The sequence below is a fragment of the Alligator mississippiensis genome, chromosome 12, assembly GCF_030867095.1.
Source record: "Alligator mississippiensis isolate rAllMis1 chromosome 12, rAllMis1, whole genome shotgun sequence".
Lineage (NCBI taxonomy): Eukaryota > Metazoa > Chordata > Crocodylia > Alligatoridae > Alligator > Alligator mississippiensis.
Window position 1 is genome coordinate 15,749,443 of NC_081835.1, and position 251,512 is coordinate 16,000,954.

Consider the following 251,512-nt stretch of genomic DNA (forward strand, 5'->3'; position numbering starts at 1 on the left):
GGTGCTACAGAAAGCTGCAGAAGGAAGATGGGTACAAGAGGAACTGGAAGAGACAAAGCAGGAGCTGGAATGATGGCTTGAAAGTAAGACAAAAGAGTGAATATTTTTAGCGCGAGCACCTTAGGTAGAAGAAAATGAAGAATGGCCTCGATATTTTTCAGTCAGAGTGATGGCTGCAAACAAAGAGCTAAAAGCAATACAGATAGAAGATGGTGCCCAAGTGAAAAAGCAGTGGAAGTGCTTTTTTGAGTGAAAAAGTGCCATGGAAGTGATGAGATTTTGTGAAGAACTCTACTAGAAGAGGGGAATAGAAAGAAAATGAAGAATTTTCTGGAAGGGATTGAAGAAAATGTAGAGGAAGAGAATATACAGAAGATGGAAGAAAAGTTGAAAGGAAATGGAGGGGTGCTTAAAAACTTCTTTTAAAAGAGGAACATCTCCAGGAGCAGATGGACTACCCGTGGAATTTTATGACAAATTCTGACCATGGGTGGGGATGGATATAATAGAAGCTTTTGAAGAAATACTGGCAAAAGAAGCAGGGAAGGATTTTACAAGCGCAATAGTAATTTTATTATTCAAGAAAGGGAAGAAAGAACTTCTGAAGAATTGGAGACCAATTACCTTGCTAAATATAAACAAGTTGTTGGCAAAGAGAGGTGACCTTGAGAATATGGAAGAACCTGAAAAAAGTAATACATGAAGATCAAACCTGCACAGTCCCAGGCAGGCAGATTTCTGACTTGATTCATCTGATAAGGGATACACTGATGCATGTTCAGGAGACTAAATTAAATATGGCAGTAGCAAATTTGCATCTGGAGAAAGCATATGATAGAGTGGAGCATGGTTTTATATTTGAAGTGTTGAGGAAGATGGGTTTCCCGGAGAAATTGATAGGCTAGATAAGACTGTTTGTATAGAGAGGCGGAAAGCCAACAGCTAATAAATGAACACTTGAGCAAAGCTTTTGCTGTCCAAGTGGGTAAGACAAGGGTACCCATTGTCACCAATATTGTTTGTATGTGCAATGGAGCTACTGGTGCAAAAATGGAAAGATAAAATTGTAAGTGACATCATAATACCGGGAGGGGGAGAAGTTAAAATGTGCACTCTCTATGGATAACATCAGCGCAGTGGTTAGAGACAAATTATCGATTGAAAGAGTACTAAAACTTTTCAACAGTGTATGGTGAAGCACTGGGTGCTAAATTAAACAAAATGAAATGCACTATAATGGGACCTAGGAAACTGGAGGGACTTGGAGAAGCTTGGTCCTACAAGTAATGGAGGGAGAGATCAAAGTTTTAGCGATCCCTGAGGCAGAAAGGAAAGACAATAATTAAGTGTGAAGAAAGACAGTGATGGTATGACAATCATGCTTGTGGATGGGACGGACAATGTTCTTTGTTGGAAAAGTGGTAGTTAAGGCGGTGCTACTTCTGATAGTTTTGTACACTGGAATTTTATTTCCATCGTGGCAGCAGTTAACGAAAGTACAAAGGGAAATGTGCGTTCTTTTGGAAAGTGAAAAGACAGAGGCTAGCCAGAATGGAACTGCTGTATAAAGCAAGAGAGGGGGTGGGGGTGGGGGATACTGGACATAGGGTTGTTCATTTACACAAGCTACATAAGAGCAATGTGAAAAATGGCAACAAAGGGAAAGGGAAAACAGCATGCTTTAGCTAATTTTTTTAAAATGTTATTTTAAATGTTATTTATTTATTTATTTATTTATTTTGGCAGGTATGATCTTGGGAAGTGGGGAATATATGGGGGCTGTTAGAAGAAATCATGGGCATGGCAAACTCCTGTTCATTGCATAGAATGCAAAGTTTTTTTATAAAGACAAAATAGGAGAGTTTGAGATGGAGGTCCTGAAAGGTTATCAAAACTTGCAAGAGAGGGAGACTAGGATGGCAATGAAAAACTTTACAGAAGGACAAGTGAAGGAGGTGTGGAAGGTGGTGACTGACAAATGACAAAGGGGAGCATGCTGATCTAGCAAGGCCAAGGCCAATTCTGAGAAATATCTTGATGGGTAAGGAAGGTGCAACATAGATGATACTTGGCGAGATCAGCAATGTGCCCAAGGGAGACCTGGACAAGGAAGAGTTTGGAGAAAAGGCAGCAGGAAAGAAATGAAGGAAAAGACTGTCACATTTGTGTCATTGAACCAATACAGTAGACTGGGAGTTCCAGTTTTTGAGTTCAGCAGATTTTTAGAGAGATTAAATGATAACGTATGAGGTTCCTTGCAAAGAAATAAAAGTTTTTTGGGGATTTTTGTTGGTGGGGGGGGGGGGGGGGGGGGGTTGGGGAACGTAGATGTAAGTTGTGTTAAGGTTTTTTAACATACGTAGGTTTATCATTTGTTATGTAGTTGGTACTCTGGTAAAACCAAGGATATATATGAAGTTCTGGTAAAACAAGGATGTTTAATATGTGAAATTTTGTCAGTGTAGTGTCATAAATGTGTTTTTAAAAAAATTCCTGTCGGCATGTTTGCCCAATATGGGCCATGTGTTTTATAGTCATGCCAGTATTGTCTGCATTTAATCAGCTTCATAGTTGGCCTCCATTACTGAGCCTATCCTGCTTTTGGCAGAAGCTTAATGATAAACAATGTATTTAGTGAGGTTTCCTTGTATGTGAACATAAGATATGGCGCCTTTTCCCTCTTGTCTTGTATTTGAGTAAATATGATGCTTAGAAAAAATTGCACTGGAAGGACTAGTGTGTATGCTTGGAAATGCTTGCCATCTTTTGTGGGTGGAACACAGTTGAGATTTACAGTTTCTTTCTGCCTAGTAGCAAATCCCAACTCCCTTCATACACACAAATAGCATTTCTGCAGTTCTGGGCAGGCTAGTTATTCCTTTCTGCTTCCTGTCCCCTAACTGAAATGCCACCAAATGGAGGGTGGAATGCAGGGAAGAGGTCCACTGTGAATCTTGAGCCTTTTAATGCCTAAGAAGGTTTTTAACCAGTCCTGGTCAGAATGTTTGATGGCTTTCTATAGCAGCCATTGTTTGATGGCTTCCTATAGCAGCTTTCTGTAACATCCAAATGCTTCCCAGGTAACCTGAGGATCTCTAGTAGACTTCCCCACTTTTTCTGTAAACAAGGAGGAGTCTGCTGTTTGCTGTGGATTTTGCCTTTCTTATTCTGGTTTCGACAGGGTGTTGACAGGCAAGGAAGTTGAATTCTGTTAGCAGTGTTTTAGCACAGATTTTTGTTGCCCCAGAGACTTGTACCAGTTTTAAGTAAATTACCTTTAGAAGCTAACTAAGGTAAATTGGTCCTCCATAGTGAACTCTGTTTTGTTTTGTTTTTATTTTTGGCTTGAATACCTTATTGATTTAGCAGAAAGTGATTTTTTTTTTTCTTATTGTACTGTTTGAACAAATTCATATTCTGTTGCTGACCAGTGTTGTCTCTGTCCTCTCTTGTCTTGCAGTTAGATTGTAAGCTTTTTGGGTTGCAGACTGTCTTTTTCTTTGTACTGTACTTAGCACAATGGGTTTCTGGCACCTGAATTTCCTGTGGCAGCTGGTCATATAGTTAAATACTGCAGATACTTTACTAAAAGTATTGAATACTTTAATTTTTAGTAAGAAATGATTTTATGATTACGCTTACTAGGTAGGATGAGACTTAAGCAGCTATCATGTTTCAGGGTGAAAGCTACCCATAGTAGTTAGGAAATATTTTTTTTTCTTTTACTTAATTGTACAATTACCCTCATTATGTACCTTGTTCCTTTTTCTGCCCCCTTGGTGCCCCCCCTTTAAAGCCTAAGTTCTGAGCAGTGTTAGAGGCAGACTATTGGACTGGTACCAGTCCTATGATCTGTCCAAGCAAAATCCCATGTAGCTTTGAAATTTGTAAATGATCAAATAACTTGGATACTACTAGAAGGCAGCACAAGGCAGAATAAATCTTTAAACCATTTTAGTATATCGGATACATAGTCTGCAAGGAGTACTGGAAATGACTGGTCAATAAGCCTGTGATGGCAGGAAACTGGAATCAGTTACCCAGGAGGTCCTTCTAGTACTGTGTTTCTGTGAATAAACATACTGTGAAAATAGCATACTATACTAAGTAAAGCCTGCAGATAAACTTTACAGTGTAGTTTTTTTGATATCCTTACTTGAAAGAAAATGAAAAATAAACTACTTGCAATAAGGTTTTTTATTTAAAAAAAAACAAACAAAAAACCCACAACAAAAACTGACAAGTAGGAACAGTTTGTACATAGTCCTGGCTTAATGTAGTTAAGCCTCTTAACTGTGCAAATAAAAATGTGAAGTTAGAGGTGTACTGAAAAGGATGCTTTCCCAGAGACAGTCATCCCCATTTCTTAAAGTGTTACTTGGTTAGAAACCCAAGTTACATAATTGTAAGAAACAAATAGTGAAACTGGTCATGTAAGTGTTGCTTCCTGATTTAAAGAAGGAAGGTAATCGAAATGTAATAGATAGTAGAAGCTGAACAGATAACTTGATAGTTGAAGAAAGGTAGTCTGATAATCATTTTATTTTATGATGATAGGGAATCCTGGTTTTTCTCTGTTTTAAACATCACAAATTCTCTAATTAAAACAAATCCCTGTTTTTCAGTGATTAAAATGAAATGCCAGTGTTTTACAGTTTTATAGTAATTTGGAAGCCTACCAGTGCCTCAGTCATTATAATAAAATAAATTCTAAATACCTATTTATTTTGGTGTTTTGATTTTGCTTTTTTTACCATAGAAAATCAGAACTCCCCCTGCCCCTTTCACTCACCAGGATGCGGGTCTAGCTGTGGCTGTGTCCGTCCCATTTCCTGCCCTTGCTGCCCCTTGCTTCCAAGCCAGAGCACCCACCCCCAGCCCTGCTGCTGCCCCTTGCTCCTGACCTGCTGCTCCCTGTCCCCCAATCCACCAGTATATGAAAAAGAGGGTGGGTATGTGGGGAAGGGGGTGTGTGGGTACAGGTGACATGTTTAGGGAAAGACAGGGGGTCCAGGTGATGCAGGGGGCTATGTGCGTGGCCTTCCCCTCCTCCCCCGCCCCCCCCCCCCCAGACTTCTGCATCCATAGCAGGGCATGGGGCTGCAGCGGGACCCCATATGAGAGGGAGTGTGGAGTTGTTCCCCCAACTGCTACTGGGTGGGGGGAGCTGCTTCACCTTGGCAACCATGGGGCATGGCACTCACTTTCCCACCAGGTCCTGCCTGCTGGACTGTGGAAGTGGTTCCTGCCCACAGCTGGTCTGGCCAGGCTGCAGCCCCTCACCACATGGGCGACTGGTGCTTTCGAGTCGGGGGGGTGCACCAGTGCAGCACAACTGGAGGGGATCCCCCAGCGGCTGGTCGCCGAGCGCACCAGCAGCATGGCGGTGGCGGAAGTGCCAGGACTTCCATCACCAACGTCCCGCTGGTGGAGCCAATTTTGGGGTGGGGGGAGCACAAGCACTCCCTGCCTCCCTAGCAGCTGGAGGGATGCTCTATCCGCCCCAGCATTGCAGCATTCACAAGCCACTCCTGGTACCTCAAGGTATGTAGAAAAAACATTTAAAGCTGTGTCTGGCTGAATCACTGATTTTGAGTTGGCATTGAATCTTCATATTCGGATTTGGCTGAATTGAATCGGGGATAGTGATCCGGATCAAGTCGCTGTCCCGGATTCAGCCCTGTGCAGTACTATACTTCGTACTGCGTCTAGCCTAGCTGATGCCATTGCAGAATTGCTTATTGTTTCTTCTCAAGCCTTGTGTGCTCTTGAAATAATATTGCATGTGAAGGCAATGGTCATACTGTAGCCACTTAGAGTACAAAATTCATTGCTCATATTTTTCCTCAGATGGAAGAGAGAAAGCTCCTAACAACTTTTAGCCAGAATTTATACTACATGGGATACAAAAGAATAATGCATCCATCTTTTAAAGCTTTGAAGTGAGCTGTGCCATCCAATGCATTAAAAATATTTGTATTGGCAGGTGGCTGTTGTGTACTCAACATACCATAGACTTCAAAGATAATTGTTCAAACTTAATTCAGCCCCATATTTTACATGAATTATAATAAAGTCTTTAGTTATATGGTTATATTCTATTTTTTCTCCATCAGATACTCGTTACCTTTACTGCACAGGATCAGTTGTGTAAATTGAATGGCTGGCTCTTGATTTCTGTTGTTACCACCCTATAATTAAAATGAGGTTCCCTAGCTTGCAGCCCTTGAGTTGTATTGTATTAGGAAAATGCCAGTTTGAAGTAAAGGGCATGAAGATAAGCTATGAAGAAATCCTTTGGAGGGGAGGGGGCGGAGATCTTGGCCTCTAACTGACTCTAACTTCAGGCAAAGGAGCAAGCATTTACAGCATTGATGCAAACCCCTTTTTTTGGTCCTGGGCCAAGTTCTTTTAGTCTGTCTGGCTCAGTGGTATCTGTGTCTTAGCTTTGCTGCTGCTGCTTCTCTCCAAGAGCCATAAAAGGTATTCCCTATCCACCAGAACTGTGGAAGAATGGTTTGCAGCATTGTTATCCTGAAGTGGAGAGTGGTGTGACCCATCTTGGACCACAGGAAATTTGGTATTCTGCAAACTGAAGTTTCAGATGATGACATTAGTCACCCCAGTCCATCCTAAGACTTGGTGAACTGGTTTGCATCTCTTGACCTTTTGGAATATGACGACTTCCACACACACATTGTACCAATATACTGTACCAGAACAATCTGAAATTAGATTACAAACAATACATTGTTTAATGATTGCTTATGGCTGCACTTGAACTAATAAACTAGAAGGGAATAGTTGCACAAAATATTACCAATCATTTAATCTCCGTCCATCTTTTTAATTTTATATTTATTTTAGTGGTTTGTGTCTTTGAAGAGGGAGGAAATAGCATAGATAAAAGATGCAATATTTAAATAGAAGAATTTTTAAAACTGCTAGAAAAACGTGGACCCAATAAATAAATGGTCTAGGGCTGTAGTTCCAGTATGGGCCTTCAACATCTGTGGAAGCAGCAACAAAATCCAATTAAAAAGTTTTATCCTCAAGTTGCATGGCTTAGATTGCTAGAAGTAGAGCTGCCTCGAGGGGGGATAGCGCTTTAAGATCACTTTGAGAGTTTGGAAGCTTTTGTTCTGTATTGGAATGACACATACCTTTTGATTGTTTTCACGAGATATCATTGGTCAGTTCAGGTCTCTCGGGAAGGAACGCCCTGGACTTTAGAAACCCTTTTTGTCAAAAATCTGGTAAATTGATAATGTCTATATTAATGGCTTTGATTTTGATTAAATGATATGTTTGGATGAATAAAAAGATTTAATTGAAAAAAGTTCTAAGCGGCTTTAAACTAGCGTGTATTTGGCACGGCATAGAGAAGGCTTACAGAGCATAGAAGACTAAACAAGGGAACTTTTTTCCCCACTATATTGTGGTTCACATTTATGCATAGTTTAGAAACCTCTGTGTGTAATTCTAATTCTTTATTTTTTTTATATATAATTTTGTCTTCCTATAAAACGTAGGGCTGTACATGCCACGCCATGTTCATTGAAGAACACCTCATACTAGTCTGTGTGACTTGGTGCCTAACATAATATAGAGTAATATTTTTGTCATCAGTTCTGTGATAGGTAGCATTAACTTTGGCTTGGCTTTCACTTCAGAATAAAGACTTCAAAGTAGTTGTATCTGAGAACCAGCAATTTTCTGTCAGACGTTCACCGCTTACAAATGAGATTCAGCTCATAAAATCTGTTCAGCTGTAACTGCATGCAGGATAAAAAGATGCTCGATGTCTGCAATATAATTTGCCAAAAATCTCTCGTAAAACAGTTGGCTGACTAAAATAAACTGTCAAATATAAAAAATTCTTAAGACTCTTTGGGCGTATCCACACATGCAAGCACGTGCGCTTGCAGCATCTCAAATAGAAGCAGTGCAAATCTGAGCCAGGGCCTTTTGCCTCGGTGCATGTGCTAGGACATGGACTTTGTTGTGGAGCAAATTGTGCCATTTGGGACAAAATAACTCTGCCTAGCTCCTGGATCTGCAGCCCGGGGGAGCTAGAGCCCGGGGCCAGCACCTGTGCTATCCCCAGCAGTATAAAAAGCTGACTTGTCCTGGCCCTATCTGTACAAAAAGCTGCTCTGGCAAGCAGCTCAGGGCTATTTGCTCTCAAGAGGTTCTGGGGCCCGGCCACTTGGTACCTGGGGACAGTACCCCTTGTGCCATATACGGAGAGAGAGAGAGCAATCAATTGGGCAATGTTTTATTGGTATATTTACAATGTTAAAGCAGTGTGGAAGCCTACCAGTGTCTATCATCAGGATAAAATAAATTCTAAATACCTATGTGTTGATGTGTGCTTTTCATTTTCTTCACACATGATGGGTGTGTGATGGGGGATGTGGTGTTTGCAGGAAGGGGGTGGGAAGGGGTGTGGGGGAAGGTGGGTGGGTGTATGTGGAGGGATGTGGGTTGGTGTGTGGGTAGATTTGGGGCGATTGCTGGGCAACTGTGGGTGTGGGGGACCTTGTTGGGGGGCTGCTCAGGAGGGGTGGGTCCCCTGGCCCCCACAGGGTACAGCTTGCCCCAGCTGCCCCCTGGAGGGCTGCAGCTTCAATTCCCCACAGGACGACAACCCCCCAGCCCAGGGTCCCAGGCTTGCTGGAGGGTGACAGCCTCCACCTGCCCAGGGTCCCAGGCACCTTGGAGGGCCACAGCCCATAATTTACAGCAGCAGTGGGAGTGGAGCACTCTGAGCTACGGCGGCAGGACCTGGCACAGCAAGCGGGAACTGTGTGCCAGGCCCAGCCGGGTCCTGCTGGCTCTGGGGCCTCTCTGCCGCCTGCCCAGGCCGGGTCATGGTGGCAGGACCTGGTGCAGCATGTGGGGACTACACCACACCGCGCCGGGTCCTGCCACCATGAGAATGGCCTGGCCAGGTGGCAGAGGGGCCCCAAGGACAGCAGGACTTGCTGGATGCGGTGCACAGTCCCCACACGCCGTGTCCTGCCTCTGCCCTGCTGTGCCTGTGGGGTGGTGGTGCGCAGTGGGACCTGGGCCAGCCCTGTATGACATGCTAGTCCAGCTTTGCACCCGAGCAGGTCACATGGCTTCAGGAGGCATGGGTCCTGTGTGCGCCTCCTGGAGTCCTGCAACCTGCTTCAGTGTAAAGCTGGACTAGCGAGCTGCACAGGGCTGGGCTGGGTCCTCACCCCCCGCAGCCCTGGAGGCATCCCCACCTCCACATCCCCCTGCCACTCCTCACCCACTTGCACTCATGACCCCCCCCCCCCCCCCCCCCCTTACTTTGGACAGCGCTGAGGGCCGGAGGCAGCAGGAGAACCAAAGAGACGCTCTGGCTGACACCAGAGCTTTTCTTTTGGAGGACTGACTCCATGGCACAGTCTGGGACCATGCCTTACTGCTGTTCTGCGGAGCGGTTTTAGATCCCTGGGTATCCAGGGGTCTAATTTTCTCCCCGCACTGCAAACTTGCAGCATGGGGAACATTTTTTCGTTCCCGCACGTGCCTCTTGCCCTGCATCAAAAGGGTTTGAGACGGGGCAAGAGGCATGTGTGCGCTCATCTGGACACGCCCTTTGAGTCTTTTTGGGAATAGCAATTTTAGTAGCTTCTTATGAGCTGCTAAGATTTGAGGACTTGAACTTGGAACAAGACTGAGAATAACTTCATTCATGCAAGTAGTCCAGTTGCATGTATTACATAGCTGCACTTTGAGGCACTTTATAACATTGGGATTTAAAGTATCCATAGGCACTCCCTTGAATGTAGACCCTTTGTTTTAACCAGGACTGGGTGACAAGTAAAACAAGTTTCAGTAGTCTTTGTGTGTAACTTCCAAAGGCCTTTTGTTGCCAACTTGAAAGGGAGCTAAAAGGGGGGACATTTACTTTAAGAACTTGGTGTCCTAGATTAGCTGTGCGCAGTGGGTCCTTTATGCTAGTGTGTCTGCTGTTACTCATAGTCAGGAGCATTCAAATTCATTGGGCAGGGTTTTGTCTCCTGTACACAAGCTGTGTCCTGTGAAAGGGGAGAGTAAAGGGGCAGGCTGTAATGGGAGCGTTCTGCAGTGCATAAATTCATTCTACATGGGTTTGTAGGACTCCTCCTCTGCCATAACCCCAGCATAAAGGTGGGATAGAACCAGATCAGGAACACTGGTGACCCAAGTGATATGAAGAGCTCCCAAAGCCATTGTACTTGTTTCAGGCACAAAGTGGTTTCCAGGACAGTTTGCAAAGGTGGCTTAAGGCAGTCTTTCTTCTTTTTCTTTTTTTCTAATCGTAATAGTGGTCTTCTAGAAATACTTCCGTGGTTCTGTCATTTTCTTCATTTGGGCTCTTTTACAGTAGTCTGGAATGGCTTGCTGGAGTAAAGTGTGGCCTGACAAGCAATCAAAATACGGCCCATGTCCATAAGTATGATGCTGATCATGAAATTCTAATTAGTTAGTTTTGTTTTTTTTTAAATGGCGTAGTATGCATCCTCATCGCGGAGACTCCCAGTAATCCAAACAATGGAGTTTATAAGGTATGCAGGTTTACGTATGGAAAAAAGTGATAGACCAAGGAGGAAGAGGCAACCAGCTGAGCTGGACTCCATCTGACTTGCGTAGTTCTTCAGGTAAAACTACGTAAGTTCTCAGGTCATGAGGACTGTTTACAAATGTTCTAAGTCATGACCATGTACTATAGGATGTGGATAAAAAGATTAAATGCTATTTGGAATCAAAGTAATCATCTTAATATCTTTCAGCAAAGCAAACAACATTTGGCCAAATCACAGGAATAACACAGATCAGATCAGTCTGGAACTGAGTCGCTGACCAAGTGGCTGGTGTTTAGAGCACAATTTTGAGTGTACTCTGCTTTGCTAGACAGGTCCTTAAATTTTTGACTGGGTGAGCACTTGTCCTCTGCAGGTTGCCCCCTGTACAGATGGGAAATTGAGGCACAGTGGGGAGTTGAATGTAAATCCCCAGAGTTCAAGGCAAACAAAGTTACCATTGCACCATCCTTCCTATTTGTTCCACAGAATTTGGGGTATTGGAGAGCCTCGTTGTTAGGGATTTATACTGTAACTATACCTTTATACCAACAAAAGCAGTGTTTTTCATTCCAAGATGGAAATAAGACAGAAGCAGTGTAAAGGGGGAGGGAAGAAAAACCTGTGGAATTAGTTGTATTTTGCTTTTTTATTTTTCCACATTACTTAAAACAAGAAATTTTAATAGCACTGGATTTACTTTTTACAACAAAATATTTTCATGTATTCATTTCCTGCCCATCATTAAAAAACAACAGTCACTAAATGTCAGCACCTAAATCTTCATAATACTGTTGCTCGTCTGTAGTGCAGTTTTTTTGTTTTGCTTGAAACCTTGGTTAGTGATTTTAAATCTATTACAATTTGTATTTAACATTCTTTATTTTTGTCAGTCAGTGCAAATCCAACAAATGTTTTTGTTTTTTTTTAAGGAATAAGAAACATTTACAGTCTAATGGAAGCTAGGCCATAGTTTTAACATGAAACATACTGTACAGCGTTAACATTGGCATTTACCCATTTTAAGATAACAATATAAGCTTTATTTTTTAATAATTAATTCCTCTTTGCATATGACTGTCTGTGCTTTATGAAACTATTGGGGACTCAAATATATCAATGAAAGAGCACAACTGTATTTTTATTTAATGTTAGATAAGATCCATATTTTTTACATGTTTTATTTCGGATGATAAATAGATCTATTTCTCTTGAATACATTCTGTAAACCTTTAAAATATGGACATTTCTAACTAGTCAACATTTGAACCAGAAGCTCAGGCTTTGATGTAAATTATTGAAGGAAGAAAAAAAGTAATGAGAATGTTTCCCTGAAAATGTATTTTAGGATGAGTAACTTCTTGGACCTGGTATTTTGTACAAAGAAAGGTATAATTGAGTCATAAGTGCCATTCTGTTCCTCAGTCAAGTATTATATTTATAACATATATGAGATACCTAGATCTTTTCTTTGCAATAATTATATTTCTCCACCCCTTATAACAGGAACTGAGCAGGCTAAATCCTCAGGTAGTATAAATCAGCATAGTCCTATTGAAGTCGTGCTGATACATGGTGGCTGAGGATCTGGCCCCTAAGTCTGAGATGCAAGAGAAGTGTGATTTAAGTTGCAGTTTTTGCCACAGGAGTGCTAAAGAATTTGGACAGATCGTGTTCAACACTTTACGGCCAGCCAGTGGCTCTTACATTTTATGCTGGTACCATGAATTACATTTTTGATGGCATTTGTCATAACCAAGACAGCAGTAACAACTGTGAATCTTAAAAATAAAGATTCTATCAGATTATTTAAAAACTCTACAGCTAATTAAATAGACCAGTGTCAAATATAAACTGAAGATATACAGTAAAATAAAACCTCAATGAGGTTTTATTTTATGCAGTCTTTATGGAAAATGATGTTCCTTATTTGGGTTTGCAAAGCTCCTGTAGTGTTCTGCAGTGGTATGGCATGAAATTCCTTTTAATAAATTATACAGCAACTTGCATTAAATTATAAATTGATATAAGTAATTACCATGCGTGCTAGCCATAGGGTACTAGTAGATCATAATGCTTTGCAGGTCTCTTGTTTTTTTGTTTGCTTTTTTCATTCATGTTGTGTGGAAGTAATTTAACGTAGACAGGGAACAATTTGATGCTGGCAACTGTTAATGGACTAGTGGTAAATCAGTCCACAGAACATGCCGGGGGGGAAAAGGAGGGGAATGAAGCTGTATTTCAATAAAAACAATAAAGTGCTTTAAATGAGTATCTGTTGTTCACTACGTTGTTTATTTCACTTAGACACCAAAACCAACACAATGAAAGAAGGCGATAGCCTAGAATAAGTACAGCTTAACTGCTAACCTGTACTTGCATGTGAATTGTTTAGAAAAAAATGTTTATCAGCTGTGTTTCTTGTTTTGTTGTTGAAACTTAGTTGATTGTGGGATTAGGAGCGAGTTACAGTGCAGGCTGAACTTGCACAGACATAAAGAGGAGGACCATAAATATTCCCTATTTAAAGTTTCCACTTGCAAAAAAATATGGATTTAAGAGGAAGGAAGCAAAAAAGAGCAATTTTGGAAACAGTCCATATCCAGTGTACATAGCCAGGTGGTTTGAAATACACTGTTCAGCTTCTTGAAATTAGGAAGTGACTTCTGGGAATGTATAGAAATCTGAGAATTTATTCCAAGTCCATTGAATGACTGCTGCTATAATATGGTTGCTTCTTCCATGGCTTCAATCCACCTGAAAAAGAAAAGAAAGGAAGGGGGGGAGCAGATTTAGTTTTGTGGATCTAGCAAACACATTTATTTAAAACACTGGGTTCAGAGAAGAGTGTTCTGTTCTCTTGTTTCCCCATTTTAGTCCTAAAGAGGAAATAAAGGCGTGGAGTTAGAGTAAGGGTCCTGGGAGCCACAACATCTGGGTTCTGTCCTTGACTTTGCTACTGATTAAACTCCTGTATAAACTCAAGGAAATCACTTGTGCTGGATGGGTGAAGAGGGAGAGATGAAATTATGGAGGTATGTAGAGGAAAGGGATATTTTAAACATGCAGAAAAATGAAAGGATATATATTTTAGGTTCTAGCATTCAATTTTACAGTTACTGTAATTATGCAGTACTAGTAACAATAAAACATGTTTAAATCTAGAAATTGTTCACTAAAGAGCAAATTAAAAGGCAGATACACTGGATTCATATGAGCAGTCCCTTTTACTATTACATCTGATAGATTGCTTTGTGCGGGGCTATGAATCTTAACTTCCTTAGTGGCATCTGTAGAAAATCTGTTGCTGAGATGATGGACTGAGTTCTGCCTGGTGCTTTAATGTCAGCCAGGTCAATTGCATTTAATTGGCTGTAATTAGCATACATGAACCTGTTTCTATTCTATCTTTTAACTGGGTTGCCTTCAGAAGGAAAGGAAGTGGGGAAGAAGTATGTTAGGGGAATGAAGCGTGCTGCTTACACTTTTGACCCCATTCATTGGTTAGTACGTAATGTGCAATTCCCCACCCAGTACCTCTGTGCTGAATTGTAATCCTCTGCTCGGAAGCTATAAAACAAGGTTTGCTTGTGGTAAAGATGGAAAACTGCATCCGTACTTCCTTCCTCCTTTTCTGGGGCAATTGTGAAACCCAGCAAAGGCAAACTCTCTGTAGCGACTTTATCCTAAAATCAATTCAGAAGGGGTAATAAGACTTTAGAAGGAGCATTTCCAACAGGGCTGCAGGCTCTTTGGAGCTGGGTATATCTTTTCATCATGTGTGCTTGCAAAGCCTATCACAACAGGGCCTCAATCCTTATAGAGTCCTTAGTTGCTACTGCAGTGGTAAGGAGTGTGTGGATTTCAAGAAGCATTGTCTGCTGCAGTGTAAGGCTTCCTCGCGCACTGCCGTGCCAGCGTCTCAAACCTGAACTTAAAGATTCCATCTTTAGGGTTCAACTTCTCCATGATCACTTCACACAATCCACTTTAGACAACCAACAAGGGTTCCAGCTTAGTAGCAGACATGAGTGGCCTCTGAGGTGGGTGTCTAGGAACCAGACTGAGATCACCAAACCATAGGTCACAGAGAAGGCCTGATATTACCAAGGCTAAGGAGGGTGCCAACGTTGTATAGTGGCAGCCAGTCCCTCCCCTGCACAATCTCAGCAGCCTTTAGAAAGAATTTCCTTCAGCCTCTCACAGCATGCTTGCTTTCAAAAGCACTGCTTTAAAATTTATGAGCTGGTAATGCAACACTGTTAATTTACTCCCAGGAAACATCCATGAATTCTGCTTGCACTATAGAAGTAGAAGAAAGACAGCAATAAAGCCTTAATTGAATTGTAATTTAACTATTACTGATGGCTGCAATTTTGGTGGCTCTACCTCTATTAAGGTAATGGTTTTTCCCCCCTTTTTGAGATTCTCTTCTCTCTCTCTCTCTTTTTTTTTTAGAGATATAGCCAATGCTGGGAGCATAAATGCTTGTCAGGCATTCGCTGTTCTTTCAGATTTTAGTCCGTTACTGTGACAGTAGAAGCGACTCCATTCAGGTAAGCAGAAGTGTCCACCCCATGGGGAAGGATGGGATTGAACTTGGTTTTAAGAGCTTCATTTTCAGTAGTGCTGAGCACCCACAGTTCCAGCAGAACTGGAAGCTCATAGGAGCTGCTCTGTTCCAACACACCTCTGAAAATCAGGCTTAAGATACTGTTGTCCTAGATGGCTGACAGTGGTGGTCAATTATGCCACTTTTTTATGCATCACTATATCTCCCTACTTCATTTATGTGATGAAAAGTTAAGTACTTAAACTTTTCAAATGTTTTGAAAATATCAAGTGCCATTTTCATAGGTTATCATCTGAACTCTGCCTCATTCAGTAAATGCTGCTGTCTCCATTATGAATGACTACTATCAATCAGAACCATCCCTTGTATCTTCTTATAAAATTTCATGGCTATCCAGGGTACTACAGCTACTCAAAGAAGTAGAGATGAAAATATGACAAAGGAGCTGGGAAGTGACAAAAGCTTCCAGCAAAGTAAAAAATCACCCTGCCTAATAAAACACCTTCCACTGGGGTAAGTCTAATCGCCACAATAGTCTAGGGAGGAAATGCTGGTCAGCTCCACACTGCAGCTCAGAGCTGGCCACTGCCTTTAACAGAAGCACGATGGCATGCTTGCCCTTGTATTCTCTGACAGCTGCACACTTAGTATGTATGCTACAGCTGTATGCCAAATATCTACTTCTAGAGAACTGGGATGTTTTTCTTGGTCCTGGAGAATTGATTTAACCCTTGACTGGAGAAAGCTTGGTTTTTCCTTCTTCAGGGAAAAAAGGCTATATAAATAACAATCCAGCAGTTCTCAGGTACCATTTCATACCATATACAGTGCAGTGGAGCAAGACTGAGAGGCTTTTCTAAGACTATTTTGACTGAAAGAAATTCTTGCCAGAATAAATCTGCTTTCTGTAACAGAGAGAGGCCCAGACTATTTAGCTCCTAATCCACTTTTCTTAATATATGGAGTATGTTGAATTATATAAAGAAGCTCTAAGGTCATATGCCAGTGCCAATATATTGGCAATTTGCTGTATATCTACATCTAATTTCTTTGTACTTGGAGCATTTGTCACAGTTCACATAGGAGCGAATATTTTATTGTGGCTCCTAAACTAATTGGGAAAGGCTAGGTAAGAAGTGGCAGGTATGCTCCTCTAATGAAATCTGTCGTGCACAAGTGAGAAAAGGAACATGACAAGATTCCCCAGTTGGGTTGCTAAGTCATGACAGACAGTACCTCATTTGCTGTATATGTGTAGAGGACTTTGCCTTTGATGACAAACCACAACTTTTTCCAATGTCGTTTGCCTCTCTTACACCTGCTGAGATAGCCACTGATGGTCGATCCTTCTCCTGAAGCTGCTACCTGAAGAGCCAAGGAAACAGTGGAGAAATCAGATTTCATTACAACAGAATTTTTTTCCCTCTAAAGAGGCTAGCATGCTAAAATGGAGTACATTATTTTAAAGGAACGTACAGTTGCCTGTGTCTGCAAGAACACTGAGAATTAAAAAAGAAAGAAAAGAAAAAGACCAAGACAGTATAAATCTAAGCAGAAAATACAAGTATAGTGTTACTCTTATGCATAAGAGAATCAGAAGATTTTTCTTAGTCAAGTTTTGTTCTCATCCATGCTGATGAAGCCAATGGAGTTATTCTGGAGCAGAGTCACTTGGGCCAAAAATGTAGCCTGGTGCAGTTGAGGAACTGAATTTGTCCTTTTTCAACACACCTATCCTAAGGCGCGTGTTACAGGACAGTGGTGTGACTTAGGTCGTTAAGCTTGGGGTTCTGTTCCTGCCTTTACAAGGGATTTGTTGTGTCCATTTGGGTCAATTACATCTCTGTGGCCGAGTTTCATTTTGTAAAATGATTAATCATTGGTGAAAGGAGAATAATTCCTCACTCCACAAGGAGGGTGTGATTTTTATTTTTTTTTTAGGCTTGATTCATGAATACTTGTAAAGATCTTTGGGTGGAAGGCAAAATAAAAATGCAGCGTGCATTAATTAATTACAAGAATGAGCAGGGCTGATACTCGGATACAAACAGAGTCAGCTGACAAGCTGCTTAAAAGCAATCTTTAGTAACAGAGACACAAGGGGAGTGAATTGCATCTGCAATGTATTGCAATAGAAAAGGTGCGCAAAATATTCTGGAGCATGGTAAGGACCTTGGGAATGGCTTTGAGATGAAGGCTGTGATAGGACGCTTCATATTAATAAACGTGTGCTGCCCCCGTGTGGTTAAAAGGCAATAACCACAACCTCTTCTAAATTAAAGCTAAAATCTTGCCTCTGATTTCTCTTATTACTCACGGACACGCTAGTTGAACAGAAAATGTACAATGTTTATCAAATGCCTCTCAATTCAGATGCAAATGTCAGCACATACGTAAATGTTAAGCAACTCTCATGTTTTGGTTTCCCTGACCTCCTTTCCCTCTTTGCTAGAAGATAATTACAACAAGCTCAGTAAAAGCTCTGGGTTGGGCTCATTGAAGTCAGTATTAGATACCCATTGACTTTGAGAATCTAGGGATCATCCTGCATCCTTTGATGTAAAAGACAGCATAGATAATCCAAATAATATCAGTACTACCAGGTTTTGAATCTGATGCTTAGTTCCAGGAAGGAAAGCAATACAAGTAAATTGGGTAAAATCTTGGCCCCACTGAAGTTGATGGGAGTTTTGCCATTTCACTTGTTAATTTTCAGTAGGCTGAGATGAGCTCTGAGAAACACAATTAATTAAAACGGTTGCATCCACTAATTGCTTTCCAGGGATAGATTCTTTCCCTAGTGCACAGTGAATAATGGTCTTATCATAGAAATCAGCAGTACCATCTGAAAAACAAGGACTGGAATAAGGCTGCTGCAAATAACAGGGGCCACAGCAGCTATAGGAAAGCAGTTTCTTTCTGTTTTTCTTTTGTCAACACCCACCTGCTGTGTATACTAATTAACAATCTCTGTAACCCATCGCCCCTCTACCATCCACTACCCTGAGCTTGAAATAAGTCATTTAAAAGGCTTTAGAACTACACATATCTTTCAAAATAGAACTGAGACCATTTGAAGGAAATGAAGTTTATATACCCAGTCAGTCTGATCTCAAGGGACAGCAGAAGCTAGTGATAGCATCAAATTGTTTAGTATTTCAACTTTACTACACCAAGGAGAAAGTAATCTCATGGTATAGGTGACTTAGGAAACAGGCGTATCCTGGCTGCATAGTAGAACAAATGATAAACACTGATATTGAATTCTACTGTTCTCTAGAGCTAGTTTCCTTGCCTTTTCTCAGGCAGGCCTTGGTCCTACCTCCATAAGAGCTGAAGGAATTTTCTTTTGCTTCTTGAAGGAAGAGTAGTGAATATTGTGGAAGACGGAGGAGAAGGCACTGCCCGAACACCTGGATGAAGTCGGAGGGAAGATCACACTTAGTGGCCGTTCTGCAATATCAGGAGAATTGGAGAAGGGAAAAGAATGGGTTAACTGGTGCATATAGTCATGTGTAGCCTGGGCTGGGAAACACCACTTCAGGTTAATGCAGCCAGGAACAAGAAAATGCCAAGCCTGATCTGGCTAATTTTCCTTTAGCTACTCTGTTAAACTTCCCTGTAAGTCTCATTAGCAGAATTGATGCTCAGTGGACTTCATAGCACTCCAGGCTAATAGTGTGCATGCTACAAACACTGGAATACATCTTGCATGAAAGATGACATAAGGAAAAAGTGTTGTATTGTGCTTTAACACTTAATGACTCTTCATCAGCACTGACCCTGTTTCTTTGCCATCTCCATTTTATTTACGTTGATTGCTTCCTAGGACACATCCATGGCAGAGTAAGCACATTCATTACTGGGATGTTCTTTCTACAGAAGCCTTTCCCCCAGGAGTACAGAAGATGGTTATTTTGTCTCTAAGACATGCTCCATTAGCCCTTCAACAGGGTCTGTATTCTGTGCCATCATCCAAGTTAATATCCTTCAGAGACACCTGTGGCGATGCACATATTGTCTGGAACTTCCGAATGGAGCGCAGTGCTGAACTAGTACAAGCCTGAGTTTGGAGGGACACAGGTTCAGCGATAGTTCAGGCTGCTGTGATGCCAGCACACATCTCATTGCATTAAGCAGAACCAGTACATGGCAATTCTACAGCAGTAGCTGACATCTGAGTCATTTTATCCAAGAAAGAAAAATTTAGTTGTGACCACTTCTGATTTGTGAGCTCTAAGGTAAAAGGCATTTGCCTAGAAGGGGCTGTCTGTACAGAGAATCATTCCAGAACAGCAGTTCCTGAATAAATCCCTGGATACTCAGATAAGAAAAGAGTGCTAATTTTGAGTTACCTTGATTCACACGCCAAGAGTTAGTTGGGAAGAACTAGTTTAAATTTGCACCAAACTTAATCCAAATTAATTTCCTTCTGTAGACAAGCTTTTTAGTTGTCTATGCATTTTCTCTTGGCTCTTAACATTAGGAAATGCTGACTTGGACTGGAGCAAGTAGTGCACTGTCAATTAAAGCAAAATGATGGCTTAAAAAGAAAGCAACTGATGATCACCACTGTCAGTTACAAATGGCACAGTGCTATTGCTTATTACTCTATTGTAGCAAGTGATTACAGAAAAATTCAAGGCTTCTGCTCACTAAGAGGTGCTCTGCCATCTCACAGCCTGCTATTCCCCTGGACCATGCATTAGTATCACCCTTGACGCAGCCTATAGCCAGGCTTGAAAGAAAAAGCTCTCGAATTGAAGCAGAGCTTGGTGTGCAGAATCTAGGTCTCTTGTCACATGAATGGGTAACATCATCAAACTCGTCAAGGAACGAAGAAGCCTCACCTCTCTTCTTCAGTTCTGCATAGCAGCCATCACAGACTTTTGCTAGTCGATCTTTGAGGTACTTCAGGGCATACTTGTTTCTTGAGCAGTTCCGACATACAATCTGTCCCACAGTGAACAAATACATGTATAAATATGCATTCCTTATAACCAGGGATTCTCAACCTCCTTAGACTCAAGGCACGCCTCCATAGATTTTGTGAATTGAGGGGCACCTTATTTCAAAAACTAATTTATAATGCTTACCACCTTGCAGTGAGGGTGGGAGACCAGCCAAACATGGAAGAGCCTTAACTGCACTTAGCTGCTTATTAAGACAGTGCGAAGCTTTGCTCGCTGATTCAATTTGGCAGAGATTCAGCCCAATTCGGTGGCTGAATCTCTGAATCCGAATCAAATCAGGAGACCCTTTAATCTCTCTGAATTGTTTCAGAGAGATTATGAGATTTGGACATAGACACAACTTTAAATGTTTTTTCTACATACCTCAAGGTACCAGGTGGCTCACGAATGCTGTGATGCTGGGGTGGATGGAGTGTCCCACAGGAGCGTGGCGGGGTCCCCAGCGTGCTCGGCAGCAGACCTGGAAGTGGACCAGAAGCTCTTCTGATCCACTTCCGGGTCCACCAGGGAGTGTGCTGGGCCCCCCTCCATCCCTGCATCCATCGAGCTCAGTGACTGGTGCCTCATGGGTCTGGGGGGGCACCCGGGGTCCCCTTGCGGCCAATTGCCAAGCTGGAGGGGTGCAGGGGGGCCCCCCTGTGTGCTCCCCAGTGGACCTAGAAGTGGATTGCAAGTACTTCTGGTCCACTTCCAGGTTTACTGCTGAGCGTGCGGCCCCCCAAACTCCTGTGAGACGCTCCATCCGCCCCAGCATCACAGTATTCATGAGCCGCGCCTGGTACCTTCAGGTATGTAAGAAAAACATTTAAAGCTAAGTCTATGGCCAAATTGCTGATTTTTCTGAATCAGCATTGAATCTTCAGATTTGGATTCGGCCGAATCGAGTCAGGGACAGCAATGTGAATCAATGAAACGAATCACTGTCCCCAATTCGGGCTGAATCGCAATGGAATATGGCCCATTTTGCACACCCTTACTGCTTATCTTCTCATACCTTGTTGCACCCTTCAAAAATCTCACACGCCTCAGTGTGCCTCAGCACCCTGGTTGAGAATCACTATCCTAAACCAAAGTATACTAGCAATAAGGGCCTCTACGCTATATGGCAGAGGAAGCAGTAGTGGAAACCAGTCAGCTTAACCAGCCTAAGGATAACTCCACCAACTTTGCTGTAACTGCTCTTATTTTATATCTTTGTAACTGAGGGCAGCTTTTGCCATATTATGCGTTATCTTGTGATGGTCAACTTCATGGGGGTTATATGTTTCCCAATATTGAAGTATGTGTTGATCACCCTACTACCATATTTGGCTGATAACGTGGTAAATGAAATCATATGCAGAAGTGGGCTGATGTATCCATACAACCACTCTGCTGGCAGAGGGAGAGACTGCTTCTGTTTGTAGAATTCAGAAATCATTGAACCAGAATTGGGTCTTTAGCAGGACTGGAATTTAAAATTTAAGTCTAGCTCTAAAGTGACATTATGGGACGTTCAGTGAAATTGAAAGGTGCCACATCTAAGATGGGTAAAAAGAAATGCCTTTTCACATATGACATAACTAACCTGAGGAACGTGGTGTCCAAAGACAATCACTGATGCCAAGAGCAAAGCAGTGTTCAAAACAGGGTTGGAGGTTATGTAGATAACAAGAGTCTCGGCGATAATGGAAAGGATTAATAAAAGAACCAAAAACACTGAAAAAGGCTTTTGTTCCTTGGCTAATGCTTTAGGGGGTTAGGAAATGATCTGTGCAGGCAGACAATCAATTAAGAGTCTTTTGCATCTTACTAGCCGCTGTCAGAGACAGGATATTACAAAAAGTGAACCACAGGTCTGGTCCAAAATGGTAATGCCTGTGTTATTTTTGTGGAAACCAAATGTTTTGCTCACTTGTGAAGTGGTTTAAAAGTTTAGAAACTGTGCATCTGCTGGCCTAAGAATTTGGAGCTTTCCAAATGTATCACAACTGCTTATGTAACGCAACTGCCTTTAATAGCGATGACTGAAAAACTGCTGGTTTGATTGCTTCGCTCTCCTGAGTGCTATCAGCATGTCACGTCTGAAAGCCCTCCTCAGCAGGAGATGTCTCACAACCCTCTGCACTTGTCGAATCCCAGTCTTTTGGAATTCGTCTGCAACTCGAGAACTAACATGGTTCCAGCCAGAGTTAATAATAATCTGAATGCGCAAAGTGGTTTTGCTAGCATTTGTGAGGAGCCAAATTATTCTCTGTTGCAAGGATTTAATGCTGTTGAAGTTGATGCAGTTGCTGTCAGTGTAGCAAAGGAGAGAATTTGACTCAGAGATTTTCAATACTGTTGAGCACGTGAGAAGCTGGATTTGCATAAGACTCACCTTCCCACATGCGTGGCAGTGATGGCGTCTCAGAGTGAGGGTAAAGTCACAGCCGCAGTTCATGCACATCATGACATGGGATACAGGTACCAAGGTGGGAGGCCTCTCACCCAAAGGTATTCCCAGCCTTTCCCTTAGCTTCAAACAAATAAAATAAATATGCAAACAGTTCTATTAACACAGCTTTCCAGCACCAGCTGCTGAACCAGTATTTCCCTTCCCCATCCTAAATGCTGCCAGTCAGTCCAGCTCATTCTTGACATATAACCCTCCTATCATTCCAGTCCTGACTTTCTTTTTCATCTTGAAGAATCGTAAACAGTTTGTGAAAAATTTTAGACATGACAGCAATGAGATGCAACCACTTCTGGCTTGGAAGCAGCAGCTGACAAGGAGACAGTATACTGGTAACAGAGGGCCAGACTCACAGCTGGCATAAACTAATGTCTCACCACTTTGTATCAGGTGAGAATCTGAGCCACTATGTATGTGATTGAGAACATCAGGTCAAATCTCATATTCTTAAAAGCTTTCTCCTATCTTGAGTATCCAGGAAAAACCAATGACTTTTTAGGTTTAAAAAAAAACAACTCCTGATCCCAACAAGATCTGTTACAGTATACTCACTCTACCTCACCATGACGAAAGTCTGAGTTGATTATTCCACTATTCATTGGGGTAGTTTTATGAAAGGTAGGAGAGAGAATGTAGAAGACGACTCATTTTGCTTGTCATGCAAGCTATGATCTAGACCCAAATCTCCACTGACAGCAACAAAACTGACTTTGAATTTAGCCCTATGTGAGTGGATCCAGGTCCGTCGCATGCTTTATCAGCAATCTGCATTCATTACCCAATTTTAAGAGCATGTTTACCGTTCACTTTTATTTATACAAGCAGGATATAAGAAAATGTGATATGAGAAAATTAGATCCATGCAGGAAAAAGGAAGAGGATTCAGTCATTGCAAAAGGCTTTGGGTTCTAATTCATGTTTCTTTTATACCAAGAGATATAAAAAGCAGAAGAGTGCAAATAACTGATTATTTTATTGGTTGACTGGACCAAATCAAATTTATTGAGTTGACGGACAAAGTATTTTCACCTTTCTAGTCCAAATGAAAACTTGAAACAAATATTTCATTTCAGGTCAAACAGATATTTGATTATTTTTCTTGTTAAGCATTAATTAATTATAAACTAAACATGGGTAAATTTAGTCTCAAACAGTTATTTTAAATGGAAGCATGCCATTAAAAAAAAATGCCTTTCCTAATTCCTTTCCAATTTTTTTTTCAATTGCCACTGTTTCCCGTCAATTTGTGAATAGTTCGTGTCAATTTGAAACAGCAATTTTTGGCCAATAGCTTATTTTCATGGAAAAAAAAAAAAATCACTCAGTTCTAACTGAGAGTATTGCCACTGAAATCAACAGAGATGCACTAAAACATCAATTGCAAGGTTAGAATTAGACCCTTTTTGGTGGGGTTTTTAATAGGGACGACTTTATGATTTTTGTGATTTCATGATAAAGTAACACTGAGTGGCGTTGCTTTCTCATTGTCATTTACCAGGCGTATAGTTACTTTTGGATAGCATCCAAATCAGTCGTCAGAAGGAGCTAACTCCTGGTTTTCTTACTCCAGCAAACCTCCCTTTGACTTGGATGAAGCCCCTAGAATGACGTGGGATTGCCAGATTATTAAGATTCCAGAGGAGGTCTCAGCCAGCTGCATGTTAAATGTACTGTGGGGACCTTTGTAACTGGGCCCTGGGATGGGGATTTACAGAAAAATAATCAAAATGCTCTGCCATTCAGAACTACTTTTACCCCTTCTTTTATCTGTTCAAGTAGTTCAGCAACCTCTTGAGTAATACCAGGACCTGCTCTTACCTCAATGCTGTTGTGAAAGGCAGATGTATTGTGAGCTTTGTAGTCATCTGGAAGGCTTCTGCTGATGCAGCTATACCACTCATCCCTTTCAGAGCATGAGCTGTAGAGTGAAATACAGTCACACAATCAATGCCACGTGCTGCAGTGATGGAATCGATTCATTTCTGTATCAAAAGGGAAGGTTTCAATCTATGGACATTTTGCTTTCCCCTCTACTGTATTGAATTACTGCTCCTTTGGCTGAGAACAAAAAATTAAAACACCAGATTTTGGATATTTCTGATGGGACTGGCACCACATTTAGGACATGTGAAATGCTATGAACAGAATTTGGAGTAGCTGGTGTTCAGAAAGTCTCCGGAGTGGTCCATGACTATGCTGACTTGGATATTAAACGGTGGATGTTAAACTCTGAGTTAAACTATGGAGATTTAGCTCTACACCAGGGATGGCAGAAGGAAATGTCTCTTATATTGCATCTGTACTGGCTGTTCAGACCAAGAAAGAGAAGTGCATTCTGGGGCCAGCTAGTTTCTGCATGGCCTTAGTGCATTCAGCTCAAGGTAAAACATTGTACATTGTTGCTTGTGATCTCTAGAGTTGTCTGATTAGATGAATGGGAGCACTGCATGCTGGCTAATCTGCAGGCTACAGTTTATGATAAAGAGAAGGATATCTAATTTGCCAGTGGAGAACTGAAGCCACAGTCCTCAATCCTCCTGGCAAGATACTAGTGCAGTCTTTTGATAAGGAAATACTGGCTTGGTCTACATTAAAGAAGGTAGTCTACTGTCCTGTGATACTTCATACTGACCGCTAGATGTCAGCATTGCACCACACAAAACAGGTAGCCCCTGCATTTTTCTGCCAGTCCAGCTCTCCAGTTCCTCACCAAGGGCTTGACCTGAGAGTCTGCCAGCTCCCAGAACAAAGCAGAATGGCTAATGCTTGTTGTTTTGCAGATACAAAAATCAGTACCCATTCCATTGGTTACCTGGCCTGCCACGGCTCATTTTCCTGCTGAGACACATAATTGTGCAGCATCTAGGGTGGGGAGAGTAGTAGCCAGTAGCCACCTGACTTAGCTGAATTTGTGCCAGGGCAAGGGGCATTTGTAGGAGCCCCTGCAGCATACCCACTGGCAATCTGGCTTCCCAACCATAATCACCTGTGATAAGTTCAGTGAGCACCAAATTCACTTGCAGAGAACCAGTATGTCAATGGTTCTACATGGGTTCAAGAGAGGAAGAGCTGTACTTCCCATCTCACCTGGTGCAGAATTATGGTTACTCTGGGTGTGAATCCCAAAGGGTTCAGCAGTTCAGCACATGCTGTCCTCTACGAGTGATGCCAGGTGCTCCCATTAAAGCTAAGTGCTCTTCCCACTAGGACTCCCCATAAAATTAGCATTGGCATTAATGCCAGCTGTTTCTCAGCTGCAATTTTTCTCAGGCTGAACTCAGGAAGGACAGCAAACAAGGCCTCTGAGAACAATATCTCTCTCGTGGTCTTGGGGGTGGGGGGAGGAAACACAAGTTGTTCAGTGACCCATAGCTTGGAATCCCTATGAGCTCCGTGAGGAAGCCCTCAGCTGTGAAAAACACCAGCCTTTGTAAAATACTACAGCCCTGCTGGGGCAGTGAAGGTCCAGACAGGTGTATCACGCATACAGGTGTTCAACATCTGCATGCCAAGGGAATAAGACACTAGATCAATTCGTTGCCAAGACCTACATTACTATTCAGTCCTTACCACTAAGAAAAGCCAACTTCACTCCCCTCCCCTCCTTCCAGTGTTTATCAGAAATCCAGCTGGTTTGAGGTGGAAACATAACACCGGAGATGCCTGCATTGGCCAGCCTGTCAGCTAAACAAAGTATCACTAGGCTACAGCCCCAGGCTCCAAAGTGTTAACAGAAGTAGCACCATCATAACTTTTAACCTCTCTCTTGCCCCCCCCCCAAATTTAAACTACCAGAGGATCAAGACCTGACTTTTTAAAAAAAGCATGGTTGATTTAATGATGTGGAGTAAAGTCATTTTGGCAAGGATGGCTCACTGGGGATGATCTGCCAATAAAAAGCCTAATCTCTAACTGGCCCTTTTCACCTACTCTCCATTCCATTAAACATCTCTAGGCAATAATCACAGATTGTTATAGTGCAGAAAGTGCAAGGAAAACATGTGGCTGCTGGCTTGCGAGATGAATTATGTCAATTGGCACTGACCTCATCCCAATTAACTCACTCCCTGATTGTGTGAGGGCTCAGAGGATTTTTTTGCTGAAGTTTTGGAGGCTCTGATGCACAACCCACAAACTCCTGTGTTGCCACACAAGGCATCTGGCAAAAATTGCTGGGATCTAGCATGGTGTTAAGTTGTCAGTCACCAAGATGGAAGCTCTTTTGTTTGGTTTTACTGTTGTGTTTAGCTAATGAGAAATAGGGTTGAATTGTCACTACGATCTCCTGGGCAGCAGGGAATATCAGTGCAGCATGGACATTAGGGTGTCTCTGGTACTGGGTTCTGGTACTGATCTCAATAGCATGACCGCCTCTGTATCCACCTGATGGGAGTGTCACGCAGAGGGACAGCATTCTCATTTCCATTTTATATGGGCACTGCATGGTTTCCCTTCTGTCTGGAGAGAGAATTTTAAAATGCAGGTGAAGGGACAGCAGTATTGCAGAACGGCTGCATGCTCAGTACGGTCACCTGCCCCCTGCCATCTGAAGAACCCAGCTGTCTGCATGGGTCATTTTTAATGGTAGTTATAAGAACTTCAAGTACTTAACACTGCTATTTCTGACCCTGCCCTCTCAACTAATTATTGTTTCAATGCATTTCCTGTGTGCTCTGTCCTGGCTGCTTTTGCCAAGTCTTCTGCTCCTCTTGTTTCATACCAGGGCAAAGGTATTAATGGAATAGTCAGCATGTGCCTTGTCCTGGGGTTCCTACCTTCCCAGTGGGAACAGAGCCATGGAAAACATGGTGCCTCAGAGGCACAAGACCTACAATTTCCCAGTGTAAAGGGGAGTGAGCATTCCCTGAGGAGTGTAGACTGTGCTCTCCCTCGTGCAGCTGCTTGGCTTTGCCAGCCACATAGAAAGGCACTGAACTAAGGGCTCTGCCTTTTCCGTGCTGCTCCAAGGGTTACCATACCCTGTAGCCCAGGATGTGCCAGCAAGGCCTTCATTTATGGTTGGTTCCAGCATGAGCCAGACAAGGAGGAGGCGGCTTCTCATACTTGGTCTTTTTCACTGTAGTTAGTCTCAAACTAGCTTTATTATCAAAAGGGCTATCTCAGCTTCAGGCCCTGACACTAAGGGTGGCTGAATACACACAAGTCCTCCTGGGATGACCGGCTCAGCCTTTAAAGAGATCACAAGCTGGATGCCAGTACAAAGAGAGTAATGGAGGATTTGAAAATCAAGGCAGTGCACCTAGTACACTGCAAACTAGTATTTGTCTTGACCCAGAAGCTTCATCTACACTCACGCAGCCCTTCACAGTACAGACCACTGCACCCACATGCGTTCATTTTTGAATGGCATTGGGTGCCTTTTCAAGCATTGCATGGGCATTCAGCACTGATAACCAAAAATCTCTGACTTTTTCTGAATATTTGGCTGCAAAAGGTACTTAGTGGAAGAGCTTTGGCAGGATTCTGAGTACTGGGCACAGACAGCAGATGCTCCTCAAAAGAGGAGGATTTAGATCTGAATGATTGTGCCAAAGAAAACACCCTCCCAGCCTCTTAGAGATTGGTTGTGTTGTGCATGCTGTGGAGGGACGCCTGCTGCTTCCAGCCATGCTGTAGGTGGAGACTTGACATGGGAACCTTAGTGCTCAGAGCTTTGATAATCTCATCAGCAGGATCAGTTGTCAGCAACACCACATTATTTTAATATTAAATTATGGGCCTGAAAATCAAATGCAACCTTTCTCATTGTTTCTGATCAGTTAGCATTGAATCCGCAAGATGTTTTCTTAGTTAAAACCCCGCTGTCTGCTGTTTCATTGCTCAGAAATTGACATGCAAACTCTTGCTGCCTCAGCATGTAATCACAGGACAGCGATCACTCTTCCTGATTGTGATCACTACTAAGTTGGCCTAAACTCATTAGAAAATTCCTTGAAACAAAAAGACCCCATTACATCCTCAGTAAAGTTTAATTTCTGTTCTGTCAATTAAATGCTATTAAATCTGTTACGTGGAATTGGCTAATTACTATTTTTTGCTAGCCCTCTGGTCACCCTCATGATGGGAGTTGACAAGTGAAGTTATAAAAGGGTGGTGGACAAAGTTGCATTCTCAGTGTGACATGGAAAAAGTTATAAAAGATCAAGGAAGAGGGCGTAGGCTTATTAGAATAGATTTTCTACTCTTTTCTCCCTGTTTAAAATGTTTTCAAGTGCTGAGTTCCAGCCTTTTACTCATTATAAGTGTTGAATTAGTTGTATTTTATGAGCCTTGCATTTAAAATGAATGCCCTCTTTATAATCAGGCGCTTGGTCATTATCTCTCACAATGGCATGGACTGAAATGGAGTTTAAAAATAATGGGATTCCAATTAAGTCCAGGGCTGTGGTGGGACTTTCAAGAGACGTGGCTAAAATAAATACCCTCTGTTGTGGCTGGGAGGGACAGTACCTTGCTGACAGAGTGAGACAGTGTTCGGCGTATTCAATCTTCAGGACATTTTGGGCTTTTTCGGTCACTGGGCGGCTGACCTAGAAATAAATTACACGTACACAAAGTGGAGGTGAGTCAAGCTACCACGGTGAACTCATGGCACAAGTTTGGATGCACAAAGATGAATGAAGCCCCCCCACTAGAGTGTTAGCCTTCCCTCTGTAGTGTTTGTGGGGTTCTCAGCGCTAATGAGAACACAAAGCTCACCATGCCGTGAAAGGGGTGGAATATCAGTAATGCCTGTGTTATGATTTTCTCTCCATATTATTGCTAGTTTGAATATAGATGCTGTAATGATGTGGTGAGAGAGAGATAATTTATGTTTGGCCCAGGATAAAGATAGGCGATTTTTTATATATATATAAAAAATCTGATATATATATATCAGATTTGGGTTTAAGGGTGTTTAGGTCTGGAGTCTTGCTACCCCTGACATATGCCCAGTCTCTGGACCTTGTTTTTGTGTAGCTGTAAAACTTTCTAAACACTTTTGCCTCAGGAGAACATCCTGCTCTACTTTCAGCCCCAACATCCTGCCAGCCTAATTCAAAAATCTGCCACCCACCCCTTTAAGTCTCCAGGATGCTAGTGTCCCCCTCTGGAATAAAGACACCATAAAGTATATTCAACTAAATCTTCCAGCTTCCAGCCTTTAAAACAAACAACCCTCACTGATCACATTTATGTCTCTTTATATGAATCCCATAAAACACAGATGCCAAGATATTTCTCATCCTGCATTTGTTCCATTTCCCTATTTTCCTGACTTCCACTGTCAGTCCAGGTTGCACTTTGGTATGAAATCAACATGACAACACAGGCTGAAGATGTGAAACCTCCCAAAGAAGGGAATAAAATATGTGGATTTTTAGAAGTGCCAAGAGTTTCAAACCAGACTGGCAAAAGCTCTGGTGAATATATTGTAGGGACCAACCAGCTGGAGACAAGGAGATGGGAATGGGCTAAATGGGATAATAAATCTTTTCCGTCTCTAGTTTCATGACCCAATAGTATATCTGATTTTGGCTTGCATTATTCATGACTGGCCTGAATAAGGCTGTCATGCTAATTTGCAACCTGTTAGATAATCTTTTATTTGTGTACTTTATATTTTTCCCTTTAAATCCTGCTACAGGCAAGGGAATCCTCAGATAATGTGCCCATTTTTCTCTTTTGTCAACAGGAAAAGATAAACTAGCAAAGCACTAGCAAACTGCCTTATAAAACTCAAATGAACTTTAATTCCTGGCTATAGAGTGGACTAAACATTACCCTCATTCCGGACACAGCCAAGGTGTTTTTCAGTCGGTATTTGCCGTCCTTCTGGGGATAAGTGTACAGCAGAACATCATTCATCTATATGAAGAGAAAGACAAAATCAATAATTTGCAATATGTCTTGCAGGCCTGACCATTATTCCTTGGAGGGGGGCAGCCTGGAGCAAGCAGCGACTTGATGAACTGCATGGATTTCTATGAAAGACAGGCTTGAGCCACAAAGTTCAGACCCAAATCTGCATTTCCACAAAACTGGTGTGGGAATGCGTTTGGATTTGAGGTCCTGCACATTTCTGACTACTGCCAATCTCTAGGGAACAGTCTACTCTTTGTTCAAGGAATGTCCCTCTCTTAAGGGAAATGCTACACATATTTTGAAAAGCACAGTGGCACATATACACCTTGGGTAACCCCATTAAAAGCACTACTGGATCACAGCTGTACTCAGGACTGGGAGAAACAGCAGTTGCTGCCATCATAGAGCAGAAGGGATTAAATGGAAGAGGTATGCAGATAGCTGTGGAAAAGCAGGGTAGAAGGCAACAAATGTTGCCGTGCCCTGGTTGAGGTTGAGGCTGAAAGCATTAACCTCATTCATCTGTGAACAACCTTGCACTATTTCCTGAATGAGGCTACAAGTAATCTGCAATTAGGGCTAGGCCTTGGCACTAAAGACCCTACAGCATCAGACAGCCTTCCAGTCTCAGGGGTCCTTAAGGGAGAAGAGAGTTCAGAGTGGAGATAGTTGCCGTGATCTTGGGGAGTGTGCCCGAATCCTGACTTGATGCCTGTGAGTATGCATGGGCACAGGAGCAAGTTACTGAGAGGTAAATGAGGGCAGGGGTTTACAGTGTGCCAGCGGCTCTACAATAGCTGCCCTTGTGTCTGCTTGCACCCTGCAGTAGATGGAAGCTAACTCATAGTAGTTTATCTACGCCCAGCAAAGAGGGCTTTGGAGGACTATCCTTGGTAGACTGGCACCAAAGGGCTGAGAAAGCTCTGCTACATTTTGTGAAAAAAATCCATCCACTACCTAAAATCTTGTTTTTATGTTTCTTTATGCAATATATTAGATAATAAAATGGTTCAGACAAAATGGGACACACTAATCTCCACCAGTTTAACAGGTCTAGATGCTAATTCTGCCTCCCTTTTGAGATCACCAGAGTGTCGCTGGAACGGGACATCACAGGGAGTTGAGTCACTACCTGCTCGTTTCCTTTGCTGGGCACCTCCCTCTCCTGCTTCCACTTATGCCCTTGCCTTGAAAATGGAAAGTGAAATCCTGTGAATGTTTTCTTAGGAGGTCACTGTTCCTCTTACTTGATGAGAGGGAATAGTTTCTAGTGGTTAGGAAAGGTAGATGTACAGTCAGGACTCCTGGGGTGAAATCTTGGTCATGCTGAAGCCAAAGGCCAAATTTCCATTGGCTTCATTGAGGTCAGGCATTCATATTTGGGCTCTCTTCTTGATGCTGTTCAATTGTCAGCAAGTCAGTTTTCTGATTCCCAGTATCTTTTCTCTAAAAGCGGGATGCTTTTTGGAGCTAGTTGAAATTTTTTCAACAAACAGTAAATTAATTCAGTATTAAGGAAACAAACTGAATTTGGGTGAAATTGGGTTAACAGTTTTGACTGAAAAACAGGGAAATAAATCCTTGGAGAACATAAATATATAAACATTCATTCTGATATAGTTTAAGTGATTTTTTTAATAGCAAGTTTAATTTAAAATGGACCTAAATTGAAAGAAGGGTTAATAACCCAAACACTAAGCAAAATATTTTGTGTTGGGTCAGAAGAAATATTCCTGGTTGACACAAATTAATTCTTTCTTTTTCTCCCTTCTGAAAACCCCCAAAGAAATGTATTTCAGTTTGACCCAAACTGCATTCCACCCCCCCTCCTTTTTAGTTCAGTTGCCAAACCAGAATATCCAACTCGAGTACATGCTTCTCAGTTCTGAGGCTAATTCACCAATATTTCTAAATCTCTTTGAGTTCCATAGAGTATTATTATTATTATATTGAAACTGAAACCTTGAAAGAGAAGAAAAGACTCATTCTGTGGTCTCTCTGTTCTGCACTTTGTTCCTCTAAGTGCGAGACAATAGAATTTCCATACAACAAGGTGACAAATGGCTTGTCGTGGAGTTTTTATGCCATTTACTTATTGCTTCATAAATTACCCTCCATGCTAACATCAATCCAATCGCACCGTGACACATGCCCAGGACTGACCGTACAACAATTCCCAATTTAAGCAGAAACTGTGCATAGCCAATGAGAGGAATTAGTTCCGACCTCCTGGAAGGTTAAGGTGGGAAATCCTGAGCTATATCAAACTGTGCTGAGAAACGACTGGAGTACACTATTGTTTATTGTTTGCTTGATGTTACTGGATGTGTAGATCTAAGCTAGTTTCAGCTGGGACCTGACCTCAGCAGACACTAAAATAAAAAAGAAGAAAAAGATTTGTTTTAGTATTAGCAGCTGAAAATGGCCTGGATTCCCATTTGTGAATTTTCACATCCACCTGGAGATTCTGCCAGGGGAGAGAACATGGCCAGAGAGCTGGTTGAACACAGACCTCAAGTTTTTGAGCGATTACTGAGTTAGAAAAAGAAGCAGTTCACACTGCCACATACTTCAGGGTCACTCCAAACCACAGAAAAAGGCAGTTAATGAAGGGCACTTAAGCAAAGAATATTAGCTCATAAAAGACATCATCAGGGCTTTCCCAGCGTGCATAACTATGCCTCTTTGGCCATAAGCTCTGTTGATTTTATATATAAAAATTATTAAAAAAACCCCATCACACTTTGGTTGCTGTTGGTTAATGCAAACACCACCAGCATGCCTGCGGTTATCATGGGAGCCTGGGTTAGTATCCCAAGATTTTATTAAATGCTAACTATGGTTTTATTTTCTAATTGCCCACTGAAGTTTTGCTACGGCTTCTATTTTATATTGAGGAAAATATGGCTCTAATGGCTTTTAAGTCTCCTAGTTTTAACTTATTGCAAGCAATGTAGGATATGTGTTTCAAAGCTTGACAGGTGGGAGGCATATACAATGAAAGACCTCTGGGTCTGCACTATCAGCTGCCTTCTATGTGAGGGTCTGCTATGAAGAACTGAGCGATGGATAATGGGACAGTAGTGTTGTTAGCCAGCATTCAGCGGGTGCCCGCTGGCCATGTTTTGATGGCAGCGTTGCCCCAGTTGTGCTCTGTGACACCAGTGAAGTTGCACAGCCCCCAGGGTACCTATCTCATAACTCCTCTGCACAACTTTCTGAAGCAGTGGCTTCTAGGAAAGAACAAAAGACATCCTGGTGTCCTTTAGGAATCCCAGGGTAACTGCGGTAGAAGAGGACACACTGCCATGATGTCCGGAGAAACTCCTAGAAATCCAAAGGTGTTGACTCCATTTCCAACATATGAGTGATCACAGAGAATTTTTAAATGCCTGGGATTTCTGAACTAACCAGGGAATACTGAGGGTGAAACCAATAGTCCCATCACACGCCTCTCAACACACGCAAACCATATGCACCAAGTCCAAGAACACATTTCCCGAGACGACTAGTCTTCCAAGAACTAACTGAGCAGGGAGAAAGATGGACACTTCTACTCTAATTAGCCCAAGCAAATTCCCCTATCCCTTAGTACTAACATTTTGACACATCATTGCACTGCAGTCTTTCGCCAGAAACTTCTGCCAGATGTTTCATTGTGCTGAAAGTTTCAGAGGTTGTTCTTTAGGCCCTTGTGCTGCTCCTGTTCAAGTCTACGGTGAAACACTTATTGTTTTAATAGTGAAGGATTGTGTCTGAAGTTGTGTGTGTGTGTGGGGGGGGGGGTAAGGAGGGAGGGGTGTCCCCTTTCCAAATCCAGGTTTTCAGAACCCTGCTATGCTCCAGCCGTTCTGTCTGGAGCGTTAAACAAAATCTCCCAGCCTGATTGCAGCTTCCTCCGCCTCACTTCCAACACAAGCAGCCTTTGTAGAGAAATTCTTGGAAGTGTGAGATAAGAGACAGTCTGAGTCGAAGAGTCCAGCAGTTGGGGGGCAATTAGGGGGCCTGCCAGCTTTACCCGCCCGTTCTGTGCTCTCTGCAAAGAGGCTCCAACATCCGTGTAAACAGAGACTGGACTCAGGAAACAGGCGCCCAGCGAAACACACCAAACATCCTGCCAGGAAACACCAGATTCAACAATACCATTGGCCTACACAAGACACTCAGCACCAGCAGCTTTGCAGGACACACATGCACAGCAGACACCCACTGATATATGCACACAGACACGTGCATCAAATGCCTACATATACACGCTACACATATGTCTATATAAATACCCACTGCACATTGTAGACATATGCTCATACACTCAGATGACAAATATACATACAATACAGATATGCATACAAAACACAAAAGCAAACGCGATCTGGTGCAGACACATGCCATTTTAATTGCATGTTCTAACCACAACCGTTGTGTGGCTTGTTTACTCGGGGACAGAGCCCTTTCTGAACCTTATGTTTCAGCATGTGCTCTAACACTGGGATTTTGCAAAACCCTCAGCATTGTCTTAACTTTGATGGGGGCAGTTGGAGTAGGCTGCTAATTGCTGGGCTAAGACATGCCATATAATGTGGCATGTCTCAGTACTGCAGGGTTGGGTAAACTCTCTCTCTACTCATATCTGGGTGCTGCAGGTCAAGGCAGAAGTGCGTTGGCACAGAAGTATATGGGTGTGCATGTCCTGGATTTAGATAATGGGGTGTTGCCCTGATCGGTTGTTTTGGCAGACTGGCGGGGTCTTAAGACTGGTATAACAATGGTGCTATATTTCAAGACTGAAATACAGAAGAAGAGATGCACAGTGGTCTCTTTTCTAGATAAACAGGGTAAATAGGCTAGTAAATGCTACTGTGATTTGTGGTGCCATTGCAGACTCTGCAGTGTTACTGGAAAGAGGGGGAAAATACAAAAATATTTGGACTTTAACATAAGAATCACTCCTCCTTATTCATGGGCTACAACTGTAGTCTATGAAGTACTCTCCTCCTTTATCCTCTCATCTCTGCTGTCCAGCTCCTGGGGACAGAATATTGGGTCCCAGTCCCCAAACTGAGCCCAAAGATAGATCATTGCTAACAAGTTTCAAACTGCTTCAAGAACTGATCACTTACTGAACAAGAGGGAGAAGAGCGAGTCCAAATCCCCCTATATATTTCCATTGGTTCAGTGAAGATATACTAAGAAAGAACCCAGCCCTGTATATCTCTATTTTAAAAAACTGGCTTTTATGTCTAATGTACCAGGTACCTCACATGTCTTCATACCAATCTGGCCACACCTCGCCTTTCAACTGGGAAGAGGAACAAGCTGCCATTGTTGTATATTCAGTATGTCTATTTAACACTGTGAACTGGCTCCTGCAACATTCCCAGATGCCAAAGAGATTATTATTATTTCAACCCCTGCAGTTAACATCCGGATTTGAGCAGCTGAACCTTCCCCTGAAATCTGAAATTGTTCCTTAACTGGAAATCACTACCATAGAGCCTCTCACAACACATTCATATTCATGTCAGCGCATCATTCATCCAAGCAGTCCTCCTTGCCTCTGCAACTTCTGAACACACCTTTCCTAGTGGGTTGTTTTTTTTTAAATTTAGTTCACCTTGCCTTTTACTCAAGTTTTAAATGACCTTCCTTTCCATGTCTATTACTTAAACTAGAATTTCTCTCTTTCTGGTTTCTGCTTCTCCTGTTTTGCCTCATAGTTCATCCATAATAGTAATGTTTGTGACATCAAACATGAACATAATCAGAGAACTTCTCTTAAGATTTACAAGGTCACTAGAAAATACAGCATTCCAGGTATTTTTCTCAATTATTTTAAATTAAATTCTGCAAAGACTGTGTTGTAATAATAATTCATATTTCTGCATTTTTTTTCCTACGGAGGAACTCAAAGAATTTACATCCCCTCAGCATTACATCCCCTCAAAAGGCAGGTAGGTATCATTCTCCTACAAGTCCAGAGAATGAGGTACAGAAGCTGAAGTGTCTTGCCCACATTTACAAATACACGAGTTATAGAGTTGAGAGTAGAACTCAGGGGTCTAGACTCCCTCATCCCTTCTGTAAGTACTAGTGACTAGACAATACTGTCTAATGCCAAAGGAATAAAAATCCCAAATACTAAAAAAAAAATAAAAAGACATTAATTTATCTCAACCATAAGACTTAAATTAGAAATTAGGGGCACTTGTACACTTGTATGGGGCAACATCTCACTTGTTTGCACAAGTCAACACATTCCATCTTCAGAGCTACCGAATGGCCCAGCAGGCCCATTGCTCTGCCCAGCCACAGAGCAGGGGCAGCTCTCTGCAAGTTATGAAAAAGGCAACAAGATGATAAACTATCCTTACCAAGAACAAATGCCGAGGGTGCCTGTTCTTCCCGGACACTTTCATCAGCGTTCCTTCTTTAACAAACTCCTGAAGGAAGGAACAGGAACATCAGTAACAACCCTGCAAATGTTAATCACCCTTCAAAAAGAAGGGTTGTGTTACATGATTTCACTAAAGGAGATCTGAACCCGTGTGTCACTATGAGTCCGTAGGTTTATGATATGATAAGTTTAGGTAGTATTTGGAACAGCCGATTTCGTTGTGGCTCTTTATTGTGCCAGTGCTATGTGTTGAAATTAGAATGCAATTTGTGAGGGGCAGGACAGTTTCAAGCTTGATAAGCTTTCCCACCACGCCTGCATAGGTGACTGGTAGGGGGAGGACAAGGAGTGGGGACACGTGCCCCCTGACAGGGCCATCCCCTGCCAGTGACACCGCTGGTGCTTCTGCGAGTGCTTGCCAGCCCTGTCGCCGCCACCAATGCCATGGTGGCTTCTGTGGGTGCTTGCCAGCCCCATCCCTGCTGCCAACCTCACGGTGGCTTCTGCAGGTGCTCACCAGCCCCATCTCTGCTGCCGACACTGCCAGCGGCTTCTGTGGGTGCTTGCCAGCCCTGTCCCTGCTGCTGATGCCACCATTGGGTTCTGCAGGTGCTCGCCAGCCCCGTCCCCACTGCCACCGCTGCCGCCTGCTTCTACGGGTGCCCCCCCCAGACTCAGGAGGCACCAGTCGCCCATGGTGAACTGTGTTTATACAAGTGGTTCTCAATCTTTTTAGACTCATGGCACCTCTCAGAAAATGCCAGCTTGTAGTTTTCTCTTGTTTTTTGCCTATAGAAAAATAATACAGCAATTCTTCGGTTGCAAAGAACTCAGAAAAGCTATAACATGTCAGAATGTTTTAACACTATGGATTCCTGTTTGAAATCTCTGAGTTTATCTTGTGAATTATGCTTGCACACCTAACAGTGCTAACAGTGTGTGGCACTCGGTGGCACCTTTGAAAGGATCTAAAGGCACCTCAGAGTGCCATGGCACCCTGGTTAAGAATCACTGGTTTTTACAGAGGTGACATTTGTAGATGGCTGGGCCAACACTCAACAGACTTCCATTAAATGCCATTCATCTTCTAAAACACCCTGCAGCAATGAGTATGGAAAACCAAAAACCAAGAGAAAATAGACTGCAAGAGTCCTGAAATCACAGCATCTCCACATGTAGCATCTACATTAAGACATTACCTAATCAGAGATGGTGACAATCCCAGAATGGTAGAGACAAAGCAGGCTGGAGCTGCAGTGGTGAGGTCATGAGATAAGTCAGGATAGTAGCGGTGTGAATATCTTGAGGGTTACACAATAATTTTATTTAAGATACAGCGGGTGTGTCTACACGAGACGCTGACTGTGCAGTAGCTTGATACTACTGCACAGTAGTGTCGCGTGGCAAAAAACCGATGTGACACTACTGTACAGTAGTATTAAGCTACTGCGCGATAGAGTCACAAAAAAAGGCATTTGCCAGTGCTACTGCACAGTAACTTGGGTTATTATGCATGTATTTAGTACTTGTATAAGGGTGCTTTCAAGGGTGCTACAACAAGTACTAAATAAATGCACAGTAATGACTGTGCAGTAGCGTCTCATGTAGACATGCTCAGTGAGACTGAAGGGAGCTATAAAGCTGTAGGGCTCATGTAAGAAACATTGTTAGCAGAGGGATACAAAGGAGCTAACCTGTATGGGCTTGAAAATGAGGAAAAACAGCTTGAATTGATGTCAGAAGCAAAACACAGCTGGAGAAGGGATTTTAATGCGTGAGATCTGTGTCTGTGTTTGTACATGCATGTGTGATATAAACACACACACAAATGGTATAGTACACAGAAATACCTCTAGGGAATGATAAGAATAATTATGCTGAAAAATCATTTTCCCTCATGTAAGGCTTCTCCCCCAGCCAAGTAAAACTCCAGTCCAGAGCATCCCCGCCCCCCAGCCAACAGTTTGGACCTGCCAATGTTCAAAAATGTTAAACAAGGATATCTGGGGAGAAAAATAGCAATTCGGCTCAAGTATACGGTGCAGACCAAACTCTGGGGGTAGCTAGCATGGAAACCAATCTTTACTTTGATTACAAGCAGGGGCAGCCTCTGCCCCTCCTAATGAGCAGGACTTGGCGTGTCCATCTGAGCACTGGCTGAGTGACAGCTTTTTACACAAACCAGGACTTTGACTCTTATCAGAGGGGCCCAGTCGACAACACCTGTAGACACCAGGGCTGAAATCTCACAATCCCCAGGCAGGCAGACAGAAAGAAAGCTGGTTGAAAACAATGTTCTTATCAGAGCTGCAGCACTCACCCTTCCTGGCTGGAGGAGGTTGCTCTGCCCCCTGACACTGTGCTCAATGTGTACCAGCTTCTGCAAGTTTTCCTGAGAGACAGAAAAAGAGAGTCAAGGAGGCTGAATGGTGATTGTTCTTTATACACGCAGACATCCCCACCCCACCGGTCCTCTAAGAGATAACATTGACATTCAGCAGGTGGGTATCAAATGTAGACAAGGAGAGTTGTGTCTGATGGGATTTTAGGTCCAGAAAAACCTGCTGCAGCCTAACAATTTTGTGGAGTCTTATCTGGCTGCTTCCCTACTGAAGCCCACAGCACTTCCCTTTACCACTTCCCTTCAGGAAAGCCATCCCGAGTCCCCACCTATTTCTTATATATTAGGCTCAGTTGTAACTTCCTCCCTCCATGAAATGGGAAGCTGGAAGATGGAGGCAACATCCACCAGCCCCTCCTAACTGCAGTTGCTCAAGCTCCATGCATTGCTGTTGTCGCCTGGGTTACCAGGGTAATTGAGAATATGTCTTTCTGTTTTTTTTAATGCTTTACAACCATTGCTGGGATTATCTGGGGTTTTACATTCAGTATTAATGGATTTGCACCAGGGGGTTTTAAGAGGTTAATGACCAGACACTTAATGAAGCCAGATCTCCCTTTCAAATGCTCTGCAAAGATCATGGAGCTCATTGCCAAAGGCTGATACTATTAATTGCTTACCTGACCTGAGCAACACAGAAACAATCAATGAGCATTGCACACAGTGCACAAATTTAGCCCTCAGCATGGTGTTTAAAATTAATCTAACCCAGCCTAGACTCCCATGAGAAAGAGTATCAGATGGCACATATATAGGCTGGGGAAAGGGATGTCAGTACATTTACAACATTGGTAAAGAGCCTTTTAATATCTTTGGCTTTCTTCCTCTGGTCTGAGGTGATGCCCTGCCCAGCCCTGTTTCATTTGGCTGGCAGCTGGTGCTGTTGGCTCAGATAGCAGGGGAGCTGGATGACAGGTGCAGAGGATTCAGTTAGTGTTTCATCTGGCTAGTACCACAACATGAGATTGAGAGTGGCTGCCCAGAAGCAGTGATGAGACATCACTGGGGTGCATGCAGGTCAGGGACCTAAAAATTAGGACTTTCCTGCCCAAGGTTGTTGCTTTGAGCAAAAAGTCTCAGTTATGTGCCCAAACAACCTGTAGACGAGATCATCCTTATGCAGGTCACTGAAAACACCCCATTGTCTAACAACTCCTTTCTCAGTTTTTTTGCCATAGGTTGCTTTTCCTAATCTCTTTTGATTGGCTTTGTGGTATCCCTAGGTGGAGTCTGATTCAGTGGGGTTGCACGAGTATAAATGAAGCTCTCGTGTTCTTTATATTTTTCTACAGTGACTCTCCAATGCATTTTATATTTTGTTAATTATTGAGGAGGAAGAGCTGAGTTGAAGTGGGGGCTCTGCAGCCTAGGCAGAATCGGAGAGAGGCATTCATTACACATCCTGCAGTCTAGTCTTTCAGGTTCATCAAAGTGTCCTGAAAATATTTTGGGCTGGAGCAATGTCATCATTAGGACTGGATAAGAAACAAGAGGCACAGACAGAAGTGATAATTTCCACCCGATTTGGTCCCTGAATGTGCTCTATAGCTGTGACCAAACACAAGCACACAGCTGTAGAGAGCTTTAAAAGGACCCTATCCCATGACAAACTGAACTCTCATTGCATGAAGGTTTGGATGAAGACGCTCTAGCACTCTCAGTAACATCTGTCTGCGCGCACCAGAAACAGGGCTGAGCTGACGCACCTAAAGGCCTCAGTGAGGCATCCAAGGGCCCCAGTGTTACGGCAGTTTGTAACTGATTGTTGATATATTTTCCAGACTTCCAGAGCTAGAGTCCTCTTTTCACCTATAGAGCAGGCAGTGCCTACTTCTCAAGCGCTGCTTTCTCAAATTGACTCAGCTCTGTTCGTTAGTGGAATCTCTGTGAGTGAAAGAGGTGTTCAGCTTCCACGGTCCATTTAGTCTTTAACTTCTCTCTCAGAAGCACTAGCAAAGGTGCCAGTTATAATATTGATCATTATGATGTGGACACACATTCACAAGGAAATGGACTGAAGAGTACCAAACTCATTTATCATGGGAGGCTGAACAGCTATCAGATCTGAATGCCTTTTTGCCCTAACTCTGTCAGGATGCAAACAGCATCTGGAGGTGAAAGATTCTGTAGTTCATTACCAACCTCCCAAATCATTTTGTGTGACCTTCTCCAAATGCTAATCATTCCCCTTAGTCCAAGTGAAGGTGCAGAAGTTACAAACAGCTCCACCCAATTAGTATTGCAGACATAGAAAGTCAGAAATCTATATCTGGCTAGTTTAGCTCTGAACTACTGCTTCCATAAGGCAATGAGGTTATTATCATTTCATCTATGCAGGTGACCAAGTTCCCCGAGGAATTCACTAGTTGTTAATGGCAGCTATGATTTATAACTCATAGCATCTCAGGGCCTGTAACATATTGTAGAAGTTAAAAGGTAATACAGACTTTTCTGAGTTCGAAGTGGGGAACTCCTCTTAGAGGTGTAGATGTCTCCAATGCTGTGTGGTGATGACTTACTATGTGCTTCCTGTTTGCCCATCAGTAAAATATGAATGATATTTTCCTACCGTGCATGAATATTCAGGGTATTGGATGAATACTAATTAATATTACACAAGTGCTAATGAATGTATTATACTATATTTGTCATTTTAAATATATTAGAATATATTATTATGGATTATTATATTAGAACAGTACATTAATATTGATATTTGTAAAGCACCTTACACGTCCTACATAATAGTTGTTAGGGCAAAGGTGCTAAACTACTGTTATGAAGCAAACAGCTATTGTGGTAATCCTTGGGGTTCTATAGGAAACATAGGCTGTAGCTCCTGTCAGATTTGGGAGTGTAGTTTATGAATAAGTAGTAGCCTGACTCTCTCTGCTATATTCAAGCCTAAATCATGGCCAAGGAATTCATCCAAGTTATTAATGTCTGGACTGACTATGAGTCTATTCTGTAATTAGTGTCAGCTGTGAGTAGCTCAGCATTGAAAAGCAGTGAGCAAGAGAAGAATGGAGGAGTGTGGACAGACATGTGTGCATGGGCTAGTCTAGCAGGAATAAAGCTTCCAATTGCCAAGGATGTTGAAATTAGCTTCTCATGAAACTTGTCTCTACACAAAAACAATTTACACAGGCGGGGAAGTAGGAAGTTTTGGTTAATCTTTCCCAAGCCATTTGTTTCAAAAGAGCTGGGGGCCATAAAATGCAGATTTGCTCTGCTTATATGTTCAAAATAAGGGCATGCTTCAAGGTGGAATCATGGATGAAATGGTTCCAAACCAGACACTTGAGTACCAGTCATTGCACAGTCTATCACTTCTGCAAACCCCAAAGGGTTTCCAAACACTTTAACAAATGAAGCCCACTGCTATGTCCAATGGTGAAGGAAAGTGGAGGAAATAAAGAGCCAGTTGCATAGAAGCACAGTCCAACACATTAAAATCTGTACTTGTATTTTTGAAAGAGTTTGCCTTTCTCATGCTAGCTTTGACTCAATAAGGTTTCTTTTGTAAAAGCCTTCCCTCCATCAGTCCTGGCATAGGGAAACTCATGGAGGAGGTTACTCTTGTTGTTAGGTAATTTTCCGAGAAACAAAGGGCACGTCTATACGTGCCCCCCCATGATGCACTTGGTACTGCGCCATCATTCAGTACTTGCTTTAGGAAGTACTCCATGACAGCACACAGTTGTTTTTAGCAGTTATGTCGCCATAGTGAAGTGCTATAGTGAGGTAGCTTGTTGCTGCGGTGACATAGCGGCGGCATCAAAATTTGTGTCCACCAATGCTACGTCGCCATAGCGATGAGCTATGTTGCCCTAGTGTGTTGGTACGGTGACGTAGCATCACATGTAGACGCGCCCAAAGAGGATAATACCCCTGTCTGGATTTCACTGAAAATGGGTCTCACAGTTGACACTTGACCCCAAAATATGCCAGGCAAAGTGATGTCATATTAGAGGCGCAGTTTGGATCCAGGAACGCAGGAGGCCTACCTAACTGCAGGCCGAGACTGCAATGAGACTGTTTTGTTCTGGTGTATTTGAAGAAAGGAAAATTCAGTTCCGACCCCTGTTCGGAGCTCAACTCACTCAAAGACAAGCAATTCGGAGCTGAGGGTTTATGGCTAGGCTTATCAACAGAATCACGTCCTGGATCTCACTTTTACCCACATATGGTCTCTGGTAGGGTTATCATATTTCCATTTAAAAAAAGAGGACACCTGTTGGGGTGGTGGTGGTGGTGGGGGTAATATGATTGTAGGGGGGCCGTGATATGCTCATGCCCATGCCCTGCTCCTGCCCCTTACTCCCAAGCCACAGCCCCTCCTGCTGTGACCCTCACTCCTGACCCATAGTACCCCACCCTCCAGACCATGCCAGTGCCCCTCGTTCCTGACCTGCAGCTCCTTGGTACTGCCTGAACCCCATGTTCCTGAACCACAGATCCCCACCTTTCCTGGTGCCTCTCACTCCCCCCCAGCCCTGCCAGTGCCCCTCACTCCTGACCCGCAGCCCCATGCTCCCTCCAGCCCTGCCGCATCACCCAGCTGCCCTACCCCTGCGAGCAAGGGCACCAGCCCCAGTGCCGCTGGCCAGACCACACAGATCCCTGCTCCCCCCCTGCCCCCTTCGCCTGCCCTGCTGCAGCCCCAGTATCCGGACAGCTTTCCCCAGTGCCAGCAGGCAGTGCCCCCCTGCCATACCCATCCCCTCCACACACCCTACCATACACAATGCAGTCCCCAAGTCCTGGCCTTCCAGCTCCTACCCCCCACAGGCTTACCTGCATGCAACTGCCAGGGCTGCTCCCACTACCCTGCCTGGCTGTATGCTGGCCACATGGATGTGCGTGCAGAGATGCATGCGATGCCCCCTGCCTCCCCCCACTTCCTCCAGCCCCAAGCAGCTTCTTGCTAGGGCAAGCTGGGAAGTGCTGGGGAAAACTTCAGTGCTGAGTAGAGCAAAATCCCAGACATTTGTTGATAATTTTTAAAACCACCCGGAATGAGATGGGAGGACCCAAAAAGAGGAAATGTCTGGGAAAACCCAGGGGTATGGTAGCCCTAGTCTCTGGGGACTGCAGCACTAAACACTGGAATGGTAACTTAACTTTGGTCTTTTATATCCCTGGGACTGATCTGGCAGGACCCAGCAGAGAGAGAGCTCAATATTTGTATAGTTGAGCTGCAAAGTGAGTCTCCCAAATGAAAGCACTAACCATTCCACTGCATGAGAGTCCCTGGCAGCCTGCCATGGAACTGGGGAAGGAAACCAAGTTGTGAGGCACCCAGGATACAAGTAATCAGTAGGGACTCAGGCTGCTCCTAGCATTTGCACCACACCACAGCTCCAACACACATAAACCTCAGCTGTTGTCTCACAATTTTGATCAGACCAATGATCAGTTTTCAATAAATGTGGGTGAATGGGTAGTTTGATGTCCTGTCATCTGCTGGTTGGGTGCTCCTTTGAGGTTTTCCAGCAAATAAAGAAAAGACTAAGTCTGGGCCTGCTTGGCTGATACTGCAATCTGAAGCATTTACAAGTGCAGAGGAACGTAGATTAAATGCTATGAGTCATTCCCTCCCTAGTGTCACTTCATTGACTCCCAGGTAGCTAAACAAGGTGAATTTGGCTTAACTTACTTATTTACACTTCAGGCATCAGAATGATACTCATATAATTATGAACAAATCTGCTATTTTATTTATAATTTGCTCAGCCTTTAAACATGCATCACAACAGATTGCAATCCAGGGATAAAGTAGAAGCATCAGACAAAAAATAAGTGAATAAGAATTTGATCCTGAGCAGCCATCAATCCCAGCCGATAGTAGAAATATTCCTACATTCCCAAGGTTGTAGTAGAAAGTTTCCCTGAGATCTTCATGTTATGATGATATATGTGTTATGTTGGCACAGAGTATGCTTCAGCAATGGAAAAGTGGTATTACAACTTGTTTGTCTGGGAACAAAGAGAATCAGAATCCAACCCTTTCAAAAACCCAAGGTAATAAGACAAGGTTTTATAAATCTTTCTGCAGAGTGGGGCAGATTCACTTTTTATTGTAAAAAAAGTTGTAAGAATGTATCCTACCTACAATCTGCAGTGCTTTGCCTATGTAGATCTAGACTGTGCTGTGGTCTTTGAGGTCACTAACTTTATGGTTATAATTATGTAATGCTTTCAGCATCACTGAGTGAGAAATAATGCATACTTTTATAACCACTGCTATTTCCCTCCACTGTTGCTCTTCTTTTCCTCACCCTTTCTCTCCTTTCCTTGTCTTTCTGTCTCTTCATCTTCCTGTCGCTTTGCATATCTCTCCCTACTATAACTACCAGTTCCTCTCTAGAGGTTTCACTCCCATCCCTTGCCCCATCCAAAACTTACATTGTTTCATGCTTTCTGCAGATTCACAAAACTATTGCTTCTTTTATTTCACTTGGTTTGTGTTCAGTAGGCATGTCTACATTGTCATTAATGTGCTTTTCCTTATGCGCATTAAATTTAGTACCTCTAATGTGAGGTACTAAATAAATGTGCGTTAGGCTGCCCTAATGCACAGTAGTGAAAGTGCATGCTTTTTTAGTGACACTTAATGCGCAGTACCCTATTTTTACTGTGCATTAGTGTATTAGTACGTTTTTTGACATGACGCTTTAATGAGCAGTAAAATAGGCTACTGTGCATTAAAACAGTGTTTCTCAGCCTGTGGGTTGTGACACAAAGGTTGTTCAGAAAAATATGTGAAAAGGTCGAAAACAAACTTTAAAAATGGATTCTCCTTTAAAGGAGAAAAACATGGGAAACTGTGGCTTTTCCCTTGCAGGCTGGCAGAGTTCCTCACTGCAAGGGGCTGCTTGGAACCCCCTTGCCCCACACACACACCTCCTGCCTTGCACACTGTGGGGCTGAGGCATGGGGGCAGCAGGGCGGGAGCGAGGGGCACTGGGTTGGGGTTGGCCATCAATGTTTACAAATGGGTCCCGGTACAATAAAAGTTGAGAACGGCTGCTTTAAAGCACACATGGAGATGTGCCCAGAATGTAGCAACCCTTAGCAACTCCAAGGCATATAAAAGAGACCATCTTTTAAATGCAGACTCAGATTCTACAGAATTAGAGTATGACTCCAAGTGCATAAAACTACATTGAACTTTGCAATGTCCAGACTCTGAACTCTGCAGATGGAAGCTACTCCTAGTACAGACTATCAGGGAAAACCAAAGCTCTCAACCCTAAAATTCTTGAACTTTGGAGTGTTTCCATGGCAGGAGCCCATCACTGCATGAAAGGAGAAACTTGCTAACTGAGCACATGCCAAAGTATTTTGGGCTCGGTACTGCTCCAGTTGAACACTGCAGAGGTTTTCCTATTGGCTTCACAGGAGGCAGGACCAACACAACTGATAAAACAGGTGTCTTCTTATTCAGTCAAGGAAATGGTTTTAAATCTACAAAAGTGTACTGGAGCAAGGGCTTCTCTGTCTCTGTCCCTGAAGGGTGTGGCTCTGACATTGGTGCAGCAGGGCAACTTGTGAATCCCAGCTGTGCCTAGGGCCTTGGCAGACATATCAGAGCTATATCTTTTAAACCAGAGTGTCTGAGATTTCCAGATGTGAGCAAAAGTTGATATTCTTGGCTCCCAGTTTTCTTGTGCTGTAACATCTGCTTCTACTTTTTCTCTGAACAAAGCCTGGAGGTTTTCTTTTTAAAAGGTGAAAGACAGTCTGGAGCTTGAGAACCTGCTTCTCTCTCTCTCACTCCTCACATGCACTCACATCTCAAATTGTAGCAAAGAAAACTAGGAATGTATTATCTGTCGTGATCTACACTGGATGACTAGCTCTGCCATACTGAACACTTGGGCTTTGGGACTTCATCAAGGACTCTCATTCCTCATGTGGGAAGTGATGTAAAGGGAACGTGGAGAATTTGCTAGGTCAGCACAGGCTGAGGTGTTGCTCAGCAAGGCTCATGGTTGTGGATTGCATGCCTCATGGATCTAGGCCATTCATTTCTTCTCTCTTAAAGCAGGAGGTCTCTTTGCGAAGATTTTCTTCTGTACTTTAATTCATATTATGATCCTCTTCTCTTTCATACCCATCCCTGGATGAGGGGTCTACTTTGTTTGTTTTTTGGATCATGCACCTATGATGTCTGAGTGACTGCCCTTTTCATTATTATTTCACCTGTTGAAGTGAAAGTTAAGAAGTGACTTGATCACAGTGTATGATTACCTATATATAAAGTCTCCAATGCCTCTCAATGTTGGACACTGAAGTCAGCAAACTTCAAAGAGGAAATAAGATGTAAACGTCCTAAACGGTTGACAAAATTTCTCAAGGGATGTGATGCCTTGTTGGTTTCATAGATTCATAGATTGTTAGGGGCTGGAAGGGACCTCGCAAGATGATCATGTGCAGTCCCCTGCACTAGGCAGGAAAGACAACTGCGGTCAAGTGACCCAACTGAGGTGACCGTCCAGTCTCCTTTTGAAGATTTCCAGGGTAGGCAATTGCACCACCACTGGAGGGAGCTTATTCCACAGTCTGGACACCCTGACTGTGAAGAAATTTTTCCTAGTGTTAAGCCTGAAATGGTCTTCCAGGAGCTTGTGGCGATTACTCCTGGTTCTCCCCAAGGGTGCCCTGGTGACCAGTTGCTCGCTGAGCCCTTGATGTATTCCCCTGATATAGTGGTAAGCTGCTACCAAGTCCCTTCTCAGCTTTCTTTTTTTTAGACTGAAGAGACCCAAGTCCCGCAGCCTTTCCTCATATGGCTTCTCTTGCAAGTCTGTGATCATGCAGGTGGTCCTTCTCTGGACTCTCTCAAGCTTTTCCACATCCTTGTTGAAGTGCGGCACCCAGAACTGGACGCAGTACTCCAGCTGAGGTCTCACCAATGCCGAGTAAAGTGAAAGACTTAACTTCCTTGGTTTTGCTTGAGATGCACTGTTGATGCATGCCAGAGTACTATTTGCGCTGCTGGCTACAGCATTGCACTGATGGCTCATATTCATACTGTGCTCTATTATTACCCCTTTCAAGTAATAGGTCCCTTTCAGTCATGACGCTAGTCAGTTTGGTACCACCGAGACTAAGTATGTTGGGGATTATTCATCCCCAGATGGAGCACTTTACACTTTTCAATGCTGAACTTCATCCGGTTCTGATCTGCCCAACTTGCCAGCCTGTCTAGGTCCGGCTGTATCTGCAGCCTATTTTCAAGTGTGACCACGCTCCCCCATAACTTGTTGTCATCCATGAACTTGGCCAGTGAGCTCTTCACCCCCATATCCAAATCATTGATAAAGATGTTGAAAAGCACTGGACCAAGCATGGACCCCTGTGGGACACCACTGGCCACTTTTTGCCAGGACAACACAGATCTGTTCATTAGAAGTCTCTGGGTCCTACCCCACATCCAGCTTCCTATTCACCTGACTGTCAAGCAGTTAAGCCCGCAATCCTCCAGTTTTCCCATGAGAACATCATGGGATACCAGATCAATGGCTTTTTGGAAGTCTAGGTATACAATGTCAACCTCCTCTCTCTTATCCAGGTGGCGAGTTACCTGGTCGTAGAAGGACATGAGGTTGGTAAGACAAGACCTGCCTGTGACGAAGCCATGCGGGCTGTTGTTCAGAATCCTACCTTCTGCAAGTGTATCATACTTAGACTCCTTGATGAATTTTTCCAGGATTTTCCCTGGGATAGAAGTTAGGCTAATTGGTGTATAATTGCCCAGGTCCTCTCTCCTCCCCTTCTTGAAGATGGGCACAACATTGGCCCTCTTCCAGTCTTCAGGAAACTCCTCCGAGTGCCACAAGTTTTGGAAGAGTTTTGCCAGAGGTCCCGCGATGACTTCAGTCAGCTCCTTCAGCACTCTTGGATGAAGTTCATCCAGTCCTGCTGACTTATGTCTAACTTTTCTAATTAGTCACGCACCAGCTCAGTGTCAACACTAGGAACATGGTCATTCCCACCATGCCCATTCTGAACCTTATCTAGTATGATTTTCCCCTTACTCCAGTGAAATGCCAAAGCAAAATAGTCATTCAGGAGTTTAAGTCTTGACATTAAGATTAAATGCCTTGCTAAAAGAAATGCTTCAGTTCAGCCATTGCTTGTTAGATGAAATGCAGGGATTGCTAAATAAAATTCTATGGCTTGCATAATGCAGAAGGTCAGAACAGATTTTCACGATCATCACTTCTGGCCTTAAAATCTATTAGTTTTTTATATTAATTATTGCTATTATATTTGAATGATCAGTGTAGTGACCTCAATAGGAGAAGATTTTCAAATAGTACTGTTAATAATTTATGCTCAGTTATGATGGTGTTCCCAAGGCAATGTTTCAAGACACTGTGGAAAACTGTGTGGTGCTTACTTTGGGTTAAATTTTGCACCTCATGCTTCAGCTCAAGTCAGCAGGGCTTGTGCAGATGTATCAAGGGAATGGGTACATAAACCAGTTACAAGATAAACAAGGGTGGGGATTTCCATAGCATTGGTAGTTATGTGGCAACTGTCCTTATGCCTGCCCTTATCCCATGGTAAATGATAGCTAAACCATGGTGATAAATGAAAGTTAAATGAGGGTGGATCTTTTCATTGAGGGATCTTGCACTCTGGGATAATTCATGTGCCTGTGTCCCACCGATAGAAACTAGACTCAGATAGAAATATATAAGATAAAAAATGATGTCTGTAATAAGGTATAGAGAGAGACCCAGCAGCTCTGATTGTTATATCACACTAGTGTAAGACACAAGGAACTCCTAATTCACAGTTACCAATATATCCAGTGGAATTGATTCCATTAGTACAGAAACAGTATATGTGAGATCAAAATCCAGCCAAGTGCTTTTTTGTATTCTGTACTCAAAACTGCTTCTTACCAACATCCATGGCACAATGCCTATTGACTTAAATGGAAACAGGATTGTGCTCTTTTCAGCAAATTGCTAGAAGACCTATTTGCAGACTATCTCCCTAATGTCCTGTAGCTCTGATCTCATGCCAGAGGAGGTCAGTTTCTAACACTGACCTCAGTGGAAACTGCAGGGTGCTTGGCACTTCTGAAGACTATAGAATGCATTTAGGTGCCTAAATACAGATTTAGATGCCAACTAATCTCCTATAATTGACAATTATGATCTCACTTACACATAAGGATTGGCATGCAATCAGGAATAACTTCTCTGAAGTCAATGAAATCATACAACAGCGAAGGTCCTATCCGAGTGCAAAACCATGGATGCTGATATCTTTGGGAGCAGGTATTCATACCTGAATATATCCCAGCAGCAGCAAGAATGCCAGGATTCCACCCCTTAATTCCTCCTGTGTACAATTTTAGCAACCCCAAGGCCAAAATGGACAAGGACTTTCAACTGAACTCTGCAGTGACTTACCATCTTCCCCAAGGAGCTAAAGTCAAACAATGTACTTGATATTTACATAATTATGAATAAGAACAGAATTTAATTCCTTGAACCTAGCTCTGGAGGACACTAGGCAACACGTGCCTTTGGCTAGAGGATCTGAGGCCCTGGACCACTACCATGAGGTTATACTCAACAGCAAACTCACAGAAAAGATCACCATATAACTCGACCCCAGAGGACTCACCCCTTGCTGCATCCTGTCGTTGGCCCGGTCTGTAATTTCGGAGACAATGAGTAAGGCAGCTGTAAGGGGAAGCACAACAGAAAAACAGAAAGCACATGAACAATTAGGATAAATAACTTAAATCACATTTATTCATAAATGTCATCCTTTAAAGAAATACACTGATGAAGCTGCACTCACATCTTCAGGGAGAAGCGCCCTTTCATAGCTAGGATCCAAGCCGGTCTTATTCGCTTTTCCAACTGGATCCCCTCCTTCCTTTTTTCCTCCTCCTCATGGTTATAGTGTTATGACCTATGCCCTGACCAAGAAAACTCATGGAGCCACCTTTAAGTGCTTCAGAATTTCATGTAATCATCTTGCAATAGGTCTTCTGGTCACAATTTTTTGGCAGTTTAGTTTATGCCTAGATGTCAAGTGCTTTCAATCCTGTGCCCCATTTGTCTCTCAATTGCATACAGTGTAAATCTGAAATAACCCAATTCTGAAATCAGAATTTCTTTAATACACTATGGTCCTTGCCTGTATGTGGCCTGATTGGCTCCCACTGGGGTCAGAACAAAGCTCGCACTGGGAGCTCCCATTGTTATATGCACCTAATGATGTAGGAAGAATGATAGTGAAAATCCTGATATGTGCTGGGCATCTGGATTTGTTCTTCAGGTTGCACAAGTTGATTATGATGCTCTATTTCACAAGTATATTTGTGCTGGTCTGAGTTCAAGGAATGAAAGAACACTGATAAGGGTGTTCAGCCGTTGTTGCTGTTGAAAACTCTCAGAACTATTGCAAAGCAAAAGGGAGCTGGAAGTGCATGCTGAGCAATGTGCAAATAAAAACATCAAACCCTTTCATTTGCTTCACAGTTACTTGTGCTTTGGGAATGAGCCAAAAGGTGGGCACTCAGTTCTCTTCCAGTAGCTGTGGTATGTCAGACGGATAGGAACTCCCCAAAACTTAGCCTTTTAGGCCTTTTGCTCCATGTGCTTGTGAAAGAGCCAGCGACCCGCGGAGCTTCTTATTCTAAAAAACTGCATTATTATTGTTGCTGCTGTAGTAAATTATGGTCCTTTGTAGACCTTGAATTTTGGGATGGTGGAGATGGTATCTCAAATCCACATCCAGATCTCAGTCAAATTCTGTGTCTAGCCCCAGTGTGCTAAGACCAACCATTTCTGAGCTCCATGAGTGTTTAAGACCTGGGTCAGTATCCAAATTCTGCAGCTCATGCTTTACTTTAGTTATTCACAGATGGAGGAAGTGAAATAGGATGCAAACAGCAGCAGTGTGAGCTTCTTCTCTCTTGCCCTGGACATGACCTCAGACCTGGTTTGAAAAGTTTCCTCCTCTTTCCTCACAGTACTGAGAGGTGGGTCATGTTTCTATGATAATATGGCAATGACCAGCAGCTGAATTTGGATGTGAATTTCCATTCAGTGAGAAGGCCCTGTCCTAAACTGTTCCACATAAAAGTGGCAGTACGGAATTTGGCTTTCAATGTGCCTTCCACACTCACAACAGCGGAGTCTGATCTCACTTTTGGAGTGTTGGTGTAGCTCTAGGGAGTTCGTCTTGATTTGCAGTAACGTAAGAGACATGTCAGGCCCATGGTAGCTCAAGGTACTTTACGCTAAGGAACACAGCATCACTCCGGTCAGTGTTATATCATATCCTAAGCCCTGTACAGACAAAGAAAAGGGATGCTCCCTGCCCAAAGAGTTTATTTTGGAGAGGTAATGAGATCTCTCATCTGACCCATCAGCTCAACGCGATGATAATTTGGGCTTCTGTTTAACCCATTTCAAGTTACCTTGTGTGTTTTCATACTCCGCAGAGTCAGGACAAAGGTTATTCAAGTAATCTGTAGGAAACAATCAGAATATAGAGCATCCAGTCAATTGCAGGGAAATTAGAATATAGTCTTGACTAGATAAAACACAAACCCTACTTTCCTGTAAACCTCTATTCTTAAGGATCACCTATCTGGATAGATTTAGCATCGTTCCAAATTTAAACTCATCCTTTGGACTGAGTTTTACTTTAAGTGTTTTGGTTTATTCAGATCTGAGAAGCAAAACCCAGCTTGGCAGGAGAAACCCACGTGGACTGAAATGGACTAAAATGTTTTCCTGCTCCTCAGCCAAGAGAAGCAGCTGAGTGTGACTCTGTTTGACTTAATAAATGGTCTCCTGATGGATTTCTTTTATTTTCACACAAGAATGAATAGTACTAGCAATGCTTACTGATTCCTATGTAAGTGGGAACCAGAGTACATGGGGTTTGATATTTCTGGAATGCCAGTGTTCTAGATGCAGAGAAATTCAACAATTATTGCCGGAGCCAAATTCAAATTCAAAAATAGATTCAGTAAACTGTGTACGACAGGAAAGTTAGTTAAAGGCCAATTCTGACATCCTTTACTTGGGCAAAGAATTCCATTCACTTCACCTAAGCTACTTGTGGGACTAAAGGTATGTCTCTCTTTTTTTCCACTACTGTTATATGACCCTTATCACCCTATTATCTCAGTGCCTTTATTTATTGAACACCGCTCCTGTAACTTTTTACTCTTCTGTTACCTCATCCAAGACCTAAATTTTACTTCAGAGAAAAAGATCTACAGAATGAAAACCCAATCCTCGCTCTGCCCCACATGTGTGACCTCACTTCTCCTATGTCTTCCTTCATCTCTGAAGTGTACCTGGCTCTCTTCTGGATTCGGAAAGGATCAGAGGAGCCTGCTATTCGACTTCTCAGTTCACCATCTGAGGGCGCAGTATTTAGACTTTCCTTTCTCAGATGCAGCCTCTGCACTTGGCTAGAGATATTTAATGAAGGTGGGCAACTCCTTTTGGTTATAAGTATGGTACACTAACTGGCAAGCAGTGAACAGATTAAATAGCCTTCCTTATCTGGCTAGAAACAGCAAGCAATGAACATAAGGACCTGTGTGTATTTTAGCTGTTACACCTTCCAGAGAACATGAATGCTGTCCTGCCTGTCTTAGCATGAAAGTGAGGGGCTGTGCTTATACCCACAGATGGTTTTAGTCCAGGTACAAAACTGTGGCAGTAGCTCATTGGAATGTCGACTTTGCAGTACTTTCACTAAACCTTGTGTCTGCACACAACAGCCATGTAGGGTGATTTCAACCCATTGGTTTAACTAATTGGCTACACGGAGTGGGGTGATGACTACACTGATATGGCTAAATCCAATAGTTTTGCCCAAGTGTGGAGCAGAAACCATAATCACTGCTGCTGAAGTGGTTTGACTGTTTCACCTAACCCTCTGCCACAGTGCAGTTCCTCATATCTGGTAATTACCCCAATCCTCTTGGCCATGGTACTAGGCCTTAGGGGATTTATTGTACTAGAAGTGCCCATGTCAGTAAAGTGCATCATATCCATTCTCAGAATCAGTGCTGATATGTGCATTCACAGGAACCACTGAAAGGACTAAGCAGGACAGCTACATATCACATGCTGCTTATGTCCCTGGAAAGTCTCTCTCACTTACTGTAGACACACCCAGAGAAGGAAGCAAGTTAGTCAAAAAATATCCTACTACTGGCATCCGGTGCTCACTTGTGTCACTGTTACTAAAAAAGCAGAAACAGCTGTGAAAAATGAGTTGCATCTTTGATCAAAGTGTTTGGAGTGAGATGAAACTGCTGCTAATCTGTGCTGTGAATAAAACTGCAGATGATCCCTTTGTTCTGCTACATTTATAGGAGTCTGCTCTCTCATGTTATACTTTTCATCAGCTGTTGAATATAGGTGGGGTTTACTGCTTCCTTCTTAATGTCCCATCTTTCCCCACCCACACACATACATACCCAACACTGCTCTCCATCTTTATGTCTAAGGAGAATTGGTTTCCTGTGGTCCCATCAGATGTACCGACTTCCTCTGCTGCTGCTAAATATTACATATCACCACTTCCCTCCCTGTCCAGCTTTCCACCATTCCTTTGTATTAAGCCTATACTTCCTAATCTAGCACCTTGTACACTCTCCTCCCATAAGTCTGCTAGGTCTGCAACGGCAGGATGGAATGAACGGCCCAATCTCATGGGATGTTCTTGAGGACACAGTTGAGTCCTGATGAGAGACAGCCAGGTCACTGGATAGTGTAAAGGGGAGATGTCTTGCCCTGTCTGAGCTTTTCCAGAGTTCAAAGGTGTTAGTCCAGGTTTCTATTTTGGTTCATCTCTAGGCTGAAGTAAATTAAATATGGAGTAAGGCCTAAACTGCAAACAGAATCACATTTATGGGTTGGCAGCAAGTGTCTGGACTCTCTTCCTTTTCTATCCATGAACACGAGTAAGGGTACAGTTGAGTCAATGGGTGTAAAAGGAACCTGCATCTTCTAGTAACACATCAATGCAATCTCACCGAAGAGTGGTGTTTCTTCCTTCCCCAGGCACAGAACTGCCATTAGCCTCCAGAGGCAAGCACAATTCTGTTGCTCTCTGCATCTCAATCCAATGTTTGTAAGTAAGGTCTGTCTCTATGGTTGTGGCTGAGCATGCCCTGTCCACCTGTTTCTGTTGGCACACTCCAAGCCTGCAAATATACCAGTGAGGCCATTCCAGGCATCCCTTTGCAGATACCCTTGAAATCTTGGAGGCCAGGATGTTGGAGAACCCCTATTGGGGGTGACCCCAGACATCACTAGCACATTCTGGGTTTGCAGTATGTCAGTGGGACATGCAGTTGCTGCTGCTGCAGTGTAGATACACCCTATTAGTCCAACATATTTCCTATATCACCTAAGAAAGAGACTGATGCTCCCTGAGGATTCTGGCCCCCTGCTCCACCCCCATTTTTCCTTCTCTAGCTCTTGTCTGCCATCAGCATAGAGCCCCAGTGCAATGCATGAAGGAGGGGTCTTCTCTGAAGCAAATGTGAGAGCATTTATTTAAGCTTTACTGACCTGTGAGTAGCACCCGGTACTGGAATACACGCTGCACCACTTTCAAAAGCTGGTGTTTCATACTCATGGAGCTGCTACCAGCATTCTGCTGTCCTCGGGAGAGGGGGAGAAATGCAAAAAGATCAGTGATCTGCAGCCTGACCTGAATTCTGATCTCACTGGTCTGATGTTCCTCATAAAACTCTGCCGTGCACCTGCCACCAAGCTGTTCCCCACTTGCCCACCCAGCTGATCTTAGAATCCAATTGATTCTTTATTACTTTAAGGATCCACAAAAGGCACTGTGTCATTTAAGAATATTATTTATATGTAGCACCACAAAACAGTTCAGACTGAGAGGGAGAGAATGAGAGATACCACCAATGAGAATATTTAGGATGACATCCAAAGCAACCAGATCTGTATGAAGCTTGCTGAGCTCCCATGCCAGATTTTTGAATAAGGAGGTTTTATTCTGATCCAAACCAAAACACCACAGTGAGACTGACTTAGGAATAGCTGGTCCCCCGAAGGTTTTGGCCAGCTGTTATAGCAAAATGAGGGGACACAAGGATCTGATTTAACACGTCAGAAATGAGTAAATTGTTTTTCTTTGCATTTCCCTTCAAACTGTCTTCATTGTGTATGGGTTTAAGGTTCAATGAAACTTAGACCTGCCACATGACTACTATGTGGGTGTATCTACATGTTGCCCTATGGCGATGTAATGATGTGCTACGTGACACTGTTTGGCACGTTACAGCAACAGTGATCACGTGTCTACACGTCATTGCCACCTACGTCACCGTAGCTGTGCGCTCCCTGTGTACAGTGTACCACTACTGTGACGTAGTGGCAAAATTTACCTGTGCACCATGTGTACAGTGCTGTAACCACCCATGCTGCACCATGCTTTAGTACTTCCAAAAGAAAATACTAAAGCATGGTGCTGTAGCAATGTCACCATACAGCAACGTGTAGATGCACCCAGTGTTGTTTTTTGTTGCAAAGCCAAAATGAAACTACAATGCAGTCTAGAAAAATCCTGCCCATCTGGAAGCATCAAGAAATTTGGGGTTGCAGCACCTGAGAGAAATGGGGCAAAACTTGGCTGTTATCCCTTCCCTGTCTGAATTCAAATCTAGCTGCTTTGTATGGCTTTAGGTTTCTTTGCATAAGGTTGTATATCTGTAGTAATAATCCAATGGCTTGTAAAGAGATATAGGGAAGAGGGAGAAAGCAACACTAATAGGAATATAAACTAATCATGGAAGTTGTACAGAAGAGAGTCCATTCTCAGACATCTCAGGTTATTACTATATTTAGCTTTGGACATGACATTTTTCATGTTCTAAATGTCCAAAATATCATCTATACAGTCAATTATTAAGCCTTGCAATACCCCTATGATGGGTTAAATATTGTCATCAGAATGAGATACATAGCCATGTTAATACAGCCCATGCCCAAGGCTACAAGTTGAGCCAGTGGGAGGAACAGCAGTAGACATCTGGCTTCCTGCCACATAGTGCTGTGCCTGGGCCATACGATGACACTGTCACTCCACACTGGTAAGTTCTAGCTATGTGGAACTGTACAGATGAGAAATGATGAAGAATCAATCCTTCTGTTAAGCAAGGGGGGACATGGGGAAGGTTCAGCACATAGGTTGCTTGCTAGCCAGCCACTGCACCTTTTAACATGTGAGTTTTACTTCTACTTTAAGAATCCTTCCATTCATCAGCACGTGTGCATGTGGAGAGGGGTGGAGGGGGCACGTCATTCACTGAAACAATGGAAACTCTGAAAAGAACCATGAATGCTCTGGGAAAATACAGACAGAGAGAGCTGAGGAGATATGCAGAACTGAGAAATAGATGTCACTTTGCTTTTGACCAAGGAATACTGGTCGGATTCAAATATAAGCCAAACCCAAATATTCATAAAAACCATCTGGCACCAACGGACCATTCCATGGGTGGGGATAATCCGGGCTGCCGTGACTGGAGGTAAAGAAATCAGATGTAATTGCACTCTCAGACCCCATTACCTAGGTACAGGCCTGTTTGGGGGTTTTTTGCAAAGAAGGTTTCTGGACTCTAAAGCTCTGAAAACCGCCAACAGCTGCACCAGCTTCAAAACTGAGGGGGGGGGGGAAATCCCTTTTTCCCTTTCTTTTCTTAAATGCACAATTAATTTTATGTTTATTTACTCCTCTTGTTACACAGTTGTTTGTGAGTAGGAGCCCAGGGAAAGTAAAAACACAGTGGGCTCCTGAGCTTGGATTTATGACTCAAATCAAAATCCCATTACATCTGATTGTAGCTGAACTGCAAAGCAACACACTAAAGAAAAGTGTGAATGCCAGAGCCTTTATTTCTTTATACTATGCTCTCGGTTGCTTATCTGAGATGGGTCTGACCCTGCCTCCAGGAGAATGGAAGGAGATAGGAAAGAAGAGTGCAGTTCATTTGAAAAACACCAAAGGTAATTTGACAAGAAAAATGGAATGGGTTTATGCTCTAGGCACTGTAGATAAGAGTAAGAGCCCAATCCAGGTAGATGTTGAATAACTCCTGGTGTTGTTTGGTTTAGAAGCCTCTCTGGAGGGGGCAGGGGACCCCACACTCTGGAGTGATGACATGGAAGGACAGTCAAATTGAGATGTTCACGCTTCTTGGAATGGGATAACAAAGGTCCTTTTATACATGACTGCTGGCAATACATATACTGTACTATGGAGGTTGCTATTCAATGTGTGGATCAAATTTGTCTTCCTTATTCATAAGAGCAGCCCCACTTGGCTTCACTGGAAACAGGGTTTGACCCCCACATAATAGTGAGGATTGGTTGAAAGTGATGGGGAGCATGGTGGTGGTCATGGAAAAGATGCATCTGCCAAGGGTCTGCACAGTGGAGTGTGAAATGCCAAACTTTCCCTATTCTTATGACAGGAGATAACAGCAGTTGCCATGAGGTACCTGTTAGCAAATGCTCTTGAAATGAATTATTATTACTATTAATATTTCAGACATCTTGCACAGAAAAACATGATCCATACCCCATGGAGCTGACATTCTAAATAACCTTTAAAGTACAGTAACTCATTTATCCTCACAGCCTCCCTGTCAGCCAAGTAAACATTGTTATTCCTCTTTTAAAAGGGAGAAAATGAAATACAGTGGCCCTGTATTGATGAGCAAAGAAGGGCGTGGCTTGCCATCATGTTGGATCAATCCGTTTAGCTTAACAAAACTGAAAGCTCCATCAAGGCACAGGTGAAGCCACATAAGCTTGTCATGTTGGAGCTACTTTTAACAGTTGTCAATTGTCATGGGTTCAGCTTCACAGTTAAATAGGGTTTTTCAATCATGTTAAACTCAATGAGCTAATACAACTGAAAAACACACCTGTTTTCTATGAATGGGTAGAGGATTTGCCCATAACCCCACAGTACATTGGTGAGAGAGCTGGAAGTAGAACCTAAAATAACTGATTCCCAAAGTGCCTTCTGTGAAGGCTTTTTTGCCCCTATTGCTTCCTTGTCACTATGCTCCCTGTTAGCACATGGTCTCCAAAAGAATAGTAGGAGACGCAGAGTGGGTGGAAGCAGAAGAAGGAACTGTAAGAGGTTTTTCAAAACGTTACGAACGCAGTGTTAATGGAAAGAAAAGAGAATGTGGTGGGAAAGGAAGAGAGAGATGGAGAGACAGACAGACAGAAACAAAGGGAAGAGATTATAATGGGGGGAATTACCATATCTCCATATTCAAAGGGCTTTGTTAATTAATAAAGGGAGAAAATGGAGGATTAGAATGATCACTCCAATATAAACCTGCATGCTCGGGTGGGTTGGGCTTCCCCTCTCCCCCAAAGGTAAGCGTGTGTTCTCTTTCAAGTTGGCTAATCTCTTCCAGCGGGCTTTAAACTAGGCTCGTTGGGGGAAGGGGAGGACGAGGTCGGAGGGAGCCATGGAACACCAAACAAAGCATTGCCCACAAGAACAGCCCAGCCAAGACTGATGACGAGCACAAGAAATACCCAGGTAGATGACAAGGGCCCGGATAGTCCTGGGATTAGGGGGTGGTGCATACACCTTCAGGAGGCCTTAAATGCCTATACATTAATTCTTGTAGTATGGAAAACAAGCAGGAAGAACTTGCCCTCCTGCTAGCTAACACAAACCCAGACATAGTGGGGTTCACAGAAATGTGGTAGGATCTAACACACGACTGGGTGGTGAACATCAGGGGCTATAGGCTGTACTGGAGGGATAGAACAGGGAGGAAAGGTGGAGGTGTGGCGCTCTACGTCAAAGAACAATTCACATCCTCAACAAACAGCACTGGGTCAGAGGAGGGGCAGACTGAAGTGCTCTGGGTCAGAATACAAGGGGGCCTGGGGGAAAGGGACTTAATGGTGGGGGTCTACTACAGACCACCCAACCAGGGAGAAGAGCTGGACTGGGAGTTCTCAGGTCAGTTCGCAGAGGCAGTAAAGTCAAAGGATGTGGTCATCGTGGGTGACCTAAACTATCCAGACATTTGCTGGGAAGAGCAGTCAGCCAGGTCTGACTGCTCACGTAGGTTCCTAGCCGTGTTATAGGACCTCCATCTAACACAGGAGGTGCACAGTCCCACCAGGGGAAATGCCTTGTTAGGCCTGGTCCTGGCCACAAATGATGACCTGGTGAGAGGACTGCAGGTGCTCGACCACCTGGGCAACAGTGATCATTGCCTGCTGGAATTCACTATCTAGCACAGGGTGGCAAAGGCCTACAGCAAGACAGCAGCCCTGGACTTCAGAAGGGCAGATTTCAATGAGGTAAGGAGAATAGTTGGGGAGGCTCTGAGGTCCCGGAGGGGTGGGGAGTTGGGAGTCCAGGAACAGTGGTCATTCCTGAAGGAGACGATCCTCCAAGTCCAAAGGGTGGCAATCCCTACACGGATCACAGGGGGCAAGAGTGCTCAAAAGCCCCCATGGCTCACCAAAAGCATCCAGGAATGTCTCAAAGCTAAAAGGAGGCGTACACCCAGTGGAAGGGAGGGGCCATCACCAGGGAGGACTATACCTCTGTTGCTCAGGATTGTAGGGGGGCTGTTAGAAAGGCTAAGGTGAAGCTGGAACTGAGACTAGCAACCTGGATCAAGGACAACAAGAAATCACTTTTTAAATACATAGGGGATAAAAAGAAGGTTCTGGGTAATGTGGGGCCTCTGCAGGACATGCTTGGAAATCCAGTGGTCTCACCAGATGACAAAGCTAACCTATTTAACAATTTATTTGCCTCCATTTTTCTGAGCAGGGACCAGGTCATCCTCCCCACTGGGATCCCCGATGATCCCAGGGGAAGCACAGCCAGGCCCAAGGTCAGTGAGGACCTAGTCAGGGAACTTCTGGAGGGACTGGACGTGTTCAGATCAGCAGGTCCTGATGATCTCCACCCCAGAGTGCTGAGGGAATTAGCAGAGGCCATTGCAGGACCCCTGGCACAGCTTTACGAGCACTCATGGTGCTCTGGCATTGTGCCAGAGGACTGGAATAGGGCCAATGTGGTTCCCATTTTCAAAAAAGGGAGGAAGGAAGACCCAGGAAATTATAGGCCTGTTAGTCTTACCTCGGTCCTGGGGAAGCTCTTTGAGAAAATTATCCAGGTGCACATCTGCGAGGGGCAAGCAGGGGAGTGTATGCTTAGGGGCAACCAACATGGGTTCATTAGAGGCAGGTCCTATCAGACCAACCTGGTGGCCTTCTACGACCAGGTCACAAAATCCTTGGACGCAGGTGTCGTGGTGGATGTAGTCTTTCTGGACTTTAGGAAGGCCTTCGATGCTGTCTCTCACCCCATTCTCGTTAAAAAATTAGGAGATTGTGGTGTTGATGCCTACACAATCAGATGAGTCACCAATTGGCTGGAGGGCTGCACCCACGGAGTGGTGGTGGACGGGTCATTTTCAACTTGGAGGGATGCGGGCAGTGGGGTCCCCTGGGCCTGGGTCCTCGGGCCCGCACTGTTCAACATCTTCATCAGCAACTTGGACGAGGGGGTGAAAAAGCACCTTGTTCAAATTTGCAGATGACACTAAGATGTGGGGAGAAGTGGGCATGCTAGAAGGGAGGGACAGGCTGCAATTGGATCTGGACAGGTTACCGGGGTGGGCAGATGAGAATAAGATGGGATTCAATACTGACAAGTGCAGGATACTGCACCTAGGGAGAAAGAACCAGCAGCATGCCTACAGGCTGGGGAACTCCCTTCTCATCAGTGCAGAGGCAGAAATGGATCTTGGAGTCATTATAGATTCCAAGATGAACATGGGCCGCCAATGTGGGGACGCAGTCAGGAAGGCTAACCACACTTTGTCATGCATCCACAGATGCATCACGAGCAGGTCCAAGGAGGTGATCCTCCCCCTCTATGTGACACCGGTCAGGCCGCAGTTGGAGTACTGCATCCAGTTCTGGGCGCTGCACTTCAGGAGAGATGTGGACAGCATTGAGAGGGTCCAGAGGAGGGCCACCCACATGATCAGGGGGCAGCAGGGCAGGCCCTATGAGGAGAGGCTACGGGACCTGAACCTGTTCAGCCTCCACAAGAGAAGGCTGAGAGGGGATTGGGTGGCCATCTGTAAACTGGCCAAGGGGGACCATCAAGCAATGGGAGAGTCCCTGTTCCCCCAAACACTACTGGGAGTAACAAGGCATAACGGCCATAAGTTGACAGAGGGTAGATTCAAGCTAGATATCAGGAGGCACTACTTCACAGTCAGGGCGGCTAGGATCTGGAACCAGCTTCCAAGGGAAGTGGTGCTCGCTCCTACTCTGGGGGTCTTCAAAAGGAGGCTAGATAGACACCTTGCCGAGGTCATTTGACCCCAGCATCCTTTCCTGCCCACGGCAGGGGATCAGACTTGATGATCTGCTCAGGTCCCTTCCAACCCTATCAACTATGAAACTATGAAACTATACATGGGAGTCAAAGATACTCATGTCTGTACGGACAAACGCATGCATGAGCGAACACACACTTATACACACCTGTGGTTGTGTATGCGTACAAATGTACTGGCGTACATATGCACTCCTGGAAATGTACTCATATGTGTATGCCCATATACACACACAGATATGTCCCTCTAGGTACAACTCCAGAGTGTGTTTTAAGACCTATCACTTAGATTCTTCCCCTATACCCGACCTGGATGCTGGTGGTTGCAGACAGGAATATCTTTGAGAACCCAATGCGGTGCCACCATAAATTAATGTGAAGAAAGGACCAAAAGAGGCCTTACCTCAAACTCCTGGATGACAGTAGCCAGCTGGGAAGATTTAAGGCAGGTTTCATCCAGCAAAGCCAAATTCCGATCAAACTGCATGATGTATGCTGTGTGGTGATTGAACCTTGATTCTCTGGAGAGAAAAATGTCAGCCACTTTCTGGTGTTCCTCCCTGAAGCCGCATAAAGAGAAGAACAAGAAATAAATAACAAAAAAGCCCCACTGGTTACACAAATTCTGTTCATCAGTCCCCTAATGGGGAATGACATTGCAAGCTCTCAGCTACAGCTTGGGTTTAACTGGCAGGAAATGAGGAACCGCACTGAAGTGCTGGCCATCAACTTGAGCCGCTGAAGAATGGCCCTTCTCTGATGCTTGTCCCTTCACTGTAAGTGTACCTATTGCAGAAAAACCTTCATTTTGGCAGAATGTCTTCCTTGGGAGAGAGAGCTCACATTTCTCTAAGCAAATTTTCCACTTCTTCCAGGGGGAATGAGGACCTTTGTTCTGGGTTCTGGCATTAGCAGGAGACAAGCTACATCCTCATATCCCTTTTGTGTACAGTTCCTTTCCCACCCTGACCCCTGCCATCTCAGCACTGCCATTCCACTCCTGTCTACTCAGCACCCAATAGTGCAGCATTTAACTATTACCAAAGAGAAATCCCTAGCAGGAAGTGAGCCAGTCCACGCCAAAGGCTGCAGAGACACTGCTGCACACTGCAGAAAACAGAATTGCCTCTGAGTAATGTCCATAGAGATGTCCAGGCAAGAGATTGTGGGAATGGGCCAAGAGAGTTGCCTTGGGAGTTTCAGGATGGTTAGAGAATACAGCAGTGAGAATATAGCCCGGGGAGTAACAGCTAGAGCTGGAGTTGGCTATGGGGCTGTGGGGCTTGTTTAGTACTCGGAGCTAAAGTCAGCGCCCATTTTCACTGACCATGCATTTTGTACCCCAGTAGCATCACTGGAAGCTAGAAAGACTGGGAACGGGCAGCTTGTGATTTGTTATCTTGCATCTTCACTTCCAAAATAGCTTTTACAATTCACTGTCATTTCTAATGATCCTTTGGCAAATGAAAACCAACACACAATTCCTTTGTTCATTATGTGCTCTGATTTGTAATTGTAAGGCTGATCAGGGCTGCAGTGCTGTGTATGCAGGATAACTATGGTAGGCATCCTGTTGTGAAAAGCTGAAGTAAAGTGAGCCATAAATGAAAACGACCCCTGATTGGCTGGAATGTAGTGGGGGTGGGGCTAGGGAGCTATATAACTTGCCCCAGCTTTGAACAGGTCAGAATAGCCTGGGATCTGGGGCTAGGTAGAGGTCTGCTCTGGCTCTCTGGGACACAGATTGGGGTTGGGGTGTTAGCATGGATTAGGCAGAGGGTTGTCCCAGTTATGTGAGACCCCAGTTTGAGGTTGGAAGAGGCCTGACCAGCTTAGAAAACATACTCTATCTCTGAAGACCTAGGTAGAGCTTGGCTCTATTGTGGACAGATTTAGTCCATTTAGGGAAGCTCCAGTTCAGGCAGAGGTCATTAGCAGCCTTGGAAGCTTCTGTTTTAAGCTTGGAAATCCAGCCAAGGCAAAGTCTTGTCCTCATTGTGTCGGGGGCTCCCTTTCCCTTTAGCTGAAAACTATATTGTTAGAAAGCTGTTCTGGGAATCTCTGTATCTTAAGTTAATTCAGTTTTCATGGCATCTAAAACTGGGGAAAAAGCTTTCTTTCTTTTCTTTTTTTGAGTGTTTTGGAGGATTCTGTCCCTCCCCCCTTTTCCACCTGTGTGGTGTCTGAGTCTGTGGCTCACTTTTCACCCATACTCTTCTGCTTTTTGACAATCATTTAGAGACCTTGATCACTTTGAGTCCCAAGGTGCTAGGCACTATACAAACAGATCGGAAATGACAGTGCACGTGAGCCAGGAGTTACACACATTGATTAAGGAGGTTGCTTGGAAGTTCTCGGATGTACACAATGGTTTGTTACTGTACAGCTGCTTGGAACCACTGAGATACTGCTTTTGTATCCCCCACACCAAATACAAGCATGTGAACATTTCAGACATGAGAAAAAAATATTTTTCCCAAACCTACTATACCATTGCAAGTTTAGCTCTCCTTATACAGCATACTTGTTAAAGATGCTTAGCTTGTTCTCCTTTTAGGAATGTGGTGGCTGAGTAGTTAAGGCATCTTGCTATATGTCTGGTGGTATGAGTTCAAGCCCTGCCTTGGGTTTACGGCAAAGGCTGCTTCCAACTGTAAATGAGTACCTGATCACATGGGCTGGGGAGTCAAAGACTACTGGATGTGATGCTGGCTATAGAAAGTGGTGTACCTTAAGCATACAAGTTCAGTTTGGGTAGGCATCTTCTTTTGATGGACTCCTAACCTTCCTGAAAGTACTGCACAGACAAGGAGAAGCAAAGTATTTTCAAACTTCTGAGGATGAGCTGAAGCCATCAAGCCAGGCAGTCACTTACCAGTTAAGGACTCTCTCTTCTAGCTCCCCCAGGATCTCCTGGTGCAGTGTATAGATTTCAGGGAGCTCACTCAAGCCTTGCTTCAGCTTTGCTTCCTTCTCCTCACTTTCATCCTCATCCCCAAGCACTTTCAAGACTGCCTCATAGAAATCCTGTGAAGAGACATACAGAATCTGAGGCAAGAGAGTATCATTTCTTCTTCTGGGTGCTTCAGTTTTTATAATCAATCTTGAAATTCCAAAAATTCATTTATAAATAGCCAAGAAACCTTCTAGGGAGCACAGGATGCTCCACAAATATGGATGTCATGATGGAAAGGGGAGTAGAGCACAGGATGCATTTTCTTCCATCCACTTGTTTCACAGTTACTGTTACCTTCAGGTTAAAGGGTACAGAACTGCCAACCCCAGAATACTAAAAATGTTTAGCTGTCTTCTAAAAAAGCCTAATAAAATAAAATAAAATAATAATTTGAGCTTCTTTGCATTTACTTTCTGGTTTATGAGCTTTTTGAGAGCACTTGGGTTACATTTTCATGCATTTCCCAGACTTAAAGTTAAAAAGAAACATGAAAGCCCTGATTTTTCACATCACCCCATGAGTCCAGCTGCTGGGCCTTTATGGAAAGCCTCAAATATATTGGGAGTTCAGATAAAATAGCTAGAACTGATATAACTGAATCCAGTTCCTTACTTATAGAAGGAAGAGTGAGAGGGAGGTAATATAAATTCAGCTTCAAAAACAGGCATTTCCAATACAGATTTCAATGCAACTGAGATGTATTACAATATATTTGGAAAGTGCCTTTCACCCCAATATGTTTTATTAATTATATGCCCACAGGAATAATTTTCCCCAGTAGTGAAAAGCAGGCACCTCCAGTGTGGAATATGCAGATATTTAACAGTGTGCAGCAAATTATCCAGCAGTTTAGGACTAAGTGAAAAATTACCCATCCAACTGATACTATTGGAGGAATTTACAGCAGGTCTCAGATGGGAAGATAGTCAAAGACTAGGGCTAGCAAACTTATTCTTGCAACTCATGGTATAGGATCAGTTAGAGCCACCTTTTAAACTCCAGACACTCAGAGTCTATTTAGAAAATAAAGAAAGCACAATACAATAAATAGCCTTAGTACCTGTCCCTATGGTCTCATTATGACATATCACTCATCATAATTAGCCTTGACTTAATGGTAATCGCTACCAGCATCAGGCTACAAAATGTGTACATACCTGAAATGCCATCATGACACAAAAAAGATAACAGAATAAATTAGATGAAAGAAATCAGTGAGATTGGTCTCTCTTATTTTTCATGAAAAGCAGCGAAGTCCATATGTTACACTGATGGAAATACAATGAAAATGCAACTCACATGACATATGGGAACCAGAATTTAAGTTGGGGGTGGGCAATTATTTGGGCTGGAGGGCCGCTTAAGGAGTTTCAGTGAGCTGTTGCATGTAAGGGATGGGGAGTGCTGACCCAGCCTGGTGCAGCACGAGAGGCAGGATGGGGAAAGATGGGGGCGATTGATCCTATCTGACCATGGGTCCGTTCACCCTGCACCCACTGCTGGTTTCATGGGTAGGGACATGGCTGCCCCCTGGCCCTCCACTGTCATCGCCTTGCCATCTCAGCCCCAGCCCCAGCTGCCCATCTCACTCCTGAACACTGCTCTCTGCTTGCCCGTGGCCCCATCTCATCCACCCAGCTGAGTGCACCCTGCCTACCGGAGTCCTGAGCTGGTTCCCAAGGAGACCCTACTGCCTGCCTGCTCTGTCTGATGCCCCGGATGGTTGGCGCGGGGTGAATGAGCTGAGGTTACTGGGCAGTGGGGCCAGGTCTGGCAGCAGCAGCAGAGACTGGCGGCAGCAGTTGGGCAGACCAAGGCACTGCATTTGGCTGCTGCACTGCCTCTGCACGCTTGGGAGCAGCAGGACCGGGTGCACATGCCACAGTTCAGGCTGCCCCCCACGCCTGGACCAGGCAGGACTGAAGGACCTATCACGGGCCAGACAGAATCCCTTGGTGGGCTGGATCCGGCCTGCAGGCTGTATTTTGCCCACCCCTGATTTAAGTGGACTCCGAACGCATGATCACTCGGAAACGTTTTACCACAGAGTTTTCAGGGAGAACTGCCAAGCTGGACAGAGTAATTGGGATTATAAATCAAATTCCCTAATGTTTCTTCTCGTCCTTTGATATGGATGCTTGTTGACCTCTGCTCATTTCTTTTGCTTTCCCAAAGACTCTAACTGTAAATATGTCGGGGTAATGCATTGGGGGTAGCCAGGGAGTGCATCTTTTGAGAGTGTCTATGAGACGCAAGACAGGAGATGAATTACCCAAACTACTAAAGCCACAGGTTAAACCACCTAAATGGTGTTTGCTTTATGAAATTCTGGCAGCCAAGTTGTAGAAATCAAAATAAATACAATGGTCCAAGAGTATCACTGCTGTAATGATATTGGAGTCTGTACAATTACACGAGGGTTGAATTTGGGGTAAGGGTGTATGGAGTGTCTAATTTTCTCATAAGACCATTAAAAGGCTCTAGTGGTTTTCCTCCTGTTTTTCTTTACTCCAGTTCTACTCTACAGGCACCACTTCGAAGTCTCAAACACATGCTTCTTCTGTCTAGTGTAGTGTTGTGTTGCTTAATCGTGCTCACTCCCGTTGCCTTTTCAGGAAAGGGAAGTGATTCTGTGAGTAGTCTGTTAGGCAAAGTATTACATATATGATGGCCTTGTTGCATCAAATTCATCTACTAAATTCAATGGATATAAGGACAATAACGAATAAATAGCATTTTTTTTCCACTCAGGGTTGACTAGAAAACAAAGCTACCTTGATTTATCACTTCCAGATCCTCTGTACTCCTGTTGGTAGGTAGGAAACTATAACCTGAAGGAGTTCAAAGTCTGAGAAAATTCTAAATGGCCAGACAAGAGGTATGACTGCAAAACAATACTCCAGCACATCATTCTTTAGTATCACTCCTGATATTATCGAGAGAGTGCCTAGTCTAGAAATACCAGCCTAGTATTTCTGAATAGCCTAAGAGTATCCTGAGGAACTGTTTATAGATCCAACTTGTGTTCTTGATTTCCCTAAAATGGATATATTCAGAGATAAGTCTGAGCCAGGCAGCTGGGTCTTCCTTGGTCTGGACCAGGCAGGGCTCTTGCGGTAGAATTTCCTGCTTTTGCCAATCTGGTCTTGAAAGGCAAAATAGCTGGATTGCACATTTTCTGTGAAAATAAATGAGCAATGGAGAAACCGGCAGCACATTCCAGCTGGGGATGAGTGCAGGAGCTGGACAGCCATACGGAATCACTTATAGTCATTCGGAGCCTTTTCCAATCCTTCCTTTGCATCCCAATAAACAAGGAAGTGTCTGGAGTTTTTATTGCACAGAAAGAGAGAGAGAGAGAGAGAGACAGAGAGAGAGAGGGAGAGAGAGAGAGATGGAAAAAAATAATTGAAAAGCCAGCTTGAAAGACCCCTGTTTACTGTGGGGTCTGAAAGTTCTTGATGACTCCTCACAGAGTAGCAGCTGCAGGTGGGGAGGTTACAGAGCTTCCTGTTTCATAAAGAGATTATCTGTCCTTATCTGACCTTCCTTTGCTTTTGTGTGTGTGTGTGAGGCTATAAAGTGAGGGGGGCGCTGCATTAGCTGTTGTCACAGCTAACTAGCCCCTTGCATGCATGTGAAGCCAGCATGGGGATACAGCCTGGTGAGTCACATAGACAGACCCTGGAAAAAAACTGTTTGACCACAGGAGATCTTTCTTTAATTGTGCTTCTTTAATTATGGGTCGCTGCCCATAAACCTCTCCTCCTGCCCCAACTCCAGTGTTGCTTTTGTTTGCAGAAATATTGTACTGTGGAAGTCTCAAAGACACACTAGCAAACCAGATGCTGTCAGGAAGGGGATTGTTTACTGGTTTAAATATGCACCTAGCATCCCTAGGAATCCTGCTGGGAGAGCCGGGACAAGAGTAGTGAAGCATCAGACCAGCAGGCCTGGTGATAGAAACCCTGTCTTCACAGAACAGGTTCAATTCAGACACAATTAGATCTTCCTTCTTGCACTCTTCCCCATAAATGTGTATCAAACTTGACCCACATCAATCACTTCTAGGGACAGGATAAAGTTCAATCTCCACAGTTCACTGTACCCATCCGCTGAGTCTTTCAGCAGTGTTGACAATCAGAGTACGTCAGCTGGCTTTGCAATGTGGCTATTTGCACACCATGCTACAACCCCCTTAGTGGTGACTTTTAAAAAGCATCCATATCACAAAAGCTATGATGGTCCCCATTGGGAACCTTGGTTGTAATCTAAGAGATGCCACAGATCAAATGAGCCATTGGAACTGAACTATCCTTCTATTCAAAAAGGCATATCTTCCAGGAATATGATGAAAGGGCATTTGGTGCACTGAAAAGGTACAAAACAGGAAGACAAATGGTGTGAAGACTTAAAGTCCCTCACTGTGCATACCTGGTCAGTACTGATGGGAATGCATGAAAAGAGCAGGGACCTCAATACTGGGAGTTTCTTCACAAGGCTCTACTAGAGCGCTCTTCCCAACACAGCCATGCTGTTTGACTGGTCCTGGTCCTGACATCAACGTTTAATTCTTATGTAGTGATGTTGCAATGTAGTGTAGTAATGTTGTGTTGCCCACAGATCTTCTACCATTTCTGTAATAAGTCAGCCAAAACTCTATCAGTTTTCAAACGTTTTCTTTAAAAGTGGTATTTAGTGGTACCTAGATTCATGGATTATAAAGCCAGAGGGGCAACTGTGGTCACTGCATTAATCTACAGTATTAATACAGGCCATAGGACCTGAATTAATTCCTAATTGAACTACAGCACATCTTTTAGAATAACATCCTAACTTATTTTAAAATTGTGGAGAACCCACCACCTAATATAAAGGCTCTATTTCATTGCATCCTGACAGCGATACACAGAATGAACAGGAAGAGCTGTTGAAAGTATGAGTATATAATTTCAGTGAAGGCTTCAGTGGAACTGTAAAGACAAGACGATTCATCAGTTAACTGGAACCTCACTGGTATAATGCAGCACATGAGATTATACAGCAAATCGTGGTAGTGCTCGTGATGGAAACCAGGTCTGCTTTCTACCAGCCCGCTGCTTTAACCAAATGATCAAAAGTTGTCAGTATACACCATTTCAGTACATTCAAACAAGCTGCGTTTTGCTCTTCAGTCTGAGGCAGACACATACAATATCCTAATGGCGTGAGCAAATCCATGCTGTGTGTATCTTTTTTTCACACGCTACTGTGCAAACAGTGAGTTATTATTAAAAACAACATTTCGGAGATCTTTTAAAAAGACACATTAAAAACATTCTGTGCTTGCCCATTAAGCCCATTCATCAGGAAAAAAAACTGCAGCTGTTTTAACAATCCATGAGAAGGTGATTCTGCTGAGTGAGTTAATAGACATGGTAGCAAGATTTTTCCACTCATAGACTGTTTCCTGGCCTTCTGCCCCACTGTATGTGGTGTGGCCAAATACTCCCTGAAAGGAAGCAAGGGCTCAATAAAAAGAAAATGCTAGGGTCGTATATCTCATTAAAAGATGTCATGCATCTTTTCTCCAGTTCTGAAGCAGGACTGGATAGGCTGAGACTCTTTCACTACCTGGGAATCACACACCCCAAAAGTCAAAGTTTGGACTGCAAACTTTTATGGCCAAAAAAGAAAAGTCATCATAATATTTATTTAATTATGTATCTGTCTGCGTTCCCTTTCCTCCTTTGCTTTCACAGCTTGGCTGTGCCCCTGGTATTAATGAGAATTGCTGAGATAACGCCTGAAAACCTGTTGGCTCCATTTGTATCCATCCAAGTGGTCTGGAAAGTTTACACAAGCATTAGAGATGAGTGTGAAAGGAAAAACCTCCATAAAACCTGGTAATCTCTATTTATAAATGCCTACAAACTCTGAAGATGACCCACTCAGTTTTAACATAGGTTACACCCAATAACTTGATGGGCCAGATCTTTAACTCCTGTTAATCAGTGTAGTACCATGGATTTAGAGTGCTGCATTCCTTCAAAACAGCTGAAGAGATTATAGATGTGATCTGAATGCTGATGAAAGGAACGGGATTAACACTATGGAAATCTGAACTATTCTTGCTGGAGAACTGGTATACACAATATTCAGTGATGGTGCAAACTTCTTTCACCCTTAACGTAGACTTCTATGGGGAAGAGAGAAGCGCGTCTTCTGCAGTCTATTCATTCCTTGGTTTCTCTGTGGCAACAGCCAATTAATGCCACTTGTAGCGTACACAGCAGTTCACATGTCACAGGAACAAAACTCATTTTGCATACCTCACCAAACAGCCGTCAGAAGCTTGGTCAGCACTGAGTAAATTCAGCTCAGGGATTCTCCATCAACTTTGTAGGTGTTTCCTCATGTGTTTTTTTTTTTTTTTTCATCAAAACTTCAAAAAACTGGCCAGATCTAATTATTAAATCTGTGCCCTATCTATATGACTACAGCATTGATACTTCTATCACAGCTATTCCATCCCATTCCAGGTCCAATTTAGTGCCTTTCTGGGTTCTGCTAATTGAATGAATCTGCTAAACTTTAAAAGTTTTTCAGTCACTGTGAGTACCCAGGTTGGAAAAGGGAAATAATTCTAAGGGTTCTTCTTGTCCATTTTGCCTGGAAAAGGATACTCTCTGTGATTTACATATCTCAGATCTGTTTAAGTAACTGATTATAATGTTAGAGGTTGGTTACCCAATCTAAAGAACCATCTATAGAACTATATCTGTCCATTATATGCCACAGAGGAACAAAAAAATAACCACCTTCCCACTTCAGCTCGGTGAATTGAATTAATCATTAACTTCCCAGCTACGTGATTATCATTAATTATCAGAGTAATTATTTAATAGTAATTGTCGGGGGAGCCAGCCTCCTAATGATTAATACCAAAAAATGAAGCGTAATAGTGATCGCTATAAACACCCGTTTCAGAAAAAATTATGCCATTGCTGAAAGTGCTGAGTGCCTGGAAAGCCATTAATCAAAGGTAAAGTGCTTTTGCAGTCTCAATAACTCTAATCAATCATGGCACCTGAAGGTCTCCAAATTCATCATCTGAAAAACACAGCCAACCACATAAGGTACCAGCCACTGAATCTGATAATTTCCTGCTGGGTCAAACTTCCTTAGAAGAGGCATGAACTAAAGCCACTCAATTCCAGGCTGCACTCCTGATGGCTGTTTCCAGCAAGAACTCAATCTTGTCTTCAGCTATATGGGCAACTGTACTTGCATGTACGTTGTAAAAACTGCCCTATTGCTTGCATATGTATGTAAAAGCAAATGACAAGCTGGGTAGGTGGTACACTTTCACTTACAGCAGTCAGGCAGTTAAATTTGCTTCCCTGAGGCAAATCTTTTGCCTTAATTTTGGGTGCACACATACATACATATACACTTGTGGTGCACACATATAACACTTTCCACCTCAGTATCTCAGAGAACTTCAATGTTATTCATGAACTGAATCTCTCAGTACTCCTGTGAATAAAGTATTATTACGTCCAGCATCACTCTGATACTACCCTGACAGAAGCCTTAAAAATAACTAAATTAGTTAGCTTTTATAGAAGAGGAAAATGAAACAAAGAGAAGCTATCAGAAAAGCAAAAAGAATTGATGGCTTTTTTCAATGGTGCTTGCATTGGCAATTCTCAGGAAATATTTTCCTAGGAAATGCAGGCACAAAATCTCTGAGCCTTAATATCTACTGAAAATTTAGGCTACATATACTTTGGACCTCCTTTACTTATACTTAGGTTACTCCACGAGAATCTCATTGACTTTTTCGAGAGTATTCATAGAATAATGAACTACTCAAGAAGAGGAAACAATCCAACTCCTCATGTTTATTTGTACGTATATACACAGATAATTAAAAGGTGCTATAGATATACAATAGAGCACTAATAATTACCATATTGTTTCACATACAATACACACACTTTTTTTTTTTCTTTCCCAAAACTCAGCTGCTGGAAATCGCAGTATGTATTACATGTGAGACATATGATACAAGCTGTTCTGCTGCTTCCCAGCAAAAGCAAAAGTAAAGTCTTCATGTGATCCACAGAGAGCAGAGCAATGACTATGCTCAGCTGCTACTAGTCAGTTGCTTATTACAAGGAAGATATATTTTTTCTTCATTCTTCCTTTCAAAAACAAGGAACACGTCTTATTCCAGGACACACTACATGTGAGAAACGTGGAATTCACTTGAGTAGTAGTTTTAGGAGCTGTGACTTTTGATATCATTGTGATCCCCTGGACTGCATCTTGTCTAACAGATTATCATGAAAGATTCACTTATAAAAATGCTCCAAGCTTTGTTCATTTAACAAATTTGCACATCAAGACTACATTAGATGAGAGGAGATTCCTATGACACGGGGCTAAGTTTGCTCTGGTGCAGGATGCAAGCTATCAAATACAGCATTCCCCACTAGTGTCAAAGACCAGTATGCAAGCTAGTTACATCTCAAGCATTTTGTGGTGGTTTTTTTCCCCCTCAGGTTTCTACTATTTAGCTCCTGTTGGGCTATAGCATTTAACCTTGTGTGACTGCAGTCAAATAGAACAAAATTGTTATCTCTACTGCACTAAGCAACAACCTCAGGCAAGGGATGAAGCCAGCAGGAAAAGCTACTTGAGATGCTTATAAATTCTTTCCATTGAGATATTAGTGGGGTTTTGTTCCATCTCAAGCTCTCACTGCTATTGGAAAATAATGCAAGGTAAAGCAATTCTGCTTGAATCCTGGATACCTGCCTGTTTGTCTCAGGCACAGATAGAATAGATTATGTTACATTAGAAAGAAAGTTGGAGAGTTTGAAGGGAAGAAAAGATGATAGAGAGATGCTGGACTAAAGACACTGCTTCAAATAAGAAATTTTGCATTGCGACTTCCAGTATCACGCAGGGAATGCTAAGCAATCACTTAATACATCATCATTATAATTGTGTTATTAATTCTTCTGGTAGAGCTCATTACGTATGAGATGCTGTTCCATCATAATGGCAGTTATGATCCCTGCATCTCAGCCACAACTGGGTGCAGACAGAGAGAGAGAAAGACAGTACAGCACTGAAATAAAGAAACGGGGAAGGTGAATTAGCCACAATATAACAATGGGGTTTGGTAATGCAGGTTTAACTATGTAGATAGAGAGATGGGTGAAGAGTATGTACTATTCCAATTCCTTTTCAGTCTTGCTAGATGTGGGAGAAGCTTCATAAGTGTTCCCTGTACAATAGTGTGCAGGGTTGGAAAGGTGCAGTCTGGAGCAGCCCAGCAGAATCTGCAGCTGTGCATTTTCTCCTACCTATAGGACCTTGGACATTAGGCTGGAGCACCTTCAGGTGGTCCCATGCAACTCCACTGTAGCAGCTGGGCCACCAGGGCATGGGTTGCAGCCTGGAAGGCAAATGGGATGGCAGGAGCCAGCAGAAGGCGCAGGAATGCTTTCAACCACCTTCTGCCGGCTGCCGGATAGCAGCAGGCACCCTCTTGCAGGTGCACTGGTGACATAGCTATGCTGGCAGAAAGAAGGGGCCATGTCTCTCTACCAGGGAGCATTGAGGGTAGGGACACTCACAGTTTTTCCGGTGAAATGAGCTCTCTTGGGGGCTAAATGCTGTTATGCAGACCAGGCTTAAGGGAGATGTTTAAAAATGATCTTGAAGAACTAGTTCACAATACAACTATGCCTAGTGCTTTCCTATAAGTCTCCGGGACTATTCTGTTTCTGGGTGAGATCTGTGAGCTTTCCAATAGAGAAGGGAAATTTAAGGAACATAACAGAAAAAAGGGGGGCGGGGTGGGAATGAGCTGACCGGATACATGAATGGAAAACTGCAGCTGTTTTTCACAACTCTGTTCCCAGGTGGAGAAACTAAAATTTCAGCTGCAGAAATCATTTCTATACACAGAGAGCTTTCCCCAATCCTAACAAAACTCCTGCCTTGTTCTCAGACTTACAGGCTTTACAGTTGATAAAGCTCTGCATATTCATGAGATTGCCTCATGTTCCTATATATATAGTTTTCCTTGCCTCCAAAGGATATTCTTTTAACAAACAAGACAAATATTGGGAGAAATCATTTCAGCCCTTGGAAAGAACTAGGGGGAATGTAATTTAGAGGGCATGAAGTTTGTACAAAGTCTGCACACAAACTGATCATAACAATAGCCTAAACTGGAGCAGATTTCCACTGCCACCCTCCCACCTAACATGGCGGTGTGGCCAGCAGAGACCAGCATGTCACAGGATGCAATGCTCCAGTTATTCTGAGCATCTGTATTGTGTTCTGAGCAGATCTTCATGTTAAAACTGAGAGCAGCCTTGGGCTTCCTCCCATTATGCTGTGAGGCACATTTGCCTTGCGGGTGGCTCTTTGGGGCATCCTCATTATGCCCATCAACTTCCCTCCTGGTCTTGAAATGGAAAATGGCACCTCTAAATTAAAAAGCAGCCCATCTACGGTGGCAGAATGAGTGACCCATGCACTCCACTGCAGTGATCCTCCAAAACGTCTCATTACTGAGCCCAGCGCAGACAATGCCAGATGAACGGCAGGAAATTCTAACTATTGCAGCAGACACAATTAGTCTCTTATCCTGCCATTGCTGGGTACAATCTAGGTCAGGGACCCTGACCTCAGCGCATGCACACACACACACACACACACACACACGTTTTCATCCAAAACGCTGCAATGAATTCAAGAACTGGCAAGCTGAAGTGTGCACGTTTTGAATGCTCTATTAGTGAGGCTCGTTACCAGGAAGCTGTCCTGGTGCCAAGTGTGCTAGTGTGATTTTTTTTTTTTAAAAAGGGATATACAAAATGGTCTGACAGCCATTTTGGCTTAGCTTTCCCACTGCAAAAGCTCTCCAGCCCATACCGAATTATGTTCCCACTGCACATGAGGAGAACAATGAATAAATAAATAAGGGGAAAAAACATTCAGCCTAATGAAAGTGAGGACTATTGTTCCCTGACACTCTGCCTCTTTATGCTTTTGTCAAGGGTTTCACACAGTATAGCGGGCAAACTAGCTCTTCATTTAGTCAGGGTTCCCCATTCACTAAAGCATTTCATTAGGAAAATAATCACTTGATTGGTTCAACAGAACTTGGAACAGTCTCCAAAAATCTGTGGCAGAAAAAAAAATGCCTCAGCCAGTCACTCACTAGATGATCTCTTCCAACTTTTTCCGTTTTAATAGTGATTAAGTTATCATTGGGTCATTCAGGGTTTAGGGTCAGACATTTTTTTGTCCAGAAATTGATGAGTTGGGTTTGGGGTTTGGGGGTTGTTTGGTTGGTTGTTTTTCGTGTCTAGACCCTTCCCTCTCCTCATCTCAGAACTCAATTTTTAGAACCAGTCCCTCCAAGTCACAAGAAATAAAACCCCAAAATAATGCTGACCCCTCAATCTAGCCACACCTTAAGATATATAAGGCAGAAATTTCCCTTACTGGTTGATAACTTGAAATAGTGGGGTTGCTTGAAAGTCCCCATGTTTCACAAACTTGGCTGGTGGGAGTCGTGTACTTAGTAGGGTAAAACCAAACTGGTCAAAGGAGAGAGTCCAAACAAAAATTAGTCTCCTACTCCTTCAAGTGGGGAGTAGAGATTTAGGGAAGGAGATACAGTTGGCTGTAAAAGATTTCTGCAGTGAATATAAAAGGGAAAAAAAAGAAGCCAAATACAACTTGGATTAAATAAATATGTTAATAGATCTAAGTCATTGTGGAAGTGGTGAGGAAGGCAAATACAAATTTTGGAAAAGAGTGCCCAGTTACTAAGAGTCTAAGGGCATCTTTGAAGCAGAGTACCGGCCTATTCAATCTGGTGTGAGCCCTCTAATGAACAGGCTCTGGAGAACCGCATTACCTTGGAGTAGGCCAAATAGCAACTCAACCTTCAGATCATTATCATGACTACCATGCCAACTGATACAGAGCTAACACAATGTTTCTACTCTTTCAGTTCAATAGCAGAGTGGGCGTCTGGAAATGTCATCATTTTGGCAATCAATCAATCTATTAAAGTCACTGCTGAAAGGCCAAACAGATTCTGTTATGCTGAATGAATCGCAGCCCCGGCTGAGGCTGGAAATGATATGGAAAACGCTCCTGCTGCAGCCTTAAGAAAAAACCCTTCCTCCCCAAAAACTAGCCAGGGTGTGGCTTGGTTCTTAGTTTTTATTACTCAGATGCAGGTTTGTTAAAAAAAAGAAAAGATCAGACTTTAAAAATAGTGCTTTCAAAATGTTTTGCTGAGCGAGTGGATGATAATAAAATAAGCAAGAATAGCATATCTCAGTTGAGATTTCTTGGGGGCACCTTCCATTCCTCTTTCCTTGGGGAGTACCTGCATGTCTTGTGGTAGCTGTGAGAGTCTGTGCACGCTAGATTATCTGCAACATCATCAGCTGTGCAATGTGATGTTGCTCCAACCTGTGGTACACAGCAGACTAATGTTTTCAGCAGGCTTAGCCATTCCCAATCATATTTAAATGCACAAAGAAGACTCTGCCTTAGCCATTATTATTATTTTATTTTTGCATGGTGGTTACATCTGCAGGCCTCAGTCAAGGGAGAAGACCCAATGGTACCAAAAAAGACCGATCCTGCACAGTAAATCTCAGAGTCTTAATCCACGACAAGAGACAGCAGGTGGATATAAAAACCAAATCACAGTGGGGGAGGATAAGGTAATGCCAATGTGAACATGTTCAGTATAACAAGCAGCAGTCAGAGCATCCCCACTGTCTAGTCATTTTGAGTGCCACCTTGATACGATCTCCAACAAACATAGCAGCAGCAGATGCCACATGTGAGGATGTTTGCTTGTGAGTAAGCTCCTAGGCATTGAGGACAGAAATAAAACCACCAAACTCGTTTCACAGGAACTTTCAATCCCTACTAAGCTGAGGAGGATTTGAACTAATGACCAACAAGTGAGAGAAAAGCCTCTTCCCGGTGTTCTCCTAGATCCCTTCTTTCTCGTGCTGTTTCTTTCAAGGATCCACTTATCCATGAACTCTTCACAACCATGAAATGAATCCACAGAGCCAATCAAGAGGTAATTGCTAAACCCAAACTAATAGCTTCTGCTGACAACAGTCACCTACAGTCTTTGGACTTTAAAGGAGTAGATATTTTTATGAATAATGGAGGGGCACATTTCCAGTGTGAACAAATGCCACAAACTATGGCTAAGGAGATGGAACTTCACCCTGGGAAGAACAGAAACAGTCATTTTTTTCTGTGGCTACTGCCTGGGATGAACACTATGATCAGGGGGCAGCTGGGACCAAGTAGGTGAGATGTAGATGCACTAATTCTGGCTTTTCCCAACCCTTGGGTGTTTGACTTTCCAACCTTCGTAGTATTTTAATGTGGCTTTTGTGTGCAATGATATTAAAAGGAAATAATGCTAACTAACTAAAACACACAGCTGAAATGTCTCACCACTTGACTTTGGTCACAGCTGCAAGTTTAACATCAAACTTGTGGGCTTGGGATTGGTCCAATGAAATGGAGATGGTGAGGGGGACAAGAGAACCCTAAAGTTTGGAAGCCCATCTGGAGTTGTTAAAAATGTCTGGGCACCAAGATTTGACTTGGGCACACCTTGCATTTGAAATCTAAATGTAAAATTCTTCCCCTGTTGCTATACATTAAAAAAAAAAATTGCTATAATAAAGCCCAAAGGGAAATGCATACAATAAATCCTTCAGGAGTTTTCCATGAAAGAATGGATGGCAAGAAAGACAAATAAATTCCCGGTTGAAGATCATTTCATGCAACATTCAGGTACAAACCCAACACTTACATTGAAACTAAATGAGCGTCTCCACATGAAATTAATGCTTAATGAGAACTCAGAAACTTTTCCAGCATCCTCACATGGCTATCACAGGTATTCTTTCTCGGCTGTAATGATATTAGCCAGCCGATCCAAGTCTTATGTTTTAATCATCATGAAAACTCGGCCAATTTCCCTCACATCTTAAAACATAATTTCAAGATTGGCAAACAAACCTACCGTTAATGCTATGCAGTTTCTGCAATACACACTGGCTGTGTGGAAACTATGCTAGTTTCTTGACAGGAGAACAGTAAGTAGTTTAAATTTCAGGGCCAGATCTGGAAACCCTTCTTTGTTTTCATTCCCTGATGCCTTTGAGCCAACATTGTGGCGCTGAAGTAGATAAAATTAGTGTTGAAACAGAGTTTTCTCCTAACCAGTGAAAGCTGTTATTTTTATGAGAGTTCTTTTTATTATGGATTACTAGTGGTTAGGATTCCTTCCAGCTGGAATGCTAACCATTGGTAATCCTCATGACCATTTCTAAACCCAAACCTTTTAATGTAGGCATAAAACAAAAGCCTTGTCCTCTGGCACAATTACCAGCACAGAGAGGAGAGACAAAAATGACTTTTTCTGTTCTTCCCAAATAATTTTTACTGGAGCGTGTTGTGATAACACCCAAATAATTCATTTACAACAACACAGCCCTCGGCATCAAATTCAGTTTTGGAGCCTTATATGGAATTCTTCCAATGTATTAGGGAGCCCATTGTCCCAGAGGTACATTCCCAAGGCAGTGTGGAGATACTTAGAGACCATGGGCTGAAGAGGTGTCAGCTACGCCCTTTTCCAGGGTGTGGGATATGTTTTTCCCAATGTTGGACCCAGCTTTGCTGTTGCTTTGCTTTGTATAGGGAATCTAGCAACGCAGAGGACCAAAGGACAGAGGCTGACTTGTCCCTTTGTGATGGCAACACAGAGAGGAAGGCTTCTTTGTCTTCCTTCCACCAACCTTGTGCAGACCAGGCTGTCTGGTGCTCTGAAAACAACAGCATCTCCTGTCCCTCATAGCTGATGAACTCTTCTCTTGATATCCCTTGTGTTCAAGCTGCTGCTTTTCTCAGTTCTTCTGGGAGAGTCGGTTTAGGTACACCTTGTTTCCCACCCCTCATCTTGGTACCAGGTCTACAATGCAAAGCCTTACGGCTGAAGTGAACTTAAGTTGCCCATTCAGCCAATAAGAGGTTCTCTTGAGATGGCCTTCCTCCTCTTTCTCTCCAAAGCACAAAGCCCAGCAGCAGTAACACAGAGGCCTTGCTTATATAGGGAATTCTGCAAATCATACATTTTCCTGAACTGGAATTTGTTCTGGTGGGAACCCCTATGCACACAGGACAGGCAACCAAATTAGTTTTCACCAACTTCTCCATATCATGAGAAACTCTCACTAAACAGTTAAGCCTCTTGCAGTGTTCAGCTCCCAGTTGGCAGGCCCATCAGTCTCCAGCTTCTAAAAAAACAACTGTCTGCAAAGTGTTGGTCACACTGGAGGTGGCTCTCCTTTTGACTCTGCTGTACAAGCCTGGGATGACCTATTTCAGCTTTGGCAACTTATTCAAGACAGATACAATAAGGAGACAGCAATGCACTGTTGATCTCATCATTTGGTAGTTCATGAGAGACATCTCCCTCCGTTGAATGATTCCCCAACTCTGCCAAGACAACTAAATGTCTGCTATATCTGATATTGTCAAATGGTTTATTCCTCAGTGGGTATGCTTTTCTCTATGGACAGCTCTGGTAGCCATCTCCTCTTGCCTCTCAAATATGAATGAGACTGTGGAATAGTTTCTTGTGTAGCAGTGGAAGCCCCATTGAATGGGACACATAACTAGTGTAAACAAAACACTGGAGGATTCATAATACAGACCAGTCCTGTATTAGCCAGGAATGATTCCTTAGGTGTTTTGGTCCTTTATTTCTATAGTGCAGGGAACAAAACTCAAGTTCTGCCCATACTGACTTTTCTCTGCTACCTGCATCTGTTTGAGGTAGCTATGACCTTAACTATCATGTAACTGCACTAGCCTTACATCAGGCCATGTCTAGCTGTGGTAGCTAGGTTTGGTTTTTCCCTTCACTCAAAAAGCAAGACTTAGGGGGAGCAAAGTCAAACAGGACCAAGCGCTAATTGACACAGACCTTCTACAAGCCAGATCACTATATATCACAGTTATTTTAGCCTGCATTTTCTCAATGTTGAAATTTCATTCCTATCTCAATCATAATATCTCAATCCTTCTCTGAATTGCTTTCCTTCTCTTTCCTACACATTCAATGTTGTTCTTTAAAGGAAAAAATACCCTCTGCAAACAAGCCGTTGGCAAGCGTTGTTGCCCCGAGGCTTTTCCTATGGAAACTCCAGACTTCTGGCACCTACAGAAAGAGCAGTTTATCAAATGACAGATTTCTTTGCAATGCCTCAGCAAGTGCTTCGCAGCTGTAAGCCACTCCAAGCAGAATTCACCTCACTCTTTTCAATGCTTTCTCTGTCTCCTAAATTATAGCTAAGTAAGAGGGTAATTAGGTTTCAACAATTAAAATGATTTACTTACTGTATGTAACAGCCGGAGCATCTCCACGTATCTGTGGAAAAAGACAGAACATTATTAATTGCCACCAAGCTAATGCTGAATGAAGCAGGGGTGGAACATGTAACTGCATTTACAAAATAACAGCCAGATGATAATGATGTACTCACATTTTTTCTGAAGACATCAGCTCCTGGGCAATGAGGTGAGCTCTGGACTGTCCTCCTTTCTGTTGAAAACAAAATCACAGGCGTTAGGAAATCTTCCCTTCCAAAAGAGAGAGGTGTAAGAGCCAGAGAACTTATTCAATTTATGTGTTCCTTGAATTTGGGGCAAGGACCATACATTTATTTTGCATTGGAGTAGTGCATAACTCACTGCTCCATGGGTTGGATTCACTGGGGCTACTGAAACACGAATACATAAATAACAGTAATATGCTAATGGCTGTAAATGCTGACAGGCTGTCAGGGTTTAAAACGCCCTATCTTATCAAAGTCAGAAAGAAAACCTCCATTATGTCCAATGGGCGCAAAATTTGGCAGAAACACAGACAGATCCTAACAGCAGGAAGGTATTTCAGGACTGACAGGGCTGATATGGTTTGTTCATTACATCCACTTGCAAGAAAAAGGGGGATAGCTTCTTAAAATATAGTTATATTCCAAACTGTTCTGACTGCTGTGCAAGCTGTGGAAGCAAAGAAGTCAAAGGGCTTTATTGCACACTAAACAAATTGACCAAATTAAACTGCAATAAATATATCAGGAAAACAAACAGCACGTTATTAAAGCAAATAGCATCATTTGAGATCACAGCGGCATGCGCTTAATTGGCAGAGATCTCAGAAGGCACGGAAACCTGCCAAAGAAGCAATGGCAATGGTTCTTAGAGGCGCAAAAGGCTAATTATGGTGCTTCTTTTCTATTTCATGAATCATTTTAAAGGTAAGAAATGGATAAAAGCACAGAATCCTTTATTGAAAAAGAAATCTTATACTAAGGCTACCAACTTGGTTAGCAGCTGTAGTAAAGTAGGGAAGCAGCTTTCAGTGAATACATGCAATAGGAAATGGCAGAAGGTAGGGCAGGGTGGCACCTTAGGCTAACTGGTTCAGAGAGGCATACTTTTTTGTAGGAGACAGTGTCCTGCAGATGCTGACAAAGTAGACTTGTGTCTACAAAAGCTTATGCCTCTCTGACCCAGTTAGTCTCTAAGGTTCCACCCACCCTACCTTCCTCCTGATTTCAGACAAATATCTCTTTCTACTAATGGGAAACCAGAAATTCCTTCTCAGCAGGCAGCATCAACGGTATCAGTTATAAAGGCCAGGTGCGTCATTAATCCATTGCTTTATAAAGTTCCAGATCTGAATGCCATATGACTTTGGTAAAGTTTGGATTACATTTGAACTTGCAGCGGAAGTCTGTCTCCAATATTTACACACTTGTGATAAGAGAAATGTGAACAGTAATTTCCCATATTCTCCAGGTCTTTTCCATCTCTGGATATATAATCTTGTGACAACTGACACCTGTACCTCCAACATCTCTGGTCCTTTCCAAGTCAGGCTGGAAATAGGATAATAAAGGTTTAAAAAGCAAAGGGAAGGCTGAAACATTCCCTGGAAAGCGATGGGAATCTAGCAGTGTGGTAACTGGTGCGTGAAAAACCCAGTTGTGAAACTGACTAAAATGGAACCAACTAATCTGATTTCCATTCCCATTACTCACAACTAGCATACGGGGGAAAAATCAGAGTAAACGATAAAGTGCAAGTTATGCTTTCAAAATTCCTCCAGTTAGGCTTGTTATTTTCCTTCGGTATGAAAACTGCAGCTTCGAAAAATGAGTCCTAAAATTGCCCTTATTAATGTAATCGAGGTTTATTCAAAATACGCTGCAAATAAATCCAGTTTTTTACTGATCAAATAAATGAAAGGAATGGAAGAGTTTCACCAAGGAAGATGATCAGGTGCCCTAGTCCGCAAGCTTGTGGGTTTTCAACCTAGTGGTGATAATTCCAGAGGAGGATTAGGCACAGATCTCAGGAGGCGCATCTACACATCACCCTACGTCACCATACCGATGTGCTATGTCACTGTATGCGACATGGTGCGTTATGGCAACTTAGGTATCACGTGAGTCTACATGTGACCGGCAGCTACTTCACCATAGCAGCATGATCCCCTATTTTAGAGTGCCACTACAGTAAAGTAGTGGCTAAAACTAACCATGCGCCATGCACATGATGCAGTACTGGTGGTTACTTCCAAAAGGAAGTACTAAAGCATGGCACAGAAACAATGTCGCTATAGGGCAACATATAGACATGCCCGTGGAGTTACAGTGTGGAAGAAGTTCAGAACCACTGCTAGAAGAATGAGGCTTCAAGAATGGAGGAGGCACAAAATGACCCAGCTTGCCCAGTTTTACTCTATTTAGTTTAATCTGACCAAGAGACAATCAGAAGATGTTGATAATCAAATTATTCACTGGATGCAGCCATCTAATCCATCTCTCTACCAGCTCAGGATTGTTCTATTGCTTCATCCACTCTAGTTTTTCATGTGTCAAACATTTCTGCTGCAACCTCTTCCCTTTAGGATGCTCTTCCATAGGCTAAGTAAGAGAACTTGATATAAAAAATGTATTTACCCTAAAAGCCATCTTATGTTTTGCCTTTGTTAATTCATACTATTCTTCAGGTACCTTTTATATCACAGTGAATATTTACTTGCATTCTTTTGTGTGTACAACTTGCCAGCACTTCTAGAAAGTTACCCTGTTCCTCTCTTGCTTGTCACCAGTGATGACATGTATCATGCAGGGTGGGTACATAGGAGCTGCCAAGCTTCAACAGCTAACACCAAAATACTCTAAGTGCTTTATCTTCTCTGCCCTTTTGACTAGCAGACATAATAAAGCAACTGAATGGGACTTTTACTGCTGGATCACCAAACCCAATACTGGCCACTTTGCACGTCCTCTATTGACAAGCCTGGCTTTTTGCTGCCAAGAAGGAGAGTATATTTCACCATTGGTCTGGGCCGTCTCTCCCTTCGTGTATACAGATTGTCACAGCTTGTAATTCTACTTGTGATTAATATGTCTTAGCTGAGAGACAAAACACTGGGACCCCTGGTGTCACATGACCTGTCTAGGGTGAGTTTTGAGACAGTGTCTCTAGGCGTTGCCCGTCTTGTGTTATTTAATTACTGTTTGTTTAACCAGGAAATGAACTCTGAGATTGACGACAGTGTCCGGAGACGGGCTTCTGGGAATAAGGGGATGTTGGGGGTGCGGGTCCTTCAACTATCAAGTTTCTAAAACAAAGCCCAAGTGATTATTAAAACACAACTGAGCTGCCACCTTTTTAGAGATCTTTACTAACTACTCTTCAGCCCAGCAGGAAGCTCTTTTGAATGCTTCCCTCCCAGGCTCCTGCTTCAGTAGCTGTGCACTCCAATCCCTGCTGTTTGCCTGTGCAAAGCAGATGGAAACACTGGATCTAGACAGGGATTCTGGCTTTACTCCTAGCAGAGTCTCGCTGCCTTTAATAGCTTCATCTCCACCAGAATCTAACGCTCACAAAAAGCTTGTGACTCACCACCAGCGTGTTTCATAGTTGGTAGGGTTGGTAGGGTTGGTAGGGACCTGATCAGATCATCAAGTCCAACCCCCTGCCATGGGCAGGAATGAATGCTGGGATCATATGACCACAGCTAGGTGATTATCGAGCCTCCTTTTGAAGACCCCCAAGGTAGGGGCGAGCACCACTTCCCTTGGAAGTTGGTTCCAGATCCTAGCCGCCCTGACTGAAGTAGTGCCTCCTGATGTCTAGCCTGAACCTACTCTCAGTCAACTTGTGGCTGTTATTCCTAGTTACTCCGGGTAGTGCTCGGGGGAACAGGGCCTCTCCCATTCCCCGCTGGTCCCCCCTGGTAAGTTTATAGAAGGCCACCAGATCCCTCTCAGCCTTCTCTTGTGGAGGCTGAACAGGTTCAGGTCACTTAGCCACTCCTTGTAGGGCCTGCCCTGCTGCCCCCTGACCATGCGAGTGGCCTTCCCCTGAACCCTCTCCATGTTGTCCACGTCCCTCCTGAAGTGCGGCGCCCAGAACTGGAACTGCAGCCTGACCACTGTCACATAGAGGGGGAGGATCACCTCCTTGGACCTGCTCGTGATGCATCTGTGGATGCATGACAAGGTGCAGTTAGCCTTCCTGACCACTTCCTTGCATTGGCGGCTCATGTTCATCTTGGAATCAAAAATGACTCCAAGATCCCTTCCTGCCTCTGTGCTGACAAGAAGGGAGTTCTCCAGCCTGTAGGTATGTCCCCTTGGCTACTCTGCTGTCAACACTTGATGGCATTTCCATATAATAACAACATTTCTCTTACATTGGAATACGAGGGAAAGTGAGTTCTTTCACAGTTGGTGAAAACATCTCAAAAGGGAACCAGGGGAAACCTCATTCCCAGGTAATTTAAAATGGGATTGAACGAAACACTGGAGAATATACAGTGAAGAGCATTTATAGGATAATATAATCTAAAAGACCTTTCCCACCATTTCTACCATCCTTCATGGTTTGGAGTCAGCCAGTACATGGCTTGTTAAGCAAGCAATTCTCATGCTGTGTCCAACTCAAGGAAATGCAATCAGGCTTTTAGTGCTTGAACCATCTCTTCACAGAGAGAGAGATTGCAAGGCAAAAATAGCAATGACCAGGTTGGCTTACCAGGTGTTCCTTCATATCACCCCTTCTCAACAAATACCTCTAAAATAAGTTGTTATGAATCTTCTAAGCACATACCCAAAAACTCTTCCAAAAGAACCCCACTTTATGGCAAACCACTTCTAGGAGCAACTACTGGCATAACTTTAATTTCCCCTTAGATTTAGAAACAGCTGATTCCAATACAGCATCAAAAAAAATTAGTATCTGATGAAGTAACCTGCAGCTTATGAAAGCTTCTGCATTTCTATTATGGTTAGGCTATAAGGTGCAAATCTCCCCTGTCTTCTGCCTGACTTCACACTATAATGGCTAGCTCAATCAGTTGATTCAAAGTCACCTAAGTTAACTCTTTCTGTTCATAGATGGCATCAAAAAGAGCAGGGACAGCAAAAGCACACTTGAGAGTGTGCCCAAGAAGGGGTTTAAGTGGCTAAAGAATCAGCAGGCTAAGTGTTTTCATTCTGAGATATCTACCGAAGACAAAGGGCCTGACCCACACCTCAAAAACTGGGGAGTGAGGTAGAAAGTTAAAACTCCGGTGGCTCTGATCTTGTGAAACTTTTGCATGCAGAACTCCCCCTAACTTTAATATCTCACAGACCTAAATGTAACAGAGTCCACTATAGGCAGCACACCACACTGTGGGACCCTGTGTTTGCTCAGTCTACTTATTGTCCAGTATTTAGGGAAGCAAAAAGCTGCAGTGTCCTCTCCTAACAGTGTCCATATAGTTATTTTCCCTTTCTTTACCATCAGTGCAATCGGCTTGACAGAAACAATGTATGGTTGGGTAGCATCACATGGATAAAGACAAGAAAAGTTGCAGACAGGAAGGATAAAACCAGCAATTCACTGCCGTCCATTAAATATACATATATTATTGATATTATATCATTGCTTGCCAGGGAGCTGAATAACACGATGAATAATGAGGAAATGAAGGCCAGTGGCTGATGCTTAGCATTACAAGCTACCAAAAGCTCATACATCTGTCAGGAGCCCATTAACGCTTCATAACAGAGCTCCTTTTTCATGAGGTGTTAACATGCTTATGTTATATGCAGTGTATGGTTTATTGGTGACATCCTACCCTGCCAACCTGCTAGTTGTGCTGGAAGGTGTGTTTGTGGGGGTTGCATTTCAGTGGCCAAACTTCATATTTTCCTGCCTGGTAACCTGTTTCTAGGTGGTCATAAATTAGACCTAGTGATGAGCAAGGAGTCCTGTTTGTCCAGTGAAGTAGCGACTGGGCTGGAAATGAAAGGCAGGAGGCTTATTTCCTAGTCCCGTGGTCTAAGAACAACCTCTCCTGGAGAATCTGCTTAGTTATACAAGTCCAAAATCTGCCCACTGAGGCAGTCTAAATTTGTCACTTCCTTACAGGGCACAAATCCTTGGGGCACTCCCAAATACAGCTTGTGTTTGGGTTTTATGTGTCTGTGTTTCAATGTAGGAAGGTTAAAGGTTTGCAAAACAGAATGATTAATGGAGCCTGGAAACCAATCCCACCCAGTGGAAAGATAAGGAATGGCAAAGGCAATTTTACATGCTGCAGCAGTGAGATGGTGGCTGCTTTGCTCTTTGCAACCCCTATGTTGCCTAGCCTGCTATCGTTTGTGCACAACACAGGTCTCCTCTATATGCTGTCCTTGTTCTGTGGCACCCTTATTTCTGGCACCTGAGAGAGGGTCATGGACACTCATTTCCAGGGCTCTCTTATAATAAGTCCAGTGTTAAGGGCTTCTCCTCTATCCAAAATGCCACGGTATCCCATAGCCTTACGGAATATTAAATGACCCGTGTTTGGGGATTACGCATTCAGTTTGATCAGTACTGGACCCACATACAAATGCACCTTCCCTAGGCAACCAGCTAAAATGCTTTCTGTTTCTATGGCCATAGGACACATCATGTATGCACTGGGCCTGATTCTACTCCTTAATATAATTTTTACCCTGTTATGCTATTGATCTCAGTGGAGCTCCTCCTGATTTTCCCCAATGTGAGAGGAATATCAGATATTTTGTGCAGTGCCCTGTGCATCACTCCTGCTCTTAATGACACATTCTCAGCTATGTTTTAGACAGACCCTTAAGAAAGCAAGTTTTAGTGGTCCTTTGCATGGAGATTAAAAATAGGAGGGGTGGCCAACCCATGGCATATGTACTGAAGTGGCACAGGCAGTTTCTGATGTGGTACAAGGTAAATCACGGAGGGGGCAGGCAACATAGTGGCAGATCGGGCAAGGAGCAGAAAGCAGAACATAGGATTGGGCACAGAGCACAGGACAGGGAACAGAAAACAGAGCAGTGGATCGGGCAGAGGATGGGATCAGTTGTACTGATGGGATCTCAGGGCTTAATTTGTGGCATGCCTGCTATAAAGGTCACCCCATCCTCTGGGGAGAAAAACAGGATTCACCGTATGTCACTCTTGAATATAACATTGAAACGGCAGATACTGCTACCACATTCCCTAGTGATCTGGTATTTACCATGTTACTACTGTACCCTTTCAAATCACCATTGTAAAGGAAGGCTGGGCTTCTTATCAACCAGGGTGCAACTTATCAGTCTAAGTCTCAAGTCCTTCCATTGACTACTGGAGCTATTTTTAAGCTTATTACTTTCTTGTTGGACCCACACCCTTTTGGTAAATTTGCAACACACGAACTGGGTCAGGCAGAAATAGTTCATCATGCAACTCCGCCAGAGACACCTTCCTGCCTTGCCATAGTTGCAATGCCCTCATAGACTGGCTGCTCTACAAAAACGACTGGAGAAATTGCACAGTTCAGTGGCTGTGTTTCCACCCCACATACCCTCCAAAGCCCACACTTCATCCCTTGGGATTTCATCAGCAATCCTCCAATAGGATTGCTGCGACGCATTGCAGGGGCCTATGCTTCTGTGTGTGCCCCCATTAAATCCTGCTTGGAAAAGTTTGTCCTGAAAGCAGTTCTCCGTTTCTGGGCTTTTACTTGACCACGTGGAGCTCTCAATCCAGGGTCACTCCACTGTGGAGGCAGGGTGGAACTGTTTCAAGAGGGAGGACTATGAACCATCCCGATTAACTCTGTGAGGTTTGATATTCCCACAGCGAAAGCCAACAATAGATTTCTTCCCTGTCCAATCTGCCACCAGCTATTAAAGCATGAAACATGGTCCTTAATCTACAGAATCCTCTGACATCCTTCCTGATCTGATTTAAAGTAATTCCCTATCACTCTTGGCCTCTTGGCCTCAGACAAATATAACTCAGATCTGGGAAATTAATTATCCTTAGAGGCCACTTCAGTGTCAAGAAGCTACAGGCCTAAGGAGGTATGAACGGAGCTGGGCAAGGGATGAAGGTTGGGGAGTAGCTTGTCTTAAGAGGCTGCTGGACGGTAGATCTGGCTGAAGCCATCTGCTTCAAAAGCATAAGAGTCCTAACATGAAGATCAGAGGCCCTTGCAATGCAGCGGTAGTAGAAGATCCTGTAAATGAGCGAACAGGGAATGCAAACAGGGCAGTTAGCAAGCAGCTCGCTGGAAGCAAGAGGAGGAAGAGGAAGAGGAGCCATGCACCAGGCACTAAGCACCAGATCCTGCTCCTAGGAGGTAAGTGAGCTTGGGCTGTCTCTGTCTTTGGTTTGGTGAGCGTCTGCTTGTTTGGCTGTTTGCTTGGGCAATGTGCTGTGAGCAGTTGGTGAGCGCTGCTAGCTGACTGTTTGCTGCCTGTGTCTGACAAAAGCCCTAACAAGGGGATGGAGCCAGTTCAGGCCCAGGAAGGCATAAAAGGAGACTGCTGAGTGAACAGGGAGCTAGAGAACAGGGATGGCAAGTAGGACAGTTTGTAGGTCAGTTTGCTGCTCTTCCCCCCCCCCTCCCCCGCCCCTTTCTTTGAAGGGGAGCCTTTAAGGTAAGTTCTTCCTTTAATTAAGAGTAACTAGCATAGATATTTAGCAGAAGTAGCTAAAACTCATCAGTTAAATCAACACTTAAGCCTCTTGTTTAATTATTAGCTGTAATTAGGGCAGAGTAGGCTAAATGGAATATCAGTTCAGCAGCAGCATGGGGGCTACTTAGTTTATTGCTCTGAGTGCTGCATATATGCTTACCTGTCCCAGGGGCAGGTGTATGTGTGCACCCAGTTCAAGGAACTCCTGGCTCTGAGAGAGCAAGTGTATTCTCTCTGGGTTAGGGTGGTGGAACTGGAGCAGCTATGGGAGGCAGAGAGGCTCATAGATGAGCCATTCAGGGATATTGTAGAGCAGTCCCATGTCTACTGTAGCAGCTTCCATGCTGCTGAGGGGGATGAGAGCCTTGGGGTTGGAGATCATCAAGCTGGGAAGGAGAGGAACTTTCCCTTAAATGGGACCCACCTTTCAACTGATGTTACAGTGTCCTCTTGGGCTGAGGATACACATCCAAGGGAGAGAACCATATGGGGTAAAAGGAAGCTGGTGGTGGCAATGGGCAATTTGATTATTAGCCACATGGATAGCTGGGTTTGTGACATCCAAAAAGATCACACAGTGAGTTGCCTGCTGGGTGCAAAGGTAGTGGACCTCACGAGATGTGTAGATCGGTTGCTAGGGAGGAATGGGGAGGAGCTGGTGGTCATGGTCCATGTGGGCACCCACGATATGGGTAAGAGTAACAGAGAGGCTTCTAGGTAGGAGGCTGAAGTCTAGGATCTTCATGGTAGCATTGTCTGAAATGCTTCCAGGGCCACATGCAGAGCCAAGTAAACAGGCAAAGCTCCAGAGTCTCAATGTGTGGTTAAGATGGTTTATGGAGGAAGGGTTTAGGTTTATTAGGAACTGGGGGACCTTCTGGAACAGGGTGAACCCATATAGAAGTGATGATCTCCACCTGAGCCAAAATGGTACCAAACTGCTGGTGTGTAATGTTAAAAAGATGGTAGAGTAGTTTTAAACTAAAAATGTGGAAAGCTGAGATGTGAAACAGCACACAGTTTGGATTCATACACTTTATAGGAGTGAAACGATGAAAAATGAAGCTAAGAAATAGAGTGAGGGCAAGCATGAGCAATTAGCTTTAATCAGTAAAAGGTCACCCAGAAGTAGCCCATCAGGCAGCAATAAAAAGTACACACACATGCTTTTTTACTGATGCTAGAAGTTTAAGATCAAAGGTGGGGGAACTTGAATGCTTAGCAGTAAATAATGATGTTGACATAATACGTATCTCTGAAACATGGTGGAATGAAAAAAAGCAATGGGATGCTGTAATACCAGGATACAAATTATATAGAAATGATAGAGTAGGTTCAACTAGTGGAGGAGTGGTACTCTACATCAAAGACTTCATCAAATCCAATAGAGTGGATTGTTCAACTGGTAAGAGAGGTACCATACAATCTTTATGGATAGAAATTCCAGGTTTCAATAGAAAAAAGTACACCTAGAGGTCACTAGGATCTGACCCAGTAAATGACAATTTTTATGTTCTTATATTCTTTAATGGAGGATCTTCCCCCCAGTTCTTGGGATACTCTGGGAAATGCAAATGAAAGATAGTGATGGGTGAAGCTCAAAAGCTTGTGCTTCTTCAGACCTCCTCTGAGCGGAGTATCACAGGATTAGCCTTTCTGAGAAATAAAATTGGTTCTAATTCTGAGCCTGGCTGAAAGTAGGAAGTCTCAGAGACAGCTGTGAAAAGGGAAAGTGAAAGCGCTGGCAAAGTGAGAGCAGTTTTGGAGTCTGGAGCACTCTGCGGTCTGAACGGCAGTGTTCCTACCTAGATATGCACTCTTTTAAAGTTCAAGGCCGTGTGGCTCCAGGGTAGTAGATTTTACCATTAGAGCAATGAGGACCAGCTGCAGAGGTTAGGGTTTGGGTCAAGTTAATTGTGTGAAAAGGTGGCTTTTGGTTTTGAATCCCAGGTTTCAGATGTTTCTCTAATACAGATGCAGCACTACATTAGTACCAATGTACTAATGTATCTTTTCTAGTACTAGATGAAGCTTCAACTGTGCAGAATTGCAGGGCACTTTTACATGTGCTCTGGGGGTAGGGGTGGGTCACTTTAATTAGAGCGTATTGTCTATCAGCATCCCCATGCTTCAAAATGGCAGCGGGGGCACTTGAACAAGCACCCTTGCTGTCATTTTGAAGTTCAGGGACACTAATGCACGAGACGTGGAGGCTGGCTGGAGCATGGTAATTACAGCGCATCAGAGCAGCTTCCTGGCACATCTACACTCTACAGGCACCTACAGAGACTAGAAAAAAACTACAGCCCCTTAGTTGTCTTAGCCTGACACCATCTGTCGGAGAATTAAAGAAGGGACTTCAAATCCTTGCTTGATGAACGAAAGTAGATGCTCAAAATCAGTTTTAAACAGAAGAACCAAGAGCACCAAGTGATTGCTGATGATGCACACTCAGGGTTTAGGATACAATCAGTGAGTGCATCTACACAAGATGCTTTACTAAGGAGCTAACTAATTAGCCCTGGACTAAAGTGTCACTGTCTACACATGTGCTCCTATTAGGGTGCAGTATACTAACTCCGCTGTAGGATAGTACTGCCCAACACAAGCACTGTACCGTCTTACAGAGGAGTATGTACTGTCTTACAGAGGGGTAGTTACACATGAAGAAACTCATGTGTAGATGGTGATGGGGCTGGCTGGGGCATGAGAGTGCTGCAGTGTGGGGGCTGCCTACCAGCTAGCCCTACCCTGTAGCATGCTTGTGCCCCAGCCAGCCTCTCTGCAGCACACAGAGCCAGGTTGGAGCAGACCTGGGCTGGCATGCTGACCCCGGGGGCCCCCTGCCAGCCAGGGCTGCTCCACCCTGGTTCAACGTGCTGTGGTCCTGGGTGCACATGTAAACACTGTACCCAGGAGCAAAAAAATTCCAGCACAAACTGCACCAGAGTGTATTGCTACATGCTGTTTACATGTGTAGATGCACCCAGTGAAACTAAAGAAGCTATTCAAAACGGGGGCCTGGTGTTCCACTTCTTCACACTGTTTTTATTTAAATCCAGTTCCAAAGATGCCTACCAAAGTTCAACACATCCTCCTGAACCGCAAGCGAGAAGCGTCAACTGCTCTGTTGTTTTTTTTCCTCTGCTAGACCTAGGCTGGTCTAAGACTATTGGACCACTGTGAAGAAAAATCTGTAGCAGTTTTCTAAAACTGCTGCACCAAGACTACCCCAAATGTCTGATGTTGGCTGGGATTCAAATTGTTTACAGACGGAGGGTGCCAGCAAGTCCTAAACATTCCTCTGCACTCACTTGAAGCTCATCCCCAGGAGAGCACAGATTCAAAGGGAACCAGCTGTTGAAACAATTCCAGGAAAACTGTGTACAAAGCAGATTTTTTTAACTTGTAAAATGAACGTTAAAAAAGGAACACTGGGAGAAAAAAAGCCCTCTGCAAACTGGAAGCCCTTTGGAAATCTCCAACCAGTAGGCAACAAAAAAGGAAAGCGAGAGAGGAAAGCACCATACCTAGCTATTGATAATCCACATGTCATTAGCATGAAGTAAGCCTAACCCAGCCAGACACAAGTCAGAATCGCATATTCTGGACACAGTAAAAAAGATCTTATCAACTAGGTGATTTCATACCTTTATTCAAGCTAATTTTCTCTCAGGATGGGGAAACTATAAACCAAAACAATAACCCCCAGGGATTTAAAAAAAAATCCAGATTCAACTCTTGCTAGGCTAGCCCAAAACAGTTGTTTTAACAAGATTAGCTCATTTCCAAATCCATGGTACTATTTTTGGCATCTGGACCTAAGGACCTCTGCCAGTTCTCCCAGAGTGACAGTGCTTCTGAACTCTTTCATGTTTTACAACTGCTTCATGTTGCACTGAGTAGTTTGCTACAAGAGGGATACATCACTTCATCCGGTAGTTGAACAATTTTTCTGTACTTCATCATTGCAAGGCTGGGTTTTGACAGAGCAGCTAATGTCCCCTTGGCACCCAGAAGATTTGCGTGAGAAGACAACAAAAGGAGGCGGGAGGGGAGGGGGCAGGAAATACAATCCACTGTCAGTATTCTGCACAGATACTGGCGTTCTCCGAGGCAGGGGCTATGGAGGGATGGGATTCATTCCATTCACAATCAATTACGGTGGACCGACTGACAGCGAAGACTCGGCAGAGCTGGAGGAAGAAATCCGTAATGGTGCAATTCCAGCAAACAAGTGGCTAAGCCAGAGGTGAATCTCTAGTTTCCAGCCTTTGGTGCTCACGAGTTCTGTTTTCTGTGGAGCCAGGAATACACAAGCCGTGACTTTGGGTATATCTACACTGCAGACTGCAGGATGTAGTATAGGGATATTTGAGCTAGCTATAAATGATCTGGCTTGGATATCAGAAACGATCTGGCCACGGCCATTCAGTGTGGACTAATTTACTGTGCCAAGTTGCACCCCTACCTTTGAAGATATACCCTGATTCATAGCAGGGTATATTAGGCAGTGCTGAGCTCTGTGCTGCTGTGGTTAAACTGCTAATACTACCCTGCCTACAGTACCCTTGTTTGCAGCTAACTTGCATGTCTCTGCTCTACACCGCAGCGTAGACATACCCTTCGAGAGCTGATTCAGCAGCCAGGTGGCCAAGAATCAGAGGGTGCTGCTTTTAGGTAGCTTTCCAGGAGCTTGCAGAAGCTGAGACTTCAATAAATGTGCTGTGACCACTGTTGGCCTGTAGTCCAAGTGCAGTCAGACAGGGATACCTGCCTTGGCCCAGCAGTATGAGCTTTTAGTGCGCTGCCAAGGCAGATAATTGATTTTAGTTTGGCTTTGGAGTAGGAGTGAGACCTGAAGTGCATATTTGCTCTTGCTAAGCCTTGTATATGCTGCCTTCCAGCTGTGGTATTTAAACAGTGTAGCTACCCAAGCACAGTGAGTCTATTAGAAACTGTGGAGTGCTGGGAGGGAGGCATTTAAAACATATAATTTTCCAGGATCTTCTGAGAAACATAGTAACAAAATTCAAATTCACGGGGTGAGTCTACACATGCAGTGGACTGTGCAGCTGTTATTGCACAGTCATTTAATACTTACTTAAGCAAGTACTAAATGATTGCGCAATAATCAGTATTACCATGCAGTCCTGATGCAGCACAGCTATATTTAGCAGCTACTGCGCAGTAGCATCGGCATCACAATTCATGCCTGGCTATGCTACGTTGCTGTAGCAATGCGCTACAGTGATGTAGCATCTTGTGTAGATGCCCCAATGGAAGCTAGAAGTCACCCCCAAATTTAAGGCAAATTTCCTTTCTTCACATTGGAGTTGAGCTGCAAGTTTTTCTTAAGTTCTCCTATGGCATCGCAGTAAACATTGGCACCGAGGGACTCAATCAGAGGTTAGACACTGCAGCAGATAGACAGATATTGCACATGGGTGGAAACTGGATTTTTTGATTCATAACAAACTCAAAACTTTTTCCTGTTCAAAATCAAAACTAAAAAAAAGAAAGGTAATTTCTTGTGGAACAAACTTCTGAAAAAAGTTGCTCATTTCAAATTATTCAAAACTTTTTATTTAGATCAGATTGAAAATCTTAGTTTTGAATTTTATTTTTTTTAAATGTTATGCTATGCAAGATATTATATAATCTAAAAGAAAAAAATGCAATGAAAAGCTCACTTAGAAACAGAAAGTTCAACTGCTTCATTCTGGACAGAGGTAAAGAGTTTTTTAACCTGATCAAAACAATTTTGTTTTTCAGATTTTCTTTTTAAAACTCTTCACTTTTGTTTAAGCTGGCATGTTTAAGCCAAGGATTTACTTTCCAATGAGTCTATGGTTTCTGAAAGATAAAACTGTACTTTTGGGAAATTCCTAGTTTGCTTTTAATTTTCCTTTTCTTTCTCCAGGAGCAATTCAGGTATTTCCCACGTTGCTCTAAATCTTTTACCTTATGGATGAGGCTCGAATCCCCCTGGCTGCTTTCTTCATCCTCTGAACTTTTCTGTTCTTCATCTGATGTGACATCCTCCACAGGTATCATGGAGATAGGGCACACCTTGTAAGGTTCGGTGTAGGCACTAGAAATAAAAGGAACACATCAGTTTGCATGCCATCCCACCACCGCGAGTGTATCATCATTACTATTCAGATATGAGACTTCCATGTGCTGTCTAGACACAGGCAGTGACAGGCAAACCCAGCAAGGCTGTTAGCCCAGGGGAGCAAGATTTCCAGAGCTTCTTGGTGTTTCTTGGTAAATTCAGAGGCAAGTATGAAAGTGAAATATAAGAGGCGGTGAGATGAAAATTCTTCACATCTCCCATAAAGTTTGGTTCTCTGGTTCAACTCAAAGGTTTGAAATAATTGGAACTAGTTTGCCTTTTCTCAGATACACCCACCTCAAAAAGATGGCACTAAAATAATAATTATTACTAACAATGCTAATTAAAGATAGGTCTTAGAGATGATGATGATGGGCTTTCCAGGAACACGTCCTCTAGATAAAGAGAACACCATAATAATACCAGTTACAATGCTTGGAATCAAGGCCAAAACCTCAGGTCTAAATATCCTTGAAATGTTTTAGTGGTATCTGAATCTGGATTCAAAATCATAGATTCAAAGATTTAAAGCCAGAAAAGACCATTATGACCATCCACTCTGATATCCTGTTTTATGTAGGGCAGAGGACTTTGCAGAATTTGTTTTCATTAGAGCACATCTACTTAGAAAAATCATCCAATCTGGATTTAAAAAGTCTGGTGATGGGGAACCTGCCACAATTTATCATGCTGGTAAATTGCTCCAGGGTTAATTACTTAAACTGATCTGTTAAAAATGTCCATCTTAAATCTGAATATGTTTAGTTTCAATTGCCAGCAAATGGATATTGTTATTTATATCTTGGTCTGCTAGCCTGAAGAGCCCTACAGTGAAGACCCCCGAGAGTTCAACCTATTTAATTTATCAGGGAGATGAGTAAGGAATGATTAGATCCTCAGTAGGGATCAGGCCTCCAGTGACTGGATTCCCACAGGTACAACAGAGAAGGGTGATTTTAAACAGGTAACACGAACATATCTTTCTGCCTTTATTCATAAGGGCCCAATCCAAAGCCTACTGAAGACCATGGGGGGTGCTGGAACAATGAAGACTTACTCGTCTTTGGATTTATTAGGCTTAAATATCTTTTGGAGAAATTTCTGCTATGGTGAAACTTTTCCCTCCCCCCCCATTTATTTCTAGACTATTAGAAAGTTCTGTCACTGCTTGTCCACACAGTGGGAATCTTTCTAACATAAGAGGCATCCAAAAGTGGCCCCTGCTATTGTCAGCAGAGAGGCTGAACTGATGGTTCAGTTCCTAGGCATTGTCTTCCCTTGTTTATTATTAGTGCCTGTGGCTTTTTTCAGTGCGAGCAGCATCAAGGCACTTCCTAATTCCTGCCTAGCTACAACAACAAGGGAGGATCAACTCCACCCCTCACTTCCAGACCGTTATGGGCAGTCAGCGCTATATTATTGAGTTCCGAAGAGATCGCTTTCTCCCCTGCCTGTCCCTGAAATACATACAATTCTCAGGCCAGCTTATCTTCACTGACCTGCTCATTGACCAGAGGAATCTAAGAATACAGGGTGTTTATAAAGTCCATATGCAACTTTAAACTTTAATAACTTTGGATGTACACATGATGGAAGCAAACTGTAAATGGCAGTTGAAAGCATAATTCATTAAGTTTTAACACAATATATTTCATACAGTCAATTTCTGAATGTCAGCATAACCGCTGTCTTTTGTGATGCATTATTCAATCCGATTCCTGGACATAAGGAAAAACTTCTTTACTGTCTGAGCCCCTAAGGCCTGGAATAGGCTCCCTCCAGAGGTGGTGCAAGCACCTACTCTGGACTCCTTTAAGAAGCGTATCTTGCTGGGATCCTTTGACCCTAGCTGACTTCCTGCCCTTAGGGCAGGGGGCTGGACTCAATGATCTCCCAAGGTCCCTTCCAGCCCTAACGTCTATGAAATCTCGGAAATTTCCCAACTCATAAAAAACATTTTCTAGTTGCTGCTGAGTGATTTAATGAATCACTAAGGTACTAACTCTTTTCCTATCTCTGCACCTCTCCCCCCGCTTTATTCTCAACCAACATGCAAGCAATTGCCTTCCCCATTTCCACTCCACATCTTCTGAAAGCCCAGCTGTTTGAAAGGCCATATGACCTCATTCCATGCTATGGGCTGGTTTACAGTGGTATAACTCCACTGATGCCAGCCTGTGGATTATAAGATCTTTGACTTCAGAGACTATGTGATAAGTTTGATGCAGTTGCCACAAAGCACTGTGTCTCTGTGTATGCCCTCTCTAAATGGACGGTAACAATTCTCTCACACTGTTATCTATGACAAACTGAGAAGGATAGTGGCAAACAAGGCAGGGAACTGATTAGGGAGGAAGTGCTGGACCATAATGACCAAATCCTTTGACATAACATACTAGGAATCCAATGATCCACCTCTGGGTTATGTAATGAACGGTATCTGTTTATTTTCAGGACACACTATCAAAAGCAGAGAGTATGGAGGCTGGTATATGTCTGTGCTAAATGATAACTGCCCTACTCACTGTGTGGACTGTTTGTGTGATATCACTCAACGAGGTAGCTGAAAACCCTTATTAATTTTTGGCACATGAGTCACTGGCAAAGTGAAAGACTAATTTTTCAATTCCTCTTCCCACCCTGTGAGCATGTGGATTCTTCCACTTCTGCGACCCTCTGTGTTTTCTCTGACGTCTCTGGCTGAGCAGCATATTCTAGGCTCCTATGGCTGGTGGGTCTTCAAGCAACAGAGTAATCACCTACACTAATGATTGAAACCACAACCTGTCTGAAGCTACTCTTCCCCACCCCTTTGCATGCAGGAGGAATAACTCCCTGGAGGTTAATCCAATTGTGTAATGGAGACCCAAAATAAGTGACAGCAGAACTGAGAGCTGCCCCTAGAGCCTCTTGAAAGCTACTTTGCCTCATTAGTGGGGTTCAGGGCAAAGACAGCAATAGTTATCCTATACTGATGTAAGGGAATGTTCCTGACAAACATGGTATTTTTCTGTCTCTCTTTCTCCAGCCTTGTTGGTTGCGTTAGTGAACCAGGGAAATGGAATCAGGGAAAATACTGTGTATTGAGATTCAAAAGACTTGGAGGCAGAGTTCTTTTAGGAACCTTGCAGATGCAGAGTCCTTTACTTTATGCCCTGTTTAGATGTTCTCCACCATTAATAAACTTGAATGAAAACCATGCAATGATGTTGATGCAAAGAACAGTTCAGCCTCAGTTATTGTGGAGCTACTGACTTACAGAAAGCAGTGAATGATCTACCTCTTGGTCCAGCTTTGGTACATCATACAATATGCTCCATGGGCAGGCTGAAGTCATAGGGTACTGGCTTCACATAGACTATAAATGTTTGCGAGGGGAATCTATACCATGTGAGATGTATGAGGACATTCTAGTGATGGGTACTATTCCAGTGTCAATGACAACAGTGATGACACGTTAGCACTTCAAGTTCTGTAATTAAAAAAGTTGAGAGTCCCTTTCTCTTTCCTTCTGCCCCAGAGAAGGCGCCATTTGAGTTTGATCAAAGGGCCATATTTTATCTGAAAGAGCTCATCCATCTCTACTTATAAATGTTCATGAGTTAAACACAAAGAACAAAAAAAGCCCCTGAACTCCATCTTATTCTGCCCATGTCCTTTGGAATTTGCCTGCTTAAAGGACTAATGATCATTTTGTTTAGCATCCACTGTGACATGTCGACCTAGATCCTGGGAAGGAAGAAAGATTTGAAAATCTGAAGCCTCCCAAAGGATTATAATAATATAAAAGCCCATATCTTATAATTATATTATGTTTTTTTAAAATGACAAGTGATTTAGAGAAATTATCTGCTGAATGGGGCTGGAAAGAAATGTGAATGAGAGATGATTTTTGGTGCCATAGACATTCAGGCCACATAAACTGTGCAATTACAAATGCATCCCTTCTGCAACCATTCATATTTGACCCTGGTTATTTATGATGGGCAATATCTTCTCCTTCTCAGCAAGCTATTATTCTCTATAGCATAAGAATTTTAAGCAGAAACAGTCTTGGAAAGGGCACTGGAAGAGGGCAGAGGAGCTCAGCTAAGCATTTGTCTCTGCTCAAGGATACAAACCAGAGGGCAGTAGGGCAGTAATAGAGAAATAAGTGTGTTTAATATCTCCTTTAGTCCCGTATCAGAGATCAGACAGCACATGGGTTGCAGATGCAGGGAACTGTCTGTCTTTAAGCTTATGTGTCTGTGTAATCAATCTTAGATCCTGCTCGGGGGTCCCCTATAAACAGAGGAGCAAAAAGATCTTGCTTTACAAGACATGCTGAAGTCTTGATAGCAGAATGGAGAACAATGCTTTTTTTAACTTAATATTGTGCTGTATCATTACATCTAGGAATCAAAATAATTTTCCTTTCTTTCCTTCCCACTCAGGGGTATCCTGGGAGTGTGTCTTTTAATGCTCTCCATGGCCTAGTGCTAACCTGTTGTTGAAGGATTTTTTTATATCTGCCTCCCTCTGCAGCAGCTGCTTTCAACCACTGATGGAGATAGGATAGTGCACTCAATGGCCTGCTGGTGTGATGAAGTATGGCAATTCCTATGATGTTCCTATCAACATGGTGAAATAACCATGTGCCATTTCATGATGATGCAAACTGTCCTAAACTGATGAAAAGCCACAATGTAAGATGCAATATCATCACATGATGAAGCTGCATTGTACTGCTGCATTGCAATATCCCACATAAATTCCACGAGTTGATTGCTGCCACAATACCAGGTCAGCCAGCCATGAAATCATGGATGTTTCATGTTTTGTGATGGACATGGCCAGAGTGTGTTAAACTTTCAAGGGTCTGCTTCACAGCGAGAAGGAGGTTCTTTCTGTACATATACTTTCCCCAGCTTTCTTTACATTTGTACACAAAATCCATGAATAACTCAAATTTGCTAAGGGTGGCTTGATTTAAGTCCTCGCTCTGCAGAAGTATCAGCTTTCTTACTGTTTACTTCCAGTACCAGAAATCTTTAGGAGCTCTTGCACATCCACATATTCCTTTCCAGGAGCATGAGGAGTGGATGGGAGATGGGCAGAGCCACTCTCCTGGGCACCTGCTGAAGTCATAGAAGCTAGGACCAGTAACATGGTGGGCATCTCTGGGTCACAGTGCTTCCTAGGGCTACTCATCTATTCCTCTGAAATGTGGGGCAACATTCTCAAGTCCACACAGAAGACTGGAGATGTGGACAGGCAGAGAGATCAGCAGGCAGGAAGTTTTGCCTCCTCTGTGTCAGAGGAGCCTAAGCTTCTCAATTACCTGGGTGAGATGGGAGTCAACCGTTCACTTAGCTCCCCTTGAAGGAGATGGAGAAGTCTTTGACAGTGCTGAACTGTTTTTGTTGGACTGTTTTGCTGCTGAAAAATGGGTCTTCAGCCAAAATAAAAACATGTACAGGAAATATTTTTGGTATGAGTGAAATGTTGGGGTTTTTAATAGAAAATTAACTATTCTGGGCGGGGAGAGGGAAGTCTTAATTTTTCAAGAGATACTAAAAACAGTTTCAGTTTCAGCTTGTCATCGAAAAACACAACCAAAAGAAAAACGTGTGGAAGACATTACAAAAGAAAAAACCCCCCAAAATGAACACTTTCAGTGAAATAACTGGCATTTTTCAATCAGGTCTACCTCTGTGCTTCATCATTAAAACCTCTCAGGTAATATTCCCCTTCTCTTTTACAGGTAATAATTTAAATACTACATATACAGGTAACTTCATATACAGGTATACTACTACTTCATACTACATATACAGGTATACTACATATACAGGAACTTTCTGCAATTAGTAGTACCTATTAGTTCATGGGGTGATGGTAACTCTGATGCCAATGTGCAACCCCTGGTAGATTATTTTTGTTAACTTGCAGATGATAGCTAAGCAGTTCTGTGTATTTCCCCCATTAACTCATCAACGGAGATAAGCTAACAAGTGACAAAGATGCCACAAAGTGGAGTGGCACAGGGCTTGAATGCCTGCTTGGCACAAGTGAAAGCAGCAGCCAAAAAGATCAGGAGGCCCGTGAACAGTTTGGGCACGCTCTCTCCCTCCTCTTGGAGGCTGCCTTTCTGCAGTCTGTAATTGTTTGTCCCAGCAGACGCTGAATTCAGTTTCCTTCTCTCCCTCCTCAAGATAAATTACTGCATTACGTTAATGTAAGAACACATTATAATTTGGGAAGAATGGCTCCGTATATTACTCTGGTAATCATTATGAATGGAGCTATTACAGTAGGAAACCTTACAGTATTCCCTGCCTGTGGCAGAGGGTCTCATTTACCTTGCACTTCAGTCTTGTAGCACTAGCTTATTTTTAAAAGGAAGTTATGCTGTTACGACATTACCTGGCCGTCCTGCTACAGCCAGTGCAGATTGGTCCAATGAGATATTCTCGAGCCCGGTATGGTTCAGGTCCTAGTGCATCTTCCATCACCTTGGGGCACCACCCCATTACACAACAGATCTCACTATCAGAAAGACCTTCCTGATATTTCAGTCTGCATTTTCCTTTGCTGAATTGTATCCCCTCATCTCTAGTTCTGACCCTAGGCTCTTGTATCACCTCACAAATCCTCCTTTCCATAGCCTGGATTCTGCACTGGAACTGGAAGGAACCTGGAATGCAAATCCATCTTTAAAATATCTTTAGTCTCCCTTACTTTTTGCATCTATCTTTGTTTCACCAGTTGCTTTGACAGGCTTAGAGCAGCCCAATGGATGCTTTACATTGTGCTCTTTGCCTAGGGGCTCAAGAGCCTGTTACAACTGCCACAGTGCAAGCTTGCCACCACCACACATACTTTCCCCTGTGCCAGCTTCCAGGCTCTACCTAGTTTCTGCTGTGGCAGCTCTCCACCATGGGACGATCCCCCAGTGTAGCAAACAACTTCATGGACCAAATCCACCAGGTTTAAGGAAGTTTTGGGGTCAGAGTGGCGCAAGGCAGGGCATTGCCCTTAATGCTTTATGCCTTTCAAATGTGAATGACCAGTTATCCTAACCCCACATTACTCATTTAAAGCTGTTCTATAAACTGCTCTCTTTCTTTTGGAAATCACCTGGACAAGTCTTGGCACCTGATAAGATGCTGTGTAAGTTGCCTTTGATATTGTTAAATTGCCACTGCTGCAGGAACCTTCTGGAGGCCTGAGTGGAGAAAAATAAACTGCCTAGTCAAGGCAAAAGAGTCAGCCTGGATTAATGAGGTTCTCCCAGTGATCATGACATATGATCTCATCTCCAATTCTAAGGCTCTGAAAAACAATCACTGCCAACTTCATCTGCTGCAATGCTTTGGGGCAACTTGGTCTGGTTTGCTCCTGTTAGCTTTTTAATTCTGAACATGAAGCAAGAGCTTTGTGGATAATACTGGAGAGGATAATTTGCCCGTGGACTAATTGCAATCTGAATTTGTTCCAGGCAGCCCAACGGTGTTTCTGTGTTCTGTAGCCTCATTGAGACTTTCATCTCTATGTTACCAGTTCAAATCCACCCCAGGAAAACCATGCAAAGCTGTGTGAAATGGGTTGGTGGATAACAGTCTATTTTCAAGAAGGCAAGTATCCCTATCACAAAACCACCATCACAGCTGGTTCTAAGATGTTACCTACATCAAATCTATGCAGAGCAAGGAGGCACCACCCATAAGCACTTCTTATGTCCTCACTCCCTCTCTGCATGTGCCAACTCCCGGAAATAAGGCTGCCTTGGAACTGCCATCAGTTCACACAATGAGCTTTCCTGAAACAAAGTGCTTAAGAGGTGCTTAAGAGGTGCTGGGTCACTTTCTGGGGACCATATTTGCCTCATTTCTGGGATTTAGTGACCATGGAAAAAGGCATACTGAGTGGCTAAGCCTACTGGTAATCTTTGAAACAAAGGCCAAGGATGGAGTGGGCCACAGAGACTGAATTCACCCATAGCTCTTATATGGTCCCATGAAGTGCATGCGGGGAAAATGCCTACTGCAGCTGTTTGATCTATGCTTGCTTTGTAGCTAAACCGTGGACTTCTACTGTCATGAATTGTTAATTTAGTTTCACTATCCTTGACACACAGTTCATAAATGCAGACAAATGGAGATGGTAATTGAGTTTCTGTAAAAGGACACAGAAAATCAGAGATTTCAGAGATATTAGGGCTGGAAGGGACCTCGTGAAATCATCGGGTCCAGATAGAAAAACAGCCATCATAGTCAAGATCTGAAGCTACATTTCAGACCAAATGCTCCTAGAGTTACTGAGTGTATGTCTTGGCACTCAGTCCCCTATTGAGAACATACAATTCATTTTTCCCCAGAATGCATTAGGTACAGTTTCTGTGTTTTGAGGACACACAAACTCAGACATCACTACAACTTGAGAAAACAAAACTCTTCTGTGTGAAAACATCTCATTTGTGCTTGTTACAATTGGATCAGATGAGTGTGTCAGGAAGTGGTTGCAAATACACAGTGGGTGCATCTACCCGATACAATTACTGCGCAGTTGTCTATTTAGCTCTGCAGTGAAGTGTCACTGTCACAAACAAACAGTGCTACTAGGTCAGAGTAAATTAATTAACTCCATGCTGTAGGGTAGTATTGCCCAACAGAAGTACTATTCTATGGTGGAGTTATTTACTCCGCCGTAATGCACATGTAGATTGGGGCTGGCTTGTGCATGAGGGTGCTACAGTGCAGAGCTACCTGCCAGCTAGCCCCACATTGTAGCACCTTCGTGTCCCAGCCAGACTCTCTGCAGCATGTTGAGCCATGGAAGAGCAGCTCTAGGCTGGCAGGCTGAACCCTGCCCCCCCCTCCAAGACCGCTGCCAGCCAGGGCTGCACCACTGTAGCTCAACATGCTGTGGTCCTGGGTGCACATGTAAACGCTGCATCCAGGAGCAATAAACTCTGGCGCAAACTGCACCAGAATTTATTGTATTCAATTAATTTCATGTGTAGATATGCTTAGTTGTAGATATTTCACATGTAGATATGCTCAATACTTCTAGATAATTAGAAGCTACACTCCTAGTTGGTAAACAGTGCGTAGGGGATGCCTGTCTTCAAAAATTAAGAAATGCGCGTAAGCCAGAAGTACTGGCTCCAGTGGTGAGTGTGACAGGATGCATACGCCTGGTTGCAGTCATCCATCTACTAGCCTGCTGAAAGAGATGCTTTGTGAGATCCCTGAAAGCACACCTATAAGGAAGAATCTTTTGAGATCCTGATTATCAGAGTTGATTGTTCCTTTTTTTCCACTATCATGGTAGGAACCCATGTAGTGAACAAACTTTTTATGTGTAGCTGAGGGTAGCTCTTCAAAGCTGGCTCCCACCTCTCCAGATCATTAACTTCATTTGACTCAATGGGCAGGATTTTTAAAAAGAAATTAGCCATTAGGGCTGTGCAAAACAGCATCATTCTGCTTCAACTTCCGTTTCAGCATTTTGATGGAACAGTGTTTCGTTTCACGTTTTGTTTCATTTCGAAAGCACTGTTCCATTTCGTTTTGTTGATACTCTTTGGCTGTTTTGATGCTGCTTTGATGTTTCGCCCATAGCTAGTGCTGAGAAGATTGGTGCTGCCACTGGCCCCAGCTGACAGCACCAGCCTCCTGTGATCTGGGAAGCAGATTGGGGACCCGCACCCCTGGGAGCAGTCTGGCTCAGCCCCCGCAGCCCTCCCAGAGGTGCAGGTGAGCCCCCGATTTGTCTGTCAGATAACAGGAGGCTGGCGCTGCCAGCTGGGGCCAACGGTAGCACCAATCTTCCCGGCACGGGCTGCATCCAGCTGGCAGCACCAGCCTCTTGTCATCCGGCAGGCAGATCGAGGGCTTGCCTGCACCCCTGGGAGGGCTGCAGGGGTGTGGGCCCCTGATCTGCCTTCTGGATCACAGGAAGCTGGTGCTGCTGCCTGGGGCCAACAGCAGGTGGGCCTGGGGCAAATCAGCCTCTGCAGGGACCCGCCCCTGCCCCGGGATTGAGGCAGGGGTGGGTCCCCACACAAGCTAATTTGCCCCCGGCCCCACATTCTCCTTTGATCAGCTCTGGTGTGGGGTCCAGGGAAAATCAGCTCAGGTGGGGACCCGCCACCGCCTCGGGATCAGGGCAGCGGCAGGTCTGTGCACGAACTGATTTGCTCTGGGCCCCACACCAGAGCTGATCTGAGGTGGCAGGAAGGTGGGGAGAGCCAGGGCTGCGTTCCCTGACGGGCTGAGCCACACGGGGCTGCGGAGTCGCTCAGAGCACAGCCCTGCCTCCCACCACTGGGCTGCTTCGAAATTCAAAAAGTTTCAAAAGTTTTGAAATCTTTCAACTGGCCTCATTTTGTTTCAAAGTTGTTTTGAAGCCCTTTGTTTTGTTTCAGTTTCTCTGTTTTGAGCTTGAAACAAGTCGAAACAGTGTCAAAATGAAACAGCTGGTGAAGCTTAGCACAACCCTATTAGCCATGCAACTGGACATGCAAAATACAGGAGCAATTATGTGTCTAATTTGGGTAGGCAACCAATGCTCTCTCAGAAAAACAGAGGTGCTTAAGCACCCAAATGACCATGATTAATATTTGCTCCCCCTCACAAGTATACTGATAGGCTGGGTGTATCATAATACATGAATTTTTTCCTAAAGAACTGTTCAGCCAACTTTTTTTTTTAAAGTAAAGCCTTCTGTCTCCTGGCTCATGCTGTTCCCCTGGTTTCCGTGCTTGGAATAGCAAGCAGAGACGGCAGCTTGGGAAGCTGAGCGTTCAGTGTGAGATTCTTTTAGTAAAAGAGCTGAGCATGTCTCAAGAGAGCTCCAGTATAATATCTTCCTGCCCAAACATCTTCTGCAAAGGTCACTGTCTTTATTAGGAAGGCAGGTTAAGGCTGAGAATTCAATAGGTACCCTTATGATTTTAAATGCAGCAGTGCTGCAGAGAGTAAGAAATGCCTGGCCTTTGCTTGCTATTCCAAGGGGTTTTGAATCTCTTCTGATAAGGGAAATTGTGTGACTCGTGATATTTTGCAACATATTCTGTTTAGAAATGATTAATAACAGCACAGTTGTGACTTGGAGAAGCTCCCTCCAAATTCCTGACTGGGTCTTTGGAACAAAGATGAGAACCCTGCCTCTCTTCCCCACCCTGACAGGGAATCCAGCTATTGCAGTAAGCCTGAGATGGGCTTGGGCAGGAGTTCGAGCAGGAGGTAAGTGCTGTGTGAATACCCAAATGGTACAGATATAATCAATAAAGCTCATAGGTATGCACATCACTATGGAACTGTCACTAACTTGGGATACAACGGTAGCTGCACGTTGTCCCCAGCAGTTTTCTGTTTCTTCTGCAAGAGCGACAAGGAACATCACCTAACAGCTGAGGAGCAACCTATGAGCTTATCTTGTGCAGAGCAGACTATTCAGCTCTACTAGGTACTGCCACAATTAAAATTGGTTAAGTTATTAATACCAGGGCACTTATCTTAGCTGCCCTCCGCTGTTCCCTAGTACTTCATTAAGGATGATAGAGAAGGTCTTGCTTCCCTTAGGACCATCCCATAGCACAGGCAAATAGTGCAGGGATAGTCAAGCTGCAGCACACATGCCAGCAGTGACATGGGCACCCTCTATATGTGGCATGTGGCAGATCAGTGAGGGAGCAGAGAACAGTGATAGATAGAGCAAGGAGCAGCGAGCAGAGCAGCAGATTGGGCAGGGAGTATACAGCAGGCAACAGAAAGCAGAGAAGCCAATGGGGCAGGAAAAGGCGATTGGAGTGACCCTTGGGGAGGGTGTGAGGCTTAACCTGTGACACGTTTGCTCAAAAGATTGGCCACCACTGGTACAGTGCCTGGAGTCCAGAATCTTGTCTACTAAAGAGACGAGGCTTTGAGAGAGGGAAGCAAAAATCATTTCTAACACACTTGGCTAATGTTATACGTGGTGGGAGAAAATCCATGCTGACCCATACAGGAGATGAGCACAATCATACATATATGTCACTGGGTGACCTTGGACCTGATTTTTGAAAACGACAGGCTTTTTATTATTGCTGCAGTGCAGAGTGAAAGAACAGCTTTAGTGCATTTACTTCCTGCCAGCCTTCTGCAAATGAAATCTTCCTTCAGTGGGTTTATGCCCTCAAAACCCTTCTCCTACAATAGGAAATTCACTTTCCTTGTCATTTCAGTGTAAAGCCCAATGCCTCTATAGCCAGCTGGAACTGGCATGGCGAGACTGCTACCTGTTGAGCTTCTGGTGTTAATCAGTTGACGTATCATTTTTGAGTTCAAATAGATGTGGGCACTTACTGCAACTTATACAGCATGTTCTTTAAGCTCATGTAAACTTCAGCTGCTCTATATTCATTCCCTTAAACTCTCCTTGCAACAATTGTTAAGATTTTCTATAAAATGAACGGTTATGGAGGCATAAAAGTTGGAAGCTGCCGTAAAAGGAGACTTGCATTTCTTTATTCAGTTAAATGATACTTCTCTTCAGAACATCCAAATCACAGCTAAGTAAAACTTACTGCAAGCAATAAACTTTAATGCTGCAAAAGATGCTAATAAAAGATTGGGTGGGTGGGGAAGGGGGGGGGAAGACAGAAAGTCCCAGATCCAACAATATCTCAATAGACACTCTAATCCCCAACTAATTCTCTTGCTTGTAGCAATGATATGGCTGAATGAGAGCAGATTGCAGACACATTATCTGCTGCTCCTCCAGCAATTGCTTGTAATCATTCCAAGAGTTAGCCAGCACAACAGAGGAAGGAATGGGTCTACTGGGACCAGCTAACCTTAAACTGCCTGAATCAATGCAAGGAGAGGCCATGCAACAAAAGTAATTTTGTTCAGCAGCACTTACATCATAATTAGCTGAGCTGTTGAGACGTGTAGCACTGAAAGAAGTTAGACACACATGCAGTATAACTGGCTGTCAGTGTTAGCCTGCGACAAGCCATCCCATAAGCCAGGGTTGATGCTGCTGGAAGAAGATTATGGGGATCTCCAGACTTGCTTGTTATTCCTTACATATAAAAGTGATGGGAGTTGCTCTCTGTGGAGAAGGGTTGTAGGGTCTGGTCCCCACGCGGGTGGAACCATGAGAAAGGGGAACCATGAAAATGCTCAAGCAGTGAGAGAGGGCCTAAGCTGATCGTTATATTGTTCCTGATTATTTTATTAATAAAGTCAAATTCTGGGAAGAGAGCAAGTATGGCCTGTGCCTATAGATCAGGTGTCTGATCACATATGGTGTGTGTTTGAGAAATGCAATGAGCCTGCTGATTCCACTACTGAGTTGACAGCTGTTAGAATGCTACACACAGAGAGTTGATTTGATGAATTTATTTTGTCTGCCAGAAAACAAGATGATTCCCAAGTAAATACTGCTGTTGCCCTCTAGATCACTAAATACCATCCCTCAAATCACAGCTTGAAATGTTTTCCTCCATCCATAAGAAAATAAATGATTGAGACATTTTGTAAAAATGTATTCAACCTGCACTAAATATGTGCGAATTTGAGTGGTGGCTTTGGTGACAAAGGAAACAAACAGGACTGCTAGGCCCTTTATGTTCACCACTGAGAAGGCCATGTGTTTAGGTGTATACATAGTGCACAAGGCTGAACGCTCACATATCCAGCTGTGCTCATGCATAACCCAGAATGTCCTGCTTTGGAGTTGCTAGCTGTCTTGGACAGAAAATGACAACGGGCCTGGGCCTGAGGGGTGCCTCTCCTATTGGCTTCAGTGACCTTTGTAGGTACTTAGCACCTTTCAGGATTAGTTGCAGTTTGACTGGTTTAAAATGAGTCTTTGCAGCCATGACATTGAACTGGAAGAATCGTTTGTCTCATGTGACTTCTGCTTCATGGTACTTGCTTCTAACATTCTCCTGGGCTGATATTTCCTTCTGTTACGGTAATTGCATTAATGGACACCTTAGGCTTTCAGTTATGCCATATGCTATATCTGAAGTATGCACCTTCTTCATCACAGGGTTCCTTAGAAGCCTACTGGGCATCTAAGGAGCTATTTGAGTTTGCTCAGTGCTAACTCAGTGGTGGTGCATCTACACGAGCTGTTTATTGCGGGACTGACTAATTAGCTCTGCAGTCAAATATTGGCATCAACACGTGAGATGCTATTAGGCTGGAGTAAACTAATTAACTCACTGTAGGATAGTACAGCCCGACACAAGTACTATCCTATGGTGGAGTTTACTCTGCCACAACACACGTGTAGATGGTGACGGGTTGACTGAGACACAAGGGTGCTACAGTGCAGGGCTGCCTGTCAGCTATTGAGCTAGGTTGGAGCAGCCTTGGGCTGGCAGGCTGACCCCCAGAGCCTCCCCGACAACCGGGGCTGGTCTGTGACAGCTCAACGTGCTGCAGTCCTGGGTACATGTATAAACACTGCGCTCAGGTACAATAAACTCCAGCACAAACTGCACCAACCAGAGTTTATCGCATCAAATTCATTTCATGTGTAGACATGCCCTGGATGTGCTAACTCCAGTACCACAGCTCTGGAGCTTGCCTACATGATCAAAGGCTCTAGCAAGGAGTGCCAGAGTGAAGCACCACAGCCTCTCCACAACTTGAAACTTGCTGCTGCCTTAGCGCAGTACCAATAGATGATCTCTTAGGAGAACTTATTGTCACATGCCCCCCATGAAGGAAACTACATTACATCTGTCTGAGGACATGCATACAGCAGGTGGCACTTCATGTATGTTCTTTGGATGGTATATGCATAGCCAGGATGCCTACAAGGTTTGCACAAGCATGTGGATATTTCAGGCTTCATTTTCCTTTGCTTAATTATACCCCCTCATCTCTTGTCCTGGACCCAGGCTCTTGTACCACCTCACAAATCCTCCCTCCAGCCAGACTCTGAGAGGACTTGGAGTGCAAATCCATCTTTAAAACATCTTTAGTTTCACCCTCACTCTGGCATCTATCTTCATTGCTCCAGTTGCATTTCTGTTTTGCACTTGAGCACTGATAGTGTAATTGTGATGGAAATTAATGGGCCAGGCCAGGTAATTTGATATCTTCTGGAGGCATATAGACCTGACATGGTACTGGTACTTCCAGAAGACTGGTTAAGGAAGTATTTAATGATCATCCCTGCATGATTTATATCTTTCATCATCTGGGTCCTCATGATCCCCTTTCTGCATAAACCACAAAGAGTGGAACAAAACAGTGGATGAATCCTGTGACTGTACTGCTCTGACAGCCTACACATCCTGGTCCTGTTACTCCCATTCCCAAGTTCAGAGTGCATACAGACTGGGCAGGGAACAGCATTCAAAGAGATGGGCTATCATCCCACATCCCAGCTGCCAAACCCTTCCCTCATTTTTGCACCTCCCTCATACAGACAAATGGACCCTGGTTTTCTATTTCTATCTGGACTCTAGTTGTTGCCTTGCTAAATGCAGTGTCTGGAAAAACTGATATGCATCACGTGCATCTAATCAAACAATACACAAGACTATCACATGCCGACATCAGCTGAGCTGGGTCATCCACCTGCAAATGAACTGGCTCCCTTACAAGGTGGATTTGAATGTGGCCTGAGTCTAAGAAGGTGCAGCCCTAGAGGAATCTGTTTTGTTCATACTTGGACCAAACCCATAACTTGTTTCTGTGAGCTATGTACAGTGAAAAGGATGCCACTAGCTAATAATGTTCAGAGGTTAGCCAAAGGATATCATATGTAACTATTCCCAGAAACACAAATCTAAAAAGTATGCTTGGTTTTTAGTATTTTCATAGTATTGGACACACCACAATCCTCCCGTCAGTAAACACGTTTTTAATAATTTATTAACAGGGATATTTAAAAAAAAGACCCAAACTAACTTTTTTCAAGGCATTTCCCCTTCCAGCCATACCCGTTTTGTGGCTGCTGCAACTTTATTTTCCTCCACACCAATCAAACTGCATAAAGAGTCAAATAATCCATTGATTTCTTTCCTGTGCATTTCTATTGGCTTTCAAGAGTATGTACTAGAAAAAATTTGGCCCAAAATATAAAATAAAGAAAATGGTGAAAGAAGAAAGAAATCACATCCATGGCCTTATTTCTCCAACGTAATAATTACTAGGCCTGTGCGAGTCAGCAGCGATCTGATCTGGCTTCAGATCCAGCCACTTTGGATGGCCACGATCCGATCCAGAGCTCTGGACCGGGTTTCCGCCTCGGAGTTCCAGCCACAGGGTATAATGGGGAATCAATGAAATATCTATCACTTTGTTGTTTTTTGTCTGATTTGGATGAAACTTGCAGGGATGGTAGTTCCTGATCAGAGCATGAAACCTGCCAAGTTTCAAGAAGATTGGTGCAGGGGTTGGGGGGAACTGTATGCCACATTCTTGAAAGCCAAACTCATGCCATGGCTGTGTGTTACAACATGGGGGGTCAAAACTGCAGGGATGGTAGCTCTTACTGAGGCCACAAAGCCTGCCAAGTTTCAAGGAGATCAGTGCAGGGGTTTGGTGGGAGCTGCCCCTCAAGCTGTGGACAAGCAAAACTGGTGCCCTGGGTGACCCTGCGTGTGTTAAGGCGCAGCGGGGTGACAGCTCCAGGGATGGTGGCCCCTGCTGAGGCCACGACTCCTGCCAGCTGTGGAGGAGATCGGTGCAGGGGGGCTCTGGGGCCCTGCACCCCTAGCTGCTGACAGGCAAAACTCGAGCCAAGACTGCGTCCGCCTTGGGCCAGCTGATTGTCTGTATTGATTCTTTCCTCTCCTTAGCCTGGTTTTGTAGGTGCTAATTGCTGTTCGTTAAGTTGTTATGTAGTAGCTAGGTCCTGTGCATTGAGCTGGTCCCCGAGTCCCTGGTCCCTGAGTGAACCATGATTGATTGATAGGTAACTGGGAACACAGCAGCTCAGCAGCCAGGCCTGCAGCAGTGTCTCCCCTCCCGCCCCAAGACAGACAGTCAGTCCCACAAGCACCCATGGCACCAGTTTTGCTTCTCCGCAGCTTGAGGGGCAGTTTCCTCTAAACCCCTGCACTGATCTTCTTGAAACTTGGGAGGCTTTGTGGCCTCAGTAAGCGCTACCACCCCTGCAGTTATCACCCTGCTATGTTGCAATGCCTAGATGTAACGTGAGTTTTGCTTTCAAGAATTTGGGGTGCCGTTCCTCCCAAACCCCTGCACCTATCTTCTTGAAACATGGCAGGTTTCCTGCTCTGAGCAGGGGCTGCCATCCCTGCAAGTTTAATCCAAATCAGACAAAAAACAACAAAGTTATAGATATTTTATTTTCCCCCATTATACCCTATGGCCGGATCTCCAAGGTAGCTCCGAATTGCTTCGGGAAGCCGAACGAGGCAGCGCTTCAACCCGGATGAGCTGCTTCGGACTCCGAAGCGTCCGAAGCTTCTCCAGATCCAAAGCTCTGTCCGAAGCCTCGCACAGCCCTAATAATTACCTCTTGGTAAACACTGATTTTAAGGGCTACTATGGTGTGTACTCTGTTATTAACAGGAAACGTAATGTTCCTTCATCTAACTTTCTTTATCAGAGGTTTCAAGAAGAGGCTGGATTAGTAGCTGTCTTAGATGGTTTAGAACAGCACATCCTGCATCGGTGTGCGGGCTGGACTCGGTGATCCTTGAAGTCCCTTTCCATTTTTATGATTCTGTGTGCCTTGCCTTCCTAAACGCAAAACCAGAGCTCCAAATTTCTATTACCATTAAGTCCTCCCATTGAGGATAGTCATGATTATATTTGAATTAGGACTGGGCACATGTCATCAAAGCGACTCTGTAGGAATCACCTTGTCAAGTGCAGACATTTATTCTTTCTTGCTGGGGCAAGTTCAGCTCAGATAACTGCAACTCTGTGACAGCTTTGCTCCTGTGTACTGGTTCAGAATAAAATGTTCTCAGCTTACAGCTCTAAAGGCAGGTGTTTGCTGCCATTCCCCCTGCCATGCAGGTGTGTCTCCTCCATTATTAGGATCTCTAGTTTCTGATACATGAGCCAGAAGAGAATCCAACTTGCCCATGTGCACCTGTGTGGTCCTCGAGGACAACACACAATATTCTGTCTTTCAGACAGCACCATGCTCTGCTGGGAGATGTGGGCAGATGCACGAGCAGAGCTACGCTTTGTAGCCTGGCTCATCCCCTCTGCTCTTCCCTCTCTCCTGGGGCTGGGGGTGAGTGCTGGTGTGTGAGACCCCCACAGAAGCAGCCTCAGTGACAGAGCCCTGAAATACAGAGCAGGGGTGGGGAGGGGGCAGATGAGGGAACCAGCTAAATCAGCAGTTCTCAGCATTTTTAGCCTCAAGGTCCCCCTCCATTTCTTTTCCAAATGTACATCTACCTTGGTGATTTTCAGCTGGGGTGCCATGAAATTCCCAAAATTTGTGTGTGTTGGGGGGAAAGAGAAAGGGGGATGAGAGCCTTGAGCCAAAGGCTGAGAAGGTTGAGAAATCACTGAGTTAGATTAATTGTCTGCAAAATGCTCTCATGTAAACAGCTTGAGAAGCCAACCTTTCCCTTCTGCTCCCCCACATCCCAGTGGTGTGTGCTGCTCACTAGGCAACTGAACTGGTTGCAAGGAATATTTGGGGAGCATCTGTATGGTCCCTTTTCCCTAAGCCTGCAGGGTTATGGGGGCAGAGGAGAGATATGGGTGTAGTTTGGATGAATCCATCAGCGAGATCTCTAAACCTGGTGGGAAGGGCTGCACACCACCTGCCAAGGGCTATGCTGGTCTTGAGGCTCTAATGACTGACTAAGGGGGGCGGTAGGGGAAATTCTGCCTTCAGCAGGAGCCTTTGTTTTGCAGATCATTTATTGGACTTGGTGTAGGAATCAGGATTTGGACCCTAATTAAAAATATATATATATCAGAGTGACTCCTCTCTGACACGTCCCAGCCAAGGAGGGGAAACCTAAGGTTTAAGAAAAACAAAAGCACCAGTAAGAGTTGGGAACTTTTGCAAAACAAAACACAGCGTCCTTGGGACTCTGTCAAGCCGTGCACACCCACGGCTCCACCACGCACTTCGACGAGGCTTTCAGCCACCCCAGACCTCTCTCGGAGCTGAGCCTGGCTCACGGGCCCTTGTCCTGCATTTCCTGTAAACAGGGAACACTTCCTCCCTAGAGATGACCTGGCAATGAACTAGCAATGGCTGACGTTAGGCTGCACCACACCCAAAGGCTGGCTGTGCCAGAAGGTACAATGGGTGTCTGATAATACATAATAGGTTATTAAAATCTGCTGTGCCCTTTATAAACTCCTCAGCAGGCACTATTTACATCCCATGTTAGCAACGACAGAGCTTTTACTTTCATTAAGTCATTAACTTCCCATATAAATAGAGCTTTTTCTATCCAAATCCAACGCTGAGGGACAAAAACTGGCAAAGCCTTTGCTAAGGATTTGATATGCCTAGTTACACTCAGTTCTGTCTCTTCTTCACCCCCTGTCTAAGCTCAGCCCCTCCTTCACAGGCAGATCTCACGTATTAACATCATCCCCAAATTTCCTGAAACACTTGGAAATTCTCACTTCTCTTATGGGCCATTTATCTGTATCACGTCTGAATCTTCCCCATACCATATCTAGAGAACTGGGGGAAAAGCCCAGTATTTGTAAGCTCATATGTGAATAGACTGCATGAGGTACTACTAAGCATCCTCAACTCAAAGCAAAAGTTGCCACTGAAAGGAACTCATCTGGCAGTTTCTTCCTATTCTTCTGTATGAAATGATCCCTCAGGGGCACAATTTGGTCTCTGATGTGGAGAAACCTTGATTTCAGTGGTTATTTTAGTGAACCTGGAGCAGAATACAGCCCTCACTGTCTCCACGCTTAGTGCTCTTTAAGACTTATTTCACTGACAAACGTTGGACAGTATCAACCAAAGAACATTGTACAGAACACAGCACTGAGCCAGAAAAGGGAGGTTTACACGTCTGGAAGACAAGATCTACATCTAAACATGTAATGGATAATCATGATGCTCCCACCCCACCTGCTCTGCTAAAGATTTACTGTGTGATCTTGGCCAAGTGACTTTAACCTCTTTGTATTTCAATTCTTTGTCTGTAAAATGGGTATAACCCCACAGTAGCACTGTGAGGATAAACAATTGAAAGATTGTGAAGTGTTCAGATATCATAGGAATATATAAACCTCCCCTATAAGCAATAGAAGCCCTGTTGGTAGCTAAAAGAGAACTATGTCATCTTTATAATTCAGCTGCAACCTGCTCCAAGAACCCATTGCCAATGGCACTGACTCCAAGAGAAGAAGGATTTATCTTCGAGGGCACGTGTCCTAAGTCAGAATATTTTCAGCACCTGACAAGATCAGATCCCTATTTATTTAAACCCTGCCTGGATTGATAATGATAGTAGTAGAGTGATGTTACAGCTGTGATGTTGTAGCTGTGATAGTCCAGGTATTATGTGAGGGGCAAGGATTTTTTAGGGATATATCTTTTGTTGGACCACCTACATAGTTGGGATGGGGAAAAAGCTGAGGGGTGCAGTGATGCAGTTGCACTCCCTTTGATTCCTGCTCCACCCAAAGTTTAAAACCAACTGCTTGGCAGTGGCAGCAGCATTTCTGTTCAGGCAGCAGTGAGGGAGTTGCTTTGACTTCACGACTCATTATAATCTACCTGATTCCTTCTAAATTCTTCATTCCACAAATGTTAATAACTCTGTCTTCTTTTTTTAATGATGTTACATTAATCAAACTAGCCTTTCTTCTGTAAATTTGCTGTCTGTTAGCTACCCCTGCAATGTATCTCCTATTTCACAGCCCTGCAGACTGTTTTGAACTCTAGCGCTAGGGACAGCAGTTACACATAAGCTGGTTTAAGTGATTAAAAACTGGTTTAAACCTGTAACATGGCAGAAGTTCAGCACACATAAACTGGTTTCAAAATGGCCAAAACTGGTTTAAGATAAACCTGGTTGAATGTAGTATCAGACTTAACTGATTGAGGTCAAATCGATTTATGGAGCTTCTGTCCCAGACCACTTCCTGGTTTAAGTTAAATCAGAGTCCCCCAGCATCCCAGCATGCTTTGCAACCCCAGGCTGGGCTGTGTTGTCTGCTCCAGAGGGCAGGGTTGGCCCTGCCCCTCTGCTCTCTAGCCTTCCCACCACTGAAGAAAGGAAGGGAGGGCTCACTCTAATGCTTCTCGGCTTCTGGCCTGAGTCACTGCAGGCAGGTGGCTGCATTTCTGGTATCACGAGTGAATGTCTAATCACTTTCTTGCCAGTTCAATTTACCCAGGTTAGACTAACTTGCAAAGATTAAATCAATTCAGGCTTCGGCTTTTCGAATGTCTGTACTTAGCCCATCTAAAAACATGAACTTGGGTGTGGAAACATTAACTTGGGTGAACATCAACTCAAGTGTGGAATTAACTTTCATTGAAGCACTGGACATGAATGACTGGTGTCTCCCAAGACTAGGGGGGGTCACCATGGCAGCAAGTGGCAAGTGGGGACTGCCTGCAGATGCTGGTGTCGGTGATGGTGGCAGTGAGTGGTGAGCGGGGACCGCTCGCAGACACCAGCAGCAGTGTTGGTGGCAAAGGGAGGTGGGGCGGCAAGTGGCAAGCAAGGACCACCCGCAGATGCCAGTGGTGGTGTCAGCAACAAAGGGAGGGGGCAGATGGCGAGCGGTGACTGCCCGTAGAAACCAGCAGTGGCTTCAGCGGTGGCCAATCTTAAGGGGGGCATGTGCTCCCCCACCCCCCTGTACATATTACTTATGGCACTGGATGCACCCTGTACACGTTACCTATGGCACCACTGCAGCCAGAGTTACAGAAGTCTATGTGAAAGTGTTTAACAGCTATGCTGGCTAATTTTGCCATTTCTTACTGAAGGGTCTCTGGAGTTATAGGCTTTCTGAATTCCTTTCAAGCAGCCAGCTGGCACTATGATTTCTGCACAAATATACACACTGGACAAGAGCACCAACAATTGAAGATTTATGTGGTGCTATTACCCAAAGAATTACAACTGAAAAAGAAAAATTCAGAGAGGCATCTCAGAGCATGCTGTAAGGAAGTTTCACAAAGCTAAGACACTAAACAGAGTGGAGACATATTTATGGCATACGGTGGAGACATATTAATGGTATAGAAACTATTTGCTTGTACTGTTCATTGCTTGTAGAGTGAATCCACACAGTAGACTTTGAATTCATATTCTGCATATTTTTCTGCATACAAGTGATTCTCCGGGAATTTACATGCAATACATTTCTACCTGCATTAGCGAAATTTCAGCATATATAGGAACCAAGGTCAAGATCTGTCCTATGGCTCTGACAGGAGAATTTTACTTAGTGTGAATGGAGTGCTACTTTCTAAACCCCGCCACTCTTGGTTAATTTGGATGTATGCAAATATGGCAGTTTTACATGTATATTTGAACATGTCATTTTGGTTTGTGTGTGCCTTGCTGGATTATACCCTAGGTTGATCTAACAGGGACTGGGACATGAAAAACATATTTTACTGTCTTAAAGTAAAGTCAACAAATGTGAAGAATGAAGTCTAAAAGAAGTATACCACCTTGATAACAGCTTCACCAGAGTATGAACAAAAACTGTACTAGATTCAAGCAGCACTTGCCTTATCCGGTATTTGAAATGATGTCCTTATTAGCAGAAGTCACTAAATTCTTGGCAACAAATTTGAGAGGCCAGAGGAGACAACAGAGCTGGCTGAAGAAGGAAGGCTCAAATTTATGGTGAGGGGGATCTTGAATTTCTAGAACTATTGCAAATAATGTCAGGAGAGAGCTTAAAATTTAGTGTTTCTAAAGAGTTTATGAGACTAGCTGAGAGCTAGTGATTTTTCCACAGGGATGTGATAAATTTTAACGCTTTCTTTTTTTTTCAAGATTTCAAGAACATACACTTTTTTTTTCAAATTAGGAAAAGCTGGTGAGCCCATGAAGGGAGGTTACACATTGCCATTATTACCAGAGTGGATGCGTCTATATCTGAATATGTTGTTACCTGGAAAGAATCACCCTGCTCAGGAGCGAAATTGTAAATTACTTGTATAATAATTAGCCTAACTCAGAGAATTGTTTGTCAACACTATTATAAAATCGTTGATCTCAAGTTCCTTTTATCCATACGTGAAATAGGCCAGCAGCTAGATATGGACAGGAGAATTGGAGAGCAGAATTTGGAATTTCAAAAGCAATTTTAAATATCCTGAGGAAATCCAGGATTTGTATTTATTACTTCTGGAGTAGAGACAATCTCTGTGATAACTAGATGAAAACCGTTTTCCTTCAGTGAAGTAACAGCAGCAACATTTAAGATTTAAGGGCTTAGTAAAAGATCTTAAAGCATACTACTTGCCTGCAAGTTGCAAGAGCCATTCAGAGTTTGTGACTCTGTGTGTTGCCTTGTTGCATTGCATTTTGGACAATCAGCTCCAGTCATCAAAGGGTTAATCCCCCGGTAACCAAATATAAACCAATGACTTGGAACATGTTTTAGAGAAGGTAAACACATACTACAGACTATGGAGCCCAGACAGAGAGGTGAAAGCCAGTGAAAGGTTTCCAAGAAGTGTGTGCTTCTGCTGAAGCATCAAATTGGAAGACAATCTGTTAGCGGGCACTACTATGAAGGCTTCCTGTGTATATGAAAAAGGCCTGCTGATGTTTCATTTGAAACCCACAGCAAAACCCACACGGGGTTTGAGGGCCTTCTCAAGGCCTAATTAATTGGTTTAAGATCCCAAAGTGTTAGTGGGACCCAAATGCCAGCTTTAAAAACTGGGCTTGCAGCTGCAAAATCGAAATGCTGATTTCAAACGTGATAATTCAGATTTCGAATCTGTGGCTCTGATTTTTCCCAGATCCCTGTGTAATATTTTAAGAACGAATATTTAGAATTCAGTCTCCCTTCACCTTAATTAAATCCTAAGATCAGGGTTTCTGTGTTTCCTGTACATCAAAGACACCTAAAACTGTTGGGGAAGAAGCTCCCTGCTTTATTTTAGATGCTTCTTTGGCTTCTGATGTTGCATGCATGTGGAAGAAAGGCTTTTCATGATACCTTGATGATAGCTGGCTTATAGTGATGCGGCTTGTATCCAACATCTTGTTGCTCACTCTCAGATGTTTATCATCGTCTTATCTTTACTGCCCAGATTCAGAACTGGAATGCTGCCACATAATGCTGGAGGTGAGAAGAGACACCAACAGAGGAACCCACTGGGTTTATTGATATTTTAGAACAAGATATGGGAAATCTTGCCCGGATAACACTTCTTTAGATGGAGCCCAGAGCCATTGTCACATATAAGTAATATGATGGTGAGTTAGTATAAAGGTCTAGATAAAGACACTTCTTGGCAAACTTCCAATGGCTGGGAGCAAGAGGTGGAAAAAGAAAGACCTGCATGCATTACAAATATTAAGGGTACAGGAGTCAATGGGCACAGCTCTAAAATAGAAATAAAAGGTGCACCGTAGGAGTATTTTAAATGCAGGTTGGTAACCAGAAGAAAAGGATCACACCATAGCTCACTCTGACTTGTGCTCAGGTCATGATTCCCAAGTAACCCTGCCTATCTTTGTGGTCTACAGGCAGCTCTGCAAACAGACAAGCGTGGAATCTGCTACTCATCCACCAGGCAGGTCAGGCTGAGCAAGCAACGCAAACAGACTCAGAAGCGTCAGCCCATGGAGTCTCTGTAATTACATGGCCAGAAGCCATGGCCCAGTTTTGACTATGTTAAGCAGCAATACAAAAGACAAGAGCTGGCAAGCACCAGGGGATTTTCTATTTTTTGCATCTGATTCTGTTTATTTAACATGATGCTCTGGATGCAGATAGATTTGGGTTTGTCTCAGGGCTTATTGCTTTACCTGCCTGGGGGCAAAACTCTTATCCATGGCTATGACTACACTCAGTCCCAGGTATGCTTGCAGCATGATGAGGCATACCTGAGTTGGCTTTCGTTCAGCTAGTTCAAGTACCAAGAACAGCAAAAATAGTTACCGTGTCCTCAACAGAGCCCACAAGGAATCAGTGGGATCTGCTCTGTTTACCAGCCTGTGCAGAAACCCAGACTACTATTAATACTGGTGCTAGTAGATTAATATCATGCAACCATACCACCCCATTGCATTGCAGACATACTGTCTGACCCAGCCTTTCTTTGTGATATATTCAGCCATCACTGCGAGCAATGTTGTCATTGACTTCACAGAGATCTCCAAAAAACAGATGTGTATGGAGTCTGCAAGTCTGATCCAGGGTGTGGATCAGAGAGGAGATCTTGGCAGCAGAAAACAGGATCTTTAAGAAGCTGGGTAAAGGAACTGAAGGTGTCTAATATTATAGCTTCAGAAAGAGTCCATGTATACTTCTTCGTAATTCTCTTTTGTGATTCTCTACAGCAGTACTCCACGCTGATTGATAACAGTCATCACTCCCCCTGTAGCAGCCGAACACTGAGAGTTGTTTTCTCTTTCTCCACGGATGAGAACAAATCACTAATCCAGCTATCTCCACTCTTCACAAATACCAATCAGTCCTAAGCATAAAGTACAGGCCCAAAAGGAGTCAGCTAGGGAAAGCACTACCTAGTTCAACAATAGCTTTATGTGTATATGGAAAGGCACAAACTAGTGCCTTTAGTGTAGCCACTGGCAGAAAGGTTACAGAGAAAAGTTACACCCATAGGAGAACAGCGATTCTGATGACCAAAAGGTTTTGTTCAAAGTCCATATGAAGTGATGCAGGGTGAAGCTAAACTGTGAGAGATTTGAAATGATCTGTTGAATCATTGGCTGAAATGAAACGGACTATCAGCAAAGGGCTCTTCCACTTGAAGTACTCTAAGAGTACTCCCAGTAAGCCATTTCTTGCATACTGATATTCCTCCCAGAGTCCCAAGGCCTTTCATTCTCCACCTGTCTTTAGTTTCTGAAAGAATCTTCTCATCTTTGCCTTGGCTTAGATGATCGATGAAAGATGCTGTTGGTGTTTCCCATTTTGTCACATAGAGCTTTGGGGTGGGAGGTTATCATTTCATCTAAGGCACTTTAGTTTATGCATAGCCTGGGTCCTGCCATCCTTACTTCCTTGAATAACTCCACTGTGAGTGGAGACGATGTACTGGGCTGCAGTTGGATACTAAGATGCCGAACTGAACATCATTCTTCAAGGGTTGCTGCAGCTTTTGTGATCAGATAGAACAGATATGACCAAAAAAGGTCATCTAATAACAATTGATCCCTTAAAATCTTCAAAGAGGACAGGGACACTCGCAAGAAAAGAAATTGATGGTGAGCTATTGTCATATGGTAGGGTGTTTAGTGGCCCATCTAAAATGAATTCAGTATAGTTCCCAGTGATTAAATGCCTATATTGCAAACTCCCCAGGTGCAGCTGGCTTTAATTCATTCCCTTTTGTCAGTCTCAATAGAGGCCAAGGAGAGGACATGGAGATGGAACTGTCTCCCACTCCCTAGAATCAGTCAAGTCTTATTCGTGGAGATGAAGTGGGGGGTCCAAGCTATTTTGGGGGTAAAATGAAAATGGCAATCTTTGGAGCTGCCAATCCCACCTTCAAAATGAAAAACTTAATAGACCAAAAACCAGAAAAGGCTAATAGTTTTAGGAACATCATGCCAAAGTTTGCCTTAGGTCTTGAAGGCTAACAATCAATATTTCCATGGTTACAATCAGAATTGGATCTACTCTGTGCATCTTCTTGCCCTATGCAGATTCCATTTCATATCTGCTTTGCTGATGGCACACATTATAACTCCTCTAAGCACTGGAGTCCATACAGCCATGAGAGAGGGAGCTGCCTTCTATTCTGCCTTGCACATAGAACCACCACAGTGGTGAGCTCTGATTGCAGGGTTTTTGTTGCTGGTAGTCCTATAATATGAGCAGAATAAAGAGCAGAAAGAACTTAACTTGGTTTCCAGGAGACCTGACCAGAAGGTAACAGTTCTGTTTTGCAGTACCTTTTGAGGTTCAAGATGGGTTTTTGTTATACATCAGAATGAAAGCCAAAATCTTTTGCAAAGATGACATTCTGTCAGAATGTCCTTTTCAAGATCAAGGCCTGGGAAAGAGACATTTTTTATGTTTACCTGGATGGTGAGGGCACTTGACACGACATGGGAAATCCAGGTATAGCTACCAGCTCTGTTTGCTGTAAAGTGATCTAGGACAGAAGTAGGAAACCTTTTCTGGTTGCAGATCAGAATAAGCCTCCCCATGTCAGAGGCAGGCAGGCAGATGGTTGCTAGGATCTGGCCACCCCCACACCCACTTGTCTTTATGCCTGCATAGGGAAAGAAGCCACTACTGCTGAATGCCACTGAAGCCCTACATCTGTTGGCCAGATCCAATGGTTCTGCAGGTTGGATCCTGCCTGTGGGTTATAGGTAGCCGCCTCCTGATCTAGGATGACAAGCAGATGCAGACAGAGCAAAGCCTGGGTATCCTGTATCCCAGGTTATTATATGTAAGACTCTCAAGTAAGTTCTATGAAGAAATACTTTGCCCCAAAATACTTTGGCTAAATTTCATCTTGTTGAAAATGTTTGGCCCAATCCTAATTTTCAGGTTGTAGGTTGAATTAGCATGATCGGCAATGAGTTAAGGCCCCACATTCCTATAATGGTAGCTTCTGAACTGTGTATGCTAGGAAAATCAACTCAGGACTGTTTAGAGCAGGGGTGGGCAAAAATGGCCTGTGGCCCAGATCCAGCCTGCCAGATGCTTCCATCCGGCCTGCAGAGCCCCTCCGTAAAATGAGAAAATTATCATGGGCCCTGGCCCTTGCTGCCATCTGAAAGCCGGTGCCTCCATGTGGCTCTGGGGACTTGCACACTCTGGGGACTGTCAGGACCCACCCCCCACACTGACACCCCCCACCATACCCCCCCACACACCCATCCCCTCCCACCCATCTCCTCCCACCCCCTTACTATACCTACAACCACATTCTCCCACACCCCACCACACACCCCACCCCCAACCATACCTGTACACAGACCCACTCCCTCTCATCTACCCCCTCACTCCAACCATACACCCACACCTTCCCACAGACCCCACACACTGGCCACACCCCCCACACCCACACATACACCCACACTCCCCACCCTCCCTGACATACATACCCACACACCTCACCTACCATACCTTCATCCCACACACACCCATTCCCCAACCACACACTCTCCCAACTACACAACCCATACACCCCACTTATACCCCCTTACCCCCACAAACAATATACAAGAGTAAGACTGTAATTTGAACTATTATGCAATTACCTCTATATATACTACACAAATGCACACAAATTAGGATAAAAATATTTTTTTAAATAAAATTTTAAAATGTTATAGTAGAGGATTTGTATCTTTCTCCTGGTTCCAGGATGGTAACCTGCTTCCCCCCTCCCAAAAGGAGTATTTCCAGGGCAAGGGGAGGGACTTCAGGTGGCAAAGGTCAGGGGTTTGGGGTGGGACTTCTGGTCCCAAGATGGTGGCTGGGGGCGGGGCATCTGTCAAGGGGCGGGGCTACCTTTGCAGCCCTCAACAGCTTACCAAAAGTCATTAAGTGGCCCTCCAGCCAAAATAATTGTCCACCTCTCATTTAGAGAGTGTGTTGGGATTGCCCTTAGATAGTTCATCCAGATTGCTAGATGGTACAGATTGGCATAATGCTACTGAAGTCAACAGAATAACATGCACGTACAGCAGGGGAACATATAGCCCTTTATCTGGTTTTTGTCTGGATGTCATCTGTACAGCCACATTTCTGACTATGATGCAGATTTCATCCTATTTTTTTTCTGACTCTGAGTTTTGGATTCACTAACAAAAAGACAAAACATACCACACATAACCTGGCACATACTGTAGATCATGAGCATCATCCTGATTTGTCTAGTTTTCCCTTTATCTTTCCTTTTTAGCCAAACTATTACTCTTCCTTTGTTTATTTTTGGCAACATAACTTAGTCACTAAAACTTGGAACAAGGCTCTTTACATTTTAGTTTGGTTTTATTGCCAGTTCTCTATTCCATACTTTCCATGGAAAATACTCAAAGCAAGTTCAACATAATCAACTCCTTTTTGCCCTGGAGGACTCTTAAGATGGAAGAGGAGCTGTCATTTTCCTGGACCAGCAAAGATTTAATGGGATCAGCTGCATTATCAACTCTCTGCAGCCAGGTTTAGGAACAAGTAAGGGGAAAACATAACAACGCTGGGTTCATAAGGAAACACAGAGATTTTTCCTTAATAAAAAAGTTCCCCCATGAACTTTTTTTTTGACCAAAGTGAGAGTTGAAGCAAGCTTGTGTGTTATGGCTCACAGCATTATCCTTCAGGCCATTTGCATTTCCAGCGATACAGGTTATATACATCCTAACTTCTTCTGTACCTTGGTCTAGGAGTAGGAATTTACACAAGCAGTGAGCAGAGGCCATACTTGGCTCCTACTGAAGCTAAGTGGTGTTTGATTTTAGTGGGGAAGAGTTATGTCAATACCAAGTATTTCTGAAGACCCTATGCTACGAATGACAATGTCCTTTTCTACTAGGAGGAGATTTAGAGTGAAAATTAGTACAAGCTTGAGAAGAAAACCCAAGTCCTAAGATTGTTCTCAGTCCAGTACACTACTGTCCTGACCTTTGGCCAGGAGAAGGAGAATGGTTTCATTGTTTGTTAACTCTCTAATTCTAATGGCCCTACTACAATACTTTTTGAACTTCCTATGATAGAGAACAATGCTCAAGAGAATTTAAAGATACTGGGCTTGAGTTGTCACCCATCCCTCCTCAGGCAAGAACTACCAGATCCTCTGGAAAGCAATCCTAAGGTTCCTTTGCTTCTGCGACATCAAGCACCTGGAGACCTTTCCTTACTTCATCCACTGAGCGGATGTTTACATCAGAAAGTGCAGCAGGTTTTTCCTATCAAGCTTCTGAGGGACACAATGACACATGAAAAGGATAACTGCTTAGCCTACTCTACTGAGAAATCTCTTGTTTTCATGGATCTTCTTCCACCAGGGATATCCTCTGGACCCCATAGCAAGTGGCAGATATACAACAATGATCCACCAGCTCTGCCATGAAAATGACAAGAGCTTCTGGAAGTATGGGGGTTTTCAGTGATTGTTTTCTGGACGCACAGAAATACAGGGAAGTCAGACCTTGTTCTCTGTCTTGTATCTCCTGTAGGCGATGACTGGGCATAGAATAACATTCATTTCCCTATGTTGTTTCAATGCTTTTAGTTAGTTGTTGTGGAGAAACTGAAAAAGTCTAAGAGGAGAGGTGCTTTTTCTAAACCTGGCTGTATAAGAAACTCAATGACTTTCTACCCCATCATAAAATTATTTTATAGGTGACTGGTAGTGGGTGCATGGGGGTGTGCGTGCCCCCCCGATGGCTGACACCAATGCTGTTGGTAGGGCTGGTGCCCCCCGGACAAGGCCGCTGCCACCGGCAGCTTCTGTGAGTGCCCTCCCAGATTCAGGAGGAACCAGTCACTCATGATTTATTTAATTTGCCAGCTCCAAATTAAGGCTGAGTAAATTTGGGGGTTTTTTTTTAGCTTTTCATTGATAAATGAAGACTTAGTTTGATCAGAAGATCATTTAACAAAATGGTTTAAATAAAATCCAAATCCTAAAATAACAATAGCAAAAAAATCTAAACATTTCATTGTGGCATGTTGAATCAAAATGTTTTGGTTTTTAAATTGTCAGTAATGTTTCATTTCTAAATGTACTTTGATCATGAACAGAAATTTCAAAAATTGAAAACATTTAGAAAGTAAATGGAAGAAATGATCAAACAAATTGCTTGGATCAAATGATACATTTTGTTCTACTCAAAGGGGTTTTTTTTGGTCTTTTCAGGTAGTTGAATTTAAAAAAATCATTTTAGCCCTAGGAAACAATTCATACTTGATTTTCAAACTGCAATTGAACCAAAAAGTCAGTTATTTATACAAATATACTCAACATATCTTTTCTCTCACTGTATAATTATTTAGCTCACTGTCTGAGTTTATTCACCCTGAAATTGCTTTGCATCACTGTCATGTTCTGTCCTTTATTTAAGTTTGTGAAGATTATGGGGAGAAAGTTAACAGGAAAGATTTTTTTGTAACCAATCTTATAGTCTTAACTCGTTCATAATTCTTATCAGCTCCAACAAAAGTTTTGTCTGTGAAAGCACTACAAGTGCTGGCTCTACAGAGGTGTCATAGTGTCCTACCATACACAATTCACTGCTTCTAAAGTAAGAATGGTAAGAAAGAAGGATTTTCTGTGTTGTTTTGACATTTATGGTAGCCCCAGAAATAGTTTGGATGGTAGTTTATACCTGAGATGGTATATGAAGGTCAGCAAACCTCATAAAGACATTCTGAGCTATGCCATGGAGACAGCCATCCATGAAGAAGTCAACCACTGAAAATGAAGTTGGCATGGAAGTACAATGGGCTGAGGCTATGAGTTGCTGGCCCAGATGTATCTAATACAGGAGTCAAAGCCTGAGGAGGCTTTTACTTTTAGAGGCTAAGAATAAATACATGCATCAGTGGAAGCACAGAGACTGACATCAGGATTTAAAAAACCAAACAGCCCACTCAGCATACTGGTAACCTAAAAGTTAGCAGAACTCCCTTGGGTTACTGCTAAATCAAAGAAGTTGGTGGTTTAGCATGTCCATGCACCAAAAGGTATTCACTGATGATTGGTCTAAATCTGCTTACTTGAGGCTTTTCAAGAGATACCACCTAATTAATCCAATCAATTACCCAAGTGAAAGGGTCCTTTTGTTAGCTTTTTAAGCGGGGGTCCTGGCAAAATAGACGTTGCTTCTTAAATACATTCTCCCATCCATTAACTCTAATTGGTCCATTAAGATAAAATTAATTGTTGTGTGCCACTGAAAAGCCCATATTAAGGCAGCTTTACATTAAACCCCCATGGGTCTCATGAAAGTAGAGTTCTTGCAGGATAATTAAAAGTGTACTGTATGCTATAAATAACTTTGTTGGATTGCACCACAAACCAACAACCATTGGATTAGATTTGTAACAACAACAAAAAACAATTGCATTTTTAATGCTATACGATCTATGCTCCATATCATTAAGCACTGATGCAAAAAGAAATCTGGAAAGCCCTGGAACGGTAATGTCTATTAATCTCAGCAATAGGACTCAAGCTTGGGGGTGTGAGGGAGATGATGCATCCCTAAACCATTCTATGACAGGGACAGAACTAGTAATTTCAATCTCTAATTACACCAGGTGATCACTCGTCTCATCTTCCTGCCCACAGTAGGTGCTTAGTGACGAGTCCCCTTTTTTGTGGTGCTGAGTACTGTTTAATTTCATTTATTTCACCTAGCAGGTTCATACCTTCTGCCCTGTACTCATCATCCAAAAACCTTTTAATGAAACTGGTGGAGGGTAGTCTCTTGTTCTGTGTATGAATAGAGTGGGTGCCAAGAAAGCTAGTCACAGGATAACAATAAATCTTGTCAGCCATTAGCAAGCAAGACATGACTCCCAGGAAATTAAGAACTGAACTCCATGGAGCAAGCCGTATTCATACCTCCTACTTCCATGTTACGGGTGATAGGGCAGGGTGAGTGGTAGACATCAGTTGGTGTTCTTGTTTCAATCATAAAGTGTCTCTTTGGAAGAAGTCCAATTTATAAGAAAAATGGCATCAAATTGGAACTTGTGACAATTTATCAGATTGCTTAGAGGTCTAATGGAGCAGGTTTGTTCATGAACAGAAGTACCAAATGTTGAAAGTTGGGCCAATAAGAAATCAATTTTATACATAAAAACGCAGAGTGGCTCCTAAATGGCTGTACTTGAGTGGATGTGCTCAGGGTGCTCTCTGATTGGCTAACAAACATGGGCCTTATGCTGGCTTTCTTCACTGGGCTGAATTTTATACCTTCAGATCATTAGAACGCAACACAGACTATTGCATTTCATCTTTGAGACTCTCTTGCTGTTGCATTCAAATATCTGCTAGTTGCTTCAAATTCACAATACATCCGGGTTTTGCATTTCCCTCTTGCAAACCCCTGATCTATGTGCAACATGATTTGTCACCTCTTAAAGTGTATCATTGTTTGAAAAGTACTACCACAAAACTAAAATTCTGCAGTGCTGCTGAGTAGTTTGGAAGTTTTGCCCCCTAATCAAGGCTGTGGTTTGAGTTTATGTTTTAACTCCATCTACGTTGATTCTGGTCTGTGACAGGTCTGTTGTATCACAGGCATCATCGCACAGTACGGTTCTGAAGCCTATGACTAATTATGTGTTTAAATAACACGCGATGGATTACAATGGGTACCTACACACTGAAGAGTAGGCGTGTGTCTGAGTACTGTGCTCAGCTGGGATCCATCTTGAAGTCTACCACTTCAGGAGACATGCATTTTTATACCTTGTCAGCACTAATACATGTGTGAGCAGACTCTAATAGTCTTATGGCTCACACCCGCTAACGTGTCAACCAGTATAGAGCATGTATCGGGCAACAGATCTTCTCTGAATATGGGACACACTAATAAATGCAGAAAATACAGAGCTGGATCAGATGAGGCTGGCTGAATCTAATGGTACTCTTTCATTTCATTCCATTTCCTGCTTCTTTTCCTTTTTTTCATTCTCCTTGCCTGTGCTCGGTCATTTAATTTGTTTCCTATTCTCAGTTCTGACTTGACTGTAATTCAAGCATGAAATATTTCCCCTTCAAAGATGGGTGCAAAGCTCTCTTTGAATTATGCTCTATAGATGTAAAATTTAATCTAAGTTTTATTAAAAATAAGGGCATGTGGGTAGGATCCCAGCCTCTGTAATATTGCAAAGTAATCCAGGAGAGTTGGAAAAGAGCAACCTGCAAGCACAATCTTGACTAGCTGAAAAGCAAATGCCAATACATGTAGTTAAACACTCAAAGAATTTTGACAAGAAGTCTGTGAAAATGTAAATAGGCAGTTGTCTCCAAACTACCACCTATTTACATTTTCACAGTCTTCTTGTCACACTTTCAGCTTCTATTCTACCTTGGAGAACTCAGAACAGCAGCAGAGTCTCCCAATGCCTGAAGAAGGGTGTTTGTGCCTGAAAGCTTGCAAAGATCTTGCTTCCAACTATTTAGTTGGTCTAATAAATGATACCACATCTACCCAAAGAACCTTGCCTATTTTAGTTTGGTTTTTCAGCCAAAAAACAGAAACACATTTGGTTTTCCATTTTTTTTTTAATGAAAAAAATAAAGTTCCATCAAGATTAATTTTTTCTCACAGACCTACTCATTTTGTTGGAATAGTCATTTTTCAGTGCAAATAGACTGGCTTGCCATTGTTTTAACTGTTATTAAATCCAGTGTTCTAACCCCAAACTCTCCCACACTGTACAATTTTGGCTGTTTCACTGAGGTCCTCATCCAAAGATGATTGAAATTAATGGAAAAAATTAAGCTCTTTAGACCTCTGCTTCACGTGCTTTCTTGATGGGATAATATTAATCATAACACTAATAAAGCATTTTTAATCACACTTACTTTCCTCATAGGTGTCTTGGGTATCACATCTAGTCTGTATGCTGCTTTGACAAGCAAATGTCATAAGCCCTCTGATTACTACTGTTTTAAAAGTTTGGCCGCTAAGGAGGGAAGGCGGCCTGGGTTTTGAGCTCAGACAGAGCATTATCTGAAGTGAACGTTATTTAATTTTTGGTGGGTTTGCTCTGCTTACTTTAATTAAAGAGACCTGTTCATGTTGAATGGTACAAACTTGCTGCCTTGACTTGAACAGATGTTGGGAGGGGTTCTGACGGGTCAGGATAGAGATCCAAGACTAGAAAAGCAGGAGAAGAGTGAAATGGATTATGAGAAACTTGCATAGCACTTCTCACTGAGTGTGTCTACATGTGCATTAGATCTGGGAGCAGTTTACTTGTGAGTAAATGCTTCTGGGCAGGACTCCACACATGCAGGGAAGCGGGAGCAGATTTGCTGCTAATGGCAGCAAACTGCTCCTGTGTCCTGGGGCCCCGCAATGGACCCCTGCTGCCACCAGGGGGAGGTCTAGGCTCCCCCTGGGTGCTAGCCCAGAGGCTAAGCAGGGAGCACTGGGCCAGGAAACTGCTGTCTCCTGGCCAGGGCTTGGACATTGTTCCCTGCCCCCAGAGGGCTGCCTGCTGCTGAGGCAAGGACAGTGTCCTCCTGTCCCAGCATCAGGGAGCTCCTGGCCCTGGCTCCCCGACTGGGGGAAGGGGACTTGGGAAGGGGCATGTCCCAGCCCCCTGCCTTGATCTACCAGTGAGGCACCTAGTAGCGAGCCCCGGGCTCGGCGGGGATTCCTCACCCAGCCAGGGGTTTGCTGCTAGCTGGCTCACTGGTGAATCAGGACAGCGGGCTGGAGCCTGCCCCACCCTTGCAGCTCTTTCCAAGCCCTGTACCTCAATCGCCTGATTGAGGCATGGGGCCGGGACCTGCCCTTGACCAGGAGACCTCCCAGTCCCCACTCCATGATCATGAGGTCGGGGCTGGAGAACCTGTTCTCCATTCAGTTCTGTGATATATGGAGCTGGCAGGGAAAGGCTCCCAGCCCCTACCAACAGGGAGCTCCTAGTGCCAGCTCTGCAGTTGTAGGGCCGGTGCTGGGAGATAAGGATCTCACAGGTCCCTGCTCCTCGATCATGATCTCACAGTTAGGGGATCAGAGCTCCCTGCTGTCGGGGCAGGGGGACATAGTCCCTACCTGGGCTCCGGTGGTGGAGCCCACCCTGGCAGCAGGCAGCTCCTGGGGTCAGAGAGTAATCTCTCGCACCCTGCTGGCCAGCTGATCGGGAGCAGATTTGCTCCCAGTCAGGCATCTACATGAGCACTACTGTGCAGTAACTAAACACAAGTAAATTTGCTACTTGCATTTGCAGGTAGCAAATTTACTCACGATTAGCAAAGATTGCAGCACATTAAGCCTGTGCACATGTAAATGCACACTCTTACAGTGCAGTAAACTTTGCTACTGTGCAGTAAAATGTCTTTTGTGTGGATGCACCCACTGAATCTAGCTGTAGCATCCTCCTTGCCCACTTGAAGAAGAGGAGGGAAAATGAACAAGAACACCCTATCTTTGTAGTGTACCGTATGTTATATGATTTGCCTTTCTCCTAATTATTTTAATAATAAAAAAATGCTTCCTGGCAACAATTGTCATCAGCAAGCCCATATGGGATGTTGTATCTTTTTTAATGAACCCCACAAACTTACATGTCAGGTGAATTTTAGAGCATTATGCTGGAAACAACTAAAACCATTTGTTCCCAGCTTTATATTTCTTCCTTTTTACCTTCTCAGTGCAGTAACTTTCCTTTCTTTCTCTTTTTTCACTATAATGACCATCATTATTACACCCAAACTGCTCAAATATAGCTCAAATGTGCAGGCACTCAAAAACAATATCACAACAGCTGTGTAGGAGTGCTTCCTTACAGAATTATGCATGTATCTGACTAGTTTGTAAGCCCTCCAACCATCCAATCTTACGGTATCCTTGAGTGAAATTTCTTTGCGTTCTGGCTGTACTTTGTGTTTGCAGTCACTCAAATTCTATCCACTTGATAATCTGCATGGTGGAAAGTGAACTATTTTCCTGAAAAATCCAGACTAGAGATTAAGAGTTGGATCAAATAATCTCTTAGATTAGATTTGGTCATAAGACTCAGTCTCTCTCTTTTAGTGTCCTTTCGTGTGGAGTGAAAGGAGGGCAAGAATGTCAGGAGAACATGCAAGCAGATCTAAGACTGGGGTTTATGAATTACCTGGATTGTAGGAATGACACAAGGCACTTAGCTACTTGTTCCTCTCCTAGGCATCACCATTTCCACTAGGCAGAGGCAATTTAGTGTCTGGCAGCAGCATCCTCATTAATGCAGGAGTACACTTCCTTTGATTTCTCTGTCAGCTCAATAGTTTTAACCTCCAGATTATAGGAGGGGCCGTGGTACTCATAGACAGGGTACTGGAGTGGATCTTCAGGAGCCCTTAATTCTAGTCCTGGTTCTGTTACAGGAAACTGGTTATGTGAATGAGGCATGTCACCTCTGTGCCTCAGTTTCTCCATCTCTAAAATGGCAACTGTGATCCCTACTTGCTCTGCAAAGCACTTGAAGCTCTGGGGACGAAAAGTGCTAGATTAGAGCACAAGGCTCCAGGTTTGTTTAGAGCAAAAATCAAGGTCCTAAGAGACAAAATCCTCCTCTTACCTAATTTGTCATTCCTATAGGACTCTCCATGGACATTTTAACTAGGTAGGACATGTGGAATTACACTTATTATGGAAGGTTTTGTGAAGTGAAGCTGAGTGCTGTTATAGAGGACAAAATGGGAGCCCCTAAGCTCCACACCTCTCTGTTGACTTTTACCCAGGCTCAAATTCACTTCTTCTGTTGACTTCTAACAGCCCTGTCAGTGCACCAAGGACTCTATAATAGGAGCCATAAAAAGTTCAGGTCTTTTAGAGCAGGAAACAAGCAACCATCATCTTGTTAGAGCTGCCCATTTTTAATTCCCAGATCTCGACAGCAGTAACATTTTCAGTATAAATTGGATCCAGGGGCACTTTTAGGAAGCTGCTTATGAAGCTGCAGCATCGACCAGCCTTCAAGCACAGTCTCTTTTGTCCTTGTTTCCTTGTGAAGGACAATCTCCCACCACACAGATGCCAGATAATTGCAGGGCTGAAGCATGCTCTCTGCCCACCCCTGACTACAGAGGGGTTATCTCCCTCTGTACAAACTCTGAGCAGCTGGAAATCCTGCATTAACTGCTATCACCTTCTAAGTCCCAGTGGCATTTCAGACAACTGTAAAGAAAACAGAAATAAGGACATGACTCATGTCAGAGCTGTCCATGGCTCTCACCAAGGCTTTAAACTGGAGGCTGTGTGTGGCCTGTTGGTTTGGTTTGGGGAGCGCTTTCGGATGGCTGGCTCTAAATTGCAACTGGGTGAACCTCAATAAATGCATTTTGAAACCCCCTCTTCCTCACCTGCTGAAACTTCAGCAGCTGGTTGAAGTCTCCTGAGTTTTTCTTGTCCTGTCACTTTTGTGTCCTTTTCCTTCAATGAATCCAAACAGAACCATATCTGTGCACCCTTGCCTGCCTGGAGCTAACCTCCCTTGCAGTACAAGAAGACATATTTTTATTCCCAGAACTTCCATTCATTTCTACAAACTCAGCTTTGGTAGTTTGCGGTGCTTTCCTGGCTGTATTCTATGTTCTGGGACACCCAACTGAATAAAATGCCAGGATTGTATGTTTAGCATCAGAGTGTCCTTTCTTGCTAGTTGTGTATTTATAGGGGGCTCCTGTCAGCTTAGTATCCAAGCACTCCACAAATTCAAATGCACTTATCTTCACATGGACTTCATGGGGGTGGGAAACTGAGGTGCAAAGAGACCACATGTTTTGTACAGCAAGTCTGGCAGAGGCAGGAATTGAACTCTTGCCCCTTAAATTGCTAATATAACACTACCCCAATTCCTCTGGAATAGGTCTGTCTAATTGACTGCTAGGCTCTCAAGTCTCAGGCTAGCACATGCTATCCCCTTGGTCATCCATTGTGTTAGCTCCTCATGGCCTACGTTATCCTTGTTCAGTCTGTACACTAGTACGGGGCACTCCTGTTCCAAGGAGGCAATGTGAATGCTAGGCCATGGGAAATTGTAACAGAAAACAGCATTGGAGAGAACTAAGCAGGACACTGAGAGTATGTCCATACTGGCCAACTATGGCACTAGGTAATGCCATGTTGAGACATGCCACACTTACCTTGCCCATGCTCCTTCCCAGTTATAGTATAGCCACTTTACAGTGGTGTTGTGTGTGCCAGTAAGCTCTGCTGAAAGGCAGAGCTAATGTGTCTGCATGCAGCAGCTCGTTAATACAGCTCCCATACTGCCAGTTCAGCTGGTAGCATATACAGAGCAGGTATGGCATGGCTCTGCTTGGCACTGCTCCATGCTCTAGATAAACACCAGAGGAGAGGAGCTGGACACCTACCCCTCATGTCACTGCCACATAGTAGAAATGCTTCTAGGGCTGAGAAACGATGGGTGTAAACTGTAAAATGTCACATTGGGCCGTGTGATAGAGGGAAGATCCAAAACACAGTACACAGGGACTGTTTGCAGGACACAGGTCGGGCAGTGGAGTTAAAAAGTCACAGAGAGAGAGAATTCATTAGCAAGTACATATATACTAGAAGACCATTGAAATCAATCTTCAGCACATTGCTTGATCAACTTCTTGAGAATTTAACAGCAGCTACTTTAAGGACCAACTTTTCCTTAAAGTGTCTAGGCTTTATTCCTCACAACAAGGCAATTTACCTCCTAATTAACATAATTACTACCCATGTGAGGGGCTTATCCTATAAAAAGGACATCCTCCATGTTGCAAAGCTTTTTTCAAGCACTGCATACAGACACATGTGAGCTAGGCAGACTTTGTCAGTAAATAAAATGACTAAAAGAGGCAGAGAAATCAGCTTTAGTTTATACTGATGGGGTGAAGTTGTGCTAGTTCTCTGAGCAAGAAGGGAAGAAAATATGGGGGGAGCTTACTGCTTGTTTCCATTGTGAATGGGGGTGATGAGGTGAGGGAAGCGAGGTGGATCTTGAGCTTGAAGGTACAACTTAATTCCAGCCTCAGTGGCTTTTAAACCAGTAGAGAAGGAACATAAGAAGTGAATAACCTCATGTGTTAAGATTTAGCTGGGCTTCTTGTTTCTTTGTGTAACTTGGCTTCTTTGTACCTTAGCTTGCCCAGCTGGAAAACTAAAGACTCCCCTAGAAACCAGATTCCCTGTCTGAGGTGACCCTCCCTGGGAAGTGGCTCTCAAATGCAAATCTCCAGGGCTGTGACATGACCCCCCCCTTGTTTGGCAGCTTGACTTTGGGTCTATGATTCTTCCTTTCTTGTTTACCACTGCTGTCTCCTTGCTTTGGCTAAAGTCATGAGCCAAATGGTGTCTTTTAATACCAAAGTTAATGCTCTTCCATAATCTGCTCAGTCAAGGCTTGGGACTGGTTCAGGTGTTTCAGTTGATTGCTTACTTGTCTCCAGCCCAGGCACTGGAAGCCCCAAGCTGGATTTCCACTGCATTTCTTTCAGTAAAAATGGCTGTGGATATGGAGCCACATGAAAGCCAAACCTTTGAGTCTGCCAATACAACTGTCTTTGTCAGCCACGGGTATATAAGCCTCTTTCAAATACTAAGCTCTTGTCTTTTCTCCTTGCTCCATCTGTTATCAGTTTACCAAGGATCCCAGCCTACAGCAGTCCATCATGATCAGCAATATGCTATCAGCTAAGTGATGATAACCTCCCTTTGGGCAAACCCTGCTCTCTCTGCCATAGCCAGTGTGCCCTTGCCAAGTGGAACTGATGCAGTTTTGCTGTGAAGAAGTAGGGGCAGGAATGAGGGAAGTCTCAGATATCCACACCCTGGAAGAGGCTGGTCCCAGTGAATTCACAGCCATTCCTCTCCTGGCCTAGCTCAACAGTGGAGCTGATGTAACAACCACCGATGTCTGGGATGCATTTTCTTTTCTTCCCCACCACTGCAGAGATGTCCAGGGAGCAGCCCAGCCACTTAGCCATGTGGCATGATGCAGGGTTTGGCTCTTAAAATGACTTTCTCCATTACCTTAGAGACAGTAGCAAGATGGAGCAAATATATGTCACACCTAGGAGGCTGTGGGGTCAAACACAAGGTACCTGTACTTGGTAGAGGACGTGGTTCTCCAGGGTGATCATCAGTATTGCATTTTCAGGCAGCAGTGAAGCCACTTCAACATAGGGAGAACTGGGTTCAAGTACAAGCCTTGCTACGTGCCTTTCCTTCCTCATGCACAAACCAGTCTATATGCTGCTAGAGATTCAATCAGTTAAAGGAAAGGGAGGAGAAAGTGACTCCAGCATACCCAGTTCGGCAGGTGGAGGAACGTTCTCTGTTTTTATATTGTCTAAAGGTAAAATGAACCCTTTAAGGAAAAGAATGTAATGCTATTTTTAATATCTGCATATGCTTCCTTCTATAATCAACAGAGGGAAACAGGGCCATGTTGTGATCTTCATGTCAGTGTAAATCCAGACAACCAGAAGGATTTGAATTAGTCTCACAGCATTTAAATGTGAAGAATCCTTAGAGAGAGATCTGTTACATTTACTAAATACCCTTTATGGAAACCTTTTACAGCTGTGTTGAATTCTTGGAAGGAGTTTAGCTGTGTACATTGAAAGCTGCTACAGTAAAACCGACTGTACTCCTATAATGTTATTGTTGTTTTCCTAACTAGGGAAGAGAGCTGTTTATAGGCCACTGCAGCAGCTACATTTACTTGACTGACAGCCTGAATGTATGAGCAGCAAGCTGCCAAAAACACTTTGAGAGAGAAGTTTCAAAGGCTAGCAACGAGGAAAGCACTTACATACGATAGATACATTGCACATGTTCAAAGGCAGGCTCTGTTTTAAAAGCCTCCATCTATCATGCTCGGGGATTAAATTTGTGCTAAGGGCATTTGATCTATTTTAAAAGTTAAATGGATGTGTTTCAAATGCCTCGCTAATTGAAAAAAGAAAGAGAGAAGAAAGTGACAATGTAAATCTGATTTATTGGGTTAATTTAGAAACTCCAGACATTGCATCCTAAGTCTTTAACTCCACTTCAGTCAGTGCAGCTACATGTGGGACTACTTTGGCCCACTCTGCTGGCTTTAGGCAGCCCTACAGTCACAAATCAATGCAAAGACCTGCACATTCACAGGTGCCTGTGTCCTGATATGCCTTTGATCTCCTGGATGTGCCCAGCTGATCTGATCAACGGGCAAGATTCATGCACTGACTCAATACTTTTCTGGGGTCCCCATTCAGCATCACCTAACTCTAAGCACATGAGTCGATCAGATCAAGAATAAGGCTGAATTTGGGGAAAGTGCAAAAAAAGTGAGCATAATGTCATTCTCATACTTGCTCCAGGCACTTCCTGACTGTCGTCTGTCCATCTAAATACCACTGTTGTGGTACCTGAGTATCTCTGCCATGTCACTTTTTTGACCTAAATGCTCTCTAAAATGTGTTTTCTAGGGAAATTCAGTCAAGAAGCTGTCTTGCATGTTATACATATAAAAGCATTACATGCCTCTTGTGATTATACAAGTAACAATAACTCCCCATGCATGCACTATTAATCACATGATCTGTACAATTTCATTGTGTTCCTTGCTCCATTTCAATATGCAAGCAGTGACCATCTTTTACAGAGTTTTGCCATTTCACTGTGTCCATTGCTTGCACTGAAACATCCATGGCAAGTACTATCTCTATTTTCTCCTTAGTTTTCACACACTGAATTTAGTTACTATACTATGTCTCTGAACAGTGTGATTTTTATCTCATATAATAAATGTGCTGCCAATTTCAAGGAACAACAAGGAAAATTTAGGATGTAATCTCCTGATTTCCTGGCTTTAATGGTCAAAGCTCACCCCTGACTTTTATGGGGTGAAAATTTACCATGGTAATTTTTAAATTTATCCCAACTACTGTCAGAACAACTTAAGCTATGTATTTTGGTGTAAATTTCATCCTCTAAGTATATTTGTGTGCTTGATTTATCTGTTAGCCTTTCTCAGTGTCAGTGACAGAAGGAAAGGGAGTAAGAGTCTGTTGGATGCTCCAGGGCATTAAAAATGAGATATAGAAACGATCACTCAGATTTGAATCTATCCTCAGACAGTAGCAACTAACCATTGTTTCCATTGGATGGCTCTTGGGTGACCTCTGTGAAATGGCCTGTTGCATAATAGCAGGTGTCTGCACCACAAAACCAGCATCCTAAGGGGCGCTAGTGGGTAGTAACTCTGATAGGCTGCAACGAGTCAGAGGAATAAATACATACACCTTGGGAGTGTCTATAATTACTGCGCATTGGCCTAATTACACTGCATAGTAGAGCATCACAGCACGAACTGTGCTAATAGCCTACTGCGCAGTGTTATTAGGCTAATGCACAGTAAGTGTCACTAATTCACCATGCACTGGTGCTAATGCTCAGTAACTTTAGAGCTGTGCATTTAGTTAGTCCTTTATTAAGGAAGTAGTAAACTAAATGTGCAGTATCTAAGTAGCATTAATGAATGTGTAGACACGCTCCTTGGAGATTAAAGTACCTTCTTACCCCATTGGTCACTGTTCCCTAGGTGCAGAGAAGAGGGGGAAACTTGACCTTCCATTGTCCAGCATACGCCTGTTCTTATTGCTAATGGGTTTCCCTCTCTAAGGCAATCAATTTTGTGCATGCTGCCATGGAAATGAATTAATGGTGAAGAATTCAATAACAGCAAGTTCTTTTTAGCTGTTAAAACCAATAATTCCTATTTTTATTTAGATATTAAAAAAAATGTAATTTATATGCTGCATACACCATAGCAACTCCATCTAGTATATAATACTATTATCTAGTACTTAAAAAAACAAACAAACCAACTTTGATCTTGCACCAAATGAGCTGACAGAGCCCTGGTGTCTTTTGTGTGTACAGCATGTATGATCAATCCCTAGTTGGGCTAGATGATCTCTTGAGGTCCCTTCCAGCCCTACTTCTTGCTTACGAGATTAAAAAGAGAAAAGAATACAGCATAACAAGCGTGTGCCGTCAGTATTCCTGGGAAAAATCCATGAGAAATTTCTTAGTACGCAGTGGCAGCATGTGGGCTGTAAGGGCTTTGCAAAATTAAGTCTTATCCAATCTAACCACTCAGAAAATTCCCCAAGCCACCCTAAGGCACTGGCATTCACCTTAAGGCCAATATATGGATTTACACCCAGGCTAAAATTTGTGCGTTGTTCTTACTTGTTGGGTAAGTGAGTTACTTTTGAGGTGAGTTGATTCATATTTAAGATACTTAATATGCTACCAGGTAAGCAAGTGGACCTGACTCACTTCCATAAATTAGAAAGGAAGATGGTCTTAATCCAAGCTGTCCCATCAATGGAACAATATTTGTTCCATTGTATTTTGTATCTCATGTATTTTGAGGTCTACTGGGAAATACTAAGGTGCCTGGAACATCTTCAAAGAGGCCCAGGGACTCCATATTGCTACCAGGCAAAACAACAATTCTCAGGAATCAAGTTGCACATGATGCCTCTGGATGGCCAGTCACCTGACAAAGGTTCGTTGCATGTGGGATCCTTTGAAGCTTATGGGCAGACAGCACCCAAGGATGGCACCTAAGGAGATGGCAGTCCCCCTTCTCTGGGAACCTGAACCCTGAAGGTGGGACCACACTGTGAAGCAGATGGCTTCCTTTTGCTTACCTCATTTTTTTCAAAACAAGTAGCAGAGGGAACCATTGGGGCCTATGCCAGGTGATACACTCTGATAACAGGAAAGCTATGAGGACTATTCAAGACTCTCAACGTCACCATCTTTGTGACGCTGCTGCAGAAATACACCAAGGTGTTTCTCTGGAAGGCAGTGGGAGTATGACTAATCACAGCCTAGGAAATGAGTGTTTGCTGCACCACTTTCCCCTCTCCAAGATAGAAGGTTCCTTTTGAGCCATTATCACAGCACACTGAACATGGCTTAATGAAGGGCTCTGAGGCATGCAGTGAAATGGGTCTTTAAAATGCACTGCAAATGAAGGTCATGTTTCTAAACCAGCTGGATCTTTAGGTAGCTGTGAATGGACATAGAGCCTCAGTGGAACTGCCTTGATTCATGCTACCCAAGGATGTACTACAAAGCAGGGACAAGAAAGTGTTATCAGACTCTATTTTTGGCCTGAGCAATCAGTTTACCTCAATTTGCAGTTTCAAAGGCATGTTCACAAATGAAAAAGCACTAGACTACAAAGTTTGAAAAAGCACTAAACAACAAAGTTTGAGTTTTATGTTTCTAAGCCGCACAGACCAGGCAGGTCTCATGACCAGGGCCTTTTGAGGCTTCGAGTCTCTCATTCCACTTACAGATAACTATATTTTTCACTATAGGGTACTAATGACAATACATATGGTTGTATCAGATTTTAATTATTAATACCCACACAGCTAAATTTTGGGGATCTAAGATAACTGCCCTTAAGGGGGCAATATTCCCTCTCCTCTCCTGGCAACTGTAATTGTAACATAAGACGGATTTCGAGCATACTTTCATTATTGGACTCTTTCTATAAATTGGATTGCTTCTAATTAAAAAATATTGGTTTTAAATCTACTCCACATGGTCTTTCTCTTAAGCAAGAAAATTAAAAAGTGAATCTTCTCATCTGTCAATTTCAATAAATTCCCATCCCCCCTCGATCCCAGGCATTAGGAATGCGGTGGTTTCTGGATTATTATCATTTTATAGCATTTTCAAATTCTGTTCATTGAAACTTAATGAAAGATTTGTGCTGGTTAATTCATCAAATGCATTTGATTTTAGGACTCTACAGGCACATGCTAAATACCAATACCATCTAAATGAGTATAGTGAAGATAGAAAGTGTCTATATTCAAGCCACATGTGTTTACAAGGGGATAAGTCACAGCACTCATGATCTCAGATGGCTGAAATAAGCTTTATGACACAAGTGCATCAGGAATTTGTTAACAGCATTATGAGATGCTGTTATAGGGTCACTTGTGACATGAGTCCACATCTTGAAGTGTTGAATCCATTAAAGTCCCCTTTTAAAAAGCACTATATTAACAATGAGTGTACTATTTGCAGATGTCTATATGTAGATGTACATGCATACTTACTCACACACGTCTGCTTAGGCATTATATATAATGATGTTATTTTTATATTAGACCCACACTTCTAACCCTCGCATTATGTAATTGAACTGCATTGTTACCCATTTTTTTAACTTAGGCAGGATCTTTTTCCGTGTGGTGTAGTACTAAGCACACCGATGAAGCTCAGTAAATAATAAACAGCAGCTTACAACCAACAAACACGTCTCTGCTCCTGAAACAGTTTTAGACTAATAAGTGCTATTCAGGAAGGTCCAATCTTCATCTCTTCCCTACCAGAAGAAACTGCATGCATAACAAGCGGCAGCCTGAAATATCATGTACAAGCTTTGACCTTGAGACTTCCTGAACCAGTTTTGATTGGCTTTCCCCTAGAAACAACATGCTTCCACAGGAAGTTCATAAATGTGTCTAAGTCACAGCAATTTACGTAGTTTAATATTTTTAACTTCTAAAGAACAACCTGAAATGGGTGGCTTGTCACCGACACAAACAAATGGCCAGGTTTTCATAAGCAAACATCAGTTTTTCTCAGTGCAAACTGAACTGTTGAAAGGAAAGTGAGTGGTTTGTTGGCCATTAAGATTCTACTGATGTGGTCTTTCCTAGACAGCTTATAAAGTGGCTTCTCTGTACTCGGTATGAACCTGAACCATCCTCTGTTCTCAAACCATAGTCAAAATTTAACATTCTGGATCCAAATTCTGTAGCTAGCCTATATCTACAAAGCTGAACAAAAACCCTAGATCCAGGACTACAGAGCTTCGTGGACTTTTGGATCGAGCTGAACACTATCACTTACACCCATCAGCATCCTTAGAAAGACAAACCAGTGCACACCCATCCCTTTTTTACTAGATCAGAGTCTGGGGAACTGGCTACTTCAGGTGCAATGAATGAATACTCTCTCCTTTACTGAGTCGGCAAGAACCAATGAGAGTTGTATGAAATGCCCACTATCAAAGGTGAAATGGAGATACAAGAAAGAGATGGCTGATAACAGAAATGTCATGAAAAAGCAAAATATGAAATACTCAGAGGGAAAGAACAACAAGGACATGAAAATCTTGGTTGGAAGCTTTTAATCTATTTCACACCACTCTAGAAATTCACCCCAGACTTTTTTAATGACATCTCCTGGATTTTCATCTGGTTTCCCATGCTATGTATTCTATATAGTCAATGGGATATCTTCCTTTTGTGTACACTTGTACACCCCAAGTTATAAAATGATACCAGGTTATAAAATGATTATAGGGAGGTTATGAGGGAATAATAGTGTAAAGATGTTGGTCACACCAGTGTTACTACAAAGAGACCTGGGAACTGTACATTTTCTTTTTTTGCAAATGACCTAATAGAGCAGAGAGAGATGAAAACTGCATTATTGATGTTAGCCATGCATGCAGTGCCAGGCAAAACTATTTATATAATTAATTCAGAAGTCAGAAGCTCTGTTAAGGATTCATTATGAAAGGCTTTACAGGAACTTTGAAAATTAATAGACTAGTCAGATTAGTTCATGGTATGCTTGGGAACTTTAGTTTGTATTTAATTGCTGTACTTTGAAAGGTAAATTAAGAATACATTGTTGCCTGGGGAAATTGACAAGCACAATGAAATGAAAGCGGGGATTCTAGGACCCAGTAAAGCAGATTGGATCTGTAGTAAATTGTATTAAAAAAAGAGCTCAGAAACATTATTCATTAAAAAGAAAGACAAAGAAAAGATCCACTAAAGTAAAACAGTCCTTTTGAAGCAACATTGTTCAATTTATATCTCCTACTTAAAAGATCCAGTTCCACTCCACATCTTAATAGGTGTTTACAAAATAAGAGTTTCAATACATATTAATTTAGAGTCTTTTCACTGATAATGGCTTATCTTGTATTCCTCCAATTTCTCTGCTGAAACCACTTCCTGAGTAAGGGGGAATGGATAAGCCAACAAAATGGAAGATCTGCCTACGACATCTAACGGGAAGTCTCGCCTATTTGGTCAAGATTAGCAGGTTTTACATAAGAATTTATTACAGTACCTTTCTGTTTCCTGGTCTGTGGTTTGCTGCTTGTTCTCAAAGCCTGTGAAGCTGCTCATATCCACATAGCCGTCATTTTCATTAGCAGCAGATAACGCCCTGCTGGGATCTTCGAAAAATTCAGTAAAAGTTCCTGCCCGGGTGGGTCTTCGGGGAGGAATTTGTATATTTTCGTAATCTGAGCTCATAGCTGGGATGTTCTCATAGTCAGAAGTATCAGCATTGGGAAATGAAATAGACCTAGGCTTAGTTAACGGGAGTGGCATGAAAGGTGGTCGGGACCGATCCTCAAAAGACTCCACTCTCGACACGCTCCGGCTAAAGGATTTGGGTGTCCCTTTCCTTTTACCGTCCTTGTAGAAAAGAATGGTAGTAGGAGATTCGGAAGCCCGCAGCTTTCCAGCATGTGATTTTAGCTGAGGTGAACTGCTCAGGCTCCTTCTGTCCAGTTCCAAAACCCTCGCGGGTCCATGATAGCTAGACTCGGAGGAAGACCTTGAAGAGGAAACATTAACATCAACGTGGACCTTATTTTCTGTTTTCTTCTTGAATTTGAGGGTGAGGAACCTCTTAAAAGACGATTTCTTTTTCTTGGAGTACTTATCAGGAGATTCATTTTCTATTAATAGTGAGGGGGAACTTTTAGTGATTGGCTTCTTTGTGATACAAGCTAGTTCAAAAGGAGGTGGTATATCAACAACTGAGGATGGGGTAGATACACCACTTGATGGCAAGAGGTGATTTCTCTGGGAAAAGCTGCCTGAGGAACTAATTACACAAGGCAAAGACAGGTTATCTTCTGTCCTCTTTATTCTACTATCATCCAACGTAGAGCCATCACTTTCTCTGTAAACAGACCCTGGCATATCTCTACCTTCTACTGAGTAAGACCGAGGGTATAAAATAAAGCGCCTTGACTTAGCTGGCAGTGCCCTGTTGGCTTCCATTTGTTTTCCTTCCAACGTTAGTAAGTTATTACTTAAATCTTTAGTCACCGAGTCATTGTTTGAAGATGGCAAGTCAGTATCTGGCCCAGATTCTTCTGGAACAGTTTCTGGCACATAGCCAGGCATTTTCCCAGAGAGGGATCTTGTTCTAGTGACAATATTCTTCCGATCAATTGAGAGCAGGCTGTTTTCAGGGTCTAGTTCTTCTCTCTTGCTGTGATCATATGGAATATCTGCTCCTAACACTGCTTCTCCATCACGTGGGTTTTCAGTTTCTGCTGGCAACACATAAGGGTCATCTAGAGAATCATAAATTGTTTCTCTCTCTTCTGATTCCTCAGGCACAACAATTACTTCAGGAATTGGTAAACTCTCACCAGTCTCACGCTCACTCTCACAATCTGCTTCAGCTTTGCTTTGATCACATTCATCTAAGTCCTTCTCAGCTGGTACTTGTTCAGGCAAATTTGAGTCGTTTTCTTCAAGGCTGTCATGATTCTCCTTGCTGCCTTCAAGCAGCTGATCATCTGATTCACAGACTCCAATAGTATTGTCACCACACTCTTCCACAAATGCATCTGGTGTAGACTCTGTTTCCAGCTCTGGCTCATATCCTGACTCAGGAAGTGTTTGAGAATGGGAGAGTTGGTTACCATCATTCAAAAAAGTCTCTTCCATTTCAGGATTCTCATCTGAGTTTTCTAGGGGAGTTTCAATAGCCTCCTCATTGCAGTCATTCTCAAAAGGAATAATTTGACAACTATCATCGACATTTTCTGCCTTCAGCATTTCTTCTTCCCCTTTCTCAGAGTCTTCGCTTGCTTCACATGCTGTCTCTGATGTTTCTTCCTCGCTTTTCATCTCAGTAGTTTGGTAACCATCATCTACGTTTTCTTCCTTTTCCACAGTTGTTTCATTATCATTATCTGGAACTACTTCCTCTCCTTCCACTGCAGCTTCTTTGCTGGCTCCTTCCAAATCCTCTTCCACATCAGGTTCATCTTCAGTTATTTCTAATCCAACATCTGTTTCTCCATCAACCTCATCAGGAAGTGTATCAGGACTTGCACAGCCATCATCTACTAATTCCTCTTCTGTAGCCAAGACCAATTCTGCATTATCATCCAGCTCATCATTGTTGGCTGGACTGACTTCTGTATCAGGATTTGATACTTCTTCTTCTAAAGTTTGGGACAGTTCATTCTCCTGCTCCTCTTCTCTTAGTGGCTCACAACTTGGAATTGACTCATCTACATCTACAGGCGTTAAAATAATATCTTGGCAGATACTGCCCTCCAAGTCCTCATCTCTATTTAAAATCTTATCACTTTCAAGATTATACTCGTTATTGTCCTTCTCTATATCCTGGTTATTAAAAGCTTCCTCATCCTCACCTGCCAAATATGTTTTGGTTTCATTGGGATCGTTTATGCTGTCTACTTCTTCTTCTTCCTCCATATTCTTAGAACCATCCTCTTCAACATCAGGTGTGGCTGAAGACATTTGACAAATTGCTTCAGACTCATTACAGTCTCCAGTGTCTGTTAATTCATCTGACTCTGGTTCTACTGGTTCATCCCTATCTGAACAGTCGTTGCCCTCTGCTTCAGTTATCTCTGGATCACAGATCTCCTCATCATTAGTAGTGCTGTAACCTTCTTCTTCCTCTGCCATTTCTGGAGTTTCTAATGTCTCATTCTCTGCAGACGGCTTGAAGCTCTGGTCATGCTCAGGATCCAGATCATCACAGTCTTTCCCTGTCAGCTGATCTTCAGGAACCACAATGTATTCATCATCAGCCTCTGAGTCCAGGCACTCAGTATTCTGCTGATTTCCTTCATACAACTCTCCATCAGAACATATCAGCTTTCCATTTGTGCACTTATTTAAGTTATTGTTGGTGTAGACACTTGCTGTCCCCTCAGTGTCGGCTGAGAGTTTTGGCTTGGGAGCAATGGGTGGTTTTGGACCCCTAGACATAGAGTTTGGATTATGAAGAACATCAGATCTTGTCAGTGAAGGAGAAAATTTGGGGACAACTACTGGAGACAGATGACCGATAATCTTTGGTTTTGGTGCTAGTGGTGGTTTTGTGAATTCTGGAAAAGAGAGAAAAAAGCCACATTAGCCACTTGCCATCTTTGATTTCATTTTAAATCAAGGAACCAGACCACCAGAGAATTCTCCACAATTTACTTCACTCATGATGGTATATTTTAACTAGAGATGTAGTCCAGACAAGAAGCCTGCCCCAGGGAGGAAAATGGTGGCGGGGGAAGCACATGGACTACAACACTCTAGAGACACGATGGCTACACAAGTGAATTAAGTGTATGTTAAACTGAACCAAACTGACACACTTCAGTTCAAGCCGAGACATTTTGTTTCAACAGAACATTTTCTATCAGCCCCTCATTTGGATCCACTTGCAGCCTAAGCAACTGTAGCAATGCTTTTCATATACACCGGAGACAACAAACCAGACCTAACCCTCAGCAATGTTTCTTTCAGCAGCAAATAAATAAAAAAAAGTTTCATTCAGCCTTGTAAAACTAACATGGACATTTACCAGCCCAAGGTATGGAATCTGTTCTCCCCCCCTCCACCTTTACCGTGATGACTGGGGATAATGAAGTGATAATGAATATTAAGTGATATTTTACCTGCTGGCCAACTAATTTAATCACCAGGTTGAGAAGAATTATAAAGGCTTATTTATATGTAAAAAAGCTAAGCTATAACACACTAAATGATGCGTTTGTGCCCAGCATACTTAATTTAAATGGAGAGAACCATTTAAATTGGTGTCTGATTAAACTGAAGATCCAAAGTGTATAATTTCTTTAGCTGTCACATAATTCTGGGGGGGTGGGGGGAAACTGCTAGAGACTGACTGCTTTCCTTCATAACCAAGCAGGACTGGACTGGAATTCTTGGCCTAGACTGGAAAGGCTTCTTCTCTCATGATCTCTCTACTGCTCCATGTTTTAATTGCAAGAAGCAAGATTTACTAACTCAGAGTGCACTGATTCCTTCACTCAGCACTATAATGTTTTGCTCAAAAGTGTAAAATTTCATTTGGCTCTGATATTTTTCTGTTTCCAGTGCCTGAAGCAAATATTCTGTGTCTTAAAATAGCTGTATAAAAATCCTGAAATGCCTGCATACGTAAACAACAAATCCCACTTGAGGTTTTAGACGAGATGTAGTGTGTGGTGTCTATTCAAAGCAAACCTCTGATACCAAACATAAGCCAAAATACCAAATGGTTGCAGATGTACTTAACTTGTAGGAAGAAGGTTTTCTTCCCTTAATGTTTCCCCTCAGCAGTGTCTGATTGGGATGATTAAATGATTAGTCAGTTAGAAGAATTTCAATTATTGCAATACTTTTAGTCAATTAATGTGATTACATATTTTAATAGGGGAAAGGAAGCTCTCCATTTTATGGAAGGCAACCAGACAATGTGTACTTCTTTTATTAAGCAGAGCAAAATTCATCATGCATAACCCCTATGCCCCATCTGTTGAAAGGTAAATGATACACACACTCTTCAGATGTTTTCCCTTGTATAAAAAGCCATATTGGAAATGACATACGGAACTTCGGGAACACTGGTTACTGCGCCATTAAGGTCCTGATTTTGCAATGTAGAGTTTAAAAAGATTTGTCATTTGGAAGCAATCATAGCTGAAACTGGGATGGGGACTATGCTCAGGGATGAAGTAGTGGTGGATGTAGCTTGTTACAAAGGACCCTCTGTGCTATTTTCAATCACTTTTGGGTTTGCTTTATTTTTCTTATTTTTTGGCATCTTCTTCCAACTGAACTCATTTATATTTGACTGTAAAGGCATATTTGGTTTATTAAATGTTGGGACACATAATAGGAGTCTTTTTTTGAAATGTCTACCCTTGCTGCAATTTCTTCCAATACTCAGGATGATGCTGTGGTTTTGGCATTCTTTAGTTGACTCACAAAACAATCTTTATAGAATTATAAACTGCCTCTTTTGGAGCCAGAAGGAGTTCACCTGAGCAAGAACAGAGTTAAAAACTGAGCAAAATATCTCAAGATTAGTTCCACAGAAGTTAAACTCAGAAGAAACCTGCTTTTTATGTCATCTTGTCCATCACCACAGAAGCCAGTTCTGAATTGATGTGTGATATATGCATGTATCATACACGTAGCATACAATGTATGCTACATTAGCTAGTATCACAAGTGCCGAAGAAGAATCAATTCGTATTAAAATTCTCATGCAGAAAGTCATCAAATATCTTTCTCTTTTCTTTAATCAAGATGATAGAATTTCTCACCTATCTAGCATACAGAAGAGGAACTAGACTGGCATTGATTCTGACTACTATAACACTACTATGGGGATTGTTACATGAGGAAACCTGGGGATTACTACATGTTTCCATGACCTTATGTACATGGAAATAGTTGATAGATAAGCGGTACCAGTAGGCAACACTCCAGGAATATATATTATGGTTATAGGACCAATAAAACGGATGTTTTGCTAATGGTTTCCTTTGGAGGCTCATTGCATCAACTTTTAACTTGGGAAACTCAAATATAAGGGAAACTTTTGGTGACTGGGTAAAAGGAAGATGAAGAATGTCAAAGTATTACATGGGCAACAGGATCAAAGTCATTTAAAAGTTATCCTTATTCTACTTGAGCAAGCTGCAAAATTACTTATTATTCAATTCAAACATGAGGAGGAAAGAAGAATGATTGGTTGGTAAGAAGAAGTGTGAAAAGGTCTAATCTCCATTTGTTTGTGAATTTGGGGCATTTGAAGTGGTTTTATTGTGTTACCAAATCTAGCTAAAAATGTTAAATAATGCTTTGATAAGATACAGGTTGGCTTCACAAATGCCACACACATAACCAGAAGTTTTCAAATAAGTTTATTTAAAGATATCCAGCATGGGGAAAATGAAAATTTGAGAACATTCTTTATTAGACTTTAATACGGGACACTGAATCCCTGTGTGCCTTTGGCCAGGGCAATCTTTTGGTAATGTTTCCACTTCCAATAGCATCTGTCTAGATAAGAGGACTGTAAAGTAACTTCTTGAAGGGCAACATTAACATCATGCCGTAAGAAGTGTGCATAGTCCATAAATAATAACTATACATGTTTATTCTGAGATGTGTATTTTTACATGAGGGAAAGAGACGCACATATTCACACATCACACATGTCACTTAAAGGAAACTGTTTGGGACCAGACGCTTTTTTAGTTTTCTGTTCCCACTAGTGATTGATGCTTCCTTGTTAGTCACTGCTTCCTCTATGCGTCCACTTTCCTCTGGGGGACATGAATTCCATCAGGGCTGTATTAGAGCCTGTATTAAGTCACAATCTCCCTTTTAGAGCTGGTATTAAGTCACAATCTCAGATTTCTGCCAGGTTTTCAAGAAGTAATCTGTAGCTCACTAGCTGTCCTGTAATGGCATCCCAACCAAGTTACCATCATCCCAATGGTCCTTCTCAGTGATGTACAGGTTCTTTCTTGAATATCTTTGCATCTTTTCCTCACGGTAGCTTGAAAGCAGGAACAAGGAGAAAAGCTGCTATTCACTGTGTAGCTGTTACCTCCTGAAATATTGCAAAATATCCATTTAAAAATATTCTCCAAACTTGCAGTATTAACCATAATTAATAAATAGTCCTATGTACTAAAGGCTTAAAGCAGCCTACTTACCCCAAAACGTTCAGGTTGATGGTCTCGGTAAGACGATTTAGTTGCCAACTGATGTCCAGGACTGCAGGTATGTTCATTGATACATTCTAGGCCAATCATAGATTCATAGATGTTAGGGTCGGAAGGGACCTCAATAGATCATCGAGTCCGACCCCCTGCATAAGCAGGAAAGAGTGCTGGGTCTAGATGACCCCAGCTAGATGCTTATCTAACCTCCTCTTGAAGACCCCCAGGGTAGGGGAGAGCACCACCTCCCTTGGGAGCCCGTTCCAGACCTTGGCCACTCGAACTGTGAAGAAGTTCTTCCTAATGTCCAATCTAAATCTGCTCTCTGCTAGCTTGTGGCCATTATTTCTTGTAACCCCCGGGGGCGCCTTGGTGAATAAATACTCACCAATTCCCTTCTGTGCCCCCGTGATGAACTTATAGGCAGCCACAAGATCGCCTCTCAACCTTCTCTTGCGGAGGCTGAAAAGGTCCAGTTTCTCTAGTCTCTCCTCGTAGGGCTTGGTCTGCAGGCCCTTAACCATACGAGTGGCCCTTCTCTGGACTCTCTCCAGGTTATCCGCATCCCTCTTGAATTGCGGTGCCCAGAATTGCACGCAGTACTCCAACTGCGGTCTGACCAGCGCCCTATAGAGGGGAAGTATCACCTCCTTGGACCTATTCGTCATGCATCTGCTGATGCACGATAAAGTGCCATTGGCTTTTCTGATGGCTTCGTCACACTGCCGGCTCATGTTCATCTTGGAGTCCACTAGGACTCCAAGATCCCTTTCCACTTCCGTGCCACCCAGCAGGTCATTCCCTAGGCTGTAGGTGTGCTGGACATTTTTCCTCCCTAGGTGCAGCACTTTGCATTTCTCCTTGTTGAATTGCATTCTGTTGTTTTCTGCCCACTTGTCCAACCTGTCCAGATCTGCTTGCAGCTGTTCCCTGCCCTCCGGCGTGTCCACATCTCCCCATAGCTTTGTGTCATCTGCAAACTTGGACAGAGTACATTTGACTCCCTCGTCCAAGTCACTGATGAAGACATTAAAGAGTATCGGTCCAAGGACCGAACCCTGCGGGACCCCACTGCCCACAACCTTCCAGGTCGAAACCGACCCATCCACCACGACTCTTTGGGTGCGGCCCTCTAGCCAATTCGCCACCCACCGGACTGTGTAGTCATCCAAGTCACAGCCCCTTAGCTTGTTCACCAGTATGGGGTGGGATACCGTATCGAAGGCCTTCCTGAAGTCTAAGTATACGACATCCACCCCTCCTCCTGTGTCCAGGCGTTTCGTAACCTGGTCATAAAAAGAAACTAGATTGGTCAGGCACAATCTGCCTGCCACGAACCCGTGCTGATTTCCCCTCAGCATAATTTCTCCTGCCGGGCTCTCACAAATGTGAGCCTTGATAATTTTTTCAAAGACTTTGCCTAGGATGGAGGTGAGACTGACAGGTCTATAGTTGCCCGGGTCCTCCTTCCTCCCCTTTTTGAAAATGGGGACCATGTTGGCCCTTTTCCAGTCCTCTGGGACTTGGCCCATGCGCCACGAGCTTTCAAATATTCCCGCCAGTGGCTCTGCAATGATGTTGGCCAGTGCCTTCAGCACCCTTGGATGGAGCTCATCCGGGCCTGCCGACTTAAAGGCATCCAGTTCTTCCAAATGACTCTGCACCATCTCAGGGTCTACGCATGGAAGTCTGGCGCCTTGCTGCTGCCTCTCTACAACCCCAGTGAGAGACTTGTTGTGCCCCTCGCTTAGGAACACTGAGGCAAAGAACTCGTTGAGGAGTTCAGCCTTGTCCCCCCTGTCCGTCACCAATTGTTTCTGCCGTTCACTGTTCAATCATTCTTGAACGGTGGTCTTCAGAGCTAATTTGGCTCCTGAAGTGAAACATGCTTCAGATTTAAATCTGTTGTTAGTATCAGTGAAGGTTTTGGGTACCTACAGTCCAATTCAAGAATCTTCTAGGGTTTGAAAGGCTTTTTTGTCTTGTTCTGGCCATGAGAAATTCAAGGGTCTCTGTACTTTCTTGCCTCCTGAGTTGGATGATTTTTGGCATAAATTTCACCACTGAGAAATACTCAGACAACACCAAAAATGGAGAGTGAGCACAAATGCAGAGAGGAACAGAACCAGACTGCAAAGTTCAGAGATTCATAATGTTTAAGGTCGAAAGGGACGGGTTGGGTTGATCTTCTGGATCGACCTCCTGTATGTATCAAAGGCACTTGAATGTCATTATTATGTCTAGGTTGTGCCCTGTAAGTTTTGTGTTTGAATAAAACACAAACACCTATGTCACTAGTGCATACCTTGCAGAGAGGTGGCTAGTGATGATCTGAGGACTTCACAGAACACTACTTTCCTTGGTAGCATGATTCCAATAGTTGATCGCCCTCATTAATAAAAATGTATGCTTTTATTTCTCATTTGAATCAGTCTGACTTCTCCAGCTTCCAGCCATCACTTCCTGGAATTTCTTTTTCCACTAAAGTGTCTTTTGCTACTGGGTATTTTTTTCTTAGGAAGGTCTGTATCCACTGTGATCTAGTAGTCACCATACAATTATTGATCTGAAAAGCTACAAAGATCACACGCTGTCTTTCTGTCAAGCACTTTCTCTAGCTCTAGAACAATTTTTCCACATCTTTTCTGTGTCCTCTCCAATTTTTCGACATTCTCCTGAAGATATGGGCAACAAAACTGTATTCAGTGTTGGTCATGCTAATGCTGTACATAAAAGATAATTTCCTTTCTATTTCCTGACTCCTTGCTACTCGTCTGTTTATACATCCAGAGACTAAATTGCCCTTTTCCCCATGGTTTTGCAGTGGGAACTCATGTTGGATTCATTTTTTGCTATGACCCCTGAACCTTTCCAAATTCAGTGCTTTACAGGACACATTCCCCCATTTTGTAGGTATGGTCTGCATTTCTTATCCCTGTGTTTATGATTTTGCACTTGGTCATATTAAAACACATTTTATTTGAATGGGTGCAAATTATCAAGTGATCCAGACCTCTCTATACAGCTGCCTTGGCCACAACATTATGTACCACTCCACCATCATTAACAATGATTTTTTTTTCTTTTACTTGACTTGTAATCTCCTGGAAGGATTAAATCAGGTTTGTGACATGGGGAGATTCCACCTGAGCAAATGTGGAGTCTTACCTGTGGGGAGAAGAAATAAGCAGAACTACCAAATGGTGGGGCCACCAACACCTACAGCAAACTCATTTTTATTTTCTACCCGTCACAGCCAAACACTGTGACTGCTGTGAGGAATATGGAAAGCTCAAACACCAGTTGTGGACTGAGACCCAACTGTGCTGTGCACTTTCCAAGAACAGAACAAAAAAGAGAGTTTTAGTCCCCCAACATCTTATAGTCCAGGATGTGGTCAGGTGGGAGTCAGCCATAAGAGGCCTCGGAAGTGAGAACAAACAGATTATATTTGATGTGCTGGAGAAGAGTGGAGGGGATGGAAAGAGATGGGTAACATCATCAAAACATTTCTTACTCGATTCACACAATAAGAACCTGGGCTTAGTCAAGTTCTCCCAGAGCACGGGAAGAAACAGTTTTTCTTGTTTTCTCCTTTTAGAGTATGGTTGATCAATAGAAAACTAGATCGTGTTTTGAATTTGTCGCATCACAGCAGCCAGAGCTGAATAAGACAGATATATATTATATAAAAGGTCCCAACGCCTGCTATGGAAAGCTGACAGAGAACAGTCTCTAAGCAGGAAGAGAAGAATAAATCACTCCTTCCGTATTCCTCAGCTCTCCAGAGAATTAGCATGGTGCTCCTTGTCACTGCATGCATTCCCTCTCTGCTTTGCTCCTTGCCCCTGAAGTGACTAGAACAAAAAGGAAGTTCAGCTTCACACACAACATTTGCCCTGGGTTGCTGATGGCTTGATCAAAATCCTTAGATACACAGCTGTGATCCCTGAGAAAAGAAAAGGGATCTGCTGATAAGGGACCACATTAAGGAACTAGCATTATCCTTGGCTCTGTTGCCTTTAATAGAGTAACACTAGGGAGGAAATTGGCTCAATGTACATTTGATAGTATTGGCTCTTGCCAAGCATAAGTGCCTCTGCAGAAATGTTCTTCTTCTTAATTGGTATTACTGTAGTAATGAGGAAGATGATAATTTATACCCCTGTAGTGTCTGCAATCCTGGACCTGGGCCTTATTATGCTAAGTGTTGTACAAGCACAGAACAAAAATAGGTCATAGGTAAAGTACAAGACACAAGGTAATAGTTGGCTATAGGCAGAAAAGAAGCCGTGAGACAATATTGATCAGTATGATAAGCAGTGGCCTTAGCATACTGGTTGCTTAGATGCTGTCAGATGTAGGCATCATGATAGAGGAGAGTCTGCCTTCTGCCTTTCTACAGAAATAACATGTACAAAGTGTCCTTCTGAATAAAAAGAACAAAATGAATGAACCCACCCCAGTATGACCGCTGAAATAAAAGCTGGCTTCTCAGTTGGCCAGTGTGCTGCCAGTAACATGCAAATTGATGCTGAATAACATGTGGTATAGAAGTGTGTACAGGAATGTCCCAAATCTCAGTTATTTTACTCCAGTATGAAGTGTTAGATCCAAAATTGCAATGATCATTCTGTAAGCTATCCTTTCCTGACAGTAAGCCAGTGTTTTAATAGGCACATGAAGATAAGCCATTCTAATACCATTCTGGATTTGGAAAAGTATGTAGCATATGCCATGTAACCTGCTCCAATATGTTAGAAATGAACTAGATGAGCTAGAGTGATTTGCAAGGGAAGCATAATTTCATTGAGGGGGTTCCCGCTCATAAGGTAGAGCTGTCATCGCGGAGGCCTCAGGTTGGGCCATAAATAACTCTAACGTGTTGTTAATTTTGTGCCATTTACAACAGACCTTTTGTTGGTTTATGTGGATCCATCATGGGTTCTTTCAAGCCAGTTGTAATAAGTAAAAGTTTTAGAAGAGCAAGTCATGTTAAGAAATGACAGATGTTACAGAAGGAGAAAATTACATGGGGTGGTAGTTTCAAAAGCACCTAAATAACATAAGAGCACACTTTCAATGACAGATCCTGTGAGGTATTTAGGTACCTAGCTCTCAGTGATTTCTGGAAATGTGAGGAGCCTAATACCTTTGAGGATCAGAGTTTTAGGTACCCAGGAGATAAGATGTATTCTGGTTCCAAAGTACTAAGTTGCTCAAAAATGTTATCTACTTTTATTAGAGTTTTGTGCTGTAAGTGGCTTATTCAAAGCCAACTGAATACAATGGGATTTGAATCAAAACTCTCTTGAGTCTATCTGAATGGTCATGCCCTATTAGTTAAGCAATGTATTTGAATGCTGAAAATAAGTTGTCCTTATCATGTGTGATTTTAAAAAAATAGTTGGAATGTTAGGATAACACAGCAAATACCCATCTGAAGAGACCAAATGTCTTACAATACCATTATTGGAAGCCTTTGTTCTAGTATAAAATCTATGGACTATGACTTTGGACGGTCAAATCAGTAGGTCACAAATATCTCTTATTCTATGACTTTATTAGAACCGTACATAAACACCATACAACTACATAACATCCTCCAGTGAAGCAGTGCTGGGAAAGATAACATCTAAAGTGAACGTGTGTGGAACTAAGTAGGAAATCTGCCTTTAAAGGAAAGCCTAACTCTAATAACCAAAGTCCCAGTTCTGCAAACAGCTTAAGCTCATACAGAAGCTTATTCCCATAGGTACTTCCATTGCCTGTAATGGGTTGAAAACATACGCCTGTCTGATTGTAGAACTAACATCTAAATTATAAAAAATGGACTAAGAAATCTATGCCAATAGCTTAATATCGCCATATCTATTAACAGCTCTGGGGTTTCAACATCACAGCAATTTACTGCTACTTCCCAACAGGAGGCCCAGTTTACAAGAAACAGCTTATATGACCTTCTGTTGTTCTGTATACACATATACCCACTGAAACCAATAAGCATGTTTCATAAAACTCTGTGGCAGTGGGATATGGCTATAAGTTAGAGAACAGACATTATGGCAACTTTCTGGATAGTTTTGAAAAGAAATATAATTTTTTATTCTATTTAAATAACTATTTATAAAAGTCCGCTGGGTAATGTAAGCTCTTTAGCAACTTATTGTTTTTATCTTTTTATAAAAAATTCAAATTTCCCTTTGTCCAGCATAAATTAAGCATCCATGAAACAACTGACTAATTAAAGGACAGAAGTGTTGTGGCTAATGCAAGGAACGGGAGATCTGGGTCCACCTCCTGACTCGGTCACAGACTGCCTGTGTCGCCTTGGGCAACTCACGCGATCTCTTTTGGTTCCCCATCGTTTGGGATGATGATATCTCCTTTTTTCTCACTTTGCCTTGATTGTATAAAGTCTTTGGGGCACAGACTGCCTCTTCATCTAGTTACGTATACGATCTAGTCCCACGGGACCCTGATCATGGTTGGGACTGTGAGATATTACTGCGCTATAGTAATAATTTGGAACCGTGTGTTGTATCAGTTAATGAGAAAAACTCTACTTTGAATTCCACAGAAAGCTGCGCTCCCCTCAGATGAAAGCCACATTCCTTTATGTTGTCTGGGACATTCAAAATAAAATCTGACAGACAGATGGGTTTGCCTGCGATACGTTTATCAGAGAAGGAAAAGTAGCATTTAAAATAAAGGACAGTGATGGCACAAGAACACATGAGTATAAACTGCCTAGGAATAATTTTAGGATATTGAGAAGACGGTTCCTGACTAGCAGAAGAGGGAGAGTCCAGTGCAGCCCTCCACTAGGAGCAGTGAGAGGCAAGACGGCTGACTACTCACAAAATTGATCAGCTTGTGAAAAGGAGTCTAGGATGCAGTTGCCTTCAATAGCAGAGACCTGGGCCCCGTGCCCCAGGACATGCCTTCCAGTCCCTTGTTCCTAAATATTGCTAATAAAACTAATGATCTTACAAAACAGATAAACCTGACAGTGCTGATATGGCATGCTATTTGGAGACTGGGTTTAGTGAAATAGTAAAATCCACTGTTTTGCCTAAAAACTTAATCCCAGAATGAATTTTCCTGGTGCAGCACAGTAAGGAGTCCGCTGCGGCCAGTGAAGATGAGGGAGGAGAATGAAAACCCACTCTCCTGAGGAAGAATTCTCCTGAGGAGAATACCCGCTCTCCTGAGGAAACGCACAGCGAGCGCCTTTTGCCTCAATTCTTCGACAGGGATTTTATGACACGGTCGCAGGATGCCACAGCCTGGGAGTTCTCTTCTAGCCCCATTCCTACACCTTGGCAAACAATGATTCACCGTTCCCAAAACGCATGGCAGCGAGAGTGACCGTGGCCGGAGCAGCCGCATCTCTGGGCTCCCTGGTGAACCAGCACCGAGCCAGCAACCGATGGAAGAAACAGCACGAAAGGTTTCCACCCCGGGACACCGACCTATTCCTATTCCTGGTCCACACGGTCAGTGGCTGCAGCAGCCTGGCTGGGGAAGAGCTCCGCGCAAGGCAGCGGCGGGGAATAGTGGTGCCAGCACCCCGGGGTTTCCCCACCAAAGAAAGGTCGTCTCCCTTTAGGGAGAAAAATACCCCCCCGGGGCCCCAGATCCATTCAAACCCATTTTTCCCCCTTTCAAATCTCAGGCTTCGTGTCTTCCTCCGCTCCCCTCCCGTCCCTTGCTTTGCAGCGCAGGAGGGGGAAGAAGTTTTGCTCTGTCAAGCCCAGCAGAGGCCGGATCACGGACGGGACCGGCCCGCGGGCAGCGTCCCGGGGCGGAGGCGGCGCGGTCCCGGGCCGGCCGGGCAACGCGGGGACCAAAGCCCGCACAACTTCCCCGCGCTGGCTCTGCCCCTGGGGCCGCGGCGGGGGAGCGGCGGCATCCCCCCCCCGGGGCCCCGCGCTCACCTGCGTGGTTCATCTTCCCGGCGGCGGGCGGAGAAGTTGCAGCCGGCGGCTGCCTGGGCGCTGCCCCGTGCCCGGCTCGCAGGTCCCCGTGTGAGCGCGCGGCGCCGGCCCGGGCTCGCTGCGCCGCCTCCGCCTCCTCCTCCGCCTCCTCCTCCCTCCCCGGCAGAGGAAGCCCCGTTTTTTTCTCGCTGGCTCCGGGCTGGGAGCCGCCGGGCGGGCTCGCAAGGCGCGGGGGGCTTGGGCTGCCCCACCTGTAGCGCCCGGCAGCCCCACGGCCTCGCCCGGCTCCTCCCCGGCGCCGCGCTCCTGGCCCCCGGCCCTAAGAGGTGCCAGCATCACACCTGGCCCCTGAGCTGCCCACCCCGGGGCTGAGGCAGGGGCAAGAGAACCCAGACCATCCCTTCCACCGAGGTGCCCCTTCACTTCCCCCCTCCATCATCCCTGGGGGGAGAGGCAAGCCCCGATAATCCCAGGGTGCGGCCCCGCGTGCACCTGTCCTTAGCCAAATCCAGGCCTCTGGGTCTTGGTCTTCATGTCCAGCAGTGTCGTGGGCGTCTCCGGGTCTTGCTGCACGCTGAGCATTAGCATGGTCAAGGGTGGGGGGGAAGAAGCCGGGAGCACCTGCTAGACACACCTCTCATTTGTGGGAGCCGAGTCCATATGTTGCATGCCGAAAAGCCTGTGTTGGGTGCCATGCGCTACCACTCTTGGGGGTCACTGAGCTGGGCTAGATGACCTCTGGAGGTCCCTTCCAGTCCGACTCTAGGATGAGATCCTTGAGGTGGCACCATGGCGCAGCTGGGTTTTATGTGGCATTAGTGCACCTTTCTGAAGTGTCTAATAACAAGCATCATACAAAAAACTAGAACTCTTGGTTCCAAAGTGATACCTTTCATTAGACCAGCTCAGAAATCACAAGAAAACTGTCCTTTTCTGCAAGCTTTCGGGCTCCAAGGCCCTTCATCAGGCTCTGGGAAAAGTATAGATGGTAAAAGATGATAAAAAGTCCCCATAGGTCGGAAATAAACTTCATTTTTGCACAGAGGGAGCTGGAGATGGAAAGCTGTCCCTCTGGGTCCGTGACAGTTCACCCAGATTGCCCAGTTGGTTTAATAAAAGGTATCATTTTGGAACCGAGGGTTCTAGTTTTTTATGTCTATCTGTCTCAGACCAACACAGCTACCAAGTACATCCCTAATATCAAGCATCATCATTACCAGCCAATTTACAGGCACAGATGAAAAGAGAGAGATGCCAAAGACATTTCAGAGCATCCTTCCCCGTGGTTTCACTGGGAGTGATGCTCACTAGATCTCCCTGAAAGCATGTGGTCCAGGTAGCTGGAAAACAGATTTGCTAAGCTGAGGAGCAAAGCTGTTAGCAAGGGAAATGGGAATTGAAATCTTTCAGTATCAACCTTGGAAACTTTGCCCCTGCCCCATGTCTGTGGTCTGTGTGTCTAGGAATTACAGACCTGATTGTTAAGTGATTGATACTTCACCACATGGAAAATCAATGGAGGAGTCTGCTGGCGTAAGGATGTCTTTAGATGGCATACAGCCACCACCACAGGACCTATGTTACTCTCTTTGCTATGAGAGGGCTGGGAAGAAGGGAAGGGATAGCCCAGCTGCTTCAATGCCATTATGTCAACAGGCAGCTGATGTTGTATCACCTTAGGCTGCTCAAAGCTGTTTCTCCTCTCCTTACCCTTGATCTTATGTCCAGAGCTCCTCAGCAGATCAGACACTACATTTGGAGGGTCTTGAGGTGTAGGTCCTTCCTTTTCTAGCTGCCCAATGGATGATTTGATCCTAACTCGATCTCCTGGGGAGCACCCTGTGCTCTGAGATACTGCACTAGTTGCTCACTTCCAAAGCCAGCTCTGCTCATCACCAGTCAGTCTGGAGACACTGATCTTTCATCACTAGGCATTTTGAGCAGACTGGACCCAAATCAATCAATCCAAGAAATGTTTTAACATATAATTCCAGTGCCCAGCAGTCAGGTGTGAAGTATGAAACATGCCCAATGACTTCTGTTACTTTCATATGAGTAAATATAACATTTGATTTTTTTAGCTCACCTCCTGTAGCGGTTCAGAGCAGAATGTTTGGCAATTGTACCAGAAACTAAAGGTGGCAGGAAAATGCTAAAGATGAGCCTACATAAAAAGAAAGTGCAGGTAGAACAAAAACTGGATTTGAAGACCCACAGACTATTTATGAAGTGCCATTCAAAGCAGAGCTCATCTGAAACATTTTCCCTCAAATATTTTTTGAAAGACAAAGGGTTTTCAATCGGACATTAAAAAAAAAAAAGGCTAGTTTTTGTTTAAAAAAAAAAAATCATTGAAAAACTGAAACTGTCATATTCCAGATTTATTTTCCAGATTCGGTCAACTGAAGATCTGAAAAAAAAAAAAAAAGAGGCCAACAAAAAGAATCGTCATCAGAATTTTCCTGGAAAAAATAATTTCCTGATCAGGTCAGAGGAGTGGCAGGGGACTGGGAAGGGGGGGAATTCTCACTATTGAACATCAAAATGTTGATTCAGAGCCAATATACTTTGAATCAAGGTTTCATTCATGTCATTGGGCTACTTATTACACAAGATGCATCTTCCCTGGGTTTTGCTTAATTTAGGAGTTGTGCCATTGTATTTTCAAGTATTCATGTGAAGGGAATGTGTCCAGACTCAAAAGAGAGAGCTCCTCTGCATTGCAATATGCCACTGCAGTAGTTCTTAGGCTATTTTTATAGGAGATGGCTATAAAAATATGGGGGTTTTTTGTTGTACTTTGCATAACTAATTATAAGCTGCAACATTTCTCATAATTAGAGCTGGACAAATGATGGGGAAAATATTTGTCAGGAAATATTACAAGCTTAATGGAAGGAATGATTCTGCAAGTAATATTAAGAGCCAGACTACCACTGCTTGTCTATGGTGCTCTTCATCTAGAATGATTTGCAGTTTTCTCTAGGACACAAGAAACAGCAATGACAGCTCAGTGCTTTGCACCCAGTGTCACCAAGCATTTTGTTAACAAGATGATGGAAATCTTTCTTCCTGCTCATGACTTTGTGAAACTAGAGTGGATATTGCTGACATATGAGTCTCTCAACCATTTGTTCTCACCCAGCAACAGATTCCAGAGGACCAACTAATGGATCCTGTGCATCTATTAGAAGCTTTGTGCATCCATCCTGTACATCCATAAGAAGCTTTGTTCTTATAACTCAAAAGGACCCCATTAAAGGTGGCAGTGACAGGAAGTTCTGTGGCACCCTTGTAAGATTCTGTATCTCATCCGGTCTGACGTCCGGTGTGACACAGGCCATAGAATTTCACCTGCTGCACTGAACCCAGTATCGTGCATTTGAGTAAAACAGCATAAAACCAAATGGTAATCATTATTTCTTGTTGAGTAAAATGTCAGCAGAGGACTTTGGAGCAATCCTGTGATGGTAAAGGAATTCAGTGCCCATTACTGTGATGAGTTGCTGAACTTAAAAAAGTAGGGTATACAACCTAGCCAATGTATTCCCTCTTCAACCGCAACTGTAATAACCTTATGTGCACAGCTCAGCTTTACAACAGATACTTTGATGAAGGGGCCACTTATATACATCAGTGATTAGATGGAGCCTTGAAATGGGGGCTGGGACAAGCATAGGAAAGAAGACAAGCTTCTTAGCCCCCTATTGCAGGGGACTAATTTGAAATAACAGAAAGAAGATCTCATTTAAGACATAATCCAAAGATTCTCTTTATCAGAAGGATCAGATGAATGTATCATCTGCATAGCTTCAGATGGTAGTTTTCTTCCTTGTTTTGCAACAACAGTGTACAGAATAGGAGAATTATAATACAAAGCCAGGTTCCAGTTTGTGTCATGTTCTCTAATGTACTTTCATTTAACTTGCATTAAGGGGGAAGAGGCAGTGTGACAATGCTAAGGCATCACAGAATGGGTTGTCTGCTTCTCGCTGAATAAAGAGCTCTTTTTTCCTGTCTCTTTGCCCTAGGGCTAATCTACACTACAGAGTCTGTGCTTCTATAGCTGTGCTGGCACAGCTCTTTAGTTGCAGACCCAGCATATGCCAACAGTGTAGCTACATCACCTCCCCAAGCAACAGAAGCTATGCTTACAAAAGCCCTTTTCTGTTGGCAAAGCTACCTCTGCGTGGGTAGCTTCACTAGCCCAACTACACTGGGATCTCTGCACACCTTTGCTTAAACTTAGTTATGCTAGCAAACCTTTGTAGATTAGTTTGGACATTAGACATATCCCTTTAAAGGAAATGGGCCCAAGTCGTTGGTGTGTCTTGTCCACCTACACCAGTGATACTCAACCAGGGTGCCACAAGATCCCTTTCAAGAGTGCCTTGGGGGGCTATGCAATGTTAGCGCTGTTGTGTAACATGATTGGTATGTAACATGATAGTGTAAACATGATTCACAAGATAAAACCAGATATTTCCAGTAGGAATCCATAGTATTCAAAACATTTTGACTTGTCTTGGTCTTTCTGAGTTCTTTGTAACAGAAACCTGTTCTATTATTTTTCCATAATCAAAAAAAAAGAGTGAAAACTTAAAGAGCTGGCACTTTCTGAGGGGTTCCTTGAGTCTAACGAGAGGTGCCTGAAATCTAATGAGAGGTGTCTCAAATCTAAAAGGGTTGAGAATACTACTGGTCTATGCCACTAGATGCCGTGTGAATGTAAAATGCTGCCAAATAAGAATGGTGATTGCTTACACTACATTGCACTCTGTGCTCATCTAAATGGATACAGGAGGGAAAGAAATCAGGCTTAGAGTCCATTTCATAGAGCGCACTTAAACATACATTGAAATCCCAATGAAATAAAAAAAGTACTGAAGTCCCATTTAAATACTTCAGGGCTCCCTCCTGGGAGAGGTGAACACTTTTGCCCTGGTCTAGGAAAGCATTCAACATGTTCCTTACGCTCAGATATAATAACTTCTCCCAAGCTGAAACTTAAGCACTTGCTCTAAAGCTCTGCCGAAAGCAGGCCGTGTTTAACAGCACCATTGGGATCCAATCCAGGGGGCTGCTAAGTGTTTTCTACAAAATACCAACTGTCCCCATCATCCATCCACTACTGGGAACTCTGGGACATGAGACATCTCTCAGAGAGAAGTCAACATCTCAAAGACCAGTCTTTTGTCTAGAATCAAATCTAATTATTTCTGAACTTGAAACCCGGTTGGTCCATACTGGGTTAAAATACAACAAGAAGAAAACTTCTATGTAGTAATGCACAATTTATCACTTTACCTAAGAATTTGTTCTTGAGCAGCTGGTCTAATTTTGAATCCAAGGGCTTGTTCAACGGGCAATTAAGTTACAAGGAAAAAAAATCCAAGTAGTGCTTACCACCTTAAAAGATCTAAAACATATGCAGTAAACAAAAGGCATGCTGTCTTTTTATTGTCAGTTTAAAAGACAATCTAGGGTATAATCTCCTATACTGAAGATGAAGAAAAGCTTTAAGAGCTTAAAGATGAAATGCAAATAAGAACCATAAAAACTACTGAAATTTGTCTGTTTTTGTTGTTGTTGTTTGTCCCACTCCAAAAAGCAAATATCAGAGAACAGAAGAACCTTTACATGGAGTATGTATTACTTATAAAGGGTCTGAAATGCAGGCATGTTCAAGGGATACTGAAATAAACTTTTGAAGCCAACAGAAACTTTTTGAAATTTAAATGACAATGGAGATGGTTTCCTTGCAGGAGTTGCAATCTAAGCACTACAAGGAATTCCTAGTGTACTGGGCACATCTACACGAGCTGCTTAATGCGCAGTAGCCTAATAAGACTGTGTAGTAGTGTGCTGGGCAAAAACCATGCTAATACTCTACTGCACAGTAGTATTAGTCTACTGCATAGTAAGCATCACTAAAAACCCATGCACAGGTGCTACTACTGTATGGTAACTCTAGTTACTGTGCATTTAATGAGTACTTCATTAAGCAAGTACTAAATTAAATGCACAGTAAATACTGCACATTAATGAATGTGTAGATGCACCCACTGAGTACCCTGGAGTGAAACTGGTGGAAAACAGAAGTGAAAAAAAATGTTATCTACCTTCATAGTCCAAGATGAAAGAACTGCAGAAAGCAAACAAATACATAGGGACCTACCAAATTCACGGCAGAAGTAGGGTGTATGGCAGATCCTTTAATCTTTCATGTTCCCTTGCATGCCCATTGATTGGCAGAGGGGCCCCACCACTTCCTCCTGATCAGCAGGGAAGTGAAAGCTGTGGTTTTAAACATGGTGTGGATTTTGCCTCCCTGCCCCTCAGCCAATCAGCAGTGGGAGGCAAAAATGGCACCATACTTACAACTGCAGTTTTCCCTCCCCACTAATCAGGAATGAGCCACCAATGTGGGCCCTCCACCAATCAGCAGTAAAGCAGTGCACAGGGGAACCCGCAAAATTAAAGGTGTAGCAGTGCAGCCCACTTTTGTCATGAAGTTGGTAGGTCCCTACAAATAAAGTAGCATAAATAGTGAAAGCTAAATGAGATTTGTACAATTTGTTCCAAGTTAATAATCTAAGATGATAGTGGTAACACGGGGAAAGACATCTTAAAATGTTATATGATCGAATTGAATCTGTAAGTTTAGTAAATTTAGGTAGCTTTAAACTTGCAGATTTCCATACAACAGAATGCTAAAGCACATGTTTAAACTGAAACCTGCTGGGTATAGTCCTCTTTGCTTCGGCAAAGTCTGCAAGTAGAGAACATATTTAAATGTCCTGTTGAAAAAGGACTGCGTAGCATGTTAGTACTCTATCTTTTTTACCATTGTCACATTACCATAGTGTCCCACTCCGCTTGCTGCTTTGATAAAAATTCCAGAGTCTTCATATATTCTACTATACCAACTGTGTATCCCAGTTGTTGTGTTTAAACTGGACAATGCTATTATAGATGGAGTTATTTGGAACAAGATCTTCATTACAAACAATTTTATATAGCATTTCATAATCCTCCTGCTTCTACTTCATTAGAAACTATGTCCAATACCACCCCTTTCATTGTTAAGGTGTAAACAACTCCTCAGACAAGACCAAAAGGAAAACTATGGTACCCAGATTAAAATTATAGTGATTTTTCCATGGATTGTGCTGAGCTGAACTCTTACTTCCTTTTGGGTGCAATTTAAAAAACTGACCTCTATAAATCTCTCCATGATTGGTTCAGGGTTGCCTGAGAAACCATCTATTTTCAAGCTGTTTGAAATTAAACTGAGACATTCTTGCTAACAATACATCAAGTGGAAAACCCGGAGGCTGGGTGATGTTGGTGGGAGGAGCTCTTGACTTTGAATGACATCTGTCATTGGCTAGACAGAGTCTGAGTCCATTGATAGGTGGGGTATTATGCAAGGTACATAAACCTTGCAGGCTTTTCTTTTAAAGGGGCATTTGGTTATATAAAGGCTTAATTTATGCAGAGAATTTGCAACGTTAATATTAGTCAATGTTGATCAAAGTACTGGTCAAGGTCCTTTTAAATAGTGTCCATCTGTGCTTTAATTGTTCAGGGATTGCTGAAGCTTTGCACCCCAAAACAAGTTAAATAATGGACTAGGGATGGTTGAAATAGCTTTTAATTGAATTCTTTTAATTTCCTAGAAGCCCAAAACATTTAGAAGAATTCACTGATGTTGCTCCTTCTGAGATTCAGAGTGGACAGTCTGGTCATTCCCAGAAAGAGAGGGCCTAATCCAAAGTGCTGTTTTATACATCTGAGAATGGATGCTTCATTGACATTAATTTCATAGTCATTAGGGCTGGAAGGAACCTCGCAAGATCATTGGGTCCAGCCCCCTGCCCAAGGGGCAGGAAGTCAGCTGGGGTCAAATGATCCCTGTAAGATAAGCATCCAAGTGTTTCTTAAAAGTGTCCAAAGTAGGTGCTTGCACCACTTCTGGGGAGAGCCTATTCTAGGTTCTGGGGACTTGGATGGTAAAGATTTTTTTTTTTTAATGTCCAGCCTAAAACAGTCTTCCTGGAGTTTGTGACCATTAGACCTTGTCTTCCTTTGGGGTGCCCTGTTGAACAAACATTCTCCCAGTTCCTGATGCACACTTCTTATGTATTTATAGGCTGCCACCAAGTCCCCCCTGAGCCTTCGCTTCTCCAGGCCAAAGAATCCCATGCCTCTCAGCCTCTCCTCATAAGGCCTGTTCTCTTGTCCTCTAATCATGTGTGTGACTCTGCTCTGGACTCTCTCAAGCTTCTCCACATCCTTTGTAGTGTGGAGCCCAGAGCTGGATGCAGTACTCCAGCTGTGGTCTCACCAAGGATGAGTAAAGCGGGATGATGACTTCCTGGGTCTTGCTTGAGATGCAAGCCAGGGTTTTGTTGGCTTTGCCAGCTGTGGCATTGCTTTGGTGGCTCATGTTCATCTTGTGGTCAATCATGACTCCCATGTCTCATTTGGTCGTGGTGCCAGTGAGTGTAGCACTGCTGAGCCTATAAGTATGATGCAGATTTTTTTCCCCCAAGGTGGAGCACCTTGCATTTCTCTGTGTTGAATGCCATCAGGTTTTGATCTGCCCACCTTGTGAGCCTGTCCAGGAAGGCCTGAATCACCAGCCTATCCTCTAGTGTGACCACACTTCCCCATAATTTGGTATCATCATCGAATTTAGCCAGTCTGCTTCTGATACCTGAATTCACATCATTTATCAATATATTAAAGACTACTGGTCCAAGTACGGAGTCCTGAGGAATGCCACTGGTCACCTTGTGCTATGTTGACATAGTTCCATATTACTCTCTGGGTCCAACCACGGAGCCAGTTCCCCAGCCATCGGACCGTAAGGTTGTCAAGGCCGCAATTCCCCAGTTTTACCATGAGGACTTCATGGGATACCAAGTCAAAGGCTTTTTTGAAGTCCAAAAATATTATATCAACCTCTTCTTCTTTGTCCAGGTGATGCATCTCCTGGTCATAGAAGGAAATGAGGTTGGTCAGGCAAGACCTCCTGCAATGAAGCCACATTGGCTATCTTCCAGAATGTTGCATTCTGTTAGCCTGTTGTTACTGGTTTCTTTGAATTTCTTCCCAATATCTTACCAAGGATTGAAGTCAAACTGATTAGCCTGTAGTTCCCTGGATCTTTCTTCCTTCTTTTCTTGAAGATAGGCACCACATTGGCCCTCTTCCAGTCTTCAGGAACCTCCCCTGAGCACCATGAGTTCTCGTATATCCTTGCCTTTGGCCATGCTATGATGTCAGCCAGTTCCTTTAGCGCTCTTGGGTGCATTCCATCTTGGCCAGCTGCTTTTTGGATGTCCAGCCTCTCAAGGTATTCCCTCACGAGTTCTTTGCCAATGACGGGTGGGTGTTTGCCCATACCTTGGCAATCCTGCATCTTGTTTGGCAAGGTGATCCCCTTGGGCTGGTGGAAGACATGATGCAAAGTAATCATTAAGGAGATTAGCTTTTTCCTGGGTGTCAGTTGTCAGCTGCCCCATTTGGTTTAGCAAGGGTTCAATGTTGCCTTTGTTTTTCTTCCAACTGCCCATGTATCTAAAGAAGGACTTTTTGTTGTCTTTGATTCCCGTAGCCAGTCTGAGTTTGGTTTTGGCCTTGGCTTCCCTAGTTTGCTCCCTACAGGTGCGGGCCAGTGCTGAATACTACTCCTTGGTGATGTTACCTGACTTCCATCTGCTATAGGCTTCTCTTTTCAGATACAGGAGGTCCATGGGTTTCTTATTTAGCCATGGGGGTTGCTCAGCCCTTTTGCTACCTTTCCTACAGGCTGGGATGGATTTCCCTTGTGCTTCAAGGATCACATCCTTAAGCAGTGAACATGCATCACGGACTCCCCTTTCTATCAGATCATGGTTTCTCAGGGCCTCAGCAACGAGCCTCCTGAGCTTATGAAAGTCAGCTTTTCTAAAATCAAGGATTTCTGCATTGCTGACTGATTTGCCAGCTTTGTGATGGATAGAGAAAGTGATCAACTCATGATCACTGTCTTCCAGCTTTCTTTCGATTCTCAGGTTGCTCACTAGATCATCCCCTTTGGCCGCCAGTACCAGATCAAGGAGTGTCTTGCCTCTTGTTGGCTCGTGGACTTCTTGAGACAAGCAGAGTTTGTCAATGCAAGTGAGAATGCCAAGGCTGGTCATGTAGCTGAGTGCTCCTTCTATAAGATATCAGGGTAGCTAAAGTCACCCATGACAACCATACACCGAGAGTGTGCAGCCTCTGCCAGTTCCCTAGCAAATGTGTGGTCAAGATCTCTCTTTTGGTTAGGAGGTCTGTAGTAGAACCCTACCATTATATCCCCTTCATAATGTTCCCCCCATAATCTAACCCAGAGGGTCTCAAGTCACCCTTCTTAGGTGCCAAACTACACTTGCAGGGAAGTGTACTGCTCCTTCACATAGAGAGCTACATCCCCGCCTTTTCTAGCAACACAATCCCTCCTGTACAAGGTATAGCGATCTATACCTGTGGTCCAGTCATAGGTGGAGTCCCAGCAGGTCTCTGTTATTCCTATGAAATAGTATTGATTTTTGTTTAGCAGAAGGGCCAGTTCCTCCTGTTTGTTCCCCAGGCTCCTGGCATTTGCATACAGGCAAGTAAGTCTGCCATTGGAGGCCCTAGGCTTCCCAGCACTCCTAGAATAGTCCCATCCATGGGCTGAGGTAGAAGTGAATTCCCTTGTGCTGTATGACCTCCTAATTTTGTGGTTGATGCTTGGTGGGGTTGCACTAGTGGTTTTCCGCCCATCCCCCGGCTAGCTTAGTTTAAAGCCCTGTCACATAGGTCAGCCATTCTAGCCAAGAAGAGCTTCTTCCCCATTGGAGTGAGGTGGAGGCTGTACCTTCCCAAAAGACCAATGCCTCTACTTCTGAAGTGTGGACTATGGTCGAAGAAGTCAAAGCCTTTGCAATGACACCAGCATCTCAGTCTTTTGTTGACTTCATCAATTCATCTCTCCCTCCTGTACCTGTGACATGTAACCAGGAGGATTGAGGAAAAAACTACCTGCACCCCCAACCCTTTGAGCCCTGCCCCCAGAGCCCTGAAGTCACTCATAACCTGGCTGGGATTGCCCTGAGCTGTTTCACTTGTGCACGCATGGATGAGGAGCATGGGGTAGTGGTCAGAGGGTTGGACAAGTTTCAGGACCCTTTCAGGTACATCCTGGATTCGGGCCTCTGGGAGGTAGCAGACCACATGGGCCAGGGGGTCGGGGTGGCAGATCACTCCCGCTGTGCCCCTCAAGAGGGAGTTGCTCACAACAATCACTCTGTGTTTCTTCCTTGGGGTGGTTGCAAGTTGCCTTTCTTTGTTGAGTGCTGGAGCTGGCAGCTTAACTGGCTCTACTGGTGCTGGGAGGAGTTTGTACCTGTTGTGAAGATCCAGGGGGGTGGTGACCCTGGTGCAGTGTGCCTTGGGGCCAGAGACAGCCTTTGACCAGGCATCCCCTAGCTGGACTTCATGGGAGCTTCTCTTGTCCACTCTTGTCCTGCCAGCCATCCTTGCACTTCCCTCTTCATTCTTCAGGAGAAGAGCCTGGCAGTAAGAGTTGATCTCTTCGCCATCCCTGATGGCATGCCGCCTCTGCACTGAAGCCTGGAGCTCCCCTATCCAGCACTCCAGAGACTCCAATGTGGAGCAAACCTCACAAGGGGAGGTGTCATTGCTCCTGGCCCCAGGTACCTGCAGTCGTTCCAGGCAGTCCCCACAGCTGAGAGCCAGGGGCCCCGTCTGAGTGGAGGCTGGAACCATGTCTTCTGTCTGGGTGGAGGTCTCAGTGGTACCAGAAAATGGGGCCCAGATGTGGAGGGGATCTTCAGGGTGCAGCACATCACCACCACTGTACAGATAGCAGTAAGCCGACCCTTCCCTTCAGGCTCGTCACCTAGAGCCTCGTGCCCCTCCTGCACGCCCTCCTGCGTGAACTGCCATGCTAACTCATGTGCTGGGGCCCAGAGCACACCTGCTTGCACACTCTGTTCGCGCGGCTCCCTAGAGGGCTAGGATAAGTAGGAGCCGGGGGGGGGGGGACCGTGACCCTTCTTGGCTCCTCTCAGCTGCCACCTGCTCCTAAGTAGTGCCCTCTCACCGTGGGCCCCATTTACCTCCCAGCTCCATGCTGGGGATTAAGGTCAGGGTCTGCCAGGGTCTTCTGCTCTCGGGCATGATGGACTTGCACCTGTGTGTCCGCCTGAGAGCTGGTCCCAGCTGAAGTTTTTTTTCTTCATTTGGGACCTTTAAATTCCTAGAAGCCCAAAACATTTAACGAGAATTTACTATTCCAATTCTGTTAATGGATCTCATTAATGGATGTTCTGCTAACATTATCCCACTGTTAAGGTCCAGTTCTGTCTTGTGAAAACTTTGTGACTGTTCCACCTTCAGAAAGAAAAGAAACATTGACATTTCGAAAGTTTGGGTGGTATTTATGCTTTTTTTCCTGATCAATACTAAAGGGCACTCTATCACTGGTTGAGAACACTTTTAATAGACCTATGTTTCTAAGATCTTATTTTTTTCTTGTTATTGATAGAACATACACTGCTAAGTGCTACTCAGGAAGGTGGGCGTTAGTAGTGTCTCCTTACAGGGCTCTGCAATGTTAAAATATGATGAATGATGGTTTAGACCCTGTATGAACCTTTTGTGATGTATCTGTGACCTAGGGTATAAACTTACTCAAATCTGATTTAATTTTTTTTCTAAGAACAGTAAGACATGAATGCAGACAATTTATAGAATCCTTTCCACACAAAAATAATAACCCAAAGGTCATGGTTCTTCCATTTATATAGCAATAAGTATTTTCTTAAAAAGGTGGTCTTCAAAAATGTTTATGTATGCTGCTCTCTCCCTTGCACATTGCTACATATGTTATGTTATCTGATTTAAAGATCCCTAATCAAGATTTAGAGGCACTTACTGATAGTAAAACTTAGCACAATTCCTCTTTCTATCCTAGACAAGACTAAATGGATCATCATATAATGTTAACACAGTTCATCAGCAGGCACAGTAAATCTGCTTCGTTGGTTCCCGAGGAAGGTTCTTTGTGAAGATCTGCCCTGGCCTCCTTCACTTGCCATCTTGCAAGAACCATAAAGGAGAACCATCCTCCCCTTTGTTCAGGGGCAAACAGCAGTGAGAATACTTCTCTTAGACTGCAAGTTCTTCAGGGTTGGGACTGATTTCATATGCTATACTTGTGTGGATGCCTTGATCTTAATCAAGATCCTAAGCACTCTTGTAGTTCAAGTAATAATAACTTGCCTTCCCAATGACGGCAGATAAAGGGCATTTAAAAGTTGGGATGGCTGTGATGGGCTTGATACAGTAACAACACACCTGAGGCCACAGCAGCTGGCTACTGTGTTTTCAGACTATCTTTGCTATGATGAAAAAATGCTGGAAGCAGTTCTAGGCTGACCTCATGGCTGCAGGATGACAGTTTCCTCATGCTTCTGGTATTTTGTCTGCACTGCAGTGTTTGGTGTGTCATCTTTCCCTAATTTCCTTTGACTTCTTTTTCCTCCCTTCCTGCTCCCCAAAAATCTTTTTCATGCCAGGGAACACTTTAAATCAGGACTGAATTTTGCTCCTGGTTCAGACAGCGCTAACAAGGAACACTCTGTGTTCGGGTTTGAGGTGCATTGGAGGCTTATGCATGACATGACCTGCAGTTTCAATGCCAGATGGACGTTGTGGTGCAGAATTGAAGTGCATTAGCAGAACTCTTTGAGTGCAAGTGGAATTGAGGCTCACAGGGCATTATGCTCAGTCTGAATCAAGCCGAAGTGACTGATTTCTCACTTTCATGAGAAACTAATTCACAAATCAGTATTCAGTCATTTAGGGTGGTGGGCTGAGATCTTGGCTTTGAGGAGCAGGAGGCCACAGACTTAGTGATCTGAATTAGCGCTGTGTTGATCATGTATGCTGGGCTTGCTTTGACAGGGTTTTAATTCCTCAGCACAGCCCAGTTCACTGCCATGCGTCCTTGCATGCAAAATTCATCTTTCTTTTTCGGCGAATCAACATACTTTTCGTTATAGACAGATTGCTCATTGCCTCTGCTTTGGTTTTCTGCTCTTCTCCTACCCAAGACAAGAGCAGTCAGACAAGTCACAGTCTTGGCCTTGAAGAATTTACATTCTAAACAAAGGCAAGAAAAGACAAGTGAAGGCAAATGTAAAGGGAGTGGGTAAGGAGAGAGAAGTGAATGGTGAATTTGTTCTAGTGCATCTTGGCAGTTGGTTGTTTTGCTTTGTTGTGGGATTTTTTTTTAAATGTCTCTTAATCCAACAGAATTGCAAGTATATCAGCTACTCCTGAGTAACAGTGAAAGCATGCTGCCTACCACATGAAAAATACGTTATCTGGATGAGGTCAATACATTTTAGAGGAAATGTGATGTTTGAGGAAGCTGGAAGGATGGATGTGTCAGTCCTCTGAAAGCTGCTTTCCCTTTTGGATTTTTTAGCAAATTTTAAAATTGCTGAAGAACCCAAAAAAAGCCGATGCCCAAGTCAACAGACATATCCTCGACAGTCATGACTTGCCTTTGCTAAAGGAAAGAGGATCCAGCTCTTTCATTTGCCAACTTAACGAGTGCTTTTCATGAGAAGAACATGAGGAATGAGCCTTCATATGGTTTCATACTGTTTTAATATTACTGTAGAGCTCTCTGTTGTACACTAAGCTTTCGGGATTTGTGACATCTTATTTTAATATATATATATATCTCCACAGCTGTATTTTACACTAATGGTAAAAAAAAAAAACCCTAGGAATTTACAGTAAGGTTACTCTTTTGTTTTGTATTATTGCTCTTGATTGCCATAATGGCTTTATTTTAATATAAGGAATTTGAATAAGGATTGTGGTCTGTTTTAGTGGCCTGCACAGCACAGTAAAGGTGTGTATGGAGCCTCTGACCTAGCTACCCATGCCCTGAATAGACGTGTGGTTTTTGTGAGGCTATTTTATATAACCACCGAACCCAGGCAGGTGGGTGGGGAATGGGTCGAATCCCATGTACTAATCAGTACATCTATCTCGGGGAATCATATAGTGCTCGCTGAAGGGTGGTCTCCCAGAGAGTGGTGAAGAGGAGAGTTGTGACTGAGTATAATCTCCCTCATCCTGCTTCACGGGCAGCACATTTGAACCCATGTCCTCAATCATTACCCAAAGTCATGATTGAGCTCTGGCTGTTACTAGCAGGCCTGGATGTAACTGTTTCTTCTCAACTCCCGCAAGGCCAAATACTCGCATCTGCTGAAATGTCACTAACTTCCTGCCCAGGCAAATCCCTCATTGACATCATGGCATCTCTTGCTTGAATGTATGGTCCACTGTTTACTAAATGGGTCTCAAGAATTACTTGCACTAGAACCTGTGGATTGAGATGCTAGTAAAGTACCAGCAGCATTATGTTTTCCTCAGCTCTGCTTATTGTCATAGTAAGTCATTGGTGTTTTCAGCACCTCTCTCATACTTGCAACCCTTCCCAAACCTTGTGTATTTTGGCATCCTTTGTATGTTATAGAAACAAGAAGAAATCACTTTAGAGAATTCAAACAATTTTCAGGAGCTGAAGGAATGGAGAATTTGAGCCTCAGACATTATAGGTAAACTGGTGTAAATCAGGAATGACCCCATTGAAGCTAAAAGCTTTGTGGAAGCAGAATCTCAGGCACTGAGTTGCATGGGCTGATGCAATAGAAGCTTTCCATTCTGTAGGGCTCAGATGCAAACTCTTCTCTTGGAGGTCACCAAGTAAGCACTGAACTTGATCTTAAAGAGAAAAAAAGTACATTTAGAGAAATTCTGATTTGTTTCCTGCATTTGATGAGCAACCCGCTCATAACATCCCTCAGTGCACACCAGCGCTTTGCAATGATGAATCATTTGCTAGAGGGGAGAGCATGCGAGAGAGCTACAGCACTGGTGGCAAGTGACTACTACTGCAGCACATTGTTTTGACTTGCAGGCAATTATTACAACTCCTAATAGCTCTCTCCTCTAGCACTTTTATTGTGGCCATATACTGGGTGTGATGCGCTGTGTATGAGGTACATATATGGAGGAAATAGAACGCCCATTTCCTCTTTGTATTTGGATTTGCTTTGGTCTCAGGCCAGTCAGTCTCAGTGCAGGCCTCCTTTCATACCAGTCCTCCCCTTAACTCTGTAACCCACTTATTTTATGGAGCTTGGTTGAGATTGCTGTAAACTTTACCGTTATTGATTACAACAATTAACAACCCAAAGTGGTGTTGGCAGCTGTGCTCTCCATTTCCTGTTCAGGCATCTGCTGTCTGATTGGAGGAAAACAGTCCTTAAACCTTCTTCAAAACAGGAAACTGCTCTCCCTGCTTCCTGAAGTACAGGAACTGTTTCCCCAGCAACCTCTGGACAAAGAGATCTCCTATTAACCACTGGGGTGCCATAATGGATACAGTGGGAGGTAGCAATTTAAGCCATAGTCCTGCCCTGAAGGCTGGAATGTGTTTTTTCTGTGTACTCCGCCACTCCTTAACATCCTTTATGTACACTTTGCTGCATCATTACCTTTATGGACAGTTAATTAAAGGATGATAATTCCCTCTGAAGCAGTTTGAGGTATTTCAAGGGAATGTTCACTCTCAGGGCTTGTTTACATTGCATTTGTGTTGAGCCAGGGTACTTCCACCATGTTTCAAAAAGATATATAACAAGCACTGCATGTTATATAGTATTTCCATCCTTTGCTGCCAGTTCTGCCGTGCCTCAAAGCAGGAAACCAAACAGGAAAATATATAAGGGAACAGCTAGCTTACTATTTCTGAATCCCCAAAGATACTAATGTTTTTGGGCTTAATTTTGAGCTTTGGCTGTAATGACTCCTGGGTTCTTATTCCTTCTTGAGCAAGTCTCCCATACTTATCAAAGCATTTTGTTTTTGTTCTTGTGTGCTGTGACCAGTCCACAAGATTTCCTGGTTGCCCATGGGTTAATGAACGGCTCTGCTGTGTAATCCAGTGCACTTTAAGTGAGCGCACTTGTGAGGAAGGGCGTGAGGCATTCCAAGAATGTTGACTCACTCCTCACCGTGCTCAGCACAGCGCTCAATAGGGTTTTTTTCAGGTTGCTTTAGGGCATTGATAATTAATTAAATCATATGAGCATTGATCAGGACTTCCAGCATAAATAACATAAGGCAGATGAGAACTGTGGTGTGGAACCACTACTCTGTCTTCACAAGCTCCTCCTTTGGAGCATGAGCAGAATGAAACAAGCTTGTTCTGCACAGATTGAGTCTGTCTCATTGAGTATTGAACATGAAATGTGTTTTCCCCCCCAAAATTCTGCAGCCTTTCAGTGCTGAACTATTGTTGAGATGATCCATGATGTTCTGATTGTCTTCAAGGGTCATCTGCAGCAACCACAGAATTGTACAAATGTAGGGCTGGATGAAATCTCAAGATATCCTCTAGGCCAAGACCCATGGTCTAGCATAACTAGCCTACCCTTAACAGATGTTTGCCTAGCCTAAGGGGGGCCAACATGTGCCCCAAGTGAGGCACTATCTGGCAGATTGTGAGGGGGCAGGCAGCACAGCAGCAGATAGAGCAGGGGAGGGGGGGTTGGGGTGGCACTGAGGGAGGGCATGAGGCTTAATTTGTGGCATGCCCACCAGAAAGGTTAGCCTCCACTGGTTTAGCCCATGATGCTCGTTGTCTATGCTATCTCTTGGCTCAGATTTAGCCCCAGTAGATTCTATGTCTGGGATTACCTGTGCATGAAAGGCGATTGTGTTGGTTTCTTTCATGCTGCAATCTCCTAAAGAGAATAATTTAGAGCAGTGTGGTGGCATATGGTACGTCACTGTACAGTTGACTTGCCAGGCAAGTACCAGCAGTACCCATGCTAGTTGATGGGCTGGGAAACAAAATTAACTCAAATCTTTCTTTGCCCTAATTCCTGTGCTTAGCTCAGACTTCATGGGGACTGGCTCAGGAAACTCCCTACTTACTCGTCTTTCCTCACACACCTTTCCAGTCCCAAGCCCATTCCTTCTATCCCAGTGAAGAAGAGGTGAGTCAGTGAAAAATGGAGGAAAGCCAATGCCAAGGGATTTCAACATGAAGGGCAGAAGAAACACGAAACAATTACCTCCTCTGCTGGGTCTGGGTTATTTATTGCTGTTCTAAACTCAAGCCAAAGGTTCCATAGTCCACACCAATATCGCATGTAAGCAGAAAAAGGAGAGGCCATTTAATCAAGTGACGTTATTAGAGGCCATTTAATTTGCTTAAGTGTTTCAATTTACAAGGAGGCATATGACAAACTAACGCCTCGTTATTGATGTGCTCACAAAACCGTGGGGCTCTATCTGTTCCTCTGCTCATATACCCATTAGCGTAATTAATTGATTCTAATAAAGGGGGCAATGTGGCCTCTTTCTCCATTCCAACTCAGGTGAAGCTATCAGATGACTGAGCCTCCTGTCCTTCATCATTGAGTGGATGATTGTGTGGCTCTTTCTATGGGCTAATTTTTAAATCTGCTAAGCACCCAATGACTTACATGAAAGTCATTGGGCTCAATAGGTGGCTGCATTTCCCAAAGGCACTTAAGGGGCTTGCACATAGGTCATATTTTCACTGACATTGCCTGGGGTAATGCCAGTGCAGGATAGCTTCATTTCCCCCTATTGCAGTGATGCAATTAATGAAAGCAACACCCCAGTTTCATTAGCCATTATTCCTTCCTGCTCACTTCCACCAACCTCATTAGTGTCCCAGCAGAAAAAAGAGAGTGGTTAGGAATCAGTCTAAATAAGGGGTAGATTTAGCCCACCCTCTCCAGATAGCTACAACAAGCAGATACAGTGAGTTCTTTATTTTCCTTGTGATGCTCTACACATCTCTTTTCATTTAAGTCATTAGGATTCTAGGCACGTCAGCCCTGGGAGATTTAAGTCCTCGCTGCTCTCCACATTTTCTAAGAGTCCTTCTCCATTCCATAGTGAAGGACTCTCCAAAGTCTGGAGAACTGCTGCAATTTCAGCATAATGAACACTTTGGGGAATGAAGTGGGAAAAGAAGAAAAGAGCTTTGTTTCAAATTTTTTTCCCAGGGTACCAGGAAGAAGAGCTGAAAACCCTTTGAAAGGTAACACTGGGCACTGCTTAGGAGCGTTCAAAATGTGTTTGTTTTCTTTGGGGTCAGAAACAACTTTTCCCAAAAACAAACTGAGCAGAGAAGGAAGGAAGGGAGATGGAGAAGAAAGAACAATTTTTAAGACTCTTCTTGAAGCAGTGAGGTGTGATAGGAAAGCAGTTCCTTGTCTGCACTGCTCTTATCCAAAACAAATAACATATGAGAGGCTGATAGCTGCCATTAGCCAAACTGCTGATAAACAGCTTGCACTAATTTGGGGGTAATTTCATTGACTACCAGCTCACGAAGGAAAACAGCGGAGATAGAAATTAATATATTCCCCATTCTCTCTAATATAACTGAAAATACCGATTACTTCCAAACCAGAAGCCCCAGTGTCCTGAAAAAGGGAATTGAAGAAATTAGCTGAAAATAATACCCTAATGTTATCCTGAGTATCCACTTATCCACATATAGCACAAGTAATTATAATAGTCAGAACCATAGAATATTAGTAACTCTGGTGGATCTCACTTTAGTAACTGTGTATGTGCAGCATGGTATAACAAACTCACTAGTGCACATGGTATGCTTGTACACATGATGCCATTATCATGTACACATGATGAAAATGTCACTTTGTGTAGCTTAATGGCATAACACTGTACACATGCAAGAGTTTTGGGGGTTTTGAATGAGACTGCATCATTGCAAACTAAACTATATCTGATGCAATTGAGTTTGCAATGTTGCAAATTGCAATGATGCAGCTGTCAGCTTGCCCCCTGGCCATGGGAGAGGCAGACAGGCTCTTCAGAAAAAAAGGATCAGGCTCCTCACCACTTTTGCTTTCAGCAAACTCCCGCAGCTGGCAGGACACCTGGGGACTCCTGGGAACAGGCTGGCTTGCCCCTGGGGCAATGAGGGAAGGTGGCAGGAGGGTGGCTGTGTTTGGTGGCCAGAGAAGGCAGCGGGGATGATGCACGGGGCACTGGAAGCCTAGGCGGGCTGCTAGGTGGCCAGGTGCTGCCCTAGCTCGGAGGCACCTGATCCAACACTTCCCCAAGCCTGCTCAGGCTTCCGGTGCCCCATGCAACATCTCTGTCACCTTCTCCAGCCACCAGCACAACCAGCCACCCTCCTGCTACCTCCCCGCACTGCTCCAGAGGCAAGCTGAGTGAACTGGTGGCTGGAAAAGGGGGTGGGGACAGCGTACGGGGCAGTGGAAGCCTGAGTGGACTCAGGGAAGCATTGGATCAGGTGCCTGTGAGCTGGGGCAGCATCTGGCCAGCTAGCAGCCCATACAGTCGTCAATGCACTCCCCATGCACTGTCCCTGCCGCCTTCTCTGGCAGCCAGCAAACCCAGCTGCCCTCCTGCCACCTTCCTGCAATGCCCCAAGGGCAAGCCAGTACATTCCCAGGTGGCCCCAGGTGTCCTGCCAGCCACAGGAAACTGCTGAAGGCAGAAGCAGTGAAGCACCTGATCCTATTTTTTTTCCAGCAGAGCCTGTCTGCCTCTCCCATGGCCCAGGGGCAAACTGCCAGTGAGCCAACAGCCCCTGAGTTGTGGGGAGGCCCTGGTCCTTACTTCCATAGTTTCATAGTTGATAGGGTCAGAAGGGACCTGAGCAGATCATCAAGTCCGACCCCCTGCCATGGTCAGGAAAGAGTGCTGGGATCAAATGACCCCGGGATCATCAATGATCTTTCCCTCCATGGCAGCAGCAGCCCCCCGGAGTCACCCAGGTGGGCAGCGAGCAGGCTGGGTGTTGCCTTAGCCCGGGGTCAGGGAAGAGTTGGATTGGGCCAAGTGCTGCCTCCGAGCTGGGGCAGCACCTGGCCTGCTAGCAGCCTGCCCGGGCAGCCCCAGGGTGTGCTGCTGTCATGGAGAGAAGGACTGGGGTCCTGCACAGCTAAGGGGCTGCTTGGCTCACTGGCAGCTTGCCCCCTGGCTGTGGGCAGGCTCCGGCTCTGACAAAAAAACCCCAACAAATGGATTGGGCCCCTCGCCATAATGTGATGGAAAAGTTGAAATGGTGGGTTTCACTTAAAAACCCACCGTTTCAATATAGGGGGCATAGAATAAAACCTTGTACACACAACAGGGGATTTAATTCAGTTTAGTTCTCCCTAAATTGAAATGGTGGGTTTTTAAAAACCCACCGTTTTCCACTGTTTCAATTAAAACTTCAAAATAGATTTTAATGTGGGCTGTTTCTTATTTTATTCATATGTGATTTTACCATTCATTATTTGATCCTAATTATTTAATATCCATTACCTTGGAACTCTGAGAGATCCCAGTTAGGACTGGAGCACTATGGTGTGAGGTGCTATGCGTCTTCTAAAAAGGCTCAATTCTTTGCTAAACATCAGTGGTCCAAATTCTTCCCTTGATTTAACAATTCAGCCTCCTGCTGAAGTTAATTAAAACTACTGGAAGCTGCTGGCATATTTAGCCAGCTCGATGCCAAGAGCCAATCACATTTAAAGAGACACTGTGAAGTCAAAATCAAAATGATATTTCTTTATAGAAAACCAAACATTTTTCCCCTTTGTATCATAACTCCTGAGAATAGATCAAATACATGTTTTGCTGTTGGTACCAATAGCATTGGCATTTTGCATTTTGCTGCTGTCAAGTCAGTAGCTTTGTGTGAAATAATATCCTTTGGCTCAGCTTCTGGACAGTTTTGCTTGCTGTAAAACTGGAAAGAGCCAGAGACCCCAGTTGTTCTTGCTCCCTCTGATTCACAGACTGGTACAGACAATGCCTGGTGCATAGTTGTCCCTATGGAGGAGGATTCAGAGATAATATAAGTGGTGTGTGTAGGTGTAAGGGAGTGTGCGGTGATGTCACTTACATGGTAAAGGGCTGGAAGTTGTGGTGTAGAGCAGGATTGCTGCAATGTACCCCCATCTTACACCATTTTACTCATTACTTTCCGATATGCCCACTGCCCTTCTATCTTCCTTCCACTCAGGATGTAAATGGTGTATCTCCCTTGGGCTCCTTTATTCATACTTGCCTATGTCCGCTTACATGACCTTGCACATTTACCTCTGAATTGGACCTAGATTTTCCATAAATCCAGCTCTGGACAAGGTCATCCTGGGATAGACTGTAGACTCTATTACAGTCACTCATTCAGGACCAGTTCACTTCCACCCATAGAAATCTAGGGTATTCTCAATGAGATCTGAAATAGCCCCTTAGGTTTTTTTTCTCCCCCATTTCCTTAATACTGCTCCATTGCAATAGTCTCACAGGCCACCTCTTTCTGAACCCCCAGCACAGCAGTTATGATTTGTCTCAGAGATTGAATTTCTGGGGCTAGGCAGCAGCATGTTCTCATAGTGGAAAGGTGGCCGGTTCCCTCTGGTCATCCATGAAATCTCAAGTCTGGCACTATTTAGATACTGGTACAAGATACTTCAGCCTTTTCAGCAGATGGGAGGTTTCATATTAGTAGGTGGATACAGTGAGGTAGAGAATGGTTCCATTTTGGGTCCATATTGCTTGAAATCTTGTAGTACTTATTAACCCCTGTGTTACACTGAATGCTGCCAGGCGCGGGTTTCTAGGAATTCACTGCAGTGTTAAACAAAAGCTCTGTGCTGTCTCCGGTTGAAGCTAGATCCTGCCTGCCATGATCCTGAGCAGGGGGTGATGAGTAAGTCGTGCCACCCCCTGCCCAGAAGGCAGCGTGACTCAGACAGACACCTCTGAGACACCATTCCCACCCTGCTCCTTCTTTGCTCTGGAGTGCATATCTAATAACTCGCTTGCCTAAGGTGAGAGCAAATCACAGTACCGTAATCCCTCAAGGGCTGCCATTGCTTTTGGTGGGAGGAGTGGGCTGGCTATATGTCTCCCAATGCTTGCCTATGTACGTTGTAAGACATGCATCCTTACTCTAGCATACCTAGCCCCTGAACTCCCAGGGGCACCAGGAGTTCTTAATATCCTTTAAAACAGTTTTTCTCAGCCTTTTGAGACTCGAGACACCTCTTGGAAATGCCAGCTTTTAGCTTTCACTTGTTTCTTGATGACATAAATACTACAGAAAGTCTGCTGCAAAAAACTTGGGAGGATCGCAACGTGCCAGAATATTTTGAACACTCTGGATTCCCGCTTGAAATCTCTGGGTTTATCTTGTGAATCATGTGTAGGTGTTTGCTCAACTAACAGTGCTAATATTATGCAACACCCTGCTACACCCTTAATAGGATCTCATGGCACCCCAGGGTGCTGCTGTGGTATCCTGCTAGAGAATCACTGCCTTAAGATGTACAAATGATCCAGCTATTGTCTGTTCTTCTCTACCTCCATCCATCCTAAGCCCGTCACGTTGCAGCTGAGCACCTTACAGAAAAGAAGTTAGTGGTTGGCACTTGGATCTCAGTGGAACAAGAACCGTTTCTTCCTAGAGATGTCACCATTAACCTGAGGATTGCTTCTTCCTGGTCAGACACAATACACTGTAGGGCTAATAATAATTCAGCCTTGTGGAAACAGAGGTGAGAGGCACAAGTGGCTCCAGTAACTGCTCACAACAGAAACAATGAAAAAAAAAATAACAGATGCAAAAAAACATGTTTTCACTGCAAATACTCTAGTTGTTTTTGTGTGTGTGTGGAGAAAGAGGACATGCTGTTTTTGACCTTTTAATATTTTTAATGTTTTTTCTCAACATCTTATAAATATTGCCACTGATGAACATTCAAAAGGAAAACATGTTTTGCAGTCAGTACCAGCATTTTACTTCCTTGTTACACTACAATTGTAAAAGTGTTAGGAAAGCGTGGGGGTAATTGTGCCTTTTACCTTAATTTTTTTTTTTCCCCAATCCCATTTTGCTTACAGATCTAAGACAAGGCAAAACATGTTTTCCTTCATCAAGAAAGGAAACTAGAACTATTTTTTTCTGACAGCTTGAAAAAAAAATAACAAACCCTCTCTTGCCCTAGAGATTACCTTTATGACCTGCATCTCATTTGTAAATAACACTTTGAATTATGCTGGCATTTTCCAGACTTACAACCGAACAATTGCTCATGATGACTTGGGGTGCGTATTTATAAATGATGGGGGAAAAGGCAATAGCAGGACTTAAGCTTTTAGGCTTAAAATACCAATTTACAGATTCTGCTCTTAATCACCTCATTTACAGCTGTGTAACTCTGTGGGCTTTAGTGGAATTATGCTGGTTTTTAACTGGCATGACCAAAAGCAGGATTGGACCCAAAATATTAACAATACAAAAGATTCTCATAGTAATAGTGGATTATTTGCATGACATTTACAGTACATAGTTACATTTTGAATAATATTACTTGGAGTATTATTTATATGCATCTTTAAATGTGTGAGATGTCTTTTATCTACAAGTATATATATTGTGTGTATAGAAAAATGGTTTGATTTAAATGTATAAATATAGATATATATAATAGTGTGTGTATAGATAAATATTGTGTGTATAGAGAAATTATTTAAATATATAAATATAGATAGTATACATAATAGAATATATAATTAACATATATATAGAGTATATACATATAACTGCGCATGATTATGGTACACACACACACACACACACACACTTAGATCTATGTAATTGATGTGTTCTGCAAAATACAGGTACCTCCCTAGGGTATTATGATCACTCACCTCAGTGCAAAGAGTCACCAAATCAGAATCAATATATTACAAGTGCCCTGCCTTAATGCCAAAACCTGCATATGGAGCAAGCTAATGGAGAAACAAGTCCAGGTTTGTGTGTGTCAATTAATTCATGTGAATTTTCCACTGCAGCCACTGATTTGGGATGCTTTAATTGCTAGGAGTCCAACTTGACTTACTTCAAACTTTTTTTAGATGGGCGGAGGGCCTTCAGGTTTGGTGGAAATCCAGTGGAAACCCAGCATGTTCAGCAGGCCGAAATGTCTCAGACTGGCTTGGCAAACACAGAGGTACTTGAAATGCTCCCTGCTTTCATGGGAACTTTCTACCTCTAGTAAACTTTGACTTCGATTCTGTGTATTTTTGCTTGTAAAAGTATACATGTTGACAGAATTACAGGTGTGAGTATAACACATACTGTAAACCACAGTGCCAATTGATGATGCTTTTCTGGTAAAATGACCTGTTCGTATTAGGTTTAATACAGGTAAATACAAAAAAATACAGGGATGCAGAGGTTTAATGTAGGTTCTCTGGGAATAATGTGTGAGGGTACTTGCATAAAAGTGGTGATCTGTAATAGCAAACCTGTTAGTAAGACAGCAGTTGTTTGACTAAATAAAATACATGTTATAGTTTGGTAGCTTGTGAAATGTAGAAGATAAATAGGGATATTAACATTTAGAATTAACTTTGCAAGTATTATGACAAACGCAGTTCCCAGTTCTCTTTGTTCATACAGTCTATTACAAAGAATGCGTGCCCCCACCCTTGAGCTGCTGGCTTTCCTCCCCATTGTCTTTAATGGATGCTATGAAGATATATCTCTTTTAGTTGGAAATGTATTGCAATAACTACAGCATTCAGAAGTTGTCAGTAAACTACATTCAGCTGGTATGCATTATGCAAAAATGGAGGCTTTCTTGCCAGATAGGGGAATTTTTACATTTGCAAGGAAACTAGATCAGGGAATTTGAAGTTTTTTTCCTTTTAGGGCACTGAGTAGGTTCCTGGCTCAGTCAGTAGTGACCAAATGTTGGCTGATAACTGAGGGCTGTTTGGTTATCTCCGTCCACTTGATACTAGCAGGTGTTGATATAAATTCATGGATGGAGCCACCACTGCAAATAGCAAAACTGGCATCGTTAGAGACGTGAGATGAAATACTCAGCTGGAGAAAATTAGCTTAACACCTTTAAATTCAGTTTACTTCAGCTAAGAATCTTGACCAGGACAGATTGTAGATGCACATGGTTTTGGGGGTGAGGAAATTAATGGTTTCCTTGCCCATCATATTAATGTTTTTTCACTGTTGTATTCAGAATAGGAGAGGGCAGCTATACTTCAGATAATCCATCCACTCACCCTCTGTCACCAGCCTGCTCTGTTCAAAAGGTCATTAATGACTCTCTGCACTACTTTCACCTATGGTTGTTTAAACAGCACATTTCCAGCCTTCCTGGCTGTTTTAATTTTCTTTGTTATCTTTATATCCATTGACTTTTCTCCCATTCCGACACTCAGGGACTCTCATGAGTGCTGACTGATGCTACACCGATAATTTGACCAAGTTGTGATCATTGTATCAGTTGTACAACATAGGCTGGTCTAATAGTAAAGGAGTTACAACCCTCATAAACCTGACTATTGATTCTGATGTTGGGCAAATGCAATGCGTCTCATAATGAGTCTTCTTTGCAAACACGTAATGGAAATCAAGATATTCTGGTGACGGTAATAGAGTCAGCAAGTCAGCAAATATATTTATTTGTCATGTACCAACTAACACATCTATTAGTTTTGTTTTCCTAGTTTTCTTTTCCTTGCCTGTCTGAATTTTGATCCAAAAACATATTTACAGCGATCTCTCTGCAAAGGCAAATTCTGAACTTGTGCTTCCAGCAAGACCCTATTTCAAATTTGCATAAAATCACTGTCATATTTTATCAGATATTTTATTGATAATGTTAAGGTTAGAGAGAGGCTTTCACATGCACAGAGTTGAATATTTAATCCTTAAAAACCACCCAGCTGGCCTGCTGAGTCACTAGTTACTTCATCTGTTGAAATGCTTTTGAAAGACATCACTCGGAGGAGTCATCATAAAGGCAGCAAGTTGCACAGAATAAAGGAAGCAAGATAAAACCTGAAAGTGCAGGATAAAAACCTACATGCTTCAGGGCATGACTGATCTGCTGTGTGGAGTCAGTGAGAACTGCTCCTCGCTTCACACATACCTCTCTGCTTAAAGCTTTGCAAAGCTGGTGAAATGCAGCTGTGGATGACAGATTTGGATTTCTTTTGAAAAACTTGCCCATTCAGGTGGCAGGATATAAGCCAGGACAGAACACCGGGCTGCAACCATATGGTATTCCCTCTCTTACAATGAAGACTTAGGTACCGATTTCTCAAGTGCTCAGTGAAAAGAGCTCCCACTTATTTCTGTAATATTTCCTTCCAAGGAGGCATACAGCATGGCACCCTGTAGCAACACAAAGTGAATTGTATGGTCTTTTTGTCTACAAATGCAGAGAAAAATGGCTTACTGAAAGATCTCAAGGAAAGTTTTCAATAAGGCATTGATTCTGTCCCACCTCAAGCTGATTTCTAATATTAGAATTTAATTAAGTTTGTACCAACATCAACAGGCAGAGTTGTAAACTATGCATCTCTAACAGAATTTTCCATAGCAAAAGGCAGAATTAATAGAGAATTGAGGATTAACCCATGGAACTCACTGCTGCAGGATTGAGGCAAGCATTTTAATAAGTTTTAAGGACTTAAACACAGCATTTATATACATTGCCTAAGGCTCGTCTGCCAGCAGAATTGATGTACAGTAAAATCAGGTGTGAATTTAAGCCCTAAAAGAATTAAACCTTCATTCTTTTGGATGCCGGTTTACCATGAGATGGGAATCCAGGAAGAAATCCTTCCATCCAATATTAAATACATCAGGTAATGATGTGTAACACTGCGTCTTACCCAGAAATATCTGGCATTAGCTGATGTTAGGGATTCCTGATTAAGTGATTCCTGTTGGTTTCGTAGGTGACATTGTGTAATAAAAATGAAACATCCCTTCTTTAATATCATTCCTTTAAAGGAAAATTATTTCTCTTTCCTCTCCTCCAAACCTCTCTACAAGATGGTTCTCAACTCCAGCTAAAACGTCAATGTTGGGTATAAATATCTCATCCTAGAGTAAGGGCAGCTGAGGTTCTTTGGGTAAAACTGATATATCCTAGAGTAATTTGTTTTACCAACTAGTGAAACAGCTGAACCCCAGAAGATCCTTCTAAATCCATCATGGAGGGAGCAAGGGCTTTACATATCGAAGGCGGCTGTGGGCAAGCTCCCAGCTGGAACGGCTGCATTCATGACAGCCTCTAGGCCACTACACTGTTTTCTTCACTTCCTCTGTCAGACTCTACCCACCCTCCAAGTTCACACCCGGGCTGGATGAAGCACAATGCATGCTCTCGGTGTTAGTAGGAGAGTGGAACAAAAGTTTACAAATAGTTTTAGATCTTGTAGCCAGATAAAGCATGCACTTTCACACTGTCAAGAGAAGCTGCCTGCTCTAACCTTAACATGTAAATACAGCTGCTGTTTACCTCCTTGTTTTTCAAGAAAACCTGCCAGTATGTTCAGAGACTAAGGGAATTTCCACTATTTTTCTCAGCTTTTTTTTTTTTTTTTGTCTCCTTGGCCTTCGGACACACACATTGTGTTGTTTTGACGTAATTTCAAGCAAATATTTTGCCACCAAGAGGCAGTGCAGGGTCAGAGAGGTCCTCCAGACTTAGGTTTCAGTCTTTCAGCCCTCCCCAGTAAACAATGGCTCTATAACTCATTAAAACTCCCTTTTGATTACTTTTTCCTGTTTCTGATTGTTTTGGAGCGGCAGGGGTGGATTCCGCACTCAACCAACTTCTCTTTCCTGCTACTAAATTTAAATGGTTTTTGACTGAAAGCATTTGCTAATCGCTTTGACAAGAACTCCACCAAAAAGAAATTAAAAGTGTAAACAAGATCCAGGGAGACTTGTAAATGTGGCAAGAGTTGTGATGGGACTCGGCAGGGCAATAGGCATACCCCAGATTTGGCTAAAGACCTGTTCTCTTCTTTCTGTTCGGACTTCCAAAGCCCTTCTCCAGGTCCTAACCACCTTCCTCCTTGCTTCTTTACAACCTCTTCTCCAGATTCGCTGCCACCCACATTACACCTGCTCTAGTGCCTAAAAATAAAGCAGTTAATCCTCTCCACTGGCTGCCCATCTGTACTCCTCTTTTCTCCCACCCCCCTACTCTAGGTGTCTCCTCATGTTTCGTAGCAACTAATCAACCTTCTTCACCTTCATGCTACTCTATCTCCTGCTGCTGGTCTGCTACTATAATGCCTCATATACTCCTATATGATTCTTGCTGGCCAATTGGCTTCTCTTGCCAAAAGATCCACTCTTCTTCCTTCCTATTCCTTATATGTGGAAAACACTCTGGGGCTTAACTGATGATCTCTCATCCTTCATCACTGGAGGGTTAGATGAGTTGATGGCCTTCAAAACTAACAGTTTGAAGGCTTAATGTGAATCATCTGGCACATAATCTACTGATAATTCAAGAAAATAGAGACAAGTGTTAATAGTCACTTAAACATAGGATAGAGGTTTAAAGAGAGAGATTTGCAAGGATCTGTCGACTTCCAAGGAAAAACTGTCTTCCTGCCAGTCTCTCTTGGGTTTTTATTCAGCACTCATTATCCTCATGGTATCTACCTCCCTGATCTATTATGCCTCCTCTAGATTAATCTAACTTTAAAATCCACCTGCCTTTGGCTCAAAACAGCCCAAATCATCAGCTACTTGCTAAGAGCTGGGTCAACTAAGGCAGGGTTGAATCTCTCAACTCTGAAGTCAAGGAGAGAGACCTTAACTGGTCTGCCCTTGTGCCTTGGGTGAAACAAACTGGTGAACACTATATAATACTTGTATTGCTGTAGCACCCACAGACTTTGTCACGACTGGGGGCCACCTGGGTACCAAAGGAGCCAGGTAGCTCCCATAAGGAGATGTTTGAATGCCCCAGAGAGCCCTAAGTTGATTTTCTATTAGCCTTTGTTAAGCATTTCTATTAGCATTTGTCACTGAAAAATATCTTCCCCACATAACTTTCAGTCTAGACAAAGTTGACACAGAACAGACTGGAGGCCAAGGGGTACCAGGGGTACTATGTTGATATCATAATGATTGCTTTCCTTATTAACTCTTTTGCATTCATCCCCAAAGTACAATCTTGGGGAGAAGGGAAGGTGGCCTTGTGCATTGTGATGTGGATTTTAATTGGCAGATAAGCGGTGGCCTAGAAAAAACCAAGAGGAAGTGGAGGGAAACGATACAAATATCTTACTCTCTGAATTCTTGCACCTTTTTTTGCAGAGACAAAGACAGGTCGACTCTGCCTTTAGCAGTGCCATGTATTCCGGCAAGCATTTCTCTGTTAAAAATAGGGCATGTGCCCTGAGGTCTGTAGATTCAAGAGTAATTGGCATTACTCCATTGGATAATATCAGCTCTGTGTTTTGCAGAAGTCCCCCATAAACCTCCCATCTCATTACAGATCTACAATAGAATGAATGGGAAGATAAATTCATTCTGCTCGCCTGAGGGTCCAACTGACTCTACCAGTGACCCTCAGCCAAAGAAATAGTTGGCTCTTATGACATAATGGTGGACATTTATCCTTGGTGTGGCCCTAGTGGTTTTAGTAAAGTTACACCAGGAATAAATTTGTCCCTGGGTCTGCTTTTGCATCACCTTTTCAACTCCCCATAATTGAATACTTTTGAGTGTCACACAGTTGACCTCAGTTCATTGAATTAAACAGAACTGGTCAATTGATTGTCTAATAGATTGATTATTATACTAGAGTCAATCAGTCTGCTAACACCAAGGTTATACTGTCTGGCAACATTTGCAAAATCCCACTGATTTGTCTTTAGTTTATGGTTCAGTCCTGATGGGTGCTAAGTGCTTTCACTCAGGTCATTGTGACCAGCAAATGCCACTGGACAACAGGACATTTAAATTCTACAGGGATTTTGTACCTAAGAAATGTATGCAAATGATAATACTCTATAAAAGCTGTAGAAAACAGCTTGGTGGAAGTTAAAAAAAAAAGCTATAAAATAAACGGTTTAAAAATGAAAAGGAAAATAATTTTTTATCCTGGAACTAAAATTGCTGTGTTTTGATGGCTCTTTTTTTTTTTCATGCATTGTGTAAGAATGTGACTCATGTGTTTTTGTAGAACACAGTGTAAAAAAAAAGAGAGAGAGTACTCACAAGTGAGATACGACTGTTTACCACTTTGATTCCAAACTGTCTTTCTCACTTAGCACCTTAGCAAGAAAGTCTAAATATAGGAGCCACGCAGAAGCAGAAATAATGAAATTTCCCATTTGCTGCAGTTCTCTCCATTTGCATTTTCTATTTTGATTTGCCCATGCTGGATGCAGCTTGACCTTTTAAAGATAGCAGTGAACTTCCTAAGCATCTTGGCAGCATCTCTGGCCGCACACGAGGTGACCTTGTCAGCTGCGAGATCCAGATGTGAAGGCCTGCAATAGATTTTTCCCAGCAACTGTGTTTTGGGTCTCTCACTAGCTTCCTGACTGCTCCATTAGAAGCATTTCTTGTTTCTTGGCTGACTCCAGAGCTTGCTGTTGTGGCAGCTGTGGAGCTTGTAGCAAGAATTATCCATGCTAGGAAGGCTTCTCCTTCACAGTTTTTAGTGAGAAGGAAAAGAAAGGGGAATTCATCCTTCAGCTATCTTCATCTCTTGACGTCTCCCTAATGTGGTCCTCTTCAAACATAGGCATCTGGAGCAGGGGTAAATGACAATGGATGGTGAGAATCTGACTTTGCTTTCCCTAATCGTATTACAAGGCCAGACTCTTTACCTCCTATCGGGCACAATTCTGCAAAGTGCACAGTGCTCTTAACACCTGGTAAAAGTTAAAGGGAGTTGACAAGAAATGTCTTTGTAGAACTCCTGTTTCAATGACCAAAGTTAAGAGCTGATAGAAAGTCCTTTTTTCCTCTCTAATCCACCTATCCCAGAAATGTCCTCATAACAGGAACCTGGCTCTTGACATTCCTCAAAGTCGAGAGGTTTGGAATCTAATTTGGATCCAATTGTGCAGACAGTTTCCCTTTCTATAATGGGCTGAACCAAAAGCCCATATCCAAACACTTGTGAACTATGGGATGTGCCAAATCCAGATCTGGACACATCTCAGATGCATTTTCCCTCTGCAGGAATGCGCATATGCAATGCAAGTCAGGTGGAGCTCTTGGGCATCCAGTGAGTTCCTGAGGTTGGTGGCTCAATGCCACAAGCTATGGACTGCTCTCACCTAACTGCTCTCACCTCTCCGAGGGTACTGAAGGCACTGGCCGACATCATTGCAGAGTCACTGGAGGGAATATTCGAATGCTCGTGGCGCATGGGCCAGGTCCTGGAGGACTGGAAAAGGGCCAATGTGGTCCCCATTTTCAAGAAGGGGAGGAAGGAGGACCCGGGCAACAATAGGCCAGTCAGTCTCACCTCCATCCTTGGCAAAGTCTTTGAAAAAATTATCAAGGCTCACATTTGCGAGAGCCCAGCAGGACAAATTATGCTGAGGGGAAACCAGGACGGGTTCGTGGCAGGCAGATCGTGCCTGACTAATCTAGGCTCTTTTTATAACCAGGTTACGAAACACCTGGACACAGGAGTAGGGGTGGTAGGAGTAGTATACTTAGACTTCAGGAAGGCCTTCGATACGGTATCCCACCCCATACTGGTGAACAAGTTAAGAGGCTGTGATGTGGATGACTACACAGTCCGGTGGGTGGCGAATTGGCTAGAGGGTTGCACCCAAAGAGTCGTGGTGGATGGGTCGGTATCGACCTGGAAGGGTGTGGGCAGTGGGGTCCTGCAGGGCTCGGTCCTTGGACTGATACTCTTCAATGTCTTCATCAGCAACTTGGACGAGGGAGTGAAGTGTACTCTGTCCAAGTTTGCAGATGACACAAAGCTATGGGGAGAAGTGGACACGCCGGAGGGCAGGGAACAGCTGCAAGCAGACCTGGATAGGTTGGCCAAGTGGGCAGAAAACAACAGAATGCAATTCAACAAGGAGAAATGCAAAGCGCTGCACCTAGGGAGGAAAAATGTCCAGCACACCTACAGCCTAGGGAATGACCTGCTGGGTGGCACGGAAGCGGAAAGGGATCTTGGAGTCCTAGTGGACTCCAAGATGAACATGAGTCGGCAGTGTGACGAAGTCATCAGAAAAGCTAATGGCACTTTATCGTGCATCAGCAGATGCATGACGAACAGATCCAAGGAGGTGATACTTCCCCTCTATCGGGCGCTGATCAGACCGCAGTTGGAGTACTGCGTGCAATTTTGGGCGCCGCACTTCAAGAGGGATGCGGATAACCTGGAGAGGGTCCAGAGAAGGGCCACTCGTATGGTTAAGGGGTTGCAGGCCAAGCCCTATGAGGAGAGACTGGGGCACCTGGACCTCTTCAGCCTCCTCAAGAGAAGGTTGAGAGGCGATCTTGTGGCTGTCTATAAGTTCATCACGGGGGCACAGAAGGGAATTGATGAGGCTTTATTCACCAAGGTGCCCCTGGGCACAAGAAATAATGGCCACAAGCTAGCAGAGAGCAGATTTAGACTGGACATTAGGAAGAACTTCTTCACAGTTCGAGTGGCCAAGGTCTGGAACGGGCTCCTAAGGGAGGTGGTGCTCTCCCCTACCCTGGGGGTCTTCAAGAGGAGGTTAGATATGCATCTAGCTGGGGTTATCTAGACCCAGCACTCTTTCCTGCCTATGCAGGGGGTCGGACTCGATGATCTATTGACGTCCCTTCTGACCCTAACATCTATGAATCTATGAATCTAATGTGGATTTGGGGACAAGGAGCTTAGCTTCCTGGGGACAGGCCTGCATTATCTCGGGAACTTCTTTAGACTCTTGGATTAAGCTTGAAAGTTATCAGTGTGGCCCCACACTGTTTGTTTTTCCTTCACTTAATGCATAAAACTCTACATTGAATGAAAACCAAGTGTAAAAAATGAATACCCTCCCCATGGTGGCACTACATTTGCCATACGTGGAATTACATTGATTTACACCACCTGAAGACTGGGTCCACACACCTTATCCTAGCAGAATCAGTCTTGCAGTGTTTCATACTATGCACCTGGACCTCATTTTCTGTCTATACAAGTAGTAACTGTCCCTCTGTTCCTACTATGCTTTCTCTGGTATGAGTTCCTTTGGCACCTTCTCAGTCTTTTTGGCTTGTCACTCTTTTCAGTGCCCTGAGTGTCTCTCGTTAGGGCCCCTGGGTCCTTCAGAACTTTTTGTCTCTTAGTTCGAGACAGTCCTGCATGGTTGAACAATCCCTTTGGCTTCCATCACCTCCCCAATTTTTTCATTTGACTTTGCTCCTTCTAGAACGTGGCAGCTTAATCATGCTACATCTCCTTGAATGTTACCAGAGCCTTCAGCAAAGAAAGGTATTGAAAAGTAGTTCCTCCTGGGAAGACGAGAAGTTTCTTGGAGGCGAGCTGCAATGCTTAGAATTCTTCCACCAAGAGGAAGATGCAGGCACAAAAAAATAAAAGACCTTGAGTAAAATTGATTTTTCTTGTGTAGAATTAGTTCCCACGTAAATGAAATTGCTTTTCATACTGTGCTGTTGTCAGTCAAATATTGTGCAACTTCCTGGGGGTGGATTTTGGCCCTCAAATTTCATTGTGGAATACACATGTCCAATAGATTGTTAGAAGATGCTAATAACTACATCTGGAAGCTGTAGCTTCTATAGCCCTTTTGTCTTCAGAGAATCCTTACGAGACATGGCATACATTTTTGTAACGAGGCAACAAGCTTCTCTCAAAGCTGCCTTCATGAGGGCCACAATTTTGGGGACACTAAAATTAGCTGACGACTGTCTGGAATGAGCAAATCTGTGTTTGTAATCAGCAGCGTCTTGTAAAACTGGGATGGATGCATGTTGTTGCCATTCTGATCCAGCTAAGTGCTACCCGGGAGCCAGGTCCTGCTTCCAGATGCCAGAAGAGTGTGAATACTCCATTGTGCAGCTGGGAATTCCTTGGCATCTCCATCTTCCACGACGGGAGCAATTTATTCAAACTAGTACCTGAATGGGATTTTGCTACGTTTTCAGTCTCACAAGCTGGCTCTGTGGAGCTAATTAGCTCAAATCCTAAACCAAGCAGCTGCTGTACTGCTTATATTTATTGATGTTAGAAATCTGACAGGGAAGGACATCATTACAATTACAGGAGCGTTACAGAGAAATCCAAGGAGGGGGGCTTAATTTTTTTTTTTAAGCAGTATAATGGACATTGTACTTTATTCAAAGGCAATAAGGAAAAGGATGGAATTTAACATTATGGTCTACAATCTAAATACGTTTTTTCTGCCTTTTTTATTCCACAACTCCAGATTTAGATACGGGTTGGTCTCCCCAGATTTCTTGCATTATTTCCCAGGTGACTCTAGGGGAGTGTGGATGAAACTAGATTAGAATTTAGGAAAGGTCTCTATACTAGAATTTGATGATTTCTGCAAAGTACCCACTATTACACTGATGAGTGTAGTATGAATACTTTAGATAGAGGGATATTGGTTCACAGGTAGTTTCTGCATTTTAAAAGGATAGATTGCAGAATATCTGAGCAGACCCACTTCAACGGAAGGTTGGACAGAGGCACTGGGAGAAAATTTTCATTTCTCATTTCTCCATACAAAAGCACAGTCCTGAGTTTCTAAGGCTGGAATGAAAGAGGCCATGTATTCATGGGGCACATCTACACATGTACCTGACTGTGCAGTCCTGGCACCACATGGGTCATTCACGACCCTAGTGCACAGTAGCAATGGCGGTTTGTACCTGCCAATGCTATGTTGCCGTAGCTTGCTGCTACGGTGACGTAGTGTCTTGTGTAGACATGCCCATTGTGTCTCTGAAGTTGCTGATTTTGCATTATTCATCTATTTTGGAAGCTGAAGGACCCATGTTCTTGATGCAAAAAAGGCCAACAGTATACTGGGTTGTATTAACTAGAGTGCCACTTGCAAATCAAGGGAAGGTATCTTGCCCTATTCAGCACTGGTGAGGACTCACTTGGAGTACTGTGTCAATTTTGGGCTTCACACTTGAAGAAGGATGTGGACAGATTGGAGAGTGTGACAAAAATTATTAGGGGCCTGGATAGCAAGACTTACGAAGAAAGGCTGAAAGAGCTAGGGTTTTCTAGTCTAGAGAAGACTGAGGCAGGATTTGATATATCTTCAAATACCTGAAAGGAGACCATAAAGAGGATGGATATGGGCTTTTCTCTATGATCACTGGGGACAAGACAGGGAGCAATGGTCTCAAGCTGCAGCAGAGGAAATTTAGGTTGGCGATTAGGAGGAAATTTCCGACCATGAGGGTGGCCAAGCACCAGAACAGGTTACCTAGAGAAGCTGTGGAATCTCCATCCTTTGATATTTCAATTGTGTTGGGCACACAATTAGCTGGGATGGATTAGTCGGGGATGATTTGGCCTTGAGCAGGGGGCTGGATTAGATAACCTCATAAGGCCCCTTCCAGCCCTGCTTTCCTATGATCCTATGCTGCCTAGAGGATACTGTCTCTTGGTTTGGGGCGGGCATTTCTAAAAGAGATGAAAATTCAATGACTCTGTCCTTCTATTGAAGAACAAGAAAAAATATTGCTTTAAGTAACCAAGAAGATCGGCTTGCTTAATGGAGGTGTTATGCATTAGAGGCTGAATAGACTTGCGCTTGGGACATGTACGGATATTTGAGGGCATGGAGGTCCCTTGGCATCTAGTACATTCCCAGAGTTTTACAAAAGATGATGTAGACCCTCTGCGTCGAATCTTAGGCAGTCAAGAAACAAACCCTAAATTGTTCCTAATCTGTCTCCCCAAGGTATATCTTCTGGGAAGCTTTCTATTGTTCTCCACACTTTCCATCTTTTCTTGCTTGGCATTTGGTTCAGACAAGCTGTCTGTGGCCAATGCATACATTAATATAATAAAACAAATCATATGATCTGCTATTTGTGTTCTCTCCTTGGAACAGTGGTCCATCCTTCTTTTACTGCTTTTCCTTTGCTTCTTTCTGTCTACCTTGAGCACCATGACTTGTTGGGTAAAATAATTAATTTACTTTCTAGGGGTACAGGTACTTCTGGGGACAGGTACTTTTTCCTTTTCTGTATGCGCAATATACCAGGCTCTTCAGTGTCATAGATTCATAGATGTTAGGGTCGGAAGGGACCTCAATAGATCATTGAGTCCGACCCCCTGCATAGGCAGGAAAGAGTGCTGGGTCTAGATGACCCCAGCTAGATGCCTATCTAACTTCCTCTTGAAGACCCCCAGGGTAGGGGAGAGCACCACCTCCCTTGGGAGCCCGTTCCAGATTTTGGCCACTCTGTGAAGAAGAAGTGAATGTGTTTCCCGAAGTGAGGGGTGCAACCCTAGGGGACAAGAAAGATTCTGGAGGGGCCATGTACAAATCATGGCTTTGAATTGCTGCCAATTAAGCCTGCATGCACTTCACCCACCACTGCTACTTTGTCTACCACCAGTTGCAGCTGGTCCCATTGGAAATCAATGGTGAGGAAAGCAGTGGAGGCAGCTGAAATGGGTGTGGGGGTGGGTACCTGACCTTACTGCGGTGGGGTATAAACCAACAAACTTGAGGAAACAGTGATATAGAGAACATAAAGCAGTCAGCACTTTAGCTCAGTGGTAGCTCCTCCCTTGGCAACCGCACACTATTGCTGCTTTCTTCCATCCATTGTGTTGTCAATGCCAATGGGACTTTAAACAAAGTGTGTATGTAGGGAGGGTGGTATGGATGATGACTGGATCTTGTTTGTACTGGAAAGAAGTTGGGCAGGAAATTATCTGCTTGAAATGCCTTTCTATTCTCTCCCCCCCTCCCCTCCTTCCCCCTCATCTTTGTTTCTAAATTTTTATATGAAAGGATATTTGTCCATTTCCCCTTCTCATTTAGTACAACACACTGATTAATCTAAATTACATAAGTTTTGCCTGGTTTAGCCAATGCTACCCACTTGAAAATTGATGGGGTTTTTGACTCTCCAAATGAGTACCTAATTGAAGCTTTATGTCTATCAACTAACTAACAGATCTGGTTAGATATCACTTAGGGTGAATTCCAGTTGCTAAAGAAGGCTGACGTTCATTTGTGCAACTCATACAGGCACTGTTAAAGGCCTGACAGTTATTGTTGGCAGTCTTGAAGTTTGCATTTGCATATGTACCTTTGTGTATGCATGTGTGTGTGTAGTGATCAGATATAATCATTTTCAGAGAAACAGATGGCAAAATGAAATACATTCTTATAGCTTTGTAAATAGCTTCAGAGGTTACACGAGGATCTAGGAAAATACTTTTCCAGCTTTCAGAGAGAGAGCAAGAGAGAGCATCACACATGGTCACGATTAGAAACTTGAGGAGGAAGAGAAGGCTTAGGCTAGATGTCAGGAAGAGATGTTACTACCCCATGATTACTGGAGTTTGGAACAATCTTTCCAAGGAAGAAACACCAGCAGTTAGTACAAAGGTGCTTAGGGAAAGCACAGATGTTTGCTAGATTTCCTGCATGATATCTGTGTATACTATACTGAATGAGAGCAGGCCTCTCTGTGAAGTGCATGAGTATGAAAGCAGGTAGATATGTGTTTTTCTCTGCTCTGAAACATCTCCAGACCTTTATTTGTGCTCCTAAATATACAGTAGCTGGTCAGCACTGTTTTTATTGGCAACTTCCCCCTTTTGGGGATGAGCTGAGGGTACAAGAGCGATTGTTCAATGATTATTTGAGTAGCGTGATGACGGGGAGGCAAGAGAAACCCAAACTACGTTTCCCCTCTACAGTCAAGCCAACACATAGGTTGTGTCTGAAGCTGCTTTTATAATTAGCACCCAAGCAAGGATGCTGAGGCCTCCAAGATGATCAGATGTGAACAGTGCGAACAGACTGTAACCTGGTGTTAACAAGACTTTAGAGACTTGTAGTGCTCCATTTGGTGGATGCATTACATATGCTTTTAGCAGTTTTCTATTGAAGAAATGTGCTTGTAAAAAAAAGGAAGTTGTTTTATGGACATTTAATAGGAAAAATTGGAGTCTTTTGGAAAGCATTTAGACTCCACATCACTGATCTAGCTTTTACCCCATTAGTTCTTTATGCTCAGATAATCTGTTCTAGTAGCCCTCAGGGAAGCTCACTACACAAAAATAGGGATGAGATAGATTATTATTAAAGTATATTAGCAACCACAAAGGATCGATTATTGCATTTTGAAGGCAGTGGTGCAGGGTAAGCCATCTGCATTTCCACTGGGCACCAAACTGGAGAAATTAGCCTTCCTTCAGGGCTGAATGTATCCCTGTTCCTTAAATAGGGAACTCCACTGGTAACTCAGATGGATTATTGTAGGATTTTTCTTTGCATAAACTCATACAGGCACTGTTAAAGGCCTGACAGTTACTGCTGGCAGTCTTGAAGTTTCTTACCGCAGCCCAATCCATAAGCACTGGGAATTCTGCAAATACCATGGTAAAAAATAAATGTAAAGATTTAAATGCCCCAGTGTCATAAAGGCAAATGCTCTGTCTCTTGGTTTCTCATTGGGAATATTACTGATATTCAAGGACCTGTGAATTAAAGACATGGTAATTGCCACCTCCCAATAGTCCATCGAATGTCCTTTTTTCAGTCTTAGAAACAACAAAGCACCATCCTGCATCCCTGCATGTCATCAAGGTTTCTACTTGTCAGAGGGTTATTTTCCATTTCAGCTTTTCTTGGGGACTGAACAGGGATGCCTTTGCCCTTTGTCTGGAGGAGCAAGGGTTACCCAGGTGACAACCAGCGGGTTTATATCTGAATGGCAACTTAAATGTCACCTTGACACAAATCCAGACTCTGAGAGGTTAGTGCTTCAACACAAACACGCAGTGTTACGTCCGGTCCCTACCTGCCTCTGTGTTCACTGTCTTAGCCTGTGATTATCTTTAGGGAGTTAGTTTCTGCATGTCTTTTCATGCTTCCCTCATGACAAGTAATATACTGCCATGGTCAAACGTGTCAGAGACAGAGGTTGCCGGCTGATAGAGGTTTCATGGGTTCTTGCTTATAGACAATCCAGCACCTGGTTAGTGGTTTAAAGAAGTAAGGTAATGTGTGCATCCAGCTGATAATCCCCTTTTTATTTAGCGAGGCACATTATTACAAGCAAGCAAAGTGCAAAATCCCAGCCATAGCTGAACTGCCCCAAGCTCATGCACATTAAGATCTAGAGGTTTGGGTCATTCCTTCATTCCTCGACCTCGTACAGCGTGCCCAGGGATCAATCACCTGCAGGTTAGTTACTAGGCCTGTGCAAAGCGGCTAGTATTTGCTTCGGATTCGGATTCAGCTGATTCGGGGGACAGTGATTTGATCTGGCGATTTGAATCACTGTCCCGAATCGATTTGGCTGCTGCTGAATCTCTGAATCAGTCAGGCCCATCCCTTGCCTGTTTTCCCAACCCCATCGGCCCTAGCTCCCGGCTCTTTGGGAAAAAAAAGCACTGACTCACTGGGTGCTGCCGCATGGAGGGCAATCCCCGCTGCCCCCCACTGCCCTATGCTGCATGGGGGGGTTGTGCATGAACCCCCTGATCCCCCTCCCCTCCCCTCCCATAGCTGCCCTGCCCACCGTGGCTCCAGCCCTTTAAGAACCCCCCCCAAGAAACCCCCCTGGAGAAACCATTCCTGCCAGTGGGGGGCGATCCCCACTGCCCCGTGCCATGTGGGGGGCTCTGCATGAGCCCCTGAAGCCCTGAGGCTGCTGCAGGAGCGGTGGGTCCCAGGGTTTTTCTTGTTTTTTTTTCTTAAAGAGTCAGAGCTGGCTTGGGCGGGGCACTCGTGGGGGGGCTGGGGGAGCAGGGAGGGGTCAGGGGGCTCATGCAGAGTGCATTATATAACAATAATTTGTTATATGCAGGGGGCACTGCAGTGGGGGGCAGTGTGGATCGCTCCCCTCCCTGCCCTGCAGCACCTGATGAACACTGAGGCTTTTTTTTAAAGTACCGGGTGATGGGACGGGCGGGGGCAGCCATGGGGGGGCCTGGGGGGGCAGGTGGGGGTCGGGAGGGCTGGGGGAGCAGGTGGGGGTCAGGGGGACTGGGGGAGCAGGCAGGGGCTGGGGGCTGGCAGGGGTCCCCCCATGGTCCCCTCCGCCTTCCCCCAGCCTCCCCTCCCCTGCCCCCTACTTACCAGCTCCTAGTCCGGCTGCAGCTTCCTGCTGCAGGCACTGGGAACTGCCCAAATCATCGAAGCTCTCCGAATCTTTTCTGAAGATCTGAAGAGCTTTGAATCAATTTGGACCTTTTAATTGGTCCCCAGATTTGATTCGGATTCGGAGATTCGGCCACTGAATTGGGCCATATCTCCTCCAAATCGAATCACCATCCAAAGCTTTGCACAGCCCTAGTAGTTACCTTTATGACCAGAGTTTCTCATGCATTACAGCAAGGCCAGCTCTGCCACAGTGCTCTAGAGACAGCAAATTCCCCGTCCTTGGCTTAGACATGTCTTCCGTCGAGCACCAGCAAGTGTAAAAGGACAAAGAGGGACAGAATTTTGCAATAAAGGGAAAGACAGTATGGAGAAGCAAACACAGCCCAGCCATGTGAGTGGAGGGTCCTGCCCTTAGCAAGGCCACTGATTTTGAAATTCAGTTCCAATATGGATGAAGTTTGTTTAAAAAACAGAGTTTACAGGCCTTCAGGGGAGATGCTATCTGTGGCAATCAGTGCTATGATCTAGTGAGCAGATGGCTTTTGTAGGGAGTCTCAATATAGGGCTAATTGAGGGCAGCATGGTACCATAAGCCAAGGTCCAAATGTCCAGTCACCTTTGCTAAGAATGGCCCCATGGCAGGTACTTTAATAAGCACATATAGAAGAGAACAGCAGTCCAGAGGCCTGTTCTCTTAGCCTGGAACAGATGTTAGAGAGATAGAAAAGGTGCAGAGTAAGTAGTTCACGCAAATAAGGTGCCAAAGTGCAATGCATGAGCCTGTTACCTATTTGAAATACTGTTCAGTGATCAAGTGGTGGGGAAATGCTGTAATCTTACAGCAAAGAATCAGAGGAAATTTAGGCTGGAGATTAGGAGGAACTTTCTGACCATGATCGTGGTCAAGCATTGGAACCTAGAGAAGTTGTGGATTCTCCTGGAAACACTCAAGAACGGACTGGATAGACACTTGGCTGGGATGGTTTAGTCAGGGATGATCCTGCCTTGAGGAGGGGGCTGGACTAAATGATTTTGTAAGATCCCTCCTAGCCATACTTTTCAGTGATTCCTATAGCACAGTAAATCCTCAGCACTGGCAAAGCACCTCCCTCATCACCCTGTATCACACATCTGAACCCAATATCCCTTGCATCCTATAATGAACTTAAGACTGCTAGTACCAAAGATCAAAGCCTCAAAACCCATGATGTGCCACAGGAAGAGAGAAGAGTAGGAGAGACTAGCAGTACCTCCAGATGCCTTCATGCATGTAAAACACACTGTCAACTCATTGGGTTATATCAGTGATTTAAGAGTGCCCACCCCAATCAATGAGAGTTATGTCTGAAGAAAGCATCACAAATTTGAGGGTCAGTTCTGCCACTCTAATATTGCAACATAAGGAACCAGTAGCACAAGACTGAGCTGGGCTGAGAAAACATTTTGGACTTCATCCTGCCCTCCTGCACTTCGAGCTTTCCCAGCACTGCCCCATGGCCAGCTCTGTCAATGCAATTCAGCTCTGACCTGCAGTCCTCCCAGCTACTACAGGCTTGGGCTGCTCTGGAACAGTCTCTGGGCTGTAGGCATCTGTGTCAGAATCACGGTAGGTTTTATGATGTGCGCACATATATATGCCAGTTGTTTATTTCCATTTAAGATCTACAGTTGGGACACAGTTCCTTCAATGGGTCAGGCACCCTGACTCGTTTGGCTTAAATGCAAGGGTTGAGAGACAGAAGTAATAGATTATGTTCCAGCTCTGCCTACTGACTGCCTGAATGACTGGAAACATCTTTGGCCTCAGCTTCTCTATCTGTAAAATGGGAAAAATGCCATCTGTTTTTAAAAGCATTTTAAGGTTACCCAGTGTTTGCAAAGTGCATTGATGTTCATGCCACAGAACAACAAGGTATCCTTTTACTTTTCTATACCACTTATAGGCCTCCTTTATTAAAAAAAAAAAAAAAAAGATCCAGATCAGGACAAGGTTCCTTGGGTGAATTTGATATCTTTTATTAGACCAACAGACAAGGTTCCTTGGGTGAATTTGATATCTTTTATTAGACAACCTAAACCCCAGATCAGGACTGCACTTTCAGAAATACCTGCATAAAATTAGTCCCCACATTTATGATGAGGCATGCAGGCATGGGCAGTGCACATGCAAATGGCCATTAGAGGTCAACCTGTTTAAAGTGTATGCATGTGATGTGTGAGTACATCTTTTAGGCCCAACTCTTGCCACCATATTTTCAAATGCCTGGGCCATGAGACATTTGAAACAGCAGGCACTATGAGAGAGGACTGTGCAGGTGCTACCATAACCACCAAGGCCTTGAATGAATTAGTAAGCTAGGATTTCTTAGGGTGAGATCTTTTATTGGACCAACTATGTCATTGGGATAAAGTTAGACAAGTTTTGGAATGCGAGCCAGTCTTTCAGGTCACTAGTCATCTATAACATTCAGGGTGGGAAGAAGAATGTGTGTGTGTTTCAGCAGCAGCTAGGTAGATCCCCAGTTCTTATAAAGCCTTTCTGAGCCATGGCAATTATATTACCTGAAAGTTCACAGCTAGATTAAGCTGTTTCATTCTGAACTTATTGATAGTAGAAACCATCTCAGCAGATAAATGCTATCAAAAGAGAGAAATAGGTGTGTCCTCAAGTGCATGCTAGATTTTGATATCTACTGGATAGCAGAATAAACTTCCCCTGGATCTACAGCAGACACTCACTATATAGTGAAAGCTTATAATACATACCAAATTACCAATGTGTTATGATGGGCATTCAGTTAATATCTTTATTTGTTATATTAACATGGGTTAGCAGTAACATTTTCTCCAGTGGGAGATATTGGAAGGATCTTTTAAAACTCTGGTTTCATTGCACATTGACCTGGAAGCCCAGAGATTTAATGGAGTGATTAATGGCTTGTATATGTGGTTGTGTGGCGATTCTTGGAGGTGTGCTCAGAAGTGATTGGTATGAATTCATCAGATTATGGTCCTGCCTTGATTCTGATGTTCAGGTCATGACCTGATCATGACAATACACTGAGGAATGCAAATAAGACTATTTCTCAAGGAAATATACAAACCATTTGAGTCTTCTTAAAACATTCTCTTCTACTGAAAAAAACCTGTCCAAACAGGGTGAGATTATGCTTAAAACTGTATGGGTGAGTAAAGAAGTGTAAGCCTTGCCAGCTTCTTGCTCTAGTGTAGGGGCTGGTCACTATCTCAACATGTGGACACCTTGTTGAGAAGAATGCAGTTGTGCTCCTTTAAACCGTCCAGGCAGATCGGGGAAACACCTTTGCAAAAAGGGTAGCAGGGTTGCTTTGGCCCATACTTCCCGTAGGTCCCCTTTGAGCCAGGCTTCCTGTCTATACAGGTTTCCCTCGACTTATGCGGGTTCTTTATATGTGAATTCGCTCTCATGCAATGAACGTATTTAGACCAATAATTTGTTATACGCAAGGTAAATTCGCTCTTATGCGGTCAGCATAGATGCTCCCCCACCCAAGCAGGTATGTCTGTGGGAGGAGGGGAAAGGGATGTGGCCCCACTCACCCCAGTCCCAGCTGCAGTGGCCTCGGGAGCGGCTGGCACCTGCGCCACTGGGCTCTACTATGCTCCGCCTGTCCCCCTGCACCTGGGCTCACCCCAGCTCCTGGGCTGCGCCGTGCTGTGGTGCAGGCAGCTGGTGTTGGCTGCTCCAGCTGGGGCTGGGGTGAGTGCCACTCTGTTCCCTCTGCTTTGCTGCCTTGTGCAGCCCTGGGAGCGACACCCCCCCTGCCCCTTCCCTAGTCCCAGCCTCACTCCCTCCCTCCCTCACCGCCATGGGAACCTATCCCTATTTGTTACTTTGTAAAGTGGGTTCACTTTATGCGAATTTGATTTCTGCGCCGTTCTCTGGGAATGCATGTACAGCATAAATCGAAGGAAACTTGTACAAGCTTCTACTGGGATTCTACTGTGTCTCCCAGACTTCCATTTCCACAGGGCTGGGGTTTTGTCATTATAATCTGGACACACGTTTGATCCTGCTGCTCCAGGGGCTGGCTCCTCTGAGCTCAAGTTGCATTTCCTTACCTTTATGGGGTTTTCTAGAAGCACTGGCTTGTATCTGCTTGGGTTTCAGGTCTGTCAGCCTTTCCATTATAGACCCTGTTTTCCAAGAGTTTATACTTTATCTGTAAAAACGTGCTCCAGATGGAAACTCAGAACATGGCTACAGCTCAACAGCAAAGCGTTGCAAAAGCATTTCAGAATGTCACCTTGGCTGTCCTAAGGAGGCAAAAGGAAGAAGGTAGAAAAGATCAGGGCCTTGTTACATGGTAAGTTTAGGTGGCTTCTGGAGCTCTTAACCCCTGAAATGGCTGCATGTTAACATCTTTTAAGTGGCTTAAAGCACTTGTTATTCAGCTTAGAGTTATGCCACTCCAGGGCAGAATTATCTCTACTCCACCTAATTTTGTTCCTGTTTCTGTTTTGTGTGGCTACTCCCCATAGCTATTCTGCCCAAGTTGAAGTCCTCCAGTACCCCAGAATGCTCTGAGTTCTGAGGGGCCCGATCCTTCTTTTCCCAGAGTGCCATGGTGCCTCCCATTGCTGTCTGGACTGGCTCTGCTGCTGCCAGTAGCAGTGCCAGGGTTGGTGCCATCTGAGCTCTGGATAAAAATGGATTGGGCCCCCCAAATTTCAGAGTGTGCAAGCTCCAGGGCTTCAGCTAGACATTTTTTTTCTTTGGGAAACAACCCAAATGTTTAGCCTTTCTCCCTCTCTGGTCTCACAGAACCTGACACAGTGGCTCCTCTGCACTGAGAGTGGTGCTACCGGGCTTAAGCCCTAACAACCCTGCTCTCAGCCTGGGGCCACTGTGAGCAGTTTCAGTGAGACTAGAGCACCCCAGGGAAGCTGCTTCCCTTGGTCTTTCTAGTTTTGGTGAAACTGATATGGCGGAGGACCTGTTTGCTGCCTGGCAGGGGCTGCAAGTGGATCCTGCTCCCACTCCTGCCCCTGCTAACAGTCACCTTACTGTGTGACTGCTCCACTAAGCTGAACAAGACTAAGCTGATTAACATTTGTTTGGCTTACAGCATAAGGTCTAACAAGCCCTCGGATGTCTCTGTCTCTCCAAGCCATTCATAGCCCGTCCAAGTGAAATGCAAACCTCCAGCTCTAAAATGTGGTTGAACTGAGCCATGGATTCAAGGTTCAGTGCTTCAGGAGCCTTGGTCCTATTTTGCTTTTTGTTTTTTGTTTGGTGCCTAAATTAAAAAAAAAAGTTTGGATTGAACTGAGAATGGAAGTGTTTGACCAAGAAGGAAAAAGAAAAGGAGAGTTTCTTTGGCTCAAATTAGACCAGTTGTGCTCAACATCCAATCTATAGGCTAGATGCAGCCTCTGGAGCCATATTCTCTGGACTGAGGGGTTCCCCACAGGTCTAGAAATTTGGCAGCAAGGAAACTATGGCAATTAACACTGCCACTACTCCCCTGCCACCAATTTCCAAGTCCTACAGGCTAGATGACATGGCTCTGTACATGGGGCTGGGGCTGCAGGTGTGATCTAGTGTGGGGCATGCCAGACTGGGCAGTGGCCAGGTTGGCCCCGCACACTGGATTGGGCCTAATGAACTAAACAGTCTGTTCAAATGTTTTTATTTCTGTTTCGGATTAATATCATCTGACCCTTTTTTTTCCCCAAATGCCTATTTTTTATTTAACAAGGGAACTACATTAAAAAAGCCATCTGTTTCAAACTACAACATTGCACAATTTAAAACAATCTATAAACATGTAGGCATTTCTGATATATTGAATGTATATTAACTTATAGATTGTTATGTTAATGTTCCTCCATTTTTTCAGCTGAGGCTATTTGCCAAATTCATCTCTCATTTGCAAGCAGTTTCAGTCGCTCGGAACCTCCATTTTTCAGGGAAATAATTATTCCTTGAAAAATATTAGCTCAGCTCTAGCTGTTGGTAGTGGGAATCAAAACTGGGAACTCTGGTTCTTAATATAAGGGAATAAAATACTGCTCACCAAGCCTATGTTAGACTCACCATCTTCCATTTGGTTTGGTTACCACTAGAGGGGGAATGAGCATCAAACCTGGTAAGCCTGAATTACCCAAGGAGAAAGTTCACCTGGCCAGAAATCTCCTCAGCTGGCCAATTTCCATCTCTGTGCTGTGGCATCCATCTCTTCTTCTACTGAACAGAAGATGCCATCGGCACTTCAATCCCTGAGAACCCTCTTGCCTAATTCAAATGTTGCTTTGTCTCCATCCCCATTTCTCCATGCTGTTTTCAATACAAAAGCAATCCAGCCAACCTCCTGGGGCTCCACACTGCCCATCCTGTCTAACGTCAATCCTGTGACATTAACAGGGTTTGACGGCTTCCATAAGGATCGTTCAAGGCAACCACTCAAGGCATGAGTCCATCTACATAATCTGCAACCTCACGTGAAGGACACAAGCTGTCAGTTGTCTTTAATGTTGTGAAAATGAATGTTCCTAGGGATTTGATTAAAACTGGACTAGAAAATGACATTCCTAAGGCTATTGGGAGTTACTTCATTTACGGCAAGGGCCTTCAGACTGTTGTCTCGGAGTGGGTTGCATGGGAAACTTGTTATGGAACCTGAAGGCTGCGTTCAATTTACTAAGACTAGAGTGCAGCATTAGTATAGATGAGGGTGGAGCATCATAGGACATACAGTATGTGTGTGATGCACTCATGTGCACAAGAAAGAGGCGGTTGAAGCCTGCTCCATGCACTACTTAGGCAGCCTGGCAAGATCCTGGTGCACCCGAAGCTCTGATGCCCTTCTCATAAACAACCCTATGATTTCAAATGCTCTGAGCCAAGCAGTTTGAATGGTGCCGACTTGGATCAAAATCCCCATTGCCCCCACTGAATACAGGCTGGTGTCTCTGATGCAGGACAGTGTGAGGTTGTCTTATGAAAGACCGTAGACTATGTCTAATATGATCTGCTAGCTGCCCTTTAGCCACCCATGCGCTATAAGAATTCCTTTCCTGGCCAAGTCCATGGAAATGTAACTTCCCACCCACTACATTGAAAAGGAAAACCACACATGAAAATAACAGGTGTGTGTGGGGGAGGAGAGAGTCAGACTGTCCAAGAGTCTAAGCAACAATAGCCATGTGATGCTTCCTCTTATCTTCCCAATCTGAATCTATCTGCATTTGGTCTCATTCCTAACTGCTTTATGAGGCATCTCAAGCTGTGTAAACAGTAATGTAATAATGGCAGATCACAATGCACTTATCGCAACTGATGAAGAATGGCCTACCAGCCGAGCAATATGCTCCCTCTAAACGATATAATGCTTCTTGCAGACAGGAATATTAATCACCCCAGGAACTGACAGGATCTAATGGAACAGACTGTTATTAATACTATCTCCCCTGGAAGCATTTGCAATGGTAATAGTAATTTTAATAATGTCTGAACAAAATAAGCAAGGTTGGGCAGTTTCAGGGCAAATGGGAATGATGAGGGAGGCAACACATAAATACAATGACTAATTCATGAAGAGGGTGGGCCAAATGCCCCTGATGACAGCTGAAAAGAGGAGGGAGCTCCCTTCATTTCTGAGGCCGTGTTTGTTTCATCAATCGTTGAAATCTTGTTAAAAGTATAATTCAGTTATCATATTCGTGTTGCTGTCCAGAGACTGGATGTATTAGAGGGACTTCACATACAAATTCTGCCACAGGCAATTTACTATTATTTTATTATTCTAATCGGGCCGGTTCCCATGGAGCCTCTGAAACCAAATCATATCAGATGATGATGAATATTAATGATGCTTCTAAACCCTCTTGCTCTCCCAGTGGGTCCCATAAAGGAATGGAAGCATGTGCCTGAGTTCAACACAGACCACTAGGAAGTGGGCACCGTGGTGTTAGCACTGGTTATCATGATTACTGTTTTATTTATTTAGTGCCGGTGCAGAGTGCAGGGCTTTCTGAACGTGTTCAAAGATCCCAAAGGATTACAGTGTAAATCCTAAATTTATGAGCTAAATAGGGAGGCATGTGATGAAAGGCAAAGGAAGGATCTGGCTTCCTGGATCTGGGAGTTCAGTAAATGGGGTTTGATTCCTGCTTCTGTCTCCTATTTCCTTGATTTTATACAAAGCTACCACACGCATGACAACGTTCAATAAATGCTGGAGATGAACAAACACTTGACTCAGTTGTCTGTGAGCAGGTTGCAAATAGCTCAAGAATTCCTTTTGTGTCCTTTGTTTGTTTGGTTTTAATTTTTTTTTTGTTCGTAGGGATTGATCTTTAACAGTCAGCTATGCACATTCAATAGGCCAGCCAGGACTGGAAATCCACGTGTAGTTGATTAGCAGAGATAGGTAATAAGTCAGATGATGCTGTTTTGTTTTCTAACTGGTTGAGCATAACTCTTGCATTTAGCTATGGGGACAGGGTCTCTCAGGAAAAAGGGGAACATAAAGAAGACTGAAGAAAGTAAGAGGTTTTTTTTAACCTATTATTATCTGAACTGCACAGGCATTGACCAGAGGGAGCAATCAGGCTACTTTTAAACATATTAGCTAGATGCACAGAAAAGAATTGCATATGAATTCATCATCCAATTGCGAAGAGAATGGTATTTAATTGCCTCTGTGCTAAGTCTTTCACAAAGTACACTAAGAAACCACATGCCCTTTTGTCTTACCAAGTAACATCACGTTCCATATCTGTTACAACTGCATCACAGCTAGCAACACAGGGCAACTGTATGTCAGTCTGGGACACTGGCTCTAAGCTCTGTGTGTGGGTATGTCTTTGTTAACATGAGACTGTGCTCCGGTGTAACATGGTATGCCCATTCTGCTCATAGCATGCCTACAAATGACGGCATGACTACCTTAGTGAAAATGGGTCAAAATGGACGTGACCTATAGCAATTTTTTTCCCCTCAATTTTTTTTGGGAAAATAACATTTGCCCTTTCTTCCTTATTCAGGATTAAAAGATTTAGAAATCCTGATTTCTTTTATATCCATGGGATATAAAACTGAATGCCAGCTGCATTCCCAACACTTGGTGATTCACATGTTCATGGAAAGCACCCATGAATGGGCATTTTTGAGTGTGTCAACTAGCTGATATGTGCAAACAGGATTCTGCAGAAGTAGGTGTCCATGTTTTAGCTCAGACACTCAACAGTTATGTAGGTCATTCAGCAACTTTCTGTCATTGTTCTGTAATACCACAGGCCCAGCATAGTCAATGCTGATCACCTGCTAGACAGGGCTCAGCTTGCATGATAGGTTCTGAAATCTATACCAATGAGCCCTCTTTTCCAACTGAATAACACAGTGATTATATTGATAAGAAATAATATGGATAGTGGATTATGCAGGCTCAGGGCACTCAAAATATCTTTTAGCCAATACTCTAAGAGTGCAGACCTGTTCTGGCTGCTCAGATCCCCAATATAATATGTCACCTTGTATTCAGGTTCAATACGCCATGACTTTCATCAGTCTTATCACGGTAAATGGAGGTGTGGAAGAGGGGGGCAGTCTTTACTACAAGTTGGATGGAGGCAAGGCTTTTCTCAGCTTTCAATCACAGTTTTTTCCCCTCCTTTATTTCATAAGACCAATGCTATTAATGGTTTTGACTGAAGTTCCAATGAAGTGAGCTCCAGCTCATGAAAGTTTATATGCTATATGTATCTCTAATTTAGTTAGTTTATTAGGTGCAAATCTACCCTGTCTTCTGTTAGAGTGAAGCTGACATTTCAAAATGCAAGGTTAATAATGAAAGACAAGGGCAGGTTGCCCACCACACTAGCTGAGCTTTCAAATAACTCTTATTTCAAGACACTTTGCTCATTTTGGTCGAAAATTTTCTATCATTCAGGCCAAATTTGGTGCTTCTTCAATTTTAAAGTGGCAATTGTTTTACATCAGAAATAGAATCATGGAGCTGAAATTCTAGAAGAAGGTGTTTATGCTGCAGGTCAGAACCTGATTGTGCATTAAGTTTCCTAAATGAATAATTTATTGTGTCCCTTATTTTGAGTCTTCGTCAAGCACTGAATTCCATTGTGCTTGGAATGGGGGGGGGAGGAGGTTGTGCTTCCATTGTGGGGGTGGGGTTGATAAATTTTGAGATTGAGGAGAAATTTCAGAGAGCTGTAGAAAGAAGAGCAAAGCTTAAGTAGCAGTATGTTATGTCCTACTTAACGTTGCCACAGGAGCTAGGGACAGAAGTTACACATAAACCAGGTTAAGTGATTGGAAACTGGTTTAAACCTGTAACAGAATAGAAGTTCAGTGCATATACACCAGTTTCAAAATGGCGGAAACTGATTTAAGATAAACCTGGTTGAATGTAGTATCAGACTTAACTGATCTGGGTCAAACCAGTTTATGCAACTTCTGTCCCAGACCCCTTCCTGGTTCGAGTCGAGTCACAGTCCCCCAGTGTCCCAGGAGGGGCTATGCTGTCAGCTCGAGCAGAGCAGGCTTGGCTCCACCCCTCTGCTCTCTAGCTGGAGCAGTGAGGCTGGCTAACAAGGGGATGGGGCTGAGAAACCTGGCTGGGGATGCAGCCCGGTCTGCCTGGTTGGGGTGGGGCAGCCCTTGCCAGACTTTTCTCTGCTGGAGTAGGGGGTGGGGGGTGGGGGCATGGGCCAGCAGGCTCAGGCACAGAGGAGGGAAGGGGGTTTAAACCCTCTCCATGGCCCACAAGACCCCAGCCTGGGTCTGCATGGAGGCGGGGGGGAGGCTGCCACGCTTCTGCCCCACCCCCGTGCTCCCTTCTCCAGTGGAGAGCATGGAGTGTGGCCATACCCTGGCTGGGGTGGGCAGGGTGATGTGGGGAAGGGGGGTTTAATTCCCCCTCCCTCCCTCTCTCCCACCAGCATGGGACTCCAGCTGGGGTCTGCCCAGCTTTTCCCCCCACTGGCTGTGTGAGCAGTGAGGAGCATGGCCAGATGTGAAGGGGGAAGGGAGTCAGTGGGAGAGGGGAGGCAGGGAGATTTAATTATCCTCCCTTCCCCAACTTTGCCTGAATCGGTGTTTGGGCCGGCATCTGCCCATGACCCACACCACTGAGGGACAAACCTGGCAAGAGCTGCTTCCCCCTTCCCCCTCCAGGCACATCCCAGCTGGGACTGTGCAGGCCAGGGTTGGGGTTTAAACCCCTCCCCAATCGTACTCAGGCCTGCCCGGGCCTGGCCAGACAACACCCCCACCCCCACCAGCTCAGCTTCCCTCCAGCCTTCCAGCCACTGCAGGAGGGAAGGGAGGGGCTCAGTTTAGTGCCCCCCAGCTTCTGGCCTGGGCCACTGCAGGCATATGGCTGCATTTCCAGAATCAAAAGTGAATGTCTGTTCACTTGCTTATTAGTTCAGTCTACGCAGCTTAGACTAACCTGTGACGATTGAACCAATTCAGACTCAGGCTTTTTGAATGTCTGTACTTAGCCACAGTGTTAAGTAGGGGTCCATGAAAATAGCCATTTTGTTCCCTAACATCACTCAAAATTGCCCTACAACTTCACTTCCTTTGAAACTTCCCTGAATTTCACTGGAAAGAATAATATTTTGAAGATTCCCCTCTTTGGGTAATCCGGGGCGCTCTCCCTTAAAATAGTGCTGATCTGGGCTGAAAAAAGTATTGATTTTTCTCTTATTTTGCTGAGTTGCAGCTAATTTCACAAAATGAGGCAGTGAGGGGAGGGGAGCAGAAATCACAAAGGCTTCCTCCCCTGCCTAATTTCATTGTTGACAATTGTACTTGTCCCTCTTGTTGTTTATTAGGCAAAGGCCACATTTGGGAACAGCAGTGAGGCATTTTTAGGAGAACCTGATGAATGTGACCTGATGGGTTCGGGGGAAAGCAGGATGTGACCTGAAGCATGTGGGGGGAAGCAGAGTAAGTTAGGTAAAGCCTGCTTCTCAGTTCACCTCAGGTCTACACTGGTGTCACTCCATTGGGCTGCCTTGGCATCACTTCTGATTCATGCAGATAGCTAAATCAAGTCGTAATTCTATTGTCTCTGCACCAAGAAGACCAGAGGCAGATAAAGGTCTCAGATCTGAAGAAGTCATGCAGTTATGTATCCTTTTCTAGAACAGACCTCTGAGATGAGCAAGCCAGTGAGGAGGGTGAACATCTAGCATTGCTATGGTGGAAACTAGAGGGAGGAAGACTCTGCCTCTTCCCACCCTATTCATAGAGAGTTTAAAGAAAAGCTGAAAATTCCCTTTGCCTAAATGGAAATAATCCCAGTAGGGATAAATGGGGCTTGCAACTAGTAAACTATAAAAGACTGTTAATGGTGCTTTAATGAGAGAAGCAGAAAGCTGACAGCACTTTCATGCCAATGGTGAAAACTCTTGAGCAAACCCTTCATGACATGCCTCCTGCTAGTGTTTGATCCTGGGCCCTTTCCACATACCCGTGTTTCTGAAATGTGCCTATTCCTTTGGGATAATGAACAGGAGGAGTACCTGAAATACGAATCCAGCCCCTACCAATGCCAGTGGCTCCCACCACTCAGCAAATTCATCCTAGTTAATTTACTGGTAATAAGAAACCTCTTTGACACTTCTCATGTACACTGTGTTCATCTTACAAGTGTCCTCTCTTCTCTCCACTTGTGTGAAGATGTGTCCATATGAAGTAGGAGAGGTGTCCATCTTGCTCCTCTTGCTGTTGTACCTGGGCACCAATCAAACATTAATATATTTATTAATGTATCACACCTGGAGAGGCTGTGAATGACTGGAAAGATAAGGCATGGGGATTTTAAGTGGTGTTCCTACAGTCATCTGAGCAAAGCTTCGGAGTCCCAGGCCGGTATTTGGACCACAAGCCCACCATGCCACTCTACAGATTACAAGCAAAGTCCCTCCCTCTCTCATTTCTTATCCCAGAGCAAAAGAAGCGACAAGTCTAAACAGAGAAGAGAAAAGAAGCAAGCCTGGCAGAAGAGGAGGAGACCATTTTCCTTATTGATCTGTCCTAATGTATTTTTCCCTCTGCCTGTTAAACACAATTGCTTCACAGGGAGTTTCTGTCTTTGCAATGAGAGAGGCAGTTTAATTAGTGCTTCGAGCAAGCACAGCCCTTTGCGTGTTGTCTCTTGGCATAGGAAGGACGGTGAGCAAAGGTGTTGAACTGAAATTAATTGAAAGATAACCCATGCCCTGAGCAGAGACTGTGCCCAGGAAGCTGCATTTGCTTGGTGTTCTGCTCCATCAGCTTTACTTACAATCTATCTGGGGGAAGCAAGGGGAAAAACAACAAGGAACTCCCACAGACCTGTGAACTTTCTGAAAAAAGTTAAGTGATAGCAATTTTAAAAGGCATGCTAAGGAATGTGTCCAGGTCAAATATGTGAGAACATACCTGCTGGCTGACTTCCCTGCTCTGAAGAGATGTAGTATGCTAGTGGTGAACAATGGTTTGAGTAAGCCAGACTGACATGCTTTCTTCCATTGAAGGCCACCCTGCCATGGGCCAGTTGACCACACTTCAGATGCAAAATTGTATAAGCAGTTTTCATGAAACCTACTGACATTTCACCTCTGATTGAACTGGATTTTCCTATGGAAGTGTGTGTGTAGATCTATCTATCTATCTATCTATCTATCTATCTATCTATCTATCTATCTATCTATCTATCTATCTAGGCAGAGTGTCACAGTGTCTTTCAATGGGACAAAAGATGTATATATCTATATCTATATCTAAATCTAGATCTATATATATAATATATAGGGATGGGATTGTTATTATATCTATATATATATAATATATATATATATATATATATATATATATATATATATATATATATATATATGGGATCTTTTTCCCACGTGGTTGAGCAGTGGCAGGTCTCCACACAGCCTGGGCATCTTGGGGCATGCATCACTGCAGGAGCTGGCACCCACTAAATGGGAGTCTCCCTATTGACTTCAGTAAAAGCTGGTTTGGGCCTTAAGGAAAAGGGCAGGCAGGGGAGAGGGTGGAATGTGGCAAACTGCATTTTGATTGTTAGGAAATGAGCACAAGCCAGGAAATTTGGGGCACAGCTCTGAACTGGCCTCAACAGCAGAGTGATGGGATGGGAGAGTCTGGTTTGAGCGCATGGGTAGGTCAGACAGCATAAGGAGAAAGAGCGATAGGGGCTGGAGCAGAATTTCCTGTTGAGATTTGACCTTTCCTCAGTATAAGGAGTCCAGAGCTCCTACTCAGACCAATCACCTCTTTTAATTCCTACCTCTTCAGACTATACAGAACATTTTTACCCTTTCGTTGCCTTAGGTAGGAGATTGACTTGTTCTTCTCTCCCAGTGGAAACTCTCTAGTCCCCTTCAGCCTCTGCCAAACTCAAAAGCTCTGGTATCCTATCCATAACTTTACTCTGGGCTATCCAGAGCATCAAATGAGAAGACTCAAAGAAACAGAAACAAGTAGCATTGCTGATTGAACAAGCACAAAACCCATCCTTGAAACCTCAAGCACAGAGCATTGTATCTCCCCATATCGCAATGCCAGCCAGGCATTGCTGACAACTTATTACTGTATATATTAAGATATTGTTGCTGTATAAATAAGGGTGATAAGTCTAGAAGCTGAGAGTTTGTCTTTACCTTGCCATAATTTATTATCCTATTATCACTCCCTGCAAACTGTCCGCACTCAGCATTTCCTTCCTTGTAGTACTGAAATACTGAGCTTTTGCAAAGCTTAACTAGTAGCCATAAACTCGATAAACTTCTGCATGCACTAACATGGAATTAAAGCCTTTATTTGGGTGATTTATTTTTGCCACCCACTTGACAGAGGAAGCCATAAAAATCATCATCAGCTTGTTTTTATTTTCTTCCCATGCTGTAACACTTGCAGTGATTAGCTGGTATATTAAATGTGGGAGGGCTATGATTTTTGATTCTCAAATAAACACGGGTGACCCAATAAAACTGATAAACTAAATAGCGACTGCTGTAGTTTTTTATAGCTGGTTTTTAAACCACCATTCAGTTTAATTGGCTGGCTGCTTGCCTGTACTAAATGCCTGATGTAATGAAGATAAACTTGCAGATCCATATATACTTGAAGGGCTAGTAAGTGGAAGGACAGCAGTAGAGGGGCATGTCTCTATTTTGGTGGTATCAGACCACTGGTGCATTTGGGGGTGTTTGGTCCTAATTTTCTAACAGCTAAATATAAGGGGTCAAGCTGTTATACTGGTCCTATTCAGCATGTTTGGCCATCCGCACACTGATTGTCCTTTTAAACATGGGCCAGATGATTTGAGGGTTTTCCTCCTGTTGTTTAGATATGCTGATGCCAAATAGAGAAGTGGATATTTCCATACATAACAAATAGAATTTCTGTATTTGACTTTCCTCGCAGGAAATAAATCTTGCAGACAACTGCCAAAAGGAAGACGGTAAACTTTCCTGAACATTTCCTAGTGAAGAAGAGAGCTTTAGTAGTCAGGAACAGTAGCAGTTTGTTCCCTATTAAATGAGATGACCTCAGTTTTCATAATGTAATGGATTTGCATTGATATATGTATCTGTTTATCTTTTGGAGTAATAGCTGAATGCCTAAGCAATAATGAACCCATGCACCAGGCAGGGTCATTGCAAAGGAATCTGAAAACTTTTCATCAAAATCCCCAGAAATCTGCAAGACTCAAAAGACCATATCACATTCTGCTCTGCTCCAAAAGATCAAAATAAATAGAAATGAAAGATGCAGAGATGCCTATTGCTGATGGCAAAGCTTCAAATTTTTAGTCAAGATCTGTATTTCACACTCCTCAGACTCTGGAGGAATTTGCACCCAGGATTTTTATTGATTTTATTATAAAGACAGGAAGTGATGGGAAAATTGAGTCTGGCTGTGGGTTTGATTCCCATCACTGTTCAAAGTCCAGAGCTGCATCAATCTGAGTCTTCACGTGATTAGTGACAGACTGATCTTTAAAAAAGTCAGACCCAAAACAGTGATTCTGTGAAGTCTTCCATCTGATGCATAGGGGACAGGAGATTGTACTTTGGCAGCAGGAGAGCACCTGTGTGATATCAGCTTTCATGGTAGAGATGGTCAAACTTTGCCAAGGTTCAACAGCTCTGTTTGAGTAAGTACCTAAAATCCGGATGCTGTTCACGTGTCTTGAGGCTGTAGAATGAAGAAAGCTTTCTCACAAGCCCAGCTGGAGGCAGTCGGAAAAAGAAGGTGCCACGATTAAGTTATTGCATTTTTTTAATGGTAAATGATTCTTTCTACATGCACAGAAACTTACATAAGGAAAAATCATCACCATAAGATGAAGAACCTCCACAAGTCAAAGCTTGCAGTGTCCTTGGTTCTGTATTTGAAATATTTGTTGTTGCATAAGTACTTAGGTAATGGGCATCCCCAAAGGGAGACAGGAAATGTGCTACTGGAAGAGCCAATGATTGGGTAAAATTTCCAGCAAAGCATACTTGTGATTGTTATAGAGCTCGTGGCATGTCTTGCAGAAATAAGCATGTTCACTGCAGTCTCTTGGCCACTTCTCCACTTGCATAATTACAATCTAACTGACTTCTCCTTATACTTTCTGTTGGATTTTTCACTTCCTGTCCTAAATGGCAGTGTTGGTTAAGCCATGGCTTACATTCCACTCCAGGGTGCCTTCATTTTGATGCCAGACAGTTCTGCCAGTATCATTAACTTTCTCCATTTTCAGTATATTCTCCATTATCCTTAATTACCATACTTAAGCAAAAGCCCCTTCCACATCTTCCCCCCACCCCCCCACACACAACACAGACAATTTTTCTTAGCCTTAATAACCAAACCTCTGAGTACATCCATTGCCTGTTTCTTCCATAAGGAACATTTAATAAAGGTACTTTGTAGAGGAGAGTCTGATATGTGGTATATTGTCAATAAACTCTACCATAACTCAGACTGTAAAGGTTGCTTAGTGTTTCTGGGAAGGCTGCTAGTGCACCCAGACAGTAACATAAATCCTGCTATCATTTTGCATAACAGGACAGATGAATTCCTTTTGCTTCTCAAATTAGCTGAGGACAGTGTATCTTGGTAATTGATATTTATTTAGTAAGCCCTCCCAGAATGTCTATTGTTTAATCACTATGCAAATCTCACCCTTAGAAATGACAATTACATTTCATAATCCTCATTTTCCCTGTCTGTTTACATAAAGGTCTTTTACAGACTCATTTGTACCTCTTTGTAATACCAAGTCAGCATTTCTGCCAGTATAAAGCCTTGGATTTCTGGGTTTAATATCTCATCCCTATGGATTTGCATTGGTCAGGGGTAATATCATCATAATACAGTCTGACTGCGCACATCTACATGAGATGCTTTACTTGAGATTAGAGCTAATTACTGTGCAGTAAGCAACACTGTCTACATGTGCAGATGCTTACTGCACATTAATTTGCTCTAATCCTGAGTAAATTTGCTACCGGGAAATACAAGTAGCAAATTTACTTTCGATTACTTACTGTGCAGTATGGCACATGTAGCTGGCCAACCAGGAACAAATGTGCTCCCAGTCAGCAGCAGGGAGTAGGGGATTGTTCCCTGCCCCTGGGAGCTGTCTACTGCCAGGGTGGGCTCCACTACCACAGCCCAGGAAGGGACAATGTCCCCCTGTCCTGGCAGCAGAAAGCTCCCAGCCCCCACTTCCCAATCACGATGGGGGAGTGGGGGCTGGGAGATTATTATTAGAGCTGTGTGAAGCTTCGGTTCCTGATTTGATTTGGCAGAGATTTGGCCCAATTCGGCAGCCAAATCTTCAAATCTGGATCAAATCAGAGAACCCTTTAATCTCTCTGAATAGAATTGGAACCCTCTGAATCGATTCGGAGAGATTTGGAAAGATTCGGAGATTTGGACACGGAGACAGCTTTAAATGTTTTTTCTACATACCTCTAGGTAGCAGGGGCTCGTGAATGCTATGATGCTGGGGCTCATGGAGTGTCCCACAGAAGCATGGGGGTGCTCCCCAGCGCACTTGAAAGTAGACCTGGAAGTGGACCAGAAGCATTTCTGGTTCACTTCTGGGTCTGCCAGGGAGTGCGCTGGGGCCCCTCCCTGTGCCCCCCTGGCTCAGGGACTGGTGCCTTCTGGGTTGAGGGGGGCACCCAGGGTCCCACTGCAGCCAATCACTGAGCCAGGGGGGTGGGGGGATGTGGGCCCCCCCCACAGCATGCTTCCCGGCAGACCTGGAAGTGGATCAGAAGTACTTCCAGTCCACTTCTGGGTTCACTGCCAAACATATGGAGGCCCCCCCACACTCCTGTGGGACACTTCATGCACCCAGCATCGCAGCGTTCACAAGCCGCACCTGCTACCTCAAGGTATGTAGAAATTTTTTTTAAAGCTGTGTCTATGTCTAAATTGCTGATTCTCAGCATTGAATCTTTAGATTTGGCCGAATCGAATCAGGGACAGTGATCCAAATCAATGAATTGAATCACTGTCCCTGATTTGGGCCGAATCTGAATTGAATACAGCCCGCTTTGCACACCCTTAATTCTTATCTCCCAGCCTGGCCTACACAGTTGTGGGACCCAGGCTGGGACATAAGACTCTCCCATCCCTCGCTTTGCAATCACAGAGCGGAGGTTGGAAGCTCCCTGCTGCCAGGGCAAGGGGACGTTGTCCCTGCCTGGGCTCCAGTGGTGGAGTCCACCCCAGCAGCAGGCAACTCCTGGGGGGCAGGGAGCAATGTCCCAGCACTCACAAGGAGGCAGCTGTCTTCTGGCCCTGTGCTTCTTGTTAACCCCTGGACTAACCACTGCTGCAGGAGCCCAGTGCAGGGCTGCAGAGAGTGGGAGCAGTCTGCTGCTAGAAGCAGCAAATCTGTTCCCTGTCCCTGCATGTTTAGGCACATGCCCAGGACAATTTACTCTAGAGTATACTGATCCTGCATTATTTGCACATGTAAATGCACCTACTAATGATGATTACACTATAAGTGTGGATGGCACTATAGAGACATACTAAAAAACACGTAAGCTCCTTCCTAAAACAGATTTCAGTCTTTATACCTTGTCCAGTCTTAGACACCAATAGGATTGGGGTCAGGGTGAAATGACCCTGCCTCTTTAGAGTGGGGAGAGGATATTATTTGTTGGATCTGTGTGCAGACAGTCACCCTCACATGCTGATCTCAGCCCTTCCTGGTGAAAGAAGGGGATCACCGCGGTTCATAACTTTTTCCTCATCTCTTATAAATGCTTCTTAGGGCCACTGTGAAGAGAACCCACTGGTTGGGAGAGACTGAGCCTGGGGAAAGTCTGGTGGTACCGGGGACATGCAGTGTCCTTCAACTCCACAGATGACTCTAAAGTCCATGAATCTGGCCAGAGCCTCCAGGAACCTTCCTGTGAAGCATTCTCCAATCCAGGGAGACCCTTCTTCCCCTGAACCCAGCATTCAAGTGGCATCTGGGAGCCAGGCTTCACTGGAAAAATGGTCTTACAATCATAGGGGAAGACAGCAAGGGCATCAGTCAATGAGTAAATACCAGAAGTTCATTTGAGCAGCTCTAGAGTTTGCTAGAGCCCCACAGAGCCAGGGAACCCACATCCCTCTCCCCCAGGGAAGATCTGGGAGGTGTCTTCAAAAAGAAAACTCAGCAGTCTCTCTTCTTTTGCTTTTATGTTGATTTTCCAGCTCTCCGGTATAACGAGGCACACAATGTGTGCCAAATTGATTGACCTCAGTGAACTAGCTCTACATTTGCACTGGAGTTATTGAAAACAGGATCCAGGCCAATGTGCCTATTTAGAGACAGAGGTTTTTAAACAAATTAAAAAATCCATTTTCAAGATATTACGACAGCAAAAGCTAATGGAAACAGTTTCAGATGCTGTAGCTATTAAATAGAATGAATCATTCAGGTCCCCAGGAACAGGAATATTAATTATCATGATACTGTGCTATTCATTTTGACTATTTCAGTGTATCACAACTGACAAAAATAAGAACAGGTGAGGACCTTAGAAAACTCATAGTTTAGTGAGAGTTGATTACAAATATAATAGACAAGTTGAAGGGAAGATACTTGAATAAGTAGATTTTATTGCTAAATTGGAGTTTATCTTCTGAAATATTTAACTCTCTAGATGGTAATTAATCAGCAAGATAACCTTGCTGCTACTTAGATCTGTTGGCCATGTCTGGTCATGTTCAAGGAAATTCCTTGAGGTTAGTAAGAAATAAGTGAGTACTGCCCACCAGGACAAAAGATGCCCTCAGGTGGCCAGGACTCTTGTGTGTGTGGTGGCATTTGAATTTTCAACTTTCTTACAGCTAGATGCTGGTGAAAAAGCAATCTAATGAGAAGCAAATTTCCAATGCTCATGGGGACAATGCTCATTTTTATTTGCCTTTTTACTAGTCAAAAGTCAGCACATTATATGGAATGAGAATGTAAAGCTCCCAAGCTTCAGCTGGATTAGAGGATCTTAATATCTGAATTAGAAGGGTAAAGTCCCCTCTGTTTAATTTGCTTATTTTTCATCCAAGATTTGAAAGGGACAGCGCTTCCCAAAATGTTGGGATTCCCAAAATTATAGCACCTTGACTGGTGAAAAAAGAAGTATGGCGAGACGAGCTCTCTAGAGTTGTCATCACATTCCCTTCCAGAAAAATTATATTCTTTATTGCGGCATGGTTTGATTTCTGCTATAAATAAAGCTCTTCTTAATATTTGTGTATCCATTTTGGTGTGGTGGCGCACAAATAGCCAAAGTTCCTGGGTGCAAGAGGTAATCCCAGTTTGTTCGGGTGTTTGCATGCTGGGCTTTTGTCCAGCCTAGGATAAAGAAAAATGCCCACTTGCAAAATATTGATACAGACTCTGCTTCGGATTTTAAATATTCTTGAGTAGTGGAGTGCTTGGATTTGGGCGAGTAATTCAAGCCCATTACAAACCTATGTAATTAATCAGGACTTGTTCCTATTCTTAACGATTACTCCAACAAGCTTTCATCATACGTGAAATGACATCATGCAAAAAGCAACTCTTAGCAGAGCCTGGCTACTCCTGCTTAACCAAAGAGAGGATTGTACGGTGCTCACTTGGAAGACCTGCTTCTGAGCACAAGATTCCCTGTGCATGGGATTCTGGCTCTGATATAACCGCAGCTTGAGCATCCCAGTCTGAAAGCAGTTCCAATGTTAAAGCAATCTCCTTTTGGGTTTGTTTGAAAGAAAGAAAAAGGAATCCTAGGGCTTACAAACAACAAACAGCTCATTTGGAAGCAGATATCTGTATTTCCTTCATTTCTGAGGGCTGCTTAATCTCCTGTTCACAGATGCTGCCCACTGGTCTTTAAAATTAAATCCCCGCTCTTCAAACACATGTTGATGCCTAGAACACCCGCCCGGCCCACCATGAGATGGGTATTATTGGCATTCCTCCACAGCCGCAGCCATGTAAAAGCCACCACTGACATTAAGCTACAGTAGCTCATTTACAGTTGATATTTCATGCATCACCAAAGCCATTTGTTCACAGCTTTGACTCTCCGTCCGGGTGGATTTATGACATGCTTTAAGTTATGTTTGTCTGCATTTTAAGTACCGCATTTGAGTGATGAAAGGCTAAAGCGGATGTAATTAGTTTGTCTGAATGAGCTGTTTACATGGAAGGAGAATCGTGCAAACAGTAGCCTTGGGCAAACAGCATTTAATTTATCTTTAAATATTGACTTGTGCTGTTGCAAGGCTGGTGTCATCCAGGAAAAAGGGGCCCCGTGTGCAGCATCTTGTGGCCTAGTGGGGGTACTTCAGAGACTGCAAGGCCGAGACCGGAAAAGCGGGGGCATGATGGAGGGAGCCGGGGCATCCCATGAGCCTTGTGTCGGATGCTGCTGGCAGCGTTCTTTGTTATAATGCTGCCCCACAGACAGTGGTACAAGGCATAAAAAATTCAGTGGATGAACAGTGAACTCCCTTCTGAGCTGTACCCAAAAGGTCATTCGTTGCAAAAACACGTATTTCTTTGGATCATCTGTGCCATCACCAGCCCCTCCTCCTCCCACCCCTGCTACCTCTAGTTTGTGCATTGGGTGGATGCTGTCTTCAGCCAGAGCCCACAAAGCCTCCTCTGAAAGGGTGCTGATCACTGACAAAGGGGAAATAACCCTGGACTCTCCTTCACTGTTGGATTTCTTTTCTATCCTCGTCATTCTGCAAATGGAGATGACAAGAAACCCAGATGCTGGGGGCAACTTGATTTATGGGAAATGGTGTGTTTCTTTCTCCAAAGAAATGTTCCTGAGGGACATGAAGTATAACTGACAGCTTGTATTTCCCTTCCATCCCTGGGATCCTATTGGTTATTTTTAATCTGAGACAGGACGCAGTCCTAAATTGCAAAGTTTTAATGGATATTTCAGAACCAGGATGTGAGTTTGCATACATCTCTCTCTCACCCGCAGTCACCAGGGTCTCTCATTCCTTTGTCTTCCTTTCAGGTATCCAGGCTGTAGCCACATTAGTCTAGAGGAAAAAGGGAATCAGAACTCACAGTAGAGATGATATCTTTTATCAGACCGACCAGATTTTTGCAACAAAATTTCTTTAATTGCAAGATTTTGGGCACAATCACCCTTCATCCAATGCCTGATGAAGGGAGTTTGTGCCTGATAACTTGCAATTAAAGAAATTTTTTTTGCAAATATCTTGTTGGTCTAATAAAAGATGTCATCTCTACTATGAGTCCTGATTACCTTTGTCTTGCTTTTGCAGTCTTCTGCACACAGTATTCTGAGGGTAGCAGTACAGTATTACTAAGAAAAACATGATATCTAACATTTATAGAGCACATTCTGCTTCTGCAAGTTTCCAGGGCATGTCACTGACCATATTGTATAAGTACATCACCACTGAAATGCAGCCACCTCTAGGGCGGAGAGCAGCAACTAAGTGGATAAACAGGGCACAGTGGTGTTTGGGAATATGAGAGGGGAACAAAGAAAAATGGTGATACTGGAGATGTGCTTTTCCTGCATCAGGGGCTTGTCCAGTTTTCTTGACTTCGAGTTCAAATGTGGGTTGCATCCCTTGTACTTCTGGGATGCCTATTACAATTGTCTCTCAGTTCCCTCTCTAACCTCCCTAGATTGTTCACCAGTATCTAGCTACTGTTAGATACAACACTATGACATGCGTTGTGGCGCGTGGTAACAGTGGCACTACAACAGGATGAAGCAGGCTTCCCAAACCTCAGGAAAGGTGGAGTCAACAGCAGGACATGCTGTTGTATGCCCATCTCCAGTATAATACCAACTCCTTCCTAGAGATGCCCTAATATCAGGGGAAGTGGGGTCAGCAGTAGGGACCCAGAGGGAGCCTCCAAACAGAGGGGAAGGGAGAGAACAGAGATGAGATGAGTGGAGGGGACAGACCGAATGAAGAGTTGGACTGGAACAACTGAAACATCCCAAGCTCTGACTGCAATGACGTAGCTGTAATGATTGTGCGGGCAGGGTGACAGCATGTTGGGGGATGGCTTGTTTATTGCCAGGTTGATGTTCCTAGGACATGTCAAAGGTACAACCTTGCCTATCCTCTATAGCCTTTGCCTAGGCTGGAGGCATCCATCTTCCAGAAAACCGATTTCAAATCAATAGTCTTCTTTGGACGATGATCCAGAGAGGATGATGAATATGGAAAAAATTGTCGACCTGTACAGTAGCTCTAATTACACTGAACTAGCTGTGTGACTCGCGTAGAAATGTTTGCATAACGAGGCTCACTTCTGGCGACTTCTCACCCAGCAAAGTAAAGGTCCTGCCCCTTATGTGAAGCTCCATATTCATAAGGATATAGTTATGCCAAGGAATTCAATATGCCTGAATAGGAGTTAAATAGGCCTGGGATACTATCCCTGTCCTCATCTTGGTGTTGTTCATTCCTTCAAGTAACACACTTTTGTGCACATGCTATGTTTACCTGTTTTCCCTTATCTCAGGGTGGATCACAAATGAATACCTCCAGATAAACAGCATCTGCACATCTGACAGTCCTGAAGCAATTCACTATACTTTTGTAAGATGGCTATGGACAAATGGACAAAATTCAAGTGCCAGGAAGCTAAATCCAAACTTTTCTGAAGTGCTAATGATTTGGAGTATCTTCATTTGGGTTGGCCAGCTTGTGGCACCATGGCCTTCCTGGCTTTGTATCCCAAGCTATTGTCCCCTTTTGAGAATTTTGGTCCCAAGACTTGCCCAAAGTTACAGACGAGTCAGTGTCAGAAACAGGACCATGAATGATCTTGTACCATGAAGTTAGTTAAGGGCCATAACACACTTTGTGGATCTTAGATAAAAGGAGCAAAAACAGTGCAAAAAGCTTCTTATTTGTTTTAAATAAATTTTAAAAAAAAGCAAATCTAGAGGCAATTAGGTTTTTGCTGGATTCAGGTAAACTGTGGATGCCCTTAAAGAGGTGTCCTGATAAGTATACCTTTAAGCATTCTTGTCATTACTTGACCCTCCTCCTTCCCTGAACCAGCCCCATGGATCATACAGCACTTAATACAACCTTCCAATTAACATCCCAATACTAGACATAACATTAAGGAACAAAATAAAAGAATCGAGTGACATTAATTTTTGACCCTTTGGATCAGAAATACATACACAGCATAAAAATAACTCTTGCCACGGTTCCCTGAGCTTTTATGGAAGATTAATATTTCACTGCTTTGTTGCTGTTTTATTTTGTTCACAGCATGGAATGCTGAGTCTAGACTTTCCTCTGCAAAGTGCTTTGAGTTGGGCAAGAAGCCTTGAATCTTTCTTTTCCAATCTGACATGTATAAGAGGGATCATGCAGCAGCTGTGTCTGCAAGGGAAGAAATGCTGCATTTGGAATGGGGAAAAGTTGTTGAGACAGAAGAAAAAGATTGGGGAAAAAGTACAAAATCAGTGGAAACAGAATTATGTTGTTTGTGCCTTTGTTATCAACATTCCCTCTGAAGGCTGTGATGCTTGTCCCCACTCAAAGAGTTCCCTGACACTCTTTGATCTTGGCTGGTGAATGGGATGGGGCCAGTAGTATTATACTATCCTCTGTATTATTGTCTAATTTGTTTACAATGTGAGATTTGATAGCTATACTTACCCACCTTCCTTTATAAGTTATCTTAGCTGCAAAACCATCCTCTGCCAAAATGTACTTGACAAGGATCTGCCAATGTGGCCCATTCCAAAAATAAAACCTAAGAAAAGAAATAGCCATTGTGGAACTAGAGGGCGAAGGACCGGGAGTCATTAAAATTCACAGACACCTCACATCCCATTTCTTGTGGCCTCCATCATCATTATATATATATGCTGCTGCCGTTGGGGCTCTTTCATTTCCTACTGCCTGATCTACTGGGAGATGCAGTGATTATCAAAAGATGGAGAAACATGCTGACACCTTGCTTGTTTTAAATGCTCTGTAGGAATAGCAGCCAGAACTAAGCTCTTTAACCCTTGATTCAGATGTCAAGAGCTAGAAAATCACACTTGGCCAGTCTAATACAAGAATGTCTACTTTTGCAATGGCACTTTTAATCTCTTGATCTTAAAGCACTTTAGAAAGGGGACAAAAATCATCATTTACAGTTTGGGCCATGGAAGTAAATAGACTGATGCCGCATCATGGACCTGATCTTGGGAATAGAACAAAAGTCACCAATGGGGATTAATTCAGCCAAAACTTTTTTGGTGAAAAAAATCCAGGTTTTGTATCACCCAAAACATTTAGAAAATTTGTGCCACCATTGCCATCATTCATTCCTAGAAAAAAAAAAGAATTCCCTCAAACTCAAAACATTTCATCCATATAGCAACAAATGAAACATTTTTGAATGTCTAGTACAGTATTTAAATGCCTTTCTTTGAGCTGTTTCTTTCAAATTTATGTAAAAAAAAATTGGAAAACGTGAAACAAGCTCAAAATCAAAATAATGTTTCATTTTAAGAGGAACAAAATGCTTTGTGCATGCTGGAGCAATATTTTGTTTCTCTTTTTTCTTTGATTTGCTGAAGAATTCAGAAACATTTTCATTTTAACTTGAATGGATAAATTTATGCTTATATATTATTATTTTTTGGAACTGCAAGTGAACCAAAAAAATCCACCATTCATACAGCTGCACTCCAGAGTGCCATAACGGCTTCTATCTGCAGGAGACACAAATTGATACTGAGTGACAAGGAGTTTGCAATTTTATTCTCCAGGTGATTGTATTATTATTTTCCAGTGATGGGTACTTTCAGGATGCACTCTAATTAGTACGGGTGGGAGTGGGACATAAATGGGTGTTGACAATCGCTGAAAGATCTTGGTTTGGTATTAAAAGATGAATCTCTTTGACTTTTTCTTGTATAGTGCTCACTGCTATAAATGCAGGATAATTGCTTCTTATAATTAGTTTTGTACTCTAAATCCCTGGGTGTGTCTACAAGAGACGCTTTACTACACAGTAGTGTAGTTTACTGTGCAGTAAGCATGTGCATCTACATGTGCACATTTGCTGTGACCACAGAGCTGGCACTGGGAGATCCCTGCTGGCAGGGGCTGGGGAACCAGTTCCCCACCCAGCTCTGTGATCATGGAGCTGAGCAGAGAACAGGCTCTCTAGCCCCCACCCCGTAATCATGGAGCTGGGGCTGGTCCCAGTCAGGGCAAATCCCAGGCCTGTGCCCCAGTTGGATGATTGAGGCACGGGGCTTGGAAAGAGCTGCAGGGGTGGGGCAGTCCCAGCCCTCTGCCCCATCCACCAGTGGGGCAGCTAGTAGCACCCCCTGGTGGTGGCAGGGGCCTGTTGCAGCACCATGGGAAGCGAAAGCAATTTGCTGTCATTAGCAGCAAATCTGCTCCTGCTTCCTTACAAGTGTAGCTGCTTGCCTGAGAGCATTTACTTATGAGTAGTTTACTCAGGAGTAAACTGCTCCCAGATCTAGTGCACATGTAGACACATTCCCTATGTAGTTTCTAGCAAAAACATAACTTTCAGTTTCTTGGTCATTTTAACAGACAAGAATAAGTAATAATGTTTTGACCCTTAGAGTTGGAAGACCTCCAAGGTCAGTACTTATTATCCCCATTCTACAGATGAAGAAACTGAGGCACAAAAAGCTAAGCAATTGTCTTAGGTATTCCAACATTGCGTTATCTAGAAATGCTCATGATGAGTCATTAGGATGGGGTCAAGACCCCTGACACAGGTTTGTCTGTATAAGTATTTTGCATTAGTGGCACAAAGTAGCTTGAAAACTGGTTTAGTGATGCAAGCCCTTTTATTTTAAGAATTATTTTTCTATTTCATTTCTTCCAAGGAATCTGCTTAAGCTACACTGATAAAAGTCACACTGGAATGACAGTGTCTACACACACAAACTTGTACTGCTTTAATTGAAAGGATTTAAAAGCATGCCTTGATTTAAATATCGTAATTGCAAGTTTGAATTTATGCAAGGCTATCGAGCTCCTGCTTTCTAGTCTTTTAATATAAACGCCAAACATGTGACCCCTCTCCCCTCTGCTAGCCATGCTGTTCTTGTGTCCAAGTGAACTCTGGAGACTGGAATTCCATGATGTGACATCAGGGAGTTACACTTATTGCTATACAGTTCAGATTGAACATCTGATTTTTACTGGAAACCTTATCCTCCACTGGGTGGGGAGAAGAAGCTACGATGTAATAGGGATTCCTGCCCCCACCAATATTTCTAACTTGTATAACCCTAATGTACAAGTAATTTTACAGAGTATGAGGATTAGCTCCAGATGAGGTGTTAGAGTCAGCTCTTGAGAAAATGCTATTTAGTCCTGCCTGGAAAAAGCAATGCATAATCAGGAGTTTATGTATGAGAGAAAGGTATTGAAAAGAGAAAAGTGATACCTTGTAGTCACACTTGGGACCTTAAAGGACAACAGGGCTCCAGGAAACCTGCTCTGTTTATAAGCATTAGGTGAAAAATAAGCAGCAGTGAAGGGCTCTGCCTTGAGTCCTGAAGCGGTGTTGTACTATTAGTATTAGCAGCCAGGCTGCAAAGAGCAAACATTTTTATCACGTATATTAGGTTTTAATGGATGTCCTCTGGATAAAGCAGTTAATTTCTTTTTGAGTTCTTTCAATAGTAACAAAAGCATGAATACATAATAACAGTGCAGCATGGGAAAATTTAACTTCTGCTTTTAAAGACATAATCAAATTTACCAAGGCACGGTCATGCAGGAGTGATGGACAGCCGCAAATCTTATCTGTGGTTGTGCAATATAACTACTGTGTGTCAGACATGAATGCAGGTATCAGCAGAGAGCAGCCGCATGGGTTATACGTGCAGTTGATCTGGTTGTGTCCCTGTACAGTGAGCAAAGACTTTTCCAAATACGCCAGTGCTGAACACTCTTTCATACCTAAACATTTGGTTTGATTTGAAAGTTTCCAGTAAAACTCTTGACCAGACCGAGGGCATTGATACAAAGCCTCAGACTTGCCATAAACAATAGGAATACCTTGCAGGTTACTGACAAACTCTCCTGTCATACCACGGCAAATCTTCTTAAACTGATGAATTTGTACCAGAGAACTGGAGCAAATTTGGCCCTATCATGTTTATATTCTAGGAGAAATTATGCCAATAGTTACTTCTATGCTATTGTTCATAGGTCAGCATTATTTTGATTTTATGCACCAGTTTTATCATTGCAAATTGAAAACACGCATCTTGATAGTTGTTGGCAACCTTAAATACAGGGAGGGAGAGTCTGTTCTCACATCTGCTCCTTGCACGATTATATTAGCGTGTGGTGGAAGGACGGCTTTGTGGTAAGGGTTGCAGGTGAGGACTTAAGAAATGTTCAGTTCAAAACCCTGCTCCTTCACAGGCTTCCTGTGTAGTAACTGTAGGAAAGTCACTTAGCTTCTCTAAGCTGGTAAAACGAGGACAAAGTCACATCCCTAAATCCAAAGGGCGTTATGAGGAAAATGGCACTGAAGACTGTGAGATGTTCTGATAGTCCAGAAGCAGATTGCATCTTATCCAGGGCCTGACAAAGCCTTGCATCAAGATACAGGTGGATACTCCAGGAGGGGCCATTCGGGGCAGACCTGACCAGAGGATGACAACATTGCTTTGAAATTTGTTTTCACTGCGCACTAGGAAATTGAAACCTTTTGAAAGTTTTTGGGGAAAATGGAATTATGTCAAGAGGGGATTGGGGGCACCATATAACATGGCACTTGGGGGACAGGCCTGGGGTGAGGGAGACTTAACTTCAAATCCCTGCTCTGCTTGCTTCGGGACAGAGGTTGTATCCCTGCTCAAGCCAGAACAGCTAGTGTAGGGAGCTGACATGGGATGTCCAACTTTCCAAGCAAATATCTTACACACCTACATACAGATGCTCTTTCTCATACAAATGTACATGCACATGTACATGCACTTTTGTTCTGACCAGCCCTAAAGCTGAGGTATACTCATGTACAGCAGTGTCTGACCTGGCTAGATTTCAGTGTCAGCCATGTCAACTCCCAGAAATAACCTGAAACCCGATGGTGAGATGGTGTGAAGTCTATCTTTGACCTCCTTTCCTTTGAGTAGTAGCACCTCCAAGGAGACACAGCTTAGACCATCTCCCCTAAGCAGGGCCAGGCCTGGGGCACGCTGGCAGAGCTGTGGAGAGGGATCTTGTCCATCACCAGCCTCCTCAATGACAGTTAGGAAACTAAAAGCATGCAGCCTCAAAGTGTGTTGACCCTGTGGGAAAAATCCTCAATGTGCTGCTTTTTTGGACACCCCCTCAGACATGAAGGCAATGCAAAGTGATGGTGGCAGGTTACTTACTACCTATTACAATGAAAACTACAAGACTGGTAAACTGGATTAGTATAACCTATTTCCTTATCCTGGTATAGGGAGGAATGCTACTCTTTGTGGTAACTTCATCTTCCAACCCATTTCTGCTGTATAAAATTAGACAAGACTAATTGCCTATGGGACTATGTGGCTATGTGACTCCTAGCTACTGACCAAACTAGTGTGTGATGCTCTGTGAAATAAAATGCTTTCCTATTATGTGATGAGAGTTGCCAACCTGTGGGGTCTGGTGCATCGCTGGTACAAAATTACTTTAGACATATCTATATATGCTTGTTATGGATGGGTGCAACATGCACCAAACTTGCCAAGTACCTTACTAGCACCAGTCAAAGCACAAGTGTGTAATTATCTTAGGAAGATGTCCTTCATGTCTCAGAGATAGTCTTCTTCTCAAAGAATCTATTCCAGCTTTCAGGTGAGACCTAGTGCAGGGGAGCACAGACAGGAAGTTTGCAAGAGTTTCATCAGTTTGATGGTGTCATCCAGCTGAACTCAATGAAGCTACAAGTTGCTTACCTCAACACTGGGAATTAGGGTATTTATTCACGGCTCCCAGTGACCTAGGGGTGGCATCGACTATGAACCTGGATGGCTTTCCACCATTGAGCAATACTCTGTCATCTGATTGGTCTTGCACCTCTTATTACTCTTTTAATAATGAGGTCGCCAGCAACTCATCTGTCATCTCTTAGAAAGTAAATCTGGACACAGTAACTTCATTGTCACTAGCAGGAAGGCTGAATTTGTCCACCTGTCAGACTCAGTTTCAGGATATAGGAGGCCTTGTCCTTCAACCTTTATTCACACCAGCAGTCTTTACTAGAGTGACTCATTCCTCTGAGAAACCAGTAGAACAACTCAAGTGGAAAAATGTGTGTGATCAAACCCCTGGACACTGTTCTGGGTGCTGTCATAGCCTTCTTCTATGATCGTTTTCAGGACCAGGATCATACTGAAGTTTTCCTATATGTAAAATGGAGATTGCGGTGTCTTTCCCACTGGAGATGGGAAAGATGCAGAATTTAGTTTATTCATGTTTGGAAAGCAATCTTTGGTTGAAAGGTGCACTAGAAATGCTATGTACCAGTACTTTTAATTCCAGCAGATTTTATATTTTTATTTTGCCTCTCTCACCTACCCTGAGGTGGACACTTCCTTACTCTACAAAAAGGCCAAAGTGGGGCCTCATCCTTCTGTATCTAAATACAGTCGAAACCAGCAGTGGCCTAAGAGAAAGGCCCCCATCTTGAGCGCTAGAGGAGGAGAGCCTGTGAATGATTTGGGCGTTTATACTTACACACAGAGATGAGCCAGTGTCTCTGCTTTCCTGAGTGAATCATAGCAACATTGTCGGAGGAAGCAAAAGGGAAAAAAAAAATCCTCCAAATGCAGATCAAAAGATGTGAGCGTGGAGATTATTTCCTGCAAAGCAATCAGATAACATGTACTTTGCCCAGATGGTTATGAATATTAACCATTGCTGTTGTCAGATCTGAGCTATACCACCCTAGCTTCGCATTCCCCATATGATCCAAGGAACCGTGGTGACTCATAAACCTCGTAGATGTGTCACTGATTAATTTCCCCTCTCATCATACATACTGTATGAATTTCTGAAATGTGCTCTAAGATGTCGCTGGGGATGAAGTGTGGCTGAAGGTTGGAAGGACCACATGCCCTTTGTTACACTGTTTATGGGTGATGAAAAATAGAAGAGCTTTGCTGTAATTATCATTGGACAGACAGAGCAATTAAATTTTCTGTCTATTAGCGCCACCTCCGAATGGAACAACTTGACTTGAAATTAATGTTATTTTTGTAAATTTTTTTTAATGGTGCCATAATAATAAGATTGGCTGCAATTTACATTATACGTTTCATATAACTGCTTCCAGCGCTTGGTTTTTCACAGTAGAAAAATTCTCCCCTTGGTTTTCTAATCATTGTTGCACAGTATAAATAGGACAAAACCAGAATTATTTATCCTTTGAATCCACAACATTGACAGAAGCTGAGATCAGATCTAAACCACCTTGAGTTTTGAAAAACCAAAAGCACCCCTGAGTTTGTCCTTCTCTGTTCTATATACTGCCCACCAATAATAAACTGGCCAGTTGTCTTTTCATTTTTCTAAAGAACTTAGTGTTGGTAACAGATCCTGAGGCTGTTAGTGCCGTCTTCTGAAGACATTTTGGTGCAAGTACCATATTTGCCACAGTAAAACACAGCTGTCTTCAACATCATCCTCCCCAGGTGTATCACCTTTAAAATAACCACTCTAAGACAGGGGAAGGCGCACTTCCATCCATTTGCTCCCCGTCACATGAATGAAAAGGGGCTATCAGGATGGTGTTTCTTGTAATGTGCCTACATTGCACAGGCTGCCTAATGCATGGCAAATATATTTGCTCATGGCTCACCTGGGCTGGATTTACAAATGAAAGGATCCATATGCCATTATGAAACCCTTGAGCTATCCAGTCTTCTATCAGCATTTATCTCCCTGATATATTTAAGCTTATGCAGCAGTACAAGCTATTTCACTGGCCAATGTACATATCCATCACCGACAGGTGTATACTGTTATATACAGTTAGTTGAGTTCAGGAAGGCTATTTGGGTTGTAGCATTCCCATATAAAGGTTAATTGTTTCTGGGAAGCAGACATGAATCTCCATGGGCTATAAAACTGAAATACAATGGAGACTGTTTCAAATTTTCCTGTTCCTGCTGGTATAGAAAACTGTGAGACAATGCATTGCAATGTGGATTCCATTGATTTGCAGATATCAGCAAGAAGCTTTCGAATGAGCTATATGCTTAATGAACTTAGGTTGGTTTCCTGCTGGACAAGGGATCATGATGAGATGCATATTCACTCATATTCATATATGGGATGGTGGGTTTCATGCATCACTTAAAAGATCGGTAGAGAAGACAAAGGAAATCTAATATGGTTTTTTACTATGGGTGTGGTAGAATTAGCCAACAAAATTAGGAGTATTATGTAATAGCTGCAAATGAACTAAAAGTTCAGTTCTGAACAGACCAGCTCTTTGGAACACTTCGGAGTCCAGATCCAACAGAAATATGTCTGACTGAGACCCTCTAATAATAAATTAAGAGCAATGATTACATAGATTTCATAGATTTCATAGACATTAGGGCTGGAAGGGACCTCGAGAGATCGAGTCCAACCTCCTGCCCCAAGACAAATTACATTGTTATATTTATAGTATACCTCTTCGTGGAGGATCTGAAAATAGTTCATATTGACTCTAGGGCCAATTTTGAAATATGTGATGGATGTATGAGTTATTCTTTGCTCAGAGTTATTCTTTCAAGCTGAAGAGAAGGCAGGCAGGAGAAGCAGACTGAAAAACTCTGCCTTGTTTGCATTCTCCAAGCAGCACACTGAGCCCTGGGCTTAGCACTTTCAATCCCTGAATAAATGAATTAATGAATGAATGAATTAATTAATTCCTTCATAGTTTCATAGTTGTTAGGGGCTGGAAGGGACCTTACAGATCATCAGGTCCAGCCTCTCTGTGCTTGGGAAGGAAAGACCACTAGGGCAAATCACCCCAGCAAGATGGGTGTCAAGATGCTGTTTGAAGATGGCCAGGGTGGGTGACTGTACCTTCAAATTAATAGAACACGCCACAGCAGCATTCACTACTGCACTTTGTGGTAGCAAGTATATTTAAGCCACGGTAACCATAAGGGTAAATCCTGACCTGCCAATCAAGGAGCCAAGAAGATAGGGAAAAGATCCCTTGTAAGTAAAGTTATGACTTAAGTCTGGTGAATCTCGCTGGAAATGTACAGTATTTTTTCTATTGATGCCTATCTAATATTCTTTATGATACTTTTAATACTGTGAAGGTAATTATGCTTTTTATTCAATTCTTCCAGCTGTAAGAAGAGGCCTCCAAGGTCTGCACAATAATTAAACAAACAAATAAATACAACTAAACCCCGAACTGGTGGTCGGATGTATTTAGTCATTCTGCTCTTCTGCCTGCTCCACGTGTAGGGTTCTATGTGCATGTTGTCTGTAGGGGCAGGTTCAATTTCCAGAGATGCAATCGTTGCAGCCTATTACAAAATAGATGTGGGCACACATACAGTGAGCAGCCTCTTGCGGGGATTTTGCTTTTGTTCTTTCTAATTGTTGACTTTAATCTAAAATGAGTCTTTTAGGCAGAAATGATGTGGTTGCTCCTTGTGGGAAAACAGAGCTGTCACAGTGCGGTGTGACCGCAAGTGGGGATTTAACCAAAGTAAGAACATTACATTGGGACCCAAACAATGCCCCTTGGTGCATACGTTCTGTTGTCCCAGTAACTTTTACAAACTCTAATGTGAGATGTTAAATTTTCATATCATGCAACCAAGAGGAGGCTTTGACCCTAGAGGTTTATAAATATGCATTCAGGGTTCTTTTAAATCAGGTGGTCCTCAAAGAAGTAATGCGTTGGTTAATTATATAATGCAGCTATGTTGGGATGGAAAATTTTTCCCTTCATTCCAACCAGGTCCTGATCCAAACACAACTCTAGGGCAAGTATGTATATTCAGATGGAAATATGTCTCCCTGTATGGATAACAGGCTGAACACCTGCCTCACAGACTGAACAAATCATGTGTTTGTGAAATGTCAGATCAGGGCCAGTATCTGGAGTCAAACTTTGGAGCTCAAGCCCATCTCCAGTACTAGGGAAAAGCTGGATCCTGCACCCATTGGTATCCCCAGGCTTTGCCCCATGTCCAGAATCCACCACCAAGTCAAAAACTTAGAGCATTTCCTAGATCCTGTATTCTTCCATGAAGAAGCCCCTTCTCCTTCTATTTCCCTCACCAATTTTAAATCTTGAAAGCAGCTGGTGTCTGAATGATTTGTGGCTTCCCTCAAATTTACAGTCTAAGGAAGCTCCATGCAGTAGACTTCCACTTGGGTAGTAAGGCAAATGCCAGGAGCTGCCGTTCGGCTGTAAATGGTGAGATCTTTATCTTTATGGACTGAGGGACAGTAAAGTGCAGCTCTGTAGACTTCTGCATATTTGCTGAGCGCAAAGGGGGAACTGCACATAGTCACAGTCACAAACTGATTTCAGGAAAGTAGACACCAGGGAGTTTTATTATGAAACATGTGAAAATGAACTGCTGTTCCTTCTCAGGCTGGTCCCCCTCCACACAAATTGCCACCTCCCTGTAAAATCGCAGAGCAACAGAAAGGCATCTGAACTCATCTCTAATTGTTAACAGACCCTCACCTTAAAGAAGTAAATGTACTTATTAACTAACCCTTAAAAAATAATTGGTGTCAGCTAGAAAGACTGCCCTACAGTCAGGAAGCTCTGGGGTATTAACAAAATATTATGTCTTTTACTCCATTCTCCTTGTTTTCATATGCTGTAATTTTCACTTTATATTGAACTCCTCCCCAGAGTTGTAAAATTTCACTTGCCTTTAAATGTTGCCTTTCTCTCATCAGAGTGTGGATGAAGTGAAGTCTATAATAAAAATCAAGATTTATTAGCCTTTCTCCGCTGTCCCCAAGGCTTGAGAGAGGAGATTATTGGAGTTACCACATCAGATAGTCAACATGCTTTCAACAGTCATAAAACTTCTATTAGATGCAGTAAGGGGGTGGGGAGAGGCTTACTTCACAGCTACTGCTGAAAAAAACCTGCTGTAAAACTCAAAGATATTAGTTTCCTTCACACTATTTTGATTCCAGCTATGTGAGAAATAAATAATGTAGAATTAAAGTGAATCCCAATAAAAAAGGATATTGATAACCCTGCTTCTCAAATGGCAAGATATTGGACATGAAGAGTCAAAAGCAAACAAAGACAATGCTTTGGGATGTTTGGGGGCTGGGGTGGTGTTGGCATGGACCTGGTGCTTTCAGACAGAAGCAAATGTAATATGTTGGTTAGTTTTATTTCCTAAACAGCTGGGTCCTTGTACCTTCTGCTTGTCTTAAGGTGATCTTAGGGTTACTTCCTACTCTTCCTGCAGCCAACGAGGGCATTGCCATTGATTAAAATGAAGTCGGATCAGCCCTGGAATCTTTAGATGCTGTAAAATGTAAGAAAAATCTTGGTCCACGTTCAAATTTGGAGTAAGGTGGTGAATCTCCAGGAGCTCAAATTGCAGCTGATTCCCCTTCAGCTGAATTTGACTGGAAGAGGGAAGCTTCTCCAAGTGTCTGGCTCATAGGATTCTGCATTGCACCAACCCACCTCTATAACATTATTTTGGTAGCTAGGGGCATGGTGATGGAGGCAATAATGAGAGGTGGGTCTGAGCCACTGAACTGGGATGTAGATGTGGAATATTACTAAGTAGGTGTTAGGAGTCAGCATTGGGAGTGTGTCCTGCAACAAAATACTGGTGTGGACAGCAGGCTTGGATCCAGGCTTCACTCCCCCCATAGAATGGATTGGGTTCTTTTAATTGGAGCTGATTTCTATTAACTGTGTTCCCACCTCACTACCCCCAACATATCTCTCTCACGTGTTCTTGACATTGCCATATTTATGGCACTGAAGAATGACAGCCGCTTGTAATCCAGACAGCAGGGACAACACAGCCAGTGGCAATGCAAACTCTTCCCATCCTTGAACACAGGAGTGTATCTAGCAGCGGGACAGGAGGTGATTTTCCCAGACTACCATTTACTTTGCGGCTACTGAATGTTCTCCCATGGCACCTGAAGACTGAGCTAGTGTGGATGGACCAAGAAAACTAGTACCAGAGACTCTCACAGTCAGGTAAACAGAGAACCATAAAGAGGTCATACTAAAGACACGGGGCATGCTCATGCTCAGGCTGTTTTGTGCTTCTCCAGAGATCCTGAGCTGTCATAAGCTCAGGCTAACTTGCCACTTAAGCTGATTTTGCTGTTGCTTGACAGTGTCAGACCAACACAAAGCACTGGATAAAGCACAGTGAATCTGGGATAGTTTACGCATAGAAAGACTATAAGTTGACCAAATGAGCATTTTCTCACTATAACAACACACTGTAGTGATATCATGCATTCTGTAGAGGGGCTGAGAGCTAAACTCAGTTGGGCTAAAGACACTGCTTTTTGTGTGTGTTAGGTTTGATTTTTGGTGTGTCTCATGCTGGTGGGTGTAGAGATGGATGTGTTTGAATGACATGGAGGACTGAGCCACAACTTACCAGAGTAGGTGGGAAGTGCCAGAAGGGGAGAAACATCACATCCTGGCAGGAGTGTGGCAATATGATGGAATAACAACCACTGCACTTTGCTATTAAATTATTGCAGGGTTGTGGTTAGTAGGCCTGTGCGAAGCAGCTAGTATTCACTTTGGATTTGGCCGATTCAGGGGACAGTGATTCAATTCAGTGATTCAAATCACTGTCCCCATCTGATTCGGATGAATCTGATTCGGAGATTTGGCAGCAGCCAAATCTCCGAAGCAGCCAGGCCAGGCCCATCTCCCAGCCCGGCAATGGCTGCCTCACCCACCCCAGCTCCCGGCACTTGGAAAAAAAATGCCCCACTCAGCATGTGCTGCTGGGCGGGGGGAGCAATCCCCACTTCCCCTCACTGCCCTGCGCCAGGTGGGGGGCTCTGCATGAGTCCCCCAAGGCCACTGCAGGAGCCCTGAGTCCTGGGGCTTTCCTCTGGTTTTTTTCTCTTAAAGGGTTGGAGCCACAGTGGGTGGGGCAGCTATGGGGGGCCTGGAAGAGCAGGGGGCGTCGGGGGGCTTGTGCAGAGCTCCCCATGTGGCATGGGGTCTTGGGGTCAGCGGGGATTGCTCCCCCCCCCACCTGGAAGCACCCAGTGAGTCAGGGCTTTTAAAGCTCTGGGAGCTGGGGTGGGTGGAGGCAGCCAATGGGGGGCTGGGGGAGCAGGCAGGGGATGAGGGCTGGCAGGGGTCCCCGCATGGTACCCTCGCCCAGTTCCCCCTTCCCCGCCCCCTACTTACCAGCATGGAGTCCGGGTCCAGCTCCCTGCTGCAGCCACCGGGGACTGCCTGAATCTTCAAAGCTCTCCGAATCTTTTCCAAAGATTTGGAGAGCTTTGAATTGATTTGGACCATTTAAGTAGTCCCCGATTCAATTTGGATTTGGATATTTGGCCACTGAATTGGGCTGTATCTCCTCCAAATCCAATCACCATCCAAAGCTTCGCACAGCCCTATGGTTAGAGCTAGTTGATGGAAATTCTTCCTCCTTCCCCAGTTGATTTTTTTTGTTGAACTTTAGATTTCAGTGGGAAAAGGTGTATCAGCTTGGAGGGGTGGAGGGAGTGGGGAGTGACCATTTCCAGCTGGGATTTAGAGATAGCCAAGTATAAGGAGCAAGAATTTATTTCCTTAATCTTATAACATTGTAATGAGATCTTTTCCAAGTTCTTTACTGTCTACTGGCATAAGGAGATCCTATATATCCTTTCAGCAACTCCACACTAAAATTGGTCACTTGGTTTCCCATTCATCCCCCACATTTACCCCAGCAGTCAATATCTGGGATCTGAAACCCACATCTGGGTTCTTTCTGCTTTCTATTTTATTGCTTAAAGATACTGTTCATTTTAGAACTTAACTGGTTTTGCTGTTGACATTGCAGAATAGACTCTAAATTCAATCTCCTGAAAATAGTTGTTACATGGAAATGGTCTAAAGTGCTTTTCTTTCCATAATCAGATGTAACTTTCTGAGATGCAAGGAAAGGGATTTGTTAAGATGAACGAAAAGATGCTATTTTTCATTCTCTCTAGCCTGCCACTTTGCTTTATTCTTGACCAGGCATGTGTTGCAAACACTGCCTAAAGCTGACTGTTTACCATTTTCTCTACCGATTGGCTACATATATATATGTATTTGTGTGTGTGTATGTGTGCAACTGTATGTATGTGTGTGTATGTACATATGTGTGTGTATGTGTGTGTGTATGTGTATATGTATATGTATGTGAGTGTGTGTATATCCCATGTTTAGATACCAAGGTTGTGGATTCTTTGCATTATGTTCAATACCAAAGTAGTAGGTCATTGGGGGTACCCTTTTGAAAGCATTTATGTTCCTTAATATAGTAGGTAGGAGAAAGCGTCCCGAACCATGATATGCTGATCTTTCTCAAAATTGAGGGGTACTAAATCAAGCCCATTACTAATCTCTGACACACTGCATAATGTTACAGGTTGCTGCAGGGGAGGAGGGAAGACACAGGGTACCACTATATTTGCTTGGGGTTATCATTGATTCTAACACAGTCTGCGAGGAGAGGAGAGGAAGCTGTTCTCCCTGCTGTAGTAGCACATTTTGTTTACATGGAAATTAGGATTCTTGCCAGGTATATACTACTGTCTGTCAAGGGTATATCTCATTAATCACCCAGTTACCCAGACAGACCCAGAAGTCTTGTAGAGGTCCTCTGCGCTGAATGTTGTTTTGCCCCTGTCTGGCTCAGGAGCATCAATGCCACTCAAGAAGCATGTTCAGCACTACCAGTGTAATGTTTTTTCAGAGCATCACAAGCCTCACTTGAGGAGGTGTCTATTGTCTTTCTCCTCCTCCAGATGTTTCTCTTCTCCTTCCTATTTATGTTTTTGCAACCCCTCAGTCTATTTGTCTATTTAAGAGACAAATCCATGCATTCCTGCTGGTGTTCCTAACTTGCATTTTAGTCGCTGAGTGGGACGTAGTAGGTCAGGGGTTGCTGTTTTCCAAATGTTCTTACCCTTGGCCCTAAATGTGTTAATTTATGAGGAAAATGTGGGCACACAGTGGCATTAATGTAAGCCTCCTCTCTACTGAACTGGGACCTACTAGACACTGTCCTACCAGGTTTCCATTTCCTGGGGCAACGAGGGATGGGGTCACGCACTGAAGCTTGGATCCAAACTGTCCAACTTTTGGACTTGGGGGTGTCACTTGCCAAGAGAATTGTTGTCTCTTGCCAATGGCTAGACCAAAGAAGAGGTTTATAAATCTCATATAATTTTCACATCTGTAGCTCAGGAATGGTTGGCTATTAAAGCCTCCCAACCAGTTGAGAGATCAGCCCAGGAATATGACAGACATTTCAGTTTGGCACCTAGCTCTGAAAGCACTTATAGACATCATAAAATACAGTTACCTGGATTCTGGGGGTGGTTTCTCCTCCTTCCCCAACCAAACATGTCTTTCCTAGTGACCTGTTCTGCTGCTATTGTTGAGAAGGATGGTGCTTTCACATGGCTGGAGAATGTAAAGCATCATTATGGTTGTAATATAATAATCCTGAGGACATCTTCTAATCTAGATAACCTAGACTGTCCCATTCTCAAATCAAGTGCAAATCCTCTCTATTTTATTCTTTTTATGTAAATTACTTAGGTTTCTCTCATTCCATGAATTACTCTAATACACACAGAAAAATTAATATATAGATCAGTTGCAGTGGTGCAGTCACTTCTCGATCTCGGGTTCAAATGCAAGTCAAGGTACTTGACGCAGAGAGACGTTACCGTATGATGTTTAAGGCACGAGCTATTCCAAATAGGCTTAAGGCAAGGTCTAGTCTCCAGCTGATGGGTATCCATCTCAGAACCTGTCCGCTCTGTTGGAACGAGACTACGCTTTGTCTTAGCAAAAGAGCGAATGCACAGAATAGAGGCAGGTTCGTGGGCTAAAGTAGAGGAGACTTTCTTCCCTGTACTGTTGCTATATTGTGGTTGAGTAGACAACTTCATTTTCCAGCAAAGCTGTCAATTGGGTACCTTTTACTAGCAGTAAATTAAACAGAAAAATGTGAATTTGTGTTGAAAAATGTAACAGGCAAGTTAAACCTACTGAGAGACTAAAAGCCTCACTGATCAGTTATTTTGAGATGGCGGTTAGCTGTATTCTTTTGTTCTAACAATAACGAACTGTAACATGCCTACTGTCTTAATATATCATAATAGCCAAGAAAAAGGGTACCACTAATATACTAAATATTCCTATATAAAAGATAATAGGAACTCCTGAAGTGTTTGCTGTGTTGGGAGGCAAATGAAACGAATGTTTCCTTAATAGAGAAAAATAGGTAACATTTTAATATAATGAGCTAATCATTTTCACTCCTATGGTATATTCATTATGTCTGATAAATCCTGTCATCATAATCTAGGGGCCAGGCACCTGTCTCTTGGATTCCCACTGTAATTCAGCATTCATTAGCAGCATCATTATTTTAAAGTGTTATAGAACTGGGACTTCAAATGTATATTCTTTTTTAAAATTATTTTTGACCTTTTTTTTTTTTTTTAAAGCAACTCTGTCCTATAACAAATGCCTTTTCCAGTGTCACTGACTGCATGAATTTTAAAAATCCAATTTACTCTTTACTATTTGTGCCTGCTGTTTCCTTTGCATATTCCTCTCCATTTGGTAAAGGAAAACAATGAAGTCAGCTTCACTCCAGTTTACAGCCAATTTCACTTCTGGGTTCTGAGCATGGCAAGCAGTGTAGGGCTGACGCAGGTTGTTTAAAAGCTATTCTTCTGGTGGGAATTTAAATAATAATAATAATAATAAAAAAAAACATTGAAACATTTCACTGGGGTTAGTTTGTTCCTTGGGTACCCCAAGATGGGTGTGGTGTTAAGTGGCTGTATATAAGTAGAAAACTACTTTCATTTAGTGTGAATAAAATATTTTACCCATTTGGTTTATAGCTGATTTTATCGCAATAACAGCATTTCAGAAATGATTTCAGAGGAGCATTCAGCAGAGCCTTTAGGCACAGGTTACTGCTCAGGAGAAGTTGATAGCACTGTTCAGTGTTTATGCAGTGTCTGACATAATGGGGTGACTTGCTCCGTGATTTGGACCCTCCTCGAGGACTGCAGATTTTCTGGTAATAATGACCAACCCTATTCACAAAACATTAAATGAAATCTTATTGAGCTTGGTGCAACTGAGTGGTGTGTTTATACTGTGAGTCATAGAGACCTGATTTAGTCTGGGTACTGATAGCAGTATAATCATGGCCTCAGAGACTACAGCGTGTGGGTTGCCAGGGTCCCAAGCAGGTTTTACTCCTTGTGTTGAATTCTTTGCTGCAGCACCTATCAGTGCCTGAGCCAGCATGGTCCAGGATAGCTCTGTGTCTTTACAATCCGGTGTCACACTTTTAGCTGCAGTGCTGACATCCCTTGAAGCATGCTTAAAGTTAAGCAGGTGGTTAGATGCTTTGTTGGGGCCTTAGTGCTGGGGTCTAAAGCAGCAGGCAGTCATGCTAAAACCTCCATTCGTGGACCAAGCAGCGGCAGTGAAAACTTCCCTACAGGACCCCAGCAAAAGTGTCTCACCCCTGAGCAGGAGAGAGCCCCTCCGCTGGTGAAACTGTATCTCAGTTTCCACAAGCCAGTCAGTCTTTGGCCTCTGCTGAGATGCACTTACCAACAGCAATGGTGGCCTTTGGGATAACGTTGCAATCTATAAATTCTAATAGATAGTTTCCTCCAGTGCTGCTAACAGAACCATATGGCTGTGATTAATGAATCTTCTCTAACTGCCCACTATTAAGTTTTTTTTCAACCTTATTACAGCTAGTAAATCTATGTGGACTTTTTTTAGCCTGTTATTTTTTCCCTTCTCAGTCCTGCCTTATTGCATCTAGTAAATCTGTCTCTTTTTTAAACCTGGTTACATGATTTTACATGCACAGATAAGATTTCATTATGCACTAAACCTTTGTCACTGTATTCAGTTCAGAGCTTACTTGGACCGTCCAGTAGATAGTCCACTCCCTTGACTTTTCCTACCATGAATGTGAGTGTATTTGTGGGCAGTCATCTTTCAGTGACTATTTTATACCATACAGCAAGAATCATTCAGCCCTCATGTCACTGTATGAAGAGCCATAATTCTTGACAGGAAATGTACACAGGGATCTCTCTAACAGAAGTGTTCTGGCTGTGCTGCATCTTTGATGGGACAAAATCCATTATCCATACCCTCTTTATTTCAGCACTTCATCCTGCCATTTGTGGCCTCCCAAAGCTGCTGTTACATTGCAGTCATGGTTGACAGTTTTCTCTGAAAATATCATAAAGTACTATGTATTTCAATGCTTCTGGTGGAAATGAATGCCTACCACATGGGGTGTCTCTACAATATAGAAGATGACCTATAACATCAAGCTTATTCTATAGATATGATGGGATAGATGAATACAAAGGAAAGCAAACTCTGACATATTTTGTTACTTATATAACGGGCTAGAAGAGCATCTTATAAGCTAGGTGGTGCATTCATGAGCTGAGCTACTCAGAGGTCTCATCTCCCCACTATTAGTATTTAGAATGCTTTTTATTCTGTTTAACTGAGTGGGAGAATGGGTGTAAAGGGTTCATTTAATTTATCTGGTACCTTTTCAGAGAATATCAGTGCTTTAAAAACATCAGTTGATCAAATCCATCAATGCCCTTATGCAAGCAAATTATGATCTTTGTTTCATAAATCAGGACACCTAAACCCAAGGAGATTGAGAGACTTGCCCAAGGTGACACAGAGCTGCGGGTAGAAAGCAGGGCTCTATTCTGTAGCACTATATTTGCTATAGTTTTTGTGATTAATGGCCCATTATTATAACTGCAGCATGTGCAAACTATGCCTGTGTGCAATTCTAAAAATCTGGGGTTAGCTCCCTTGGTCCTCCATGGCTGTGCTTCAATCAGCAGGCATTCCTCAAAAACTCCCACAATATTTGCAGAGGCTGTTATAAGCATCTTAAATATGTTACTGACTTACATCGCAGTACTGAAATGGAGGCTTAAATTTGTTATACACCAAAGATTTTTCAAGATAAATAACCCAGGATGTCTGCAGAACATATGGCCATGAAGTGTTCCAGATGGATTTAGGCTGCTGAGGTTGTAGCTTACATTTTCCCAACTGGAATTAGGTCCCATTACCAGCGCATGTTAGCGAGATGCACAGATTGTAAGCATCCCTGTTAGGGAAAGGCAGTGTAGCATGCCTTCATAATGGTTGATGCTGTCCTTTTCTCAGGGCAGTAGCTTGTGGAAGAGCTCCCTTATTTTGGGTTTCATGGTTCAGGAAGCTATTTCTGGACTATAAAACTCTGCTTGAAATCGCCTTGAGCCAAAGCGTGTTTTTACTTTCATGGAGAGATTATTCCAGGGGAAATTTTGCTGCTTCCTAAGGGACAGTGGTGAATGCCTGTATCTGGCTTTATCTTGCTTCTTATGACCCAAATCCAGTCTAAGCTGTCAGTTTCCAGATGGAAGAGATGGACTGAAGATGATAACGCAGCCAGTTCTTGGTCCCATGGATGCTGGCTCTGCAACAGGGGAAATCTCCCACCTCCCTTGTGCACTGACAATAAGGCTCTCTGCTGTCCCTGAATCAACTAATGGAAATGAGTGGTTTGGAGTGTTATATCCAGGAGCCCAAAACCTGATAGGAGGCACATGAGAACAGCGTCTGTATTTCCAGCTCCTAGGCTTGTGGAGGTGCTGTGCTGTGCCGATCATTCTGTTCACTCCGTGGCTGCCTAATTCCCTACCCAAGGTCAGGGGATCTGGGCTTCGTGATTGGAAGGGGTGAACTTCACCTTCTGGGAGTTTAACTCCTTGTGCAATTGCTTGTGTGTTGTAGGTAATATTCTCATTGTAAGCCAGTTTCAACCTCGTAGGACTGCAGTGACTTAAATGGCACTAGACCTACATATACTACTGCAAGTGGCATCAGATCTTAGGGTGGAATTTCACAGCAGGAAGGAATCCAGTTCTCTTAAGACACACAGTGGGGCATATTGTTTCTCTTTGGTCTACTGTGAGTGCAATGCCTAGAAGACACGATGAGTGGCTTTCAGCGAACAGAAGATAAACAGAAGAAGAGTTTATTCCCTTATGATCGCAAATATTCTTTCAAAGCCCCTTCTCATGTCCCCCCACCCTCCAGGATTTATATGGTTATGTAAAATCAACCAGCATCGCTTAGATAATGAGAATGGGTCTGCATGGGGAAGAAAGAGACATCCACACCAATAAAACGTTGCTTTAATGATGGTAATTTTCTGGCCCATATTAATTTATCACACTCTCCAGAGGACACTTTGTTATGAAGCTTTTTGCATCCAATACTTGCCTGCTTTATTGAAAGGTAAAAAACAAAAAACATCTCCCCAGGCTGGAAGAAAAATTTTACAACTGTTATCCCAATCTTGGTTGCATGCTGTCTTTATTGAATATATGTATATATAAATTAGACCTGTGTGAAGCAGTTAGTATTCACTTCGGATTCGTATTTGACTGATTTGGGGGACAGTGATTAGATTCGGTGATTTGAATCACTGTCCTGATTTGATTTGGCCTAACCTGATTCGGAGATTTGGCTGCTGCTCCAGATCTCCAAATCAGCCAGGCCCATCCCGCGCCCCTCTCCCAGCCCAACATTGGCTGTCCTGCCCGCCCCAGCTCCCAGCTCTTGTTTAAAAAAAAAAAGCCCTGGCTCACTGGGTGCTGCCGGGCGGGGGTGATCCCCGCTGCCCCCCAGTGCCCCATGCTGCATGGGGGGCTCTTCATGAGCCCGGGCCAGCTCCAGTCCTTTAAGAACAAAAACCCCCGAAACCCCCCCCAGACTCACTGCTCTGACCAGTGGGGGGTGATCCCCGCTGCCCCCCACTGCCCTGCACCATGTGGGGAGCTCTGCATGAGCCCCCAAAGCCCCAAGCCCACTGCAGGAGCAGTCAGTCCTGAGGTTTTTCTTGGCTTTTTTTTTTTTAAAGCCGGAGCTGGTCTGGGCAGGGCACTCATGAGGGGGCTGGAGGAGTGGGAGGGGTTGGGGGGCTTGTGGCAGAGCCCCCCATGTGTTGTGGGGGAGTGGGGGGCAGCAGGGATCCCCCCCCCCCGCTCGGCAGTACCCAGTGAGCACCGGAGCTTTTCTTTAAAAAGCCAGGAGCTGGGGGGGGAGAGGGGAGCAGGCAGGGTCTGGCAGGGGTCCCCCCATGGTCCCCTCCCCCCTCCCCCAGGCTCCTCTCCCCCACCCCTACTTACCAGCTTGGAGTCCAGCTGCAGCTCCCTGCTGCAGGCACTGGGGACTGCCCAAATTATCAAAGCTCTCTGAATCTTTCCCGAAGATTCGGAGAGTGTTGAATCGATTCGGACCTTTTAATTGGTCCCCTGATTCGATTTGGATTTGGAGATTCGGCCACCGAATCAGGCCGAATCTCCTCCAAATCAAATCACCACCCAAAGCTTTGCACAGCCCTCATATATATGAACAAGCAGTAAAGACAGCCACTTAAGAGGAATAATTCTGGCCCCACAAAAAGCCAGCAAAGGGTCTGGAGGTCTTTTACTTTGCTCCATTAAGGAGGCTGATCAGACTTAAGAAAAGGATCTGACTCCTTGGTCCCCACTGCTTTCCTCCCACCAACTTGTGTAACTCAGCAATATTCCTCTCAGTGCCATTTCCTGCTCACACAGAACGTGTCACTAGTTCTTTTCCTGTCGTGTTCAACTAGTACCCACAGCCTGCTGCACTGACCAAAATGAATCCTCAAGTTAAACGTATTCCAGTTTCAAGGCCCCAAGGACACGTGGCTGGAAAGGAACAGAGATGGCATCCTTTTGTGAGGACAGCTTCAGCAAAGCTCCACAGCTTCAAGGGTCTGCCTGTCTATGTCTATGGGGAAAAGCCAATTCACGTTCATAAAAACGTCATCTGCAGAGAAGTTGTTTGAACTGTAATGCCTCGCCGCCCTCTTTCGCACAATGCTACTTGGTCAGGCTACCCGAGCAGAGCAGAGTCAGATGATGTCCCACCAGTGCCTGCTTCCTTGTCCTAGCTACAGCAGGAGGAGCTCCCCGAAGAAATGTAGGTGCAGCTTATCCCATCCCATGGGATGGTATTGACCTGTCTAACTTTTGGAAACTATGAGGAGCTCAGATGAACCTGGTAGGGCTGGAGTCAATGATGATGGCCACTGAACTGCTACAGAGTATCTGGGCAACACAAAAGCTCTTAGCTAACTCAAAAAGTGAGATCAGCCACCACACTTTTGTTGTCAGCAACTTCTATACACTCTTTCTCTTCTTGGTCACTGTGTTCACAGGATGCTGTTGTTGGAAAAAGCAGTAGAAAGAAGAGCTCTCAGGGTTTCTACCAGCTCCCTTCAGGAATATTTTTGAATGTGAAGGAACCTGTATGAGTAGGTGTGAAAAAATCCAGATGTTTGCACTGCTGTTATCACTCACCGCTGAGGTCACAACAAAAGCAGGAAATGGAGGCAGAAGAAAGTGACTGAGGAAATGGCCGTGTTTGCTTTATGTGCTTTTCTGAATGTAAATGTTTTTACAAGCAAATCCATTGCCCTGTCGGGGTGGTGCGGTGATACCAAAGGAGGCGTCAAAGTGAATAGCAAACAGGGAGAAAGCAGACAAAGAACAGGGAGCTACGAAACAGAGGGGAAGACAGGAGAAACAGGTGGGGACGGGGACTGGATCTACACTTTAGGATGCTGATCTGAAATGCAAAACCATTAAGAGCCATTTGTTGATATAACCAGACAGGTGGCCTGGAGTTACAGCAAGTGACTGTGAAGCAGGGTACACATCTCAGCTTTGTCACTGCATGGTATTTGAACCAACTCTGTTTTCTCCACCTGGAAAATAGGGCTAAGGATTTTCTCTAATGGTTTGAGATCCTTGGCAGAAAGGTGCTCAGTAAGTGAAAAAATATTCTGTGCTACATAATAAATAATGACCATACAAGCCCAACACCCTTGCCACACATCATGCCATGCTGATGGAATATTATCATTTAAAAGGTCAGCACTTTAAATCCATGATCTCTAGCTGCCATGTGGGCTATTGATGTCTGCTCTTTTGACAAGCACGTTTCCCATGGCAGGTATTTATTTCATTCTATTTAAAGAGCCCTGTTTTTTGCTCCTTGAGGAAGAAAAAGAAAATTAACAGAGGGATAAAAGTCACTGCACATTTCAGACAATGGTTTAGTACCTTTCACTCCCTTGACCATCTGCAATGTCAATCCACACAGGATACATGTAGCAGCTGGATAATAATTAGGAATTACAGCTTGGAGGGCAAACTTGTAAGTCTGATGGATAGTTCATGGCACCGATTTTCTTCCCTGCTGACACTAACAAAACATGACAGGGAAATAATCAGATGAAGTCAAGAATAAAATCAACGCAACAAGCTGCCAGCAGGAGCCTCTCCTCAGCCCTGTGCTTCGCTTCAATTACTGAAACACAGAGGTGTTTCCCAGACATACCAGGTCAGGGCCCATCCTGCGAGGTGCTGAGCAAATCTCCTTGGAGGTGGCGAGTAGTCTCAACTTGCCACGGAGAGCGGAGGGCGTTCGGTACCTTCCAGGAGCGCTCAGCATCTCCCAGGATGGAGCCCTTCGAGGAGAGCACTTTAGCCTTGTTCTTTCCCCACCCCACACACATTTGCGCTTTAGGAAGGCACTTATACCCACCTCTAGTCATTCACTCTTTTCAGTGACCTTTAAATGCGGAAATTAAAGGGGCCATCTCAATGTACAAATCAGTCATGGGGTGTCAGTTCAGGGCAAATCGTAGACTTACAAGCCTAACAGAAAAATTGTATCTGTATTACCAATAACACAAATGTGAACAAGGTTATTTGTTCTTGAATCTAATTTTCTTTTCTTCACAGATATTGTTTCTGGTTCTGTCCCCCTCCTTTACACTCCACGCCACTTGGAAAGTGAAACTGAGCAGATCAATGTAATTTCCCAAGTAGCTTTTTTTTGCAGTTTCCCAGGAACCCAACGACGACGCTAGAGCTCTTCTGAGTGCTGGTAGGGCATGTTTAAATGAAGCAGGCATCTCCTCACCCCAGGCAACTACCACTGAATTCAGTGATAATACAGGTTTCCCTCGCTTTATGCTGTACATGCGTTTCAGGAAAACATTGCATAACTTGAATTCGCATAAAGGGAACCCACTTTACAATGTAACAAATAGGGATACGCTCCAAGACCTCGACTGCACTGACCTCCAGACCCATTTCTACCACTTTTACAAGACGATTTTGGTATTCACCAACAGCAGACTGTACACACAAGCACAGGGCACTATCATAATGGGGATGGCAACTACAGAAACACGTGTCTCAGACAACGAGCGAGGAGCACAGATCCACACAGGAGACTATTTTGGTGCATGTCACTCCCACAATGCACGGCACAAAGCAGCTGAGTGCGGGCTTCCACCACACCGATTGCATAAGAGTGAATTTAACTTGCATACAGCCCATTTTTGGTATAAAAACGGTCATCGCATAAGAGTGAATTCGCACATACAGAACCTGCATAAAGTGAGGGAAACCTGTATTTATTTACCACTTCCATTGTACTTTAGAGCTATCCAAGGTGGTGTACTTCAGCCAATTTTTTAACAGCTTTTTTGGTTCAGAATATGAATTTGATAGTGCCTCTTTAAATCTATGTAGTAAGGCTTTCATAGTTGAGGTAAACTGTGAATATCTCGTTTTGTCTTCAGTAAGAGTTACATTATAGAAAAAAGCTCTGCTTTTTTAGGCTGTGCTGCCTGACTTCAGACCCTTCAGATTTAAACAAACCAAAACTAAACCCTTTCCTAGCTCCAATCAGCCTGAGAGCATCCAATTTAATGGTGCTCTTCAATTTTTGCTTTTCACCATTTAGCAATAGCTTTTGAGCAGATGCCATGAAAAGAGGAGAGATGGGGAGCAGAGGGAGTTGCTGGGCTGCTCTCAAACACTGCACAATAGAAACATCCTTCTTAATGCTGTGTTTTCTGAGACCTATCACTGCCCCTGAGGAGGCGCTCTCACTCCTTCCCAGAGAAATGGAAAATACTTGGGAACCCTGAAGAAACACTAATAGAAAAAGAAAATCTGAATATGTGTAATTGGTGATGATTGACTAGACCACTCATGTTTAATTTGACAGGAATGCATGGGATGGAATAAATAGATGGATCCCTATAAAAATATATATTTGCTCAAAAGGACCTGACAGGCAGAGGTTACTTATTTTTATAAAGCCAGTTGCTGAGGGCAAGCAATCCAAGCCAGATGTGTGCAAGTCTATGTTTCAATTAAAACAGTAAGGTTTTTCCCACCACCCATTCTGGAGATGGGTTGTTCATTACAAATGAACAAGTAAAACTTGAACTCTACAAATACGGTAGCAGCTGTAGACATTTCAATGAGTCCTTAGCTCCTCTGAAGCATCTTTCCTAGAATGCAAGTGAGTTTGATGAAGTGTGCAGCATAGTATCTCTTCACCCCAATTTGGATGGGGAAAGTCATTTAATTTCCACACTTTTTTTAGGTACTCTCAAAGCATGTCTAAAAACTATGTGAGTATGTAAGTGCAGTTTTGTTTTGTGTTTTAATCTAATCATTCTCAACCAGGGTGCCGCACTCAACCTGGCGTGCTTTGAGATCCATTCAAAGTTGCCATGCAATGTTAGCACTCATGATTTACAAGATAAACTCAGAGATTTCAAATAGGAATCCATAGTGTCCTGTATTGAAATAATTCTGATATGCTGAGATCCTTCTTAGTTCTTTGCAACAATAATTGCTCTTTTCTGTTTTTTTGTAGTAAAAAATGAAGTGAAACTAAGATACAATATTTTCTGAGGGGTGGCTTGAGTTTATCAAGGAGTGCCTTGAGTCTAAAAAGATTAAGAACAACTGCTTTAGATAAACTCCACCTGCTTCCCTAATGTCCTTCCATTTTTATG

At 43.5% G+C, this 251,512-nt stretch overlaps 1 protein-coding gene across 3 annotated transcripts; it reads right to left on the minus strand.

Moving 5' to 3' along the window:
• Nucleotides 1-11,210: 11,210 nt before the first annotated feature.
• Nucleotides 11,211-160,037, minus strand: FGD5 (FYVE, RhoGEF and PH domain containing 5). Of its 3 annotated transcripts, none has more exons than XM_019499688.2 (21): nucleotides 159,956-160,037; nucleotides 144,848-147,893; nucleotides 96,738-96,867; nucleotides 82,260-82,318; nucleotides 82,114-82,144; nucleotides 65,557-65,708; nucleotides 63,085-63,241; nucleotides 55,814-55,901; nucleotides 52,687-52,737; nucleotides 50,877-50,935; nucleotides 39,141-39,212; nucleotides 36,798-36,866; nucleotides 30,346-30,429; nucleotides 29,032-29,111; nucleotides 24,379-24,478; nucleotides 22,486-22,623; nucleotides 20,004-20,106; nucleotides 18,476-18,606; nucleotides 16,390-16,518; nucleotides 14,118-14,266; nucleotides 11,211-13,337 (listed from the first exon to the last, which is right to left on the minus strand). In XM_019499688.2, exons 2-21 carry the CDS (start codon nucleotides 147,772-147,774, stop codon nucleotides 13,301-13,303), a joined length of 4,746 nt encoding a protein of 1,581 aa, XP_019355233.2. In that variant the 5' UTR covers nucleotides 147,775-147,893; nucleotides 159,956-160,037; the 3' UTR covers nucleotides 11,211-13,300. The 3 variants fall into 3 exon arrangements, with proteins under 3 accessions (XP_019355233.2, XP_014461045.2, XP_059571998.1); XM_014605559.3 differs by lacking the exon at nucleotides 159,956-160,037 and adding an exon at nucleotides 159,464-159,571; XM_059716015.1 differs by lacking the exons at nucleotides 14,118-14,266; nucleotides 159,956-160,037 and adding an exon at nucleotides 159,464-159,571.
• Between the last annotated feature and the right edge of the window lie 91,475 nt (nucleotides 160,038-251,512).

What these genes read in the sequence shown, in the direction of transcription:
- FGD5 (XM_014605559.3), bottom strand. An exon ending in ACAGACCAGGAAACAGAAAG is followed by an intron (nt 96,868 to 144,847) that starts GTACTGTAATAA and finishes TTTTATTTCTAG; the next exon opens with TGCCTACACCGAACCTTACA. An exon ending in GATTACAATTCAGCACAGAG is followed by an intron (nt 13,338 to 14,117) that starts GTACTGGGTGGG and finishes TTTCTTTTTCAG; the next exon opens with GTGGATTGAAGCCATGGAAG.